This window comes from Lissotriton vulgaris, chromosome 1_1 (genome assembly GCF_964263255.1).
Source record: "Lissotriton vulgaris chromosome 1_1, aLisVul1.2, whole genome shotgun sequence".
NCBI lineage: Eukaryota > Metazoa > Chordata > Amphibia > Caudata > Salamandridae > Lissotriton > Lissotriton vulgaris.
In genome coordinates this window covers 94,496,873-94,785,230 of record NC_141685.1, presented here as the reverse complement: position 1 = coordinate 94,785,230, position 288,358 = coordinate 94,496,873, and the positions used below count along the sequence as shown (strand labels likewise).

General features: G+C 47.5%; 1 protein-coding gene across 4 annotated transcripts; it reads right to left on the bottom strand.

Moving 5' to 3' along the window:
* Nucleotides 1–72,120: 72,120 nt before the first annotated feature.
* LOC147737535 (uncharacterized) lies at nt 72,121–274,303 on the bottom strand. 4 transcript variants are annotated; one of them, XM_086936123.1, is made up of 6 exons: nt 274,121–274,303; nt 237,669–237,719; nt 229,137–229,254; nt 154,115–154,165; nt 152,174–152,292; nt 72,121–76,474 (listed from the first exon to the last, which is right to left on the bottom strand). In XM_086936123.1, the coding sequence occupies exon 6, from the start codon at nt 75,825–75,827 to the stop codon at nt 74,445–74,447; it is 1,383 nt and encodes a 460-aa protein (XP_086792249.1). In that variant the 5' UTR covers nt 75,828–76,474; nt 152,174–152,292; nt 154,115–154,165; nt 229,137–229,254; nt 237,669–237,719; nt 274,121–274,303; the 3' UTR covers nt 72,121–74,444. The 4 variants fall into 4 exon arrangements, with proteins under 4 accessions (XP_086792249.1, XP_086792278.1, XP_086792264.1 ...); XM_086936152.1 differs by lacking the exons at nt 72,121–76,474; nt 152,174–152,292; nt 154,115–154,165 and adding exons at nt 170,236–174,409; nt 175,527–175,598; XM_086936138.1 differs by lacking the exons at nt 72,121–76,474; nt 152,174–152,292; nt 154,115–154,165 and adding an exon at nt 170,236–174,409.
* Between the last annotated feature and the right edge of the window lie 14,055 nt (nt 274,304–288,358).

Genomic DNA, 288,358 nt, shown 5'->3' with positions numbered 1-288,358 from the left:
TTTTCCCATTGCCTGATATCAAGGTGGATCTTTACGTTGAGTCTGGTGAAGTGATTAACTTTCTAGAAGAGTCATTTGAACGTGAGGGTTTCTAGTTAACACTCTTGTCAGACAATAGTGTTCACTTCACGAGCTTAGTCATGGAACAGTTTCGGAGTTCCAGGGGGATCAAGCATAAGAAGGCATCCCTGTACCATCCACAAAGCAATGGTGTGGTGGAAAGGGTTGTCAAGGTTCTTACAGAGACTCTGCCTCAAGCTGTTGCCTGCGGTGAAAGTTGTGATTTGGCAATGAGGAAGAAGGTTAGCGAGTATAGGTTCACTTCTTGTTCGTCCACTGGTGAAACTCCCTTTCGTTTATTTAAAAGAAGGGTCTCCATCATGGAGGTCACTTCATTGTGGGTAATGACCAAAAGAACCTTAGTGGATGAAAAGGTGGGTATTAGAACTGGGGGTCTCTAATTGGCAATGGCGTGCACCTTTGTCCAAATAGGGACCCTTGCTTCTAGTCAGAGTAAGGGGGCTACACTCCTAAAATAACCCCTGCTCAACTCTGTGGTAGCTTGGCACGAAATGAAATTAAATGAAATACCACTACTTGTAAAGAGCACAGCTACCTCCGAGGTCGTGTCCCGGCGCTGGGGGCCCTCGGGACGATTAAGCGAGCTATTGCCCATAGTCCCATGGTGCTGGGCTAACCGGGTATCGAACCGTGAACCCCGTAGTCCTTAGTTGACCACCCATGTCGAGGATCGGCTCCACGATGATGTCAGCTTTGGAGTCGATGCGACACAGCAGCTGGCATCAGGCCTACGTCACAAAGTCGGAGCACCGCTTAGGGCTTGTGGCAGGATACAATGTCGCTCGCTGGCGTCGATGTGGCACGGCGGCTGGTGTCGGGTCTACCTTGTAAGTCGGAGCAGCGCTTAGAGCTTCGATGCAGATTATGGCGTTTCTCGCCGGAGTCGGTGTTGCAATTTCCTTCTGTAGCAGCCAGAAAAGCAAGTTCCAGATGCAGGCAAGCAGAAAGGGTGCAGCCTTTGAATCCCTGAGACTTCAGACAGGAGGCAAGCTCAAATGACAAGCCCTTGGAGATTTTCTGCAAGATGATGAAAGTTTCAATAAAAGTCTTTTCTCCTTTCCTTGGCAATAAAGAAACCACTGCAGGCCATCCCCAGCAAACAACACACTGGCATAGGGGTCAAAAACTCCTGCCGATTCTCTGGTTCTTCTCCTTGGCAAAAGGTCCATCTTGATTTCCAGAAGTGATCTAAAGTTCTGAGGTCTGGGTTCCCCTTTTTATACACACAAATGCCTTGTCCCTGAAGGCAGAGAGTGTCTGTACCTGGTCCAAACCAGTTCTGTGTGCATCCTGCCAGTGCAAAACTTCTTCCTTTGTCAGTATGGGCCAGGGTCTTCAGACACACCACAGGAGATTGCATGATTCTAGAATCGCACCAAGAGTCATTACGGTGTTAAATAACTCTGTTAAAGGCCCTGAGGCACTGAATGTCTGAACTGGCCCTCCCTCCTCTCCTCTGAATCCATGCAATAACTCTTTGCGAAGGTGTGGAGGAGGGAAGCTCATGTCACCGCACAGTAAATCTCATTCACAGGGACTCCCCTGACAAGTGCTGATGCAGAGGACTCTGGGGGACTGAGCCCAGATTCCCTCAGTCAGTTCCTTTGTGATGCACAAGATGATGCAATGAGATAAGGTCCTCTTCTGGGCAGAGGTGCCCTTCTTGCAGCCTCTACAGTCCGCACCTAGGATCAATATAAAAGTAGACTTCCTTTTGGGGCTCTTACTGATGTAATCTCACCTCCTTTGGGGGTAGAAGGTGGGAAGGGCTACCGATCGCCTCAGATGGAAAGAGGTCACCCCCTTGGGAAGGAGAGGAGATGTAGTTCTGAGGAATAATTCCTCCAGGAAGAATAATGTGAAGGACGGCCGCACGCTCAGTGCCTGTAACTCACTGATGCACCGCAACTAAGTGATGCTATAAAGACAACAAAGGTATGCCCAAAGTGTTAGACCAGGAACTGGATGAAACAGCAGATAACAAGCAACAACGCTTCACTGTAAAGTGATTTCAGAAAAATACCAACTCGATGACTGTGTAGATGCCGCCGCTCTCCACGAGCGGTCTATTTACTAGAAATGTTCAATTTGAACATTTGCTAATTTGACTTGGACAATTTGGAAAATAAAGTTGAAAAGCAAAGATAGAACAATAACACTTGATTCAATCTATTCACAGAATTTAGCAAAGGAGATCAGCAATAATCATGATATTAAGTGCGCAAGAAGTGAACAGGTGCTCATGTGATTAAAGAAGTGAGCGGTGCATCGAGACAAAGTGAAGACGTATGACTTGACTCCTTGAGTGACTTCCAGGCGCTATAGACACTCCATTTCATTCTAAGGTATGTAAACTGTCTTAGTTCAGAATAAGTCTACAGCAAAGCATTGATGTTTGTTGTATATCATCAAAATAATGGCAACAAAAAACAGTGTACAATATCAGTAACCAAAGCTGGTAATTGTGGAGGGGCTCAGAAATGTTAGAACAATTCTGTTAGAAATGGTATTTCTGGTTTGCTAGGGCTTGCGCCTAAGCCAGGCAGAAACCAACACTCTAGTCGGGGCAAGGGAGTTACACAATGAAGAAAACCCCTGCTCACCCCCCTTGGTAGCGTGGCACGAGCAGTCAGGCTTATTCCAGAGGCAATGTGTAAAGCGTCTGCGCAACACACTCACAGCAACAACATACTAGGCACACCACAACAGAAACTCCACACAAGGTTATTTATAAAAATAGCCTTTGTATGATCCAAAACACATTAGAATAGTAATCACACCACATACACTTTGCCAACTGGCACTATGCAATATTTGCAGAGGATTATATACACATGACAGGGCCAATTGGGCCACTGCCAGAACCATCAAAAAACACAAATAGTAAATGTAGAACACAACCAGCAATTACTGGCAAAATACTGTACTCAGCATTATATCCTGCAACATAAATCACATTATGCAATAAGCATCACATTCGGCGTAAAACACATTATGCGCCAACCTCATAAGCATAAACACAGTATGCCCTAATCATGGGCCATAACACTCTAAAAATTCCCCCCAGGTCAACTGGCCTTTCACGGGGGGCTCAACATGCCCTCTGTACAGAATGTTAAGGTTTAGATGCAAAGGCAGCGAAATCAAACTGTGCAATTGCGCAGGGGCATGGAGGAGTGTATCTCACTCCTGTCTCCAAAATGCCCCCAGAGAAATGATGGTGCTGGCACTACTTGGCCTCCTGGGTCCCCAGTAGGACTTGGCAAAACAAATATGCCCCAGGTTGCAGCTGCCTGCGCTCTCGCAGGGCAGCTGGGGAATTAAGCTTGCCACCACTGTGAGAGAATAAGCACACAGCAAACTATTTATATCTGAAAAGTCTTGTATTTTGAGCAAATCAATAGATCTGAATCATGGGGTTAAAAAAGAAGCAATCTTCAAGTGAAAGTCATGAATAGCTGTACATGTACAGCTATTCATGACTTTGACTTGAAGATTGCGTCTTTATTACCCCATGAGTTTGCTGTGTGCTTACTCTCTTCTTCTCTCTTTTGGATCCTCATTGAATGGCCTTTTGAACTACTTTAAAATGTACTAGTTATCCTAGAGATACAAATAGGTTTAATTGCTTAAAAACCTTTGATTGACATGTGTTGAATTATAGGTACTTAGTCAATGAACAAAATCCCTTGTAGTCACTTCTTACCTTAATCAAGAGAGAAATAAGCACTGGCACTCTCCATGCCTCATGAGCACCACTCCGCGAAAAAGTGCCCCCCTTGGTGCAGCTGCCCGCAATAGCGGTGCAGCTGTGGGAAATAGAGGCACGGGTACCACAGTGCCTTAGGAACGACCACAGGGGGAGGGCACCGACAATGTGCCCCGACACACACCCCCCCCTGGACTCTCAACTCGGCCCCACTCACCGGGCTCTCTCTCTGGACTTCGCTTGGGTTGGGGACGGGCACCGGCAGTGTGCTGGGATCAGCCCTGCTCTCGGGGCCTCTTCTCCCGGTCTCCTCTCACTGGCGCAGGCTTGGAGGCTCCGTCTCCGCTCTGACGCCGCTGCCGATGTCTCTGGAAGACACCGCCCGACCAGGCAAGTTGCTTGGCTTTCGGGCCATGGCAGTTCTGGTCTTCTCTCGGCCAAGTGCAGGGTGGGCACCTGCTTCAGATAAAGCCATTGTGGGGTGGTCACCCGCTCTTCCCTTGAAAACTGGGGTGGGCTCCCGCAGTAAATAAAGGTAATTGTGAGGTGTGCCCCAGCTCTAATGGCACTGATGCAGGGTGGGATCATGACTTTTAAGCATAAATCAACGGGGTAAGCTCCCGTAAAACAGCATAAAGGCGGGGTGGGCTCCCGCCCCAAGACACGCACAAAATCGGGGTGGGCTCCCGCTCTCTTCCTGCAGGCAGCCGTGCGCTGCCTGCAACCAAAGGTTCTCCTATCCTGGGAGAATGAAGGTGATCGTCAGAGCACTCACAAGGCACTTAAGCCCCCACAAAGATTTCCTCAAGGGACAAAGCTGTGCCCACGCAGCCCAGCACACAGGGCCATCCAGCAGAGAGGCAGTCCCTTGTGACGGTTCCACCTGGGGCCCAGCAGCAACAGGTCCCAAAGAAGCACAAAAAGCTCAACTTTTCATGGGTCACAGCCCCTGTATTTATACTACACATCTCTTTGTCTGCAAAGCACAGGGCTTGGGGGGACCAGCCAGAACTGGTTCTGTATCACTGTGTTTGCAGTGCTCACACCCTTCTTTGGGAGATGGGGGCTAGGCCATTAGACACACCAACGGGGGCCGAGCCAGCATTCACTAGGGCAAGCACAATCCTATTCAGGGTCAGGTGTCTACTCCTCCCACTACTCCAAATGCCAATGTAGTATTCAGCACTGTGCTGACTCACCCTGCCCCTCCCTGATCCACACACACCTCCCAGCCCATGTCACTCAAAAGCCAAACATGCAATTCATATCAGGCAGGCAGACACATAGCAACCAGAAATGGCAACTTCTAAAGTGGAATTTCTAAAATAGTTATAATAAATCTGGCCACACCATTGCGTAGCATTTGTTATCCCTATTCCAAATATACCAAACTTGACTACACTGCTCTTCTCATATCAGGAATAGCCATTGAAACACTTATTAGGGAATCCCCAATGCATTCCTAAGGGATGGCAACCTCACAGTAGTGAGAAACCAAAATGGCTGTTTGTCACTACCAGGACATGTCACACACTTAAGATACATGTCCTACCGTTTACCTACAATGCACCCTGCCCATAGGGCTAACTAGGGCTTACCTTTGGGGTGACTGACATGTAGTAAAAGGGGGGTCACAGACATAGCACACACTTTAGGTGCCACATCACAGCGGCAGTAACACTGCGCGCATAGGCCCTGCAATGGCAGAGGCCTGAGATAGGTTTGAAAGGCTACTTTGGTGGGTGGCGCAATCAGCGCTACAAGCCCACCAGTAGCATTTGATTTACCAGCCCTGGGTATATGAGATACCACTTTACAAGGGACTGACAGGTAAATTAAATAGGCCAAATAGGTGTAGACCAATCTTTCCATAGGTAACACAGAGAGCACACGCACTTTACACTGGACAGCAGTGCTAAAGTGCCCAGAGTCCTAAAACCACCAACACCATGTCAGAAAAAAAGGCTAGGAGAGAGGAAAATAGTTTAGGGATTACCCTGCAAAAAGTGTCAAGTCCAACAAAGACCATTGACACATGAGAAAGGGAATAGGTGCAAAGATATGTGCAAGGCCCTTCAAAAATCAGGATAGGAATGGAGATTGAATGAGGCATGTTCGAGAGGGCAGCAATGTATCCTTTGTCTCCTGCAGAACCAGGGACAGAGCACAATGGAAACTTTCTGAAAGTAGATATGAAGGTGGAGGCTCTGCACGGTGGGGTGCGGGTCCTGACCCTCCATTCTCCGGATATGAAGGTTAAGGCTCTGGAGGGTGAGCTGCGGGTCCTGCTTCTCTCAATCTCCAGATATGAAGGTAGAGGCTCTGGAGATTGAGGTAAACGTCCAGCCTCTCTCGATCTCTAGGCATGCAGGCTTAGGCTCTCGAAGGGTGAGGTGCGAGTCCCGCCCCTCTCAATCACCGGACATAAACGTGGAGGCTCTGGATGGTGAGGCATGTGTCCCACCCCCTCAATCTCCGGACATGGAGGTGGAGGCTCTGCATGGTGAGTTGTGGGTCCTGCCCCCTCAGTCTGCAGACATGAAGGTGGAGGCTCTGCAGGGTGAGGTGCGGGTCCCGCCCCATCAATCTGCAGACATGAAGGTTGAGGCTCTGCAGGGCAAGCGCGGGCCCTACTCCTCTTGATCTCCAGACATGAAGGTGGAAGCTCTGCAGGGCGAACGCAGGTGCTGCCCCTCTCGATCTCCAGACAGAAAGGTGGAGGCTCTGCAGGGGGAGGACCTGGTCATGCCGTTCTCAATGGCCAGTCATGAAGGTGAGGCTCTGGAGGTTGAGGTACGAATATTGCCCCTCTCAATCTCCAGGCATGAAGGTGGAGGCTCTGCAGGGTGAGGTGCGGGTCCTGCCCCTCTCAATCTCCAGACATGAAGGTGGAGGCTCTGCAGGCTGAGGCAGTGGGCTTGCCCCTCTCAATCTCCAGCCATGAATGTGGAGGCTCTGCAGGGCAAGCGTCAGTCCTGCCTCTCTTGTCTCAACCAGCAATAAGATTGTGCTCGTGTCCAAATTCTCAATGGTTTCATCCAACATCAAACACATTATTGCCAAACACTGGGAACTACTTAAAGAGGAACCAGAGTTTAATGGTTTATTCAGCCAGAAACCGCTGTTCGCCTTCACAAGAGCACGCAATTCGAAAGAGATTTTATCCAAAAAAAGACAAACAAGATTGTGACCTAACCAGGCACAACTAGATGCGGAAATTGCATTCATTGCAACAATGCTATTCTGGGCGACATTGTAGTGCATCCCAGAACATTAGAAAAGATTTTGATTGCAAGTCTACACACATAGTTTATTCCATCAAATACCCATGTAGCTTACTATACATTGGTAAGACGGAAAGAAAAACGAAGACTCGATTATCTGAACATAAAAGCAGGATTAGGAACAAAAACATAACTTCAAGCCTTGCTGTACACTGGGAGGAAGCCAGGCACACCATTGCCCAGGTGAAGTTCCAAATCATCGAGCATATACCTGCCCGGGAAGGAATAGATAACTCCAAATTGCTTTTACAAAGGGAAATTTACAGGATGAAAATATTAAATAGCCTGATGCCCACAGGACTGAATGATAAATTAGACATGTCATGTTTTCTATGAATGTAATTCCATACACTCCACATTCACATGCATACCAGCAAAACAACACTTGTTAGGCTGACCCTACATTGTCCCTAATAGTCTATTATTATTCCCACCAATGTGTAACCTTAAATCATTGTAATTGCTAACCCTTCTTGAATCTTGACGGATTCAGTGTAAATTGTGTTTGATGAACAATATGTTTTGATACGTCCTGCATTGAGTATGCCAGAAGTCCGATGATAATGTGTTCGACTTTAACCATACATTATGAGGCACGTTAAACATAACCTACATATAGTTCTGTACATCGAACGCCCATAATCAGCATTAGCATAGTGGTCTCTGTATTATAATCTTTATACACAGCCCATAACAAGATGGCGCTGACGTGTTTTGTGTCTTCTTGCGTGACCAAGCAATGGATTTTCAGTAATGCTTTGAGCGATACTCTTGTTCAACTGCTTTGGTGCCACAGCGTAGCAGTAAGCAGAGGAGTATGAAGAATAGGAGGATATTTATTTCGGGTAAGAAGGGTTCCGACACGACCCCTTTGTAGATGTAATTTCATTTTGTAGAACGTGAGTATGACATGGATCTGTTTGTTATAGAGAGCTCAAGATCACCGAGTAAAACTCAAGGAGTATTGTAAAGTCAGCATAGGTTGCTGGTAGGAATTCTGTGATTTCCTTTCCACCTAACCACCTGTGTTTAAAAATCTTGCACTAATTCGTGCACTATGGTTTTGTTATAATTTTCGAGTGTACGCTGTGTCCAGATATTGACCTTTGGAACCTCACATGAGGTTTAACGTTAAAGGTATTGTCTGCATGTGAATACTGGTAAATACAATATAATCATGTGCTATTATGTAGCAATGTGGCATCCCCTCATTCATGTTATGTTATTTTGGTAGCTGTTAGAAATGGAATCCCCACCTGGCTGAATCGCGCCCCAGTCCAGTAGGAACCCCACTCCCACATAAAGGAAGGGAGGGGCCCTTCCCAAAATGGCGCCTGCTCCCCTTGGTAAGATGGTAGCTAGGGCAGGCAGGCTTATTCCCTAAATGGCGAGCCAAGTATTTCGGACTGCCCGTGGTAGTAGAAAAGACCCACTACAAAATAACGTTCAGGGGTTAGCTTCGGGAGCAGGGCCAGGTCCAACACAACCCCCTCACAGCCAAACACAGGGGGACCAATCACTACCAGGATGGGCTTCCCTGTGGTGGGCGATAGAACATGGGACCTGGCCCACAACAGTCTACTCCAGTCCTAGGCCCGATGTAAGCAGTATCCTACCTGGGGGACATCATCCGGATATTACCTAATCCCTGTTTTCATAGGGGGGTATCTTCCCACATCCATAGTACACATACAGCTAACACCGGGGCGTGGCCTCTTCCACTCCCGGTCAAACACGACAACCAACTAAGGGGCCCAATGGCCGCTATCAGGGAGGAGAGCCAGTCCTCCCACCTGCTAGTCTTCTCTACTGCTGGGGGGGTCGAAGAGTGGGGGGTGTAGCCCATTTACATTTACATTTACATTTACAAGGTGCTGGGCATCTTTTTTCCACTCCCCTTCCTGTTTCGTATGACTGTCTGGCACCAATCGACCAGCCCTGGGCCCTCATTCAGGAGCCCTTTAGGGGGTGGAGGTGGGCGGTCCCACACTCTTGTGCCTTTCTCTAGGGGGTTCTGTACCCTCTCACCAGGAGAGGTGCCCCTCGAACCTAATTCACTCATTAGACCAGTATCTTCCTCTTGCAATGAAATCATTAACCTGGGGTCCAAACCCCCATGTCCAACTAGGCTTCCCTCCCTCTGCACCCCCTTCCAGATGCTGGTACCCTCCCAATCGGAGTGGGACTGCGGGACACTAGAACTACGGGGGCCCTATGTATGGGTGCTCCACATCCCCCTATTCCCGGGGGATCCCGCCCAAGGCCCTCTCCAAATCCTTTGGAACTCAAAAAAATAATGGCTGCTACCGGGTGTTCCCTGAGGACAGGGAACTCATTTTCTAACAGGGTTTGGCAAGGCTCTGGAACAACAGTACTTAAGCTATGCTTGTCATTATTTACATCGGGTTCTTCTCCTGGGCTACCCTTCACCCCACCGGGTAGGGCCTCTCCTATATATTCTACACCTCTATCCTGATATGGGCTGAACAGTCCCTGGCCGTCTTCTAACACACTTTCTTCTAGGCCGACCTGACTTTCGGGTAGCCGGCCCGTAACCATGGGTGAACCCCTCTCTCGGGCCCCTCCTCGGGAGTTGGTCGGGTGCCCCTATCCCTTGAACCCTCAACTCTTGGGTCGGTCCCTGACTCCTTTTCTAATATCCTGCGTCCTACAGGAGCTAACCCATTCTCTCGTTTTCCCTGGGGTATGTGGCGCCCCGCCCTCCAGTGGGGGGCCCTACCTCTTGGTGGGCGTACCATACCCCTTGCTCTATCTGCTACGGGGCTGCGGCCTTCAATTGGTTTGAGCTTCCCTTTTAGTTCTGTATTGAACGAAAGTCCGCTGTGGCCCGCTGGGCTGAATTCGTCCTCGAGTTCAGTGTCTAGAAATAAAATTCGGCGGCCACTAGCTGGGTCGTAGTTTACTACAAAGTTCGCACAAATGGAGGCATTTCCGCTGCTGCCACCTGGACGGAACACCTCTTTCAGCCCCGCGCTGGCCAGTGGAGCTTGGTTGCTGCTGGCGGAAGCGTACATCCTTTCAATCTCAGCGCGGGGAAAGGGGCCAACGCGGCGGTCTGCTGCGGCATACAAGCTCTCTGCCTCAGCAGTTCAAAATGTGCACTCTGCTCCCTCCTCAGCACAAAGAGGGTAACACTTGCTGTTCTCCGCTGCGCGGGGCTCTGTCTCCCACTCTGCCATGCTCGTGGGGGGAGTTATAGCAGTCTTGCTTTGTCGGGCGGTGGCCCACAAGGCCTCCTGCCTCTGTTGTTCCCAATCAAGTTCCTCCATCTCTAGTCCATGCGCAATTCTCATTTGTTCTAGTTTCCTCTGAGATTCCTCCTTCAGTACTTGGAGGCGTTTGTCCCTTTCTAAGCTTAGGTTTATCATTGTGATCTGATGTTCCTTGTCTCTCTCTCTGTCCTCCCATTCCGCAGGGGACAGGCCTCTGGCTGGAGGATCACTGATGCCGGGTGGGGAAGAATCCCTCCTCCCCTCTGAGCGCAGGCGCCCATGTAAGTTGTCTGTAAAGTGTTTTTGGAATCCGTCTTTCTCACACGCCCCCATGCTAGATGCCATGGACTCGGTGACTCTCCTGGTCAGCGAGTGTTTGCAGTTCCTCATGAACTCAAGAGCTGGCATCTCGGAAAAAAAGTCTAACAACATCAAGCGTGGTAGTTTGGAGTTTGTACTCACTCGGTAATAGTTACTGTTTCCTGGTACATGGAATCCTAATGGCACTTCCGTCTCTTCGGAGTCGGAAGTTCGAATCCTAACTGCTGCCACCAGTGTTAGAAATGGAATCCCCACCTGGCTGAGGGTCGCACCCCAGTCCAGTAGGAACCCCACTCCCACATAAAGGAAGGGAGGGGCCCTTCCCAAAATGGCGCCTGCTCCCCTTGGTAGGATGGTAGCTAGGGCAGGCAGGCTTATTCCCCAAGTGTTGAGCCAAGTATTTCGGACTGCCCATGGTAGTAGAAGAGACCCACTACAAAATAGACATGACACAGAGTTCTAGTAAAAATATAGGCTTCTTTATATAACTTTCTCATTCGGTGAATAACCATACAATCCGCACAGTACCTCAGATGAGGCCGTGGTTCTAGTATCAGAGTTCGTGGCGCACCAGCGGTGCGGCCTGGAGTATACTTCGTACTCGTGGTTCTGTCCTCAAAGTTTGTGGCGCACCAGCAGTGCGGGCAGGAGTACCTGGGGTACTCGGGGTTGAGTTCTCACAGTTCGTGACGGTTGCGTTCTCACAGTTCGTGACACCCTCAGCCGCGCGGGCAGGAGTGCGGAACGCACCCTACGTTGCTGCTGGTCAGTACAGGTGGAAGACCGGCGGGAGCCGCGACAGCATCAGCAGGGCTCTTGGTGATGGTGAAAGCTTGGAGCTGCGACAGCGTCAGCAGGGCTCGGGTGATGGCGAAGACTTGGAGCCGCGTCAGCAGGGCTCTTGTGGATAGCGAGGACTTGGAGCTGCAACACCGTCAGCAGGGCTCAGGTGATGGCAAAGGCTTGGAGCCGCGACAGCGTCAGCAGGGCTCAGGTGATGGCGAAGACTTGGAGCCGCGACAGCGTCAGCAGGGCTCTTGTGGATAGCGAGGACTTGGAGCCGCGACAGCGTCAGCAGGGCTCAGAGTGATGGGGAAAGCTTGGAGCCCCGACAGCGTCAGCAGGGCTCTTGTGGATAGTGAGGACTTGGAGCCGCGTCAGCGTCAGAAGGGCTCTTGTGGATAGCGAGGACTTGGAGCCGCGTCAGCGTTAGCAGGGCTCGGGTGATGGCAAAGGCTTGGAGCCGTGACAGAGTCAGCAGGGCTCAGGTGATGGGTAAGGTTTGGAGACGCGACAGCATCAGCAGGGCTCTTATGGAAAGCGAAGACTTGGAGCCGCGACAGCGTCAGCAGGGCTCTTGGTAATAGCGAAGACTGGGAGCTACGACGGTGTCAGCAGGGCTCAGGTGAAGGCGAAGACTTGGAGCCGCGACAGCGTCAGCAGGGCTCAGGTGGTTCCGGGCAGAAGTCCTTCTCTGCCGGGTAGGAGCCGCGACGATGTCAGCAGGGCTCAGATGATGCGAAGACTTGGAGCCGCGACAGCGTCAGCAGGGCTCAGGTGGTTGCGAAGACTTTGAGCCACAACAGCGTCAGCAGTTGCTCAGGTGGTTCCGGGCAGAAGTAAGTCCTTCTCTGCCGGGTAGGAGCCGCGACGATGTCAGCAGGGCTCAGATGATGGTGAGAGGCACACTCGTCGTGCCTTAGGAGGGCTCCTGGGGGTGCCTCTTCGGAGGTTCCCCTAGCAGATCTGATTCTCTAGTTCCAGCGTCCTTCTTTTATCCCTGAAAAGGTCTTTGATCTCCTTTTATGTAGGCCGGGGGTTTCCCTCCCCTGGGCCTGGTTGGGGGTGGCTCCCGTCATGGGCCACCTCATCCTTTGAAGCAGGAAGGCAGGGTCGTCAGCCGCCCAGCAGGAAGCGGCGTTGGCATTGTGGAGGACAGGATGCAGCCCCGAAACTACTCCTCCCCTCTAATCTAAAGGGCAGACAGCAGATACAAGATGGCGGAGTTTCCCCAGGCCCTGTCACTATCTCTAGACGGGGAATATACATCCTAGCAGTATCGTCCAGCAAGATTGTCTGGAGGACAGTCCCGGCCCAGAAGTCCTATTTCTAGACCTAGGAGGTGGAGAGCACTCTTCCTAAAGAGTGTATCATGTAATTCTGATTCTAGGGATGTCAGTCTCGTATTTTTCCTATGTTCCCTGGGTCAGATAACTAATAAGGGGTACGGATCAAAAAGCTACTAAAACGAAGATGGCTGCCAAACACTACGAGGTCATGCCACCCGCACCTGGGCAGGGCCTACCCTCTACTAACAATGCGCTCTGCCCAAGGGTCGACCGTAGGGGTGCCGGGTAGGTTGAAAAGGGAGCCTAAATAGGCTTGAGAACAGGGTAAATGTGCCGTAACGTTCAGGGGTTAGCTTCGGGAGCAGGGACAGGTCCAACAGTAGCTTGTAAAGCTCCTCCATCCAGGAGAGAGACCACACATTACATTCAGTAAGCAGACAGTTGTTTAACAATTCTGTTGGCGTTTGTGGTTTCTAAAATCATTCACATAGGGTGATACCTCTATTACTTCACGTTGACGTGATTGCATGATATGGTTATCTCGCACATTGAAACACCTGGCTTTTGGCATGCTTATCAATGATGGGTATTTGTATCAGTTTGACAACATCCACCGTTTATTCTATTGATTAATCATTATATTGAATTACATATTGTCTTCTCCTTTGTGCAACCAGAAATGACGTGCATGTACATGTTTCCACAGATTCGCCCCTGACGAAAGGACAGGCGTCCCGAAATGCATTGGGCTATGTCTACTTTGTATTTGTATATTATTTAGCATCATTGGTTTTCAACAATGTAATGTACACATTATCTTTTTAAATTGGTATAAGTTTATTGTAACAAAATACACATGAGAATCCTGCAATGATTAAATTGTATGAGGTGAATTACAGAAAACTTTGTTGATTATTGATTGTTATTCAAAAATTGTGTTACTGACTGTATTAATCCCCCCACTGGCTCCTGTGAGTCCAGGCCGCCTTTCCTGGACCTGGCCACTCTTGATATCTTGATCTACAGGCATGAAGGTGGAGGATCTGCAGGGGGAGTGCGGGTCCTGCCCGTCTCGATCTCCAGACATGTAGGTGGAGGATCTGCAGGGTGGGGTGCGGGTCCTGTCCCTCAATTCTCCAGACATGAAGGTGGAGGCTCTGCAGGGCGAGCGTGGGTCCTGCCTCTCTCGATCCCCAGATATGAATGTAGAGCCTCTTCAGGGTGAGGTGCGGGTCCCGCCCCCTTAATCTGCAGACATGAAGGTGGAGTTTCTGCAGGGCGAGCACGGGTCCCGCCCCTCTTGATCAATCAATCAATCAGGGGTTTGTTAAAGCGCAACTACTCACCCGTAAGGGTCTCAAGGCGCTAGGGGTGGGGGGTGCAGGTTCCATTCCATCAAGGAGGGGGTCTGTCGAAGAGCCAGGTTTTGAGGTTTCTTGCGAAGATGGGGAGCGATGTTCTCTGTCTGAGGTGGAGCGGAAGGGCGTTTAGTTGTAGGCAGCTGTTTTTCATCCATTTGGCGACGGCTTCCATGCCTTCTCAAAAGTTGCGTCTGGCGGTGTGGGGCTTGTTGGATAGGGAGAGGATGAGCTGGGTGTCGTCTGCGTATGACACGATGTTGAGTCCGTAGGTTCTGACGATAGGGGCAAGTGGAGCCATGTAGACGTTGAAGAGCTTCGGGCTGAGGGAGGAGCCCTGGGGGACTCCCCAGGTGGTAGGTGTGGGGTCCGAGAGGAAAGGGGGGAGTCTGACGCGCTGCGTTCTGCCGGAGAGGAAGGAGCAGATCCAGTCGAGGGCCTTGTCCTGGATTCCTGCGTCGTAGAGTCTGCGTATTAGGGTGCGGTGGGAGACTGTGTCGAACGCCGCTGATAGGTCGAGGAGGATGAGGGCTACTGTTTCTCCTTTGTCCAGTAGGGTGCGGATGTCGTCTGTTGCCGCGAGGAGGGCGGTTTCCGTACTGTGGGTTTTTCTGAAGACAGATTGGGAGGAGTCGAGGATGTTGTGTTCTTCAATGAATGTGGCGAGTTGGCTGTTGATGGCTTTCTCGATGACTTTCCCTGGGAACGGGAGCAGGGAGATGGGTCTGTAGTTTTTGAGGTCGGTGGGGTCCGCTGAGGGTTTCTTTAGGAGGGGGTTCACCTCCCGTGTTTCCAGTCATCGGGTAATGAGGCGGTCGCCAGGGAGCGGTTGATGGTGTGGCAGAGCATGGGTGCGATGGTGTCGGCGGCTCTGTTGAAGATGTGGTGGGGGCAGGGGTCCGTGGGGGCCCCTGAGTGGATTGACTTCATTGTCTTCAGTGTGTCTTCGGTGGTGAGGGCTGTCCAGTCATCAATCGCTGGTTTCCAGGTGTCAGGGGTGGTTGGTGAGGGTTCAGTGTGTTGGTTGTCTTCGTCGAAGTTGTCGTAGATGCTCTTGATTTTGTGGTGGAAAAAGGTGCTGAGTTTGTCGCAGAGGTCTTGTGAGGGAGGGATGTCGGTAGACTCGCTGGTGGGTTGGGCGAACTCCTTGATGATGCTGAAGAGTTCCTTGCTGTTGTGTGCGTGGGTGGAGATTCTGTCTTCAATCGCTTTTTTCCTCGTTTCTCTGATGAGTTGATGGTGGGCGTTGGTGGCGGCTCTGAAGTTGATGTGGGCTTCTGTGGATTTGGTGTTTCTCCAGGCCTTTTCGAGGCGGCGGCATGTGCGCCTGGATTCTCGAAGTTCGGTGGTAAAGCATCTGGCTTTCTTGGCACGGGTATTGTTGTTTTTCTTGAGGGGGGCTATGGTGTTGGTGCTGTCCGAGATCCATCTATGCAGGGTTCGGGCTGCGGTGTTGGGGTCGTCGTTTTCCGCAATGGTTGGGGTGGAGTTGTTGAGTGAGGACGTAAGCTGGTCGTCGGTGATTTTGGTCCAGTTTCTTTGTGGAAGCAGGTGCTGGTGTCTGTGGATGGTGGGTGTTCTGAAGGTGAAGTGGACGCAACGATGGGCGGTCCATGGGAGTTCGGTGGTGTGGCTGAAGGTGATGGAGTTTCCTGTAGTGAAGAGGGGGTCGAGGGTGTGTCCTGCTGAGTGCGTGGGCTCGGTCACGATCTGGCGGAGTCCAATGTTGTGGAGGTTGTCCAGGAGGCATGTGGTGTTGGGGTCCAGTTGATTGTCGAGGTGGAAGTTGAGGTCTCCCAGCAAGGTGTAGTTGGTGGATGCGATGGCCTGCGGGGAGATAATGTCCGTGATGGAGTTGGCGAAGGGTCCGCGGGGTCCAGGGGGTCGGTAGATGAGGGTCCCTCGGAGGGCGGCGGTGGGGCTGGCCAGTATCTTGAAGTGAAGGTGTTCCATCAGTTCTGTGGACTCGTCAGGGAGTGTGCTCAGGCGGAGGCTGGATTTGTGGACGATGGCGATTCCTCCTCCTGGGTGGGTGGGGCGGTCCTTCCTGGAGATCTTGTATCCTTGGGGGATGGCGATGGCGATGTCCGGTCCCGAGGTGGTGTTGGTCCAGGTTTCGGTGAAGAATGCTATGTCCGGGGTGGTGCTGTCGAGGAGGTCCCAGATTTCTGTGGCGTGCTTGTGGAGGGATCGGACGTTGAGGAGGATGCATTGCAGGGTCTTCGGTTCGGTTGTGTTCTTGTGGGCGGGTTGTGCTGGATCCGTGTTCTTGGCGGTGCTGCAGGTGTGCCGGCAGCGGTGACAGCTGAAGGGTCCATGGGTGTCGGCTGGTGATGCTAGCTTGCAGTTGTTGTTGCAGCCTGGGTTGAGTGCGTGGAGTGCTGCTGGGTCGTAGCGTTGGCGGGGCAGAGGTCCAGGGTTCCTGGTGCTGGTCGCGGACGGGTCGCAGACGGGCGCATACTTTGACGCGCCTACGGTGCACCAGTGGCCGCCATTAAGTAGGGGTCGGGGAGGGCTGGACAGCTGGGAGGCGGGAGCGGGGAGGGGAGCTGGATTGGGCCGGTCGCGCTGGGGGGGAGGGGCCACGGGGGTAGCAGCGGTGGGGAAAGGTAAAGGGAGGAAAGAAGGGATAAAGAAAAAAGGGAAAATAAGCAGAAATAAGGCACAAAAGAGCAGAGATGCAGAAAGGTGCAGAAAGGTGAAAGATAGAAAGGGTAGAAAAATGAGTGAAGGAGCAGAGTGAGAGAAAGGAGACAGAGGTCCACTGGACCACCAGGGATGAAGCGCAGGGAAACCTGCGGGTGGAGGAGGGCCTCGATCACCAACACTCAAGAGTGCAGGGGCAGGGGCACCTCACTTAATGGTGGAGCTGCGAGGGTGGGAGAGCAGTTTCACTGACAATGAGTCAGTGGTCTTGATCTCCACACATGAAGGTGGAGGCTCTGTGGGGTGAGCACGGGTCCCACCCTCTCGATCTCCAGACATGACGGTAGAGGCTCCGGAGGGCGAGTGCGGGACCCACCCCTCTTAATTTCCAGGCATGAAGGTGGAGGCTCTGGAGAGTGAGGTGTGGGTCCTGCCCCACTCAATCTGCAGACATGAAAGTGGAGGTTCTGCAGGGCGAGCGCAGGTCCCGCCCCTCTTGATCTCCAGATACAGAGGTAGAGGATCTGTGGGGCGTGAGCGGGTCCCGGCTCCTCAATCTGAAGACATGAAGGTGGAGGCTCTGCAGGGAGAGCGCAGGTCCTGCCCCTCTCGATCTCCAGACATGAAGGTTGAGGCACTGCAGTGGGGTGCGGGTCCTGTCCCTCCATTCTCTGAATATAAAGGTGGTGGCTCTGGAGGGTGAGCTGCGGGGCCTGCCCCTCTCAATCTCAAGATATGAAGGTAGAGGCTCTAGAGATTGAGGTACACGTCCTGCCTCTTTCGATCTCCAGGCAAGAAGGCCGAGGCTCTGGAGGGTGAGGCACGGGTCCTGCCCCTCTCAATGTCCGGACATGAAGGTGGAGGCACTGCAGGGGGGGCCTGGGTTATTTACTTCTCAATTGCCGTGAATGAAGGTGGAGGCTCTGGAGGTTGAGGTACGGGTATTGCCCCTTTCACTGTCCAGACATGAGGGTGGGAGCTCTCCAGGGTGAGGCTCTGGTCCTGCCCTCTCAATGCCCTCTCAATCTACAGACATGAAGGTGGAGGCTCTGCAGGGTGAGGTGTGGGTGCCGCTCCTCTTAACCTCCAGGCATGAAGGTGGGGTCTCTGCAGAGTGAGGCACAGGTCTTACCCCTCTGAATCTACAGGCATGAAGGTGGAGGGTCTGGCGAGTGAGGTGCGGGACCTGCCCGTCTTAATCTCCAGACATGAAGGTGGAGGCTCTGCAGGGCGAGCGCGGGTCCTTCCCCTCTCGATCTCCAGACATGAAGGTGGAGGCTTTGCAGGGTGGAGTGCGGGTCCTGCCCCTCTCGATCTCCAGACATGAATGTAGTGCCTCTTCAGGGTGAGGTGCAGGTCCCGCCCCCTTAATCTGCAGACATGAAGGTGGAGTTTCTGCAGGGTGAGCACGGGTCCTGCCCCTCTCGATTTACAGACATGAAAGTGGAGGCCCTGCAGGGCGAGCACGGGTCCCATCCTCTGAATCTCCAGACATGACGGTAGAGGCTCCGGAGGGCAAGTGCGGGTCCCACCCCTCTTAATTTCCAGGCATGAAGGTGGAGGCTCTGGAGAGTGAGGCACGGGTCCTGCCCCACTCAATCTGCAGACATGAAGGTGGAGGTTCTGCAGGGCGAGCGTGGGTCGCGCCTCTCTTGATCTCCAAACATGAAGGTGGAGACTCTGCAGGGCGAGCGCGGGTCCCGCCCCTCTCGATCTCCAGATACAGAGGTAGAGTCTCTGTGGGGCATGAGCGGGTCCCAGCCCCTCAATCTGAAGACATGAAGGTGGAGGCCCTGTAGGGAAAGCGCGGGTCCTGCCCCTCTCGATCTCCAGACATGAAGGTTGAGGCACTGCAGTGGGTTGCGGGTCCTGTCCCTACATTCTCTGGATATGAAGGTGGTGGCTCTGGAGGGTGAGCTGCAGTGCCTGCCCCTCTCAATCTCCAGATATGAAGGTAGAGGCTCTAGAGATTGAGGTACACGTCCTGCCTCTCTCAATCTCCAGGCAAGAAGGCCGAGGCTCTGGAGGGTGAGGTGTGAGTCCAGCCCCTCTCAATGTCCTGACATGAAGGTGGAGGCACTGCAGGGGGAGGCCTGGGTCATGTACTACTCAATTGCCAGACATGAAGGTGGAGGCTCTGGAGGTTGAGGTACGGGTATTGCCCCTCTCACTGTCCAGACATGCAGGTGGAGGCTTTCCAGGGTGAGGTGCGGGTCCTGCCTCTCTCAATCTCCAGACATGAAGGAGGAGGCCCTGCAGGCTGAGGCACAGGTCCTGCCCTCTCAATCTACAGACATGAAGGTGGAGGCTCTGCAGGGTGAGGCACAGTTCTTTCCCCTCTCACTCTCCAGGCATGAAGGTGGGGTCTCTGCAGGGTGAGGCACAGGTCTTGCCCCTCTCAATCTCCAGACATGAATGTGGAGGCTCTGCAGGGCGAGCGCGGGTCCCACCCCTCTCGATCTCCAGACATGAAGGTGGAGGCTTTGCAGGGTGAACGCAGGTTCCGCCCCTCAATCTGCAGACATGAAGGTGGAGGCTCTGCAGGGCAAGCTGCGGGTCCTGCTCCTTTCAATCTCTAGATATAAAGGTAGAGACTCTGGAGATTGAGGTACACGTCGTGCCTCTCTCGATTTCCAGACATGAAGGCTGAGTCACTGGAGGGTGAGGCGTGAGTCCGGCCCCCCTTCAATCACCAGACATAATGGTGGAGGCTCTGCATGTGGAGGCCTGGGTCATGCCCTTCTCAATTGCAAGACATGAAGGTGGAGGCTCTGGAGGTTGAGGTATGGGTATTGCCCCTCTCAATGTCCAGACATGAAGGTGGAGGCTCTGCAGGGCGAGCGCGGTTCCCGCCCTCTTGATCTCCAGACATTAAGGTGGAGGCTCTGCAGGTCAAGCGTGGTTCTTGCCTCTCTCACTCTCCAGACATGAAGGTGGAGGCTCTGCAGGGTGAGGTGTGGGTGCCGCTCCTCTCAAACTCCAGACATGAAGGTGGAGGCTCTGCAGGGTGAGGTGCGGGTCCGGCCCCTCTTGATCTCCATACGTGAAGGTGGAGGCTCTGCAGGGTGGGGTGAGGGTCCTGTCCCTCTCGATCTCCAGACATGAAGGTGGAGGCTGGGCAGGGTGAGGCATAGGTCGTACCACTCTCAATCTCCAGGCATGAAGGTGGAGGCTCTGGAGGGTGAGGTGCGGGTCCTGCCTGTCTCAATCAGCAGACATGAAGGTGGAGGCTCTGCAGGGAGAGCACGGGTCCTACCCCTCTCAATCTCCAGACAAGAAGGTGGAGGCTCTGCGGGGCGAGTGTGGGTCCCGCCCCTCTCGATCTTCAGACATGAAGGTGGATGCTCTGCGGGACGAGCGTGGGTCCCATCCCCTCAATCTGCAGACATGAAGGTGGAGGCTCTGCAGGGCGAGCCGGGTCCTGCCCCTCTCGATCTCCAGACATGAAGGTGGAGGCTCTGCAGGGTGAGCATGGATCCTGCCGCTCTCGATCTCCAGACAAGAAGATGGAGGCACTGCAGGGTGGGGTGCGGGTCCTGACCCTCCATTCTCTGTATATGAAGGTTGAGGCTCTGTAGGGTGAGCTGCATGTCCTGCCACTCTCAATCTCCAGATATGAAGGTAGAGGCTCTGAAGATTGAGGTACACGTCCTGCCTCTCTCAATCTCAATTTTAAACAACAGTGTTCCCTAGAACAAGGATTAATTTCTTAAATGAATATAGACTCATTAGCAACTATATTTTGGGGACATGTCCAGCCGGACAGAGGTCTAATTTTTACTTGATCAATAATATTAGACAGTTTTAACAAAACAATACATGAAGTGGAACACAAGCCTGTGTCCTAGTTAGCAATATACAAACAGGAAGGGACGGAACCAACAGGGGGTTCAGGCACAGCTTAATCATCGGTGTTCGAGCTGTAGGCTTAGATAGGGCAGGTGTGGAAGAAGCCGGTGGGATTAGCCGTCGAGAAGCGCTTGATCGCGGGGTATGTATCCAGGCAGAATCGCTGTTATGGATGAGGCATGGACCGTTCAATCGCGGCGTCTCATCTGGTACATTCACACAGATGAGACGCCGCGATTGAACGGTCCATGCCTCATTCATAACGGCGATTCTGCCTGGATACAGACCACACGATCAAGCGCTTCTCGCCGGCTCATACCACCTGCTCCCTCCACACCTGCCCTATCCAAGCCTACAGCTCGAACACCGTTGATTAAACCATCGGCATTGCGCCCTGGAAATCGGCCCTGTATACTACTCTGAACATTTCTGCCCATGAGTGTACCTTTAACCCCTTAATCTTTGGGATAAACAGGCTAATACAATTTTAGGCATGTATCCCATGTCCTGATGATGATCCAGATATCCTCATGGATGGATCGAAACGCCGTCGACACCTAAAAGGTTGAGGCTCTACAGGGCGAGGTACGTTTCCTGCCCCTCTCGATCTCCAGACTTTATGTTGGACTTGGCCCTCCTGGCAGGTTCACCCCTAACATTTTTGCTTTTAGTATGTGATCTGTGTTAGTGATTTTTGGTCTCTGCGCACTTTTTCCCTGTGTCCCAGAGTAAAGTGCATGCGTGTAGTGAGGCTGGCCTGCCCTCTCATAGGAATGCATGGGGAATGGGTGTGTCCATGTTAACTCCTGATGTGTGGGGAGTGCAGGCTCAAGTTTGGTATGTGCGAACTCGTGAGATTGAATGCTGCGCAATGATGAATGTGGCATGTATGTGTCTAGTGGGGAAGTGCCACTTCTAGACATTGGTGTGTGTGTGCAGTGAGTGTGCTGGCGTGTGATTGGCTGGAGCTGGCTGGGGAGCCTGGCTCCAGGAGTCTGAATGGGTCTGCCCGGTGGTGAGTGGAGAGATTAGCATGAGTGATGTGAGGGAGGGGTGCACCTGGGTCCTGAATAGGGCTGGGCTTTCACCACACAATGTTGGCTCCACCCCCTGTGGTGCGTCTAATGTCCCTAGCCCTGCCAGTGAATAGAGTGAGGGGCTGAGCACATCAAGAGTGCTCACAAACCAGCTGCGACTGGTTTTTCCCCTCACCCTGAGCAAAGACAAAGGATTTTACAGTATAAGAAGGGGCTGTGTCCCCTTACAATTTGTTCTCTTCCAGGATCCTATCTGAGGGGTCTGATGCTGCTGCTGGGCGCCAGGAGGACCGCCACTTGGACTGCCTCCCCGCCTGGAGGCCCAGTGAGCTGGCTCTGGGCCCAGCCTTGCCCCCCTGCCTGCCTCCAGTACTTTGCTGGAGCTCTACCTTGCTGATAGCGCCTGGGAGCGCTTTATTGGACTTATAGCGCTTGAGAGCACTCTATCTTGCCCTTCAGCACTTGGGAGCGCTGTGACCCTGTACTCTAGCGCTGGGAGCACTTTACTCTTTCCCTAGCGCCCGGGAGCGCTTTGTCTGGCCACGAGCGCTTGGTAGCGCTTTTTCCACTTCCGCGGCTGCCCACGCCGCCTGTTGCCGTGTTTACTGTTTTTAATTTGACCCTGCCGGCATTTATTAAGATTTAAAGGAGGGAGCCTACCCCTCGTGCCCCGAGATCACTGCCGCAGCACCAGGGCCGAGGAGAAGCCGAAGGAGCAGCCGCTGACGTCACCCGGGAGCCGCGCTGCCATTGGTTGAGGCTGCGGGAGGCTCGCTGGCCGACCTGCGCGGTGATTGGTTGCCCAAGGAAGAGACGAAGCAGGAAGCAGCAGGAGCCTTCTCCGCGCTCCTGCATTGCCCGAAATTACTGCCACCACACCCCCCCCCGGGGCTCCCAAGAGCGTGGGAGAGCACTGGAGAGTGAGAGGAGCCAGCTCGCGGCACCAGAGCAGCTGCCGCGAGACAACCGGTGATTGACTTGAAGGAGTGGGGTGCGTCGGGGCACATTGCCGGTGCCCGTCCCTTCCCTGGGGCATTCTTCCTTCGAGCCAGAGAGGCTCCAACGAGTGGGGCATTCTTGTGTAGAGCCCTGAGAGGGCTACGGGGGCATTTCCGTTCTCGAGCCCATGAGGCTCCATGCCTGCATTTGGTAATTTAGAGCCCCGAGAGGCTCAAGGCGCCACAGTTGTCTAGAGAGCCCACGAGGCTCGTGGGGCATATTTGTTTTAGAGCCTCAGAGGCTCCCCATCGCCCCAGTTGTTCTCGAGTCCCCCGAGAGGGACTCCAATGTAATCGGGGGCATTGTGCATGTTCCTTGTGTGGTAGAGTGTCTCCAGCAGTCAGCGGGCCGCTCCCACTTGCCCCCCCCAGTTGGGTAGAGCCTGCGAGGCTCCCACGTTGTGTTTGGCTCCATTGTTGTTCTTGAGCCCACGAGGCTCAAACATTGGCCCCATCAGTGTCTTTACAGCTGCCCAGAACTTAGTGGGCAGTTGCCACGTTTCGGTTTGTTCTTGGCTGCCTCCGCAGCCTGCCCTGACATTTTGGACTAAGGGCATTTGAGCCCTTGAGAGGCCAGTTGGCCTGAGGGACAGTTCTGGTGTTGTGCCTATGTGCACCTTGCGCAATTTGTGATTTACTTGCTAATGTGATTTCTGCGCAATTGTTATTACCTCCACCTCTGAATGTTTTTATGCATCATGTGTTTTGCTTCTTTCCCTTTGCTATGTTGTATTTGCTTAGGTGATTGTTTTTCCATCTAATGTGTTTTACTATAATACAAAGGCTATTTTTTATATAACCTTGTGTGGAGTTTCCTTTGTGGTGGGCCTTGGGTGCTGTTGCTGGGTGCGCGCGCAAACGCTTTACACATCGCCTCCGAGATTAGCCTTGCTGCTCGAGTCAAGTTACCTAGAGGGTGAGCAGGGGTTATCTTGGTGTGTAACTCCCTTGCCCTGACTTGGGAATGGTGATCTCTGACTGACTTTGGCGCAAGCCATGGCCAGCCGGGGACCCCGTTTCTAACATTGGTGGCAAGCGGTGAGGATTTGGACTTGCTTTTGCGCTGTACCGCAGTGGCAACAGGCCGCACTACAAAACTCTGCATTTTTAGATAACCACATTTTGGGGATTATTGTTCTTTTTGGTGAAGTTCCAGTATTTCTTCTCCTGAAAGGTGTCATTTTGTAATTGTGTCCAGTAGATTTGTTCCCCGCCCTGCTCCCAGAGTTGGTATCTGTGTCGCTTATGGTCAGGTTGAGAAATCAGGGGTGGTAGAAACTGCCTTACCGAGGGGGGTGGGGGGGTGTGAATGAGTGGTGTGTTACACTGGACAGAGGAGTGCGAGTTCTCTGAGATAGGGAGCTTGCTTAATTTTTTTTTTTATTGTATACTCCTGTTAATCTCAGACCCCGAGGTTCCTTGTGTTGATCTCTTCTTGAGAACGTCCGCCAAAATGGAGCCTGCTTTTGATATCTGTGGTCTTTTTAGATACAGTAGGTTAGAGCTGGTCAGAATATGTGAAGAGGGAGGCATGGAGGTGAGTGAGTCGAATACTCAGTCCCAGCTTAGGGACAGCCTGATCCAATGGCAAAAGGGTCAATGGGATCTTGAGCGCAGTGAGGAAGATAGGGCCCGGGCCGCACGCCATGAGGGTGGTGAGTCTGAGGAGAGCCCTGAGGAATATGAAGAGGATGAAGATGACAGTGAATGGGCACCAGCAGATAGTGAGGACCCCATAGATAGGGAGTCCCTTGCTGCGTCCAGTGTCAGAACCAGCGCCCCATCCCTTTTTCTGTCCCCAGATGAGTGGTTGAATAGGAGGGGAGAGCTGGAGCACCAGCTAGCGATGGAACAGCTCAGGTTAGAGAATGCCCAGCTAGAGGCTGAAAGGGCCTTGTTCAGGGAGAAGATAACCCTAGAGGGTAGGTTATCCCCTGCGCACAGTTTTAATTTTCTGGATTCCCCAGGGAGGGTTGAGTCCAGTGGTGGCAGCTATTTAAATTTCAGTGTAGAAAGTCCCACTCCCAGTTCCCCAAGTATGGTACCTGTTTCCCCAGAAGAGGAGTTCAGGTTGAAGTTCAGGCACCTTAGGAAACCAACTCACCAGTCTTGGGAAGATTTTGAGGATGACTGTTGAGGTGCACTGTGTGATTGGGTACGGGTTCCCACGATTGGGGCGTATTGTTCGACATAATTATCAAAGAGCACCTGCTCAGTTATTGTTCACCAGAGTTGCGCCGACACCTGTCGAGGTATGACTACGTTAGTCCAGGGGACATTGCAAGGGAAGCAGACTGCTGGGAAAGTGCTAAAGGTTCTTTAGAGTCATTAGTGAGTGATTCCAACAATAGTGGGTTAGGTGTCCTCCAGCCCAGCATGGTGGAGGAGGGTCAGAGTAGCCCAGCTAAGTCCCACTATAGTGAGGAGGGTATAGGGGCTTACTACCTGTCTCAGTGGAGCGGGGGTGAGTGTGTAACCAAGAGTCCCCAGACCCCCGAAGCCCTACCTCAGAGCCTGGATGGTTTCTTTAGGGAACAACTGGTTGGGGACCTAGGCTTTCCTGTTAGTCCACTTAAGGGAGATCTCGTAGTGTGAAGAGGACCTGGAGCATCTGTAAGCGGAGCTTCTATGGTTCTAGAGTCTGTCAGTACCGCTCCGGTAGGGAGGGTACAGGAGTCCAGCAAAAAGAGTGATTGGGGAATAGTATGTGAGTCCCCAGAAGTCCTGGAGTGCCAGGCAATTATTCCACCGAATGTTTTAGACCAGAGGTTGGGAGGCCAGGTCCAGGTTCAGCCTGACCTGAAGGGTGGGATGACTGTAATAAGTATGGGTGAAATCGGCGAAATCGCAGTCCGCGAAATCGTGCGAAAGCGAATTCGCGATCCGCATAATTCGCGAATTCGTGCGAAATTGCACATTTTTTTTGCGTGTTCGCGGGCCGCTTGCATGGCGAAGTTACCCATGCGTATGTGGGCACAGCACCCTCTGGTTTACACTGACACCCTCTGGTTCACCACTGACAGCCTCTGGTTCACCACTGCCACCCTCTGGTTCATCACTGCCACCCTCTGGTTCACCCCTGCCACCCTCAGGTTCAGCACTCACTACTGCCACCCTCTGGTTCATCACAGCACCCTCTGGTTCACCCATGCTGCTACCCTCTGGTTCAGTACTCACCACTGCCACCCTCTGGTTCATCACAGCACCCTCTGGTTCACCAGCGCCACCCTCTGGTTCATCCCTGCCACCCTCTGGTTCATCACTACCACCCTCTGGTTCAGCACTGCCACCCTCTGGTTCAGCACTGCCACCCTCTGGTTCATCACAGCACCCTCTGGTTCATCACTACCACCCTCTGGTTCATCACAGCACCCTCTGGTTCATCACAACACCTCTGGTTCACCCCTGCCACCCTCTGGTACAGGACTGTCACACTCTGCTTCATCCCTGCCACCCTCTGGTTCATCCCTGCCACCCTCTGGTTCATCACTGCCACCCTCTTGTTCAGCACTGCCACCCTATGGTTCATCACAGCACCCTCTGGTTCACCAGTGCCACCCTCTGGTTCTTCCCTGCCACCCTATGGTTCATCCCTGCCACCCTCTGGTTCATCACTACCACCCTCTGGTTCAGCACTGCCACCCTCCGGTTCTTCACAGCACCCTCTGGTTCATCACAGCACCTCTGGTTCACCCCTGCCACCCTCTGGTACAGCACTGTCACCCTCTGCTTCATCCCTGCCACCCTCTGGTTCATTCCTGCCACCTGCACTGTCACCCTCTGCTTCATCCCTGCCACCCTCTGGTTCATCCCTGCCACCTGCTTCCTTAGCTGTAAGTGCTTCCTGTTGCAGTTATTTTTTTTACAGGAGCATTGTGCCATACTAGTTGCAAGTAGGCAACTGAACTCTGGAGGGGCCCCTCAGGAAGCACTACAGGGAATGGTTACAAATTAGCTTGAACTTTTGCACCTGCTAAGTGCTTTCAGTTTTCCAAAAGTCGTTTTTCTGCCACTTCGCGAGATTCGCGGGGCGCGTATTCGTGCAAAATCGAACTTGCAATCCGCAAATTCGTACGAATTTGCTGATTTCTTTTTTTTTTGCGTGTTCGCGCGGTTTTCTGCTTATTCGCAGACCGCTTGCAGAGCACCGACCCCGAGGTTGCCCATGCGGTCGTGTATGGGCGCGGCCATCTTGTTTGCGTGACGTGTTTCCGTTTCCGGGCGCTTGTTGCATGCTCGCGATGTATGCGGCGGCGATTACGTGTTCATGGGCGTTTTTGCGTTCTCGCGGGGAAAATATCGCGCAAACTTACCCACGCGGTCCTCTACGGGCGCGGCCATCTTGTTTTTCATTCACTGCTATGGTTTTGGGCATGCTACCTTTCTATCCATTTAACATCGTCGTAATCCTATGTTTTTCTGAACTTTTTTTGTCTTTTTTTGCTTATTATCTCTTTCTTCAATTTCCTACATCTATATTTTGTGTTTTTTTTTACTTTTTACCTATTTTATTTCTTTCGCTCTCGCTCTTATTTTTTTTTCACACCTATTCTTCTTTCCTTCTTCTTGTGCCCAGGACCATGGCTAAGGGAGGCGACAAGGGCAAGGGGAAGGGCCCAGCACCCAGTACCCGGCTCCCTTGCGGGCGTTTGAGGGGCGAGGAAGTCCAGGCCAGGGAGATATTCTCCGCGGTGGGGGTGAAATGAAATGAAATGAAATGAAATTATATTTATAAAGCGCATGGCTGCCCGAAAGCGTCCCAGCGCTAACAGAAAATAGAACGAAAAGCAGACTGAGGAGGAAACCAGTAATTAAGGGTCCTTGGGAAAAAGAAAAGTTTTAAGTGCCTTTCGAAACTTCAGATGACAAGGTTCTGCACGGATCCAGTTGGGGAGAGAATTCCAATTTTTTGCCGCCTTGATGGTGTTTACGCAAGTCCACCTCCCTAAAACCATGGCAGCAGGTGGGCGGATTGCTTCCGGTTACGGCCACCGGGAGCGACGCCAGCTGTGGGAGAAGGTGTGCCGGCGCATGTATAAGGAGTCTGGGGTCCGGCGCACCTACCAGCAAGTGACGCACCGGTGGAGTGACATCTTGGACCGGGAGCATGACATGCTCGACCTGCTCGGTGTGGAGATCCCTTGCCTTGGTAAGTAGCTATTTAATAACTACTTTTTTTCCTTCTGCTCTGATATATTGCTAATCTATTTTTTCGTTAAGAGTACGAATGCTGCTGATTCGATTACATTGCAGGTAAATTAATGTTTACATAGCTTCTGTCATTGCAGCTGCTCGCCTGGTTATTGGCGTTGCTACTATGCTTACTTGTTTGCAACTTTTTAGTCATTTGAGAGCATTACTGCGTAATGCTAGAGACAGTAGACTCAAGTCTAGTCCTTCTTTGTACTCCTGCTGCTGCCACTTTGATGAGATAGTGGTGGATTGATACGTTGAGTATATTATTTTTTACTTGTTATAGGACATTTGTTAGTGGTCTGCAATCATGATGACGGACTGTGTCTGTCACGCGACGTCTCATGCTGCTGAGTGATGGCAGTCGTAGTAGAACTTTTTTGTTGTTGATGTAATTAGTGAATTACATAACTTTCCTATTATATGGTCTGCGAATCCTGCAATACTGTACTACTATCCTCCTAGTTGACCAGATCAGATGCAATTGATGTTAATTTGTTTCCCCGACATAATTTTAGATTGAGTACAAAGAAATCAAATATTTCCCAAAAAACAATCATCCATGTTGTGTTTCATTATTTCATGATCACCAGGACCTCCCAGGGGCAAGGCGACGGCGACCAAGACTCCGGTGGCAGAAGGTGGAGAGGCTCAGTCCCTTGCAGGCTCTTCTGCTGGCCCCAGTAAGTTGTTCTATTGTTATATTAATACTTATACTTCCCTAACTTTTACAGCTCCTATTCATTACAAACTGGTTCCTAATAATTCTATGTTTTACAAAATAGTCTTTGATCTTCTTCTAATGTACACTACTTTCTACATTCTTATCCTGCCTCTACCATCACTCTCTGTGCTACTACTATTTACAATTATGAGTCGGTTTGTGTAGGTAGCTAAGCTTGCCCATTCGGCAAACGGTGTGAAACAAAACTCTGATACAGCAATAGCTCTAGGCACTGAGTGCAGTCCGCTGGCTTGCCCTTGCTATCTATTCCAGTCTTCTTAATGTAAGTGCTTTGACAATTTCCAACAACAAAATGTCATTGTTTACACCAAGTAAAAGGTAGCAGTTGCCTTTTTGATTTGAGAGGAGCACATCCCATACCGCTAGTGTTTCAGGGACTATTCTGCACACAAAGAAGTATGGACAAGATAAATAGGATATTGTTGATGATAGGTGCAGTTCGACTTTCGACATACCTCAGTCCGAAGAGAAGTTGAACCCCCATTCCCCTGACCAACTATCTAGTGTGTCTGACCAATGATTTTACGACCCAGAAGAACAGAAGAAGACTTCCTCCGAGTCCCGGCCTATCTGAGTCACTGAAACATGACTGCCAAGTGCAGTAGTTCAAACCTTTCCGCTCACTCACTCGTGAACAAAAACCACACAGTGTTTGTTAGTTTTAAAGTTTTATTTTCAATTGAGAAATTAAAACATAATTTCTTTATTTTTAATAGCGTAGTATTCTTATGGATGAAGATGACGTTAAAGTTTAAACAACATTCCCATGAATGAAATTAGTATGACTCGAACTTAATAATAGTTAACACTAACAGACACAGGAAATTAGTAGAATAACTGTGCGTGAGCCCCCACCTTCTTTAAAGTACTTAAGTACTGCTGGTGGTGACTCAGTAGTAGTTGGTGAATCGTCTGGCAGAAGGGCAATGGAATCTTCTTTCTGTAATGAGAAAAATGGTGCACGTTAAGCAAGCATTCATCAGTTGTCATAAGAAGAAGTGTAGCATTTAATGGAATAAGCATCTAAAAGGTTAACACCCTCCCCAAAACCGTTACTTTTTTTCAATCCCAGTAATACAAAATGTGTTATGTAACATTTCCTTCCATTACGAGACAAAATAGGGGGTTGTGTATGGCATCTGAAAATATGACATGTTTTTCCTAGACGTCACAACATCTGATGCGGCACAGTTGACCACCAGTGCAGGGGCCAGCAGTGCGGAGGGGTCCACTCTGGATGCGGCGGCGCCAACAGGAGGAGCTGGGGGGGAAGACTCAGCGGCGACGGATGGTGGTAAGTTATTATACTCCTTACTTATTGAAAAAATTTTGAGTAGGCTCGTAAAGGAGTGTATGATGTACTGTACAGTAGTACACAGTACACTTGTATAAGTACACTGTACTGTCAAGAACATTTACTAATTTATAACTACTTTTTGGGCTATCACAGAGAAGACAGTCAACCATGACTTGTAATAGCATTAGTGGCGGTACTTCTCTGGTAACCAATGGCCCCCTCTATTTCACTTGAACTCAGCTGGCAAATTTTTATTGTGAAGCCAAGTCATATCAGATCAGATGTAGTTTAGGGATGTGAAGAACGAAAAGTTAAAGAAGGGTAAAACGAAGGACGAGCGAGTCTTAATATTTATTTATGACTGTAAAAAATGGTTTTGTTGAATGTAATTCAACATAAGAAAGAAGACGGCGGTTTCCAAAATATAATGAAAGGGGTGTTAGTTGGTTGTTGACAAAAAGAAATTTTGGTACATTTGAGACATTAAGAAGAATCATAGACGTACTTTGGAAGCCTGGATGTTATCTTCTTTATCCTCCTCGTCGATAGCAGAGGTGTATGATGTAGTAGAGCAGACGCTGAGTGGATGAAGTATAGCCAGTGGCAGTGCAAGCCCTATAGAAAAGTAAGACATTCCTATTCCCACCTGCATGTACTGCTTAAAGTACTGCGAGTCTGCATCATCATGGCCTGTGTCTGTATTTCTTGGGTTAAAGCTGAATGAGCTGCCATTATGGCGGCTACCACAAGTTCACGTACCAGTAATTTCTTTTGCAAAACAAGAGAAACAAAGTAAAAAAGGCATTTTTTAGTACTATCTGACTATGTATGTACTATTAGTGAGTCCACCTATAGTGCTGCTAGTGGAATTCCTGAAACTCACAGTGTCATAGGCTTACAAAGACGGCGGAAAGATACAGGCCAAAATGTTATACTGTGTTTGCTACTTGCTGGTGTTACTGAGTGTCAACCTTCCGTTGAATTATTTTGACTTTATGTTAAGGACTATTGGCTACAGTATTTTTCTTTCTTTCTTCATAGATGCTACTCCCAAAAAGCTCACCCGTAAGGAGATGGCTGTCCGGGCCAGGGCCCGTAAGCTGGAGGCTATTTGTGTCGAGTATCTGCATTTGTGGGCTCGGGAGCATGAGGAGACATCATCAACATCTACATCCTCCTCCACTGCCCCCGGGTTCATCAGCCAGAAGCCTCCAGCCAAACGGAGCCGTGGCCCGACAGCCTCCCGCCGCCGCCGCACAGCAGCAACAACATCAGCGGCCCTCCCCAGATCCTGGATCGTTCGTGTGCCCCGACTACGCAAAAGAGTGGACTACCTGGAGCGGTTGGCCGAGAAACATCAGCGCCAGCTCCGGGACCTCCGCAAAGAGCAGCGGGACATGAAGCAACAGCTTGCAAAACGAGGCCACCGGAGGAAGTGACTGTCCCTTGCCCCTTTTTTAAAGACTGTTGGGGGGGTGGGAATTGGGTGTTTGGGAAAGGGGACTTTTGGACTTTTGGACATTGGTTGGGGTTAGGTAGGGGGGTGAGTTGGGTTAATTTATTTCATTTTTTGACTACCTCAATATATTTCTTAATAGTTATTTTTCATACCAAAACATAGTATACGCGTTCATATTATTTTGTGTGGGGGCGGGCGGTGGTTACTGGATGTTTGGTTTCTTCCAACTTACCAGCATGAATGAAACATCTAGTCCTGAAATGTACCAAAGTGCCAGTAACCGAGTTAGTGAATTCAGTAGCCCTACTAGTACTTTACTAGTAGTACTGGCAATCTCTGCTCTCCTCCCAGTCCTAGCCCATAATTCTACCTCTCCAAAATGCTTATCTTACCTGTGATTCGTGTTTGAGAATCAGGGTAGCCCCAGGGCTGGCTGCATTGCAAATGGTGATTAAGGTTGGTTGTTGACTTGAATCTTCGACGGATGCAATATCATTGTTGTGCTGGTAGCAGTAGTGGTACACACTTGCAGTATCACCATATGAAAAAAAGAGGAAATTAAACATTGAGTGGCCTGAGCGTAGCATAAGAAACAGTACAATAGATAGTACGGTACAGAACAGTGCCCTAAATTGTAGCCTAAGCAGTGCCAACGTAAGGTAAGCATTAAGCATTAGATTGTTCATGTTGTGTAGGAGGAGAATGTTCTTATTATCAATCCACGATGGTGCACATGAACTTCTAGTTGCTTTGACCTTATCCTCCACAGCAAGTGTGTGGAATTTATTGTTGTTGTCAGTCACACATCAATGAAATACCACACAGCCCGGGGGAAGAGGGTTAGGGTTTGAAAATTGGATGGGAATGGCGTTTTTTGGGAAAGTTTGGTAGAGAGGAAAAAAAACACAGCATGGACAGTCAAACAACAAATGAAGAGAAACAAATCTTTGGATTTGAAGATATCGATAAACCTTTAAAGGGACATAAAGGAAGTGCACTACTGCATGCCAGAAGTTGTTTAGTAAATGGATGGTTAGCTTACTGAAAAGTAGTACTACTACTTACTGCAACTTACTAGTAACTATGAAGGAACAAGTTGGCAAACTTGGCAGTACAGGGCTGGAGTCATTACGCAATTTCACTTGCCTCTCTGCCCTCAGACAATAAACACTTACCGCCATATTCTCGAAAATCGGCATTTGCGATTCAGTAATAGCGAAAAAAAGCGAATCGCTATTCTGACATCGCAAAACCGAATTCAGGAAGATTTGCGAAAGAAAAAAGCGATTCGGCCGCGATCGCAAATTGCGTTAGCGAGTACTGAAAAACTGCGATATTTCGCTATTTCCGGCTACCCGCGCCGGGTTTGCGAGCTCGCAAATAGCGATATCGCTATTAGCGATATCGCTATTTGCGAGATCGCAAACTCGCGAGATCGGGAAAACGGGAGGTCGCATTTCGAGCCCAGTGATGACATCACAACCAGGAAGCTGCCGGTTCCCACCACCATTCACCACAGTGAGGCTGACTGAGAGGGAGCAAGTAGGAGAGCTGCAGCAGTACAGGAGAGGAGTACAGAAGCACAACTTAGCTAAAATGAGTGAGGAAGCTGTACCTGGCACCAGCAGCTCATCTGGGCGCAAAAGAAAATTAAAATTTTCGGAGCAGGAGCTGGAACACCTCATAGAGGGGGTGGTGGCCAACCATGGAAAACTATTTGGAGCTGATTCCAGGAGGGTCCCAGAACAGGAGAAGCGCAGGATCTGGCAGGGGATTGCCTCCACTGTGAACTCCGTGGGATTGGCGGACAGGTCCCTAGAGGAGTTGAAAAAGAGCTGGTACGACCTCCGAGGCCGTGCCAAGGACAAGGTTGCGGCGCGCCTTGAGGAGTCCCTGGGCACTGGAGGAGGAGGACCAACTGTCCCACCCAATACTGCCATGGAGGACCAGGTGGAGGACACCCTGGAGAAGGAGGCCTGTGTAGGATTTACACAGCTGGACTCATCCCGCACCACCCAAGACACCCAAGGTAAGTGGCATGCGACTGCGACCCTGCCCCCTATGGATGTCCATGACCGAATAGGCTCCCCTAATGTCCCATAGGCATGCCCTAGTTGCACATCAAGGAATGTCCTGAAGCATTGTGGGAGATGTAGTCTGGCCACAATGTTGTAGTACCACAATGCAGCCAGACAGGTCCCAAAGCACACAAAGCCACAGCCATTCAGGGAATGTCACCCAGCATGCATGTAGCAACTGGACGTCTGCCAGATACATGCAACTAATGATCCACCACTTACCCCCACAGGTGGCGAAAGCAGCGACAGCGAAAGGCTGCTAATCGATGAGGAGGTCCAGGAGGAGGAGGTGCCACCACCAACCCAGGCACCAGCCCCTGCCGCTGCACCAACACCAGCAGCAAGATCCACCTGCAGTGTCCCCCCTGCGACTGGTGCAGCACCCACAGCCGCTGCCAGGCCAGCCACCATGGTGCCTCATGCTCCCACTGCTCCACCTAGAGCCGCTGCCAGGCCAGCCACCATTGTGCCTCATGCTACCGCACCTCCACCTAGAGCTGCTGCCAGGGCGGCTACCAATGTGCCCCCTGCATCTTGTACACCAGCACCACCACCAGTCACAGCCCCTGCATCTGGCGCACCAGCAACACCTGCGGTCACACCCCCAGCAGCTGTCGCCACAACATCCGGCGCTGCGCCAGTTGTCACACAGCGTCCAGCCACAGACTCTGGCCAGCAGGGCAGGCGTGGCAGGTCACGCCGGCACTCCACTCCAGCAAGCAGGCGGGCCAATGAACAGGGACTGGGGCAGCTCAGCATTGAGAGACGCATGCTGCGGATTCATCAGCGCCAGGCACAACAGCAGGGAGCTATTCAGCTGCAGCTCCACATGATAGGGCGCAATGTGGCCACAGTTGCAGGCCACATGGACGGCATGAGGGCAGACATGGCAGGTGTGGGTGAGGGAATGGCCCGCATTGCTGCAGCAATAGAGGCCAACACCGCTGCCATGTTGAGACAGTGCAATGCAGCACGCCGCCGCCACCGCCAACTTATGAGCCGGCTGTCCACATACAGCAGGGCAAGTTATGTATCAGCAAATGCTACTTCTCTGTTGGCGCGCCGCTCCCTGACCCAGCAGCACCAACTGGTACAGTGCTGTGAGGAGATGGGTAGGGTGCTGGAGCACCTCTCCACAGCCATCATTGCACTTCACCCTCCAACAATACCATCCACTGTGGGGGGGGGATGATGCTAGTGAGGGGGCGTCCAGCGTCAGCTCACACTCTGCCTCACAGATCCCACCAACCGCATGAAGCCCCGGAGGAGGATGCCCCTCAGAGGCGCTTGGGCGCAACGCGCAGTAGGCGCAACTGAGGACTACAGACTATCATTGGCACAGGCTGACGTTAAGCCTGCCATGTTGTGATACACAGCAGTACGCTGTAATACTGTTTGTTGTAGTTATTTGGACTGGAACCTTATAGTTATTTTTGTGAATTGAACAAATACATTTATTTTGCTACACACATTAGCGTTGTGTCATCATTACATTATGCATGCATTGTTGAATTGTGGGGTGATGGAAGGGGTTGTACTAGAAACTGTTCACTGTGATGTGGTTGCGGCGTCTGTGCCCTTCTGCTGGGTTCTCCCCATGTGCATGTGGCGCTTGTGCAGGTGGCTGGTTGTCCCCCTCAGATTCACTGCCAGAGATGTCAACAGGTATCCGGCGCTTGGTTGCAATGTTATGTAGTATTGCGCAGACAGCCACAATGCGGAAGCACATTTCAGGACTGTAATACATGGCCCCACCTGTCTTGTGCAGTATGCGGAACCTGCTCTTGAGCAGGCTGAATGTCCTTTCTATGCAATTCCTTGTCCGTATGTGCGCAATGTTGTAGCGCCGTTGCTGGGGTGTAGCAGGGTTGAGGTATGGGGTCAGGAGGTATTCACGGAGGGCGTAGCCACTGTCACCTGCATGAGAGGAGCAGATGGTGAGTCCCTGTGCTGCGCTGTTACATCATAGCAATGTGTATTTTTTGACAGAGTGTACTTACTAAGTAGGTGTCCTTCTCCAAACTCTCCCCTGACCAGTCGTGCGTGGAGGCCGCTGTGCCGGAATATGAAGGAATCATGGGTACTCCCTGGGTACTTTGCGACAATGTCAGTGATGTACGTCTTCGCATCGCAGACCATCTGTATGTTGAGGGAGTGGTATGACTTTCTATTGCGGAACATATACTCGATGCCAGCTGGTGGGCAGATGGAGACGTGGGTACAATCTATGCATCCGAGCACATGTGGACAATGGGCTACATTGTAGAATTGTTGCTTGGTCATGTCCAATTCCTGTTGGCTGGCGGGGAATTTGATGTGACAGTGTAGCTGGGTGAGCATGCCGTCAACAAAAGTGTGGAGGCAGCGTGACATGGTGGGCTGGGATATCCCCCCAGCAGCCGCAACTACCCCTTGGAAACTCCCGGACGCCAGGAGGTGCAGGCTACACAATACCTGCACATGTGTAGGCACTGCATTGCCACGGCTTGTTGGGTGCTGCATCAGGGGGTCAAGGTCCTGTATGAGCTGCATTATCATTTCCCCATTCAGCCTGTATTTCGCATATATCTGCTCTCTGGTTTGGCCCAGCAAGGTGACCCGCTGGCGGTATATCCTGGCCTGGATCCTGCGTCTCCTCCGTGCTAATCGCTGTAGCCTTCGACGCCTCACCACCATGTACATTCCTGGCATTGTGAAACTCCTCATGCTGCTGCTGATTATCCTTATGTGTGATTGGTCAGGCCAGTGCCTGTTGGTGATTGGTCAACGATTTTTTGAATTTATTTTTTGCATGGCTTTTATGGTTACCACCTGCTTTGACTTGTCCTTATTTAGCACCGCGCAAAATGCGAAAAAAGGGGTTTTCGCTATTTGCGATTTTCCTAGAATACGGATTGCGCTTCGATAGCGATTTTGCTATTTATTTCGCAGAATCCGTGGCTTGTCCCAATTTCCGAATCGCTAATTCTCACCTGCCGGGATTCTGCGATTTTTATTGCGAAATCGCTATTCTGTGTTTGCGACTTCGCTTTTTTTTTTTTTTAATGCCGATTACGGAAATTGCGGTCGCAATTGATTTTTCGCAGCGATTGCGATTGCAATTTCACTTCGTGAATCAGGCTGTTAGAACATTAAATTAGTGTTAAACATAGCAAAGACGTATCAAATAGCTGGAGGGATGAATTTGAAGCAGAGATCAAACAAACGCACAGAGTCACACTCGTAGAAGTAAGTTCAAGTTCACAAGAATATCATTGAAAAGATAAGGAGAATTTGGGATACTGTTACTGTTTTTTGTAGTTGTCCCGTTGAATTTGTGAAGTTGATGCATCCAGCCATTCCTCTTATTCGCGGTACTCCTTCATTCCATCGGATGCTCCGTCGATCAATCTTGGTGACCAGACACACTGCCTGTCTGATGCAGATTTGCGGATCGCTAATTGTAAGCCTGAGTAGTACATCGATGGCACAGGGTAAAAGCCTGACTGTAATTGATGATGGAAAAACACAACAGTAAGTTTTAAAGACAACTCGGAGAAAAAAAATATATAAGGCACACTGTGTAGTGCAAAAATTATACTGTCACTTTCAGAGATGACAATCCCCAAAATCTAGAACACCCCACATTACCCTCCCAAAAACTTGCAGAATACGGCTGCTACCTCGCTGAGGCCTAATTTCAAATTGTGCCAAAACGCACTCAGAAAGTATGACCAAAACCACCTTTTCCCACCATGGATTATCTTCAAACCACGTGCAATCAAAATTAGACATTCCAACAAGTGTTCCAAGACCCCACCCAGTCGTAAAAATCTAGAACCCCCGCCCAAACACATGCAATACAATACTGCTAACCCTAACGAGCCCTAAGTTAAGAATAGTGGCAAACGCTTTTTTTAACTAGGCCAAATCCCCCCTTTCCCACCATGGATTTTCTTCAAACCACTTGCAACCAAAATTACACATTCCCACGAGTGCTCTAAGACCCCAGAACCCAGTTTCAAAAATCTAGAACACTCTCAAACACATGCAATACTGCTGCCAGTGCTAACCCTAACGAGCCCTAAGTTAATAAAAGCTCCAAAACGCTTTTCAGCATGGATTTTCTCCAAATCACTTTTATCCGGTATTAGACCTTCCCAGCAATGGCCCGGACCCGTCAACCCAGGCGGAAACAAGTAGAAGACCCCTAAACAGGCAAAAAGCAAAACCGGAAAAGCTCACACTTAGAAATATTTAGGCCTCATTCCAAAATCACTCCAGGCGCGCTGTGCAGCTAGGCCATAACTCCCGTTTTCCACCATGGATTTCCTGAAAAACAAATGCAATCAACATTAGACTGTGCCAGCAGTGCTCCCAGACCCCCGACCTAGCACCTCAAATCTAGAACACCCCCAAATAAACCCCCAAAAACCTGCTATATTGAAAACATGGCAAATTGCGCTGTTCACAAAAAACAAACAGCAATTGGTTTCAACAGAGACAGACAGCCATTGCTGTCCACTGCATGCCATCTTCTCATTATTCATTACCTGTTCTACTTTATGTCCACATCTTCTTCGGAAAGTGAGGGCCCACAGGGCAGCCTCTCCTGTAAATTTCAGAAGTAGGTATGTCAACAATCAGCAAGCATGTAGTCAGTCAGTCAGTTATTTCAGTCCTACTTGAGGGGACTCGTCTACGAAGACAAAGTTTTTTTTTCTTCTCCATAATCCATCCATCTGCCTTGAGGAAAATGGATAGGGGGAGTCTGGAGGAGGAGGATAGAGGAGCATGATTGAGTTGTGAACTTGTGAACATCTGAATGCAAACTGCGGCACCTTCAAATCAATACGGAAAATAAGATGAAGACAGTGCTGACGATGGACTTATGGTGATTAGTTGATTAGAGTTTTGTTGTGGTAAAAGTATCAAAACAAAGAAAGACACACAGGAATAAAAGTGAATAAGTACGGAAAAAAGGATGCAATTTTCAGTCCTCGTTGTCAGGGAAGCAGAGCTCGTCCTCCAAGTCTATGAATTGAGATGGGAGTAGGTCTGGTGACCGAGAAGAACTTCCGTCGTCGTCATCACCTAAGTCGGTGTCCTCTTCTTCCTGCGTGCATTCACATATTTTGTAATCGGGTGGTATGAAGTGCTGATTCATCTTGATTATTGTTAACCTCTCCACATTTTTGGGCAAAAGGCGGGTCCTTTCTGAAGTAACAATGGCACCAGCAGCACTGAAAACACGTTCAGAAGACACGCTTGCGAGTGGGCAAGACAAATAATTTAGAGCAAGGTTGGTGATCAGTGGCCATTTTGAGCTTTTCGTATACCAATATCCCAGTGGGTTCTCATCATGAAAGACCTCTGTTGGGTCATCCAGATAGGCCTGCACCACCGACTCAAGGTTCTCCAGGGTTGCTCCACTTTGTGTACCATCTGCGACCTTTTCATCAGTGGACCGAACTAACTCTTGCTGAGTAAGCCAATCCCCTAACGACAATATTTGTTTGCGGCCTGGTGCAGGTGAGGGTGATGATATGGTTGCTGGTGTCGTTAACGGCTGTGAGGGAAAGTGACTCCCTTTGGCCACGGATTGAGAAGTGGAACTTGACGCCGGATGGCCTGCTGATTCAGTTGTACTTGTGCTGCCTCCTTGAATGTTCTGCTGCTCTCTTTCGAACCGAGTGGCTGACACAGCTAGCCAATGTTTGTACTTTGAAACTTCTGCTTCCGAAAAAGGAAAGAAAGTATTGGTGGGCAGTGTCTTTTTGTACCGTGGATCAAGAATAGTGGCACAAATGTAATGTTGTTCTGTATGTATCTTTTTAAGCCTTTCATTGTCAAGTAGGCGCCATAATAACTTCTGCGCCAAACCATATGCTTCTCGCTTTTCACCATCATCTCGGAATGTTGAAGACACTTCCTTCAGTTGGTGCTCTAGCATGCGCCACAATGGGATAGCTTTGGTCAAAGAACAGTCCTCCCTGCTGACTTCACGTGTGAAGAGCTCAAAAGGACCAAGCATGTCTGTCAGGCTTGCAATTAGCTTCCATTCCTCCAACTCTAGCATCAAGTCTTTGTGAGCAGAACCCAGTTTAAAGACAAACTCTTGTATTACCTCCCACTGCTCAGACAGACGCTCAAGCATGTAAAAGGTTGAGTTCCAACGTGTTGCCACCTCCTCGATTAGTCCTTTGACTGGCAGTTTACGTTCATATTGAAGGCTCCTCAGCTGCTTCCGGGCCTTAAAAGAATGGTTGAAATGGGTACAGATTTTTCGGCAGGTGGTCAGTACATTGACAACTGGCTCTTCTGCTTTCAAGAAGGCTTGCACCACGATGTTAATACTGTGCGCCAAACACGGCCCTCTGAAATAGCCACCGTTGTCCATGGCCTTAACTATATTACTGCCATTATCCGTGGAAACATAACCCACTGTTCGGTTTCTTGGATGCAGCCATTCAGTGACCTTCCTGTTAAACTCCTCCAAAAGGTTAGGTGCAGTGTGAGATTTCTCCATGGCAAACATGCCTACTGTTGCATGTTTGCGAGTAGCTTGAAAAACTTCCTCCGTGTCAACATATTTGTGTTTTAACTGTCTTTCAGCCCCTGCAAAAGAGACCCAGTGTGCAGTGATGCACATGTAATCAATGGCTGCGCAACTGGTCCACATGTCTGTTGTCATGTGGATAGTGTGAACAGCACTCTTCAGAATAGCTGCGCCAATCACCTCCAGCACATCTTGATGCAGTGCTGGAACAGCAACCCTTGCAAAATAGTACCGGCTAGGAACCTTCCATTTAGGGGAAACTGTTGCCACCAATTCACGAAAACCCACCCCTTACACGAAAGAGAAAGGGAGAAGGTCCAGCGCTAGCATTTTAGCCAGCTTTGTGTTATAGAGACGCACCGTTGGGTGGTTGCGTTCAAATGGCGGATCCGACCAAAACATGCTGCTAATGGTGCACTGGACCGTTTTACGTGATGATGATGATGATGCAGACTTCAAACCAGTTAGGCTCATTGATTTACTTTTTTGCATTGGTGTGTCCCCCAGACTCTTAGTGTGCCTCATACATGTTGCAGGGGTAGAGGGTGTGGGCGCTACCACTGCAGTGCTGCCGCCAGGGGTACTGTGTGTACCAGAAAAAATGCCTGTCGCTTCTTCACTTCCCCCCTGCACGATCGGCCTCTCATCATCATCAGATGCAATATCAAGGGATACATTTGGATTTGTTTTGGCTTCATCGATGTCACTTAGGTGCTTATACCACTGGATAGGGTGGTGTTTTTTAAAATGACTTCTCTGGACTCCGGTACCATAGTTGGTACCAAGCTTACCCCGACTAACTGATACTTTACAAATTGAACAAACAACAATGTTTTCCGCCTTTTTGCTAACAGTAAAGAAGTCCCAAACTGGGGACTGGAGATGTCTGCTGGTGGTGCAGGTGCTACTTTGACTTCCAATGCCAGATGAAGTGTACGTTGTGCGTGGCTGAATTTTTCCCTGTAATTGACTTACAGCACCACTACTTGAGGTAATGGGGGTCGAGCTGGATGGAGGTCCCTGCCGGCCCTTCTGACGAGAAAATATGGAAGCTGTAGGTCGTGTTGGTGTTGTAGTTAACTGCGTTGTTGGTGGTACCACCAGTGCTGCGCTGCCCTCATCCTGCTCAGCAGCCATTTGGGCTAGGGTTAAAATGTTTGTCTGCTGCATGCCCACTGGGGCTGGAGTGACATCTGTGATGACTGGGCCATCGTCAGACTCTTCATCAGCAGCAGAAGGCACCACTTCTTGTTCATCGTCAGCAACCATAAGTCGAAGCCTTGCAGGAACCTTCCTTTTCGGCTTAGCTACCTTTGTCGGCTCATGGCGTGCCTCACTGTCAGACTGCATTGCTGGGTTCCAATCAGGATCAAGGTCATCAGAATGAAGGGGGCTTGAAGAAGAACTTGTAGTAGTAGTAGCCCTCCTTAACCTTTTTCTTGCTGGGGATCTGGAAGACAATGGATCATCCTCAGGAGGAGTGGCTTCCTCGGATGATTCTTCCACTTGAATATCAACTTCCTGATGTGCCCCTACTTCTGGAGGAACAAGCGTTGTAGGCAGTTGTGCCGCTCCATGTACCTCTAGTGGCACCTCTCCATGCACCTCTACTTGCGCCTCTCCTTGCCCATGTACTTGTGCCTCTCCTTGCCCACGTACTTGCGCCTCTCCTTGCCCATGTACTTGCGCTTGTACTAGTTGCACTTGTGGTTGTCGTTGTGGCTGTGATTGTTGAACACTCGCCAGCTGAGTTACACCCCGCGTTGATTGGATGGTACTTTCATGTGATGAGCCAACATTACTGGTCGATGGTGATTGAACAACCAAAGTGGCTGCCTTTGCGGCACTCATGGGCTTGGGCCTAACTTGGCGTGGTGGCACTGACCCCAATGAAGCGGAGGTGCTGCTTCCAGCTTGGTCCCCGACGGACACCGATGATGCTGCAGGCGTAGTTTTTTTGTCCCCAAAAAAGGTGTCGGTGGGCACACCCGTCTCCTTGGTAGGTGGTGCCACTTGCTTCTTCTGCTCCTTCTTACTGGCAGTGGCACTGGCAACTTTCTTCGCTTAGGCGCTACGGCCACCTTTCTTTGGGCCCATCTTCTTCAGATGTCAGAACAGCAGGCCGCAGTTGCACGAGTTGCAGAGTTGTCTTGTCTGTGGCCACACGTGACGTCGCGTAACGTTGTGCTGCACACACCGCTGCAGGACTTCTTCCTGGAACTGGTGGTTCTCTTGTGCACCTAAAAGCAATGGAATACAGAGGAACATCAGTTATACACCCCAAAAAGTCAAAAAACACATACAAATCACCACAATCCCATGCCATCCATGCCCTCAATGATGTTTAAATTCAAGACACCCCACAGAAAATGGGTGCAGGCCTGAGAACACTGCCTGCCTTCAAAATGGCCCCTTGCCCCCCAGCACATGGCCCGTCCCTGCCTGTAACAGCACTCAAAATGGCCCCCACCCACATGCCCAGTCCTGAACAACACCCCTAAAAATCGAAAAACACATAAAAATCACCACAATCCCATGCCATCCATGCCCTCAATGATGTTTAAATTCAAGACACCCCACAGAAAGACTAGGCCCATGCACCACTCACTACCCCTGGGCATAATGGATGAAAGCTAGGCAAAATGGGTGCAGGCCTGGGAACACTGCCTGCCTTCAAAATGGCCCCTTGCCCCCCAGCACATGGCCCGTCCCTGCCTGTACCAGCACTCAAAATGCCCCCCACCCACATGCCCAGTCCCCAACAACACCCCCAAAAATCAAAAAACACATATAAATCACCACAATCCCATGCCATCCATGCCCTCAATGATGTTTAAATTCAAGACACCCCACAGAAAGACTAGGCCCTTGCACCACTCACTACCCCTGGGCATAATGGATGAAAGCTAGGCAAAATGGGTGCAGGCCTGAGAACACTGCCTGCCTTCAAAATGGCCCCTTGCCCCCCAGCACATGGCCCGTCCCTGCCTGTACCAGCACTCAAAATGGCCCCCACCCACATGCCCAGTACCCAGCAACACCCCCAAAAATCGAAAAACACATAAAATTCACCACAATCCCATGCCATCCATGCCCTCAATGATGTTTAAATTCAAGACACCCCACAGAAAGACTAGGCCCATGTACCACTCACTACCCCTGGGCATAATGGATGAAAGCTAGGCAAAATGGGTGTAGGCCTGAGAACACTGCCTGCCTTCAAAATGGCCCCTTGCCCCCCAGCACATGGCCCGTCCCTGCCTGTACCAGCACTCAAAATGGCCCCCACCCACATGCCCAGTCCCGAACAACACTCCCAAAAATTGAAAAACACATAAAAATCACCACAATCCCATGCCATCCATGCCCTCAATGATGTTTAAATTCAAGACACCCCACAGAAAGACTAGGCCCATGCACCACTCACTACCTCTGGGCATAATGGATAAAAGCTAGGCAAAATGGGTGCAGGCCTGAGAACACTGCCTGCCTTCAAAATGGCCCCTTGCCCCCCAGCACATGGCCCGTCCCTGCCTGTACCAGCACTCAAAATGGCCCCCACCCACATGCCCAGTCCCGAACACCCCCAAAAATAAAAAAACACATAAAAATCACCACAATCCCATGCCATCCATGCCCTCAATGATGTTTAAATTCAAGACACCCCACAGAAAGACTAGGCCCATGCACCACTCACTACCCCTGGGCATAATGGATGAAAGCTAGGCAAAATGGTTGCAGGCCTGAGAACACTGCCTGCCTTCAAAATGGCCCCTTGCCCCCCAGCACATGGCCCGTCCCTGCCTGTACCAGCACTCAAAATGGTCCCCACCCACATGCCCAGTCCCCAACAACACCCCCAAAAATCGAAAAACACATAAAAATCACCACAATCCCATGCCATCCATGCCCTCAATGATGTTTAAATTCAAGACACCCCACAGAAAGACTAGGCCTATGCACCACTCACTACCCCTGGGCATAATGGATGAAAGCTAGGCAAAATGGGTGCAGGCCTGAGAACACTGCCTGCCTTCGAAATGGCCCCTTGCCCCCCAGCACATGGCCCGTCCCTGCCTGTACCAGCACTCAAAATGGCCCCCACCAACATGCCCAGTCCTGAACAACACCCCCAAAAATCGAAAAACACATAAAAATCACCACAATACCATGCCATCCATGCCCTCAATGATGTTTAAATTCAAGACACCCCACAGAAATACTAGGCCCATGCACCACTCACTACCCCTGGGCATAATGGATGAAAGCTAGGCAAAATGGATGCAGGCCTGAGAACACTGCCTGCCTTCAAAATGGCCCCCTGCCCCCCAGCACATGGCCCGTCCCTGCCTGTACCAGCACTCAAAATGGCCCCCACCCACATGCCCAGTCCCCAACAACACCCCCAAAAATCGAAAAACACATAAAAATCACCACAATCCCATGCCATCCATGCCCTCAATGATGTTTAAATTCAAGACACCCCACAGAAAGACTTGGCCCATGCACCACTCACTATCCCTGGGCATAATGGATGAAAGCTAGGCAAAATGGTTGCAGGCCTGAGAACACTGCCTGCCTTCGAAATGGCCCCTTGCCCCCCAGCACATGGCCCGTCCCTGCCTGTATCAGCACTCAAAATGGCCCCCACCCACATGCTCAGTCCCCAACAACACCCCCAAAAATCGAAAAACACATGAAAATCACCACAATCCCATGACATCCATGCCCTCAATGATGTTTAAATTCAATACACCCCACGGAAAGACTAGGCCCATGCACCACTCACTACCCCTGGGCATAATGGATGAAAGCTAGGCAAAATGGATGCAGGCCTGAGAACACTGCCTGCCTTCAAAATGGCCCCATGCCCCCAGCACATGGCCCGTCCCTGCCTGTACCAGCACTCAAAATAGCCCCCAACCACATGCCCAGTCCCCAACAACACCCCCAAAAATCGAATAGCACATAAAAATCACCACAATCCAATGTCATCCATGCCCTCAATGATGTTTAAATTCAAGTAACCCCACAGAAAGACTAGGCCCATGCACCACTCACTACCCCATGGCATAATGGATGAAAGCTAGGCAAAATGGGTGCAGGCCTGAAAACACTGTGAACTATGTGTCCTGTGTGGGAGATGTAACATCACTGCTGCTTGCCTTCGCAGACGAGGATCCCTGTATCTCAGATCAGGTGAATTCAGCAAAGATGATCTTCTTCAGTTCCCACAGCCAATGCTAGGGAAGCATTCGAAACATCCAAAGCCTGTGTGCCTGTAGTAGAGCCGGTATCCAATCCAACAGGAGGTGAAGCATCCCGTGGTGGCTCTAGACATCAACATGGGGATATGCTGAGGACACTGCACTACATGGGCCTTTAACAGGTCCAGCAATACATCCGCGTCCCCGAAGGCCATGTCAGGAACTCTTCTTATACGCTATCTACAATGAAATTTGGAAAATCTCTCAACAAAAAGCTGCGGAGAGATTGCGTGAAATTGACAGAGTTAACTTAGAAAAGGCTTTGGCTGTGGTTGACAATGGTGTGCCCACACTGACATCCAAGATTTATTCACTGGTGCAACGTTGTATCTTCTGCTATAGATATAATGGAACAAGATCGTTCCATCTTACAACACGGACAGTCACAGTTATGATCCAGTCTATTATTAACACCTTCGGCGCTCATGACAAGCTCAGCTCGTCATGAGGCACAGTGGCGCTGTGCTCATGACGAGCTGAGCTCGTCATAACTGCCGCGGAACGCCCACACGGGGATAATTCCCCTGCTGTGATGGGTGTTCCATTAAACGGGCGTGGTCATGACGAGCTCAGCTCGTCATGAGCACAGTGCTACTGTGCAGTGTGACAAGCCAAGCTCGTCACACGCACCGCGGCGCCGCGCGTGGCCCCCCTTCCCCCACGCCGCGGGGGAATTAGCCCTGCTGCAAAGGGGTTAAGCTGGACGCTACAATCTTTGCGCTCTGGTCATGTGCCCTGGCGATATATTAACAGTACGTCTTCAGGGAGACAAATGAGAATGGCACAAGGTGATGCAAAATATACAATGATGCACATTGAGAAATTAGACCAATTACCTTTCACTGTGGTAGAGTCAACGTCCACAGAAGGGTTAATTCATGGCCATATAACATTTATGAAAAATCTTAGGAGTAGGATGTTTGGTTTATAGGAATAAGGGTGGGGAATAATTAAAAAATAGTTATTCAAATTTTTATATTTTTTGAATTTTATGTAAAAATTTAGGAGCAGGATGTTGGGTTTATAGGGGGAAAGGGTGGGGAGTAATTTAAGAATGTTGGTTAAAAATAAATGTTACTAAAACAATTATTAAAACATAAATCATTTTTTCAAAACTAAAATTTGAAATGTAAAATTTTCAAAACTTTTGAAGGTTTTATTGGTTGCTAATATTTTGATGTAAATTGTAAAAAATATTTTATAAATTTTTTTAGTTAAAAAAATATTTAAACACAAATATGATAGGTTAATTATTTGTAAATTAATTTTTACATACTTTTTTATTGTTTGTATTTTTAATTGTTAGTATTAATACTTTTTTAATTGGATCATTTAGAATTAGTAAATTTAAAAAAGTTTAATTGTAATTTAGAACTTAATATTTACATATTTTTATTTCTGTGAGAAGAGTTATCTCAAATGTTTAATATGGTTTTTTTATATTATATTGTATAATAATGTTTTATAATGTAACACTTTTTACAAATTTTGAACACTCTTTTAAACTTTTTGTGTTATATTTTTAATTTGTATAATTGAATTTTTTTTAAATTATACATTTTTGTTTTTTTCTCAGTTTTGAAATGTTTTTTTGTTTGGGATTATTAATAATAATTTGTGCCGGGTTTTTTATTCAGCACTTTCCCTGAGTTTAGTTGGTTTTGGAGTTAGAGTAGTATTTTTTGGGGGGGTTTATTATCCAGCACTTTCCCTGGGTTTAGTTTATTTTGGAATTGGAATAGTAATATATTTTGGTTTATTATCCAGCACTTTCCATGAGTTTAGTTGGTTTTGGAGTTGGAATAATAATTTTTATTGGTTTATTATCCAGCACTTTCCCAGAGTTTAGTTGGTTCTGGAGTAGGAATAGTATTTTTTTTGGTTTATTATGGCTTAGTTTATATGTATATTCAAATATAGGAGAGGAGTTGGCATAAGGGCAAGGGCGCTCGACCTCGGACCTGGGGAACTGGGTTCGAGTCTCGGCAATGACGCTAAAACATCCTGTGATTCTGGGAAAATCACTTAATCTCCCCTTGCCTAACAAAAATTAATGTGTGTCCTCATGTAACGTAACTGGTGCTATGTAAAGTGCTCTGATACCCGATTCGGATTCGGGTCAAAATCGTGCTATATAAAACTCTGCAAAAAAAAAAAGGAGACATATATTAGTTTTTATTGTTAATGTTTTTATTTTAGCTGTTCACAAATAACTTGTTTCTATTTGGTTTTGTTATACAATTTTTGAAAATATTAAAAAACATGATTCAGAGATTATGAAGCTATTCAGAATTTACTATAAAATATAGTATATTTTTCACCTATATTTTTGATGTACATTTGCAAAATTAAAAATATATATTTACACATTTTTTTATTAGTTTTGAGAATTTAAAGTTTTTCTGAAGTATAGTCATGTAATAGTAAAGTTAGAATATTTTCAGTTCTTTCATTATAAACGTTTTGATTTTCATTATTAATACATTTCTTTTTACATTTTTTAAATACATTTTCTTTTTTTTGTAAAATTATATTTTGTTACTTTAAAACAAGTTATTTTTTAAATTTCCTTTCATTTTTCGGGTTTGTTGGAGAGTTATTTCTAAGCAAATTTTGGGGGTTTTGAGGGTTTCATTTTGGGAGGATTTCATCGTTGGATCCTTTTTTCCACAGTTGCATCTTTGCATTTCTTCTTGTCGGATGGATTAATTTTTCAATTGATCTACTATGGATATGTTTGTTTTCGAGGACCGTCTACTGCGACATAACTAAATTATTTTTTATTATCAAGGGTGTAAAATGTTTTTGGTTACATTTGGTTTATTTGTTTCTTTTTTATTTTAACAATTATATTATGTCATATTTGTGCATTTTAAATTTTTAAATGACGATTATAATTATTAATTAAAAAAAGTAGAATTAGCAACTATGTCTTGGTACTCTAGCCCTTTGGTGTTTGGAAATAGTCAGGTTTTGTCTTGTAGGTATTCATACATTGATTTTGTTTGCTTACTGAGCTTGGGGTGCCGCTCACTGACCCGAATTTGCAATCACCTGAGGATTTGCCTTTTGTCCACGAACTGCTGCGCATTCCCTGTGGCAGTGGTCGGCTGGTGGGAGCGTTACTGCATTCGGCGGTAAGTCAACCCGCTCTCAGCGCGACCCGCCCAGGTTGTAGTGCATCTGATAGGCTGTGTCCTGGAAAAGCCTACCGGGGGACTGCGAGGCCCAGAAAACACCGCACCTTGCAGCTGGTGCCTCTTCCCCCGGCGGCCACGCCCATCTAATTGGCCCGTTTCTTATAACTTTTCGCGACACCCGCTGCGCGGGTGCTGCTCACTGACCCGAATTTGCAATCACCTGAGGATTTGCCTTTTGTCCACGAACTGCTGCGCATTCCCTGTGGCAGTGGTCGGCTGGTGGGAGCGTTACTGCATTCGGCGGTAAGTCAACCCGCTCTCAGCGCGACCCGCCCAGGTTGTAGTGCATCTGATAGGCTGTGTCCTGGAAAAGCCTACCGGGGGACTGCGAGGCCCAGAAAACACCGCACCTTGCAGCTGGTGCCTCTTCCCCCGGCGGCCACGCCCATCTAATTGGCCCGTTTCTTATAACTTTTCGCGACACCCGCTGCGCGGGTGCCGCTCACTGACCCGAATTTGCAATCACCTGAGGATTTGCCTTTTGTCCACGAACTGCTGCGCATTCCCTGTGGCAGTGGTCGGCTGGTGGGAGCGTTACTGCATTCGGCGGTAAGTCATCCCGCTCTCAGCGCGACCCGCCCAGGTTGTAGTGCATCTGATAGGCTGTGTCCTGGAAAAGCCTACCGGGGGACTGCGAGGCCCAGAAAACACCGCACCTTGCAGCTGGTGCCTCTTCCCCCGGCGGCCACGCCCATCTAATTGGCCCGTTTCTTATAACTTTTCGCGACACCCGCTGCGCGGGTGCCGCTCACTGACCCGAATTTGCAATCACCTGAGGATTTGCCTTTTGTCCACGAACTGCTGCGCATTCCCTGTGGCAGTGGTCGGCTGGTGGGAGCGTTACTGCATTCGGCGGTAAGTCAACCCGCTCTCAGCGCGACCCGCCCAGGTTGTAGTGCATCTGATAGGCTGTGTCCTGGAAAAGCCTACCGGGGGACTGCGAGGCCCAGAAAACACCGCACCTTGCAGCTGGTGCCTCTTCCCCCGGCGGCCACGCCCATCTAATTGGCCCGTTTCTTATAACTTTTCGCGACACCCGCTGCGCGGGTGCCGCTCACTGACCCGAATTTGCAATCACCTGAGGATTTGCCTTTTGTCCACGAACTGCTGCGCATTCCCTGTGGCAGTGGTCGGCTGGTGGGAGCGTTACTGCATTCGGCGGTAAGTCAACCCGCTCTCAGCGCGACCCGCCCAGGTTGTAGTGCATCTGATAGGCTGTGTCCTGGAAAAGCCTACCGGGGGACTGCGAGGCCCAGAAAACACCGCACCTTGCAGCTGGTGCCTCTTCCCCCGGCGGCCACGCCCATCTAATTGGCCCGTTTCTTATAACTTTTCGCGACACCCGCTGCGCGGGTGCCGCTCACTGACCCGAATTTGCAATCACCTGAGGATTTGCCTTTTGTCCACGAACTGCTGCGCATTCCCTGTGGCAGTGGTCGGCTGGTGGGAGCGTTACTGCATTCGGCGGTAAGTCAACCCGCTCTCAGCGCGACCCGCCCAGGTTGTAGTGCATCTGATAGGCTGTGTCCTGGAAAAGCCTACCGGGGGACTGCGAGGCCCAGAAAACACCGCACCTTGCAGCTGGTGCCTCTTCCCCCGGCGGCCACGCCCATCTAATTGGCCCGTTTCTTATAACTTTTCGCGACACCCGCTGCGCGGGTGCCGCTCACTGACCCGAATTTGCAATCACCTGAGGATTTGCCTTTTGTCCACGAACTGCTGCGCATTCCCTGTGGCAGTGGTCGGCTGGTGGGAGCGTTACTGCATTCGGCGGTAAGTCAACCCGCTCTCAGCGCGACCCGCCCAGGTTGTAGTGCATCTGATAGGCTGTGTCCTGGAAAAGCCTACCGGGGGACTGCGAGGCCCAGAAAACACCGCACCTTGAAGCTGGTGCCTCTTCCCCCGGCGGCCACGCCCATTAACTCTTCCATTTAAGCAACCAACCTCCAACGCGACGCGGGACGCGCGCGGGTCGGAGCCCGGGGCGAAGACCGGGCAAAGAGCGGGCCGTTTGAGGCCGTTCGAGGACGCAAGAGACTGGACTGGGCCACCACTCTGACATTTCCACCTGATACACTCCATTCCTTTTTCTAGTAACATCACCCGATTCACTGCCTAACAATAACAATAATGGTTCTTACAAGAGGATCCAAAACTAAAACTAAAGCCCCGAGCTCAGTGGGTAAACTGCTTGGCCCTATGGACGACTTCCTAACGAAGGCTAACACATTCATAGACCAAAGTATTTCAATGATGGAAGAAAGGGTCTCTCTGGATCTGGCATTCGCCAAAAGATCCTCATTAGGTATCCTGGCGGAAGCTAGATCCCCAGCCGTAGGAGCGTCAAATGCTGAGGTAGCCCCAACACGAGAGAGACGCAGCTTACCAAACACAGTAGATTTATCAGTATCCCAGCTGGCGGACTCACAGCTTAGCTTTGATTTAGAAAAAACACCGGATCTACTCCCGCTAACATCTCCATAAATTTCCTCCACAGACAAAAGAATAGAAAGGGGTAGGAGGGAGGGAGCCATTAGTAAGAAAAGGGCGTCCACTAATCCCAATGCACCAAATAACCCGACGCAGCCACCTAGCCTCCCACAAGATCGAGAAGATAGATTAGTGCAAATAGAGATCCTAGCGTCAGTTCATCAATCAGAGAAGGAAACATCGATCCCGAGAGTTCCGGACTCTCCCTCTCTCATACAAGCCCAAGTGGACTTGAGTGATATGGAGGTCCCTGAACTAACACTGACCAATATAGCTAGCATATTTAAACAAGCATTACAACCCCTAGAACAGCGATTAGCACACTTGGAGTCACAAATCTCAAAATTTTTAAAAACCCAATACTCAACCCTTTTACCATGCCCACAAATATTAAAAAACCAACTATTACTAAAATTGCCAATGCAAATCCACCCTCGCTCAATCCCCAACAAAAGACTCTTCGGATAACAACCCCCAACGTGCCCACTAACAATAATACACCAAACTTAGCGAAAACATCAAAAATTGCTACTGCTCCGAGTATCACTAATAATTCACAACAGACAATCATATTAACCTCCCCAGGCGCGGCACTTACATCCGCCCCTACTCCAGTGGCTCCTAATAGTTCTGTTAATAAAACCCTTGGTAAAAATGCAAATACATTTTCAACTAAATCATCGGCCCCTCAGGCCCCAGCTCCAAAAACCCCCTCGGATAGGCCCAAGAGAAATACTGCTAAGAATTTTGGTCCCCCAAGACTCCCAGCAGATTTTCCTCCTGAGGCCTCACCGTACGTGGTGGTCATGGCTCGCGTCCCCGAATTAACTGATCTTAGTTCGGAACCCGTTTGGTCCTTAAAAAATAAGGCCCAGCATTGGCTCCAGACCAACCGCCCGATTCCATCCACCTGGCGTGGAAGGATTAGATCCGTTGCTAGAGTTCCATGGGTGGGTAGCACCAGAAAGACGATCCCCGGGGACTGTATAGCGATTACTTTTGAGGACCCACGCATAGCGGACTACGTCTGCGCATGGGAAGATATTGCCTCAAATGGAGGTATTAAGATCAAGTCACTCTCCTTTTTCTATCCCTTTAGGCAAGTGGACGGATTTATCCAGGAGCAAGACCCACCCTGGTCCGTTCCATTCCCCAGGCAGGACGATTTATCAAATCCTAGATACCACGGCCCCCCTAACACTTATGAGCCAGATTTTTCCTGGCACACAGTAAGACAACGCCATCAGGGTGGACGATGGGAAGACAGAAGACCTCACACGCAATGGCCGCTATCCAGAGATCAATCCCGGTGGGATCCATGGTATAACATCCCGTTATACAACAGGTACAGTGGCCTAGAAATGGTCGACTGACCACTAACAGAAACCCTACCCAACGACCATCATGTTTCTTCTTCCCCACAGACCTCGATTACCCCCTCAGGTTCTAGAAATACGGAACCCATAACCTCAATAGAACAACTAAATGCTGAGCTCTTTCCAATTACAATACTCTATTGGAACACCGCAGGCCTTCGAAGCAAAATCGAGGACGGATCTGCGCAAAAGTTCCTAAAACCATACCAAATAATCTGTCTCCAAGAGACATGGTTATTAGAAGAACTACATTTACAAGGTTATAAAACCCATTTTGTACCAGCATTAACCAGCCTAATGGGAAGATCGAAAGGAGGGTTAATAATCTATATTGCAAACACCCTATCACTCAACAAAGTGGTCACACTCTCTCAGGATTCTAACCATCAAATTCTCTCATTAACCCTTGTGAATAAAGAAACAATCATTCTGACTAATGTATATAATAATCTATCGGAAGAAAATTTCATAACTCTCCTCACAAGTCTATATGATAAATTAAAACAATTTTACCAATGGAGATCTGGTAAAGAGGCAACCCACTTAATTTGGGGAGGAGATTTCAACCTCCATCCCTGTTCAACGACTAACCCACTGTGTTGTGGAATAGTGGACGAACTCGGTGCCCCATTAGCGCACTTTGCACATAACAAAATGGGAAACACTATTAACGCTGTCCTTTCGGATTTGGATCTGCATATTGTTAACCATCACGATGCAGACGCTAACAAATTTAGTCCGACTTACGTGGGCAGAGGCCATCAAACTACGGTAGATTTTATATTCCTTTCCCCTGGCCTGATGAACATAGTTAAGGATTTCGGGGTCATTCCTAATCCTCTTAGTGACCACTCAGCCTTAACGATCAAGCTATATATGCCAGTAAGCACCTCCCACAAATCAGATATAGCGACCACCCTCACACAGAATAAAATTGAGGTCGGTAAACATAATGGATACACAATTAAATGGGCAAAAATCAATCCCACTGAAATAACAAAAAAACTAATAACTCGGACCTATCCAAATATTGTAAAATGTCTAGACCTTGCATCAAGTCACAAGGAAGTCCTAACAAATTTTAAATTAATTTTAGATTATACAAAGGACCTACTTACCACAAAACCCAAAGTAAACCGTTCCACAAAACAGAAATGGTTTAATCATAATTGCACAGCCGCATTAACAAAATTGAAATCAGCACTCCATAACAAACCGCGTGATGCAGCCCAGATCCAACTTTTAAGGCGTCAATACATAGGGGAACGAAAGCTGAGAACTGCCCATCTCAAGCAAAAACTTTGGGACGACCTCCATAAGGGCGCAGTCTCAAAAAATAGTGAGCTTTTTTGGCGCACAGTTAGAACTCCATATCTCTCAGAAACTGGCATCCCAAAAATAGAAGTCGCCATTGATGAAAACAATTGGGTCACACATTTCGCGGAGATCTTCAAAAACACTTCACCTACAGACCCATTACCCCTAAAGGCCCAGTACCCCATTTTGGTTCCCTTTGACATCCCAGATCTCTTGGAGGCTTTGCAGAACAGTAAACCAGGCAAGGCACCAGGTCCCGATGGGGTCCCAGTGGACTTCTTTAAAAGCAACCTAGACCTCTGGGCCCCCATTTTAACGAGAGTCTGTACAGCGGCCGCAAACGAGGGAATCCTAAGCTCTTGGACTAAATCAATAATGGTCCCCATTTTCAAAAAGGGGGACCGCCAAGATGCAAAATGTTACCGGCCAATCTCACTGCTGGATTCGCTTGGGAAAGTAGTGGGGAGAGTCATCCTAGAGCGTCTTCAGCAGTGGAGTGGGGACCAAGGCATTATCTCCGACATTCAATTTGGCTTTCGCGAGGGCTTCGGCACACTAGAGCAGGTCCTTAACCTCACCCTAATAATGGGCAAATATACCCAGGCCATCCCAACTAAGATATATATGGTCTTTGTCGACTTATCCGCAGCTTTTGACTGCGTCTCGCACGCAAAGCTGTGGAAGGTCCTAGCCCAATTAGGAGTAGACCTCCCCCTTTTGGACTTCTTAAGAGAGCTCTATACCGGGGCATCGGCCAGAGTGCGTTTTGGCCTAAATGGAGAGCTGACGTCCCCGTTTACTGTAGGGCGTGGAGTCAGGCAGGGATGCGTCCTGGCCCCCTTCCTCTTCTCACTCTATACCAATGGTCTGGAGGGGGAGATGTTGAGGGGGGCTCAGGACCTCCCACGCATAAACCGACGCCTGATTCCAGCCCTGCTCTATGCGGATGACGCTGTCATCCTTGCACGAACTCCTCGTGAGCTCCAAAAATCATTGAATAGGTACACGACCTTCATGGGTAATCTTGACCTAATGGTGAATGTGAAGAAAACGTTTGTAATGACGGCCGGTAAGGGTCAGAAAAGAATAAAACCCATACAGCTTGACAACCAAAAGCTTGAAGCTACCCCTCAATATCCCTATTTGGGGGTTATGATAGATGACCAATTGACTTGGAAGCCAGCAGTGAACACAAGGGCACATTTATTTAAGAGATCAATTGCCGCCCTAACAACCTTTTCTCAGAGACTAGGAAAAAGGCCACCAGTGGAGCTACTAAAGATTTATAACGCTAAATGCCAGGCAATCGCAACATATGGCGTGGGAGTCTGGGGCTACACTGACACCAGCTTAATCCAGAAGGCAGAAAATGCCTTCTTGAGATTCCTATTAGCCACTCCCAAAGGTACCTCAACTTATGCAATGCATTTAGAACTAGGCATACCCTATATAGAGGACCTAATCAAAATAGAACCATTGATGTTGTGGCGCCGTATCTGGAAATCAGATAAAAACGCACTGACCTAATCCATCATTGCTGATTCAATGAACCTGGACAATTCTTCAAAAATAAAGTGGCTCCTTTACGTTAGAAATTTTTTTAATGACCTAGGTTTTGAGAACTATTACCTGGATCCAGTATCCATATCAGACACCTCTAAAAAAGACCTTAAACAGGAAGCATTAAGACATTTAGAATCCTTAAGACTTGCATCCAACTCCTCAAAAACGGCAGTTATACATGCGAACATGATTCAAATAGCCTATGACATTCATCCGTATTTGGCACTGCAAACATCAACTTACGAAAGAATGTTAATTACAAGATTTAGGCTAAACACTTTTTTTAGAATGGTCACTTTTCCGCTACAAAACTGTTGGAACGCCACACTCCCGCCTTGCCCGTGTGATGGCTTATCAACACAGTCTAACCTGCATGTGATCCTGCTTTGTAAATTTCATCAAGCCCACAGAAAGATCTGGCTACTACCGATATTAAGAACTTGGGGGTTGAGACAATGCAGACCCGCCCTCTTAAGACTCCAAATGCTGGAAACGGAAAATGTCTGTTATTTTGTTAGTAATTTTTTAAAATGCATCATGAAACATAGAAAGAATCTCTAAAAATCCTCATCAAGCCCACTTTGAGCGGTTTCCCACATATTTCGATCAACTCCTTTTTTAACTGTTAAATGAATTTTATATGAAATGCTATGTAATGTGTGTATTTCTTTTTTTTATCATGCAATTATGTAATGTACGATATTACCTGTCTCTTTTATGGTTTTTCCACTGTGAATAAGCCGAATAAAGATCTTTATATATATATATATACTGAGCTTGGAGGCTATTTTAGTTAGGGATTGCTCTTGCCTTAGCATTGTGCTAGCCATTCACCGCATTATTAGTTTTAGCTTTTTGAGCTAGGGTGCTATCATAGACGTTCCACCAGGGAATTTGGAACTTTAGTTGCTTTCAGTGCCCTGACCTATTTAGCCTCCCCACCCAAGTTTCTTCAAAGTAGTCTAGGAAGGGAGTTAGTTTCGTTTCGTTTGCTTGGTAGAAAGCGTATAGTGGTTGGCTAAGTCAGTTGTTGGTACATAGGACAAGGCTATTAATTTTTTGATTTGATAGGCAAAGTTGCTATTGGTGAGGTAATCTAATCTATACTTAAAGTAGATTTGTGTAGGAGTCTCCAGATACTTTGGTTGAAGAGATAATAACAACCTTGTATTGCAGTGTGAGGGTATATTTAGAAAATTGACTGAATCATTGCTTGTTCAAAGTCAATGATTATTTTTTGTGGGAAGTAGTTGTTGGTGTGTTGTTTTATTATTGTAAGGAGCCCTATGTAGGTGGTATTTCACTTATTGGGATGTAGTACGTATATGATGGGGATGTTAGTCTTTTCATATTGGTATATAGTTGGTAAAAAAGCTTAGGGTAAACTTTGAATGTTCCATCCATCATCCAGGTTTCACAATTATTTAATTTTTGCATGTTCCTGTTGGTGACAAAGATAGGACGGCACCTGATCCAGTCACTTATTGCGATCAGTGAGGATGATTGAGTGGTGATGAACAGGTTCGACATTGAAATCCATTGGCTTTGAGTCTCTGTGCCGTCCCCTTTAAGATTTGACTAACCAACAGTGTTACATCAGGCCCCTCACACCTCTCCGATGAGGAACACCCTAGACCAGTGGTCTTAAAACTTTTTTAATATCGCACCCCCCCTTCCTCCCAGCAATCATAGGGCGCCCCTTAGAATTTTTCACAATTATTCTATTCAATTGGCAATGTTTAAATATGTCTAGACTTATTTAAGCATTGCAGTTAATTTCTGTTTTAAAAATGCAATCAAATGCATGATTGCCCAACATATTGCTCTAGTCAGGCAAGCCTTACCATAGTTTAATAGCCCGCTGCCGAGGGCCTGTGGCTCGGGCCTAAAACACAGGTTCAGGGCCTTTAACAACCGGTATACCCTGAGGCAGAAAGGCTATAAGGCTATTAGAACATTCCACCCACTGTAGAATGTTCTAAATTAAAAAGGAGAAACATGAAGACAAACATTGGAATGTTGGAGCTCCGGACTTATACCAGCCATTACAAGCCCATAGCTACTCGGTTGTCTTCAATGGAGCTCCCAACATTGCAATGTTCTAATAACGGGTACAAGTACCCACAGTGAGTTTATTTGAAGTGGGGGTGGAGGTTTTGAAGAACATTTGGGGTCCAGTCCCTTTTGACACATAGTCCCAGCTGGGATATAAGACAAAACATGTTAGTGATGGCCCATTGGAGAGCAGCTTACTGCCGTTCATTATTTCCAGCTTAAAATAAAGCACTGTCAGTATAATTTTTTTGGGCCAGAGCCTGGCGCCCCATCTGGGATCCCCTGAGGGCCCCCTAAGGGGGCACACCTCCAGTTTGAACATCTCCACCCTAGACATACATTTCAAGCATTCAATTTTAAAATCCCGTAATTCATGTATACAAGGATTTTTTTTAAAGACACAATTAGTGCCAAAAAGGTGTGTTAATCTTGCTAAAAAGTGAGATGTAGTTAAAGTGTCCGGCTAATGACCGATTGCCTAAAAAGTTAAAAGCCTTGGTTGACAAGACAATAATAGCATTACTTAAAAAAAGCTGGAGAGGGAGACTTAGACATACATTTTCAAGCCGTAATTAAGTAAGTGGGAGAGGAGTTGGCCTAACGGCTAGGGCGCTCGGCCTCGGACCTGGGGAACCTGGTTCGAGTCTCGGTAATGTCGCCAAAAATCCTGATTCTGGGCAAATCACTTAATACCCCCGTGCCTAACAAAAATGAATGTGTGTCCTTGTGTAACGTAACTGGTGCTATGTAAAGCGCTCTGATACCAGGTTCGGTTCGAGTCAAGTTCACGCTATATAAAAACAATTAGTATTAGGTAAAAATAAATGGTCAAATAAACTATACTGGGTGATCAAATGTTCATGAGTTCATCGTGGGACTGAATACTGATGCGGCCAGAGACAAGGAGGTTTGCGGCCCCTCATTTGCCCAGTGATTTGGCCGCTCTGGTGGCAAATTTGGTGAACTGAATGTTCAGCTTTGTATTTTCAGAGCTCATGGTGGCTATTATCGCCTGGCGACATGTACGAACTCCGAGTTTGTTCCATGCGTCACACAGCAAGTTCCTTCTGACATTGAGCAATGAGGGACACGTGCAGGCTATGTGCTCCATTGCTTCAGAGAGGTAACCGCATTTTCTATATTCGGTACTGACATTTGGGTGCCGCCATTTAAGTAAATGCTCTAAAAAAGGCAATTCTCCCAATCTCAGGACCATAAGTTTTAACTTCCAAAAAAGTGCAAACGTGCATGATAAATAAGATGATTCAACCCCCGGTTTGAAGTCAGAAATACCCACCCAGGCATGTTTCCTTCTGGACAGTTTAACCCTGTCTGAATGAAAGGACCATAGCCGGACACTTCTCTTAATAACAGTCTTTAACGCCGGCTGTAATGGATTTGTTCCCCAGTATTCCTTGACGCGGAGTAGCTGCAAGGAATTGTTGAGATGATGCCGATGTTTTTGGCTAGATTGGCTGGTCAATATTTAATTCCAAAGTCTAACCTCCAAGCTGCCTTCCCGGAATTTGCGCAGTCTATTGCAAAGCTTGATAAACGCACCAGCCTCGACACCATGATGGTCTAATAGTCCAAGTTCAAGTCTGATTTGGGCTGGCGACGAGGATCTTGGCAGGCGCCATGCTTGTTTAAAAATGTTGGTGGTTAATTTGTTTAGAGGGGTACTTAATGCGCCCATCATGATCTCATGCCCATATGATAGGGAGTTGGTTATCTTTGCCTTCATCACCTTTAGCAATTGGGTAAGGCTTGGGCCAAGTAGTTGTTTCAAATGTTTCGCTGAGGCAACCTCGCGTGACCAGGGTTTTGCCCTTACTGCCTCTTTCTGCTTTACAAAGGATCCTCTGGCGTATTTAAAGTTTTTCTGAAGTATAGTCATGTAATAGTAAAGTTAGAATATTTTCAGTTCTTTCATTATAAACGTTTTGATTTTCATTATTAATACATTTCTTTTTACATTTTTTAAATACATTTTCTTTTTTTTGTAAAATTATATTTTGTTACTTTAAAACAAGTTATTTTTTAAATTTCCTTTCATTTTTCGGGTTTGTTGGAGAGTTATTTCTAAGCAAATTTTGGGGGTTTTGAGGGTTTCATTTTGGGAGGATTTCATCGTTGGATCCTTTTTTCCACAGTTGCATCTTTGCATTTCTTCTTGTCGGATGGATTAATTTTTCAATTGATCTACTATGGATATGTTTGTTTTCGAGGACCGTCTACTGCGACATAACTAAATTATTTTTTATTATCAAGGGTGTAAAATGTTTTTGGTTACATTTGGTTTATTTGTTTCTTTTTTATTTTAACAATTATATTATGTCATATGTGTGCATTTTAAATTTTTAAATGACGATTATAATTATTAATTTAAAAAAGTAGAATTAGCAACTATGTCTTGGTACTCTAGCCCTTTGGTGTTTGGAAATAGTCAGGTTTTGTCTTGTAGGTATTCATACATTGATTTTGTTTGCTTACTGAGCTTGGGGTGCCGCTCACTGACCCGAATTTGCAATCACCTGAGGATTTGCCTTTTGTCCACGAACTGCTGCGCATTCCCTGTGGCAGTGGTCGGCTGGTGGGAGCGTTACTGCATTCGGCGGTAAGTCAACCCGCTCTCAGCGCGACCCGCCCAGGTTGTAGTGCATCTGATAGGCTGTGTCCTGGAAAAGCCTACCGGGGGACTGCGAGGCCCAGAAAACACCGCACCTTGCAGCTGGTGCCTCTTCCCCCGGCGGCCACGCCCATCTAATTGGCCCGTTTCTTATAACTTTTCGCGACACCCGCTGCGCGGGTGCCGCTCACTGACCCGAATTTGCAATCACCTGAGGATTTGCCTTTTGTCCACGAACTGCTGCGCATTCCCTGTGGCAGTGGTCGGCTGGTGGGAGCGTTACTGCATTCGGCGGTAAGTCAACCCGCTCTCAGCGCGACCCGCCCAGGTTGTAGTGCATCTGATAGGCTGTGTCCTGGAAAAGCCTACCGGGGGACTGCGAGGCCCAGAAAACACCGCACCTTGCAGCTGGTGCCTCTTCCCCCGGCGGCCACGCCCATTAACTCTTCCATTTAAGCAACCAACCTCCAACGCGACGCGGGACGCGCGCGGGTCGGAGCCCGGGGCGAAGACCGGGCAAAGAGCGGGCCGTTTGAGGCCGTTCGAGGACGCAAGAGACTGGACTGGGCCACCACTCTGACATTTCCACCTGATACACTCCATTCCTTTTTCTAGTAACATCACCCGATTCACTGCCTAACAATAACAATAATGGTTCTTACAAGAGGATCCAAAACTAAAACTAAAGCCCCGAGCTTAGTGGGTAAACTGCTTGGCCCTATGGACGACTTCCTAACGAAGGCTAACACATTCATAGACCAAAGTATTTCAATGATGGAAGAAAGGGTCTCTCTGGATCTGGCATTCGCCAAAAGATCCTCATTAGGTATCCTGGCGGAAGCTAGATCCCCAGCCGTAGGAGCGTCAAATGCTGAGGTAGCCCCAACACGAGAGAGACGCAGCTTACCAAACACAGTAGATTTATCAGTATCCCAGCTGGCGGACTCACAGCTTAGCTTTGATTTAGAAAAAACACCGGATCTACTCCTGCTAACATCTCCATAAATTTCCTCCACAGACAAAAGAATAGAAAGGGGTAGGAGGGAGGGAGCCATTAGTAAGAAAAGGGCGTCCACTAATCCCAATGCACCAAATAACCCGACGCAGCCACCTAGCCTCCCACAAGATCGAGAAGATAGATTAGTGCAAATAGAGATCCTAGCGTCAGTTCATCAATCAGAGAAGGAAACATCGATCCCGAGAGTTCCGGACTCTCCCTCTCTCATACAAGCCCAAGTGGACTTGAGTGATATGGAGGTCCCTGAACTAACACTGACCAATATAGCTAGCATATTTAAACAAGCATTACAACCCCTAGAACAGCGATTAGCACACTTGGAGTCACAAATCTCAAAATTTTTAAAAACCCAATACTCAACCCTTTTACCATGCCCACAAAAAGCAGGAGGAACTAATATTAAAAAACCAACTATTACTAAAATTGCCAATGCAAATCCACCCTCGCTCAATCCCCAACAAAAGACTCTTCGGATAACAACCCCCAACGTGCACACTAACAATAATACACCAAACTTAGCGAAAACATCAAAAATTGCTACTGCTCCGAGTATCACTAATAATTCACAACAGACAATCATATTAACCTCCCCAGGCGCGGCACTTACATCCGCCCCTACTCCAGTGGCTCCTAATAGTTCTGTTAATAAAACCCTTGGTAAAAATGCAAATACATTTTCAACTAAATCATCGGCCCCTCAGGCCCCAGCTCCAAAAACCCCCTCGGATAGGCCCAAGAGAAATACTGCTAAGAATTTTGGTCCCCCAAGACTCCCAGCAGATTTTCCTCCTGAGGCCTCACCGTACGTGGTGGTCATGGCTCGCGTCCCCGAATTAACTGATCTTAGTTCGGAACCCGTTTGGTCCTTAAAAAATAAGGCCCAGCATTGGCTCCAGACCAACCGCCCGATTCCATCCACCTGGCGTGGAAGGATTAGATCCGTTGCTAGAGTTCCATGGGTGGGTAGCACCAGAAAGACGATCCCCGGGGACTGTATAGCGATTACTTTTGAGGACCCACGCATAGCGGACTACGTCTGCGCATGGGAAGATATTGCCTCAAATGGAGGTATTAAGATCAAGTCACTCTCCTTTTTCTATCCCTTTAGGCAAGTGGACGGATTTATCCAGGAGCAAGACCCACCCTGGTCCGTTCCATTCCCCAGGCAGGACGATTTATCAAATCCTAGATACCACGGCCCCCCTAACACTTATGAGCCAGATTTTTCCTGGCACACAGTAAGACAACGCCATCAGGGTGGACGATGGGAAGACAGAAGACCTCACACGCAATGGCCGCTATCCAGAGATCAATCCCGGTGGGATCCATGGTATAACATCCCGTTATACAACAGGTACAGTGGCCTAGAAATGGTCGACTGACCACTAACAGAAACCCTACCCAACGACCATCATGTTTCTTCTTCCCCACAGACCTCGATTACCCCCTCAGGTTCTAGAAATACGGAACCCATAACCTCAATAGAACAACTAAATGCTGAGCTCTTTCCAATTACAATACTCTATTGGAACACCGCAGGCCTTCGAAGCAAAATCGAGGACGGATCTGCGCAAAAGTTCCTAAAACCATACCAAATAATCTGTCTCCAAGAGACATGGTTATTAGAAGAACTACATTTACAAGGTTATAAAACCCATTTTGTACCAGCATTAACCAGCCTAATGGGAAGATCGAAAGGAGGGTTAATAATCTATATTGCAAACACCCTATCACTCAACAAAGTGGTCACACTCTCTCAGGATTCTAACCATCAAATTCTCTCATTAACCCTTGTGAATAAAGAAACAATCATTCTGACTAATGTATATAATAATCTATCGGAAGAAAATTTCATAACTCTCCTCACAAGTCTATATGATAAATTAAAACAATTTTACCAATGGAGATCTGGTAAAGAGGCAACCCACTTAATTTGGGGAGGAGATTTCAACCTCCATCCCTGTTCAACGACTAACCCACTGTGTTGTGGAATAGTGGACGAACTCGGTGCCCCATTAGCGCACTTTGCACATAACAAAATGGGAAACACTATTAACGCTGTCCTTTCGGATTTGGATCTGCATATTGTTAACCATCACGATGCAGACGCTAACAAATTTAGTCCGACTTACGTGGGCAGAGGCCATCAAACTACGGTAGATTTTATATTCCTTTCCCCTGGCCTGATGAACATAGTTAAGGATTTCGGGGTCATTCCTAATCCTCTTAGTGACCACTCAGCCTTAACGATCAAGCTATATATGCCAGTAAGCACCTCCCACAAATCAGATATAGCGACCACCCTCACACAGAATAAAATTGAGGTCGGTAAACATAATGGATACACAATTAAATGGGCAAAAATCAATCCCACTGAAATAACAAAAAAACTAATAACTCGGACCTATCCAAATATTGTAAAATGTCTAGACCTTGCATCAAGTCACAAGGAAGTCCTAACAAATTTTAAATTAATTTTAGATTATACAAAGGACCTACTTACCACAAAACCCAAAGTAAACCGTTCCACAAAACAGAAATGGTTTAATCATAATTGCACAGCCGCATTAACAAAATTGAAATCAGCACTCCATAACAAACCGCGTGATGCAGCCCAGATCCAACTTTTAAGGCGTCAATACATAGGGGAACGAAAGCTGAGAACTGCCCATCTCAAGCAAAAACTTTGGGACGACCTCCATAAGGGCGCAGTCTCAAAAAATAGTGAGCTTTTTTGGCGCACAGTTAGAACTCCATATCTCTCAGAAACTGGCATCCCAAAAATAGAAGTCGCCATTGATGAAAACAATTGGGTCACACATTTCGCGGAGATCTTCAAAAACACTTCACCTACAGACCCATTACCCCTAAAGGCCCAGTACCCCATTTTGGTTCCCTTTGACATCCCAGATCTCTTGGAGGCTTTGCAGAACAGTAAACCAGGCAAGGCACCAGGTCCCGATGGGGTCCCAGTGGACTTCTTCAAAAGCAACCTAGACCTCTGGGCCCCCATTTTAACGAGAGTCTGTACAGCGGCCGCAAACGAGGGAATCCTAAGCTCTTGGACTAAATCAATAATGGTCCCCATTTTCAAAAAGGGGGACCGCCAAGATGCAAAATGTTACCGGCCAATCTCACTGCTGGATTCGCTTGGGAAAGTAGTGGGGAGAGTCATCCTAGAGCGTCTTCAGCAGTGGAGTGGGGACCAAGGCATTATCTCCGACATTCAATTTGGCTTTCGCGAGGGCTTCGGCACACTAGAGCAGGTCCTTAACCTCACCCTAATAATGGGCAAATATACCCAGGCCATCCAAACTAAGATATATATGGTCTTTGTCGACATATCCGCAGCTTTTGACTGCGTCTCGCACGCAAAGCTGTATAAGGTCCTAGCCCAATTAGGAGTAGACCTCCCCCTTTTGGACTTCTTAAGAGAGCTCTATACCGGGGCATCGGCCAGAGTGCGTTTTGGCCTAAATGGAGAGCTGACGTCCCCGTTTAGTGTAGGGCGTGGAGTCAGGCAGGGATGCGTCCTGGCCCCCTTCCTCTTCTCACTCTATACCAATGGTCTGGAGGGGGAGATGTTGAGGGGGGCTCAGGACCTCCCACGCATAAACCGACGCCTGATTCCAGCCCTGCTCTATGCGGATGACGCTGTCATCCTTGCACGAACTCCTCGTGAGCTCCAAAAATCATTGAATAGGTACACGACCTTCATGGGTAATCTTGACCTAATGGTGAATGTGAAGAAAACGTTTGTAATGACGGCCGGTAAGGGTCAGAAAAGAATAAAACCCATACAGCTTGACAACCAAAAGCTTGAAGCTACCCCTCAATATCCCTATTTGGGGGTTATGATAGATGACCAATTGACTTGGAAGCCAGCAGTGAACACAAGGGCACATTTATTTAAGAGATCAATTGCCGCCCTAACAACCTTTTCTCAGAGACTAGGAAAAAGGCCACCAGTGGAGCTACTAAAGATTTATAACGCTAAATGCCAGGCAATCGCAACATATGGCGTGGGAGTCTGGGGCTACACTGACACCAGCTTAATCCAGAAGGCAGAAAATGCCTTCTTGAGATTCCTATTAGCCACTCCCAAAGGTACCTCAACTTATGCAATGCATTTAGAACTAGGCATACCCTATATAGAGGACCTAATCAAAATAGAACCATTGATGTTGTGGCGCCGTATCTGGAAATCAGATAAAAACGCACTGACCTAATCCATCATTGCTGATTCAATGAACCTGGACAATTCTTCAAAAATAAAGTGGCTCCTTTACGTTAGAAATTTTTTTAATGACCTAGGTTTTGAGAACTATTACCTGGATCCAGTATCCATATCAGACACCTCTAAAAAAGACCTTAAACCGGAAGCATTAAGACATTTAGAATCCTTAAGACTTGCATCCAACTCCTCAAAAACGGCAGTTATACATGCGAACATGATTCAAATAGCCTATGACATTCATCCGTATTTGGCACTGCAAACATCAACTTACGAAAGAATGTTAATTACAAGATTTAGGCTAAACACTTTTTTTAGAATGGTCACTTTTCCGCTACAAAACTGTTGGAACGCCACACTCCCGCCTTGCCCGTGTGATGGCTTATCAACACAGTCTAACCTGCATGTGATCCTGCTTTGTAAATTTCATCAAGCCCACAGAAAGATCTGGCTACTACCGATATTAAGAACTTGGGGGTTGAGACAATGCAGACCCGCCCTCTTAAGACTCCAAATGCTGGAAACGGAAAATGTCTGTTATTTTGTTAGTAATTTTTTAAAATGCATCGTGAAACATAGAAAGAATCTCTAAAAATCCTCATCAAGCCCACTTTGAGCGGTTTCCCACATATTTCGATCAACTCCTTTTTTAACTGTTAAATGAATTTTATATGAAATGCTATGTAATGTGTGTATTTCTTTTTTTTATCATGCAATTATGTAATGTACGATATTACCTGTCTCTTTTATGGTTTTTCCACTGTGAATAAGCCGAATAAAGATCTTTATATATATATATATATACTGAGCTTGGAGGCTATTTTAGTTAGGGATTGCTCTTGCCTTAGCATTGTGCTAGCCATTCACCGCATTATTAGTTTTAGCTTTTTGAGCTAGGGTGCTATCATAGACGTTCCACCAGGGAATTTGGAACTTTAGTTGCTTTCAGTGCCCTGACCTATTTAGCCTCCCCACCCAAGTTTCTTCAAAGTAGTCTAGGAAGGGAGTTAGTTTCGTTTCGTTTGCTTGGTAGAAAGCGTATAGTGGTTGGCTAAGTCAGTTGTTGGTACATAGGACAAGGCTATTAATTTTTTGATTTGATAGGCAAAGTTGCTATTGGTGAGGTAATCTAATCTATACTTAAAGTAGATTTGTGTAGGAGTCTCCAGATACTTTGGTTGAAGAGATAATAACAACCTTGTATTGCAGTGTGAGGGTATATTTAGAAAATTGACTGAATCATTGCTTGTTCAAAGTCAATGATTATTTTTTGTGGGAAGTAGTTGTTGGTGTGTTGTTTTATTATTGTAAGGAGCCCTATGTAGGTGGTATTTCACTTATTGGGATGTAGTACGTATATGATGGGGATGTTAGTCTTTTCATATTGGTATATAGTTGGTAAAAAAGCTTAGGGTAAACTTTGAATGTTCCATCCATCATCCAGGTTTCACAATTATTTAATTTTTGCATGTTCCTGTTGGTGACAAAGATAGGACGGCACCTGATCCAGTCACTTATTGCGATCAGTGAGGATGATTGAGTGGTGATGAACAGGTTCGACATTAAAATCCATTGGCTTTGAGTCTCTGTGCCGTCCCCTTTAAGATTTGACTAACCAACAGTGTTACATCAGGCCCCTCACACCTCTCCGATGAGGAACACCCTAGACCAGTGGTCTTAAAACTTTTTTAATATCGCACCCCCCCTTCCTCCCAGCAATCATAGGGCGCCCCTTAGAATTTTTCACAATTATTCTATTCAATTGGCAATGTTTAAATATGTCTAGACTTATTTAAGCATTGCAGTTAATTTCTGTTTTAAAAATGCAATCAAATGCATGATTGCCCAACATATTGCTCTAGTCAGGCAAGCCTTACTATAGTTTAATAGCCCGCTGCCGAGGGCCTGTGGCTCGGGCCTAAAACACAGGTTCAGGGCCTTTAACAACCGGTATACCCTGAGGCAGAAAGGCTATAAGGCTATTAGAACATTCCACCCACTGTAGAATGTTCTAAATTAAAAAGGAGAAACATGAAGACAAACATTGGAATGTTGGAGCTCCGGACTTATACCAGCCATTACAAGCCCATAGCTACTCGGTTGTCTTCAATGGAGCTCCCAACATTGCAATGTTCTAATAACGGGTACAAGTACCCACAGTGAGTTTATTTGAAGTGGGGGTGGAGGTTTTGAAGAACATTTGGGGTCCAGTGCCTTTTGACACATAGTCCCAGCTGGGATATAAGACAAAACATGTTAGTGATGGCCCATTGGAGAGCAGCTTACTGCCGCTCATTATTTCCAGCTTAAAATAAAGCACTGTCAGTATAATTTTTTTGGGCCAGAGCCTGGCGCCCCATCTGGGATCCCCTGAGGGCCCCCTAAGGGGGCACACCCCCAGTTTGAACATCTCCACCCTAGACATACATTTCAAGCATTCAATTTTAAAATCCCGTAATTCATGTATACAAGGATTTTTTTTTAAAGACACAATTAGTGCCAAAAAGGTGTGTTAATCTTGCTAAAAAGTGAGATGTAGTTAAAGTGTCCGGCTAATGACCGATTGCCTAAAAAGTTAAAAGCCTTGGTTGACAAGACAATAATAGCATTACTTAAAAAAAGCTGGAGAGGGAGACTTAGACATACATTTTCAAGCCGTAATTAAGTAAGTGGGAGAGGAGTTGGCCTAACGGCTAGGGCGCTCGGCCTCGGACCTGGGGAACCTGGTTCGAGTCTCGGTAGTGTCGCCAAAAATCCTGTGATTCTGGGCAAATCACTTAATACCCCCGTGCCTAACAAAAATGAATGTGTGTCCTTGTGTAACGTAACTGGTGCTATGTAAAGCGCTCTGATACCAGGTTCGGTTCGAGTCAAGTTCACGCTATATAAAAACAATTAGTATTAGGTAAAAATAAATGGTCAAATAAACTATACTGGGTGATCAAATGTTCATGAGTTCATCGTGGGACTGAATACTGATGCGGCCAGAGACAAGGAGGTTTGCGGCCCCTCATTTGCCCAGTGATTTGGCCGCTCTGGTGGCAAATTTGGTGAACTGAATGTTCAGCTTTGTATTTTCAGAGCTCATGGTGGCTATTATCGCCTGGCGACATGTACGAACTCCGAGTTTGTTCCATGCGTCACACAGCAAGTTCCTTCTGACATTGAGCAATGAGGGACACGTGCAGGCTATGTGCTCCATTGCTTCAGAGAGGTAACCGCATTTTCTATATTCGGTACTGACATTTGGGTGCCGCCATTTAAGTAAATGCTCTAAAAAAGGCAATTCTCCCAATCTCAGGACCATAAGTTTTAACTTCCAAAAAAGTGCAAACGTGCATGATAAATAAGATGATTCAACCCCCGGTTTGAAGTCAGAAATACCCACCCAGGCATGTTTCCTTCTGGACAGTTTAACCCTGTCTGAATGAAAGGACCATAGCCGGACACTTCTCTTAATAACAGTCTTTAACGCCGGCTGTAATGGATTTGTTCCCCAGTATTCCTTGACGCGGAGTAGCTGCAAGGAATTGTTGAGATGATGCCGATGTTTTTGGCTAGATTGGCTGGTCAATATTTAATTCCAAAGTCTAACCTCCAAGCTGCCTTCCCGGAATTTGCGCAGTCTATTGCAAAGCTTGATAAACGCACCAGCCTCGACACCATGATGGTCTAATAGTCCAAGTTCAAGTCTGATTTGGGCTGGCGACGAGGATCTTGGCAGGCGCCATGCTTGTTTAAAAATGTTGGTGGTTAATTTGTTTAGAGGGGTACTTAATGCGCCCATCATGATCTCATGCCCATATGATAGGGAGTTGGTTATCTTTGCCTTCATCACCTTTAGCAATGGGGTAAGGCTTGGGCCAAGTAGTTGTTTCAAATGTTTCGCTGAGGCAACCTCGCGTGACCAGGGTTTTGCCCTTACTGCCTCTTTCTGCTTTACAAAGGATCCTCTGGCGTATTTAAAGTTTTTCTGAAGTATAGTCATGTAATAGTAAAGTTAGAATATTTTCAGTTCTTTCATTATAAACGTTTTGATTTTCATTATTAATACATTTCTTTTTACATTTTTTAAATACATTTTCTTTTTTTTGTAAAATTATATTTTGTTACTTTAAAACAAGTTATTTTTTAAATTTCCTTTCATTTTTCGGGTTTGTTGGAGAGTTATTTCTAAGCAAATTTTGGGGGTTTTGAGGGTTTCATTTTGGGAGGATTTCATCGTTGGATCCTTTTTTCCACAGTTGCATCTTTGCATTTCTTCTTGTCGGATGGATTAATTTTTCAATTGATCTACTATGGATATGTTTGTTTTCGAGGACCGTCTACTGCGACATAACTAAATTATTTTTTATTATCAAGGGTGTAAAATGTTTTTGGTTACATTTGGTTTATTTGTTTCTTTTTTATTTTAACAATTATATTATGTCATATTTGTGCATTTTAAATTTTTAAATGATGATTATAATTATTAATTTAAAAAAGTAGAATTAGCAACTATGTCTTGGTACTCTAGCCCTTTGGTGTTTGGAAATAGTCAGGTTTTGTCTTGTAGGTATTCATACATTGATTTTGTTTGCTTACTGAGCTTGGGGTGCCGCTCACTGACCCGAATTTGCAATCACCTGAGGATTTGCCTTTTGTCCACGAACTGCTGCGCATTCCCTGTGGCAGTGGTCGGCTGGTGGGAGCGTTACTGCATTCGGCGGTAAGTCAACCCGCTCTCAGCGCGACCCGCCCAGGTTGTAGTGCATCTGATAGGCTGTGTCCTGGAAAAGCCTACCGGGGGACTGCGAGGCCCAGAAAACACCGCACCTTGCAGCTGGTGCCTCTTCCCCCGGCGGCCACGCCCATCTAATTGGCCCGTTTCTTATAACTTTTTCGCGACACCCGCTGCGCGGGTGCCGCTCACTGACCCGAATTTGCAATCACCTGAGGATTTGTAATGAGATACCGTTTCAATGTTTTTATTATTATTATTAAAGGCCCACCCACCTCTCTGCTGCTTCCGCTTCCGAAAAGAAATTATTTTAGTTTTTGACAAATTCAGTTCAAGGGAGTTTATTGTTGGGTAGGGGAGCAGCTGATCAAGTAACCTCTGTAGTCCTACTTTTGTAAGGGTCAGTAACACAAGGTCGTCAGCATATAACAGATTGCTAATGCAGGATATGTATATTTGAGGGGGATGAGAATGGACTTTAGAAAGTTAAGGAGATAAGTCCGAAATAAACAAGTTAAAAAGGAGTTTGACACCGCTATTGGTCGAAATCTTCCTTGAGACATGGCACCCATTTCCCAACTTTATTCTAATCCAGGTTTTCGAAATATGTTGAATTATGGCTTTTAAGAGGGTCGGTAGTATGCCCCAGGTCTCAAATGTTTTGCCACAGACGGCCCCGCGGCACCCGGTCAAAAGCCGCTTTGAAGTCCACAAAGCAGCTGTGAAGTTGGATAGCTTGGACTCCCACTTTCTCCATCAAAACAGATATTGCAAGTAGGTTACTAGTTGTTCCGAAGTTCGCAAGCCGGTCTGGTTGAAGGGAAGGCGCTTTGTTGATTCAGCCCGGGCCGACAGCTCTTCCAGCAAAATACTGGCATAGTATTTAGATTTGATGTCAAGGAGAGCTATCATTCTGAAGTTCTTAGGGTCATTTCTCTTTCCACTTTTATAGATTGGGTGGATAATAGCCCCTTTATAGGACTCCGGGATGTTGTGGTTTAGCCTACAGTATGAAAACAGGGGGGCCAAGAGGTCCGACCACAAATCTACATCCGATTTAAACAGGGCTTGAGGAAGACCGTTAGGCCCAGGAGCTCCTTCTGACCTTGCTTTCCTGATTGTATAGGCAATGATGTTTCTTAACACTTCTGGTGTCATCAAGGTCTCCGTCAGTGGGTCTTCGCTTAGCTCTTTTCCATCAAATATTTTTGCTTCCAGGACATGATTAGCTAATTTCTTGTGCTCTGTCTTACCTATGCATTTGGCTTCAAAAGGTAATAACTCTAAATTAGTTGAGGCGGGTGGGCTAGAATGACCGTCCCTGTTTGAGTGGTCGCAGAAATGTTTAGATAAAAACTGAGTCCATTCTTCTGAGGTTATATTTGCGCTACCATTCCCACTTCTGGGACTTACACTCTAATTCCCCTGCGTATCTTGCACAGAAGCTTGTGATATCAGGAGGAAGCAGAAACCTACAATCGACCAAAACCCTCCTCCTCCGGCCTGCATGCTTCAGGAAAATAAAAACCCACAATCGGGCTTTCACCGGGACTGCACCAAGAATATGGAACTCCCTCCCTCCTGATATCAGAAGAATCCCTTCACTGGCACGCTTCAAAAAAGAGGCTAAATCCTTCCTCATGGGTAAATTCCTTGGATAATCCCGCTCCACAGCCATCTGAGAGACTATTTCTGCGACCCTGTACAGGACTCATGTTATATCCTGCCTATTGTATGACTCTGTCTCCTCATAATGCCCTGATGTACAGTCTTCCCCTATCCCTAATGTACTGTACTTGTGTGATATCCTGCCTTCCTTATGATCCCGCGACCCTCCCTGATGTACTTTTTCTCCTATGATGACCCGCCTCTGTATTAACCCATGAACATGTAAAGCGCTCTGATACCCTCACAGGTCAAGTTTGCGCTCTATAAAACCTTAAAATAAATAATAAATAAAGACTTCTACTTAAAGTACCCCTGTTAACTAGAGACCAGAATAACTTTGTGTTGGAGTTCTTGCTTGTGTGAACCAGCTTCAGCCAGAACTGATCACACACTATTTCTTTTTCCCTGTATATAGATGATTTGAAGGCTTATTGTGTTTGCTTGTAGTTGTTAAATAAGCTTGTGTTGCCTTGGTTTTCCCTAGCCAGGCGTAGGGCCAAGTTTCTTTGAGATTTTAACTTCTTTGTTGCTAATGAAATGCAAGGTTGTGTAATGTGCTGATGAGTACGGCTTGTAGATGGAACTTCGGACTATGATCATCGTTTGTTCTACAAAACCACATAGGAAATATAATAACAAATTGGACCTTTGAATTGGGAAAAGATAAATTGTGACCAAACAAGTATAATGAGATATCAAAAATATATGTTTATTTGTATATAATTTTATCTTTTTGTTTCCAAAAATTGAGAGAACAACGTATCATGGAGACAAATCCTCAATATAAAAAACTGTGTATCAAAAAAGCATTTGCAATATCAATATTCAGCACATAGTTGGTCCATGGGCCCTACTGAAGATATACAGGCATACTTGCACATTCATCCATTTCCTATTTCTATATAGGTGCACTGTCTGATTTTTAACATAGTTGTATAACAATTGCTACATCGTAAGGACAGACCACAAGAGTAACATCAAAATTCAATTGTTGTCACATAGTTTCACAGTTAAAACGTAATCATAATTTTCATGGCGGAAGAATTTCGTGTCCTTATTTGTTCTACATCAGAGCTTCAGAGGTATATGTCATGCACTGCGAGGGTTAACCCAGAGAGCTGCACCTCACCTGCTTTCACTTCTGCTTTCTACACAGTTCTCTGGTCACTGTCACAGAACAATTAATGATGCATAAAATGACCAAAGTCACAGCCAGCTCTGAAGAATCATCATTTTGTGCTTGTTAAATTGTTTTGAGTGTGTTTGGTTTATATGTTTTAGTACTAATCTCTAAAATTAGCTGAAAATACCCTTGTTAGTCCAAGCATTGTTCATGGTGTTGATTTTACAGGTAGCATGGTCAGGTGTGCTTGGATTTCTTTCATTAAAACTCTATCACAGAATAAAAACCAACAATGTTTCTTTACTTTTAGTCCACTTTGTGGTATTCTCCCAATGGGTTTCCTGATATCCTGAGGTTTCCTAGCTGTAGGGAAATAAACAACAGCAGAGAATAGACACTTACATTGATGGTGATGGTGGAGTGCTCGCTGTTTTTTTTTTAGGTTTGAAGATTGACAAATGCTTTTTGCACGTTCACTGCTATGATATGGCTTTTATCCTGTGTGTCTTCACTGATGAATCCTTAATATTGAAGAATCACAAAAGCTACTTCCACATTCATTGCAATGGAATGGTTTTTCTCGAGTGTGTGTTTACGGATGTCTATGTAGGACTGACAAGCGACAAAATCTCTTCCCACATTCATTGCACTGGAATAGTTTTTCCCCAGTGTGTGTTTTCTGGTGCTGCTATAGGTGCGATAATTTATAAAAATTCTTCAGTCATTGACTGCAATGATATGATTTTTCCCCTGTGTGTGTTTGTTGATGATACATTAATCCTGAAGAGAATCTAAAACTACTTCCACATTCACTGCAATGGTATGGTTGTACTCCAGTGTGTGTTTGCTGATGACTCATGAGTTTAGATGATTCCGTAAAATCACTTACACATTCACTGCAATGGCATGATTTTTATCCATTGTATTTTCGTTGATGAACCTTTAATGTTGATGAATCATTAAAACGACTTCCACATTCACTGCACTTGAATGGTTTTGTTGTAGAGATTCTGCGCATACAGAACTATGCACAAGAAAATAGGCCGTTAGTGCAAGATTGGTTGTACTACACTTACACCTAGGAACCCACAATCTCTAGACCGACTAGCTATAGTGTCTCATTAGCTCCCCAGACCTTTTGAAGACACCTAATGCTTAGACAAACCCAGAACACGGAACTCCTGAAATCTCTGAGTCGCGGTAGCAATGAACCCCTCTTGCTCACTCACCCTTGCTTGTCCACACCAAATAATGCATAGTCTATGTAAAGTTTAAAATGTTTATTTTTCAACTAACAAACTCTGAGCGTTGTTCTATAATGCAATAAATGAGCTAGCACCAGCAGAATATTACATAAGATAAAAACAATGATCAAAGTTACAATACCATAAAATAAGAAGGGTGAGATCATTCTGAATGAACAGTGGATATTATGGCTATAGCGCCTAGACCACCCTCCCCTGGTAGGATTATATATATTATATAAAAGAAGATCTCAGGGCCAATTCTGGGGAACCCCTCACCTTAGAACTTAGAAGTAAGGTTCCATCATAGGCTCAGCAAGGCTCTAGTTCGTAGAAGGAAATCTTCCATCTGTCTTGAGGAAGCTGCTGCTTGTTAGTATAATACAAGCATTTCTCAATCGTGCCAAAAAGTGCCTAATGTTATGTCTAGGTAGAATGGATTGACCAGAACTGGAAAGCACAGTGGCTTGTTTTTCAACCTTGTACGCTATGAGCAAACTATAACAATATGACCTCATGTGGGCACAAAGGCGTCTTGTACAGGAGAGACAGAGTGTCGCGCGCAAAAATAAAAAGACACACAGCTAAAATGGTTGCTTACTCAGGCTAACTTTAGAAAAGAATAGCGTGACCCTAGGGGCCACACTACAGTTTTTCTCCAGTGTGTGTGTTCTGATGCAATTTTAGGCTTGATAAGTGACAAAATCTCTTACCACATTCACTGCAATGGTATGGTTTTTCTCCAGTGTGTGTTCGCTGATGAATACTTAATGTTGAAGATTGACTAAAACTTCTTCCACATTCACTGCAATGGTATGGTTTTTCTCCAGTGTGTGTTCGCTGATGAATACTTAATGTTGAAGATTCACTAAAACTTCTTCCACATTCACTGCAATGGTATGGTTTTTCACCGGTGTGTGTTTTCTGATGCTGTTTTAGGTGTGATGATCGACAAAAGCTCTTCACACATTCACTGCACTTATATGGTTTTTCCCCAGTGTGTGTTTTCTGATGCCGTTTTAGGTTTGATAAGTGACAAAATCTCTTCCCACATTCACTGCAATTGTATGGTTTTTCTCCAGTGTGTGTTCGCTGATGAATCCTTAATTTTGAAGATTGACAAAAGCTCTTCACACATTCACTGCACTTGTATGGTTTTACACCTGTGTGTGTTCTCTGATGAAGTTTTAGGTATGCTAATTGACTAAAGCTCTTTCCACATTCATTGCACTGGAATGGTTTTTCTCCAGTGTGTGCTCGCTGATGTCTATGTAGGTCTGATAAGTGACAAAATCTCTTCCTACATTCATTGCACTTGAATGTTTTTTCCCCAGTGTGTGTTTTCTGATGCTGCTTTAGGTGCGATAAATTATAAAAACTCTTCAGACATTCACTGCAATTATATGGTTTTTCCCCTGTGTGTGTTTGTTGATGATACATTAATCCTGAAGAGGAACTAAAACTACTTCCACATTTACTGCAATGATATGGTTTTTCTGCAGTGTGTAATCTCTGATGCCGTTTTAGGTGTGATAATTGACTAAAGCGCTTCAGACATTCACTGCAATGATATGGTTTTTCTCCAGTGTGTGTTCTCTGATGCCGTTTTAGGTTTGATAAATATATAAAGCTCTTCAGACATTCACTGCAAGGATATGGTTTTTCTCCAGTGTGTGTTCTCTGATGCCATTTTAGGTTTGATAAATATATAAAGCTCTTCCCACATTCATTGCACTTGAATGGTTTTTCTCCAGTGTGTGTTTGCTGATGATTCCTTAAGTTTGAAGAATCACTAAAACGACTTCCACATTCACTGCAATGGTATGGTTTTTTTCCAGTGTGTGTTTGCTGATGATGCCTTAAGTTTGAAGAATCACTAAAACGACTTCCACATTCACTGCAATGGTATGGTTGTTCTCCAGTGTGTGTTCTCTGATGCTGTTTTAGGAGTGATAATTGACCAAAGCTCTTCAGACATTCACTGCAAGGATATGGTTTTTCTCCAGTGTGTGTTCTCTGATGACTCATGACTTTAGATAATTCCGTAAAACTACTTCCACCTTCACTGCAATGATATGTTTTTTCCCCTGTGTGTGTTCGCTGCTGCTTTTTTAGGTCCGATAATTGACTAAAGCTCTTCAGACATTCATTGCATTTGTATGGCTTTTCCCCTGTGTGTGTTCCCTGATGCAGCTTTAGGCTTCGTAAATATAATCTGTGTTTTATATAGCAGAACCGCCATTTCTTTTAACATTCAGTTAACTGCTTTTCGCTGGTTGCTGTGGAATGGCCTGAAAGATCCATTCAATACATTTCTAGCACTGAATGGTGGTCTGATATCACTTTAGGAAGCAAAGTTCTGCTGTAACCACCTCATGATCAGAGCTGGTATGGGATATGTTTACACAAGAAGTGGTTGATCAGTGTTGCCTTCATTTTCTAGAGGTCATTTCTTCATCTTGAGGCACGGAGGTGCACAGCTGAGACTCGTAGAACCACCGAATTGCCCTTGACGGTACTTAGAAGATCTGTCCGTTTACGTTCAGGTTCGGCTGTCTCTGTCGGCACTTATGTTTTCCTGAGTACTGGAGCTCAATGTTTCGGACTTTGTTTTTGAAGATTTACAGTATTATCTTCATTATTCCTAAACATTTTGTGCAATCAAGGATTGTTTTCTGTTGGATGTAAAGAGATTTAAATTACTTAAATAGAAAATACCGGAATGTGCATATACAATTTTTAATTGATTGTAAAAGCATCTAATTTATTACTATTGTTGAAACTTATGAAGACATATTTAAGACACATTTAACCATACAGAGATATTTTTCATAAAACTTCCTTTGAATACGCCACATCTTATTTATTTCAGCACAGGTGCTCATGAGTAGCTTAGCAAATTAAGGGTGCTCGCGTAGCACACATATACTAGTTACAGCTTTAGGAAGATGCATATGGTCAAGGTTTTTTTTAAACAAGAACATGTCTTGGAGTAAGAGATGGATCAGGAAGACTCAAGACATCACAGTGGACATCAGGATGTTGTGCCATAGATCAAATCTTATTGTTCATGGAGGTGCCTTGTTTCATTCACTACTAACTACGAACTCTTTTTTCAGGAGGATTCCACTCGCTGTTGTCTTAAGGCCTGATTACTGGGTCCGTTTTGTACGATGATTGTGTTTGGAGCCCTTGTGGCTAAAGGGGCTCTATTTGGTCATTGTAGGCCCATTTCATGTATTGACCCTCTCCCCATATAAAGTCCCTGCCCACTCTAAAATGGCGGCGCCTCTAAGACTCTAGGAAAATAGATATTGACATAGGACTTAGCATGTCCTTCTGATCACCCACGATCCCAGACTCTCGGTAACTCCCTCTATTGTTTGCCGAGCAGAGGTAACCATCTCTCTTTATAATAATGGGATTATCCTCATCCAAGCATCTGAATTACTTGATGACATTTTCCTCACTCACCAAATTCTCTGTGATGAATACGTTTCCTCCCTGACCCAAGCTCATCCTAGCCCTTTAGTCATCCCACGGGTACCTCGTTCTGTATCCTCCCCTCTCCCCAATACTTGCATTGCTTCACCCCTTCTCCTCCTCTCTATCCACCTTCATCAGATTACCCAACAGCATTCATTTACCATTACCCTTGCAGCTTATTTCAACCAAAAAATGTTCGTCATAATAGCCTGAGCCCTCATCACACCCCCAGGGCAGCGACCACTGAAATACACTGACTTAATACTAACACCTTCACCTTATCTCTGTCCCTTACCTCTGAACATTTACTTTATTTATTTATTTTTTTATAAAGTTTTCTATAGCGTGAAAATGACCCACAAGGGTATCAGAGCACTTTACAATATACAGTTACTAAACATTAGATGGTTGAGGTAGTAAATATACATTCAGTATTTGCCTTTAATACAAATATGCCATTTTTAAGTCGGTCTGTGGGAGAAAGGGTTTAAGTTCCCTTAGTATACTCATCTGGTGATTAGCTCCCTTGGTGGCATTAGTGATTTGCGCCTGCATGTTCAGGTGTTTGTCTATGGTTACTCCCAGGGAGTTCGCGGAGTCAATGATGTGCGGAGCAGAGTCAAAGGAAGTTAGATGTTTCAACTATAGGTCTATCTTGGGTGTGTGATTGGGTGGGAAGATGAGGAGAAATTCCGTTTTTGGGTTAAGCAAGAGGTGGTTGCCAGTGAGCCAACTTTGAGTACTCTGTGGAATAGCGTTGAGGGAGAGGAAGTCTTCTGGTGAGGAGATTTTCATATACAGTTGGGTGTCGTCCGCATACAGGTGATATACAATTTTCACTGAGTTCAATGCGTTTGCCAGGGGCTCCATGAGAAGATAAAAAAGAATGGGTGAAAGTGCTGAGCCCCCGCTGTCAGCACTGATGCATCTGTGACACCCTTTCTGGAAAACCCTGACACTTGCTATCTGGGAACCCCCTAACATGACTGATAACATGGCGCCTATCGACTCATCAATCAGTTTATGAGTCCCACACCCCCACTCCTCAATCATGACTCCATCTCTATTCCCCCTCCCCTGGTTCTCCCAACTCAGCTGCTCCCTGACACCATAAACCGGAGCAGTCTCACCTGGCCTCCTGGCCTGCATCACAACCTCCTGTTCCCACATTACTAATGACGCCAACATCACTGAGATCGCTCAGGAGCCTCAACTTAAGGCTGAGGTTCGAAGCCTAATATCCTTCACCTCAAAGCTTGCTAATTGTTTGTGTCCCACCAGGCCAATGGGTTAGAATAGACACTCCCTTTAGCAATTCAATAACAATCATGTGAGACGGATGTCACTCCGCACATCCAATGGAATCTCAGCAATCACAACGTCTCCTCATTTCACCTGGAAGACAATTCCCTACCCCCACTCCTCCACCCGACCCATCAGGATGAAAAATACTCAATCGGACAACAATAGTTACTCCCTCCTCCTTCAGTCGAATCCACACTGAGATCCTAGGCCCAATCCCAGAGCAATTAACAATTCCAACTTCAAGCAAATTCCCATCACTCAGGCTGCCTCCACTGTCACCATACCCCACCTGAAATGTACGCCACAGAATTGCAAATCGGCATCTAAACACGCGGTGGATATTGCTGACCTTATCCTTATTTATGATCTTGACCTTATAGTCCTGACTGAAACTTAGTTAAATGATTCCTCCACACCAACGCTCTACATTCTAGTACCGCCCAGCTCCGACATCATCAGATTAGATAGACCAAATAGACCTGGTGGAGGTAACCCCTGTACTCACTGCAATAATCTCTCTGTGAAGCAAGCACAAAACATTACTCTCATCTCGTGTGAATCTCTAGGCATCGATATCCTGAGTAAAGATAGGCCTCGATACGAAGTGCATGCGTTTTACCACCCTCCAGAAAATAACCTCCCATCCATTGAACACATTATGGAAATCATCACAACTAACTCCGGTGTATACTGCGCTCAAATCTTCATTGGTGACTTCAACCTCTACTGGAATGACCCAAATTACCAATCAGTGATCAGCCTAAAAACCTTCCTAGCTGACCTAAACTTGATCCAAATATGCGAAAGTCCTACAAACAACGGGGAAGCGACCTTGGATATAATTATCTCTAAAGCTAATTCCATTCAACTTGAATGTATCATTCCATGTGACTGGACAGACTACTACTGCATCACTTTGCTCATCACTGAATCGCGATCCTCAAAAAAAGGTTACATAAAAAAAACAGACACTGGAAAAGGAACCCTCGAAACATAAACCTGCATGAAACAAAAACCTGAATGAACTGACATCTATCAGCAATTACATCCTATCCCCTCCCGAGGACATGTCAGATGCCCAGGACCTTACTGATCATTACACTTATTTAATGACAAATATTCTAGACTCTATGGCACCCCTCCAACTAAAAAGAGTATCCACCAAAGACTCCAAGCCTTGGTACAATCGTAGTCTAAACACTGAAAGATGCAATCTAAGATTGTGTGAAGGGTCATGCAGATTCTCCTCCTTTCTCGAACACCTCCAGTACTTGACATATGTAAGCAGCATTAACAACAAGCGCATACATAGCTCAAAAGAAAACTTCTTTAGGAAACTGCTAAACAATGCCAGGAACCGACCTGATAAACAGTTTGAACTTGTTAAATTGCAATCTAACAGGAAAGGCAACCTGCTTTCTGGGTCTAATCTGCAGCCTAACCGCAAAGAACTTGCCGCCTCCTTCCTGGGAAAAACGGAAAAGGGTGAAAGTGACTTAAAGACTTCATTGGCTCTCCCCTGACACTTACACACATCAGCCCCCACCCGCCCGTGTGGCCTGAGCATCATGCACACACCCCCAAAAATATTGCTGTGTGAAGTTCATTCAAATCCTTTGACGAAATGCCATACTACAAATCCTGTCAACACTTGAACCTTCAAAGCACTCAGCAATCCTCTTCCTTCAAATCTCTTCATTGAGATTAAAACCTCTCTTCTCCCACTCTGAATCAAAATAGTAAATGTCTGGGAAGATAACCCCCATTCTTAAAAAACCCACGGCGGACCACACTGATCTAAATAACTTCCGCCCTATCTCTAGCATCCTGACTCTTTCAAAGTTCCTCTAGAAATGTGCCCATACCTAGCAATGCAATCACAGAGAACAATTCCAACTCTTAAACCAATACCCATCTGGATTCCTCCAGGAATACAGCACTGAATCAGCCCTGACTCACATCGTTAACAGCATGTTACAAATGTTTGATGAAAATGGATCCTGGCTTTTAAGCATCCTTGGACTGTCATCAGCATTTGATACGGTCAAACATGACAACCTCCTTGATTTACTGGAAGGCAGGATGGGTCTTACTTCCAAATAGGGATCTTAAGGAAAATCCAACCCTTCCTCCCCTCGATGACTTCAAGTCAGTTGCTCAAGCCCCAGTGATTTCCAGGCTGGACTACGGAAATTAAAGCCTTTGCGGCCTTCCTAGGTCAAAGTTGGCCCCCCTTAGGGCCTCCTTTAACGCAGCTGCAAGGCGTATTACTGTATCTAAATGCAATAACCACATCACGCCTTATTTGTAATCACTCAACCGTCTCCCTTACGAGGCACAAATTAATTGTTAAATTGCTTGCATGCCACACAAAGCCATACACTCCAACACCCGAGGTAGTTTGCACAAAAACTGAGGGTGCCTGGTGGCTCTAGAACCTCATTCTTTCCAGAAGATGGCGAATGCACGAGAACAGCGCACGCTGCTCATAACACAAAGATAAAGTGCGTTCTGCGACTCTCACATGCCCGGCAAGTACACAGCCCCTACACAGCTTTTACAAAGGCCCACATGCTTAGCACTGCTTTTCAAAGACACACAAAATGCCACAGGCACAGCTCAACAATGTAAGATCAAATTAATTCACAAGTGAAAGCCACCAGCAAATGATCCAAAGCATGCCGCAGGCCGCAAGGGCCTTTACTATCTCAGCTGCTTCCTACAGCAGCACAGCTTAATGGCACCAACGTGTTCTTCATTTGAAAAAGGTGCTATGCATGTAGTATTTGTACAGCACAAACCTCACCAAAAAGAAACAGCGCTCCCTATCAGGTCCAAGGCAGGGACAGAGTCAACGAGTGATAGGTGAGGCAGCTGGATTGTGGATTGTTACTGCATTGTGATCGAAGAGCCTGAAACTAGCAGCATGTGTGCTAATTCCTCAGCAGCTTCTCCTCTGTGACAGGTAGAGCGGTGCAGGCCCAGATCAGACAGTAATAATACATTTATAGCTCAGTAGTATTTTGAGATAAAGGACTGGGTAGCAGGACGCTGGCTTCCAATAGCAAAACACTGAACACCCCACCTCAGCCAATCTTTAACGATTGTTTGAAGAACAGAGCAACAGGAAGGTGTGTTAAATGCCGACCATTAACCTTTCACAAGCTGCACTTTTTATCACACAGTAAATTAGCACAATACACGTGGAGCCCTAGGCGCACCAAACCATATACCAATAAAGTGGTATAAGTGTTAAGAAAACTGCTGACAAGTAGAAGTGGAAGGAAAGCAGTTTATTCAATCCTGTCCTCAGGCACCAACTGCTGAGTCTCAACATTCTAAGGTAGGGACATACCATGGGTATGGGAATGAAGGGGAGGGGGAGGAGGAATATACCAAGCGTGTAAACAATACATTGTATGGAAAACATGTATTTAAAGTAACAGATTATAAAAATAAGAACCACGGCTTTACTAGACACAATGCCTAGAGCCTGTAGAAATGCTGGGCCACAATGAACAACCCAAGATAGTGACTCAGGGGTCCAACAGGGGACGCGTGCAGTGTGAGAACACAGCCGCGAATCACCGTTAACTTCAATGGGGAAAGTCGTGTTTGGAAATGTAAAAATTAAGGACACTTGGAAGAGGACTTTGAGCAAACCCCTTTAGACTTAAGGGGTTCTAGGGCCTACATCCATGGGAGCACCGGAGAACTCGTGTTACCTCACCCAGGGAAGCTGAGTACATAGATGTCTTTTGGTGTCAGGACTCATCGTTGATTTCAGTGGGGATCTGCTGCAAAGTGCTGCTGCCGTCGAAGTGGAAAGTGTCCGGGGTGATCCAAGCCTGGATCGAAGATGAGAAGAACCTGAAAGCAGAGAGGACAGAGTCTGGGTCACTAGCCAGTGACCAGGGGCACGATAGGCGAATGTCCACCGTTGTCGGGTGATTTCAGGTTGAGGAGATGAAGCTTGAATCTTCAGCCACGAAGACCAGAGGAGGTGTCGATGACAACCAGGATCTGGAATTGAGCTGTCCCACAAAGGATATTGAGTGCTGCGGTGTCGGTACCCGGATTGGACCCAACAAGCCTTGGCAACTGCAACCCATGCAGGAAGAAGAAAGATGCTTTGGTGTGGACCAGCAAGGTCCGAGGGATTTACCACACAGTGAGGAGTCGGGGCACGTCTGGACAACCAGGGAAGCCCAAGGAAAATCAGAGTTGGCTTCTCAGGGACCCACCAGTTGACGGACCAGGGATCGCAAAGGTACCTCAAGCAGAAACACAAAGGCCCGGGTCACGGAACACTCGTGGAGTGTAGGCTAGCAATCTTGAGTGGAAAAGTTGCTCGGGGTCTGGGCCACAAGTAACCCAATGAACAGCCTCAAGGGACATCGAGAACCTAATGCACTTGCAGATGTGCACTGTGTCCAGTAGCTGCGGTTCCACGGTACTCACAAGGGCTGCAGTTCCCAGCTTTGCTGGGGATGCAGGTTGACCTCGGAGAAGCCTGGAAATCCACTTCCTGGGCTGTAAATACTTCAGAGTCTGGCAGGAGCTTTGGAAAATGCAGACCAACAAATGCTTCATTGGTGCTTGCCAAGCATGGGAGTAACTGTCTTACTCCAAGGGAGATTCTTCAGTCATCTAGTCGTGTAGATCATCGAAGTTCTGGGATTTCCGTAGCAGAGTCTTTTCAGGGATAAGATGAGAAAAGCTAACATATGAGAGAATAGCATAGAAGGTTGTCTTTTTTGTGGGTTACGAGTGCCGAGTGAGCGGGAGGCAGAGAGAGAGGCGGCGGTTACAGCGGGACAGCGTGGTGGTTTGTTAAACCGCAACACCGTAACATCGTAATACCGCTGTGCCGCAGCACTGCACCCGCGAAGTTGTGAAGCCACCTAGGTCCTGGTCTTGGTGCCGCCGGAGGGCCCTGGAGACCCCCTGGAGGCCGCGGGAGAGTTCTAGCGCCCCGGAGCTGAGGCGCTGAGCGGAACCACAGAGTCGAGCAGAGAGGGGGCGTGCCCCGCAGCACCGCAGCCCTGCGTGCGCCGCAGCCCTCCATCCCTGCCGCTCTGTGACTGTGGTAAATTTTAATTACCTATGCGGAATTTATGCGGTAAAATTCAATAAAAATAACTCAGTCAAAATGAAAGGCAGAGACCGTGGCATCTGAGTTTGGAAGGGGTTTTATTCCTTAAAAAGGAATTGGTTCGAACCAGGTTCATTCATATTCCATCACCACGAAGGTTCAGGAAGGGAATTACAATGCTTTATTACAAGTACATCATATATATAGTCAATGCATTACAGTGGTGATGGGTTCAGAAGGCGTAACAGCTGAGAGAAAAAGATAAGCACATGTGTACGTAGAAGAAGGCGTGCATGAGGGCGTACACGGAGGTGTGTGCTAGAAACGTCACATAGAGGTGTCACATGTGGGTGGATCCTTAGTAGAATCCTGCAGAGTCAGCAGAAATACCTGGCAGAGATGCGCGCGCAGCAGTATGACGTGTGAATGACGTGGAACTGGAGGGTGAAGGGGACTTGACATTTAGCCCTACATGTGGCGACAGAAGTCTGGAGTGTCAGAACAACCTAAACCCAAATCATATCTATATCTTGTGTATATCTTGTGTTTAAAGAACTGTATTATCTAGAAGGAAAGGTCTCTCGGGCAGAGGCTATTCTATACTGACTGCTAGTGCGTGCATATGCGACTACGTGTCTACATGAGATGTGAGGGGCCATGGGCCTACCATGGTAACGGAAGCTATGAATTACTTGCATGGAGACAGTGAGGCCGGGCCCTTTGCTCTGCAGCTGGGAAGGATGTTTTTGTAAACTACTAGACAGGAATGTATTTTCGAGGAGCGGAGCAGATAACTTGAAGGTTGAATACAGTCTTGGCAGGCAAGGCAGGCCGAGCTAGGTACCGCTCGCCGCACAGGGAGTAAGTCAAGGGTCAGGAAGCAGCAAGCTGCGGCTGTCAGAGACAGAAGGCAGAAAAAGGCTTGATGGCAGAAATCAGGGCCTAACTCGCCAGAGCGAGTAAAACATGAAAAGTGTACCATATAAAGACGTTGGCAAGGCACACTTAGGAACGGAATATCTGACCCATTGATGGTGGATCTGGAAGAGGACATGTTAACGTTGGACGCAAATGTATTTGCGTCTTCATAGCTGAAAGTGGAGGGAACATACATGTACTTAAAGCACGTACATGGAGCCGGTGGGGTCTACGACAGGGGACACAACTGACCATAAAATTCATATTACCTCATTCCCTCCTTGTCCCCTACGGACCCTTCATGATATATCAATCCTCATTAATCTATCAATCTGTTCATGTAACATCATTTGCTCTTCTTTCTTCTTATGGCGTTTTGAATGAGGACTTGAATGAGGAATACATGATGTGGCACACAAGCCGCAAATCGCTGGCCCACATTGCAAACATAGGCAGCAACTGAATACTATGAGAAGGGCAATACCTAGGAAGGATAGGACTTTCCATCCCCAGGCTGACAACGTGGTCCAGAACCAACCAGACCAAGTCCAGGTGCCTGGATCCTGGTGTATCATACTTGCAATCTTGTGAAGACGGGTAATGGCTCTATATACTGATGGCGCGTTTTCTGGAATGAAAACACAGCAGCTCGACCCGATGACTCTACAGGCTCCGCCCCTATCGGCCAGAATGACGTCAAGGACGAGACGGTTTTGAAGAACAACAATCCGTATAGCAGACTGCTCCTCTGTTAAGTTACTTAGGGCGGAAGTAGCTTCGTTCACTACTGCTTCGAGGGTTCTGGTTAATTTTCGTATCAGTTTACTATTGGAGACGGTACCTAAGTAGGGAAAGAAACCTTTATTGAAGTCTGTGTATTGCTCCCATGCCGTTTCAGTATAGTCGACAATCGGGAGATCTCTCTGTGGTCTATTATGTACTAGATGGGTGTCCCTATGATAATCAGGAGGGGCTAGGAAAACAGGTGGCAGAAGGAATGCAATGTAACAGGTGCCATCCCAATCTAGAGGTAAGCGTACATATGCGGTATGACCACAGACAAAGTAGGAATGACGTGAAGCTTTGAATGTGGACTTGCCCTTATCACTGAATTCGATCACAGTAAAGCATTTACTATGACCCAGGCGTACTGAACCATTCTTTCTGACACATAATTCACCTTTAACTGGTAGTACGGACATTGCAGGTAAGACTGGTTCAGATTCGGATTCAACATTCAGAATCATGAGGTTAAGTGTAAAGTTACCTAATCCATATACTTCGTTTTCTAGATCAGTCCCTATCCTTTTAGGAAGACCCTCCTTGTCAGGGAAGCATACTCTATGCAAAACTGTGTTCAGAATTCCCCACACCCAGTTGCCCTGATAAACTACAGAATCAGAATCTAAGGAATTAATTAAACTAAACCATGCCCCACAGGAACCATTGTGTGTGAACGGGTACGGGAAGAGGGGTAGGACTCCCTTGTATTTCTGATAGGGAGGGAGTCGACCACATATCCAACAATTGGTGGCATTGCTGGTCTGATGGGAATGATGTAACATACTAATGAATGTGTTGTTACGCAGCGCAAGTCGGTAAGAAAGTTCATGAGGGGGTAGTTCACTGAAAGAGTGCTCAATAGTGACATTTGAAGAAGGTGCACGCTTGAAAATAGGGTAGTATTCATGCAACAATATACTTGCAGCAATAATCAAAAGACTCAGAAAAAACATAATCAATAGAGTCACAATGCAGTGGCTGCGAAGAGATTTACAATATTCACGTTTCTTGAGCTGTTTCTGTCTATCTCTCTCTCTCTTTGGGTCTAACGGGTACATGTCAGAATCAGGTTTAACCGATTCACCTAGGGGAGGACTTAAACAATTAAACTGTCTGACTTGCTAGACCTTAGTTTGGATTTATACTCCTCGGACGGAGTTTTCTCTATCAGAGGAAGTTTAGAGTCACTGAAATCTGGGCAGTCCTTAGAGGGGGAGGGCTGAGAGTCTGTAGCTGGAAGCAGTCCATGAAATAACTTGATATGGCTGGAGTGGAGCCACCCTTTGCGGCCCTCGACTTTGATTGCAGTCCTCGTGGTCAGCAGGACAAGTTTCGGCCCCTGCCAACGGGGCTCCAGCGGACTCCTCCGATCAAAGTTCCTGACGAGAATAAGGTCTCCCGGAACGATCCCATGTGGCTTTACATCGGTGTTGTCGGGAAAGGCTGCAGCTACCTGTGAAGGACAAGATTGTAGTGCAGACATCAAGGAGGCAAGGTAATCTGTCAGCATATTACAGTCTACATCGGTAATTTTTCTCGGCAAAGGCGTCCCCCACATATTCGGTGGCCTACCAAAGACCACCTCGTACGGGGATAGCCCTGTTCTGGAATGTGCGACCATTCTCATATAGAAGAGTGCGACTGGCAAGGCTACTATCCAGTCGACTCCTTTCTCTCTACAGATTTTGGCAAGACGAATTTTCAGAGTCTGATTATGGCGTTCCACGAGGCCTGCTGCCTCGGGATGTCGGACACAGTGAAACTTCCATTGATAGCCGAGCAGGAGTGATACCTGTTTCATTAACTCGGACGAGAATGGCTGTCCATTATCTGAGTACACGACACGGGGCAAACCGTACCGTGGGAAAAATTCACGTACCAGCTGCTTGGCAGTGGTCGGAGCAGTGTAATCTGGGACTGGATATGCTTCTGTCCAACGGGAAAGTGCACATACAACTACGAGGACATATTTGAATCCTCGACAACGTTCCATCTGGATATAATCCATCTGGAGGACTTCAAAAGGGTGATCGGGAGGATGGAATCCACCTTGCTCTACGGGAATGCTTTTACCTGGGTTGAACTGACAACAAATCATGCAAGTACGCACTTTCTGTTTGGCTGCTGCTCGTAAATGTTTATTGAACCAGATGTTTTGAATACTGTCTAACATGGCTTTCTCTCCTAAATGTGCAGGACTATGTACTGTGTTAATGATTACTTGGACCATAGAGTCGGGGAGAAACCATGTAGATTTTCCCTTCGTCATCCATCCTTGGTCTGTCTGGATCCCTCCTAGTTCAGTCCATTTCTTGATTTCGTCTGGTGTAGCATGTGTCTGTATATCAATTACATCTAGGGCGGGATCCTTAACTGTCATGCAACGTGTCGGTGTCTGTACTATTGCCTTTGTCAGATCAGTTGTGTGAGTCTGAGCTGTATGCTTGGCTGTTCGGTCTGCCAGGTCGTTACCCTGAGAAGTTGTATCTGTAACCTTTGTATGTGCCTTGCACTTCATAATGGATATCGCTGTAGGCAGATGTATTGCATCTAACAGAGTTTGAATGAGGGAACCGTGCTGTATTTTGGCTCCGTGAGAGGTCAGAAAACCTCTCTCTCGCCAGAGTACACCGAAGTCGTGTACGACTCCGAATGCATAACGTGAATCTGTGTATATGTTAACTCTCTTGTTCTTTGCTTGGATACAGGCTTGGGTCAGAGCAATGAGCTCTGCTGCTTGAGCTGAAAGGGTGTCTATACAATTTGTTTCTATGACTTCAGTTTCTGTCGTGACTGCGTAAGCTGCCACTAATTCTCCTGTACTTGTTCTCATACATGAACCATCCACATAAAGTGTCAGGTCTGGATCTGGTAATGGCGTATCTGTCAAGTCTTGTCTGGGTTTCGTCGTAATAGTAATAACTTCAATACAATCATGTGCCAATGGGTCTGTCTCATTTAATGGCAAAAGTGTAGCAGGGTTCAATGTGTTGCAACGTCTAATTTCTATGTGTGGCTGAAACAATGTCAATTCATAACCTGTCAGTCGTGCTATAGTCAAGTGTTGAGTCTGTGTTCGGTTTAAAAGAACTTCCACGGAGTGTGGAACTTGTACTGTCAATTGGTGTCCTAACACTATGGAATCACTTTGTCTGATTGCTAGAGCTGTTGCTGCTACTGATTTCAAGCATGCAGGCAAAGCCTGGGCTACTGGATCCAATGTACTAGAAAAATAGGCACACGGTTTGTGTGAACCTGCTTGATCCTGAGTGAGTACTGACAATGCAGTACCTTCACGTTCTGTAACAAAAAGCGTAAAAGGCTTACTATAACATGGTGTCGCTAAAACTGGTGCTTGGCATAAGGCTTTCTTTAAGTCGTTAAAAGCTTGTGTGTGTTCCTGAGTCCAAGGGAGGACAGTCGATGTCGCTGCCTCCTGGGTTGTCAACTGTATGAGTGGTTTCGCTAGAAATGCATACTGAGGGATCCATTGTCTACAGTAAGAAGTGAGGCCTATAAAGGCTCGTACCTCCTTTTGTGTCTTGGGCTGTGACATATTTACAATTAACTGAATGCGGTCAGGTGTTAGCTGTCTCCCCCATTTGGTCAGCAAGTGCCCAAGGTATACCATTTGCTGAACACAGAATTGTAACTTCGAAGGGGACACCTTGTGTCCCTTGTCAGCCAGGAAATGCAGAACCGTCAGTGACGCATGCTCACATTCAGGTTCGCTGCGGGCGGTGATCAATAGATCATCGACATACTGTAACAGAGCAGTGTTGTTAGGCATATGTATACTGTCTAGTTGTCTTTTTAGTGCTTGACTATAGATGCTGGGGCTTTCTGTGAATCCTTGAGGTGCGCGTGCAAATTTGAAGCTTCGTCCATTTAAACAGAATCCGAAAAAGTATTGGCTTTCCGGGTCAATGGGGACACTAAAGAAGGCGTTCTTCAGGTCAGTTACAGTAAAGAACGCTGCTTCGGAATCAATGGCAGTCAATAGAGACGAGATATCGGGAACCACGGGGTATTGTGGCACAACGCATTTATTCAATTCGCGCAAATCGATAACTAATCGATAGACAGGAGGTGCATCTGGTTTAGTACGTTTAAGAATTGGAATGATGGGGGAATTACATACATTGGAGTCGGTTTCTACAACCACTCCTTGTGCAATGAGCTCGTCAATGATTTTCAGTAAAGCCGCTACAGCATCTGGAGGTAATTTGTATTGTCGAATTCGTGGCAAGACTACTCCTGGTCTGAGTGTGACTCGATATGGTGTAATGTGCATACATCCTACATCAGTGGGGCCTTGTGCCCACAAATGTGCAGGAACATTCCGTAACCTGGGATCAATGTCTCTCAACACATAGTGACCTTTAAAGTCACGTAAAAACAGTCTTACTCCTTCCAGAGAACAGCAAATGACAGCTCCTAGAGCTTTCAATGTCTTTATACCTAACAAGTTTTCTGGACATGATTTCGTTAGTAATAGATCTTTGGTACGTGTCAATGGTCCAACTGCAAGTGGAAGTGGTTGTGATACTTCATTAATAATAGGCTTTCCTGAAAATCCAAGGGAAACATTCTGTGAGCCTGAGAGGGGTGCCCCTGGAACCTCGTCGTGACTTATAGTTGTCCTGCTTGCCCCTGTATCAATCAGAAACTTTCGGTCTTTCCCTAATACTTGACTGTGTACATAAGGGCCTTCTTGATCTACAGGAATCTCAATGAGAGGCAAGCCAACTTCCCTCTCTAGGCTGTTTCATGTGTATCGCTGATAATCGGGGTAATCCGTCTGTGCATACTGGTACATCTGCTGTGTTGCATGTTGTGTTGAGGCAATGGGTTGTGGCTGTGGTACCGCTACTGTCTGTTGTGAGGCTTGCATAGGCTGGATATTCTGTGGTACTTGTTGTTGGACCTGGTCCTGTCTAGGAGGACGCGGTCTCTCTTTAGTTTTACCTGTAGCTATATTATGTTTCAAAACTACACAATCGTTTATATAGTGACCTGGCTGTTTACAATAATTGCATGTCCCTTTAACAGAAGCTGCTGAATTATTGGACTGTGTCATACCCTTTTTCTGACCGTCAGCTGGAACTGACTGAGCAACTAACATTTTCATTTTCGTGTCTTTCATACGTCTTTGTTCGTGATCATGTTCTTCTCTAATTCTGTTCTGGTGCTACTGTAACATTTGTAACATTTGTGAAGGCGTATTTGCTTGCCATGTGCTCTCGACTTTCAGAACACGATTCTTAACCTGGGGCAGAGAATTTTCGACCAGTTTAGATACAAAAAGATGTGGATATGATTCGCTACTTGGTTTCAGGCCACTATTAATAACAAAACATTTCTCAAATCGGCAATAAAAATCACTAGTGTCTTCATCGGGTTTCTGTTTGCAGGCTGAGATTGCATCCCAGTCCTCTTTTTCGTTGCTAACAAACGTGGCAATACTTGTACTAACAATCCTGGTAATGCTTTAGTTTTGTCCCCGAGCCCTAGGCCTGGGGTTCTTGTATTTTCTTCGTTCTCTAATGCAGCCCAATCTATCTTTGCCTCTCCCACCTCCCATTCTTTTTCCTTGAGTTTCTCGTAAATACCAGCAGGCAATAATACTTTCAATATTTTCATGATGTCGGGATAGGTGTAATCACCCATGAGTAACATGTCTTTTATTTCACGGTGGAAACCTGCTGGATCTTTGTCATGACTGGGCACTAATTTCTTCATTTCCAACAGTTCCATTTTTGTTATGGGTGTGTACACAAACACACGTCTAAAGGTATTATCATCATTCTTGACTGGATGTACTTCTCGCAAGGGATTCTGTCTGTCCATGTAATACATTTTTCTTTCTGGAGGTGGAGCTGGATCAAACTGTGGACACAAGAAGGCACTATATCTGTGCCGATGTTCTAGAATTATTTTAATTAAGTCGGTACCTAGACCTCTCCATCTATTCATGAGTAGCTCTATTAAAATATCAGGTAGGGGGCCTGGATCAGAATGTTGGCTTTTATACAATATAAGAAGATGCTGAATCATGTATATTCCAGCTAATTTCTGTTCGTCTGGAGAAAGATTTAAAAAGGTTTGTGCTAATGCGTCATCATTATATTTATCAGAACTGTCAGCCCATTGTACTGCTGACCTGGCTAATTCTTGTTCATCCATAGAATTGAGTACATGGTACCCCATTCGTTCTTGAAGTATTTTATCGGTAGCCTGAAATAGGTGTTCAGGCGTCTTTGGATTTGACATGGCAGCTTGAAAGAGTCTCTTGCTTTCTGGACGTACCGGACGCATTGAACTAATAAAGGGTCTTCCCTTACCTACATATGCTATCATTTCTCTAGCTGGTAATTGTAATTGCCCTGTAGTCGTTTCTGGTTGTTCTTCCTCCTCCTCCGAGCATTCACTTTTGTCTGCATCTATTTCTCTTTCAGGCTGTCTCCTTTCATGTATTTGTTCTACTGTTTTTCGGATTCTTCGGTACATGTTTTCTATACTATTCTGTTTATCGTGTTTTCCGTCTGCTATATTCTGACCCCATTTATTAAGTGCCTTCATTTCATCCTGGTCTACACCAAGCCTGTCTTGGTTTCTTATCAAGCAGTTTATGAAAAAAACGTAATATCATTTTCTGAGTATCAACTTTCTGGTATGCCATGGCATCGCCAATACTTTCAGGACCTTCCCCTGTTTGGACAAAACGATATATTCTGTCTAGATGATCAATCATTCCTGGTAATATCATTAAATAGTTTGCAACTCGTCGTAGACGTACTGATGATAGCATCATTCTGTCTATCAATCAATATAGGCTAGCTAGTTTAAGGGAAATATTTAGGAGACTCAGGTACGTCAGCAGTATCAATGAGGAAAAAACACTGTTTTCCTTTGAAAGCCCTCATCATCGGGCCCACCACAGTGGCACCGAATGTGCCCCGGGTGTGCTTCAACGCCAGGTGACTGCGGAGCTGGTATATTGCTGAGTGTGCAGTGAAGGGGTGTGAAGGTGAAAACTTAAAATGCTATCCAGGAGGTCCCAGCACCCGAGGGTTTAGCAATATTTAATGAACTGGGCCTCTGTTAGCAGGTTAAAAAGGCAAGAGGACGTTTAAGGGAGAGTTACAATGACCTCCAGCGTCCAGTGTGGTCTACATGTTTCAGCCAGTGCCTTTTATTCTAAGCTGGCTTTCCTCAGGACCAAAGAGAAATGTGAAAGGTGCAAAATTATAATAAACTATATTTTAAGTGAGTGTTGTTTTTTCTTTCTATGTGTTGCGCACGCTAAGGCGCTGTAACTGTTAGAGGGGGATTCCCTCAAGCTTTTTCTGTTATTTCATAGTAAAAAGCCTCATGGGTCGCCTGGCAGAGAAAGAGAGAGTAGTTCGGTCTGGTTCCTCCTGGGACCTATTCGTCCATCCGCGGCGCCCGAAATGCAGTGAATGGGCCCATTCACTGCATTTCGGGCGCCGCGGATGGACGAATAGGTCCCAGGAGGAACCAGACCGAACTACTCGGTCTCTTTCTCTGCCAGGCGACCCATGAGGCTTTTTACTATGAAATAACAGAAAAAGCTTGAGGGAATCCCCCTCTAACAGTTACAGCGCCTTAGCGTGCGCAACACATAGAAAGAAAAAACAACACTCACTTAAAATATAGTTTATTATAATTTTGCACCTTTCACATTTCTCTTTGGTCCCGAGGAAAGCCAGCTTAGAATAAAAGGCACTGGCTGAAACATGTAGACCACACTGGACGCTGGAGGTCATTGTAACTCTCCCTTAAACGTCCTCTTGCCTTTTTAACCTGCTAACAGAGGCCCAGTTCATTAAATATTGCTAAACCCTCGGGTGCTGGGACCTCCTGGATAGCATTTTAAGTTTTCACCTTCACACCCCTTCACTGCACACTCAGCAATATACCAGCTCCGCAGTCACCTGGCGTTGAAGCACACCCGGGGCACATTCGGTGCCACTGTGGTGGGCCCGATGATGAAGCATGCCACCGACTAGGTCGGTGGGTGAGGGCTTTCAAAGGAAAACAGTGTTTTTTCCTCATTGATACTGCTGACGTACCTGAGTCTCCTAAATATTTCCCTTAAACTAGCTAGCCTATATTGATTGATATATATAATACTGGGGATACAGGTTAGCTTATCTAGTCCTCTCTCTCTTGTTGATCTGTATAGCATCATTCTGTCGTCTTTACCGGGTACTGGATCATATCTACAATCTGAAAGAGGCTCTTTAAGTATGTCGTAATTCGCTGATTGAGGTGTACGTTGCTGTGATAAATCCCTATAAGTCAACCGATGTGCTTGTGGCGGGGTCTGAAAACCTCCTGTCGCACCTCCTGAGGTGCCAGGTCCAAAAGGATTTGTTGGGTGCATAGTAGGGAGAATGGGAGCGGGAAGGGGTGGAGGAATCGGCGGAGGATGTGGAACGGGAGGAAGAGTTTGATGTTGCGGAGGTGGCGGTAGATTATCTCGGGGTGGAGTGCCATCAACAGGTGGTGTGCGTGGCGGCGGAACATTAACATATTCAGGAGCTACATCGTCTAAATAGGAAGAGAGGAAAATGTCCTTTGTGGCCTTGTGACGTACTTTAGTCGGGACCAATGGAGGGGGCAGATTCTTCGGTATCTCCGGGGTGGCCTTAGGTAAACCCTCGGCCAGAAGAGGATACATACCATTCATGAGAGCGTTTCGTTGTCTGTCTACTTGTTCTGTTTTTACTCTTATCCCCTCTTCAACTAATGCATTTTCTCGGGCTTTGTCTGAATCCTCTCTACTTTTCTCTGCTTTTCTGAGTGCTTTTTCTGTGCGTCTATGCGATTCTTTACGCCATAAATCAATGGCATCTTTCTGTGACTGTCTGGCTTTCTTTTTCCATAATGCTTCTTCTACTCTCATGATGCACTCGGCATCCCATGTCCCTGCAGAGGGCCATCTTTGATTCTCTGCTAGTTCTTGAGTGTAATCCACCCACAAATCAAGATATAATACAGCGTCTAGGCCATGTTTATGGTACATAAAGTACCCTGGAGTGTCCCTGGGTGGAATGGGAACAGCTTCCTCTAGTATCCCTTTTCTAGTTCCTATCTGTCTTAGCTTAGAAAATAGCGGCATGTCTCCGCCGTACTACTTGGTACTTGATACTTACTTGGATTTGAACACAATTAATACAATTAATACAATGAACACAGTAATGTAGATCGAACAATCCTTCATACCACGACATTTAAAACACATTTAAAACATTTTTAAAACGAACAATAATAACTAGGATAAAACTAACTACCTGCATACTCGATATACTGCTAAACAGTACAGATACACTGCTAAACAGTGCAGACCGGGTCTGTGTACCCAAACCCGTCTTGACCGGCACAAATTAATGCGCACGTCTAGATGCGTCCCCAGCAACGGTACTCACCGGGAAGCACGGAACAGAAGGCCTCGGAAACTCGATACTGGACTGGACTCTGGACTCGACTGGACTGGACTCGTGACGTAGGTACTTCGGAACTTCGGAAACTGGTGGGCCTCCAAATACCTCGGCTCTGCTCTCTCAGCTAGGCTCTGGTCGGGATCCTCCGCACTCCTCACCGCCTCGTCTGGGTGTCGATCGCAGCCTCAGTCACCTCCGTTGGCCTGAGGGAGATACAGGAAGTCCTGCGGGTACGCGTAGTTGTCCGTCAGCGCTGTGGCAGGGGACCGGGCCTGCAACGCACCTCCGGCGCGTGGGGTGGGGGAGGGGTCCCTATTCGGGCGCCAATTATGTGGTAAATTTTAATTACCTATGCGGAATTTATGCGGTAAAATTCAATAAAAATAACTCAGTCAAAATGAAAGGCAGAGACCGTGGCATCTGAGTTTGGAAGGGGTTTTATTCCTTAAAAAGGAATTGGTTCGAACCAGGTTCATTCATATTCCATCACCACGAAGGTTCAGGAAGGGAATTACAATGCTTTATTACAAGTACATCATATATATAGTCAATGCATTACAGTGGTGATGGGTTCAGAAGGCGTAACAGCTGAGAGAAAAAGATAAGCACATGTGTACGTAGAAGAAGGCGTGCATGAGGGCGTACACGGAGGTGTGTGCTAGAAACGTCACATAGAGGTGTCACATGTGGGTGGATCCTTAGTAGAATCCTGCAGAGTCAGCAGAAATACCTGGCAGAGATGCGCGCGCAGCAGTATGACGTGTGAATGACGTGGAACTGGAGGGTGAAGGGGACTTGACATTTAGCCCTACATGTGGCGACAGAAGTCTGGAGTGTCAGAACAACCTAAACCCAAATCATATCTATATCTTGTGTATATCTTGTGTTTAAAGAACTGTATTATCTAGAAGGAAAGGTCTCTCGGGCAGAGGCTATTCTATACTGACTGCTAGTGCGTGCATATGCGACTACGTGTCTACATGAGATGTGAGGGGCCATGGGCCTACCATGGTAACGGAAGCTATGAATTACTTGCATGGAGACAGTGAGGCCGGGCCCTTTGCTCTGCAGCTGGGAAGGATGTTTTCGTAAACTACTAGACAGGAATGTATTTTCGAGGAGCGGAGCAGATAACTTGAAGGTTGAATACAGTCTTGGCAGGCAAGGCAGGCCGAGCTAGGTACCGCTCGCCGCGCAGGGAGTAAGTCAAGGGTCAGGAAGCAGCAAGCTGCGGCTGTCAGAGACAGAAGGCAGAAAAAGGCTTGATGGCAGAAATCAGGGCCTAACTCGCCAGACCGAGTAAAACATGAAAAGTGTGCCATATAAAGACGTTGGCAAGGCACACTTAGGAACGGAATATCTGACCTATTGATGGTGGATCTGGAAGAGGACATGTTAACGTTGGACGCAAATGTATTTGCGTCTTCATAGCTGAAAGTGGAGGGAACATACATGTACTTAAAGCACGTACATGGAGCCGGTGGGGTCTACGATAGGGGACACAACTGACCATAAAATTCATATTACCTCACAGAGGCTGCAGACAGCGCAGATAGAGACCAAGGCGCCCACCGCTTTCTTCACCAGTGCTGGACTGAGCACCGAAGCCCCGACGGTCTGAGTCCAGCAGCCACAGACAGCACAGGCCGTGCAGGTAGCGAGCGGGCAGTGAGTAAGACGTCCGGCCTGCACCCACCCCACCCTCCTCACTCCCCACCATGGTGAGATAACCGGACCTTAGTGCAAGCGCTGGGGCTGTGGATTTGAGTAGAGCGGGTGTGCGCGCCAAACAACGCCAAACAGCTGACTGAGTCCCGACCTGCCCCACAGCCAAGGAATAAGGCCCCCTGCCAGCCCTCCCTCACCAGAGGATAAGGAACAACCGAGTAGTTGCAGAGCAGTGCCAGACCGAGATCAGAGAGAGCAACCCTGCCCACCTGTAAGGCATAAGGTGTGCGACACAAGAGACCTGGCAACCAACACCCAGAGAGGCAGGCAGCCCTCAACCATCTTCAACCGTCAACCGTTTTTAGCAATCCACCCACCAAAATAAAGAGCCCTCAAACCCTAAAGAGAAAGAAAGAAAGAAAAAGGTACTCCACCACAAGGCACAAAGTACCCAAAGCTGCCCCAAACGTTGTGCCTAAACTGCTTAAAACTGCTTGACTGCTTAAAATTCTGTCAGCAACCTACAACAGTCCAACTGTTTAAAATTCAATCAGCAGCTACCAACAACCAATCCAAAAGCTGACGGCATCAGCATCATTGGCATCAGCACCACCGCCAAAAAACTGCCAACCCATCGCCAACTCGGGAGAGGGCAACGCTGAAAACTCATACCAACACCCAGGAAAACTATTAGAAAAAAGAAAACAGTAAAGTAACACAAAAAGACGAATTACCCGAAACCTTCCTAGTATCCCAACCCAACCCATCGCACAAGGAACCTAGCCGACAATGAGGTCCGGCATGGTGAGGCGAGTCACAACTTCCACTACCAACACCAGGAAAAAGAAAATAAAGAATTCTAAGGTTCTAAGCGAGCCGTTTGAGAACAATACCCAAACCCTGATCACTTCGACAACTCTGACTGGACGGGAGAATGTCTCTCACACGCCCACCGCCGCCAACCCAGGAACGCCAGACACCCTGCTAGTAGATCTAGCTCAAGACTCAAGAGAGGTAGGAAAAGGGACCACTTGGAAACAACCTGCGCCCAAGGCGAAAAAATCATTTCAACCTAAAATTTACTCCAAATTTTCCTTCATCAACTTCCATTCAACAACGTTAAAGATCTGGTAAATAAGTCTACAAAGCTTGTCTCTATTGAAAACGATAAAGAATGCCTAAATAAGCGGGCCCACAGCTGGTTTGTGATACAAAGCTACCCAAAATGCTCACCACAACTGTATCTCGGTACCAGCTTTTCAGGGCCACTAAAAGAATACTTCTTGGCACTGAGGATGGGGATTTTACCTGCTAAACCCCACATGCCCCCCTGGAAACGTACATTTTAATCTACACTATGCAGATTATGCGGCGAATCCAACAAAAATATGCTGCACCTCCTATGCATATGCAAGTCCCTAGACCGGGAGAGGAGAAGGATGTTAAAACCACATTTAAATGAAATGCATATCCGGTCATGCAGTCAGGCAGTGAAGGCATGCTTCAGCGGGGCCAACGTTAAATTAACCTGCAGTTTTGCCCGTTTCATGAAAACCGCCCAAAGAAAACCTTTTGCCGCAGCTTGAGCACAATCGCACACGCCCAAGCCCTTTTGTCTGGTAACTCTCCCTGACCCCCCCCCATGCTTTGACTCTAAGTCCAGTCGTTCAAGACATCACAATAGAACATTAGATTTACGGACACTGGCGTCGCCCCCAGCCCGGGACTCACCCGCAGCCCTTATCCAAACTTCACACCCCTACCGCAAATATATTGTATGTATTTTAAACCAGTTAACTGTTTGATTTTATAAACATATCCTCAACGCTTTTAAGGAAATATAAAATTATGCTATATATGTACTCATTTATAAATTTTAAACTAATGTGTGGACTGCTAAGATTTCAATTAATCAATGCAATAAAGATTGAATTGTAGCAGAGTTTCATCCATGTGTAATCTAAAGTCCTGTAGTCATGGGTTCCTTTCTTATACCCAAGGAAGGGATTGGACTAACTCTGGGGACCCACCTATGGGAGGGTTTAGAAAGAGGGGTGGCTATACCCATTTCATGTGTCCTGTTTCACGTCAGAGCACGGGCTGGTAGCCCCTGCAACTGGTTTGAACTGGGCTATGCACAGGGACCCCAAATGTGCCCCCAGTGCAGACTTCAAAGCACTCTCAGAGTGCTCCCACCCAGCCCCAATCCACTAAGGCCTGTCTGGGAGGTGGTTACACCTCCCTGTGACAGGAAACCTATTGACCAGGCCTTGCCTGCCAGAGTTTTGTCCAGCAGCAGGAGGCCAGACACCTGTCTGTGGCTGCAACATCCATTTTGTGATGCCAGGGCTCTTTAAAACTGGTACTGGGTATACCGGTATGTACATGTCTCTCCCTCTAGAAGGGTGGAATTCTAACCCCGCTGCCAGAACTGGAGGGGAGTAGGATTCCAAAGTGTTTGACACCAAACACGACATGTTTCCGTGCAGCCATTCCAAAGTTAGCATTTACCGCAAGGTTATAATGCACTTAAGAGTATATTGTTGTATGGTGATTTAGATTCCGAATGAATTTTCCCGATTCATGCCCTTATATAGGTACAGTTTACGTTGCCCTTATAAAGGCATAGAAATCAAGCCCTTATTTAGGCATAGCCCTGGCTACACAAATACGGGCATGGCTACTTCCATCCATTCACCAAACGTCACAACGATTTCTTGGAAAACAAGCTTAAGCTGTTAGGGACTTCCCCTTGCTCGAATATTGATTTCTCCAAGAACTCAGTTACTTTACAATGAACAACTATTCCCTAGGGGTTCATTCATGACATTCATATGCCTGATTTTTTCATCAACTATGGCAATCCTAAACACCTTCAAAGTATAAATATACCTTCACTTGCTACAGCAAAGTACGGTGGTTCGGTGCAGTTCGACGGCCTACTTGCCTGGCGCAAGTCGCTACAGCAAGTGCCGAAGGAAGCCGACTCTCCTGCTGACGAACTGATGAGGAAGCTGCCCTCCTCCGCCGAAATATCCAGCTCCAGGGTTTCTGACTCCCCTTGCGGGTGTTGGGAAATCAAGTCCCGAGACAGGGATACCAGACCTTCTTCATTCAGAGGTATGGAACTGATTAGAACCTAGAGAAACCTTTGGTAGATTTTTGGCAAAACTAAACCTATGCTAAAGACCATACTTTCTTCTTCCCTCGTATTAGACTTAGGTTAGGTACATTGGGGTAAGCGTATTTTAGAAGCACTTGTTGAGTATTTTAGCCTGTGTTATTTATGTATGTATTTTTATATGGCTTAGAAACCATACAATGCTCTTACAGTATTATTTCATATTACTGTTTATGCTATATGCATTATACTTAGCAGTCTGCCTAACGATTGTAGCAGTTCACCTCTCTTGCATGAGAAAGAAGACTGTTCAATAAACCCTTTTTTATTGAAACGCCCATCTCTCTATTTCTATGCACTCTCTGAAGAAACAAAGCATGCACAATTGACTGAGTGAAATACTTATCTATTGTTTCCATGACTCTGAAGATACGTATTTATCTTGGGGAAACAAAGTTGTCATTTTTAAGCGGTGGTCAGAAACGAGTTCCTTCGTGCAAATTTGAGAAAGTTTCTAGTGACCTCTAAGCTAGCAGGCAATCACAATTAAGTTTAGTATATTCGATAGAGACCTACTGACCTAAGTCCTACGTCATATCTTTAGGATATATTATTCCAATGTGCAGAGCCTATTGGGAATATAGGAACTACACTACATGGCACCCAACGTTTGGTAAGGCACTAATTTAAAACTAGATACTAAAGTAACTCAGTTCTGCTTTATCCAATAGACGTCTGGAGTGGGTAAAGGGATAAAATATCCGCCATAGCTGAGTAGGACGAGAAATCCTATGTATTAGCTTTTTGGTTTATTCAACGTTGAAGGATAAAGTGTTCCAAATATTATGCACCTTATCTTTGTTTCCTTGAAACTTGCTCTGCAAACTTTCATTAACAATGTCGAATAACGGCAACAACACCGAAAATAGTGGAGCTGTGGCCGATCCAGTCGTTGCAGCTTTCAACATAACAGGTTTCAAAGAAACCGACGCCGATGCTATATGCATACCTCTAAATTTAGGGAAAGCCATCACTATAAAACTTATAAAAAATGGCCGATCAGCAAGAAGTGTTAATGATAATGGTAATGTTAAAAGTGTTTTTTAAAGCGCTCGTTCACCAATTGACTTCATGGCACTGGATCTAGGAGGTGCTAGTGCTGAATCGATAACAGTTATTCGTAGGCCTGGGTGTACAGCCAGGTTTTGAGAGATTTTCTACATTTCAGTAACTCAGAACTAGACATAATTTCCAAGGGGATGGAATTCCACAATCTGGGCGCTAACGTTGCAAACCTACTTCCCCCTTGTTGCTTCAGCTTGAAGGTAGGGATTGCCAATAGTTGGAGGTGAGCCGAGCAAAGGTTACGTGAGAGGGTGTACCGTGCGATCAGGCTGTCTATGAATCCAGGACCCTTGCCTTGCAGGGACTTAAACACAAGACAACCAACCTTGAAGGCGCAACGTTGAGGAATGGGATGCCAATGCAGCTTCCTAAGAAGGGCGGAGGCATGATGCCACTTAGGTTGATGATAAATCAGTCTGGCTGCTTGGTTCTGGACCATCTGTAACCGTTTTGTGAGGCCAAGTGGTAGGCCCATGTAAATAGCATTAGAGTAATCCAGGCGGGAAAGAACCATGGCTATCACAACCTGTGTCAGAGCCGCTTGGTTAAATAACCTGCTTATTTTCCTACGCAGCTGAAAAAAGCAGGAAGAAATCACTGAGCCCACGTGGGTTTTCAGGGATAGATTGTTAGTTATTGTAACACCAAGGCTCTTGGCCGAAGCAGGGGTGGTAGGAGAGGGTCCTAATTCTGTTGGCCAATAGTATGGGCCCCATAAAATTCTGTCTCCCACCTGTCAAGACTAGTTAAGTCTTCCCTGTATTTAATTTTAGATGATACCAATCCATCCAGTGAGAAATAAACTTCATTCTAGGCTGGAAATGAGAGACAGATTGAGGAGAGTTGTCAATTGTAAAGAGCAGTTGCAGGTCATCAGCATAGTTGAAAGGGACCACTTTCCTTTCCTTTAGAGACCTGATCAGTTGGAGAAGGTAGAGATTGAACAAGTGTGGGGAAAGCGAGGGGCCCTGTGGCACCTCACATTTGGATTTTAGCTTGGGGGCCATAAACTGGCCCAGATGGACTGCCTGGGAACAATTTTCCAGAAACGAGCAGATCCAGTCAAGAGCTGCACCCTGAATGCCAGCATCCCTGACACGGTCCACCAAGAGCTCGTGGTCGACCGTGTCAAAGGTGGCCAGTAGATCTAACAAGACCAGGGCCTGGGAAGTGCCTCTGTCGGCCTTCCCCTGTAGGGAGTCCAGTACAGCTGTGATTACTGACTCCGTGGAATGGGCAGGGCGGAAACCAGCTTGGTGTGGGTCAAGGAAATGTGTTTGGTCCATATGGTTGGACATACATTTTGCCACATGGGCCTCTAGTACCTTGGCCAGGCACGGAAGCAAGGAAATGGGGCAGTAATTTGACAGCATCTGAGGGTCCGCTCCAGATTTCTTCAAGAGGGAAATCACCACTGCCTCTTTGAAGGCCTTAGGGACACAGCCCTGGGATAAGGAATTGTTCAGGAGGGCAAGGGCTGGTCCAGGTAGGGCAGTAAAGATTTCTTTTAAGATGTGTGGAGGGCAGCAGTACCTGAGGGAAACAGATATTACTTTGGACAACAGGGTGTGAAAAGTCTGAACGTCGATAGCTGGTAACCATTCGCGAGAACAAAGGTTCCTGAACCTGGAAGAGGTATTACCCTGAGTAGTATGTTTAGGGATACTGGCTTTAATAGAGGATATTTTTCCTATGAAAACATTCTTCAGTGATTCACAGAGAGCTTGGGAGGGAGTGGGCCTAATTAAGATTCTCTCGGGATTGGACATTTCGTCAACAATTGTAAGGATTTCCTTGGATTGGTTATTAGCGGATAGGATTCTGGAGGAGAAATGAGCAGCTTTAGCATGTAAGATGCATTTTTTATATTCCTTCATGGAGTAAATAAGTTTGTCTTTTAGTAAGTAGTTCTGCCTCCATTTCCTTTCCAATTGTCGAAGGGCACGCTTTTGTAATTGTAATTCAGGGGAAAACCACCTCTGAGCCTCGAGGCGGTGAGTCAGTCTTATTTGTTTCAGTGGTAGGATAGTTTTTGTGATAGAGGCACATGAATATCACCAGACAGAGGTATTCTATTCATGGATAGTCTTCCCTGAAGCAAATCCAGTAACACACTTGTTTGATTTCTATAAAGAAGGAATACATTCCTTTTGAGGATATTGAAATTCCACTAACATGTGCTCTGGTTTAAAGGTGCCCTAAAACATATAAATCACATTACCAGGCTCGGTCCACTAGGAAGACCAGGAGCAACATGGCCGGTCTTTGCCAGCTATACACAACAGCCTGAAATTAAAGAAATGACAGGGCCGCGATGGGCCGGGACCTGGGGCCTGTGCTCCTGGTCCTTTGTTGGTCTATTCGTCTGCCCTGCTACACTCCTATTCTGCTAACATTCTCTCACCTCTTCCCCTTCCTGTGGCACGTTGCCTTGATTCTCTTGGCATTTATGTTTCTCACCCTTGTCCATTGGTCCCTCCCTCCCACACTACATCCCCTCATCCTTCGGATTCCCCCTTTGTCCCCCGCCCCTCTCCCTCCCCCCCTGCTGCCTCTGCCTACCTGCTCAACACTCGTTCAGCAGGAAAGCATCAGGTGGATCTTTTCAATCTCCTGAACACAGATTCTCCTGATTTCCTTTTCCTCACGGAAACCTGGTTCTCAGTTGACTCTCTTCCCGATATCTTGGCCATTCTCCCTGACTCTTATTACATCCTCCGGGCGGATCGTCCTGATGGCAAGGTTGGTGGGGGTGTGGCCATGATTGTTCGTTCCAGTTTGCAATTTCAACTCCTTTCTTATTCCCCCATACCCAATGTAGACTACCTGGTGGCCCGCTCACTCAACCTTTCAGCTCCCCTCACGGTTGTTCTTATGTACCGCCCTCCTCAAAACATGCCTTCGTTTGTGCCCATTCTTCAGGAACTCTTGGCCACGCTTGTGGTCAACAACTCTTCGGTCCTTCTCTTAGGCGATTTTAATTTTTGGCCAGGCGATCCTAAGGAGGACTTGTCCTCCAAAGATTTCTCGGCCACTCTCCGCTGTCTCAATTTTTCCCCTCACGTTTCTGCCCCTACACATGACCAGGGTCACATACTGGACCAAATTTGGTCAGCATGTTGCATGGTCCTCTCCCCTACTATTCTTCCTTGCACTTGGTCGGATCACTCTATTGTTTCTTTCTCTCTTCACCTGGGTTCCACTGACAAACCCCCCCAACCTAAAAATATCTTCGCTCGTAGCTGGAACCAGGTCGATTTGAACTCTCTCTCGCTCGCCCTAGCTTCTTCCACCCCTGATCTTTCTGATCTCCCTCTTGACTTTCAGGCTGAGGCAGTCAGAAACTGGCTATCCTCCTCCTGTGATCAGGTTGCCCCACTAAGGAGGGTTAAGACCATTCGCCCCCACAACGCCCACAAATGGTTCAACACTGATCTAAAAGTTCTTAAGTTAGATCTTAGACGTTCTGAGCGTCAGTGGAGACGTAAATATTGTCCCACTCTTCGGGCCAAATATAAACTTCTCTCACATGAATATAAAAGAGCGATTCTCTCGGCCAAAACTCAATATTTTTCTGAGAAGGTCGCCCTCTCGGCTAACAAATCTAAGGAGATCTTTTCCCTAATTCACAATCTAGCCACTTCTGACCGCACTAGCCCTAGCCCTGTTCCCTCTCAGATTCTTTGCTCCTCCCTGAATGACTATTTTATCGATAAGATCATTAAGATCAATTCTAATATCCCCTCTGTACCTTTGCCTGGCCCGCTCTCTGTTGTTCCTTTGCCCTCTTCTTCTCTGGACCATTTTTCGTCTATTTCTCTGGACACATTCCATGCTCTACTCACCAAAGTTAAGTCCGGATCACCGGTGTATTGTGCTCCTGCACGTATTCTCAGAACTCTTTTCTCTAGCTGCCCTGCGCCCCCTCTCTCTTTTCCTAATGCTTCCCTCACTCAGGGCTTAGTTCCTGCTTCCTTCAAATCAGCCATTGTTTTACCTATTCTTAAAAAACCCGATCTGGACCCATCACTCCCCTCCAATTTTAGGCCTATTTCTCTTCTTCCCTATCTGGGTAAGATCCTCGAAAGCCATGTAACATCTTGCTTGTCCACCTATATCGAGGAGAACCATCTTCTGGCCTCCCATCAGGCGGGCTTTCGCCCGGGTCACTCTACGGAGTCAGTGGTTCTTGCTGTGCTTGATGAGTTGAAGGGGAAAGCCGACTCCAATCTTCCTCAGGCCCTGGTCCTCCTCGATTTGTCCTCTGCGTTTGATACGGTCGACCACTCCATCCTTCTCGACCGTGTTGGCACAGCGGGCATTCGGGGCTCTGCCCTCTCCTGGCTCACGTCCTTTCTTAAGGGACGGTCTCAAGCAGTTCACCTTTCCGGTTTCTCTGCCCCTCCCCGTCCGGTTTCTTGTGGGGTTCCCCAAGGCTCTTCTCTTTCCCGTCTTCCCTTTAATCTCTATATCTACCCTCTCATCTTGTCCCTTCTCGATATGGGGGTCTCTGTGTATAACTACGCAGATGACCTCCAGCTCATTTTTGATCTTTCTCCTTCCTCTGACTCCCTTCCCAAACTTCACTCTACTTTGGTTTTTATTTCTGAGTTGATGAGTTTCAATCATTTGAAACTCAACCCTGATAAGACGGAGATGGTCTTGACGGGCGCCTCCTCTAACCCCTGGTCCTCCTCTTTTTGGCCCCTCGCTTTTGGTCCTCCCCCCCTTCCTGTTGCTTCTGTTCGCACTTTGGGTATTAGGGTAAGTCAGGATCTTTCTATGCACGCACAAATTAGTTCTGTTGTCTCTTCTTGTTTTTTGTCTCTTCGTCTTATTCGTAAAATTTCTCGCTTCTTTTCTTCTGATGCCCTCAAAATTATTATTATGGCTTTCATCACTTCCCGGCTTGATTATGGAAATGGCCTTTATGTGGGCATTCCTGCCTATGAAACTCGTCGTCTTCAAGCGATTCAAAATCAGGCTGCTCGGCTTATCCTCTATCTTCCTAAAACTTCTCACATCACTCCGGCACTCAAGTCCCTTCACTGGCTTCCTGTCCTCCAGAGATCCTTCTTTAAATTGGGCTGCCTAGCTTTCCTAGCTCCGGCTGCTCTGCTCCTCTGTTTATCAGCTCTCTCATTTCTTCTCCCGCCCCCACCCGTACTCTCCGTTCCTCCACTCTCTCCCTTCTACATATCCCCCGTTTCCGCAAGACCAAAACGGGTGGCACCAGGTTTTCTGTTTTGGCCCCCCGCTTCTGGAACTGCCTCCCCCTGCCCATTCGTTCTATCCCCATTTACTACCACTTCCATAAAGCCTTAAAAACCTTTCTATTTTCCCAGGCGTTCTCCTGTTAAATCTCAGTGGCCCATTCCGTGATTTGTGGCTTTGTCCCCAGCGCCAGGAAGCCGCATGGCCACAGTGCGCTTTATTAAATATTTTTTTCATTCATTCATTCATTCATTCATTCATTCAATGACAGATGTGGAACTACGAGCTCAACTCAAAGAGCTAATCAAAATCTATAGACAATTGGTTCTGTATGTCTTGCGGACTTTTACAGTCCAACTGGCAATATGGATTCCACAACACCTCCCTCACCAGGGGAACGTAAACAAAATTACACCACAGACTCTACATTCAGTCGTTGGTAAACTACCCGCAAAATGGGAACACATTTCATTCTGGATAGCTCAAAAAATTACTCAAATCAAAGCAGTATTTTCTAATACGACCCCTCAGAATTCTAACAATATGTTTACCAATGGGGATCGCACACATCTGGAGGACTGTGACACATGGGGTACAGTCTTTGCTTCAATATACACTAAAACACATGGTGTTCCGTCTATGGTGGAAATACCAGACGTCCTGAAACAGATTCAAAATGACTACGGGGCAGAGCCTGCTTTAAATTTAGGTATGAAACTACTGAAAGATTTCAAACAGGTCTCAACGATAATATTAGCTAATATTAAAGGTGAAGCAGCGTCGATGGTGATCCGCCAAAAATTAAGGGAATTCGATGTGACTGAGCAACCACAAGAACTTGCCAGAATAATTGAAAAATCGTATGGACAATTAGGTAGAGAAAGTCTGGGTGGGAAACCAGTGAAACCCCAACTGTCTGAAAGCCCCGAAAAGGTCTTTACTAAAAACACTCCTACTCCTTCTAAAAAGAAGTGGGAAAATAGCAAACAAACTTCTAAAGAGAAGCATTCTCATTCCAGAGGTAGTTCTCCCAAAAGGAGCCCTCTGAAAGGAGGTATAACCTTAGGAATAGAGATAATTTGAGAAAACCTGATAGATATCAAGATACCGATACACGTTCCTCTCGTACCTTTCAGACTTCATCACAGAAATCGAAAGAAGAGGACGGTCAGAACACAAAGAAGAACGTGTAAGTCCAAAGATGATTAACACGTTCAGAAAAACAAGAAACCTCAATTCACCAAAAAGAAGGTATGAGGTCTAAAAATCAGACATGCCGAGGATCTTGAGGACACAACTCAAGAACGGAGAATGGGCTCAGACAATGTTGGACAGCGCTGCAGAGATCACAATACCTGGCCAGAACCTGAAGGATCATCTGAAGACAGTGGACTTGAATGAAATCATTCAAGTTGAAACTGCAGACACCAGGGTTAGTTCTCCACGTACGTTATATGAAGTAACAATCCGGATGGAGGGACACATACCAAGAAAAGTGAGAGCACTTTTTTGGGAGCGACTTTCTAAGGGTTATGATATTCTTTCTGCTGAACAGGACTGGCCACCAGAATTTGTCAGGGAGTGCCCACATTGCAAAGACATCATTATGCCAGCCTTCTCCAACCACATTCCAATTCATTTAAAATACATATATGCCAGGAAATGGGCAGTTGCCCAGGCTCCTGCATTATACAAAAATCATGTAGGATGGGATGAGGACTCTCCTCACCATAAGATCCAGTTAAAAAATCAACCAACTGCACAAAGGCAGTACCCAGCTAAGCAAGAAGCTACAAAACAGGTCAGGGAGATCTTAGATCAACTTAAATATGAGGGGATGATTGAAAAATGTTCCTCGTCAATGAACAATCCTTTGTTTCCTGTCTCCAAACCAGACAATACACATCGTCTAGTTTTGGATTACCGACATCTAAACTCTTGTTGCAAAACTTTTGTGGTACAAAAAGCACACAGTGCAGCATTAATGAATAACACTGTGCGTAAAAAGTACAAAACCACATTAGATATTTCTACTGTTTCTTCTGTCAAAACATTACACCAGAAAGTAGGTATTTGACCGCTTTCTCAATTATGGGGACACAGCGTCACCTCTGTCGTCTCCCTCAGGGAGTCAAGAATAGTCCTGGGTTATGTTCAGCAAGGGAAACAGAGTTACTACAAACTTATGATGATGAAGCTTTGTCATATGTCGATGACATCTATCTGACAGACGATGACTTGGACAGGCACTTGAACAGAGTGAAAACTATTATACTTGGCTTCGCCTCTGAAGGGTACAAATTCAAGAATTGCCTACCTCAACGTACTTTTCCTAGAATATGAGTTATCAAGTGAAGGCAAAAGCCTGGCAGACAACTTTTTTAGAAAAGTGTGCGCTGCTCCAACCTTCAAAAACTCTGAAAAACTTACAGTCGATTCTAGGTTTCCTGAACTTCGGATAACACATTCTAAATTATGCAGAAAGGGTTAAACCTCTCTACGAATTAATCAAACCTGATTTTAAAACGGTTAATTGGACACAAAAACACACTGAAATTTTGCGTTCATTGCAAACAGATATGTTAGCAACAAAACATTTACAAATGCGGATTCGCATACTTAACTTTTAACTAAGGTGAAAAAGTACCAATTGCTTACAAATCACACTTGTACACACAAGCAGAAATGAAATTCACTTCCACAGAAAAAATTCTGACAGCGGTTCAAACTGCAGTAGCAAAAAAGAGAGCTGGAGCAGTATGAATGTATAATTTATACTGACAGATCAGCACGGCCCGCTACGGGAGGTAAACAAGCATATAGTGCTGCATTCAAGATCGTTAAAGGTCGCTAGCGAGATGGCAAATTCCGACCGATGGTCACTAAAACTCAATCTCTAGGAGAATGTACAAACATTCAAGATGGCGCTTGAAAATATGGACCGCGAATTCCCCACACTCATAGTGTGAGATTCATATTATTGTGTTCAATCTTACAATGAGTACTTGCAGAACTGGATCAAAATGGTTACAAAGATGCAAAAGGTGACATAATCAAGCATAAGTTGCTTTGGGAACAGGTGGTTCAGTTACGACAAGAACTATAAAACACTCACGTGATACATACACTGAGTCAGCAACATGATGGCGTTCACGTTACAGGGAATTCCTTGGCTGATGAAGCCACGAAGGCAGCTGTGCAAACGGCTTCCGCAGCTGCAATCACTCGTTCAAAACGAAAATAGACGGCAAAATAATGCTAGCTGTCAATGCAACAAGCAAAGGCAGTGGTGCATCATTACCTAATAAGTTTCCACTCGAATACTCATATATAATTGATGCAAACTCTGTTCCTTTTGCTCGAATTCCTGGAGTGGGGGGTAGAGTGATTCCAAACAGAAAACGTAGTGTAGCTTGGATATACGAAGCACATTTGGGAGAGGGTCTGATACATCAAGGGATTTCTAAAACAATATTAACTGTAAGGAGACTGTAGTGATTGAGGTATTGGTACTTTTTGGCTCAGTTATGACCGTTGCCCACCACCATCTCAGTATATGCTGCTGTTATTTGAACATGTACGGTGTTCTGCCCATTCCCGACCTTTATTTGACTTAGTTGGTAGGGCTTGCCAACAGACTTTGACAGCTTCATGTCTCATTATATGCTGTTTTTCACTCTTTTCGGGCCTAAAGGCCTATGCTCGGCGATGCCATGTTCTTTTCTGACATCTTGCTGAGCCTCTTTAGGTGAGAGGCAATGTTTTAGTTTCAATGTGTTATTCGCTAGTAGTAAATCAGCACGGACCGGTTCTTATCGGAGGAATGTGCTCTCTTCACATCGGCCCAATAACAAACTCTTGGCCAGCTGCTGTTGGGTGCCTGGTGCGGAAAGGTACAGGAATCTCATGAGAAAGGTAGGCGGGTTCTTTTAGAAGCTTCGAGAGAGAGTTGAGTTCTATATTAGCGAAAGCTGGTCCGAGAGAGGGTGAGATGCTGGTCTGCTGGTTTTGGCGGTCTGGTGAAACATCACAGTGCAGACGTGCATTCGTGTTTCTGGAACAGAGAGTCCTGACCCAGCCGAAGAGGGAAAGAGAGACGGACCTATCTTCAGATTGCAAATGTCGAATTATATGGTGAGCCGTTCCATGTATGTCTAATTTTATCTAATTATTCCTTTATTTTCAGGTTCTATATGTGTGTATGTAACATTTCTTCCTAAGCTTTCTTGCCATTGTGTAATAAAAGACTTTAGTGTGCCCTGATTCCATTTGTTTGTTATCACTAGGAGGGAGTACGGGCTCCTTTTAACCAGGTGCTGTCGTATAGAAGGCTGGGTGAACCACTTCCTACAGGTAACTGATGATGAGAAGGTGCACTGGTCGTAATTAGGGATGATTTCATTCTGTAATACATAATTTGTCCTTATTCTTTGTAGAGGAAGGTCGGGCCCCTTTTTTACCAAATGCTTACAGAGGGATTTGCTAGTTCCCCTCTAATGAGTAATTGTAGATACGGAAGGGAAATTGGCTCCAAAGCAGGAATACCCAAATTGCTGATAGGCCAACCCAACATAGCATAAGAGGCATGTAACTGATTTTCACCAGAAGGTGTTGCTCGTGCAGATGCGCGTTGTTCGTCGGAAGGCGTTGCTAGGTCCGCACCAGGGTGCGTTGCTCGCGTAGGATCGCGTTGTTCGTCGGGAGACGTTGCTAAGTCCGCACCAGGGTGCGTTGCTCGCATAGAATCGCGTTGTTCGTCGGGAGACGTTGCTAATTTGTTGCTCATGCAGATGCGTGTTCTTCGTCATAAGGCATTGCTAGGTCCGCACCAGGGTGCGTTGCTCGCGTAGGATCACGTTGTTCGTCGGGAGACGTTGCTATACATACCCTCTGAGCTATGATCTTTAGTTATCTATACTATTTCTTTCTTAAGAAAAGTAGGTAAGTAGGTAAGTAGTCTGGAGTGTTATGTTTGTTGTTAGGCATTCTGGGAAGGGACTGTGACAAGAAATGACTTTATAGCTCATTATACTGAAAACACCGAAAAGTAAGAAATTATTAGCCATTACATCTTGGCATCGTGGCTCACAGGATCGTCGGGTGAAAACTGTGTAGGGTAAATTGATAAGATACTGGCGTTGTGACAATTAAAGGGTTAAAATTGAGTGAGTTTCAAAGAAAAAATACATTATGTTTTCTAAGAAAACAAAGAGCGAGTTTCAATTGCCTTTGGAGATTCCCGGATGGGAGTCGACTCCATATGGAGAACTGGCTCATGAATGGGCTGATTCGACGGGTTTAAGAGAAAACTGGAATTCGTTTCTGTTAGAGGCCGAACCGGCTCAGGTGGCGTCATGTTTACAGAAAGTGCCGGTGGTCCTATATTAGGACGAAGGGGATGGATTTTACTAAATGCTTACAGATTAGTGCATGAAAAATGTATGAAATTACAGCGTGAGTGTAAAGAATTTGAAGAACAATATGTGGAAGTGAAGAACGCTAACACGCTGTTAAGATGTCAAAATAAATTACTTGCAGATAAGTTAGAAACTTTTCAGACTGTTTATTTATTTATTTATTTATTTATTTATTTTAATGTTTTATAGAGCGCAAACTTGACCCGGGAGGGAATTAGAGCGCTTTACAGGTTCATAGAGTAATACAGAAAAGACGGTTATCACATGAGAGCAATACATCGGAGGGTTATACAGAATCAAGGGTCATATGGTAGGCAGGGTGTCGAAGGGGAATGTGCAAAGGAAGGAGGGGGGTGAAAGCTGTACATAGGAACATTTGACAGGATAAATTGTCATACAATAGGGAGGATATTGCAGGGGTGCTTTACATTAAGAGACTGAAAAAGAAAAGAAAACTATACCACAATGTAATTTACATAGTCAAGGATTATACAATATACAGGATATCACACGGGTAGTAAGTCTCTTGGTGGCAGTGGAGCGGGTTTAGCCAAGGAATTTACCCATGAGGAAGGATTTAGCCTCTTTTTAGGTCTCGCCTGTCGATGCGCATGCGCATCGAGCAAGCGAGACTATTGCGAGTTATCCACTCTTTATCTACACTGCAAGGAATCGTGGTGATTCCTTGCAGTGCCCGTGACTTTTAAGGTCAATGCGCATGCGCATTGAGCTTATGCGCATGCGCATTGACCTTAAAAGCGGGTGCGCGTGCACGTCCGTCTTTGTTTACCCGCTCCGCCCCCTCCCGCCGTGTCGCATTTCTCCTCCCCCTCCCCTCTCTTCCTTCCGTCTAACGCCGTGTCGCACCTCTCCCCTCTCCGCCCCCTCCCCGCTCCGCCCCCTCCCCTTCCCTCCGTGTCGCATTTCTCCTCCCCCCTCCCCTCTCTTCCGTCCGTCCGTCTTGTTTAATTAAGCCTGTCGTCTTTTGGAATGAGAGTCCATTGGTTTGAGGTGAGCTTCGGCCTGGCATTTAAAAAAATAGTTAATCGTTCAACTCTCTCTTGCGATGGATTCATGGAAGTTCGGGGCAAAGAAATTTGAAAAATCTCTTAAAGGCAGTAATGAATGAGCTTGCCTGTTTATTTAACCAACTCACTTGTTAATATAGGTAACGAGGAAAATCAGTTTTTTGTTCAGTCCTATGTATGAGCTAAGATCTGATTAGACACTGATGGGGGTGCAGAGCGATTGGTTCAGACTATGCATAGAGGCAAAAGAAAAGGTACTGCATATTCTCTACATGTGCTCAAAACTATGAAAGCAGCGGAAACCGCCGCTAAAACCTGGGATTGAGAAACGCAGCATAAGTACCCCCGCTCCGCCCCCTCCCCTTCCCTCCGTGTCGCATTTCTCCTCCCCCCTCCCCTCTCTTCCGTCCGTCCGTCTTGTTTAATTAAGCCTGTCGTCTTTTGGAATGAGAGTCCATTGGTTTGAGGTGAGCTTCGGCCTGGCATTTAAAAAAATAGTTAATCGTTCAACTCTCTCTTGCGATGGATTCATGGAAGTTCGGGGCAAAGAAATTTGAAAAATCTCTTAAAGGCAGTAATGAATGAGCTTGCCTGTTTATTTAACCAACTCACTTGTTAATATAGGTAACGAGGAAAATCAGTTTTTTGTTCAGTCCTATGTATGAGCTAAGATCTGATTAGACACTGATGGGGGTGCAGAGCGATTGGTTCAGACTATGCATAGAGGCAAAAGAAAAGGTACTGCATATTCTCTACATGTGCTCAAAACTATGAAAGCAGCGGAAACCGCCGCTAAAACCTGGGATTGAGAAACGCAGCATAAGTACTTCCAACAAAGCCATACACTTCGCTTTCCATGGTGAAAACCTGATGGTAGGCAGAATCGTAAAATCCATGGATATCGTTTTCAAATTGTTTATTTCTTTCCTGTTGATGTTTATTTAAGATTTATTGATGCTGTCTGATTCATTTAATTTTGTAAAAATTTTTTGTTTATTGACTTTTCACATGAACATGCAATTGACAGTACTGCATCAGTATCAGAGTGACGTCTGCCAAAGTTTTCGTATGTATAAACCTAGAGTAAAACTTTAACCCAAAATTAAAATCCTTACCTAAAATGAAAGTGCTCTTTAGAATGCATACACATTCAAAAGTAGAAAGTGAGCAAAGGAAATGTAGTCCTTTTCACCATTTTCAGTCGTGATAGAACGTGCTCTACCTGGGAACTGAGGCTCATCATCTGTAAAAGTCATTGTCTGCACTGTGGTCTATCTTGTAACACATTTACCCCTCCCCCAGTGGGAGTGCTTTGTCCCCAGTGCCACACCCTCCCTTCTCGAGAGAGGCCCAGGGACATTATTACTTTGTACTGAGGAGTGCAGTGTGCGAACCAATCACTCAAGGCTGCCTGACGGTTTTCAACTTCCTTACATTAGGCCTGTACAAATTTATGCCAGCCATTGTACCCTCAACCCCTCACTCACCCTCACTCTCACTCCTCACTCCCCCTCACCCTCACTCACCCTCAACCCCTCACCCTCACTCACCCTCAACCCCTCACCCTCAACCCCTCACTCACCCTCACTCACCCTCAACCTCACTCTCACTCACCCTCCCTCACCCTCAACCCCTCACCCTCACTCACTCACCCTCAACCCCTCACCCTCAACCCCTCACTAACCCTCACTCTCACTCATCCTCACTCAACCACCCTCAACCTCACTCACCCTCAACCCCTCACCCTCAACCCCTCACCCTCACTCACTCACCCTCAACCCCTCACCCTCAAACCCATCACTCACCCACCCTCAACCCCTCACCCTCACTCACTCACCCTCAACCCCTCACCCTCACTCACCCTCACCCTCACCCACACTCACCCTCACCCACATTCACCCTCACCCACACTCACCCTCACCCTCACTCACCCTCAACCCCTCACCTACCCTCACCCTCACTCACCCTCAACCCCTCACCCTCACCCTCACTCACCCTCAACACCTCACCCTCACTCACCCTCAACACCTCACCCTCACTCACCCTCAACCCCTCACTCACACTCAACCCCTCACCCTCAACCCCTCACTCACCCTCACTCTCACTCACCCTCACTCTCACTCATCCTCACTCTCACTCATCCTCACTCACCCTCAACCCCTCACCCTCACTCACCCTCAACCCCTCACCCTCACTCACCCTCACCCTCACCCTCACTCACCCTCAACCCCTCACCCTCACTCACCCTCAACGCCTCACCCTCAATCACCCTCAACCCCTCACCCTCACCCACCTTCACTCACCCTCACCCTCACTCACCCTCACCCTCACTCACCCTCACTCACACTCACCCTCAACCCCTCATCCTCACTCACCCTCAACCCCTCACCCTCACTCACCCTCAACCCCTCGCCCTCACTCACCCCCACTCACCCTCAACCCCTCACCCTCAACCCCTCACCCTCACTCACCCTCAACCCCTCACCCACCCTCAACCCCTCACCCTCAATCCCTCACCCTCAATCCCTCACCCTCAATCCCTCACCCACACTCACCCTCACTCACCCTCACTCACACTCACCCACCCTCACTCACCCTCAACCCCTCACCCTCACTCACCCCCACTCGCCCTCAACCCCTCACCCTCAACCCCTCACCCTCCCTCACCCTCACCCTCACTCACCCTCAACCCCTCACCCTCACTCACCCTCAACCCCTCACCCACCCTCAACCCATCACCCTCAATCCCTCACCCTCACTCACCCACACTCACCCTCACTCACACTCACCCACCCTCACTTACCCTCACCCTCACTCACCTTCACCCTCACTCACCCTCAACCCCTCACCCTCACTCACCCTCAACCCCTCACCCTCAACCCCTCACCCTCAACCCCTCACCCTCCCTCACCCTCACTCACCCTCAACCCCTCACCCTCACTCACCCTCAACCCCTCACCCTCACTCACCCTCAACCCCTCACCTTCAATCCCTCACCCACACTCACCCACACTCACCCCCACCCACACTCACCCCCACTCACCCTCACTCACACTCACACTCACCCTCACTCACCCTCACTCACCCTCACTCACCCTCAACCCCTCACCCTCACTCACCCTCAACCCCTCACCCACCCTCAACCCCTCACCCTCACTCACCCTCAACCCCTCACCCTCAACCCCTCACTCACCCTCACTCACCCTCACCCTCAACCCCTCAGCCTCACCCTCACTCACCCTCAACCCCTCACCCTCACTCACCCTCACCCACCCTCAACCCCTCATCCTCACTCACCCTCAACCCCTCACCCTCACTCACCCTCAACCCCTCACCCTCACTCACCCCCACTCACCCTCAACCCCTCACCCTCAACCCCTCACCCTCACTCACCCTCACTCACCCTCACTCACCCACACTCACCCTCACTCACACTCACCCACCCTCACTCACCCTCACCCACCTTCACCCTCACTCACCCCCACTCACCCTCAACCCCTCACCCTCACTCACCCCCACTCACCCTCAACCCCTCACCCTCACTCACCCTCAACCCCTCACCCTCACTCACCCTCAACCCCTCACCCTCACTCACCTCAACCCCTCACCCTCACTCACCCTCAACCCCTCACCCTCACTCACCCTCAACCCCTCACCCTCACTCACCCTCAACCCCTCACCCTCACTCACCCTCAACCCCTCACCCTCAACCCCTCACCCTCACTCACCCTCAACCCCTCACCCTCACTCACCCTCAACCCCTCACCCTCAATCCCTCACCCTCACCCACACTCACCCACACTCACCCCCACTCACCCCCACTCACACTCACACTCACCCTCACCCTCACTCACCCTCACTCACTCACCCTCACTCACCCTCACCCTCACTCACCCTCACTCACCCTCAACCCCTCACCCACCCTCAACCTCACTCACCCTCAACCCCTCACCCTCAACCCCTCACTCACCCTCATTCACCCTCACCCTCAACCCCTCAGCCTCACCCTCACTCACCCTCAACCCCTCACCCTCACTCACCCTCAACCTCATGCTAAAGATTTACAAAAAAACCCATAAACAATTCTAAAAGCACTAACTCTAATGCTGCGAGACCTATTGCATTTCTAATGCTTGTTTTAGGCTTGCCAGGGAGTGGATACTTCTGATGTCAGAAGGGGAGGAGTTCCATATTCTTGGAGCAGTCCCGGTGAAAGCCCGATTGTAGGCTTTTTTTTTCTTAAAATGTGCAGGCCGGAGTAGGAAGGTATTTGCCGATCGTGAGTTTCTGCTTCCTCCAGATATCGCAAGCTTCTGTGCTAGATGCCCTGGGTAGTTGGAGTGTAAGGCCTTGTGCGTGATGCATGCCAGCTTGAGGTGAATCCTAGCCTCGAGGGGAAGCCAGTTCAATACTTTCAGGTGAGGGGTGATGTGATCGAATTTTCTAGAGCCAGTAAGTAGTCTGGCGGCTGCGTTGAGGCAGGCTTTTAAGGGTGCCAGAGAGACCTCGGGTAAACCGGAGAGGGTGGAGCAACCATATTCCAGCCGACAGATAACTAATGATTGGACTGCAAGTTTTAGGTCGGGAGCAGCTAGAAAGGGTTTCAGTTTACATAGGTAGCTCAGGTGGAATCTGGCAGATTTGGCCATTGAGTTGATGTGGTTTTGCATGTTTAGGTTGTAATCCAAGGTGATTCCCAGTGATTTGGCTGAGTCCACAATGGTCGGGGGACAGTTTAAGGCTGTGATAGCTTTGATCCAAGTCTGAATCTCAGAGTTGCTCTTGGGCGGGGAGATTAGAAGGAACTCAGTTTTATTAGCATTGAGTTTGAGTTGGTTTGAGGCGAGCCATCGGACGGTCAGCTTCAGGGCCTCATTCAGGGTGAGGATCTCCGCAAGAGATGAGATTTTTATGTAGATCTGAGTATCATCAGCGTACATATGGAAGGAGATATTTGCAGTGCGAAGGACTTCGGCAAAGGGTTCTAAATAGAGATTAAAAAGGGCGGGGGACAACGTGGATCCTTGAGGGACTCCCACCGTGACCACGGAGGGGGTGGAAAGTTCGGCATTGATTAGGAATCTCTGAGATCGGTTTTGGAGGTAGGAACTAAACCAATCGAGTACTGTGCCATCTAAACCCATCCTAAGTTTGAGGCGTTCGAGTAGCATCTCGTGGTTGACAGTATCGAAGGCCGAGGATAGATCAAGGAGGATTAGGAGACAAGTTTTGTCTTGGTCAAGGGCTTGAAGAGCATCATCGACAATGTGGAGCATGGTGGTTTCAGTGCTATGTCCCGGTCGGAAGCCGGATTGGCAGTCATCGAGTAGATGGAAGTTGTTGATGTGGTGACTTAGCTGTATATGAACACACTTTTCCAGCACTTTCGCCAAGAGGGGAATGTTGGAGATTGGTCTAAAGTTATCTGGGGAGGCTGGGTCCAGCGATGGCTTTTTCAGAATGGGGAGGACTTGGCCTGCTTTCAGTGAGGTCGGGATTGAGCCTTGCCGGAGAGAGGCGTTGATTATCGCAGTCCAGAAAGGAATAATGGATTTGGCAACAGTCGCAAGACAGTTTGAGGGGAGCGGGTCATTGAAATGGTTGTTCTGGTTTAAGGAGGAAAGGATATTTGCGACGGAGTCTTCATCGTAGGGTGAGAATTCGGACCAGTGCGCTAGATTCTTGGGTGAGGTAAGTGACGGTAGCAGTGATGGAGGAGACGGATGGTCAATGTTAGGTGGGGGAGTGAGGCAGCTTTGAGTTCGGTACCTAAGGTTTTGATTTTGTTTGCGAAAAACGAGGAGAAATCTTCGGAGGAGATGAGAGACTTGGGGTTTTCTTTCACTGTTTTGGACAGTTTGTTCGATTGGAGTTTGATCATCTCAAAGAGTTTGCGAGGCCTGTTCTGGGCATTTCCTCGTTCCGCTCTGAAAAACTCTTTGAGGATGTTTTTGTTGGAAGCATTTCTGGCCTGGCGAAGAAGTTTCAGGTGATCTGCCGATGGGTGCTGTCTCCAGAATCTTTTGGCTTGTCGGAGGGATCTTCTCTCGTCGTTGAGGGAACCAGTGAACCATGGGTTTCTATCTTTGATCTGAGTCCTTTTTAGTTTAAGGTCATCCAAAATGTTCGACATCGAAACAGTGTAGTGATCATTGAGGTCACTGACTAAGGTGCTGTGGGGAGGGGGGGGGAGGTCGGATTTGCAACGGGTCTCGAGTTCAATTAGGTCTAGGTTTTTGGTGTCTCTGACCCAGCGTTTTGGGAGCACAGGTTGAGGAGCCCATGTTTTGAGGGTGCAGGGTAGAAGAAAGGCGATGGCATGGTGGTCTGACCAGTCGCAGGGGTCGGTGGATATGATCTTGACGGTTTTCTCATTAGAGATGATCCAGTCTAGAGTAGCCCCTTTCGAGACTATTGCAGAAAGAGCTGCAGTGCGTATTGCTAAATACAAATACAGACATAGACGAGGCAGAGTTAACAGCAGGAAAGTACGTCTAGTCATTGCGAAGGCAGGATTAGATTGCGATCCTGAAACGTGGGATGGAAACATCTGGGACTCTTCTGAGTTTTCAGGATCAGGTGAAGAGGAAAATACTAGAGCAGAGCTTGTTAATAATCAAACGGAAGACAAATCAGAAGTACGTAAAGCAGTGCAGGCGCAGCCGATTCACCAAAGAAAGTTGCAGGGTGGCCCTAACTACCCTGGTGGGATACCTCTTGACAGTTTAGAGGATTTTACACAACACGAGATTAATGCCATTCTAGACAGATTTTGGCAGAAATCTGGAGAGAGTTTACTTACTTGGATGGTTCGAATCTTTGACCTGGGTGCTGCAGGCATTATGTTAGACTGCGAAGATGCAGTAAAATTCTGCACGTTAAGCACAGATCCGACCGTTCAGGAATATTTTAGACATTATGAGGAAGATGAGCAAATCAGTCTGTTACAACTGGCTGTGGCTGGTTGTGGTCATAATTATCCAACTGAATCAGACTGGAAAGGGGCGACCATTCGGTCCCCCCGAACGTATGGCGGAGTACCACGATCCCCCCGGGAAGCCATCTTGGGCGGGAGGCGAGTCTCGGCTGGTATGCCCGAAGCGGCGTAGCCGGGGCGCGCTTTTTCCCGCCCTAGAGTGGGCTGGCCTAGACACTGACGCGGCCGGCCACGCCCTTCGGGCGGGCAGGGGGCGGGTTTACGCCCGCCCTGAAGACGGATAAAAGGAGCAACAAGCCAAGAAAGCAGCCTCTTGTTCCTGTGCTCTGAAGCTGCACCTCCTCGCTGCACGTGAGCTCGAGACGGAACGAAGAGCCAATTTTGAGCGTGGTAATCTTTCTTTTTTGTCTTACAGATACTCTGTCTGAGAATGCCCAAGAAAGTCGGAAAGCGAGTTACTACCGATCAGATGCTCCGTATGCTCATGAAAGAAGTAACCGATCTGAAGAAGCAGATGGCGGCTAAAGACGGGGAAGGGGGACCGAAGCGACCTTTGTCGGGAGCAGCTCCCGGAGGGAAAGGCAAGAGGTCCAGAAGGGGGGCATCTGGGGGGGACACCCCGGTTCCCGATACCCCACTTGAAGAGCCAACTCCAGTGCCGAGGGAGGGGAATCCGATTCCCGTGGTGGTCACTCCTGTGTCCGGGGAGGATATGCCTCCTGAGTTAGCAGCACAATTGGCAGCGTGGTTGGGGAAAGATAAAGAGGGCGCCACGGCTGAGGACGCACGGGTGTTAATGAAACAACTGCGTGAAACTAGGGAGGCGGCGAAGGCACCATCGCCAGTTACCCCGCTGTCTCCGGCGGCGGAAAAAGCAACAGGATCAGGTCCAGCGGCAGATGCAGCTTCTGGTTCAGGTAAGCGGCCATTGCCGATTGCGAGGGAGGGGTCTGCACCTTCACGAAGGGAAAAGGTGGGTCAGCATGTTCCTCTGGCAATTAAGGAAAAGATGTGGGCAGATGAGTATGTAAACATTTTTTCTTTGCTTACCCACCATTATGAGATGGAGCATGTTAAGAGCCAAAAGGAGCTCATGCATCCGAGTGTTTGGCGCGCAAAAATGGCCGCCTTTAAGGTTGACGAAAACATTGGCACTTGGGGCAGGGCATGGGGAATCTTTACCGCCATCATGGGCGAACGTAGGCCCGAGTTACGGACCGAATTGCCTATTTATCAGTCACGGATCATGGAATATTATGGATCATATGGGGGCAATCAGTGGTTCTGTTACGATAATATTTTTAGAAAAGCGAAAGAACACGACAAAAACTTGACTTGGGATTGTTATGACTCTGTTTCATGGTCAAAAATGGAGAGTACAGGTATGTTAAAGGTACCATTGGTGGGGAGTAGCGGGGGTGAATCCTCCCGCCAATATGCTGGGACACCCTTTCGATCGGGTACAGGTAACGACTACCACTCGAAGCCGAACGGCAACGCAGGTAAAAGGGGGATTTGTTGGAATTTCAACAGAGGTAAATGTACGAGGCCCCAGGGGTCATGCAAGTTTAGACACGAATGTGGAGGGTGTGGGCAGCCATCCCATCCTGAGTCCATGTGCAGAGCCAAAACGGGTGATAACGGTGGTAGGGGAAGCGCCAAACAGGTCTGAAATGGTCCGAGGGGCGCCTTCACCTACTCCGATTGATTCCATGGCAATGATTCCTTGGCTCAACGAATACCCGGATCATGCTTCCGCTGGGGTGTTGCGGAACGGGTTTTCATATGGTTTCCGCATCCCAGTGGGGGATTTTCAGGGTGTAGCAAAATGTAAGAACCAACTGTCGGTCTTGCAACATACGACCGTGGTACAGGAAAAGATTGGGAAGGAGGTTACTCGAGGTCGAGTCGCCGGTCCATTCGATGTGCCACCATGTGCTAACTTTGTTTGTTCCCCTTTGGGGGTGGTCCCCAAGAAGGACCCGGGTGAGTTTCGGCTGATACATAATTTATCAGCCCCACGTGGTCTGTCCGTGAATGATGCGATAGACCCGGAAGTGTGTTCGGTGCGGTACGCATCTTTCGATGAGGCCGTTGCCATGTTGAATCGCCTAGGGCCCGGGGCGCTGATGGCAAAATCTGGAATTGAGTCAGCGTTCCGGTTGCTCCCGGTACACCCAGACGATCAGCGTCTCCTTGGTTTCATGTTTCAGGGTCACTATTACATGGATAGATGTATGCCAATGGGATGCTCTATATCTTGTGCCTATTTTGAAAAGTTCAGTTGTTTTCTGCAATGGGTCTTCACAAAGAGGACGGGTTTTCAACATGTGATGCATCATCTCGATGATTTTTTGTTTCTGGGGGCAGCCGGGGATCCAGAATGTGGACAGGCTTTGAATGAATTTTGTGTCTTAATGAAGCATTTTGGTGTGCCATTGGCACCAGGTAAGACTGTGGGTCCCTCGACTTGCCTCGAGTTCCTGGGGATCGAGCTCGACTCAGAGGAAGGTTGTTTTCGATTACCAAGAGAAAAGGTGTTAAGATTCAGGGCATCCCTGGAGATGTGTATGAGTGAGTCTAAGGTCAAACTGCATCAATTACAACAATTAGTGGGCCAGCTGAATTTTGCCCTGAGAGTAATGCCGATGGCCCGCCCCTTTTCCCGCTCGATCGCTCAGGCCATGGTCGGCCTGAAGGAGGGTCACCATCGCACAAGGATATCGGGAGAGGTTCGCCAGGACATGCGCATTTGGTTGGCATTCCTAGCGGAGTTCAATGGTCGAATCGTCTGGAATAAACCAGCGGTGTCCTCCGAGGAGCTGGGGCTGTGGACAGATCCGGCTGGGAGCATTGGTTTTGGTGCCATATTCGGCACACAATGGTCGGCTCAAAAATGGCCGTTATGGTGGCATGAGTGTGGGCTGACAAGTAACATTGCCTTTCTTGAACTTTTTCCCATTTTTGTGGCCCGAAAACTTGGCCTGAGGGATTCAGAGATCACTCTGTGGTGTTTTGGTCTGATAACATGACCGTGGTTGAGTGTATCAATAGCCAGGCAGCACGATGCAAATGGATTCTGAGATTGCTCAAAGAAATTGTGTTATTGTGTATGCAATTGAACGTGCTATTTAAGGCAAGACATGTGCCGGGGGTAATGAATCAAGCGGCTGATGCGCTTTCTCGTTTTCGTATGCAGGCCTTCTGGGGTTTTCTGCCCACAGCGGACCCGGTGGCGGCACCCTTTCCCGAAGCTCTCTGGTCTCTCGGTGCCCCGAACTACAGAACCTCGTGGGAGAGAGTTTAGCACCCAGGACGAGGAAGGCATATGAAGGGGCGTTCCGATCCTATTGGGCCTTTTTGGGGGCTGCTAGGGGAGAGCTTTGGGGCCAGGAGGAGCTAGTAGTAAAATTTCTGCTGTCTTTACATCAGGCAGGCAAATCAGTGGCTACGGCCCAGAGGCATCGGGCCGCCATTTCCTTTATGGCAAGGGCTCATGGGATCCAGGACCCGACTGCGTCTTTCGTTGTGCAAAAAGCGCTACGTGGGTGGCAATGCCTTGAGGGTCGCAGAGTAGATGAGAGGCGCCCGATAGGTCTGGATAGGTTGGCTCTGTTGTTATCTGTACTTCCTGCAACGTGTTCGTCCCAGTATGAAACAGTGCTATTCCGAGCCGCTTTTGTGCTAGCATTCCATGGGGCCATGCGGGTAAGCGAACTAGTGGCGAAGAACAAGCAGGATACCATGGGGGGACTGTGCCGAGAGCACGTTCAGGTCAGGGGAGAGACAATGACGGTCTCTTTTGTCAGGTCCAAGACCGATCAGGGTGCAATTGGGGACTGCATAATCATACAAAGGATTCCCGGGTCTTCCATGTGCCCTGTGGTATGCGTAGAGGAATATTTAACGCAAAGGGTGGCATCATGGGGGGGACCTTGTTGAGACACGCTGACGCCACCCCACTGACGAGGTTTCAGTTTCAGCGGGTGCTTGCGATGTCGATTTCGGCCACGGGCTTGAACCCCGGCGAGTTTGGGACCCATTCCTTTCGGATAGGGGCTGCTACAGAGGCTACAGCCAGGGGTCTGAATGTTGAACAAGTAAAACGTGTGGGGCGTGTGGGGAATCAGACTGGCCAGTAAATGAAAAGCCATGGTACACATTGAGAGACGCAACACAGAGAATAAAGGAAGAGGTGATGAAAACCTCTATTTTCCTAGGTGCTGCACATCGATTAATGGAGGGAGCGCTTAACACTTCCGTGAGAAATAAGATCATTCGTACTGCTCCTCCTGCTTATAAGCAGGTGATGATGACATTGTTAATAAATCAGACAGGAAACACATTGGCTGAAGTGATTGAAGCAGTTTGTGAGTTAGGCGAACTAGGAGAATGGATGAAAACAGAGAGAACATCTAGATCTGAAGTCTGTACTGACCATAATCGATTAACCAGACGAGATATGTTTCTTGCCCTGCTCAAAGACGGGGTGAGTGTAGCGGAGATTTATGGGGAACCTACTGCTAAGTTGGGGAACATGTACCGACAGCGAGGTCTAGATAGAAAAGAAGGGAGCAGAAGGGTTAACAAACATGATCATGACCGAAAAGATTCAGAGGGAAGTGGTGATGAAGGATACTACTAAGGGAAAAAAGATGAGGCTTGGAACGATAAAAATAGACGGGAGTGTGAAGAATCTCCCAGACGCAGGACATTTTCAGAGAGAGAGGAATATAGGGATCGCAGAGACAGGAACGAGAGAGGTAGGTCTCCAGAACGGAGGACGAGAGATGAACGAGAGAAATTCTCCGATCAGAGTTCGCAATCTGGCCAGGGTGGAAGGAATCCATTTTACGAGGACAGAGGGTACGAGCAAGATGCATTACCTAAACGGTATGAGAGTCTTTATCCTGATCTGTCTGGGGCTGATTACAAAGGCAAAACTGACAATGGAAATAGGTCAATCTCCAGTACAAGATTGGGCTCGTAAATATTATAGACCATACGTAGACATAGAAATTTTTTGGAGGCATCGTAATGTGCAGCGGGCTCGAGCATTGGTAGATACAGGAGCGGAGACCACTTTGATATATGGAAATCCCAAGAAATTTAAAGGACCGTGTAGGACTTGGCCTTTCCCCCTGAAATTTTTCGCTTTTGCCACCCCTAATTTGAAATGTCTCCCCCATGGGATTAAACCTGTATAGGCCATGAGTGGTGTGAGACACCTTGTTAAAAATGTAATGTCAAGTAATGGTGTGAGCACTTGTAAATTTCCCCATTTTAAAAATGCACCTGACTAAAATTTACTGTGTTTAAAATGGATGCCATGGCCATGGGTTTTGCCACTGTACTGCCATAGGTCAGCAGTCTAGTTATTATTACCCAGCTACCCCTAGCATTTGGAGGGAAAGCCTGGCACCCAGGGTGCTCAACCCCTCCCCTTGAGCCAGTTTAGGCTAGTTTTGCCAACATTCTAGAAGGTTCTGGCACTGCCTGGGAGGAGGGTATAAGTAAGGGGGATGTGCCACCAGAGAGTCAGTCAGCGCTGGGACAAGAAAGAGAGGGGACCTGCTGCGAGGAGCTACCGCCACATGGGCCTGTGAGCTGGGCCCTGCACCCCTAAAACCCCCTACCCAGGTCCCTGACACAGTGGGGACCGGGAATTACGCCAGTGCTGCGAGGAAGAAGCGCCCAGGAGGTGAGGAGTGTGCCCCTGAGGAGCGGGTGTGGGACTGTGTGCCCCCCCCCAGGGTGAAGCTGTGGCCCCTGTGGAAGTGCTGAGTCGTGAGGAGCTTCCCGGGGAGGATTGTGCCCCCGAGGGACTGTGACCTGTTAAAGCACTGTCCCCCATGACTGTTGCTGGCTGAAGTGCTGTGAGGCCCCGAAGCGCTGGGCCCTGGGACTGTTGTGGCCCCCTAGTACTGTAAAGCCTGCCTGCATAGCGCTGTGTGTGGAAGCGCTGGGGCTGGTGTTGCCCCCGGAGTACTGTTGGCCCTGGAAGCTGTGTGGGCCGAAGGAGGAGCTGTGCTCCGAGGATAGCGCCATTTACTGAGGAGCCTACCCTCGTTTCGGCGCGTTGTGAATACCGCCAAATAAATAATTAAATAAAGGGAGCCTACCCCTTATTGTTGCCGTCGTCACCGCCGCGGCCCGGCGCCGCCAAGGAGACCCCCGCTGTGTTCAGCATCGTCGCGGCGGCCCCCGGTGCCAGGAGAGGGCCGCCGAAGTGAAGGAAGGGCCGCGCTAGGCCCTGAGGCCGCTGACTCCCGCATCACGTGACGGGGGCCCGGCCGCGTCATCGGCCCGCCCCCGCCAACGCCGCGCACGGATTGGCCTGCGCGGCCATGACCCCTGAAGGCCGCGCAGGGATTGGCTGCCGGCCGGCAGCCCGGGAAGAGGAGCGCCCTGAAGCCCTGGGTCCCCGTGAGGGAGGGGGGACCCAGGTGAAGTACCGGTGCGGGGCCCCGTCTGTGCCTAATGCCTCGCGGAGGCTGCCTGTGAGTCCCGAGCCCCCGTGAGGAAGGAGGGGCCCGGTTGTCGTGAGAGAGGAGGGGGCATCGAGGCACACTGTCAGTGCCTGCCCCCCTCCACGGAAGAGAGCCCCTAGCGCCGTGCCGGTCCGAGGAGACCGAAGGGAGGGGGCCGCGAGGCACTCTGTCGGTGCCTGGCCCCTCCGCTGTGGAGATCCGCGCTCGCCCACGTGAGGAGGGAGAGCTCTGTGTCTGCTACCCTGCCTGCAGTGTCCCTAAAGGTCCTGGTGAATCCCGCAGGGGAGAAGGACTGCAGCCACAAGGGAGCCCCGTGGGGGACAGCAAAGCCCGGGCCTCGATGCACATTGTCGGTGCCTGCCCTACCCCGATGGAGGCCCTGGACTGCTGGTTAGTGTGGGCAGCACTAGACTGTGAGGAGGGTTGAGAGGGCAGCGGGACACAAGGTCGGTGTCCGCCCCACCCCTGGTTAACTGGCAAGGGCCTAAGTGCCCAGGAAATAAGTAGAAGCCGCAAGTGACTGCTAGGGGGATAGTTCTTCACAGACTACCGCTAGGCCCCATTTAATGAAAGGTGTGTCATCTGAGACAGGGTTTACATGCAGGGAAATGTTTCACAGTGAAAGGAATGTTATGTCCTCATCCAATGCACTGCTGATTCCCTCTGAAGGAAATGGGCTATTCTGGCACAAGTCGTTTTAGTCCTGCCTAGTGTTTTCACGTTACCTGTCCAGGTGTGGTGCGCTTCTGTGCCTAGTTTTGATTGTAGGCTGATTACCCTGCTAATGTGATTATGCTAATGTTATGCCAGGCTGTTAGACAACTAAGGTTGTGGGCCCCTGCAGATGTTATTTACCTGCCTAAGTGAGCCTAATGTACGCACTGGTGAGGTGCGCAAGGTGTTAGATGCATGGGTATTGCTCCGGAATATTGCGCCAGTGTTGAAATGCTTATGGTTAAATGCATAAGGTAGAATTGCATACAAGGTGCCTACTATCCTGGTGAGATGGTCATCTCCCTGGCCTACGGTGATGAGACCGATATCTAATGTTGATGAGCCCTTTTCTTATAGGTGTCCTGCCCCTGTGCTGGCCTGATGTGTCATTCCAGGCCCCTGGTTGTATCCCATGTTAATAAGCAAGCATTGCTGATTTATTGCAGGTGTTCCTGTATGTTGGGATTTATTGTGATGCCCTGAAGTTTTCCTTACAGGGGTTGGGTTAGAGTTAAACTGTCATGGATGAGAGCCTGAGTTGGCCCCGCCATATTGCCCCCAGGCACAATGTCAATTTAGTCACATTTTTATATTTCAGATGGACTTACGGACTCAGCCCTTACTTCCCATGTAAATAATTCCCCCCTTGATACACTTGGCTCTGGTGCCAGTTGGCGCCATGCGATGATACCACTGTTATGCATTTTTCCTTTGCAGGTTGGAGATACTAAACTTCTTAATTTTCCAACTCAAACTGGTGTCCTGCCTCTTTTGTGGTGTGCCTGGTGTGTCGTCTGTGGGTATTGCGTGAGTGCTTCACATGTCCTCGAAGTTTGGCCTGCCCGCTTGGTTCCGTGCTACCCCCTTGGAGATTTGGGTAACCCCATTTCACTGGACTGGGTGCTAAAGAGACCCCAGCAGTGCAAACACAGTGTTAGTAGTACCCATTTTTGAATACATAATTGGAATTGATATTTTAAAAGAATGACTTTACATTTAAGTGATGGTTACTATCAATTTGGATTAAAGAACTATATTTCGACTAAACCTGTGAGAGTAGGACGTTTAAAAATTCCTCCTGTGAAATTGCCCCAAGCAACGAAAATTATTTCAATGAAACAGTACCGAATCCCAGGTGGGCATGATGAGATCAGTGCTACCATTCAAGACTTGTTGGATGCCGGGGTTGTAATTCCGATCACTTCTGCTTGGAACAATCCCGTGTGGCCCATGCGTAAGAGTGATTATTCTTGGCGCATGACAGTTGACTATCGCGAATTGAACAAGCATACACCTCCACTAACTGTTGCCGTGCCAGATACTATTACTTCGATTGAGAGGATACAGAAACACCCAGGAACTTGGTACGCGACTATTGACATTGCCGATGCTGTCTTTTCCATTCCCCCTGCTCCCGAATATCAGGAACAATTTAGTTTTACATGGAATGGCCGTCAAATGACGTTTCGAAGTTTACCTCAAGGCTATTTGCATAGTCCGACAATCTGTTACTGGCTGGTGGCAGAGCACCTAGATGAAGTACCATTGAGTTCAGGAGTGCAAATTTGTCATTATATTGATGATATCATGATACAAGGGGAGACACAAGAACAAGTTCAACATCAGTTAGATCAGATTGTAACCCATTTGCAGAATAGAGGATGGGAAATTAATCCAGACAAGTTGCAAGGTCCATCACAGAATGTGAAATTTCTAGGTATTCAATGGCATGAGGGAAACCGAAAAGTGATTCCACAGGTGAGACAAAAAATTTGAGAATTTGCAATACCACGAAATAAGAAAGAGACTCAGAAATGTATTGGTTTGTTTGGATTTTGGCGACAACATATTCCCCATTTGAGTCAGATTTTGGCCTCTTTGTACAAGGTTACATGCAAAAAGTATGGGTTTGAATGGGGTGAAGTGCTGCGTTTGAATTGGCAAAAGAGGCGATTCAACATGCTTTAGATTTATGGCCAGTACGCGACGGTGCTGTTGATTTAAACGTACAAGGTTCTTATGCAAATTGGAGTTTGTGGCAAAAGCAAGGCAGGACGAAAGTGCCTTTGGGGTTCTGGACTAAGAAATTACCTGATGCTGGTGAGCATTATACACCTTTTGAGAAGCAGTTACTTGCATGTTATTGGGCTCTGGTAGATACTGAACAGTTAATACTAGGGCACGATTTGATTTTAAGACCTGAATTTCCTATCATGCAGTGGGTGGTAAGCTCCCCTAAAACTCATAGAATTGGACATGCACAAGAAGCTAGTATCATCAAGTGGAAGTGGTACATTCAGGACAGGGCTCGTGTGGGACCCCAAGGGTGTTGCGATGTTACATGAACAGGTGGCGCAGGCGCCAATCGGAGAGGCAGACAGTGATTGCTCTGTACCTATAGTGCAGGAATCTCCTATGCAGTGGGGTAAACCATTTGATGATCTTTCCGCGGAGGACAGAATGCATGTGTGGTTTACGGATGGTTCAGCGAGGTACATAGGAGCAAAGAGGCATTGGAAAGCAGTCTCTGTTACGAAAAAATTGTTGAGTACCACTGGTGAAGGGAAGAGTAGCCAATTTGCAGAATTATATGCTGTTTATCAAGCTGTGAAACAAGGATTGCCCTGAACTTGTCATCTTTACACCGACTCATGGTCGATTGCAAATGGTTTGACAGGGTGGCTCCCTACGTGGTATAATCATGAGTGGAAAATAAATTGAAAGGAGTTGTGGGGTAAAGAGTTGTGGAAGGAGATTTGGAGTTTACTGTCTCAAAGTACTGTTACAGTTTTTCATGTTGATGCCCACACAACAATAGACTCAATTGATAGACGTTTTAACGTTGTTGCAGATGAGAAATCTAAGATCTCTGAGGCGGAGGTGGAAGAACATGATTCTGATATCATGGGTCTGGCCAGTTGGGCACATCAAAAAGCAGGACATTTCGGTGAAAGAATTACTAGCAGGTGGGCTGCAGATAGAGGAATATGTATCCCATTAGATGTTATTAAAACTGTTATTTTACGATGTCTCATTTGTCAACATTCTCAACAGCGAGAAGTCCCCCAAAAAGTGAGAGGTCAGTTGCATCAAGGTAAATCACCTGCACAGATTTGGCAAATAGATTATGTAGGTCCTTTGCCCATAAGCAAAAATTGTCAGTATATTTGTACAGTTGTCGATACCTTTTCTGGATATTTACTTGCTGCCCCTTACAAGCGTGCTACCCAAATGAATACAATTAAAACCTTAGATTTACTTACATTGTGTTATGGGAATCCATTGCAAGTGCAGTCGGACAATGGCTCGCACTTTAAAGGTAGGTTAATGCATGAATGCTGTGCTCAACATAATATTGAATGGATTTTTCATGTACCTTATCCACAAGCTGCAGGTTTGATTGAACGCATGAATGGTTTGTGAAAAGATCAATTGCGGAAACTGATGGTTCTCTACGTAATTGGGGAGATCATTTAAATGATGCATTGTTAATTTTGAACAATCGCCCCCTTTCTGATTCTGACACCCCTTTGACAAGAATGTTGTCCCCTGCTGCCAATGTTCGACCTTATACAGCTGAAAATACTGTAATGTATTGGGAAATTACTCCTGGTGCTTTGGCTCCACACAGAGCGACTCCTGGAGCCGCTGGAATGGATTTTCATGCTTTAAAACCTGTTCTATTGAAATGCAATGACATTGTTCTTATTGAGACTGGACTGGGTGTCCAGATACCGACTGGATATTTTGGGTTGATTGCTTCCCGATCCAGTTTAGTCTTAAAAGGCATACAAGTGCTGGGTGGTGTTATCGACAGTGATTATCAGGGTGAGATTAAAGTTATCCTTTGAATAGCGGTGACTCAGCTTTACCAATTCGGTCTGCGGACCGTATAGCTCAATTGGTCATAATGCCTGTTTTCAGTGGTGCACTAAAGAAAGGGACTGCCCCGACTTTGTTAACTGTACGTTGCGATGGAGGTTTTGGTTCAACTGATAAAAACCATGGTGCCAGAGTATGGGTTCAGTAGCCTAATCAACCCCCTGAACAGGCCGAAATTATTGCCAGGGGAAATGATAACACTATCTTAGTGATGAAACCTGGACATGAAAAATGGGACACGGTCCCTGCTGACAAATGTTATCTTCGAGAATAAATGATGCCTGTTTCTGGTTGCTTTTCCTACAGATCATTGTATGGACTGCTGCTGCCGGATGTATCGTCTCTGGACTCCTGTTGGTTTGATACGTCGGAGGCCTGGTGAAACCGCAGAATTTCCAAACTGAATTGATCATCTGAGAACGTAGCCTCATGTCAGCGCTGGATACTAATAGAAACATTTGGATATCCTTGGCTCATCGACTAACAAATTCATCTGCTTTTTGCATGTCACCGATGAGGTCTGTTTCCGACCTCCTTTCAACGTGCTTTGTCGCAATTCCTGCTCCAACTGCTATTTTACTACATTTCTTCAACATCACTGAGACTAATCCCGATTTCATTCGCAGCAATTTTGATGCTTATGATTATTGCGCCTCATGCCGAGTACTAACTGAACTTGATTCCCCGACAACGTTTGCTATCACAACATACAACATTATGGAGGGTGATGTTTGTTATAACTTTACTTGTGATCCAAGATTGATTGGTAAATGCGTGCAACTAAAACTGGAGAATGCTTCCTGATGTTGTAAACAAATGTAGGACCCTAGTGTAATTTTCCCGATTCATGCTCCTATATAAACTCTGTCTTTTCTCCTGCCGAGAAATCCAGCTCCAGTGTTTCCAGGTTACTCTTGCGGGTTGCTGGGAAATCGAGTCCTGAGAGAGAGATACAAGACCTCCTTCATTCTAAACCAAGGTATGGAGCTGATTAGATCCTTAGAGAATTCTTGATTAGACTCTTGGCAGATTCTTGGCATGGAATACTAAACTTAAAACTACTCCTCACTTACTTCTTCCCTTGGGCTAGGCTTAGGTCAGGTACACCAGGGTAGGCGTATTTTAGAAGCACCAGTTGAGTACTTTTAGCCATCATTTTAACACTGTATGTATTTTATATGTTTTAGGCAATTTATGGCTTAGAAACCATATCATGCTTTTACAGTACTACTTTATAATACTGTTCGTATTATATACCTTGTACTTTATAACCAGTATTACTATTGTAGCAGTGCATTTCTCATGCTTAAGATATAAGACTGTTCAATAAATACTTTTTATTGAAAACGCCCGTCTCTCCATTTCTAAGCAACTCTGGTGAAACGAAGCATGCACGATTGACTGAGTAAAATAGTTATCTATTGTTTCCGCGACTCTAGAGATTGATTTCTTATTCTTGGGAAACAAAGTTGTCATGTTATATGGTTGTCAGAAACTAACCCCTTCTTGTTTATTCGTGAAAGGTTCTAGTGACCTCTGAGCAAGCTGGCACTCACAATTAAGTTTAATATATTCGGTAGAGACCTAGTCGACGTCAGTCCTACATCTAAACTACAGTATATGTTATTTTAATGCTCAGAGCCTTTTGGGAATATAGGAACTACACTACATGGCGCCCAACGTTTGGTAAGGCTATAATTTAACGCTAGATACTAGAGTAACTCAGTCGTGCTTTTCATACAGACCCCTTTTTTTCCATAAATACTGCAAAAGACGTCTGGAGTGGGTAAAGGGATATTATCTGCCAAAACTGAGTAGGATGAAAATCCTATGTATTCGTTTTTGGTTTGTACAACGTTGAAGGATACAGTGTTCCAAAATATTTTGCATCTAATCTTTGTTTCCTTGAAACATGCTCTGCAAACTTTCAGTAAACAATGTCGAATAACGGCGACAACAACGCAACCAGTGGAGCTGCAGTAAATGCAAACCAACCGGGTTCAGACGTTACAGAGTTTAATGAAAGCAACGAGGATGTTATAATCATCCCGGTAAATGTAAGAAAAAGTGTAACTTGAAGACTCATAAATAATGGAGTATCACCTAGAGGTGGTAAAGTAATCTTTGTCGTAGAGGCACATGAATGTCGGCAGACAGAGGTATTCTATTCATGGATTCACTTTCCTGCAGCAGATGCAGGAACACATGAGTTCCAATACTATAAAGCAGCGGAATCCCCAGAGGAATATGTTCCTTTCGAGGACATTGAAATTCCACTAACGTACCAAGAGCATCAGCTCTGGTTTAAAGGACCCCTACAACATCAAAATCACATTACCACGCTCGGTCCACTAGGTAGACCAGGAGGTTATTAATTTTGAAAAAAAAAACTCTTAAAAGAGCTAACACAAGCTTGAATCTATTGCACTCTGAATTCGCATTTGCTAATTTAGAATCAGCTTCCTGAATCATTAGGACACTAAGAACACCTGTGCTTTTATCATTTTAATTAACGGTTGTTTTAAAAACTGTATAAGAAAGTATTTTTTCTTTTTAATATTTCATAGTAATATTGCATTTCATATTGTAACGGTTTTTATTAACTATACAATAAAGAATTTACAGTGCCTCGGGGTTCCTATTTCCTATGTCTGTTTACATTTCCCTCCCCCTCTCGCGCTTTCTTTTCTCTCCATCTCTCAGCCCTTTGATGCTTGTCTCATCCATATCCCCTTACTGCACCCACTACCCCCTCCCCTTGGTTAATACAGTCAGTCTGTTTCCCTCTGAACAAGCTACAGTGGCCTGTCCCCCCACTTCCCCTCTCTTTGTGTGGCCGGCCCTGTCTTCCCACATTCCTGGGAGATTTACCTTTCCAGCCCCCTTCCATCGCCTGGGCCACCGACTGCACATACCCTGCCTTGTTTAAGTGTGAAATCTAAAAGTGGTCATGAATATAAAGCTGTTTTGATACCACACATTTCTTTTGTGGTGAACGCTGGCTTTAACCACCTATGCATCAACAATGACCTCTTCGTGTGTTTTTTTTTGTAAATTCCGTAGAGAACAAGCGGGCATGTGTCTGGTCCTGTCAGGATTAGAGTGCGTTGTCTCCAGATCTATGATATATCTACTCAGACACTGCAGTAGCTCCAGAACCAGGCTGTTTACACAGTGTCACATCAAACGTTAGTCGCATGCTCTGTCAACTATTCGTCAACTCCCCTAGCAAATGGTATAGTAATTAGTACTTTTTCTGTCCCGTTTTTAATTAACAAACTTCGGTTCGACAGAAAGTTATTTGCAAATCGGTTCAATACATATTTGTAAAGTAATAGAAACACGCACTGCCATAGCCAATAGGTCTCGCCTTTGGGACCTTATAAGTGTTTAGCCATGCAACAGTTGATGTTGTTGCACCAAGGATATTGTGCTGGATAACTAAAGACTTATAAGGTCCCAAACGCGAGACCTATTGGCTATGGCAATGCTTGTTCCTTTTGATAGTAAGGCCCTTAGCAATAGTAATGGTAATATTACAAAAAGCGCCTATAATAGCCGGACACTAGAAGTGGATTTCAGACAGATAGCTTTATCGCTTTGTGATTTCCCAATTATCTGTTCCATAAAAGAAACTGGATTTACTCCAAACCCTTTGATAGCTACTCCGTTGTTACCATGGGTAGTGATTTCTTCATCCATCAATGTCTCTCTTGTTCTATGGGTAAGATCCATCTTGATTGTAACAATTAAAGGGTTATGATAACTAAAGAGGCTATTTTCTATATAGGAGGTAACCATTGTGTTACTACAATTGTAAGATACAATGAAGTGTTCTATATTTGAAGACAACCTACTTCCCACAAAAGAGGGTACAGAGAGTTTTCCATCCATACCTGTTGGTTCTAGAATACATAGGTCAAACTTATGCATCAGGTAATTAATTGTCTCACCATACCCATCATGTATAAAATGTGGGATCCTATCCCCAGAAGCATCACAATACCCACAGGGATTACCCACTTCTTGGGCACACTTAACACAATTGAAATCACCCCCCCCCTCCCCCCAAATAAGATTATAATGCCCTTTAACACTCTTGAGGAAGTTGTCCAGATCATTTTCCAGCGACGTTATAACTTTACACATTGTTTTATCAAATATGTTATTATAAAAATTAATTATAACAAATACCTGGTTTTCTAAGGAGCTAAGTTCCACAAATTGGTAAAATTCAGATGTTACAAAAGTGTTACTTATAGAGAGAGGTGAAGTGACCGCGATCAAGGTAGCAATACCACCTTTTGCTCTTCCATACTAGATGGTCTAGCATTGGTGCTCATTGTATGGACGCCGTCTATAAAGAAAGGCTCAGTACACCATGTCTATTGAATAAGAATGATCATGTATCCATCTATCATTTTTAACCATTCTTTATCTTTAAGTTTACTTTTAATACCTGCCACGTTCCAGGTCATAAGTTTAATAATATCGCCAGTAGATAGTAAAAACCCACCAATCTCCTGTTCAACCTTTAGTAGGTGTGTAATAACATGTGAATGCGCTTTAACCCCACCTTCTTGTGGTCCCATTTGGGTTTCTTGTTCCTTATTAATGGTCTGGTTAATTACTTTAGAGGAATCTTCACTAGCAGACATATGGACCCTGTCATTCAATCCTTCTGATTGTGTATTCATATACACTGCAGGAGGACAAGAGTTAATATCATCACCCCTATTAAGTTTCCTATAGACGCCCCTTGTCCTTCTGAGTCAATCCACTTCGCTACACCTGCGGAGTGGGGAGAATCTATAATACAGGGGAAGATTAAACATTGGTTGGCTTCTCTGTTTTATAGGGTGCTTATTTAGAGTGGGCCTAGTGGGACTGCCGTGATACAATAATTCCTGGCTAGACTAAATCCATTATAGTTTTCTGCCCGGTCCCTTAGTATGTTACCCACCAACTTGTGGTTTCAAAAATTGACCACTATACAGTATCCTCGGGTCACCCACCCAGTCAACTCTTCTTAGCATAATTATATTTTGATGCAGAATATGTACCCCGGCAGCAGTATTTGTAGCAAACCAATGTACCACTTGGTTTTTGAAGCTGTCATATGTTTCTCTCTCAGTGGTACTGAGTTTTGGAATTTTTTTTAAGACAATAACATATGGTGTTGCCTGGGGTGGAAGATTAAAACATACTTTACCGATAGGGTCATTCTCGCCTGGTAATACTCTGCTAAGTAAGGGTGAGGTATCATGTTCCCTAGAAGTATTGGGGTTTTCAAGCGTTTTGACTTCTTTTTCCGATCACTGGTCTTCGACCGGTCGCTTTATTATTTCCTTATTCAAATTTGGCTTGTTAGGATTATTAAACTTATGTGGCTCCTTTTCTTTCATACAGTCCCTTACCTCTAGGCTTATTAAACTTATGTGGTCCTTTTCTTTCGTACAGTACCTTACCTCTAGGCTTATTAAACTTATGTGGCCCGTTTTCTTTCGTACAGTCCCTTACCTCCACAACTCTACTGTGTATATTTTGGTGAAGACCTGTGGCACCAGGTGATTTGTTTTTAATAATTGATGAATGGCTATTTACAACCAAATCTGTTAAAAAAGCCACGTCTTTCTGTAATGATTTAATTTCGGACATAACTTATTTTTCGATACTATCTAATTTACCGTGAAGTTTTTTAAACAACTTTACATAGTTGTGGTCATGTTCCACTTGACTGTCCTTTTTACATTCGCTGTTGCCATCCTTTTTGTGAGCAGATTTAATAGCCCCCCTCTTATTCCTAGGTTTGTGTTTTACCATAGAAGTAGAAATAGGGATAGAAATAGGTTTTTTTGCATGCTCCTCAACCTGCTCTTTCGTAAATGGAATGCTAGCCGTAATTTTTCTTTTTTGACGGTGGGGCTATCAGTAATGTATCATTAGACAGTGTTGAAATTTCTAGTGTCGAAGTTAGTACACAAGCGTTTGGATGTCCGTGTAATTGTCCATCAGAATCAGTCCTTCTGCCACGATGGAGCAATCAAGAGATGGCGCAAGTCGATACAATTGTGATTATTTTCAAGCATCACCTGTTACGTTATCTTTATTTGCCCGACATTGTAAATATTCTCAAGGGACCGGGCCAGATAAATTTCTGTCACAAACAGCCTCGTAGCAACGAGTGTTCCGCTATTTCGTTTTACTTCAAAATTTGTGCTGATCGTGAAATACCGAGAGGATTTCGCTGACATATTCGAACCAGATATTGACAGACCCTATCGGTTGCCACCCATTTGTTTGCGAAGAGAGAACGTTGGCTAACGCCTATATAATCTGTTAGCTTGGTCGCCCGTTTGAAGTAAAAAGAAATAGCAGAACACTCTTTGCTACGAGGCTGTTTGTGACAGAAATTTATCTGGCCCGGTCCCTTGAGAATATTTACAACGTCGGGCAAATAAAGATAACTTAACAAGTGGCGCTTGAAAATAATCACAATTGTATCGACTTGCGCCATCTCTTGATTGTTCCATCGTCCAGATTCTCTTCTGGCTTAAGGGTTCTACAAGATATGATTTTTATGTCCTGAGGATGGTCTCTGAAACACAAGAATAGAGACCGAAACGTCGACATTCACTTTACCTACCGGATAACTGATTAGATTGTAAATAGGCAGGAAAGTGTCAACAAATGTTGTAAAGAGGTTTCTCTAGATTGATTTATTTGAAATGTACCTCTTATAACTTTGTTTATCTATCATATACCCTGATTTATTACAAACTGAAAGTATTAAATACAAGCATTTTTTCATATACACCCGTCGTTGCTCTTCTCCTTTCATGAGGATCACCGTTTGGTGACATGCCTAAACAAATTTAATATTCTGCTGTCACGTTCTGTGCATTAGCGGTACCAAGTGTGTAAGTCAGCACAATTTTCAACTTGGGAATCATTTGTCGAATTGTATGTTTAATTAAAACCCTTGAAGGTCCATTCACCCTTTCATATCGAGTTTGTATTGCAGCGGGGGGCAGCACACTCGTCGGGACAGTTCCCCGCTCAGGACCGTTCCGCGTCTGGCACCATTTTTCTAGTGCATCATCACTTCACATAGCTCCGGGACAGAGCGCTTTTTCCGATGTAATTCCGTCCGTCACACACTCCGGTGATGCCCAGAACCGGCACGGGCTCACACTCTGCAGCCGCCCGCTAATTGTGACTGCCCTTCAAAACCTCCAAGCCGACAAACCACTAAACCAGCCTTGCCGCGAGGTCATGTAATCATGGTGCTGGTTGCGGTTGCTTTTGCGGTGTTTGCAGTAGGGTCACGGTCCGGTTGGAAGGGGAAAATCCACCGCAGGACCCCTCCCCCCCACTTAGTGATGGTGGGGATCTGCGGAATCACATTGCATTCGGTTAATCAATAGGACGGAGGCCTTGAATAATACGGCACCGAGTCCTCCACCAGATTGTCGACAAAATAAGACACGGCAAAAGCTTCCAACACAGTGTTTGAATTCTGTTCCCAACCTACAAGGGACCAAGACTCATCTCCATTATCATCCCTATTATCAAACTTTGGAGGCACGCAAAAACCATTGATAGTCCTTTTTTGAATCTCCTACCACCACTGGGTAGAGCTACGAGGTCCTGATGAGAACTCCCCCTAATAAGGGTGTTCGAAACATGTAGATCGACCTTATACAGCCTTAGGAATCCTCACAGTGTGTCCAAACTTTTAACTTGAAAAAGTTATCCCAAGGCTGTTGCCAATTGAAAATTCATTGTATAATGTAAAAATGTATATTGTAAAAAGAAAGTGTGTGTGTTTGTAATGAGTCTGAATGAATGTTTGTATGGAATGATTGAGAGTATGAGAAAATGTTCTTTGGTTTTGTAGGTTGTGATAAAATGCAAACGTTAAGAAATGTGCAGAAATGTTGAAATGTTATAAAATAAGAAAAAATGTGTTTTGTTAAATAAGAATAAAAATACAAGGATTTATTTCAGACAGAAAAAGAAGTTTTGAGAATATAGTGATTCATTTCATTATGTCCAAATGATTGTTTTTGTCGAATTGAACTGCAGTACTGGTATTTGTTTTGCCATATAGGGGATCGGCGGAACAGCGGCAGCCTCTTCTCACTGCTTCGCGCTGTGCGTTCTCACTGTGACTGCCAAAACCCGGAGAAAGGACTCACTGGACAGGTTCAGTTAAATAGCATTACATCAGTAGCTGAAACATCAGTCAAGCAAATGTAGACTTTGCCTAGGAGAGACTCACTTCCCTCGCCCCTCTTTGACATGTTTTCTTGTCTAGTACTGTTAAGAGAGCAGTTCTTTTTTGATAATATAAACAGGATTGCAGGCCTAAGTATTCTTTTCGCCATACATCTTTTTTGGGATGGCTTTCTAGATGAAACAGTCAAAAAGTACAGAGACAGAGACAGTGGTCATGGATCCGCATTGTTGTCTTATACTAGCAGATTCCACAACAGTACAGCATGGCAGGAATGAGATACCATTCCCACCCAATACTATATGTCCTTTGCATTCCGTTCTACCTTTTCATTGTGTTTAATTTCTTATCTGTTTGTAGCCTTAATCGTTCATTAGGAGAAAAACATTTTCGGTTGACTTGACTGACTACCTGTCTTTTAAAATGTTATCAACCAACACTTTTCCCAAAGGCATTGTGGGAGGGTAGGGCGGAAATATGGCTTCGAGGACTTGGTTCTTCGGTGAATTTTGCCTTTTATTTGGGTGTTAGGATATTGTTGCTTTTTTATAAATTAATAATATAGATGAACACACTTCCAAAGGGTAAGGAATGGGGGCTGCAGCTTCTTGGTCTTGACAGATGTAGTAATGCTTTCCTTTTTCTCTCCACAGGTTTCTTGAGGGATGGTGCCACTGGCAGTCTCCTCCCAAAAAAATAGGGACAATGCGAGGTGTAAGCTACTCTATTCTATTACTATTTTCTCCCGTCACCAGTTCACCCACGATGAAGGATTCTAAACAGTTGGTGTCTCTTTTCTCTCTGATAGGAGCGTCATGGTGGACCGGTGGGAGTTCCCAAGATTATTAAGAGGTTAAGTGCAAAAGGAGAAGGTAGGGAAGGTAATAAAGGGAAAAAACATAGAAGCTTTGAGTCTCTCAGTTCCTGTGCCCAACTTAAGGGAGAATTCCATAGTATCCTCCCCCTACTTGTATAGTAGGGGGAGTATGTGTCCTGGCACTTTCTAGGACACATGCATGGGCCTCCAGTGTTTCTCCTTTCCCCTTCATGCAGGTACTCCCCTACCCACACTTACCTTCCCTCTCCCAGCACTCTACATCGTATCTGCTCACATAAGATAGAGGACAAAAGCCCCCCTGCTCCTACTCCTCGCAACAGTGCACCAATGAAGGTGTGGGGTCCTGCTACTGACCAACCTGGACCTCAATAATTGAAAAACAGAGCTAGGTGGCTGATCAGGAAAGTTAGAAACAGAGTAAGAAACTGCACGGCCAATCAGTACGTTGCAGCCAGGGATTAGAATATTATCCAACAACTCAAGTATTTTTTGAAAAAACTTTTTGTATTATTGCATAAGAAACATGGCATCAAATAGACACTTCATCACGACAGTCAGTGCAAAAACGTGAAGAAATATATACAAATATTTACAAAAGTATATCACAGTGAAGGCAACATACACTTACAAACATGGTAAGACAACATATAATCAAATTCATATGGTGACACCAACTATTGTCTGTGACAAAAATTCAAAAGCACATAGTTGCAAATTGAACACTTTTTTTACAAATTGTTAAAGAAAATAAAGCCAGTCCTATGATAACAAAAACCTGTGAACAGGGCGGAACTTAGGATGGAATAGCCTGCCTGTCACGCAACACCTGTGAATAATAAATTATAAGAAGTTGCAAGAAGGGTCCACAATAGTGGTACGAGTTTGTCCCTGTCTGCACCCCTAGTTCTTGACACAGGCTGGGGGTCAACGCGTTTCGAACCTTGTTTATTCTAGGTTCTCCTCAGGACGAGGACTGGATGACGATGTACCTAAAAAGTAATTTAGGGAAGGTGTCAGCTACTGTATATAGAGTATATATTTAAAACAATGTACAACTCGGACTAACTACCCATGAATAAATAGGATTACCTTCTCAGCCAGAATATTAACTGCATGGAGAGAAGGGTGAAGAGCCACTGGAATTGGTCTGGAAGCACAAAAATGAGGACTATCAAAATGTGCGATTCAAAGAGATGTATCACACGTTGACGGGTTGATTGGTTTCAGTAAATATATACTGGTACCTGCAAGTGGTGTCAAAGATGCCGGATCAAGTGGCGCCCAGGGCGAGCCGTATTAGTCAAGGACTCACATTCTCTTAATTTTAGTGTTTATAACGTAGAAGGCGGCTGGGGAGTAAAGGTACAGAGTTCACAAGATTAAACTCCGCAGCGGACAGGGTTCGCGCTAACACAGATTCCAAAAGAGAGGCAGAAACGCTTCCTACCTGCACGCGATGAACGCTGTGCGAAGGAGACAAGTCTGCTACAAAGTGTCTGGGCGGGAATCAATCTCTCGCTGTCAGCTGTAAACAGACACAGTCCGTAAATATGCTTGAATGGAAACGATAACTCTGCCGCGTTGAAGATGGCAATAAAGGAAAGCGGCAGCTAACTTACTCAAAGCCTTCTACAGTCAGAGTCTGTAGTCGTCCGTGATCTGCCGGTCCGGTCAGATTAGTGAGTAGGCGCCGCCCTGTGAAAAGCCACTTAAAGGCACGGCAGTATTGGCGGGTTGATATGGTGTAAAGGATCTTGGTCATTGTAGTTCACAAGGTGTAGGGAATGTCGACAGTGACAATGGGGAGGATGTTTACATGTCTGGATGGTTCGTCTATTGGAAAATGATCCAGGAATAAATTACCCGTTTAGAAGCATGACAGATTCACAACAATGGCAAATCATAATCAACCCATCAGAGGAAAAACACATTCTATGTATATCATTTCACTGTACCAGACCGCACATATTTCAAAAATTCAACACATTGATCAACATTGGCCCCTAGACACTCTGGGAATTGTTAATTTGAGCAAGTATTCTTCTACCCGTCTAGCCCCATATTACCAACAGTGAGAAGAGGAAAGACAAGAATGAAAGCATAATGAAGAAAGCCGTAGTGAGAATAAAGAATGCAGACTGCAGCCACAGTCTCACAGCTCAAAGCAGGTCCATTCAAATTACACATGCAGTGCAAGAACTGTTCGGGGAAGATCAGGGTCCCAGGTTGGAAAGTTCAGACATATCATTTAACCCTGTGTTGGATGTATCAAACTTTAAAATGAGATACGCTTCTTTTTGTGATAAGCGTACATCTGGGTCACCACTGCCACCTCGGATCACTGCCAGAACGGTCCATCGCATGTCATTCACTGAGTGTTTTTGTTGTAAAAAATGGGACACCAAGGGTGCCGTAAGAGTCTTGTTGTTTATACGGGACCTGTGTTGTATGATTCTTTGGCGCACTTCCTGTGTAGTCTTGCCGATGTACAGCTTTCTGCAGGGGCACTGGATGGCATACACTGTATACTTGGTCTTGCAGTTGGTATGCTCTTTGTGGCGCCAGAACTTGTTCCCATCAGTGAAAAGTGAACCTTCCATTGTAATATTGCAGACAGTGCACGTACCGCATTTGCGATGTCCCTTTACTGGCGTTGACCCAAAGATGGTACTCTGGGTGTCTTTTTTTGCCGGTGGCCTGGTAGAGGTGATCATCTGGCCAATGCTCCGATTCTTCTTTAGGGCAAACAATGGTGTGCCAGCGTCTGGTAAGATCTCCTCAACCAGATGCCAGTTCCTTCTGATAATTTTTTGTAATTCAGTGGTATGGGGTCCAAAAGTAGAGACACACACCATCCTCTGAGTGGTAGTTCTAGATCTTTTCTCGAGGAGATGTTCCCTCGGAGTCCATCTGGCTCTCTTCCTCGAATGTTTGAGCAGCTTCTGCGGATAGCCTCTGTCCTGTAATTTGACCGTAAGTGCTTGCCCATGAAGATCAAATTGTTGGACTGAAGAACAATTCCTCCTGACCCGAAGATATTGCCCGTACGGGAGATTATCCAGGAGGCTCCTCGGATGGTAGCTCCTATAGTGGAGGGCATTGTTCTTGTCTGTTTTCTTTTGGTATAATGAGCACGTAAGTTCCTCATTTCGGACCGTGATCTCTACATCCAGGAAGGGCATGGTTTTGGAACTGTGGCTGAGACTGAATTTGATGTCCGGGCTCCTGTTGTTCAACCATATATGAAACTCCTCCAAGAGCGTTTGAGAACCATTCCAAATGATAATCCCTATAAAGAGCATATTGAGCAATGGCTCAGATTTATAGATGATGTCTGGTGCATTTGGAATGGTTCTCAAACGCTCTTGGAGGAGTTTCATATATGGTTGAACAACAGGAGCCCGGACATCAAATTCAGTCTCAGCCACAGTTCCAAAACCATGCCCTTCCTGGATGTAGAGATCACGGTCCGAAATGAGGAACTTACGTGCTCATTATACCAAAAGAAAACAGACAAGAACAATGCCCTCCACTATAGGAGCTACCATCCGAGGAGCCTCCGGGATAATCTCCCGTACGGGCAATATCTTCGGGTCAGGAGGAATTGTTCTTCAGTCCAACAATTTGATCTTCATGGGCAAGCACTTACGGTCAAATTACAGGACAGAGGCTATCCGCAGAAGCTGCTCAAACATTCGATGAAGAGAGCCAGATGGACTCCGAGGGAACATCTCCTCGAGAAAAGATCTAGAACTACCACTCAGAGGATGGTGTGTGTCTCTACTTTTGGACCCCATACCACTGAATTACAAAAAATTATCAGAAGGAACTGGCATCTGGTTGAGGAGATCTTACCAGACGCTGGCACACCATTGTTTGCCCTAAAGAAGAATCGGAGCATTGGCCAGATGATCACCTCTACCAGGCCACCGGCAAAAAAAGACACCCAGAGTACCATCTTTGGGTCAACGCCAGTAAAGGGACATCGCAAATGCGGTACGTGCACTGTCTGCAATATTACAATGGAAGGTTCACTTTTCACTGATGGGAACAAGTTCTGGCGCCACGAAGAGCATACCAACTGCAAGACCAAGTATACGGTGTATGCCATCCAGTGCCCCTGCAGAAAGCTGTACATCGGCAAGACTACACAGGAAGTGCGCCAAAGAATCATACAACACAGGTCCCGTATAAACAACAAGACTCTTACGGCACCCTTGGTGTCCCATTTTTTACAACAAAAACACTCAGTGAATGACATGCGATGGACCGTTTTGGCAGTGATCCGAGGTGGCAGTGGTGACCCAGATGTACGCTTATCACAAAAAGAAGCGTATCTCATTTTAAAGTTTGATACATCCAACACAGGGTTAAATGAGATGTCTGAACTTTCCAACCTGGGACCCTGATCTTCCCCGAACAGTTCTTGCACTGCATGTGTAATTTGAATGGACCTGCTTTGAGCTGTGAGACTGTGGCTGCAGTCTGCATTCTTTATTCTCACTACGGCTTTCTTCATTATGCTTTCATTCTTGTCTTTCCTCTTCTCACTGTTGGTAATATGGGGCTAGACGGGTAGAAGAATACTTGCTCAAATTAACAATTCCCAGAGTGTCTAGGGGCCAATGTTGATCAATGTGTTGAATTTTTGAAATATGTGCGGTCTGGTACAGTGAAATGATATACATAGAATGTGTTTTTCCTCTGATGGGTTGATTATGATTTGCCATTGTTGTGAATCTGTCATGCTTCTAAACGGGTAATTTATTCCTGGATCATTTTCCAATAGACGAACCATCCAGACATGTAAACATCCTCCCCATTGTCACTGTCGACATTCCCTACACCTTGTGAACTACAATGACCAAGATCCTTTACACCATATCAACCCGCCAATACTGCCGTGCCTTTAAGTGGCTTTTCACAGGGCGGCGCCTACTCACTAATCTGACCGGACCGGCAGATCACGGACGACTACAGACTCTGACTGTAGAAGGCTTTGAGTAAGTTAGCTGCCGCTTTCCTTTATTGCCATCTTCAACGCGGCAGAGTTATCGTTTCCATTCAAGCATATTTACGGACTGTGTCTGTTTACAGCTGACAGCGAGAGATTGATTCCCGCCCAGACACTTTGTAGCAGACTTGTCTCCTTCGCACAGCGTTCATCGCGTGCAGGTAGGAAGCGTTTCTGCCTCTCTTTTGGAATCTGTGTTAGCGCGAACCCTGTCCGCTGCGGAGTTTAATCTTGTGAACTCTGTACCTTTACTCCCCAGCCGCCTTCTACGTTATAAACACTAAAATTAAGAGAATGTGAGTCCTTGACTAATACGGCTCGCCCTGGGCGCCACTTGATCCGGCATCTTTGACACCACTTGCAGGTACCAGTATATAATTATATATTTACTGAAACCAATCAACCCGTCAACGTGTGATACATCTCTTTGAATCGCACATTTTGATAGTCCTCATTTTTGTGCTTCCAGACCAATTCCAGTGGCTCTTCACCCTTCTCTCCATGCAGTTAATATTCTGGCTGAGAAGGTAATCCTATTTATTCATGGGTAGTTAGTCCGAGTTGTACATTGTTTTAAATATATACTCTATATACAGTAGCTGACACCTTCCCTAAATTACTTTTTAGGTACATCGTCATCCAGTCCTCGTCCTGAGGAGAACCTAGAATAAACAAGGTTCGAAACGCGTTGACCCCCAGCCTGTGTCAAGAACTAGGGGTGCAGACAGGGACAAACTCATACCACTATTGTGGACCCTTCTTGCAACTTCTTATAATTTATTATTCACAGGTGTTGCGTGACAGGCAGGCTATTCCATCCTAAGTTCCGCCCTGTTCACAGGTTTTTGTTATCATAGGACTGGCTTTATTTTCTTTAACAATTTGTAAAAAAAGTGTTCAATTTGCAACTATGTGCTTTTGAATTTTTGTCACAGACAATAGTTGGTGTCACCATATGAATTTGATTATATGTTGTCTTACCATGTTTGTAAGTGTATGTTGCCTTCACTGTGATATACTTTTGTAAATATTTGTATATATTTCTTCACGTTTTTGCACTGACTGTCGTGATGAAGTGTCTATTTGATGCCATGTTTCTTATGCAATAATACAAAAAGTTTTTTCAAAAAATACTTGAGTTGTTGGGTAATATTCTAATCCCTGGCTGCACCGTACTGATTGGCCGTGCAGTTTCTTACTCTGTTTCTAACTTTCCTGATCAGCCACCTACTCCTCGCAAGGCACAGGTGTAGGAAACAGTGCTTCTGCTCATCTTTGGCACACGCAGCAGAGGTAAAAATAAGCCCAGGATCACACGTTTTTATTTTCACTCACCGACCTTGCCATGATTGCACGCCCTATTTCCCTGCAGCCTACCACTTCCTTTTGGACTTTTTCAGGCAGACAAGGTACCTGATGTTGATGGTTATCTCGAGGTTTTTTTTATACTAGCCAGAATGGTAAAATACTTGTTGGGAAGCAACCCTACCTGATGGATAGATGGTACTTATCACACCCGTTCAAATCTGATACCCAGAAGCCAAGCAGCTTTGACCAACTGCAATCTATACTGGAGGGGGTTGGGGCTAGGGGAGGGGTAGTGTGGTCTTTAAACCAACTGATAATTACAGGGTTTGTTGAAATCCAACCCACTTGTAAATGCAATCCCTGTGCAGCCTAAACAGAGTTTTAACATTTTGAAGATTTGGCTTGCCAAGCGCCTGGGGAGCGGAGGAGGCTCCGTGGTCTCTGGTGACCCAAGTATGCAACCTTTCCCTGTCCTGTCTGGCATTTGCATGCCGTGATAATGAAGCCTGCACTTCTCAGAGCCTCCAGTACTTTCCTAAGGTGGATCAGGTGCTCCAGCCAGGTGGAGCTAAAGACAGCAATATTGTGCAGATATGCTGCACTCAAGGATTCCAATACAGCAAGGGCTTAGTTCACCAACCTTTGAAAAGTGGCAGATGCATTTTTCAAACCAAAGGGCATTACAGTGAACTGATAATACCCATCTAGGATTGAAAATGCAGATATTTATTTAGCTCCTAGAGTCGACAGACCTATCTGACAGTACTCAGATGTGAGATCAAACATACTCAGATACTTGGCTGCTCCCAACCTGTCAATAAGTTCATCTGCCCATGGAGTTTGGTATGCATCTCTTTTGGTCACAGCATTCACGCCCCAATAGTCCTCACAAAACCTAATTACTTTCTTACCATCCTGATTATGAGGTTTGGGGATTAAGACAACTGGGCAGGTCCAGGGGCTCTCAGAAGGCTTTAGAACACCCAATGTCAGCATCAGGCTTACTTCAGCTTTGATGCTCTCTTTCACATGTTCAGTCTGCCTGTATGTTTTATTCTCGAAAGGTAGTCTTTCATCAGTGTCTACAGCATGGATACACCATCTAGTCTGGCGAGAGGTCAAAAAGAAGAGCTCAGCAAAATGATTTAGGACTTGCCTGCAATCAGCCTCCTGATGGGCAGGTAGGGTGTCTGACAAGACCACACCTTCCACTGACCCATCTTTTGGATTGTTGGACAGGTCAGGGACAGGTTCACTCTTAGCTTCCTGATCCTCATCTGTAACCATGAGCATGGTCACATCTGCCATGTCATAGTAGGGTGTAAGGCGCTTGACATCTTATGATTCCTGTCAGAGCCAGGGTCTATCAGGTAGGTGACCGCCCCTTTTCTATCTAGGATAGGGTAGGGTCCACTCCACTTACCTTGAAGAGCCCTAGGATCCACAGGCCCCAAAATCCACACCATCTGCCCTGGCTGGAACTCAACCATAGCAGCCTTTTGGCATCACCAGAGCTTCTGGAGCTAGGCTGTCCTCAATGTTTTTGCTTGCTTTTTCCTCGTACTCATACATCCTGGAGCAAATCCCAAGCACATAGTCCACTATATCTGCCAAGGTTCAACAAGAGGTTTCCCCAATCCCTCCTTCACAAGGCACAGTGGTCCCGACAGGAAACCCAAACAGAAGCTAAAATAAGGTGGATGCCACTCCCTTCTGTGGTCCTTCCCAATAGGCAAAAAGCAGGCATCCCATCTTCTTTTGAGTTTTTCAGGAAGTCAGCCGATCATGCCCTTCATGGTCTTGTTAAATCTTTCAACAAGGCCATTACACATAGCAGAGTGGCTTTGGCCAGGACTTATGCAGCGGGGGATGGGAGGTCCCACATTTGGACCCCTAATATTATGCCGTTCAATTGCAACACGCAGCTCGATGGCTCAACACAGACCCTAGTTGGGAAATGCGGCTCTTGGCGGGAATGGTGGACGCTTGTTGTCTTCCAGAGCTGTTAATGGAGGAATTAGGTACACCGAGAGATACTCCATATATTGTGTGACAGACGGCCAGAGTATGGCAATGGTTTGTAGTGAGAGTACTTAAGCGCGCACCATTCCATAGGGAGCTCCCAATCTGGATATTAAAACCAATCAGGCAGATGGCACTCAGTATGTCCTTCCAGGCATGGAGGGAAGGGGATGCGAGCAATAGGCTGAATTGTACCCAGATGAGACTTATCGCCTTTAAACATGCCCGCAAAGAGTTTGGTCTAAGCCAGTGGCAATTTTTACAAGATGCAGGCTTGGCAGACGTAACTACGCACACCTGGTCATGCTTTGTGACAGCTCTGCCGCGTACTCAAACCCTTGAGATACTGCTAACCTATGGAGCATGTAGACACCTAATTATGCATCTTTACAGAACAATGCGATCGGATACAGTAGGCACTACACACGGGCCCGAGAGGCGTGCAATTTAGACTTTGACATTCCAATGGAAGATCAAGACAGGCAGCGGGCCAGTGAACTAACATGCATGGTTTCTAGTAATGCCCATTTTCGACTGATACATTCGAATTTTCTGCGAAGAACCTACTTAACGCCACAAGGCCTTCATCGAATGGTCGGGTCTTTGCCAGATATATGCTTGCGCTGCAACACTGTGGGGGGCTGATTTCTTACATTAACCATGGTCCTGCGATGCAATACACTCCTTCTGGCAACTAGCTGTCGAAGAAATGGTGCATGCCACACAACTAAGTATTGAGCTGACACCCAAATGCTGTTTATTAGGCCTCTTTAGTTGTCAGAAAGGGCGCATGATAACCTACACATTTGGTCAGTCGCCTATGGTACTGGCATGACGTAGAATTGCAATCACATGGCTGCCCCAGCATGCCCCAACGATTGCGCTCTGGCACAGAGATGGGCCTCTTCTTCTACGGCAGATGCTTCTATCTCGTCTTGGTCAGATTCTTCCCCGAAAGCATGTCCCGAAGGCACATCTTGGGACTCCAGATAGATTTCGAGCTCGCAATCTGACTCTGGAATTGAGAGGGCCTCTTCTTCTACGGAGGACACTTTTATCTCTTCTTGGTCAGATTCTTCTGCAAAGATATCCAGAGTGTGTTGAATGCTTTGACGCTTCCTCTCTCGTCAGCGAGCCTGATGATCGGGTAGAGTCCTCTTGGACCGAAACGACTTACAAGCATCGCAGTCTTCCTCCTTGTGCTCTGGAGAGAGGCACAAGTTATAAACTTGACGTAGGTCGGTGCGAGGGTACTTGGTGTGCCACCCAGGACAGAAATGGAATGGAGTCCGTTCCATTTGCAGACGGCTGGTCCTATGCAGCAAGGCCCGACGATTGCCCACAAGGTTTTCTATCGAAAATTGAGTTTGTGTCGATCGATTTGAAACGCGGAGATCAGGGAAATGCATACCTAATCAATACCGTTGAGGGTAGAGTAGACTGCGCACTGAGAGGAACCCGAAGAGCGATTTCGGAGAGCAGCAATACACATCCGAACCAGTTTGGGGTAAAAAACAACAATGGAGTCGATGCCCATGCGCACTATCACCGAAAAGAGGAGTCGCCTTACCTCGTGACTGGAAAGACTTCTTCGAAGAAAAACAACTTGCAAACATCCGGACCCAACACAAGATGGCAGGAGTATGCAAAGCATGCGCATCTACAGCACATATGCCTCGAACAGAGGATTAAGGGCCCCAAATCTCTGCCGTGGTATCTGGTCATGTTGTAGCTGAGTGTGCCATGTGATGTGGCAGGCTATAGTGCTTGGTGTGATTTGGTCATTTTTGACAACGTGGAGTGCTGAATGGTTAGGCAATTTTTGATTGTATTTGTTTTTGGGATCGTGTGATATAGTGCGGTACCTACAGTATGATGTAAGTAAATAAATTACATTGCTAATATACCATAAGGATGTGGGGTGAGTGTTATTAAGGATGAAGCCTTGCTGATTATATGCATAATAACAGGTCTGGGAGGTCACTATTGACTAGGGAAGGTTAGCAGCTGCACATGCCTTGGGCATTGATACTATTGAGGATAATATGTGACGGGCCACTGGTGACTGGAGCTGGCTAGCAAGAACGCTAGCCTCTGGTATTCATTACAAGCAGGGTAAAAATGCTGACAGGACCTGGTTTGCAGTAGAGTTGACCTCTGGTTTTGAATATTTGCAGGATTTAAGGTACAGGCGTCACTACTGACTGGAGTTACCTAGCTAGATAATAGGTCTCAGGGGGGCAATACTGACTGAAGCTGGTTAGTATGATCACTAGTCCCAAGGTGCTACTAATGACTCAAGTTGGCTAGAATGATAACAGGTCCCAGGGGGCAGTACTAACAGGAGCTGGCTAGTAGGCTTACATACAGGCCCAAGGGGCCACTACTGACTGGAGCTGGGTAAAAGAATAACAGGCCCAAGGGTGGTGGGGGTGCGAGTGGCACCAGTGAACGTAGTTGGCTAGAAGCATTGACAACCTTTGGTATTGATCAAATGCAGGATTATAGGTCACAGGAGACACTGCTGAATACAGCTGGCTAGCAGCAGTGGTGGCCTCTAGGAAGAAGGAATTGACAAAGCATAACTGGATATACTGGTTTCTTTAATACCGATAATTGTTTACACATCATACACATCAATGCCACAACCTGCATTAATATATTACATTACCAAATTACAATATTCTTATATTAATTTGATTGTGTTTGTTCGCCTTAATATGCCTGCAAAGTTACATGATTCTATTGGGGCCAAGAATATTTTATTTAGTGATGTCCGTCTGCACACTTTCCTGCATCTTGTAGTAAATTGAACATTGACAAACAGAAGTGTTATTTCCAGAAACAGTGAATTCTGCAGCTTGTCTGTGTATCTTTTATCTGCACCTCACGGACTCCTCACATTCCTTTAGAGAGAAGATCCTTCCTCCTCGTTCACATGTTCATGTTTTATTGACTTGTATTAGGAGAAAAATGTATAAAATACATTGTGTAGCATTAGCATTATATACTCCAACTTGCTATAGGGTTGATGCTCTCGTCCATTGCAAAGACAATTGTCACTTGTTAGTTTGCATGGCCTTTTGCTATTTTTGCATTAAATGTATGATAGATGTGTTGGCCTCCAGGTGTGTTGTGTTTTATTTTACATATCATAAGAGATGACGAGGAAAATGGCAGTCCAGAATACACATTTTTCATATAATCAACTCACAGAATACTGTTCTGGAGGTTCAGTCCCACAGACATTATCTCTAACTGAACGCTGGCACCCTAGGAAGCATGTGCTTTTCAAACCAGGTGCCGTCTGATGCGTCGTCTTTGCTATTGGATAAGTCAATATGTCCTGAATTTTAGGAGGGTCACCGTATCTAGTGCACTCTGTTAGGCAGTGCTCACCTGTGGTAGTAGGATGGTAATAGGCACCTTATCACCTATGCACAGCACATTTACCCATTTTCCCATATTTGGTCCTAATGAAATGCCAACAGATTGCTCCATGACTACTAAAGGCATGAAAAACGTTGACCTGAAGTATAGACCCCAGCTTACCAGCAGGTCCATAGGTGATCGACACTTTCACACAGTGATAGGGGCCATCAGTTCCTCAATTTCTCTGCCACTGTTTTTAATCTCAACATGGACCAGGAAGATCACATTAACTGCATCGATGCTGATGACGGAACCGTTCCGTCATCAGCCGCGGTGTCGCTGTGCTGATAACGAAGCGGTTCCATCATGGCCCGCCCGACGCGCCTGCGTGGAGCTGATTTCGTGCCTGCGCGGCGCGTTCTTTTGAGCGGGCGGGGCCATGACGGAACTGCTCCGTCATCAGCACAGCTCACCCGAGGCTGGTGACGGAGCGCTTCCGTCACCAGCGTGTGAGAGATGCGCGGCCCCCCGCCCCCTTAGCGATGCGGCCGAATAGCCGCCGCAGCGAAGGGGTTAACTATATTGAGGCAACTGGTCGATAGTTGATCTTATATTCAGACTTCACCAATCTCACATCTTATGACACAACATCCTCTGCCCTACTATGCTCATCAGGCATACTTAATAAAAGATGTGCGACAAAGTGCCCTCTAGTGGTGCCCGCCAAGCATTGTAGCGCCGGCCTGGTGAAGAGTATAACCCAATGATGAAGCATGTCACCTTCAGGTGAGTGAACGCAACTTGTCTTAAAAGCACATGCTTCCTCGGGTGTCTGCATTCAGTTACAGATAATGTCGCTGGGACTGAACCTCCGAAAACAGTATACAGTGATTTGACTGTTTTATGTTGCTGCTACAAGCTCCTTACCTGTGCGAGTTATCGGGAACGATGCAGGGGCAGACCCAAACCAGACACATATCGAGATCAATGACAAATACTGAAGAATTAACAGCGCTTCCAAGCTGGTGACCATTACTTAATTGACCCTGAAAATAAAAGACACATTTTTAGTATTCTGGTGACTCATGACCATAAAAAACAAAAGGTTATAAATTCAATATTGTGTCAAATACTTAAAAAATTGAACTGGGTGTGCTGAATCGGATGTTGTCCCAGGTCATGCATGACACCTTCCACCACTATTGCTTGTGGGACTTGTAGTTTTGTTTTTCTCATTAAAAGGATGTCTCTAAAGTCCCAGAGGCCTGATGGAGGATAAAGCATGACACTGCTCTGCTTAGCAGTGAGATGACTGACAGTTCCCCAGCCCTTCCATTCTTTGACCTACAGAGGCTCGTTGACGATTCATATTTTTTTGCAACGACAAAGAAACTTTTATTGCAGCTTCTGTCAACTGAAGAGATAAAACGCCTGGGCGTGTTTCATTAACTACTGACAAACATGAACAATCAAGAACATGAGTTTCTGGAAAACTATCAAGCACCCAATCAGAATCAGCCGCCTTCACAACCAGGAATTCTTGAGGCTTTGGAGAGGGTGAACTGCATGAGGTATAAGAGGAACACTACATCGAATCAAAGCTCACTTCTCAGGGATGCACTGAACAGCCAGCCTCATGGCACACTTAGCCAGCTCTTCACCTCCTCCTCCTCAAACTGTTGACCAGCTATCAGGGCAAATGAGCATGCAGCAAAGCATCGCTGGCTTGGTTCCACACCGGACCAGGCAAGGTGGTCAACTCCATACTCCTCCAAGTCACCAAGCACCCTGGTCGAGCCAGTCCTAACGCCACATGAATGTTCCCCATCACAACCATTTTAATGGTACTAAGTTATGTTTCAGCCAAATCACTGAGTCAAAAATTGAAATGTTTTACTATGAAGTGCTGAAAGAGAAATCATGAAGTTTTTCAATATTTCGGAGTCTACTACAGTACACAGGAGCATTATTTCTCTACAGCAGCATATCCTGTATGTGCCCTGTAGAAAGCACGTTTGAATGAAACATGGAATTGAAACATAGAATGCATTGCAGCCAGAAATCCATGCAACAACATAGAGTGCAAGATAACTTGTGTTATTATTCCAGCAGAACAAAATGCCATTCCTAATGTGTACATCATTTTAAAGACAAACCCAAATGTATGGTCAGTGTTGTTCTTCTGCCAGTTAAAAGGCAATCTCCATAAATGTGTCAGGAAATAAAATTCCATGAGAAATCCTACTCTATGGCAGGGTGCTGCGTGCCACTGTATTGCAGGTTACTTCCAACATAATCTGATTTATAAATACATACTCCAGGGTGATGCCAGCTATTGGATCTGCACATAGCAGTATTGATCCACTCAGAAAGGAGGTAAGCTCTTCATTTCATCTTAAGCCCTTAGGTTATAGTCACAGCCTGATAGATCCGGAGAACGTTATCCTCGCTCTAAGTGTGCCGAGCAGATAGACGTAGCCCATCGTAGGCTGTGTTTTGTGCTGGGTGATGCCTGGTATCTTATTATTGTTGGCGGGAGGATGAAGCTCTGATAGGAGCTACTACAAGAAGAGCAGAGAACAGGACCACAGATCGCCACAGAGCGACAACTGCCCAGAAGCTGAAGAAAGAACTCTGGAACAGCAAACCTCCTGCACCCTGGCGATTCTCCAGGGTAAGCAAATGATGGTAATGAAATGCAAACTACAGCATTAAGGTCACACACCACAACATCATTCCCTTTAAACCAAAGGTAACAGCCTACAAGAAAAAACTAAACAAAAAGCAACAAAACTAGAAAATGCATTTCCAAATGCTGCAAAAGAGAAACAGTTAATGCAAATGAAAAATATTAAACTTTGTTGGTACCTTAGTAATGTGCTTACTTCTGGTCTTCACTCCATCTGCAGCAATAATGCTCTGAAAGGAGAAATTACTGCTGTGAGTCTCAGAGTCTTCAGTGTTACTGGTCTCAGTCACGAAGACTGCGATGTCGGAAGATAACTTTCTCTTATTTGGCTTCATAGATCCACCAGTCACGCCATCGCTTTTAGCAGACACGCTACTGTCGGCAGCATCATAACTTCAGGCAGACCAGCAAAGCAGATCTCACCACTCACATTGGATGAATATTCAACAAGTACGGTCTCGGCTTACCAAGAAGAACAAAAGAATCGGGTCTCATAACCATACCCAGAGCCACAGGTAGCTCTGCCGCCACTTGAGCACACCCAAACACCTCAGCACTTAAGCACCAGTCCCAGGGGAGACCATCTGTGATGTCCTTGTTAACTTGCACCACTCCTGGGTCAGCACAAGCAGCATCACGGGCAGTGTCTAACTCCGCTACCACAAACATTCATCAACATCCAAATCCTCGTGACCAAACTACCCAAAAATGGTTTCTAGATAAGCAGCCAGCCCTGTAGTTTCTGCCTCTGTGTACTAATTTGATGCCAAAGTTGTAATTTTAAAAACACCCATATCAACATTACAGAGGCCTTTCTGACACCATTAAGGTTTCAAAGCAAAGGGCTGTGATCTGTGAACTTTAAAAGATGAATGCCCCCAGACCTCTTCTGGACAATAACAAGCATTTATTTGCAATGCAATAGGTCTCGCGATTGCGAGATTTAGAGCTATTGGCACTGTAAATGACAAGGCCTTTTATTTACGTTTTAAAAACAAAAACATAAATAAAAGCAATTGTCATTTACAATGCCAATAGCTCAACCTCGCGTAAATGCGAGACCCCTTGCATTGCAAATGCTTGTATGTTGTGAGCCCTGCTGGATGCTCCACGTTTCATTCATGCAGGGGCAGGGTTCACTTCTCACCTCACACCAGTTCAAGCATCTGCAATTATCGTGCAGATGCGGTGATTAGGATAAGGGAAAGAGTTGCCAGCAAAGCAAAGCTGATCACGGCCACAAACTCTGCCCTGCCCAGTCTGCCGCACCTGAAAGGGATGCGGGGGTCATAGTTCCCCTTGAGCCCACGGCCCCGCCTCTGGACTTGAGCTGCACCACGGTTGCACACCCCGAGGGAGTGCGTTTCCCACCTCTAAGTGGTACAATGGCATTTTCAAAAGGATGATGGGCTCCTGGGGACTAAGTCGTAGTTAGAAGGCCGCGGTGCCATGGGCAGCTGCCCACACTGGCCATGCCTAGCGCTGCCCCTGCCAGGGATCCTGCCCGGTAGATATCTTGCCCCTTCATCTCTTATCTTACCTCTCACGTGGACTCAACTGGTATTCAAAATACCCTGGCCCTCATTCACGTGAGGGGTCTCGCCTGAGTATGACACCACCTTTAGACAGCTGTTCTCCAGCCTCCTAGCCAGGGCGCCCCCTAGAGCTGACCTACCCCCTGCTGGCCACAGAGCCACATAATCCTCTGAACCTAGTGTCCCCTTGCAACTATGTCCTACTGAACTGTGTACTATTGAACTGTGTGCCCGCTGTATTATAATTTGTAATTGCTGGTAGTCTTGCTGCATTGCTTGCCATCTTTTTGTCCTCGTAGCCCTGATTTATGTTTCGCTTTGCCGCTCTTCCGTTCCTTGTATTCTTACTTTCTTATTGTACTTTGTACTTACCAAAATAAAAACATTAATTAAAAAAAAAAAAAAGACTATCAACTCGGGACAAACATAAGGGTACATTATATTTTCATAGAGGTAGAAATGTTGGGTAATGCCGTCATACTGGAGAATGATCCAATGCGACCTTAACAATGCATTGCTATAGTGGAGGTCGGAGTGTGGCAGGGTTGGAGGACACTGAAAGAAGAATAGAGAGTTTGAACAAGCGAACGCACAGAATCACAGAGCTCCTCAGCAGAGAATTTGGATATCCTCTGCACCATCCCAACCCTTTCCTTTATTTAAAATACATTTTCCAGTTTTAAGAGAGCGCGAACGTCAGATGAGTACACTGAATGTCTTGTTACACCCTATTCTCCCATGAGATATTCGATCAGCCTCGCAGAGATTGGGAGTTAATTTTAAACAAAGCGTTTTTTTTTGGTACAACCTAATTTCAGAGACCCTCTTGTGTAGCTTACAGCAAGTGAATGCGCTTGGCAGACTCATTAGCAGAGGCTCAGAGTTTTAAGCGCCACCTGCAGTGTAGCATCCCGCCCCAAACCGCACCTACTATTGAAGCAAAGTATGCAAATCTACAATGAATGGCGAAACTACGCTGCAATTTTATCTGTGGAGCACTACTAACAAGCATTTGCAATGCAATAGGTCTCGCCTTTGGGAACTTATAAGTGTTTAGCCAGAGATATTGACTTTACCTATGTCTTTAAGCTGTGCTGTACAGAAGTTTGCAGCATGCTGAAAAGTTATAATAAAGAAGCGCCAGAAGCATTTTTGTTACCTTAGATATGACCAGAAAAGCATTATGTACAACTAAACAACCATATTATTAAAGTATTAAAAATAATGTCTTGAGTTTTTTTCGTCCTTTCAATGCTGGTAACTTGTATCTGCCTGTCCCAATGGTCACTTGCTGTGTTTTTATTTGTTATGGGGGCATAAATAACAGGAGGGTGAAGGTCAGTCAGTCAGTCAGTCAGAGTGAGTGAGAGAGTGAGTCAGTGAGAGTGAGAGAGTGAGAGTCAATGAGAGAGTGAGTCAGTCAGTCAGTAAGAGTGAGTCAGTCAGTGAGAGTGAATGAGAGTGAGTCAGTCAGTGAGTGAAAGAGACTGAGTCAGTAAGATAGTCAGTCAGTGAGAGTGAGTCCATCTTTAAGCAAGAGTCAATCTTTAAGCGAGAGTCAGTCTTTTAGTGAGTCAGTCTTTTAGCAAGAGTCAGTCAGTCAGTGAGAGAGAGTGTCAGTGAGAAAGAGAGGCAGTCAGTGAGAGAGCGAGCCAGGGAGAGAGAATCAGTCAGTGAGAGTCAGTCAGTGGGAGAGAGTGAGTCAGTGAGAGTCAGTGAGAGTGAGTCAGTGAGTGAGTCAGTTAGAGAGTTTGTGAGAGAGTCTGTGAGAGTCAGTGAGAGAGAGTCAGTCAGTGAGAGTGAGCCACTCAGTGAGAGAGAGTGGGAGAGTGAGTCTGAGAGGGTGAGTCTGTGAGAGGGAGTATGTGACAGGGAGTGAGAGGGAGTATGTGAGAGGGAGTGAGAGAGTGCCTGTGAGAGTGTGGCTGTCAGAGTCTGGGAGAGAGTGTCTGTGAGAGTCTGTGAGAGAGAGTTTGTGAGAGAGTGTCTGTGAGGGTCTGTGAGAGAGTGTCTGTGAGGGAGTTTCTGTGAGCGAGTGTCTGTGAGAGTCTGTGAGAGAGTGTCTGTGAGTCAGAGAGTATCTGTGAGTCTGAGAGTGTCTGTGAGAGTCGGTGAGAGTGTGAGTGTGAGAGTCTGTGAGAGAGTGTCTGTGAGAGAGTGTGAGAGTCTGTGAGGGACTGTGAGCGTGTCTGTGACAGTCTGTGAGAGAGTCTGTGAGAGAGTGTCTGTGAGAGTCAGTGAGAGTGTCTGTGAGAGTCTGTCTGTGAGAGTGTCTGTGAGTCTGCGAGTCTGTGAGAGTGTCTGAGAGAGTCTGTGAGAGAGTATCTGTGAGAGTGGGTCTGTGTGAGTGTCTGTGAGAGTGTCTGTGAGAGGGTCTGTGAGAGAGTCCATGAGAGAGCCTGTGAGAGAGTCCGAGAGAGTCCGTGAGAGAGTCTCAGAGTGTCTGTGAGAGAGTGTCTGTGAGAGTGTGTCTGTGAGAGTATCTGTGAGAGACTGTCTGTGAGAAAGTGTGAGAGTGTCTGTGAGAGAGTGTCCGTGAGAGAGTCTGTGAGAGAGAGTCTGTTAGAGAGAGTCTGTGAGAGTCTGTGAGAGAGTCTGTTAGAGAGAGTCTGTGAGAGTGTTTGAGAGAGTGTCTGTGAGAGTCTGTGAGAGAGTCTGTGAGAGTGTCTGTGAGAGTCTGTCTGTGAGAGTCTGTGAGGGAGAGTCTGTGAGAGAGTGTCTGTGGGAGAGTCTCTGAGAGTCTGTGAGAGAGTGTGTGAGAGTCTGTGAGAGTGTGTGAGAGTCTGTCTGTGAGAGACTGTGAGAGACTGTCTGTGAGAGAGTTTGAGAGTCTGTGAGTGTCTGTGAGAGTCTGTGAGAGAGTGTCTGTGAGAGTCTGTGAGAGAGTGTCTGTGAGAGTCTGTTAGAGAGAGTCTGTGAGAGTGTTTGAGAGAGTGTCTGTGAGAGTCTGTGAGAGAGTCTGTGAGAGTGTCTGTGAGAGTCTGTCTGTGAGAGTCTGTGAGGGAGAGTCTGTGAGAGAGTGTCTGTGGGAGAGTCTCTGAGAGTCTGTGAGAGAGTGTGTGAGAGTCTGTGAGAGTGTGTGAGAGTCTGTCTGTGAGAGACTGTGAGAGACTGTCTGTGAGAGAGTTTGAGAGTCTGTGAGTGTCTGTGAGAGTCTGTGAGAGAGTGTCTGTGAGAGTGTCTGTGAGAGAGTGTTTGTGAGAGAGTGTTTGTGACAGAGTGTCTGTGAGAGAGTCTGTGAGAAAGTGTCTGTGAGAGAGTGTCTGTGAGAGAGTGTGAGAGTGTAAGAGAGTGTCTGTGAGAGTGCCTGTGAGTGTGTGAGTTTGTGAGAGAGTTTGTGAGAGAGTCTGTGAGAGAGTGTCTGTGAGAGTGTCTATGAGAGTGTATGTGAGAATGTATGTGAGAGTGTCTTTGAGTGTCTGTGAGACTGTCTGTAAGAGTGAGTCTGTGAGAGAGTGCCTGTGAAAGAGTGTCTGTGAGACTGAGAGGCTCTTTAGTAGGGTCAGGATTTAATTAACAGTAATAGATGGAGAGCCTGAGTGCAATATGACAATGCCCAAAAGCAGGTAGCGCTCAAGATTGCTATTGAGAACTCAATTAGCAAAAACTACCAAAAAATCACTCAAAAACAATCACTGAGGTTGCATAAATAATTAAAGATTGTATGACCATGAAAGACCCATAAATTAATGACATCACAACAGAAAAACGTATATTATACGTATATTATGATTGAGTAGATAGGACGGTGATGTGCACCTGCAGGAGCTTCATTGGGAATTATACACGGCTGAGCTCGATCAGCCGGTAAGTGCTGGAACGGAGGCAGATGGCGGCTGCTCGCGTGAACGAAAGCGCTAGGCCACCAAAAGCTGCTGATACTAAATGTCTCGGAGCAGCTGATAAAATGTAATAAAATGCAACCAGGTGGATTTCTTTTTTAGGTCGAGCCTGGGCAGCGCATCGCTGCTCTGCAAGGCATGCTCTATTCAGGTATGGACTTGAAGCTCTGCTCACCTACGCCCATATTTCTCATTGGTTTGTGTCATTGCCCTTTGGAAACTGTGGCTTTTCATTGGTTAATCGGCTTGGTAGCCCCTCCTTAGTACCACCTTGTCTCATTTTGTAACCTCCCATGAGGACACACCCTTATACATGTGTTGTTGCACGGTAGGCTTTAATCACAGCCTCCAACCACCATTTCGTTTAATAGTTTTAACATGCCTACTGTTGCAGGCAGGACACGCTCTCTTATTTATTTTACATAGCGCGCCACGTAATAGGGGCAGCCTTGTCTTTGCTTTATTTGCTGCTCCAAACGCAGGCGCATGTTTTTTTTTCTATTCATAAAAAAATTTTAATTGCCTTATGCCGCACTTACACTTCAATGTCGGCCGCCCCCTTACCGTAAACTAGCAGAGTCTAAGGAAAGGGATGCAGCCACCATTAAAGTGAAAGCACAGCATGGGGCGCTTTAACAGAAAAAAAATGTTTTTTAGGTCTCGCCTAGCTATGCAGCGCAGCTGCTCGCTAAGCGAGAACTATCGTCACCGACATGCTTAGCGAAGTGGGACAGGAGAGGTGCACGAGCTTGTAAAGACATTGGAGACATGAACTGTGAACGAGCGCTTTTGGAGACATGAGCTGCGAGCGTGTACGGCGGCGTTAGCAGCTTCTCTTCTAGCGCTCCCCCACGCTTTTAGTTTTGCGAGTGAGTGCCCCTGGACAGCCCATATACATGCTCACGGCGTCTTGCGCCGATCGTTAGAGTCACCCACGCTCTCTAAACACATGTTAGACGTTGGAGCCACACGGGGCTCAGTAAGCCAATAATGCCCCCAAGTGCTGTAAAACTCAGCCTCGCTCACCTGGCTACTTTCTGCCTGCTCTCACTCACGTACGCTCCGCTCTCACTTCTGAGACCTCGGCTTGGAGCCCGACAGGCGGCAGGCAGAGAAGCGAGCAGATACCGGGGGCACGTGGGACAGCATTGCCCCTCCACCCTCTCGTCCCGCTGGCTCTTGTGCACTCCCTGCGCACACACCCTCATCCATAATTGATGCCTGCTTTGGGCAGAAGCTTCGGGCCGGGAACTAGAGCATCTGCTAAATTTATGGAGGAGATAGGGAGCAGGATGGTGCAGCAGGTTTTTCACTTTCTTTTCTGCTTGGCGTTGCGTCACAGGGAGGGCACTGCGGGTGTTAATCTGTCCCGCGCTGCGTGAGCCTCTCACAGGCACCTACACGGCTGCCGACCTCTTCCCTGCAGTGCTTGGTATCTGGACCGGAGACACCCGCGAGCAGCAGGTTAACAGCAGCAGCATGTGCCCACTTCTCTTCTGCTGCATTGTTTTCCTGCCCCGAGGAAAGGGATGGCTTACTTTATTTAACTACAGTAGATGCAGCTTCATTTTGCATACGTTATGCCACTTGATTGGTAAAAGAAATAAATGCAATAGCGCTATTTCAAATGTTGGCAGGTGTAGCTGTGACGTTAAATGGGAGCTGTGTTGATGTGTCTGACTGTTTTTGTATCAATACATCTGTCTCCCATTCCATGTTTGCATTGAGTAAAAGTCAGCCTGTTTCTGTTTACCAATCTATGTACAAGCATTTGTAATGCAATAGGTCTCGCAATTAAACGATTTTAAGTTATTTGTATTGTAAATTACAATGCCTTTTATTTATGTTTTAAAAACGAATCAAAAATAAAAGGCATTGTTATTTGTAATGTCAATAGCTCAAACTCGTGTACATGCGAGACCTATTGCATTGCAAATGATTGTTTTGTAAAAGCGCCCCATACTGCTCTTTCACTTTAATGGTGACCCACCCCTTCCTTTAGACACGGCTCGTCTAAGAAAAGGGGCCCGGCCAACATTTAAGTTAATGCGCTGCACTGGCGTTTTTACAAACAGGCATTTGCAATGCAATAGGTGTCGCATTTACGAAACTCTGGTAAATGCGAGACCTATTGCATTGCAAATGCTAGTTTCAATTTACCATGAGCAATATCGACCTTTTTCAAACAAACTCTTTTCCATGTGCACCTTTAGCATTTTCATGCTAAAGCAATACATATATTTTTGATAAAACAAAGAGGGTGGCACATAACTCAGTAGGCCACAGGTTGGTCTTTTAGACAGAAATGTGCAAATGCCAGGTCAATACACATGTCCAGCGCTTACAAATCCAAGGGCGTGAACACACATCTTTCCCGGGGTTGGGGCAATGCACCAGTGAGGAAAGACCAAGTAGAATGCATTACTTTTCACAGTTCTCCCATTAGAATCTAAATAATGTTGATAACTATGCAGTGTAAACATCTTGTAGAGTTAAGCACTTAAAGGAAATAGGCCCCAGAGCTGTGAACACTTCACAACTAATGTGCTTACACCATTTGCTTTGTGGAAACATCGAGCTGTAAGAAATAACACTAGAATCAGTTCCTATTGTAAACATTTTGTTACATTGAGCAGAAAAAAATAGTAGACAGAATGCACTCAACTATACCTGGAACAAGAAGCCAGGTGCTTTGAAATTCCGTTTAACTGTATCCACTCTTGAAACACCCGCCTAGGGGCACCCTGAGTAACTAGAAACTTAGACACCTTGTCCCAGACCCACCTTGACACCCAGTGATCTGTAAATGGTGCCTGCGCGAAACAACCTAACTAGGAAATTGCAGCTTGCTGATCATCATCGGGGCCCTGTCAAGGATGGCGAAACTGAAATGCTCTGTCACATACTTTCGACGAACCATAACTATAAGCGGATGTTGGCAATGTCCAACCCAGTGGCCCATACTCCATGGTGTACACATGGCCACATTGTGGTGGAGTTTCCGTAGCCCAGGTGGGCGTCGACATCCCACCTTTTTGTGTCCTTCCATGACGTCGGCATGCTTCCTGCGGAAGCTTCCACCCTTGGGCACCATCTTCGGATTCTTTTTTTTTCTCGTTTTGTGTGTTTGCAAATCCTTGGCAATGTTCAAGTAAGTTATTATTTTTTTTTATCCGCTTTGTCATTAAAGGTATCTTGTTTCAGTATTCTCCTTGTTTTTTCACCACCTTATTCTCCAGCCTCATCTTTCTGGCGGAGGTGGGTGGATTCGCTAGTGAATGCAGAAAGATCTTCAAGCTGCAAAACTACACCGACAGGTAAGAAACTATTCATTTTGCAGCGTGAATCTTTCTGGATTCACTATGCTGTGCATAGACTTTGTAGCGGTTTGTTACTTTTGTGGCGGCTGGGTTGAAGATGAGCGTTGACTGTTGAATATATGTTGAAGCACTTTCTGTCCTACTTGTGCTTCCTTGTTCATTTGTATATCCACACAGTAGTGCTTTGTGAACGTGTGCACTGAAGCCCATGTTGCCGCCAGGCATATGTCCTGAATGGGTGTGTTAGACAGGAAGGCTATTGTTGCTCCCTTTTTCCTAGTTGAGTGGGCCCGTGCCCCTTCCGCTAGTTCTTGGTCTGCCTGTTTGTGGCAGAACTGGATAGTTTGTGCGATTCATCGTGTGATGGTCCCCTTCGTTACTGGTCTACCCAGGGAACTGTTTGCGAAGGACACAAAGAACTGTTTTGTTTTCCTGTGTTCCTTCGTTCTTTCTATGTAGTGCATTACTGCCCTTCTAGTGTCCAGAGTGTGGAGTGCCCTCTCTGCGCTTGTGGTTGGTTTTGAAAGAAGCTTGGTATTTGAACTGTTTAGTTGATGTGAAACCTAGACACCACCTTTGGCATGAAGGTGGGTCTGTTCTCATCACCACCCTATCATTGTGAATTTGTATGTAGGGTTCTTGTAGCGTTAACGCCTGTAGTTCGCTCACCCTTCGCAGTGAGGTGATAGCCACCAAGAAGGCGGTTTTCATTGTTAACATTTGTAGTGAAGCCTTATGAATTGGTTCAAAGGGCACCTTCATGAGTTCCGTTAGGACTAGGTTAAGGTTCCATGCTGGCGGTGGCATCCTCTTAGGAGGTCGATCCTTTTTGCCCCTTCCATGAACCTCTTTACTATCTGTGACGTAAAGAAGCTTGTCCCAGTCTCTCCTCTTGTGTAGGCCACAATCGCTGCTAGGTGTACTCTCAGCGAGGATGAGCTTAGCTTTGCCTTCAGCAGGTGTGTGAGGTACCTCAGTACTGTAGACTCTTATCATTTTCCTGTGCAGTTTTTTCTTGCTGCACCATTGCGTGAACCTCTTCCATTTAGCCAAATAGCACTTTCGTGTGCTAGGCCTCCTTGCCCCTCGCAGTACCCGCAGGGTGCTTTCTGGTAACCTTAGGTGTGCAAACTATGTCTTCAGGAGCCATGCTGCTAGGCTGAGGCTCTCTGGTTCTGGGTGAAGTACCTCTCCTTTTTGCATGGACAGTAGGTCTTTTCTTTTCCCGAACTTGTGGGGTGCACCCTGTGCCATCTCCATTATCTGAGAGTACCACGTCTGCCTGGCCCATTGCGGTGCCACCAGGATCAGAGCCATGTTGCTGGTCCTGCACTTGTTGAGTACTCTGTGTATCAAAGGTATTGGGGGAAAAGCGTAAGCTAACGTCCTCGACCAGTCTATCCATAGGGCATTCCCCAGGGAACCCTCCCCTGGTCGCCTGGATGCGAAGCTTTGGCATTTTGCATTCTGGTGTGTTGCAAATAGGTCTATTGTTGGTGTCCCCCACCTTCTGCATAGCTTTAGCGTTTCCTGTGCATTCAGCTCCCACTCGTGGGATGCCGATGTCTGTCTGCTGGGCTAGTCTGCTTCCACATTGTCTTTCCCTGGTAGGTGTATGGCTAGCAGGTCTATATTTAGTGGGATGGCCCATTTCCATATCTCCTGCGCTAGGTTCGACAGTGGCGGAGATGGTGTTCCTCCCTGTTTGTTGATGTAGAACATCGTTGTTGTGTTGTCCATCTGGATCAACACTCTCCGGTTGTACAGTTTTGTCTGGAAGGTTTTCAGGGCGAGGAACGCGGTCTTTAGTTTTAGGTAGTTGATGTGTTTGACCGCAAACGCTGGAGTCCACAGACCCCTCACTCTGAGCTTGCTCATGTGTGCCCCCCATCCTTTCTGGGATGTGTCTGTGGTGATGGTCACTGTTGGGGTCGGTGGTGTTAGAGGCTTCCCTTTTGTTATGTTCTCCAAGTTCCACCACAACATTTCTTCCTGCACTGCGTGCGTTACAACCACTAGGTCTTCCCAACTCCCTGTAGCTTGTGACCATTGTTCTTGCAGCCATTCTTGGAATGGTCCCATGTGGAGGCGTACGTTTGGTACCAAATGTATGCATGAGGCCATCATGCCCATGACTTTGCTCGCTGTCCTCACTGTCAGAGCTCGCCCCTTCTGGTAGAGGTGCGTCTCCTTGATTAGCGCCTGCGTCCTTTTGTCGCTGGGGAACACTTTGCACTTTATGGTGTTGATCTGTGCTCCCAGGAAGATTTTTACTTGCTTTGGTTCCATAGAGGATTTCCCCCAGTGAATGGAGAATCCCAGGTCCATCAGAGTGTTTGTCACGCGCTGGGCATGTTCCTTGCATGTCTTGTGAGAACTTGCTTTTATTAGCCAGTCGGCTAGGTAAGGGTATACATGGTTCCCTTCCCTTCTTAGGTGCACCGCCACTGCTGCGAGGCACTTTGTGAACACCCTTGGTGCGGATTTTAGGCCGAACGCTGGGCTGTCAATTGGTAGTGATGCTTGTTGATGGTAAATCTGAGCAGGTGTTTGTGTCTCCTGTTCATTGGTATGTGCAGGTAGGCGTCCTTTAGGTCTATGGTGGCTATGAAGTCTCCGAATCCTATTTGTGGAATGACCTCCTGTAGAGATGTCATTTTGAACTTTTGTGTCTTTATGTATTTGTTTAGGAATCTGGGGGCCAGGATGGGCCTTAGTGTTTCGTCAACTTTTGGTACTAGGAAGTAAGTGGAGTACACCGCCTTTCCTGGCATGGTACCGGTTTGATGGCCTCCTTTTGGAGCAGTTCCTCCGCTTCCTTTTGAAGCAGTTCGATTTTTTTTCCTGACTGCGTCCTCTTTTTTGGTCTTCTGTTTGGTGGAGTCCTTTCTAGTTCTATACAGTATCCGAACAGTATGATGTTCAGGATCCACTTGTCTGTTGTTATCTTCTTCCACTCTCTGAAGAAGAAACTTAGCCTGCCTCCTACTGGTGTTACATGTTCTGTGATCTTTTGTCTGTGTAACCCATCTTTTGTTTTCTTGTGCTCCACCCCGGGAGGTCTCGTGCGGGTGGGCACCTGCTGTGTGACGGAGTCACTTAGAGGTTGCTTGGTGGCCCCCTCTTTTGTTCTGACCACGTCCATTTCCTCTCCCGTGAAAGGAGTGGCCTCTTTGTTGGTTGTGCCAGTTTAGTTTTTGGTGTCCCTGCTGCATCTGGTTGTCACCCTGGCCGGACTGCTGGAAGGTCTGGTGCGACGTTCCCGGCTGGTTTCCTCTCTGCTGTTCGGTCTCCGTGACGGGGTACCTCTTTTCATCCCTCTGAATTGCAGGGCTCCCATGGACCTTGCAGTGTCGTTCTCTTTTTTAAGCTGGGTGAGCTTGTCATCTACTGGTGCTCCAAAAAGTGTCTCTCCATTAAAAGGGGTGCTAAGGATGTTGTGCTGAACTTCCGGCTTGAATCCTGAGATTCTGAGCCAGGCTTGCCTTCTTTCAGTTTTTCCCATCATCATCAGCCTGCTGGATGTGTCTGCTCCATCTAAGGCAGTCTTAAGGCATGCGTTCACCACATTCTTCCCCTCTTCCACGAGGTGCGTTGCCCTCTGCTGGTACTCCTCTGGGAGGTTCTTCACCAGCTGCCCAATTTGGTTAGGGATTTGGTACTGGTGCCTATTTAGTAGGGCGTTTGAATTTGCCGTGCGCCAATGCATTGCTGTGTTCCTTTCAATTTTCCTCCCAGTCAGGTCCATCCTCCTGCATTCCTTGTCTGGTGGTGGCCCTGATGTTGTCGGCACATTTGCCCTTTTCCTTGCAGTCGCAGTGATAATGGAGTCTGCTAGGACAGTCCCCTTGATGTAGGGGGGATCTTTTGTGGAGTGTTTGTATTTTTTCTCGGTTCTTGGTGTAACGGACCTGCATATTGCTGGCTCCTTGAACGCCTCCTTCCCCTGAGCCATGACACTACTAGCATAGGGAGATACAGGCTCCTGGTCTGTGTGGGGAGTAGGGTCTCTAATAAAAAGCAAGATTTCTGCTTTTCCTCGTCCAGCTTGACCCCAAATGCCGTTGCCGCGTTCTTCACGACTATATTGTATGCCCCAATGTCGTCTGGCGGCGAAGGCCTCGAAGGGTACGTGTCTACGCCCTCTTCTGGGCTTTCGGTGTCGAGGTCCTGCCATTCCAGGTCCTGTGTCCCCGAGGATGCCGACCCAAGGATTGTCCGTTGGTCGTCGTCACCCGCCTCCTCATAGTAGAACTCATCATCCTCCTGGTGTTCTTGAGCTTCGGGGCTTTTCGGCGGCTCTTCGGCCGCGAAATCCTCCTCCTCTTCTTCCTCTTCGACGATTATTGTCGGTGTTTGACGGAATCGTGAATTGTTTGAGCCTTTCGTCGAACTCCCTCTTCCTTTGTAGGATGTTATCCATTTCGGCATCAAGCCTTCTCTTCTTTCTTTCCAGTTCGGCGGCCTGTTCGGCGTCGGACTGTTCGGCTGGTCTTTTCGTCGAAAATGTTGACGTCAAAATGGGCTTCGGGTCCTTTGTTGACGCCGAGGCGGTCTTCGGGGCCCTTTCTTTCAAAGTCGAACGTTCCTTCTCGGGGACGTGCTTCGACGACCTTGGCTTTTCGCCGGTCTTCGCCAACTGGGAGTCCTTCTCGAAGGATCCGCTGGGCTCTTTGTCCTTGGATGCAGCTGCGGCCGTGGAGGTTTTCGGCGCCAGTGCTCCCTTCGAGGACTTTGACTAATTTTTTTGAGAGTCTGATTCAGACCGTCGATGTTCTGTCGGGGGTTTAGGGGTCGACGACTCTCCTACCTCTTTAGAAGTTTTCTTATCGGTCTCTACGACCGTCTAGTCGTCATCTTCTACGGCGAAGTTATCTTCTTCGTCGGTCGATAGTCCCAGGTCTCGAAGGGACGGAGGTTGGCCCTTCCCTTGCATGGTGTAGTTGGCCCTTCTCTGTCGTTCTCTGACAGGGAGGGTCTTCGGTGTGAAGGCAGAGCAAGCGTTGCAATCCTTGCTCTCGTGGTCGACCAGTAGGCAGAGGTTGCAAACCAGGTGCTGGTCCTTCTGCGCGTACTTGTGGTGGCAGTTACGGCAGAATTTAAAAGGTGTGTTGTTCATTTCTTGCATTCAGGGGGCCCCCTGAGTGCGCATTCTCCATTGGACGTCAAAGTTTTCGAAGTTCTCCTTCCTCTTCGTCGTCCTGGCTTAAGTTTGTTCTTTCCTCGTCATCTTCTCAGTCTTTTCCTGCAAGTTCGACTCTTCTCTCGTCTATTCCCGTCCAAAACTCTGGAGCCTCTCGGGAACGATCCAGACCCAACGGCTGAAAAAAGAATCTGAAGATGGCGCCCATGGGTGGGAGCTTCCGCAGGAAGCATGCCGATGTCACGGAAGGACACCAAAAGGCGGGACGTCGACGCCCACCTGGGCTACGAAAACAAACAAAAAAACAAAGAAAAGACTATGATTCCGGACCCAACCACTAGACCGCAGAATAATGCACAGCATAGTGAATCCAGAAAGATTCACGCTGCAAAATCATTGTTAATGAGTATGTAGTCTATGGGACTACACCTCAACCCGCTTCTATAAGTAGGGGAGCCATGCTTGTCAGATTTCGCCCTCCCATGGACCGCCCTTAATCCTTGCTCCAAGCAGAGCACGGATTCGGACCGAGTAAGGAAGGCATCCAAAGTCCCTGCCACTCCCGCCCCCTCTTTGCGTGTGATCTTACTCATTTCCAAACTAAATATGTAGTGCCAATTATATTAAAAGAGTCTGCTTGTTTGCAAATATTGATGTTCTTTGACAAGTTATCACTCCCACTTAAGTGCAAACAATCCTTAACAAATGCTTACTTAAAATCCCGGAGTAAATTTTGGAGGGGTGGCCTGGTCCAGCCTCATCCGGTCACTGGCGGGCGCGGACGGGCCCACCCTTGCCCCGGGCTTCGCCCGTCCAACGTCCAGGCACGCCCGCGCGCGTCACACGCTGCGGGAGGCAGGAAGGTCTTTTAAACGCCTCCTGGTGCTTTGTAGTGAAGCTGGTGGCGTGCACCACTGAGGGATGCTGGGAGATGTAGTTCTTGGCCATCCGCGTCTGGGCCAGCAGGGTCAGCGGTACGGTCATCAGTTCCGGGTGATTCAGGCAGCAGTACGGGATCCAGGGGTGAGTACCAAGTAAGTCAAGACCCAACAGTAATATGGCCAACAAGTGAAAAACACGCATGTGCTGCGGGAGGCACGAAGGTCTTTTAAACACCTCCTGGCGCTTTGTAGTGACGCTGGTGGCATGCGCCACTGAGGGATGCTGGGAGATGTAGTTCTCGGCCGTCCGCGTCTGGGCCAGCAGGGCCAGCGGTACGGCCGTCAGGTCCGGGTGATACAGACAGCAGTACAGGATCCAGGGATGAGTGCCAAGTAAGTCAAGACCCAACAGTATTATGGCCAACAAGTGAAAAACACGTCCCGCACTGCGGAAGGCACAAAGGTATTTTAAACGCCTCCTGGCGCTTTGTAGTGATGCTAGTGGTGTGCGCTACTGAGGGATGCTGGGAGATGTAATTCTCAGCCGTCCACGTCTGGGCCAGCGTTACGGCCGTCAGGTCCAGGTGATACAGGCAGCAGTACGGGATCCAGGGGTGAGTGCCAAGTAAGTCAAGACCCAACAGTATTATGGCCAACAAGTGAAAAACACGTCCCCATATTTGGTTACATACAATATCATACATGTCTGATTTATTATTCCTATTACAGCGCCTTCTACCTTGAGAAGGCCCATCCTAGACCAGTGTGTGGACAAAACCCATGCCGACAAATCAAGGACAAAGGGATTGGGACATGGTCTAGGGACACTAACAAAAAATCCTACATCAAACCTCACGTTTAACTGATGGAGAGCTATGAGCGACCTGAAGCGTAATACTGAGAAAAAGTAACCTGTAGAATTGCTGCAAATTAAAGTAAATTAAGAAAAACTAATGAAGAACTACATAACCAAAGCTGTGTGACCTGGAAGCCGATTGTTTCTCAATATAGCCCTAGTTTGTGATTATCTTACAGTGCTCACATTGTCATCCGCGCTGGAAGAGATGGGAGCCTGGGATTTCTGGTCACAGAAGCTCATTTACATACAAAGGGGGTGACAGCCTGTTCACAACGCACAGCACAACTTGTTTACTTAAAGTGCTAGTACACAGAACAGGTTAAAGTCTTGTGTCTCTTTTTTTCATTTTCTTTAATATATCCTGCCCCTTGCTCTGTTCTGCTCTTTCCCTCATTTCAATTTATCATAAATTACTCAAATTCACCATTGCTTTATCAGCACGGCACAAGTCGGGGGGTATCCACAGTTTGAAGGGGTCCCCCCCACTATTATCTAGAAATGGGACTCAGTTCCACCTAGCTCCTTAGCCTGCAACTGGTAAATGTTACTTTGTGCCCCAGCACTGCAGACACAGGCCTCTGAGTGTTTGTTTGTGTGAGTGGCGCAAGAGAGGAACAGAGAACTTGACAAAATTAGCCCTTCAATTGCTTAATACACTGTAAATGTGAAACACTTTGGGGCTTAGGGGCTGGTTAAAGAACGCCAGGAAACAAACACAAATTAAAAGCAATTTTGCTTTATTCGCTGAAAACTGTTTGAAAATGTAATTTCCAAGTTCCACATATCTGTTTAAAAATATTTACACTTTCATTCATTTCCGAGTTTAGTTACAAACTGATAGTGGGAAAAACACTTGATGCATAAAAACTGATACCAAAAACGTATTTTTACAATATTTTATGTTTCTTGCGTTTTGTTTTTAAAACAGGCCGTCGATCTTTCATGTGAAAATTATTATAAGGGCCTGACATCACTTCTTGTGACGTCACTACTTGTGCCATCATTGTGATTTGCATATGATAATGGGCTCCTTCACTAGTTTCCTTATTTGTGCCCTGTTTATTCCATGACATGGGTCTATAGATATTAAAAATAATTATATAAATTCAGAGGTATTCAGCCCGTTTCTATGGTGATGTCACACATTGACAAGTTTTCGGCTGCTTCTTCTATTTTTAGGTGAATAAAAATCACCTGCCGTTCCCCCTCCTTCCATTTCTTTTTCTTTTTCACCCCCTTTCTTTGTCTCTCTCGCTCTCTGTATCTCTCACCCTCTCTATCTCCCACACACTCCTGTTAGCTTTAGCTTCATGAATCTCACTGCCACTTCTGGCATTCATATGACAAATCCTGAGGAACATTTCAGGACAAAGGACAATCAGTGTGGAAGACGAGTTGCTCAGAGTGCAACAGATTGTCCTAGCACATATATGCTTTTGATGTGGAATTTCGCTATTTCACCACATTCTTCAAACAGTCTGCTGCTAACAGTGGCTCAATTCTGGTAAAAAGTAGTGTTTGGCACGGCAGAAAATGAATAGGGAGAGCCGAGTCGGAGAGGAGCCATGGGTCACACATAGTTATAAGGCCTGAGACACAAGCTGATCCATCAACCGAAAACAGTGTGTAAAAGATGCAGCAAACGTTACTTAAAAACAAGGTATATGCTCGGTTATATCTAAAAATAGGTTATTTCTTGAACACCTGTGCTTCGCTTGAGTTCATTACATATACTGCAGTGGCATTTGTTAATAGTAATACATACATTTTACCAATGAAGCTTCCATCTCCAGAGCCCTGACAACATGTCTACTTTGGGTGTGTTGGGTTTATAGATTTTATCACTATTCCTACAAGATAGCTGAAAGTACAGTTGTTAGTCCCAGTATTGTTCAGTGTTGCTTTTACAGGAAGTGTGATCAGGTGTGAATGAATTTTTTTCTTTGTATCTCTTCTTCATTAAATAAAAATCAAGAATGTTTCTTTTCTTTTAATCCACATTGTGCTCGCCTCCCACTGTGTATCCTGGTGCAGCATGTTGCTTTGCTTTGTGTAGGGAAGTGAACAATCTCTGGAAACAAACACTTTTATAACTCTGCAAATACTGTTATCTATTTTTCTTCTTTACTGCTAGTCGGGTCTTCTATCAAAAGCCCTTCACACTTTCAGCGCCCTTCTATGTTTTCTCCCTGTGTGTTCGATGATAACTTAGTAGCTCTGATAATCGACTAAAGCTCTTCCCACTTTAATTGCACTTGAATGGTTTTTTTCCTGTGTGAGTTAGCTGATGATACCTTAATGCTGAAGAGATGCGAAAACAACTGTCACTTTCACTACAATGATAGGGTTTTTCCCTGTGTGTGTTCGCTGATGACTTTGTAGGTCTGATAACTGACTAAAGCTCATCACACATTCACTGCACTTGAATGGTTTTTTTCCCGTGTGTGTTCGCTGATGACTTTGTAGGCTTGATAAATGACTAAAGCACTTTGCACATTCAGTGCACTTGAATGTTTTTTCCCTGTGTGTGTTCGAATATGTGTTTTAAGTTGTGATAACTGACTAAAGCACCTTGCACATTCAATGCACTTGAATGGTTTTTCCCCTGTGCGTATTTGCTGATGTGTTTGGAGCTTTGATAAGCGACAAAAGCACTTTGCACATTCACTGCACTGGTATGGTTTTTCCTCAGAGTGTGTTCGCTGATGTCTTTGTAGGTCTGATAATTGACTGAAGCACTTTGCACATTCACTGCATTTAAATGGCTTTTTTCCTGTGTGTGTTCGCTGATGACTTTTTAGGTCTGATAACTGACTAAAGCACCTTGCACAATCACTGCACTTGAATGGCTTTTCCCCTGTGTCTTCGCTGGTGTCTTTGACGGCTTTATAATTGACTAAAGCTCTCCACACATTCATTGCAATGGTATGGCTTTTCCCGTGTGTGTTGGCTGATGTCTTTGTAGGTCTGATAATCGATTAAAAATGCTCTTCCCACATTCATTGCACTTGAATGGTTTTTCTCCTGTGTGAGTCTGCTGATGATTCCTTAATGCTGAAGAGTCACAAAACCTCCTGTCACATTCACTACAATGATAGGGATTTTTCCTCTGTGTGTGTTCGCTGATGACTTTGTAGGTATGATAATCGACTATAGCTCTTCACACATTCACTGTATTTAAATTGTTTTTCCCCCGTGTGTGTTTGCTGATGTCTTCGAAGGCTTGATAACCGACTAAAGCTCTTCAAACATTCACTGCACTTGAATGGCTTTTCCCCTGTGTGTGTTCGCTGATGAGTTTGGAGGTTTGATGAGTGATCAAAGCTCTTTACACATTCACTGCACTTGAATCGCTTTTCTCCTATGTGAGTTTGCTGATGACTTTGAAGGCTTGATAACCGACTAAAGCTCTTCAAGCATTCACTGCACTGGAATGGCTTTTCCCATGTGTGTGTTCGCTGGTGTCTTTGTAGTTCTGATAACTGACTAAAGTTCTTTACACATTCAGTGCACTTGAATGGTTTTTCCCCTGTGTGTGTTCGCTGATGTGTTCGAAGACTTGATAACTCACTAAAGTACTTTGCACATTCAGTGCACTTGAATGGTTTTTCCCCTGTGTGTGTTCGCTGATGACTTTTAAGGCTTGATAAGTGACTAAAGCTCTTTACACATTCACTGCACTTGAATGGTTTTTCCCCTGTGTGTGTTCGCTGATGAATTTGGAGGTTTGATAAGTGACTAAAGCTCTTTACACATTCACTGCACTTGAATGGTTTTTCCCCTGTGTGTGTTCGCTGATGAATTTGGAGGGTTGATAAGTGACTAAAGCTCTTTACACATTCACTGCACTTGAATGGTTTTTCCCCTGTGTGTGTTCGCTGATGACTTCGAAGGCTCGATAACTGACTAAAGCTCTTTACACATTCTCTGCACTTGAATGGTTTTTCCCCTGTGTGTGTTCGCTGATGAATATGGAGGTTTGATAAGTGACTAAAACTCTTGACACATTCACTGCACTTGAATGGTTTTTGTCCTGTGTTCATTTGCTGATTAAGCTTGAGTAGTGATGACAAACTAAAGCTCTCGCTGCATGTGTATGATTCTTCTTTCTTGGTTAGTGTCTGTGGGTCGGGTATATATTTGTCTACATCCCTTGACTGTATTTCCTGATGGGCCAACGTGACTGATAAAGCACTTGTGTTTTTTTCACACACTTTATATGTGTGCGGTATTTTACACGTTTGATTTCTGTTTTAACAATAAAATGCAATAGCCACCAAATATTAGCTACACTCCTAATACGTAGAAGGTGTGATTGTGCCTTTAGATTGGATTATGGCTATGCACGCTTGCGGGTAAAGATTTATCTTACTTCTTGCCGGTGCAAATTGGGACAGTCTGTTGTATTGTAGATAGAAGAACTCTTCTTTCCTTTACCCGTCAGTTGTCCGGCTCCGCTCTGTTGTGTGCTCTTCTCTGGTTACTGTGGTTTGTCCAGAAAGAGTTTACAATTCACCTAGAGCACGGAATGATGACTCGTCTTCATTTTAGAAAACAAAGCACTACGGTAATCACATCATACCGATCCCATGATTAAAGTTGGTATTTGAGACTTGTTTATACAGGAGGCGGTTTGTAATTGTTGTTGCCTCAATTTTCCTAAGGTCCTTTCTTCGTCTTGTGCCGTGGAAGTACACAGCTCAGCCTCTTACAATCACTGAACTGCCCTTGATGCTTCATCCACGATCTGTCAATTTGTGTGCAGGTTCCTCTGTCGCCGACTGCCCTGATATTTTCCTGAATACTATAGCTCAAAATTTCTGCTATTATTGAAGATTTACAGCATTAGCTTCTTTATTGATGGTCATTTCATACATTCAAGGCTTGTTTTCTGCTGGATATAAAGATATTTAACATTACTAAATTGAAACATAATGGAATAAGAATTCACAATGTTTAACTGGTTGTAAAAGACATTTTGGGGGAGATTTACCAAATCTCCACGCAATGCAGCGCAGCCCCACCACGCGAGGCTGTGCTGCGTTGCACGACAGGGAGGGAGCAGGAGAGCACCATATTTTCAAATATATGTCTCTCTCCTTCCCTTTCCCTTGCACCAGCACTGATTACAGCAGCCCTGCGCCATGCATACACCTTAGCACCAGAACGCTGGGGTGTGTGTGTGTGTGAGTCCAGCATAGGTTTTGAACAGGAAGAACACCCTTCTTGTACAAAATACTATGCATAGATATGAGGGAAAGCTTTTCCCATTTTGTATTTGTGTTGCACAGTGCAGCATGGATGCAAAGTTAGAAAAGGAAGGACAAATTAAAGCATTTCTCCTTCCTTGCGCCTAGGTTAAAAGGGTGCAGTTTTCTCACGCTAAACCTAATCTACTGTATTTGGTAAATTGGGTTTAGCGTGAGAAACCATGGGTGGTTGCACGGGAACGCCCATGCACCCCCCTTGCCATGCCCCCCTGGCGCAAAGTAATGTGACGCAGTGCTATGCGCTGCTTCACATACATTTTATGTTATTTGTCCGAAAGTAAATTAGGAAAAACGATTTTGAGCTGTTTTGTGCCACTTTTGTGACGAAAACACAGCACAAAATGTTAGTAAATCTCCCCCTTCCTTCTTTACCGCCTTTGAAAGTTAGCAAGGAATATTTCATCATACACAAATATTTAACTAAAAGTTCTGTTGATCAGGTGACATCTTAATTATATCTGAAAAGGAGGTGATTTCCCAGTGATCACAGTGTAACTGAGCAAAGTAAGGGCGCTCACGGAGCTCCCAAGTACTTAGTGGTATAGCTTAAGATAGACGCACATGGTCAAGATTTAATTTAAACAACAATAGATTTTAGAAAAAGAGATGGATGTGGCTGGGCTGCAAAATTTCCAGTATCTCTTTACGAAGTATACAACAAAAGTAACTCCAGTCACACACTTCTTCTTGTTCCTTTCCTATGCACTTAAGATCATCTCAAATGCCAACTCCTGTCTTTACCTTGCTGTTCATAAGCCACCTTTGACACTTTCAACAGCTCCCTTGGTTCAAGCATTTCTGGTTTCTTCTAACCTGGAAGATTGGAACATTATTGTGAGTTGAGTGGGGTTTCCTATCGCCATAACATCTGTCCATCTCCCTGATTCTGGTGCAGCTTACAGCACCCGGTTCTGACCCTGAAAGACAACTTTAAAAAGCAAGTCTTTATTTCTTCCTAGAGTAGATAAAGTTCTGTAAGATGCAGCTCCTTCCGGGGCTTTTGTGTAAAACAGAATGAGGGGTTCACTGTAAGGCAAATCCTTTACATTATAAGCGCAGATAAGGCAAACAAACGTTGATTCATATAATATAATATTCAACAATATCAGTCATTTAGTACTTATAGAGAATCCATCACAACCAATAATTTACCTGACATATCCCCGCAGCAGATGTGTGCATATTACTCTTTTTTCCCCCTTTTCCACCATTACATGGCATCTGGCATGATGTTGTCCGTTTGGGGCCCAGGATGCCACTTTGTGACTGGATGGGAATTTGGAAGAGTGGGAGTAGGTCTCAGTTATCCACAGGTGATGCGGCATTTGTACCTTTCCATATTTCTCATATTCAAGTTTACCTAATTTCCTGTCCTTTGGCTACTCTACTGCACTCTGGCTGCACACTCACTCTGTGAGATTCATCAGAAGTCAGATAACGGCCTGATAGTCACAAGGCCTGTGACTGCTGTTCTCTGTGCTGTTCTCTGAGCTGCTCTCTGTCCTCCCCCGCTGTCTGTACATGTTCTGTGCCCGTTTCTTCCCTCTGTTCCCCTCGCTGTCCCTGTGTCTCTCTGCCCGGTTTTCCTTCTGTCCCCCTAGCTGCCCCCGTGTCTCTTTGCCCGTTTTTACCTTTTGTTCCTTAGCTGCCCCTGTAATCCTGTGCCCGTTTTTGCTTTCTGTTCCCTTGTTGCCCCTGTAACACTGTACCTGTTTTTGCCTTCTGTTCCATTTGTTGCCCCTGTATTCCTGTGTCCTTCTGCCTTCTGTTCCCTTTGTTGTCCCGCACCGCTCCCGCCACTGGGTCCCCTGCGGCCCCGCCCTTTGACTGCCCATTCGCTGCCCCCGCCTCCCAGCTGCTCCTACTCCCACCTCCCCACATATGCCAGCCGCTGCGCGGTGAGGAAAGCGACCCTTGACTCTACCAGGTAGGTCCTCCCCCTCCGCACAGCACCGCCTGTGTGTCCCTGCCCCTGCTGCCGCTGCTGAGGAAGTTCGAGGGCCTCCTCCAGCCGCAGGCTACCACCTGCGCCTCATTTCTGGTGGCCAGTGGGAGGCTGTAGGTTTGTTCCTCTTCCGCTATACATTGTATTTACTGTATTGCCTTATTGTCATTGTTGTGCCTGTGACTGTTGTTCTCTGTGCTGCTCTCTGGCCTCCCTGGCTGCCTGTACTTGTTCTGTTCTTGTTTCTTCCCTCTGTTACCCTTGCTATCCCTGTGTCTCTCTGTCCGGTTTTCCTTCTGTCCCCCTCGCTGCTCCTTTGTCTCTCTGTCCGTTTTTGCCTTTTGTTCCTTAGCTGCCCCTGTAGTCCTGTGCCCGTTTTTGCTTTCTGTTCCCTTGTTGCCCCTGTAACACAGACCATTTTTGCCTTCTGTTCCATTAGTTTCCCCTCTATTTTTGTGCCCTTTTGCCTTATGTTCCCTTGTCATCCTGCACCGTTCCCGCCGCTGTGTCACCTGCGGCCCCTCCCCCATGACTGCCCATTTGCTGCCCCCGCCTCCCAGATGCTCCTTCCTCCCACCTCCCCATATATGCCACTTGAGCGCCGATGGCGCGCCTAAGGCAAGCCCATCTGCGCCCGTCCCGCCTGGACCGCACCCAGCACCAGAACCCCTGGTCCCCGCACTCACCACGAGGAACGCCACCACTATGATGCCAGCATTCTGCACACTCTCAACTCTGGACAGACTCACACCTGCTTCAAGGCCACCCCGAAACGCACACACGGTCCCTTCACCTGTCGGAACTGCAGCTACACCAGTCTCAGAGCCGACGAACCACCCGCCAAGAAAGACCTTAACCACCTCCGATGCATTCTACTGAACACCAGCAAACACGCCGTTGAGCTCTGGGACCTGCTCAACACAACATCCCCGGACGTCGCCTTCCTGACGGAGACTTGGATGAACTACTCCTCCGCACCCGACATCGCCATAGCCATCCCAGACGGCTACAAGATCACCCGCAGAGACCGCACCAACGTAGTCGGAGGAGGAATTGCCATCGTCCACAAGAACAGCATCAGGGTATCGACTAGCACTGACAATACTCTCAGCACCACCGAACCAATGCATTTCCAGATCCACACAGACCCCAACTCCACCCTCAGAGTCACCCTCATCTACCGACCCCCCGGACCCCACCCCTAGTTTAGCGACTCCATCGCCGACTTAATCAGCACGCACGCCCTGACCTCCAGAGACTACATCCTCCTCGCAGACCTGAACTTTCACCTTGAGAACAACAACTACAGCAACTCCGCAACCCTGATCGACCACCTCAGACTGTGTCAACTCGTCACAACGCCCACCCACTCCGCCGGCCACACGCTCGACTCTGTCTTCTCCTCAAGCCCGCACGTCTCCTTCAACCACACCACCGAACTCCTCTGGACCGACCATCACTGCATCCACTTCACCTTCCAGAAACCCACCACACATCACCGCACCCAACAGATCCCCCGCTGCTGCTGGAGCAAAATCACCGAAGACCAACGATGTGCAAACCTCGCTCTCAGCCCACCCACCGAACCCTCCAACACCGACGACGCTACCCACAGCCTCAGATGCTAGATCGACGACTGCGCCAACACCCTCGCCCCGCCGAAGAAACCCCCCCACTGAGAAACCAGCAAGAGGGCCAGCTGGTTTACCCCAGAACTCCTAGCCTCCAAACAAGCTTGCCGGAAACTAGAGAAGAAATGGCACAGTGAACAGACTCCGGACAGCCGCGCAGCACAAAAGGACCCCATCCGCAACCACCACCACCTCATCAGGGCTGCCAAGAGGACCTCCTTCAAAGACCGCTTCAACAACAACGCACACAACAGCAAGGAGCTTTTCAACATAGTGAAGAAACTCTCCAACCCCAACTCCAACACCAAAGACATCCTGCCGTCGCAAGCCCTGTTCGACTCCCTCGCCACTTTCTTCCACTGCAAGATAGCACACATCCACAACAGCTTCAACACCCAGAAAGCCCCAAACAGACAGCAACACAACAGACTCTCTGCACACAATTGACCACGATCCCCTGCTAGCCTGGGCCAGCATGAGCATCGATGACACCATCAAGACCATGAGCACAATCCACTCCGGCTCTCCGTCAGACCCATTCCCGCACCACGTCTTCAACAAAGCAAGCAGCTCCTTCGCACCCCACCTGCGCAACGTCATCAATCTCTCCCTCGAGACAACGACCTTCCCAGAGAGCTGGAAACACGCTGAGATCAATGCCCTACTCAAAAAACCTAAGGCAGACCCAAGAGACCTCAAGATCTTCCGGCCCATCTCTCTGCTCCCGTTCCCAAGGTCATCGAGAAGATCGACAACAGACAACTAACCCGATACCTCGAAGATAACAGAATCCTGGACCCTTCCCAGTCAGGGTTCCGCATCAACCACAGCACCGAGACCGCCCTCATCGCCGCCACAGACGACATCAGGACCCTCCTGGACAACGGTGAGACCGCAGCACTCATCCTCCTAGACCTCTCTGCCACCGTTGACACCGTCTGCCACCACACACTACGCACACGCCTCCACACTGCAGGGATTCGAGACAAGGCTCTGGAATAGACCACCTCCTTCCTCTCCGGCAGAACCCTGAGCGTCCTCCTCCCCCCATTCGGATCTGTAGCCTCCGAGATCATCTGCGGCATACCACAGGGATCCTCCCTCAGCCCGACACTGTTCAAAATGTACATGGCCCTGCTCGCACACGTAGCCCGACAGCATGACCTCAACATATTCTCCTACGCCGACAACACTCAACTGATCCTCTCGCTCACCAAGGACCCCATCTCGCCAAAGCAAACCTCGACGAAGGAATGAAGGCCGTCGCCGACTGGATGACGATCAGCCGTCTGAAGCTGAACTCAGAAAAGATGGAGGTCCTCATACTCGGCGCCAACCCTTCAGCCTGGGACGACTCCTGGTGGCCGACGGCACTGGGGGCAGCCCTGACACCCACCAACCACACATGCAACCTGGGAATCATCCTCGCCTCAACGCCAAGCAATTCAACGCCGTCTCCTCCTCCTGCTACAACACCCTCCGCATGCTCCGCAAGATCTACAGATGGATCCCAACAGATACAAGAAAGACAGTCACCCAGGCCCTCGTCAGCAGCAGACTCGACTACGGAATTGCCCTCTACACGGGAGCCCCAACCAAGCTCATCAAACGACTGCAACGCATCCAAAACGCCTCGGCACGACTGATCCTCGACCCCATGACCACATCACCCCCCACCTGAAAAACCTGCACTGGCTCCCCATCAACAAGAGAATATCCTTCAAGCTCCTCATCCACGCACACAAGGCACTCCACAAGACCGGCCCAGCCTACCTCAACAGACGACTTTCCTTCTACATCCCCAACCGCCAGCTATGCTCCGCCGACCTCAAACTCGCCACTGTCCCGCACATCCGAAGGACAACCAGTGGCGGGAGATCCTGCTCCCCCCTCACCGTCAAGACATAGAAAACCCTCCCACTGAGCCTACGACAGACACAAGACCTGCTCACCTTCAGGAGGATACTCAAGACCTGAATGTTCGATCAGTAGCAGCCCCCCCAGCGTCTTGAGACCCTTGCGGGTATGCAGTGCGCTTTACAAATGACTGATTGATTCACTGATTGATTGATTAAAGGCCATGGATCTCACTTCTTCTACAACAATTATTGCAGACATAGGGCCTAGTTAGGAATTTGTCCAACAGAGTATTTCCTCAAAACTAGGGGTGGTTGAAGAATTCTGCTCTGCCGGCAGACCTCGCAAAGTTTTGCCCACTCCGTTCCCAAAAAAATCCTCAAAGTGATGCAGAACTGTGTTTTTTTTCTCAAGCGGTTCGCCAATGGTAAGGTGACGAGCGCTTGTGAGAAAATATAACACGCTAGACCTCCTCCTGGTGAGATTTCTCATTGCGGCAAGTCGCGGCAGGTCGCGACCACTCGAGTGTAGAAATCTGTTATTCTCGTTGATGAAGCTGCCACTTGATTAGAATGTCAATTCGAGCAGCAGAAAGCAGCAGCGCCCTCTGGTGCGACCCATAGCGCTGTTCGCGCTGATTTTACAGTGCGGGAAAAACTCCTGGCACAAAAAATCAGTGAGAGTAGTGCAACTTAGAAACTCTGCCACTAGCGTAAGTTTGCAGAGTGCGGCGGGGTTTCCCTGGCACTTCGTGGAGTTCAGCGGACTAAAACTCTGCGAACTACACCAAGGCCTAATCAAAATGTGATAGATATCCTGTCTGCCTTATTATAATTGCCATAGGATGTAATGCATTTTTAATGGGGCGGGCAGGATACCTATCACATTTGTGATGGAGTAAACCATCCACTGAAATCTAAATAAGGCCTTTGGTGTACATTTTGTCCAGTGTGGCTAGCTGGGCTTGAAGGATCTTGTTGTTTGTCGTCCTCTCACTGCTGTGAGGTCACCGCCAGGCAGAACTTCAGTCAACCGCGCCTTCTGCAGATCTTCCTTTCTAGGCAGGACTTCTGTCAGCTGTGCCTTGTGCGGAACTTCCTTCCAGGCAGCGACTTCTTCCAGCTGCGCCTTGTGTGGATCTTCCTTCCAGCCAGGACCTCTGTCAGCTGCGCCTTGTGCAGATCTTCCTTCCAGGCAGGACTTCTGTCAGCTGTGCCTTGTGCAGATCTTCCTTCCAGGCAGGACTCTGTCAGCTGCTCCTTGTGCAGATCTTCCTTCCAGGCAGGACTCTGTCAGCTGTGCCTTGTGCAGATCTTGCTTCCAGGCAGGACTCTGTCAGCTGTGCCTTGTGCAGATTATACTTCCAGGCAGGACCCTGTCAGCTGTGCCTTGTGCAGATTATACTTCCAGGCAGGACTTCTGTCAGCTGTGCCTTGTGCGGATCTTCCTTCCAGGCAGCGACTTCTTCCAGCTGCGCCTTGTGCGGATCTTCCTTCCAGCCAGGACCTCTGTCAGCTGCGCCTTGTGCATATCTTCTTTTCAGGCTGCAGCTTCTGTTAGCTGCGCCTTGTGCAGATCTTCCTTCCTTCCTTCCAGGCAGGACTTCTGTCAGCTGTGCTTTGTGAAGATCTTCCTTCCAAGCAGGATTTTTGTCAGCTGTGCCTTGTGCAGATCTTCCTTCCAAGGAGGATTTTTGTCAGCTGTGCATCCTAAGCCAACCCAGATGGCAACCAGCCACCCAGATGGCAACCAGCCACCCCATTAATAAGGAAGCTACACTGGCTCCCCATGTCTCAACGCTGCACCTTCATAACAGGATGCTTGATCTTTAAATCTTTACACTGCAAAAGCCCCAAATTCATAGACAACCTGATAGTCAAGCACACCCCTACCCGCAACCTACGCTCAGCCCACCTCTCATTTCTCCAAACCCCCTCCTTCAGACGGAAGCGCACAGGAGGCTGCAGATTTGCCACACTCGCTCCTCGACTTTGGAACTCCCTTCCCCTCGAAATCCGAGCCTGTCCGGACCTCATGAAATTCAGAGGAGCACTTAAAACCTGGCTCTATAAGCAAGCCTACAACTAATGTTCTCTCGAGCCACGAACCTTGCCTTTTCTACAGCGCCATGAAACGAATCGGTGTAAGTGCGCTCTGTAAATCATTTTTAACATTAACATAACATTAACATTGTTCCATTTTTTGATTTCCCTGTATTACACAAGCATGTAGTTTTAGGATGTATCTGGCTCCCCTGCCGCCACACTGAAATGGTGGATTGTTATGACTTTTGTTTTATGTGTTGTTAGCGTTTGACACCATTTCTTTTCTTTGTCTCTGTTACTAGTAGCTGATACTTCACCAGGGAGCGTGTGAAGGTCGCATGGGTTGCTGGACCCTAATTAGGTTTATATTTTGCCTTCACATTATCTTTTAAATTTGCTAATATTGTGCTGAGTAGTACTTTAGTTTCGTACATGCCTCTCCGGCACCCCCCTACAAAGACAGATCTAGGGTGCACCGAAGTTACGCCTAAGGCAAGCTGGTCCAAACCCGTACACGCTTAAGACGGTGCTTAGCGCCGGCTCTTCTGTTGGTTTCACCCCCCATCCGGCTGTTCATATCCGCTACTCATGGGATGAGCTGCTCGCTTTTAAACCTTTAGGTAAGCCTTGTTTAGACCCTACTTTGATTCCGCCTAATACTATCAGCAAGAATAGTTGCCTAGATTGTAAGCTCACTCACAGTACCTCCAGAATTGTCAAACTTAGCTCTCCTACACCGCATGTCTTTAGGTTGCCCACTCCTCAGATGGAAATCAGAGGCATTTTTATTAATGCATGGTCTCTAACAGAGTGTGCATCCTATTTTGTGGACTTTCTAGAAGCTTGTGCACTGGATTTTGCTTTCATCACTGACACCTGATCAGATGCTTCATCCAACCCAGATCTAATTGCTGCAACACCCACGGTTTTTCCAATTTCAGGCTTGATCATTTGGGGAAAGGGGCAGTGGGTTAACAATCATTTACAGGGACAACCTCAATGCCTCCTTTGAGGCATTACCGGCTGCCTCTGATTATGAAGCACTTTCATATAAAATTCCTCTTTCTAATCGTTACTCCTTAAATGGGGTACTTATTTACTGACCCCAAACGCTAGGACAGCCTTCTTAAATAGTAACAATCAGCTCTAGGACATTAAATCAAATTCCCTCGATTTCACTCTACTCGGTGACTTCAATTTCCATCTTGAAAATTCTGCGGGTAAAGATAGGATCGATCTCTCAGACCCTGGGGCAAGTCTCGGTCTCACCCGTTAGTGACAGCTCCGACACACTCAGCCGGCCACTCATAAGATGGTATTTTCTCAGACAATCCCTCTTCAAGTCACTACTGCACGTCCACTTCTCTGGTCAGACCTTCGTGCAGTTATGCTTCAACTGAATTTGGAAGCGGATGTTGTCACTGTTCATCCTCAGCCGATGGGGTCCTTATGCCGCTCCTGGCATAAAATGACCTCTCAACTATTGATGGATGTTAGAAATGGGGATTTCTGGTTGGCTAAGGGTTGCGCCAAAGCCAGGAAGAAACCACCACTCTAATCAGGGCAATGAAGTCACCCGCCAAGATAACCCCTGCTCACCCCCTTGGTAGCTTGGCACGAGCAGTCAGGCTTATCCCGGAGGCAAGGTGTAAAGCGTTTCCGCGAGCACCCAGCAACAGCACCCAAGGTCCACCACAAAGGAAACTCCACACAAGGTTATATATAAAAATAGCCTTTGTATTATACCAAACACATTAGATAATAACCACACAATTTACACTGTGCCACTGGCACGGGCGGAATTTACAGGGGATTATTTACACAGGACAGGGCCATATGGACCAATGTCAGGAATAAGCACTTTTAGAACTAGCACTTGGTAGAAATAATACTTTGTAGGAATAACACTTAGAACATAGAATAATTGTAGCACAAAATAGCAACTGTACACAACCAGTAACCACTGGTAAAAGGTAAGTACACCCTACGCAATCCTAACCACCCTAGGCATATATCATGCAGGCAACCATGAACTCACTAGCATAACTATACTAGGTAAAACAACCTCCTAGGCATAAACCAAATCTAGAGGCATCAAGACAGGGTGCCCAAAACATACTACACACAGTACATTTCCTAACACCCAAAAGTATCAGCACATAAATCAGCATAGCACATAAATCACATTAGGGTCCAGGTTGCGCCACTGCGCCAAAACCTAAACGAAGCAGCTGCCCACTACTTGCTGGACAGCTGAGGACAAGAACAGGGCCTAAACGCTGCAGCTGGCAGGCACTAAGTGCTACGCAGCTGTGGAAGGCCAAAGTAGGTGGCGAAGGAGTGCGACTCACTCCTGAGTCCAAAGACATGTCCCTAGAAAGAAAACCTAAACGTAGCAGCTGCCCACTACTTGCTGGGCAGCTGGAAATGACAAACTGCGGCATGGGCCCTCACTTAGGAGCAAAACTGTGGATAACAACCGTCTCCAGGTAGGAGCGCCTAATTACAAAAGACCTGCAAATACGGTGAACGACTACAGTGCATCAAACTGTGACTATGACATTGGTCTATCAAAACATTTGAGTTCTGCATTTGTTCTTCTTGTTAGGTGTTGATCCTGAAAGATCTAGGTCGACGGGTTTCAGGCTTGTGCTTTATGCACGCTTCAGGACTTCGCAAACGAATGTCACCCAAACATCGCACCATGTTGAGGAGGCCACTGGCGTGAGAGTTGGTCGTGTAAAATAGAGTGCCACGATAAAATAACTGTTCGGGTTAGCTGTCCAGAGGCCCAGAGACCTGAGTGGGGCCATCAATGTAAGCAATGGCCTGTATCCGCCATGGCTAATTTGTAACTCCTCTGTCAGTTTGCTTGTGTAGTATGCTGATATGGTTGGGTTGTATTGCAAACACGATCCACAAACTGGCATGGTGACAAAGAGTAACTATTTTTAAGATTACTGTAAGGTTGTTACCAGTACTTCTTGAATGCAGTATTTTCTTGGAAACCTAAAAAAAAGGTTAACACTAGCTATAGTATGCTTGCGGTTACTAAACATTTAACATCTGATAGCACGGTAAGCATTTGCAAAATATGCTCAACTTATCTTATACTCTCTCCAGCCCATCCTATAATTTGTGTCGCGTATTTTATATTTTGTTTATTATTTTCTTTAAACTATTGGCTTTCCTATTCAAAGTGCTGTCTCAAACAGGTAGGGACGTCATAGCACTGTGAATATACAAGTCACTATTCCCTAGTGCACCAACCAGGATTCAAATTAGTGACCCTCCATTTTTAGACGAAGACATCAGAAATTCTAACACTAAGTAATTGACCACTTCATACAGAATAGTTTAACTTGCATTTACTCTTCATTTTAGATGTGTATACTATATTACAATTCCTCCCACTCCACCCTGATTAACAGGACCCTCATACAGCTCAAAGTTCTGCTGCAGTTCATTGTGATTGGGATTGTGATCCCGTTTGAATTTCGAGACGTGTATTTATAATATAAGGTAGCAGGGCTCTATATTGTTTATGCATGTGTATGTATGTTGTTACCAGTCGCATCCATGTTCGATTGCCCATCATCTAACATGGCACAAGATGGGCTATATTGTCAGCAATCCAGACGAGAAGGGTGTAACTTTGGACACAAGGATGGAGGGATTAAGTCAGGACGCCTTTCAGAAGGTTCATAATTACTGTGCTCATGTTGTAAGTATTCCCGCATGGAGGCAGCAGCATCACTGCCTGCTGTGAGCAGCAATCACCCTGCACAAAGTCCTTGTTTGTGCTGCAGAAGAATATGGACGATGAAATGAAACCAAGGAAACCAGTAAACCAAGACAGGGCATGCCTTTACAACGCGGTTTTTACATCGCAATCCATTACAAAGCATAGCGCTTTGGGGTGCTGGATAGTGAAAAGTTTAATTTACTATTCCAACACCAGTCCCCGTGGACACTAGGGAAGGTGTTGGATAGTAAATTAAACTTATTCCCTATCCTAGAGCGCCCCCCAGCGCAATGCGTTGTAATGGTTTGCGTTGTAAATACCGCGTTGTAAAGGCACTGCGTGGTAAAAGTTGTGTTGTAAAGGTTGCTTACCTCTGAAAATACCACAGAAAAGTGGGTCACAAACATATTGGCTTTGTTGTAAATCAAGTTGCTTTACTGCCCGACACGAAGAGCCGCTGTTTCAAGATAAGTATCATTGATAGTGACTACCCCGTAGGCGAGGGCACATTGCTTGGTTTGTGCAAGTCTTCCGGGATAAAACTATTGCCCCGGGCAGTGGCCCTGTGAGATGCCTGTCTGAAGAGAGGGAAGAGGACAGAGGCTTGTCCGGTAGAAGTCTGCCTGCCCTTTGAGGAGGATCAGCAGCACAGCCCGCTGTGAGGAACGACCCGCAAGGAACAGAGGAAATGTGGCAGCGTGTCGAGAAGTCCTGCGAAGAGCCCAGGGTCCCCTAGTCTCCCTGACTGAGCAAGTCCGTGTTGAGGTTGTGTCTCACTTGCCAGCGTCAACTGCTAAATAAAAAACCTGATTTGGAGACCGCAGAGGGTGAGATGCAGACAACCACTGCTGACTCTACCGTTGTTGCACTTCTGCGATAACACCAGCACCTCAGACCCAAGAAGGAGATCCTTTCACCGCGACTACTCGACCTTCCGCCATGACTACTGGGGCAGACATCTCAACGTGTCTTCATGGAGACACTGTTACACCAGCGAGCTGCACATGGAGAGGAAATCAAAGGGACATTGATGGGTTGTCCTTTTGCCGAAGAGCTGGTCGTGTTATTCACGGCCCAATTTGAGGAGCAGTTTATCTTGTTAACAATCCATGTGCGCATTATATCCAAAAATGGTTTCAGTTTATTGAAGGTTTTTTTTTGCATTTGGGATGGACAAGATTATATCTTACATTTGTTTATTGAATGGTTGAATGCCAAATCAGTAGATATACAATTCTGAACTGCTTCTGGGTCGACAATCCCCCTAGTACTCAGCGCCAAGAAACAAACTGGTGTATGAGCAATTTACAAGTCCTTTTTAACATAACAAATCAAATGAGGTAAAAGTGTGTTTTTTGATGATAAGCTAAGAGAACCCCCATTCTATTTAAGCTGTTTGATATTGATGTATGAATTTTGTGTCATGTTTTGTATTTTGTTATAGAGTGGATATCAGTTCTTTGTCCTGAGGAGAACCCCTGAAAAGATGATGTAGTGGGTTTGAAACACGTTAACCATCATTTGTGCACCTACTTTGTTTTCAAAATAATGTTTTTCATCTGAGAGAGTAATACTGTGTACCAGGGAACTAATAAGAGTATTTTACTTCTATTTAAACTAGTAACCTGGCTTCCGAAGTTATGTTTTTCTAGAGGTGCATTGTCCATTTACAAACAGTGCAATAAGTATGCAAGTTAAACTATTGTGTTTTTGATTATCTTTGTTAATCACTGTTTGCTCCGGTTCTGGACTTTTGAAAAATAAGAACTGACATTGTTTATTGTATTTTTTATAATGTTATTCTTGTTTTACATGATGTGCCAATTGTGTTTGTGATTTCCTTTTTGTATCCACTGTAGTGATTTGATTTTTTATTGGTGGGTGGGTAAAGTAATATTACTGTGTTTGATCCAATTTTCTTGTGTGTTTCTTTGTGTACAACATTTAAGATGATGATTCTTTTATATCAAACAAATTGAAAATAAATGGTGACCGTCTTTATTGGTTAAAAATGCACAAATGAATTTATCTATAAAGGAGTAGTCCGTTTTGGCATAGTTGTTGTTGGTTAAATGGAGAGGAAAAGGCAGCATTGCCTGTGTGAACGACAGCTCGCCGTGTGCCCCACAGACTAACAAATCAGTGCTTGGTCATTTCAAGTGCACACCACATCTGGTAATTCCATACGCATGAGGGAATCTGACTGTGAACCTTTGGTTAATAGAGTGGGACAATTTATCGAACATTGCTATCCACACATAGCAAACTAATAGCCATTTTATACGTACTGCTTTCTGGATCACAGAATCCTCGGAAGCGAGCTTGCACCTGAGCTTTAACCGTGGTTACTTCAATGTTTTTATTTGTTAAAGGACCCCCTGTAGTGCATCCCTGTAGAGATGCTTACTCTGAGTGAGCCATATTTACTTCTATTGTGATGAAAAAAGTATCATTTTCTAAAAATATGCATACTGGGCTGCACATTACATGATAAAAAACTTTCTTGAAAACATTAACATCAGACGTGCCTTGATGTCTACTCTCTACTTGGTGGCATTCTTCACACCCTTCTCACGGTGCATTCAGCACATGCCATGTGCACCCTTAGATATTAACAAGATGCCTCAAGATTTGGGATACATCCGAACGAGAAGTCAACAATATTGGAAATAGAACAGGCATTGGTAGCGAATCTGTCGAGTAGGGTCCTTAACAGAACAGAGGAAGACGTTTTAGGTAGAGGTTTCAGTGTTGTGCCCTCCACAGGAATCAATAGGTTTCAAGCAGAGAAAGATCGTAAGGCACTTTTTAGAAAAATTAGACTCAGTCGGTTATTTGAAGGGCGGCCTAAAGAGGACCTCAGAACTGATTCAGGATTGAGACCCAAATCTACATTCACTCTCAATATTGACCAAGTGGGAAGATTTTTTGAATTTTTCAAAACTGTGGTAAGTATAGAGGTGAACAAGAACATAGATGAGATTTGTAGACTTAGCAGGGTCTTTTCCAGGCTCGGGGGGCACTGATATGATAGTGTCACTTATAGACGGGACCGACACACCACCCTTTTTATGCCTCGGCATTCACCTCTAGCTAGCAGATATGCGGCCGGTATTTGTTTCTAAGCTTTGTAAAACTCTACACCATACCTTCATATCCCGATGCCTTTCCTCCTCCTAGGGCGTCTATAGCTGCAACAAACTGTTGCCCAGAGATCGATGGCTTATGACTCAATGTTCGAGCCAATTTATATAGCGGTGCCCTGCTAATCTGAAAGAGACACGTTAGTGATAGATTCCTTACCTTAGAATATCCCCAGGCGTCAGACTGGATCCGGAAACTTTTGCGTAGCAATACCCCTGCGCGCCGGTAGGCGTCGTCTGCGGCTCCGCGTCCGTCGTCGGCGTCGTGAGCGCCGGGATGACGTCGTCGGAGTACTTAGACGGCGCCCATGCGCGCTGACGTCAGTTCTCCTTTTTTCCGCGCCAGCTAGCGCAGATCCGGAAGAAGCTCTACCCCCAGTCACTTTTTGACTGAAAATGTTGATCCTTTTTGATCTTCTCTTTAGTCGACTTCTCGACTGTCGGTGCCAGGGATGCCCGGGTTCAAGCCTTGTTCGAAGTGCGGCCGACTCATGTCGGTCACGGACCCCCATCGCCGGTGCCTGAAGTGCTTAGGCCTCGACCACGACGATCGATCCTGCTCCGACTGCCGGGCCCTGACGTCGAAGGCTAGGCGGGAGCGGTCCCGCAAGCGCCTCGAGCTGAGGCAGTCGGCCCCGCGCCACTCCAGTCCCGGTCCCGGTCCCACGGGAGGTCGAGGGACAGGTCGCGAGGTCGGAGTCATCGACGTTCCGGAAGTGGACACCGATCGTCTGGTTCCAAGTCCTCAGGTAAGAGGCATGAGAGGTCGGAGCGACACCCTCGATCCTCCGACCCGCCCCGACGCTCGCACGATGCGGCCGGGGACTCGGGCGACACCGCCCACGCGGCTCCGCGGGAGTCGCAAGCGTCGCCGCCTGCCCCACACCTTCGGGTCCCTGAGCACGGCGCGTCGCAGGAGGAGGTCGAGAGGTACCTCATGGCCATGAGGGCCCTCCCTCCTCAGTCGGTTCCCGTGGCGCCTTCGGGCCGATCGGTTCCGTCTGGAGGTCCTTCCGGGTCGGGCGCTTCGGCCCGACGACGTCGGGTGCTTCGGCCCCGGCGCCGCTGACGACTTCGGTCCCGGCGCCGCACGACCTCGCTGGATCCGGCTCTGGATCCGGGACCTCGCCGGTCGACCTTACGACCTCGCCGGCGCCGTCCCTTCAGGTGTCGTCCCCGGTAGCCGATGTGGTTGCCGCCCCCAATGTCTCCTACGGTCCCACTCAGGAGTCGGAAGGGCGCCGCTGGGCGCCGATTCCGTCGGCCTTTGGAGAATTTTATCTCCACGAGGAGGCCCTGGCTGTTAATCCTGGGTTCCAGGAGCCAGGTGACGAGGAGCAATAGGAGGGGTCCGAGGACCCTCTGGCACGTGATTGCCAGTCGCAACAGGACTGGACATATGAGCTTGGGGAGGCCAGTGGTATTGACACCTCGCCAGACACTGGATTTACGTCGCCCCCGACTGTGGCTTCGGAGGCGGGTTCTGCTTACAGCGTAGTGTTGACGAAGGCAGCTAAGGCCTTAAACCTTCAGCTCCCCGTCGCGGCCGTGAGGACTAATCTCCTCACTGAGGTCCTCAAACAGCAGTCCGGCTCCACGGAGCCCCTCCTGCCGTTCAATGAGGCCTTGTGTGACGTTCTTCTGGGCACTTGGTCCAAGCCCGCCACAGGCCCCCCTGTGGACAGGAACGTGGCCAGACGCTACCGCCCGGCACCGGGCGACCCATGCTTTTTGTCCACCCATCCCACCCCCGAGAGTCTGGTCATCCAGGCCTCAAACTCCCAATCCGCATTCCCGTCGGCCCCGCCCGACAGGGAATCCAAGAGATATGAACAGTTCGGGAAGAAGGTTTTCTCGTCTGTGAGCTTAGGGCTGCGGTCTGTGAACACCGCCTGTCTCTTGGGCCGCTACACCCACACCCTGTGGGACACGGTTGCGGAGGTGCTGCCTAGATGCCCGGAGGAGGTCCAGGCTAAACTCAGCCAAGCCCTGGCGGACGGCCGAGATGCAGCACGCTTTTCTATCCGGTGTGGGCTGGATACTACGGACTCACTGGGCAGGGCGATGGCAACGACGGTGGCGGTTCGACGCCACGCCTGGTTGAGGTCCGCCAACTTCTCGGCCGATGTCCAGGCCACCCTCCTGGACATGCCGTTTGATGGCCGTCGCCTCTTCGGCGACAAGGCAGACCATGCGCTGGAGCGTTTCAAGGACTCCAGGGCCACGGCCAAGTCCTTGGGCCTTACGGCCCCACGCCAGTAATCGGGTGCCTTTCGCTCCTTTCATGGCCACGGAAGGGGCGCCCCACCACGTACCGTCAGCCACGCGCCGCAGAATGTCCAACAACGCGGTGGCGGACGTGGGAACCGCCGTGGCGGTGGTCGGGGACAGCGGCGAGGCCAGTCCACACCTCCCTCAGCAGCCCCTGCCTCAAAACCTTCCTAGTCCGACCTTTCAGGCCCATGTGACGCCTGTGGGAGGCAGGGTTCGCCATCACCTCTCCCACTGGCATACAGTCACTTCGGACAGGTGGGTGCTGCAGATTGTCCGAAGGGGCTTCTCCCTCCCCTTCGAGTCTTCCCCTCCATCCATGCCACCTCAATACCACCGTGTGTCGGGGGATCACTTGCAACTTCTGCAAGAGGAGGTTTCGGCCCTCTTGGCCAAGAGGGCCATCGAGCGCGTTCCTGGGCCAGAAGTAGGACGTGGTTGTTACTCCCACTACTTTCTGGTACCCAAGAAGGGCAAAGGGGGCCTACGCCCTATCTTGGATCTGCGGAACGTCAACGGCTTCCTCCGGACGGAGAAGTTCAAGATGCTCACTTTGGCTCAGGTCCTGGCAGCCCTGGACCCAGGAGACTGGATGGTAGCGTTGGACTTGCAGGACGCCTATTTCCACATCCCCGTCCTGCCGGCCCACCGGCGTTACCTGCGGTTCACGGTAGGCCAAGAGCACTTTCAGTTTACCGTGCTCCCCTTCGGCCTTACCAGCGCCCCACGGGTGTTCACGAAGGTGATGGCGGTGGTCGCAGCCCATCTGCGCAGGCAGGGGATATCAGTCTTCCCCTACCTCGACGACTGGTTGTTGAAGGCGGGCTCGCCCCAGACAGTCGTCAACCACCTCCAGACTACGGCCGACCTCCTGCACTTGCTGGGGTTCTCCATCAATGTGCCGAAGTCACACCTGTGCCCCTCTCAGAAGCTCCTCTTCATCGGAGCGGTTCTCGACTCGGCGCAGTTTCGGGCTTACCCACCCGAGCAGCGGGTTCGGGATATTCAGGCTCTGGTTCCCATCTTCCAGCCGTTATCCCGGGTCTCGGTCAGGTTGACGCTGCGGCTTCTGGGACTGATGGCCTCCTGCATCCTTCTGGTGCGTCACGCCAGGTGGCGGATGCGGGCTCTGCAGTGGGACCTGAAGTTTCAGTGGGCCCAGCATCAGGGCAACCTGTCCGATCATGTCCTGATCTCAGAGGGCACTGCGAGACAGCTGCAGTGGTGGCTCACGGACCGCGACTGGGTCAGTGGCAAACCCCTCTCCCTACCCCAACCGGAGCACGTAGTTGTGACGGACGCATCCCTCCAAGGCTGGGGAGGCCACATGGGAGAGGCGGAGATCAGAGGCCTCTGGACTCCGGCGGAGTCCCGGCTCCATATCAACCTTCTGGAGCTGCGGGCGATTCGTCTAGCACTGAAGGCATTCCTCCCCTCTGTCCGTGGGAGCGTAGTGCAAGTGTTCACCGACAACACCACCGCCATGTGGTACTGCAACAAACAAGGCGGGGTGGGGTCGTGGACCCTCTGCCAGGAGGCTCTGCGCCTCTGGCAGTGGCTGGAACATCAGGGCGTGACCCTGGTGGTTCAACACCTGGCAGGCTCTCTGAATGCCAGGGCGGACGAACTCAGCCGCCGGTGCATGATGGATCACGAATGGCGTCTGAACTCGGACGTGGCGCAAGGTCTCTTTCAGCAGTGGGGAGAGCCTTGGTTAGATCTATTCGCCACAGAAGAGAACGCGCAATGTCATCAGTTCTGCGCGTTGGAATTTCCAAGGCGGCACTCGCTCGGAGACGCTTTTCGTCGCGAGTGGAGCTGCGGTCTGTTGTACGCCTTTCCGCCTATACCACTTCTGCCCAGAGTGCTGAAGAAGATCAGGCGCGACCGGGCCCAGGTTATCCTTGTGGCTCCGGACTGGGCACGAAGATACTGGTATCCCGAGCTACTCAGCATGTCAGTCGATCCCCCGATTCGTCTGCCTCTTCGGGAGGACCTTCTGTCGCAGTAGCAGGGGACGGTCCTGCACCCGAACCTGTCCAGTCTCCACCTACAAGCTTGGAGATTGAGCGGCGGCAGTTGAGGCCATTTGACTTGCCTCCCGAAGTCTGTGATATCATTCTGGCAGCCAGGCGTCCCTCCACAAAGTCGGTATACGCCTGCCGGTGGAACAGATTTGTGGCATGGTGCACAGCAAAGGCTGTGGATCCTCTCTCGGCACCCCTTTCGGAAGTGCTGCTCTTTCTTCTTTCCCTTGCCCAGCAGGGCTCTGCTCTGGGCACTCTTAAAGGGTACCTTTCTGCTCTATCAGCCTTCTTGAGGCTACCAGATCAGCCTTCTTTTTTCAAGTCCCCTATTGTAAGTAGATTTCTGAAGGGCATCACGCACATGTTCCCTCCTGTTCCCTTCGTGATGCCCCAGTGGGACTTGAATCTTGTTCTCACTTATCTGATGTGTGCTCCCTTTGAGCCACTGCAAAACTGTCCTCTTCGTCTCCTTACTCTGAAGACTGCCTTCCTGGTTGCCATCACCTCTGCCAGGAGAGTGAGTGAGCTCCAGGCTCTTTCTTCTTCTCCACCTTTCCTGTCTGTTCATCCTGACAAGGTGGTGCTACGTACACGACCTTCCTTTCTGCCCAAGGTTGTCACGGCCTTCCACATCGGGCAGTCCATTACCTTGCCCACTTTCTTTCCGCCTCCGCATCCCTCGAAAGAGGAAGAGAGGCTCCACCGTCTGGATCCAAAACGTGCGCTCTCCTACTACCTGGATCGCACACGCCAGTTCCGGGTGGATGACCAACTCTTCGTTGGTTACGTGGGCGCAAAGAAGGGTAAGGCTGTGCACAAGAGGACCATCTCCAGGTGGATCATCTTGTGTATCCAAGCATGTTACTCCATGGCGAGGAAGGAGCCCCCGGCTGGATTGCGGGCTCACTCCACTCGGGCCACGGCAACGACAACTGCCCTGGGCCGCGGTGTCCCCCTGCAAGACATCTGTCAGGCAGCCACGTGGGCCTCGCTGCACACGTTCGCAAGACACTACTGCCTGGACAGTCAAGTCCGGAGGGATGGCTTCTTTGGCCGTTCCGTCCTCCAGGACTTTCTGGTGTGATACTGGTTCGCAGACCCACCACCGGGGTTGGTATTGCTGGAGTATCTATTCTAAGGTAAGGAATCTATCACTAACGTGTCTCTTTCAGATGCACAAGTTACTACTTGTGTAACGATATATCTGTAAGAGACATTAGTTAGTGATAGATTCCTTACCGACCCACCCATCCTCCCCGTTCTGCGAACCGATATCTAGGGTTAAGGTCATCCCCTTTCAGGGCCCTAGTTTCATGGAACCAGTGTTGGTTCTATCATGGCTCTGCGTATCTGGCGCGGAAAAGCTATGTGTCAGAACTGACGTCAGCGCGCATGGGCGCCGTCTAAGTACTCCGACGACGTCATCCCGGCGCCCACGACGCCGACGACGGACGCGGAGCCGCAGACGACGCCTACCGGCGCGCAGGGGTATTGCCACCAAAAGTTTCCGGATCCAGTCTGACGCCTGGGGATATTCTAAGGTAAGGAATCTATCACTAACTAATGTCTCTTACAGATATATCGTTACACAAGTAGTAACTTGTGAGTTTGGGACATAAGTGTCCTGGCACTAGTATAAGCACATAAGTATCAAAATCATACAGCCCTGAACACGAACAAAAAGGTTATGAGTTGTTTCCCTAAAGAACTCATGTTTTCTTGGGCGCACAGGACAGGTGGGAGCGCATTCCATTCCAGGTACCTGCAGTCACCACAGGCAGAGAGTAGCCATCTATTCTGATTTTCCTAAACTTAGAGACGTTACGCAGCAAAGCACAGTGGGATCTCACCACTCGGCAAGCTGATACCAGGCAAAAAGCGAGGACAAATAAGAATGAACCCGCTGATTGTAGAGTGATTATGACATAAAGTGCTTTATATTTACATATTTTCAGGACAGGAAGCCATTGCAATTAAACCAGTTTGTTGAAGATTAACGTTATTTTCTTTAAGCCCAGAACCAGCCCAGCTACTCTGTTTGTAGCAGCTGCAACCTATGTAGGTAATATTTAGATATGCCTACGTATAAAGAGATGCAGAAATCCCTTCTTGATAGAATCAGGACTAGAGCCAGGGCCCTCCTAGATGAAGCAGGGATAAATAGAAGTATTTTTCTGATAACTTTCAGCAGTCAGAAGCCTGTAGAGCAGGTGATTTTAATGTATCCTTTTATGGACAGATGAGAGTCCACCCAAACTCACAGTTTGCTCACCTGATGGAATGGGGTGGACAGAGCTCCCAACGACACCGGCCCCCGCCCTTGTGCCATGAGGCTCCGGTCCCAAATACCACTATTTCCGTTTTTTTCACTGGTTAGCACCAGGGATTTGAGCTCATCCAATCAGAGACTTTCTGGTGGCAGCTCCTGAAATTACTGGCCATCTTATCTGTATTTAATTCTAATCTAATGATTTGAGTATATTCGCGTAGAGGTGATATCAAATGACTCGATCAGGCTGGCCAAGCAGCCATGTAAAGATTGAAAAGATTTTGGCTCAAAACAAGTCCCTGGGGCCTCCTGTGGTGATCGTCTGAGGGGCTGAAGTTAGCTGATGCCACTTCTTGGGTCAGATCTATCAAAAAGGATAAGAACCAAGCAGGCACTTTCCCCTAAGACCCACCATCTGCAATCTCTGTAGTAAAGTGGAGTGGAAGATGGTGGCAAATGCCGCTGACAGATCTAATCAATCAGAGCCCCCACCTCCCCACCCCCTTGCATAATGGCTCTAATATCCCACGTGGCTTTAGCCAGCACTGTCTCTGCAGAGAGCTCTGTGGGAGCCCTGGATGGACTTTGTGCAGAAGTTGGTGGAACTCAAGGTATTTGGTGAGCAGCTTATTCACCATGGCCTCAGTTACTTTGGTGAACATCAGGAGCAGAGGGACAGGTCAATCCTTAGAGTTAGAACTGCAGTGATTACAGGAGCAGACATCTGGAAGTAATGTTGGCTAAAACTCTCTGATTGGCTGCATGCTGAGGTGTGACGGAGGGCAAGAACAAGAAGGTTGGGTTTGGATGTGTCTCAGATTAATTACCAGTGGCTGAGATGAACTCAAACGTTCCACCCATCATTTTCCGTATTCATAAATACGCCAGGTGTGCCCAGATGTGGGTCCCGTGCTCGCTGCAACGCTGGAATGAAGCTGCACCCTACAGTCAGGACCCAGATGTGGGTCCTGTGCTCGCTGCACCGCTGGAATGAAACCGCACAAATTGACTGTTTCTGTTCACGTTTGACTCCACTATATAGTATCATTTCACCACTTTAGGTGGCTCTTAACCTTAATGTTTTTATCATGTTTTAGATTGTAACCCGTGTCGGGAGGTAATAAATTGTTTTAACCTTTTTGCAACCAACAAAGACTTAAAAACTTTTTTTGTGTTACTTTCAGTTATCCTTGTATGAATGTTTATTCTTTGCCTGCTTTAAAACAAGTCACTACAAGTGTATTAATATAGGGAGTATTATCTATATATCCCCTACCCCTTCTAGTACTATCTTGTCTGGCCACGCCAGCCTACTACTGTTAAAACAGGGACTTTTTGTTTTGCTGATGAAACCGCACCCTACAGTCAAGGCCCAGATAGGCTGAAACCAGTCTTGGGTTGATTGTGTTCCGGTTCAGAAAGGATCTGGACTGGCTCTTCAGGCTGCACTGCTTCTATTGGAAGGAGTATAAAGCGGATTTGCATATGTCTGCTTCCTGTTTGAGGTGGCATTGTGGGCCAAAAACCAGCTGATCTCCCTCTCCTGCTTGGTCTGGGGAGGACCTGGATGTAAGCCGGAGTCTAGTGAGGATGAGGATGTGATCAGGGCCTGGTATGGACCAGGACATGAGCCGGGGCCTTGTGATGACCAAGACGTGAGTCGGGGCCTTGTGAGGACCAGAACATGAGCTTGGGCATTGTGAGAACCAGGACGTGAGCCGGGCCTTGTGAGGACCAGAACGTGAGTCAGGACCTTGTGAGGACCAGAATGTGAGCCAGGGCCTTGTGCGGACCAGGGCGTGAGTCAGGACCTTGTGAGGACCAGAATGTGAGCTGTGGCCTTGTGAGGACCAGGATGTGAGCCAGGGCCTGATGAGGACCAGGACATTAGTTAGGGCCTTGTGAGGACGAGGACAAGAGCCAGGGCCTTGTGAGGACCAGGACGTGAGCTGGGGCCTTGCGAGGATCAGGACATGAGCCAGGGCCTTGTGAGGGCCAGGACATGAGCCAGGGCCTTGTGAGGACCAGGATGTGGAGCAGGGTCCTGGTGGGAACCGGGACGTGAGGTGGGGCCTTGTGTGAACCTAGACATGAGCCGGGACCTTGTGAGGACCTATACGTCAGCTGGGGTCTTGTGAGGACCAGGATGTGAGCCGGGGCCTTGTGAGGACCAGAACGGGAGCCAGGGTCTTGTGAGGACCAGGACGTGAGCCGGAGCCTGGTGGACCAGGACGTGAGCTGGGGCCTTGTATGGACCTAGACGTGAACCTGGGCCTTGTGAGGACCAGGACGTGAGCCAGCGCCTTGTGAGGACCAGGACGTGAGGCAGGCCTTGAGAGGACCAGGATGTGAGTCAGGACCTTGTGAGGACCAGAATGTGAGCTGGGGCCTTGTGAGGACCAAGATGTGAGCCAGGGCCTGGTGAGGACCAGGACGTGAGCCTTGTCTAGTGAAGACCAAGATGTGAGCCAGGGCCTTGTGAGGACCAGGACATGAGTCAGAGACTTGTGAGGACCAGGCCGTGAGCTGGGGCATTGTGTGGACCTAGACATTAGCCGGGGCCTTGTGAGGACCTAGACGTGAGCTGGGGTCTTGTGAGGACCAGGATGTGACCCAGGGCCTTGTGAGGACCAGGACGTGAGCCAGGGCCTTGTGAGGACCAGGACGTGAGACGGGGTCTGGTGGACCAGGACGTGAGTCAGGGCCTTGTGAGGACCAGGATGTGAACCGTGGCCTGGTGAGGACCTGTTATGTTCCATATAGGTACCCATATATAGCCCGGTTAATATCATATACTTTGAACTACATTATTTCCCCTCCACTACACAATAACAAGCTTTTAAGATGGAACCTTTACCTAGTTCTAGTCCTGGGTGCAGCAGGAGAGTTTTTCCCTGAACAATAGCCTCCTATAACTTCATCAATGGACTCATACCATATGAATGAATATTCATGAGGGTTCTTGGAAACCAGGTAGAAGCTAAACCACCTGCATAATATCTACGTACAAGGTTCATCCCATAGGTCATAATAAAATCAAACAATGGCTAATGCAAGGGACAAGGGACAAAGAAACCCTAGATACTGTTTGTATAAATACAGCACATCTTACTGAGTTAAGGGAGAGGAGATCAGGACTTTCATGCCAACACACTGCCGCGAGACGTTGAGGTTCCTGCATGCAGACACTCCAGCTCGCAGTGGTCTGAACATCCCTTGCGGGGTGTCCAGTTCGAGACCAGAACGGGGTTCCCACAGTCTCTCAATTCAGGTAATGGAGTTTGACTTATCGTAGGAGGATTCTTGGCTCAACACTTACACACATGCTAGATACACTTAGGTACATCTAGTTAGGATTACATCATAGGACTACGCATTTTATCGTCATGTATTTCATATGTTTGTAAGCATTCATGATTTTAGTTGAATGGTAGAAATCTATCATCCTTTTACGTTTCTAGTGCTTCTAGTTATCCATATCCAGTACAGTATATTGATTGTCTCAGCACATCTATTTTACACTAGAATAACAACTGGTTAATAAATACTTATTGAAAACGTCCCAACCGTTTATCTATCTGAGAAAAAGTGAGCATGAGTGACTGCGCGAAAAGTGGTGCATTATTTCCACGGTCCTGAGGGATCAGAGTTGTCTTGTTTGATAGTTGCCAGGAACTCTTCCCTTCTTGGTAAGAGGAGTTTCTCGTGGCACTGTGAGCTAGCTGGTATACAGGCCAACATACCAGACAGAGGTGTCCAGAATCAGTCTGACACCAATCCTTTAATCTATGTTGTCTAAACGCGCATAACCTATATAGGTATATAGGAACTGCACGACATGGCGCCACCAACGTTGGTTGGGTACTTATTTACTAACAGAATCTGAGTAGTTCAGTTGTGATAATCTCAGAGACCCCTACTCACATATTCCAGAGACGTCTGGAGTGAGAGGGCACATAAACTCCGCCACAGCTGAGTAGGCTAAATACTATTTATTGGCTGCTGGTTAATCAAGCTTGAAGGACACATTGTTCCTAGAATAGTGCATAAACACCTTATCTCAAACCCTAACAAGGCTATTCTTAAATAAAACAAAATGTCTTTAAAAGGAGAGGCAGTGGAACAAAAACTGCAGTCAAATGCCAAAGATGAAGAAAATGATGCAGATGCAATTCAAATTGCACCAAACGTCAGAAATGTGGTCACCATAAAATTGGGTGCGTATGGTTTAACATCCATGGGTGGACCGGTAACATTATTGATTGAGGCATACAAATCATATCGAACAGGGGTATTCTATTCATGGTTTATATTCCCAGCAGCAAATGCAGTAACAAAAACATTTCTATAATACTTACGGATATATTGAAATTCCACTAATTTACCAGGAACACCCATTCTTGTTTAAAGGCGCCCTCCCCCATACTAGGAATAGAGTTAGACTGGGTCAGCTTGGAAGAGACGGAGCAACAAGGCCAGTATTAGCGGCCTATATACCACACCCTGACATTGAGACAATTCCAGAGGAGATTTACTTATACTCCACAAAGACTATACAGAAACATGACAATTTGTGATGAGAACACTCACACTACAGCCAACACCGACTATAACAACAGGACTAGTCCAGACTTCTACAACTACGATCACACCACAAACATTACATGCAATTGCCCACAAAAACATGAGCAAATGCCTCTCTGGATAGCTCAGAAAATAACACAGCTGGAGGCAGTGTTTTCACACACTGCACCCAAATGAAAAACACAATCTGCTTGCCAATGGGAGTAGCTCCCCAGATCGAAGATTGTACCTCTGGGGTTACAGTTTTCGCTGCCATATATACCGGACCTCATTGTATTCCCTCCTTAGTAGTGATACCGGATGTATTAAGACAGATACAGAATGTGTACGGAGCAGAACTTGCTCTGAATTTGGGGATGAAATTACTAGGTAATTATGCCAAGGTATCAACTATAATATTAGCAAATATTAAAGGAGAGGCAGCATCAGTGCCAGAGAGTAAGTGAATATTCTCCTTTACAACAGGAGACAGAACTACCTAAATAATTGAAACTGCTTATGCAGAATTAGATAGGGATAGCCTGGGAGCTAGACCAGTGAAGCCACAATTGGTGGGTAGTTCTAAAAAGATACTGCTAAGCAAGCACCTGCTACTTCAAAGAAGAAGTATGAAAACAAAAATCAGCACAAAGATAAAGACACTAGATATCAGTCCAGAGGTAGATCTCCTCAACAGGAGCCCTCCAAAAGGAGGTATAACCTTAGGAATACGGACAATATTAGGAAACCTGATACACGTTCCTCTTGTTCCTTTCAGGGTTCATCAAAAAACTCAGAGAAGGAAGGACGGTCAGAACACAGACAAGAGAAGCATACAAAATCCAGAGACACGCAACACGCTGCTGACTACGTACCTAAACAGGAAGACAAACAAAAGTCAAAAGCTCCGTTCAAAAAGAAGAAGGTAGCAGGTCTCAAGATCAGACATGCCCAGAATTCTGAGGACTCAATTAATGAACTGGAATGGACTCTGATGATACTAGAAAGCGTAGCAGAAGTAACTATAGCTCTCCAGAACCTGAAGGAATTTCTAGTGACAGCGGAGTTGAGTGAGTATATCACAGTGGAAACACCAGATACTCGGGTGACTGTCCCACATAGGTTACATGAGATAACACTCCGGATGGAGGGGGGACAAAGAAAGAAAGATAAAAGGTATTTTTGGGAAGAACCTGACGGTCGGCTATGACATATTATTAGCTGAAAAAGAATGGGCGACTGCATTTGTTATGGATTGCCCAAAAGGGGAAACAGTAATTATGCCAGCTCCGACCTTGTTCCAATACACTTCAAATGCACTTATGCACAGGAGTAGGAGGTAGCCCTAGTCCCTGCATTATACCGAAATCATGTTGGATGGGATGAGGACTCAACCCACCACGTGATACCATTAAAATGTACTCCATCTCCACAGAGACAATATCCAATTAAGCAAGAAGCTAAAAAACAGGTCAGGGAGATCTTAGATGAACTTGAATACCAGGGGGTGACTGAAACTTGCAGTTCATTGATGAATAACCCTTTGTTTCCCGTAATGAAACCTGACAATTCAGATCGTCTAGTCTTGGACTACAAACACTTAAACTCCTGTACAAAAACGTTTGGAGTACAAAATGCACACAGTGCCGCATTATTGAACAACATTGTGCAGAAAAAATGCAAAACAACATTGTACATCTTAAACGCCAGAGAGTAGATACTTGACAGCATTTTCAGCGGTAGTTTCCTAGTATCAATTTTGCAGACTAGCCCAAGGGTGCAAAAATAACCCTGTTGTTTAGTGATAGGGTAACAGAATTACTTCAGGATTTGGATGAAGAAGCATTGTCCTATGTAGAGGACATTTATGAAATGAAATGAAAGACCAGTATTTGTAAAGCGCATAGCTACCTCCGAAGTGGTGTCCAAGAGCTGGGGGCCCTCAGGAAGATTAAGCAAGCTATTGCCCAGAGTCACATGTTGCTGGGCTAACCTGCCTCCGGTGGCGGAGATCGAACCGTGAACCCTGTGCTCCGGAGTCAGGCACCCTGGCCTCTGCGCCACACCTCTTCCACCTCTTCCACTCTTATCTGATGGATGATGACCTAAAAGATCACTTGAACAGGGAGAACACTATAATTTTGGGGTTCGTCTCTGAGGGCGTTTGCATTTGACTCATGAGAGGCACCTAGTAACGACTAGTGGAACTGCAGCTCTTTGTAGAATTATTTTGATATTGAATACTATAATATTCACTGCCCACTGCTAATCTCGTCCTATAATGCTTTGCAGGGCCTTTGGTTGGGATTGTATTATTGCACATAACTGTGCTTGGGGTGGTCTTAAGAGGATGGGACCACCACCGAATGGTTCAGCAAAATGTGCTCTTTGTTTTCAAGGCATCTGCTTGGTTTTTTCACTAGATTAGGGAAAATCCCAAAATCATCACCTCTATCACTGCTTGCTAAATTTTTATTTTCACTTTTGTGAAATGACTATATGCATTTTAGCATGTAAAGACAGAGATACTTGTTTCTTTACCAAAAGTATATGAGGTTTCTGTTTTATGAATTGGGAGTCTGATCGGAATTCACAGTTTTTGATCAACTTCGTGGAATTCTGCATAGAAGTACTCCTCCATCTATGCCCACCCCTACTTTTTACTGTGTCCAGTCTTACAATAAATATCTTCATTATTGGGGGCAGAATGGATATAAATATGCAAAGGGTGGCGCTATCAAGCATAAAATGCTATGGGAACAGGTAGCGAAGTTGAAAAACGACCTATCAAGAACTCACCTGATATACACACTGGGCCCGATTCACATAACTAACTTAAGACAAAATCCTAAACTTACTACTTTTGGTATTCACTGAAGGTATTTAGTAGTAGTAAAGACAGAATTTTTTCTTAAGTCTGTCTTAAGTCTGTCCTAAGTTTGTCTTAAGTTTGTCTTAAGTTTGTCTTAAGTTTGTCTTAAGTTTGTCTTAAGTTTGTCTTAAGTTTGTCTTAAGTTTGTCTTAAGTCTGTCTTAAGTCTATCCTACTACTTTTGGTAGTCCAGACTGCTTCCGTAGCTGCAATCACTCGTTCAAAAACGAGAATAGACAGACAGATAATGGTGGTCATCATTTCTTCGTGCAAAAACAGCCCACCTCAACCGAAAGGTTTTCCACTCAAGTACTCCTACAAATTAGATATGAACAATAATCCGTATTCTCAGATTCCAGGACTGTGGGATAGAGGAATACCAAACATGTATTGCAGATCAGATTTAATATTAGCTGCACACAAGGGTCTAGGATCTGAAAATGCAGTAGTTAATGCAACAGTTTCCTTGTTGAAACAGCGCTACTGGTGGCCAGGATTATTGACACAGACAAAGAAAGGGTTCCACTGTGAAACGTCCTGCGCAGACACCTTTATTAATATCAGATGGACCATTAGCCTGTGTCTATTTGGATTACTGCGGCCCCCAAACTTCAGATGAGGCTTATAAATACATCATGGTCGCAGTGAATTCATGCTCATGATTCCTATGGGTATGGCCTCCTCATTTGGCTGATGCTCGAACTGGTATAAAAGGTTTGCGAGTCTTTATCGGGACATACGCAGTTGGCGCATTACATTCTGATTGTGGCCCGCGTTTAGCTCTTGAGCTTACAAGGAAGCCATGGAAGGTCTGGGTGTGGTAGTGCGGTACTCCTCTCCATACCATCCCGAGGGAAATTTGGTAGTGGAGAGGAAAAACCAGGACTTAAAGCACTCTTTAACAGCTAGGGTATTAGGTTTGGGTAGTAGTTGGGTCAATCACCTATATGAGGTACAGCGTGCCCTCAACAATCTGCCAAGAAGCCCTCTTGGGGGGGTCACTCCTTACGAGTTCCTATTTGGGACAAGAATGTGAGTGCTTGATCTTGTTTGTGAAGGCACAGTGGTGGATGAAAAAACGTTTGACATCAATAAACTTTTGGCTGTTTTACAGGATCTGAATGAATCCAGGACACGACTAAGTAATGTCCACACTAAGCAGACTGCCACTGAGAAAGTCAAATTAGTAACGGCAAGACCTGTCTGGATTCCTAAAGTAGGGGATCTGGACAGAGAAAAGATACTGGACAAAAAAGAAATTGGGCCATCCTACCGGAAACCCGTACCTGTCCTAGCAGAACAAGAAACGAGAACTGTACTACTTCCACCTATTGCCGGAAGGGAGAAGAGATTTGTCTTCATTGATCTGATCAAATCATACTATGGGGCTGATACTAAATAGTAGACCTCATAGACTCCAGGGTAGCCGACGGTTTCCTCTCACTACATACAAGAAGTTTAAACAGAAAGAATCATCACCATTGAGGAGTCACCATTACGGAATGAAGGACTATGCAATAATGCCATGGAACTTGGCCCGCTTGGAACTGAAAATCAAACAGAAAGTTTGACTGAAAATGAAAGACAACTATCAGACCAAACACCGATATCTATGTCAACATGCCCCGACAAGAGCAACCTCCAAGGTCAACATAACCTGCTGAGTTACAAACAATTGATCGAACAGTATCTGGCTATTTAGTGGACTTCGATTCCCAGTCTTTGGATCCAAGCGAACCTGAAAAGACGCCAGCCCCAAAATCACATAAACAACAAACTATTGACTTTTTGATCTTTCTTAGAAAGACATACCTGGTATCACCATGGTTGTAGCGCTGGATAAGTACTGGTATTTTATTCTTTCTTTTCTGATTAGGCTTAGTTACTGTTTTCTATTTGCTTATTAATGGTACTTATGTTAGACAGAGCTCTGCAGCTTTGAATGTGAACTTGATTTTAAAACCACACCGTGAAGAAAGAGACTTTTCCTATGTGAACATTACAGGAACTCCTATTCCTGATAGGATAGTTTGGAACAAGTTTGACTATGATATAGTCGGTTCTACAGAACTTTTAAAAATTGTGCATGTATTTAAAATTTTGTTAAATTATATCATTATCTCCAGTACATTTTCTGATTTTTGGGACTCTGAAACTGTTAATAACATGTTGTCTGATTTAGAAATAACTGGCGCATTTCCGAACATTGGAATGTTAGAAGGTACTTCAGACTATGACAATTTGTACAGTTAGCAATATTATGTCATTTTTTGCACATATCTATGTCACCTAGAAATGTTTTTGAGTACCACCAATGGGAACATTGCCCTACAGCCCAAAAATGTACTTTGCAAACATTTGCACAGAAATGTTAATATTTTTCAGGGTTTAACACTTCTGACTCGGCCTCATATTATTATAAGGTTGCACCCACATCAGCACTGAAAAATATGTTGACAAACCTCAAACAGATTTACTCTGCTTCCTTCATTGCCCAACTGTCGGGACAGGGTTTTGACTTATGGAAGTATACTCAATAGACTTAAAATCAGTCCGGGGAAGCATGATTTAGAGCATGCCTCATTCCACAGCAGATGATATTTCTGACTGACACCGTGCAACGGACAGCCTGTCTTGGACTAGCCACGAACAAGGACCTAAACACACCTCAGTTTCCAACACCATCACAAATGGAGGGGGACAAAATTCAACATCACAAGAAGCGGCAGAAATAGATGAAATTTTTCAGTACAATAGATCAGACCCTGATTGGAAAGGATGGTTAGTTTGGCCCTTAGACACAAACAGGTGTCAAAAAAGATTCTGGGATACCACTGAAGGGTTCAGTACACATAGTCCAGACCCACGCTATGTACAAAGAGAACATATTGGGGTGGTGAAATCATACAGTGTTGGGAAGTTATGCCTAGATTGGCTGAAAACCTCAACACTCACACAGGTGAAACATCACTTATCCCTACTGTCAGATGACATGGATCTACAAGATTTTTTATTAGGTCCCAGAAAGCCACGCGACACACGTTTCGTATATGCTGTGCTGTCTATAACGAAATCTGGAAAATCTCCCAACAAGAAGCAGCGGAGAGACTTAGAGAAATAGACAGGATTAACCTAGAAAAGGCATTAGCTGTTGTGGGCAATGGTATGACTACATTAACATCCAGGATTTATTCACTGGGGAACATTGTATCTTCTGCTATAGATGTACTAGAACAAGACTTGTCCATGTTACAACACAGGCAATCACAGCTATGTATTTATTTATTTATTTATTTTATTCATTTATTTAAATTGATAAATCGCAGATCCAAGGAGAGGCTGGAGACCTGGTAGCTGGTTAAGTGTTAAAAAGCCATGTTTTTAGGGCTTTGCGGAATTTGGTGGAATCAGTTTAATTGCGTAGTGAAGTCGGCAGTGAATTCCACGGGGAGGGACCTAGATAGGAGAAAGACTTTCCACCCATCCTGGAAAGTTTGAATTTAGGAACAACAAACTTTCCTTGCTTGTAGGAGCAGAGATTTCAAGAGGGAAAATAGGGGCAGACAAGAGATTGAAGGTATTTCAGGGCGTTACCTGCTTTGATTTTGTGCATGAAACTTAGGGCTTTAAATTTAACTTGGTTTTCAACCCTGAGCCAGTGCAGGTTTCGTAGGTGTTGGGAAGTAGGAGTGGCTCTTGGGACCTTACATAACAGCCTGGCTGCCGAATTCTGAACCACCTGTAGTCTACGTGTTATGGCTTTGTGTGAGCCCAGGTAAAGCACATTCCCATAGTCAAACCTTGAAGTAATCAAGGCATTGACCACGGTTTTCTGGGTGGACTCAGGCAGCATCCAACCGTTTTTTTTTTAGCCATTTGAGAATGGCGAAACACGTAGCTGTAATTTTTACTGCGTGCGAGTGCATGCTAAGGGATTCATCAATAATGATGCCCAGATTACGCGCTTGGGGAGAGGGCATAGGAAGAGCACCCATTTCGCATGGCCAGTGTTGGGGACCCCACACATTTTTGTTTTTACCAAATATGAGCACTTCTGTTTTTTCTCCGTTTTATTTAAGTTAGTTTTGTTGCATCCAATATGCTATTTTGATAGGGCCCATTTTTAGGGGGGAGGAGTCCTTAGTATTCTTAGAAGAAAGGGAAAAAATAAGTTGGGAATCATCGGCATAAGAGTATAGTGACAGACCAGATTTCTCTACCACTTCGGCCAAAGGACTCACATACAAATTAAAAAGTAGGGGACTGAGTGTGGAGCCCCGTGGCACCCCATGAGCAAAGACATGCGTGTCGGAGAAGGCTGTACGGGAGAAGACTTGAAACGTGCGTTTGGTCAAAAATGAGGCAAGCCAGTTGAGAGCTGAGCCACGGATGCCCAAGGAGCTAAGAGCATTAAATAATACAGTGTGGGATACCGTATAGAATGCGACGCTTAAGTCTAATAGGATAAGCGCCACTGTGTCTCCCATATTCAAGTGGCAACGTATTTTTTCAGTGACTCCTAACAGGGTAGTTTCAGTAGAAAAGCCTGTTCTAAAGCCCGACTGGCTGGGATGTAGCAGGTTTGGGGTGGTTACAACTTGGCAAAGGTGCGTGTGAACGTGCTTTTCTAGAATTTTTGAGAACACCAGCAATAAAGAAATAGGCCGATAATTCGTGGGTTGGTCAGGATCAGCTCCTGCTTTTTTTTTAGATGTGGGTGTATCACTGCATGTTTCTAATCAGGTGGGACGGTTTCTTCCTGAAGGGAAGCATTAAGGAGATCTGTAAATACATCCAGAGAAAAGGGATCTAACTGCTTAAGCACAGAGAAGGGCAAAGAATGGGGCATCCAGATTTGACGTTATTAAGAAGTTTTATTAGAGTCAGGTTTCGGTAAGACAAATCGCATTGGGTTTGTCATTGATAAGCAGATTAAATACCTCAAACTTGTGTTTTGGGAGGGATCTGCGGATTGAGCTGATAAATGAGAAGGATTTATTTTGTGGGATTCCTTGATTGGAGTTTTGACATTTCTTATCCTTCTTGGGGTTAAAATTTGGAGTGAAAACAAAGCTGCAGTTAGAACATACTGCTGTGGTAGCCTCCATATGCAATTTAACACATTCCAAAGGTAGGCGGACATGAAGGGCCTTAAACTGTTCAGGACTATACGTGAGCATAGGAGCTTTCCTAATGCCCAATGAGTGGTTTACCTGATTGTATGTTTCGGGCAGGTTTTTGATACAGCTATTCGGTGCTGAACCAGGGTTTCTGGCCCTCAGCCCGAGCCAGGCGCAGACGGGCTTGCCTTTAGTGCACCCGCTGCGCGCATCCACTGCGCGTTGAGGGAAGCATGCAAAATTATACCGCCTGACGAGAGCTAGACTGCAGACCTCGATTGTGCGTGAGGACCTAGGAATGCTTCTCTTCCGGTCTACGCCGTAGTTTCCCTGCACTCAAACGGAAGACCCCGTGGTGGACCGGGGAAAAGGCGCTAGGCGACTGGCTGTGACAGTACCAATATGCTCAGGTAAGGAATGCGTGCTGATTTAAAGTATGAACAGTGATTTATTTTAAAAACAGTGAAGCTAAAAGCAGTGCACAATTTTACAAGCAACTTAGCAGATTACTCAATAGGCAAGTTGTAGAGGTTGCTGGAAGGACTTTACCAGGCGCTTCGTACCTCAGACTCTGACAAATGACTCAGCCTCTAGCGCGTCCTCTAGGATAGGGCGTCTATAGCTGCAACGATCTGTTGCCCAGAGATCGATGGCTTATGATATAATGTGAGATCCAATTTATATAGTGCTGCACAGCTATTTCGAGAAAGAAGTGTCCTTGCGCTAATATGAGCACATAAGTATCAACATCCCACAGCCCCTGAACATGAACAGAAAGGTTTTGATTTGTTTCCTGAAAGAACTCATGTTTTCTTGGGCGCACAGAGCAGGTGGGAGGGTATTTCATTCCAGGTACCTGCAGTCACCACAGGTAGAGAACAGCCATCTATTCAGATTGCTGTAAACTTAGATACTTTAGTCAGCAAAGCATGATGGGATCTCACCCCTCGGCAAGCTTATACCAGGCAAAGACAAATAAGAATGAACCCCCTGATTGTAGAACGGTTATGACATGAAGTGCTTTATATTGACATCTTTTCAGAACAGGAAGCCGGTGCAATTTGACCAGTTTGTTGGAGATCGACCTTGATTTTATTAACCTCAGAACCAGCCCAACTGCTGTCTTTGTAGCAGCAACAATCTATGTAGGCGATATTCAGAAATGCCTACGTATAAAGTGATGCAGGAGTCCATTCTCAATAGAATCAGAACCAGTACCAGGTCCCTCCTAAATGAAGCAGGGATGAATAGAAGTATTTTTCTAATAACTCTCAGCAGGCAGAAGCCTGTAGAGCAGGTGATTTTGATGTATCCTTTTAGGGACAGATGCAAGCCCACCCAAACTCCCAGTTTGCTGACCTGATGGAATGGGATGGACAGATCTCCCAAGGACACTGGCCGCCGCCCTTGTGGCATGAGGCTCCGGTCCCAAATACCACTATTCCTGTTTTTTTCACTGTTTAGCGCCAGGTAGTTTGAGCTCATCCAATCAGTGACTTCCAGGCGGCAGCTCCTGAAATTACTGGGTATTTTATCTGTATTTCATTCTAATCCAATGATTTGTGTACATTTGATTAGAGGTGATATCGAATGGCTCGATCAGGCGTATATTCTTCTAATCTAATGATTTGTGTATCATCGAGTAGATGTAATATCGATTATCGAATTACTCGATCAGGTGTATTTTCTTCTAATCTAATGATCTGTGTATCATCGAGTAGAGTTGATATCGCATGACTCGATCAGGCTGGCCAAGTGGGCCATGTAAAGATTGAAAAGAGTGTGGCTCAAAACCATCTGGGGGGAGGGGGAATTGTCTTAGGGGTTGATCTGAAGTGAGCTGAGGCCATCGCTTGGGTCAGATCTTTGAAAAAGGATAAGAACCGAGCAGGCACTTTCCCCTAAGACCCACCATCTCCAATCTCTGTAGTAATGTGGAGTGGGAGATGGTGTCAAAGGCTGCAGACAGATCTAATCAGATCAGAGCCCCACCTCCCCACCCCTATACATAATTTCTCTAATATCCCACGTGGCTTTAGCTCTTATGGAGCCCTGGATGGACTTTGTGCAGACGTTGGTGGGACTCAAGGTATTTGGTGAGGAGCTTGTTCACCGTGGCCTCAGTTAGTTAGGTGAAAATCGGGAACAGAGAGACAGGCCGATCCTTAGAGTTAGAACTGCTGTGACTACTGGAGCAGACATCTGGAAGTAATGTTGTCTAAAACACTCTGATTGGGTGCTGGCTGGGGTGCAACGGAGGGTGAGAACAAGAAGGATGGGCTTGGATGTGTCCCAGAGTAATTACCAGAGCCTGGGATGAACTCAAACATCCCACCCATCATTTTGCTTATTCATAAATACGCCAGGTGTGCCCAGAAGTGGGTCCTGTGCTCGCTGCACCGCTGGAATCAAGCCGGACCCAACAGTCAGAGCCCAGATGTGGGTCCCGTGCTCGCTGCACAACTGGAATGAAGCCACTCCCTGCAGTCAACGCCCAGATAGGCTGAAATTGGTCTTGGGTTGATTGTGTTCCGGTTCAGAAAGGATCTGCATTGGCTCTTCAGGCTGGACTGCCCTATTGGAAGAAGTCTAAAGCTGATTTGCATATGTCTGCTTCCTGTTTGAGGTGGCATTGTGGGCCAACAACCAATTGATCTCCCTCTCAGGCTTGGCCTGGTGAGGACCTGGATGTGAGCCGGAGTCTAGTGAGGACCAGGATGTGATCAGGGCCTTGTGAGGGCTAGGACGTAAGCCGGGGCCTTGTGAGGACTAGGACGTGTGTCGGAACCTGGCAGGGACTAGGACGTGAGCCGGAGTCTAGTGAGTACAAGGATGTGAGCCAGAGTCTAGTGAGGATGAGGATGTGATCAGGGCCTGGTGAAGACCAAGATGCAAACCGGGGCCTTGTGAGGACCAGGACGTGGGCTGGGGCCTTGTAAGGACCAGGACATGAGCCAGGGCCTTGTGAGGATGAGGATATGTGCCAGGGCCTGATGGACAGGACGTGAGCCAGTACCTTGTGAGGACCAGGACGTGAGCCGTGACATGGTATGGAACAGCATGTGAGCAGGGGTTTGGTGGACCAGGATGTGAGCTAGGGCCTTATGAGGACCAGGACGTGAGGCGGGGTCTTGTGAGGACCAGGACGTGAGCCAAGGCCTTGTGAGGACCAGGACTTGAGCCAGGGCCTTGTGTAGACCAGGACGTAAGCCAGGGCCTTGTGAGGATGAGGATGTGTGCCAGGGCATGGTGGACCAGGAAGTGAGCCAGGGCTTTGTGAGGACCAGGAATTGAGCCTGGGCCTGGTATGGACCAGCACGTGAGCCGGGGTCTGGTGTGCCAGGACGTGAGCCAGGGCCTTGTGAGGACCAGTAAGTGAGCTGGGGCCTTGCGTGGACCAGGATGTGAGCCAGGGCCTTGTGAAGACCAGGACGTGAGCCATTGCCATGTAAGGACCAGGACGTGAGCCTGGGCCTGGTATGGACCAGCACGTGAGCCGGAGCCTGGCGAGGACCAGGACGAGGACCAGGACGTGAGCCTGGGCCTGGTATGGACCAGCACTTGAGCAGGGGCTTGGTAGACCAGGACGTGAGCAAAGGCTTTGTGAGGACCAGGACGTGAACTGGGGCATGGTGAGGAACACGACGTGAGACGGGGCCTCGTGAGGACCAGGATGGGAGATGGGACCTGGTGGACCAGGATACTGAGCCAGCTCTCTCTCCCTTAGAGAGGACAGACTAAACACTTGGTTTGTCCTCTCTTACAGGACCAGGGAAGGGTCAGTGCAGAGATCCAAAGACACGAGAGACTGGGGCGCTGGACTTGCACCCCCTGTTTTTCATTGTATTTCTCCCTGAAACAGATAAAACTGTGTGAAATCTCATTGAGAGAGATTCATATTATCACAGATCTCACTAGACTCACAATCTGGAGAAAGAGGCTGAGAATGAACGTCCTTGCACATGAACTGTTCTACTCTTATCTGCCACGAGGCCCTGGCAAGTACCAAATATTTCCGTAGAGTGATCCCCCGAATATTCATGCCTGTAATACATAAGTGCATTCTGGGGGTTGTAGTCTTGGTTACTTCACTAAAGACAGTGGTTTAAAAAATAAACTCCATGCTTGGAGGAGATGTGTGCCTTTGTCAGGAGCCATCAGCCATCTGCCATCTGTGGTAACTCCAGATACTGTTCAAAAACTCGGGTTATGAGCTCTTAAAATAAAATGATATGTCTGGAAAGGAGCATCTCTGGGCGGTGAGAGCAGCGGCTGAGGCGGTCCACATTCTTCATACCGAGAGAACAGGACTGGCCTTACCTCCTACCACACGACTCGGACCCCCACAGAGAGCGAAACTCTGAGCCACTGACAAGGTAGTCTTTTTAATGGTCAAGAAAGAGATCTAAAGGGACAGCGGAACTACGTACCATCCCATTAGGTAATTCTCGTGAAGGTCAATAGCGAGGTACTCACCAACAGCAACCTACTCTATCATAAACTGTAGGAAGCTGGGACCTCGCGATATCCGCAGATGGCAAATGTGGCCTAACTACAAACAAATCAAATGGTGTTCAGTATAACCAATTTAACTTTGAATACTGATATGCAGTGGGGACAATAAATGTTGTATAAAAGCCAAACAGAATATACAACTGGCAGCAGCAAGTCAATGAGCCCCCAGTTGAAGTCCACGTTTCGATCAGGAATTGATAATTGATCATAACTAGTGACCCTCTACAAATTTTTTTTAGAGACAATTGTATATACTCCCTGGTATTGACAGATAATCACTTGTCTTGATAAAGGTGGTAATAATAAGGAGACACCACCGAAACGCGTCGACGCAACAAACTGTATAATTCAAGCCTCCAACACCATAATTGATATTATCGTATCCAACAATTTTATGTTGTATCTGTTCTGTCTGTTCCTAATTGTGCAGGTCGCAATTAATTGTACTGTTTTAATTGTGTTTTAGATTAGGGATCTAGATCAGTCATCCCTTTTGTGTGTTTTTAAATTATTCAAATTAAATGAATTTTTAACTTTCCTCACGCTTTTTTTGTATGTACTTGTGACATTGTAAGGTTTAATATTTCAAACTTGTGTTTAGTTCTGCCCTAAGGGAACTTTCTTCTCTTACTTTGGTCTCACCTCCTACCCCTACAGGGCAGGTTTAATATCAGCAGATGACACGCCTCCACTGCTCTGCATCCTTCTGGGCAGGCCTCAACCACTCTGCACCCCTCCCGGATACGCCTCACCTCCTCTGCACCCCCAGCCCAGGACAGGTACCACCTCCTCTGCACCCCTGGACAGGCCTCACCTGCTCTTATCCCCCTGGACAGGACATGCTTCGCCTCCTCTGGACCCCGGACAGACCTCGCCTCCTCTGCTCCCCCTAGACAGGCATCTCCCCTGCACCCCTCAGTACATGCCTCGCCTCCTCTGCACCCCGGGACAGGCCTCACCTCCTCTGCATGCCCCAGGACAGGTCTCACCTCCTCTGCACTCCCCGGGTCAGGCCTCACCTCTTCTGCTCCCCCTGGACAGGCATCTCCTCTGCACCCCTCAGGACAGGCATCACCTCCTCTGCACCCCTGGACAGGCCACACCTTCTCTGCACCCCCACGGAACAGGCCTCAATTCTTGTGCACCAGCTTCGCTGGCCTCATCACCTCTGCACCCCTGGACAAACCTCACCTGCTCTACTCCCCCTGGACAGGCCACCTCCTCTCTTCCCCCTGGGGAGGCCTCACCTCCACTGCACCTCTTGGACAGGCGTCACCTTCTTTGCAATCCCCCCTGAAAAGGACATGCCTCACCTCCTTTGAACCCTTTGGACAATCCTCGCCTCCTCTGTACCCCCCTGGACAGGCCTCACCTCTTCTGCACCCCGGACAGGCCTCACCTCCTCTGCACCCCTGGACAGGTCTCTCCTACTCTGCACCCCTGGACAGGCGTTGCCTCCTCTGCAACCCTAGACAGGCCTCTCCTCATGCACCTCTGGACAGGCCTCAACTCCTCTGCACCCCTGGACAGGCCTCATCTCCTCTGAACCCCTGGACAGGCCTCACCTCCTCTGCTCCCCTGGACAGGCCTCTCCTCCTCTGCACCCCTGGACAGGCCTCACCTACTCTGCACCCCTGGACAGGCCTCTCCTCATCTGCACCCCTGGACAGGCCTCTCCTCCTTTGCACCCCTGGACAGGCCTCTCCTCCTCTGCACCCCTGGACAGGCCTCACCTCCTCTCCACCCCTGGACAGGCCTTTCCTCCACTGCACCCCTGCACAGGCCTTTCTTCCTCTGTCCCTGGACAGGCATCACCTCCTCTGCACCTCTTGGACAGGTGTCACCTTCTTTGCACCCCCCGCCTGAAAAGGACATGCCTCACCTCCTTTGCACCCTTCGGACAAGCCTCACCTCATCCGTACTCCCCTGGACAGGCCTCACCTCCTCTGCACACTGGACAGGCCTCACCACCTCTGCACCCCCCCTGGACAGGCATCTCCTCTGCACCCCTCAGGACAGGCATCACCTCCTCTGCACCCCTGGACAGGCCACACCTTCTCTGCACCCCCACGGAACAGGCCTCAAATCTTCTGCACCAGCTTCACTGGCCTCATCACCTCTGCACCCCTGGACAGGCTTCACCTCCTTTACTCGCCCTGGACAGGCCACCTCCTCTCTTCCCCCTGGGGAGGCCTCACCTCCTCTGCACCTCTTGGACAGGCGTCACCTTCTTTGCAATTCCCCCTGAAAAGGACATGCCTCACCCCCTTTGCACCCTTTGGACAGGCCTCACCTCTTCTGCACCCTGGACAGGCCTCACCTCCTCTGCACCCTGGAGAGGCCTCACCTCCTCTGCACCCCTGGACAGGCCTTTCCTACTCTGCACCCCTGGACAGGCGTTGCCTCCTCTGCAACCCTAGACAGGACTCTCTTTATGCACCCCTGGACAGGCCACAACTCTTCTGAACCCCTGGAAAGGCCTCATCTCCTCTGAACCCCTGGACAGGCCTTGCCTCCTCTGCCCTGGACAAGCCTCGCCTCCTCTGCTCCCCTGGACAGGCCTCTCCTCCTCTGCACCCCTGGACAGGCCTCTCCTCCTCTGCACCCCTGGACAGGCCTCACCTCATCTGCACCCCTGGAGAGGCCTCTCCTCCTTTGCACCCCTGGACAGGCCTCTCCTCCTCTGCACCTCTTGGACAGGCCTCACCTCCTCTGCACCCCTGGACAGGCCTCACCTCCTCTGTACCCCTGGACAGGCCTCTCCTCCTCTGCACCCCTGGACTGGCCTCACCTCCTCTGCACCCCTGGACAGGCCTCTCCTCCTCTGCACCCCTGGACAGGCCTCACCTCATCTGCACCCCTGGAGAGGCCTCTCCTCCTTTGCACCCCTGGACAGGCCTCACCTCCTCTGTACCGCTGGACAGGCCTCACCTCCTCTGCACCCCTGGACAGGCCTCACCTCCTCTGCACCCCTAGACAGGCGTTGCCTCCTCTGCACCCCTGGACAGGCCTCACCTCATCTGCACCCCTGGAGAGGCCTCTCCTCCTTTGCACCCCTGGACAGGCCTCACCTCCTCTGTACCGCTGGACAGGCCTCACCTCCTCTGCACCCCTGGACAGGCCTCACCTCCTCTGCACCCCTAGACAGGCGTTGCCTCCTCTGCACCCCTGGACAGGCCTCTCTTCCTCTGCCCCTCCTCTGGACAGGCCTCTCCTCCTCTGCACCCCTGGACAGGCCTCTCTTCCTCTGCCCCTCCTCTGGACAGGCTTCTCCTCCTCTGCACCCCTGGACAGGCCTCTCCTCCTCTGCCACTCCTCTGGACAGGCCTCTCGGTGAAGGATTCTCATTAAGGACAGAGCCTCTGACTCCGCCCTGATCCTCAGGGCGATATGCACAGGCTCCGAAGAGAGACACTGCTCCCCTGGACAGGCCTCACCTCCTCCGCTCCCCACTCAGGCAAGTGAGTTAGCAACTCTCCTACCTGAGCAGAAACCTGTCCAGGCTCTCTCCTCCTCCTGGGGGGGGGCAGATCTGGGGTCTGTGAGGGTCTGTAGATGAAGGTAACTGCACAGACAGGCAGGGCTCCTTCCTCCTCTGCAGCAGGCTGGACAGCAGGAGAGGCCGGAAGTCTATTGGCCAGGTTTATGGTACTTCCTCCCCAGTGTGTTCTGGTAGTTTAAATGTCTAGTATTATCCCAATACCTGTGTATGGTACCCTTTTGGAACTTGCACACGTCACTTTTGTTTTGTAACACACTGTTTGCTACCTCACACATTTTGTTTGTTCTAGTTACTTGCACAAGTGCCTCCATTGCCTACGTAACGTTTGTTCTTGTGATGTAGTGTCTGCCTTTTAATGCAATGTTATACTTCGATTTGTATTTTGTACATTTTTGTAACCTGCACCAATTTCACTTTTTTTCTCCTGTAATGCACCGTTACTACCTCATGTATTTTGGTTGCTCACTAGTGTCACTTTTGATCCATGTAACCTATTGTCTGCATTTGTATTTTGTTCCTGTATGTCATTTTTGGTCCTTTTGTGAAGCGCTCTGACACCTTCGGGTAAGGTCCGCGCTATATAAAATTGCATAAATAAATAAATAAATAAATAAAACTGCTGCTGGTGCTGTCTCTGCCTCCACTGACCCGGAAGAGGAAACCCTTCTCCCTGTCATCCAATGTGCTCATTGGGTTTCATCAGTAGGCGAGGTGCGCCTTCTGGTGGCCACTGACGGAACCGCTGCCACCAGGCACCAGGAGTGAATACATTTCACACAAAGTATTTATACCTGCAAAGACCTGGGATTTCAGATGTCACAGACGTGAATGTTTTTAAAGGTCAGACAGTTCAAGTACAGAGCCTCACACTTGGTTGTTGCTGTAAAAAAGTATTTATAGCTTCACTTCAGATGAGCATCTTCCAAACACTGATGTAAAGGACTAAAGAGTATTTACAGAAAGGTGACAACTGGAAGTGCCGTCTGTAGTTCAATGAATATATCTGGATTTCAATGAATATATCTGGATTTTAATGCATATATGAGTATTTTGGTCAGTTTTGCAATTAAACTGGACAGCTTATTTATTTTTTTAAATAACTTATTTGCAGGTTTTTCATATCCACAGCACGGCACATAGGAAAGTAAACAGAGGAAAATACCATGGAGTTTTAAACAAGAGGTCAAATAAAATGTGGCATAGGTCATGTGTCAAAGCGACAATTAAAGGAACAGTTTATTTGCAATTTTCCTGTATCTGTCGCTTATTCCTTATATTTGATACAGTTTATATCCTCAAACAAGACTGAAATGTATGCCCTAATTAGGTTTTGAGTTCCTGATTTAAGAGCACAACTGTCTTCTAAATTATTAAGATACCGGCCTCTTCCAGGCTTTGTTGTTTTGTTTACAGTAACCACCTCCTCTCTCAACAAAGATTCACTGACAAAAAAGCAATGTATCTTTGAAGCAATTAATTCCTAAGATAGAGATATCAAGTATGAACCAGAATTTTCTCACACAATTTGCATTGTATCATAAAAATGAGTGGGTGTTACTGGTTTGAAGAACAGCGGAGGGGCATTTCATTACTCCTATATCATAGTACGCTCGTCATCAGTACACCGTTGATTAGTGAGTGAGCGACATTAGTTTAGACGTGCATACATCAGAGCCCGGAAGAATCACCCATCACACTAACACATTTGGGGGTCGTGCTGAGGTCTCACTCAAACCTGGCCCTTCCTTCCAAAGTATGGGGATAAACTAGAACTTCACACATGACTATTCGGCACAGAGCAGACCCTCTGCCCCACATTTTGTTGGCAAACCTTTCTCATATTTTACCAGTAGTACTGCACACAGTTCAGTACAATGTTAAATTGAATGTCTATTTTAGTGAGACTTGGTTGTTAATTTTATCACTTTACATTTGTTCTGATCATATCTATAAATTCAGTAATGTCTCTTCCTTTGGTATTGTCAAAGTCAAATGTTAAGTGACACCGCTCCCTGTGTCTTTTTTAAATACCTCATTTCTCTATTGATTTTTCATATACAATGAGCATGAAACAGGTATGAAAGATTATCGAGTCAGCAGAGTCCAAGATACTGTGTAAACTAAAACTTGTGAGAAGACATTGATAACAGGAAAAACAATAAATAGGATAACCCGTCCAGATAGAGGTGATGTGGACCAGAAGATCCTGCAGATTATCAGGGAAGGAGGACAAAGGGGAACACGAGGGGAAGGGATGTTGGAACAGGAGAGAAAAGTCAGGGTGCCAGGCACCATGGTCACCTCCCAAAAAGCCAACTCCCACTACAAAGGCCGTAGCCAGAAAACTCTTACCATAGTGTGGTAAATCCTGGAACATTGACATTTTGTGAAGCAAGGTCAGACGGGCCATTAATTGCGGTGCCAGCCCTAGGTTGGTCATCAGGGTATCCCAAATGGAGCCGTAGCAGCACAAAGTACTGTACAGTCCGCAAGAAATGCAAAATGTCACAGGCAACCGCGCCACGCCGTCAGCTACTCCAGCATGTGGAATCATCTGCCGTATGTGGTTTATAGATCCACTCCAACGTCCAGTGCCAGTGGTCTAGGGACTTGAAATAACTGAATTTCAACCTGACCGCCTGGAGGAAACTGCCATGGTCTGCCCGTCCTGCTCAGAGAGTGAGAGGCACAGCCTCTGCTCTCACAAACAGCATAAAGTGTGGGCAGTGGTGCTCGAAAAAAGGCTGTCCGCAGCTGTAACATACAATCCCACCATAGTGTCCTTGGATCCTTTCCACATCAGGATATAATGCAACATTGGGACAGTCTCAAGATCATAAGGGGGAGCACCCAGCATGTGTCGCAGGCTATGCAGGAGCTGTCAATACTGTCAGTGATGCGATTGTGGCAGCCCATAATCACACATGAGAGTACCTGTTAGAAACGGGACCCTGGCCGGCCATGACTCGCGTCGAGGTCAGTCAGGGATCGCCATTTCTAAGTGTCAGGGCAAGGGAGTTACACGCCAAGATAACTCCTCACTCGCCCTCTAGGTAACGTGGCGCGAGCAGTCAAGGCTAAACTTGGAGGCGATGTAAGTTAAGTATTTGCGCATGCACCCCAGCAACAACACCCAAGGCCCACCACAAAGAAACACTCCACACAAGGTTATATGAAAATAGCCTTTGTATTATAATAAATATACATCAGATAAAACACACATCTTGTTACACTGTGCCAACAGGCACGGGCGGAATTTACAAGGGATAATGTACAGGACAGGGCCACCTGGACCACTGTCAAGGGTATGCACTTTTAGAAATGACACTTTTTAGAAATAGCACTTTTTAGATCATAGAATTATCACTGTAGCACAAAAATAACATACAACCAGTCACTACTGGTACCAGGTGAGCACCACCTATGCAACCCTCACTATCTTAGGAGATTACACTAGGGAACCTGGGCTCTGCTAGCACCACCTGTACTAGCAAGAAGGAAACCACCTAAGTATTGCTATACCTGTAGGGATCTAAGGAAGGAAACACATGATGCATCACAATACATTCAGCGGTGTAAAAGGACAAAGCACAAGAGAACACATGATGAATAATCTACCCATTCAGAGGTGTAAGCAAAAACACACAGTTGCGCAGAACTCAGATAAGTCACCACCGGTGACAGTCCCTGTGTCCCAATGTCAGGGCCTAAACGTGGCAGTTGCCCACAAAGTGCTGGGCAACTGGAGCAGGGAAAGTTAGGGCAACGTTGGAGCCTCTCTGGGCTCAAAGAACCACCACTGTGGCACTGGTGAGCCTCTCTCAGGCTCTCTTACACCAGTAAGGGGGGCTGCTGAGCCTCTCAGGGCTCCAGCAACAAAAAGGTGCAGCCTCGCTGGGCTGGGGGGTCCCTCGCTCTGGGGACCCAAAGCAATGATGCTTGCCAAGAGCCACGCTGGGCTCTAACTCCACTGGTGCTCCCGGGGCACCTCGTGGCTCCAAGAACGCGGAGGTGCTTTCTCTCGTTGGAGCCTCTCTTAGGCTCGGGTTGGAGTCCCCCTCTTGGGGACTCGGATCGCTCAAAAAATGCCCCCTAAGAGCCTCTCTGGCTCTTTGACTACAGGCGCGAGGTCGCGCCACAGAGAGGGGGCGGGGCGGACACCGGCAATGTGTCCCGACGCTCCCCCCTCCTCTGCAGGCACCTGCACTCACCGGGTTCGCGCTGGGCTCTCCAGCGAAGGCGGGTCTCTCCCGCTGGTCCCGGGGCTCTCCTCTCCACTCGGGGAGCCTCGGCAGGCTGCTTCTCGGCTCTGCAGCGGGGGCGGGACTTCCGGGTTGACTCTCCCGGGCCGCGCGGTGATTGGACGGCCGCCTCTCCACTTCCGGGTCGCCGCGGGCAGCGCGGCGGCTCGCTTTAGGCAGGCAGACGGGCTCCCAGATGATCCGAGGAGTGGGCTCCCTCGTAGATCAATAAAACCGGGCAAAATAAAGCGGCAAGGAGCGGGGTGGCACCCGTGCCGCCAAAGCACATATAAAGCGAGGTAGGCACTCGCTAGGCACCGCAATTTCGGGCTGATGCCGGGTGGGCACCGGCTGGCTCTCAAAGCGCTAGCAGCGCTAGCCTCTAAGAAAAGGCGCTCCCAAGCTCCACCGGGCCAAATGCAGCGCTCTCAAGCGCTAGACAAGGGATTCCAGCACTCCCAGCGCTGAAGGGCAGAGAGCAGCGCTCTCAGGCAAGAAGTCCTCAGTGCTCCCCAGCACTGGAGGACAGGACAGGGCTCCAGCAGGGCTGGAGGCAGGCAGGGGGGCAAGGCTGGGCCAGAGCCAGCACACTGGGTCTCCGGGCAGGGAGACTCCCCAAGTGGCGGTCCTTCTGGCCCCAGCAGCGGCACAAGCCCCCTCTGGCAGGATTCAAAAGTAGAACATTTTCAGTGGGGACACAGCCCCTTCTTATACTGACAAATCTTTTGTCTAAGGTGCAGGGTGGGGGGAAACCAGTCGCAGCTGGTTCTGGAGCACTCTTGATGGCCCAACCACCCATTTCATTCACTGGGGAGGCTAGGGTCGTTAGACACACCACAGGGGGGCGGAGCCAGCATTGTGTGGGGAAAACCCAGCCCATCCAGGACACAGGTACACTCCTCCCACACATCACTCATGCTAATCTCCCACTCACCACCGGGCAAACCCATCTAGACTTCCTGGAGCCTGGCATGCCAGCCAGCTCCAGCCAATCACGCTCCAGCACCCTCACAGCACATGCACACATATTCTCAATGTCCAGAAGTAGCACTTCCCAACTAGACACACACATGCCGCAGACACCATCCCGCAGCATTCACTCTCACGAGTTTATACATACTAAACTCGAGCCTGCACTCCCCACGCATCAGGAACTACCAGGGACACACACATTCCCCATGCATTCCTATGGGAGGGCAGGCCAGCCATACTACACGCTCGCACTTTCACTCTGGGACTCAGGGGAAAGTGCGCAGAGACCCAAAAATCACTGACACAGGGTCACACATAAGGCAAAAAGTCTAGGGGTGAACCTGCCCTGCGGGCCAAGTCCAACACAACCCCCTTCCAGCCAAAACGCAGGGGAGAACAATCACCACCGTGATGGACTTCCCTGCTTGGGGCGATAGAACACGGACGCAGGCCCGCCACTGCCGGGACACCCTCCTGTTCTATGCCACAGTGAACCCCTAGGGTTCCTTCTAAAGCTACTGTAAGGACCAACTGGGCTACCCCACTGGTACTCCTCAGCTGTCCGCGGCCAGGACCAGGCCCTGGGCCACCCAGGTGCCACCGGTCCTTGCCAATTCGCAGAGCGGGGGGTAGTAACCCCTGGCACATAGTGTCCATTCTCCACTCTCCCTGTCTGCCAGACAGGACTAGACTGCCACTGGTTCACCAGCCTTTGGTCTACAACCTCAGGCGGACCAGGAGTCTCAGGGAAGGCTCTCCTCCCCTTACCTCTTCTTCCAGGGTTCCTCCTCCCCGTGCGAGGGGGACACCTAGAACGCCATTCCAACCTAGGGTTTAACCCCTCAGGTTGTACCGGGGTCAGAGGTGGGCTTTCCCACCCTCTGCACCCCCTTCCAGAGGTCTGTCCTCTCCCAACTGGAGAAGTTCCTCTGGAAGAACCGGTCAGGACACTGGTTACAGTCGTCCTACCCTGCAGGTCAGGCCAAACCTGAACCTGGCCTCCCAACCTCCGGTCTAAAACCTTTGGTGGAATAATTGCCTGGCACTCCAGGACTTCTGGGGACTCACACGCAATCCCCCTGAGGCTGACACATGACCCATGTGTCGTGTGACTGTCTGCCTGGCGCAGATCTCCCGCCTCCTGTCCACCTGACAGTGCGCAAAGATCCCCCAGACCAGAAGTGGCGCCACCCGGGTCCACCCAAGAAGAGCTAGCCCAACTGGCTAGTCTCTGGTCCACTGGTGCATCCACTGGGAAACTCATCCCCCAATCACTCCTCGCTTCGGACTTCTGTGCTCTCCCAACTGGAGCGACACTGCCAGGCACTGGAACCCCTGGAGCTCTAGTTACAGACGCTCCAAGTTCCCTAGACACTAGGAGATCCTCCTCAAGTGTACCAACAGGACAGCCTAGGTCCCCAACCTGGTGTTCCCTCAAGAAACCACCCAAGTTCTGAGACAGGGCTTCGGGCCTCTGGGTGCTCTCAGCCACCCCCTGACTCCTGCTCCACTGAGCCAGGCAGTCAGCCCTTCCACCCTTCTCACTATACTGGGACCTAGCTGGGCTACACTGAGCCTCTTCCACCACGCTGGGCTGGAAGCTCCCTGTACCACTACTGTTGGACTCACTCTCTAATGACTGTACAGCACCTCTGGCCCTCTCCCAGCGGTCTGCTTCTACTGCAAGCTCACATGGGTCAGACAATCCACACCCCAACAGGTGTTGCCGCAACCCTGGGGAACAACAACTGAGCAACTGCTCTCTGAGAAACATATCGAACAATATGTCCCAATCACATTTCGTGGGCTCCTGTACCCAATCACACAGGGCTCCACAACAGTCCTCCTCAAATTCCTCCCACGACTGGTGAGGCAGCTTCCTACTGCCCCTGAATTTCAACCTTTTCTCCTCCTCTGGAGAAACAGGAACCATACTCTGGGAATTGGGAGTGGGACTGTCAACACCAACACTTAAAAAGCTGCCACCACTGGACTCCACCCTCCCTGGGGAATCCAGAAAATTCTGACTGCGGTCAGGGGATAACCTACACTCTAGGGCTATCTTCTCCCTGGCCAAGGCCCTCTCAGCCTCTGCAATCCGCTCATTCACACCCAGCTGCGCCATCTTCCAGGCATGCTCTAACCTGAGCTTCTTCATGGCCAGCTGGTGCTCCCTCTCTTCTCTCCTATCCACCCACTCTTCTGGGGACAGGGAAAGGGATGGGGGGCTACATCTGACACGGGACCCAGCAAGGGACTCCCTATCTAGGGGGTACTCGCTCTCTGCTGGCACCCATTCACTGTCAAACTCACTCTCCACATCAGACTCTTCAGGGCTCCCCTCAGACCCACCACCCTCATGGTGTGCGGTCCGGGCCCTCTCCCTCTCACTGTGCTCACGCTCCCAGTCACTCTTCTGCCACAGGATCATGTTATCCCTAAGCTTGGACTGGGTGTCTGACTCACTCACTGGGATGTCTCTCTCCTTACATAACCGTACCAACTCATGCACACTGTACTTAGATAGGCCACACAGGTTAAAAGGAGATTCCATCTTGACAGGATGCTCACAGACACGTGCAACACAAGGGACCTAGCAATCTGAAGTAAAAGTACACAATTCCAAAACTTCCACACTCTCCTTAAAAAAAAGAACTCACTCATGCGTCCAGGGAAACACACCATTCATCCACACGCACCCTCCCCTCGGATCGGTAAGGCAGTTTCTACCACCCCTGACTTCTCAACCTGACCACTTGTGACACAGGTACCAAACTCTGGAAGCAGGGCGGGGGACAAATGTACTGAACACAATTATCAAATGGCACTCTTCAGGAGAAGCAATAATGGAACTTCACCAAAAACACAATAATCCCCAAAAATGTGGTCATCTAAAATGCAGAGCTTTGTAGTGGCCAGTTGCTACTGTGGTACAACGCAAACACAAATCCTTATCCTCACCGCTTGCCGCCAATGTTAGAAACGGGACCCTGGCCGGCCATGACTCGCGTCGAGGTCAGTCAGGGATCGCCATTTCTAAGTGTCAGGGCAAGGGAGTTACACGCCAAGATAACTCCTCACTCGCCCTCTAGGTAACGTGGCGCGAGCAGTCAAGGCTAAACTTGGAGGCGATGTAAGTTAAGTATTTGCGCATGCACCCCAGCAACAACACCCAAGGCCCACCACAAAGAAACACTCCACACAAGGTTATATGAAAATAGCCTTTGTATTATAATAAATATACATCAGATAAAACACACATCTTGTTACACTGTGCCAACAGGCACGGGCGGAATTTACAAGGGATAATGTACAGGACAGGGCCACCTGGACCACTGTCAAGGGTATGCACTTTTAGAAATGACACTTTTTAGAAATAGCACTTTTTAGATCATAGAATTATCACTGTAGCACAAAAATAACATACAACCAGTCACTACTGGTACCAGGTGAGCACCACCTATGCAACCCTCACTATCTTAGGAGATTACACTAGGGAACCTGGGCTCTGCTAGCACCACCTGTACTAGCAAGAAGGAAACCACCTAAGTATTGCTATACCTGTAGGGATCTAAGGAAGGAAACACATGATGCATCACAATACATTCAGCGGTGTAAAAGGACAAAGCACAAGAGAACACATGATGAATAATCTACCCATTCAGAGGTGTAAGCAAAAACACACAGTTGCGCAGAACTCAGATAAGTCACCACCGGTGACAGTCCCTGTGTCCCAATGTCAGGGCCTAAACGTGGCAGTTGCCCACAAAGTGCTGGGCAACTGGAGCAGGGAAAGTTAGGGCAACGTTGGAGCCTCTCTGGGCTCAAAGAACCACCACTGTGGCACTGGTGAGCCTCTCTCAGGCTCTCTTACACCAGTAAGGGGGGCTGCTGAGCCTCTCAGGGCTCCAGCAACAAAAAGGTGCAGCCTCGCTGGGCTGGGGGGTCCCTCGCTCTGGGGACCCAAAGCAATGATGCTTGCCAAGAGCCACGCTGGGCTCTAACTCCACTGGTGCTCCCGGGGCACCTCGTGGCTCCAAGAACGCGGAGGTGCTTTCTCTCGTTGGAGCCTCTCTTAGGCTCGGGTTGGAGTCCCCCTCTTGGGGACTCGGATCGCTCAAAAAATGCCCCCTAAGAGCCTCTCTGGCTCTTTGACTACAGGCGCGAGGTCGCGCCACAGAGAGGGGGCGGGGCGGACACCGGCAATGTGTCCCGACGCTCCCCCCTCCTCTGCAGGCACCTGCACTCACCGGGTTCGCGCTGGGCTCTCCAGCGAAGGCGGGTCTCTCCCGCTGGTCCCGGGGCTCTCCTCTCCACTCGGGGAGCCTCGGCAGGCTGCTTCTCGGCTCTGCAGCGGGGGCGGGACTTCCGGGTTGACTCTCCCGGGCCGCGCGGTGATTGGACGGCCGCCTCTCCACTTCCGGGTCGCCGCGGGCAGCGCGGCGGCTCGCTTTAGGCAGGCAGACGGGCTCCCAGATGATCCGAGGAGTGGGCTCCCTCGTAGATCAATAAAACCGGGCAAAATAAAGCGGCAAGGAGCGGGGTGGCACCCGTGCCGCCAAAGCACATATAAAGCGAGGTAGGCACTCGCTAGGCACCGCAATTTCGGGCTGATGCCGGGTGGGCACCGGCTGGCTCTCAAAGCGCTAGCAGCGCTAGCCTCTAAGAAAAGGCGCTCCCAAGCTCCACCGGGCCAAATGCAGCGCTCTCAAGCGCTAGACAAGGGATTCCAGCACTCCCAGCGCTGAAGGGCAGAGAGCAGCGCTCTCAGGCAAGAAGTCCTCAGTGCTCCCCAGCACTGGAGGACAGGACAGGGCTCCAGCAGGGCTGGAGGCAGGCAGGGGGGCAAGGCTGGGCCAGAGCCAGCACACTGGGTCTCCGGGCAGGGAGACTCCCCAAGTGGCGGTCCTTCTGGCCCCAGCAGCGGCACAAGCCCCCTCTGGCAGGATTCAAAAGTAGAACATTTTCAGTGGGGACACAGCCCCTTCTTATACTGACAAATCTTTTGTCTAAGGTGCAGGGTGGGGGGAAACCAGTCGCAGCTGGTTCTGGAGCACTCTTGATGGCCCAACCACCCATTTCATTCACTGGGGAGGCTAGGGTCGTTAGACACACCACAGGGGGGCGGAGCCAGCATTGTGTGGGGAAAACCCAGCCCATCCAGGACACAGGTACACTCCTCCCACACATCACTCATGCTAATCTCCCACTCACCACCGGGCAAACCCATCTAGACTTCCTGGAGCCTGGCATGCCAGCCAGCTCCAGCCAATCACGCTCCAGCACCCTCACAGCACATGCACACATATTCTCAATGTCCAGAAGTAGCACTTCCCAACTAGACACACACATGCCGCAGACACCATCCCGCAGCATTCACTCTCACGAGTTTATACATACTAAACTCGAGCCTGCACTCCCCACGCATCAGGAACTACCAGGGACACACACATTCCCCATGCATTCCTATGGGAGGGCAGGCCAGCCATACTACACGCACGCACTTTCACTCTGGGACTCAGGGGAAAGTGCGCAGAGACCCAAAAATCACTGACACAGGGTCACACATAAGGCAAAAAGTCTAGGGGTGAACCTGCCCTGCGGGCCAAGTCCAACAGTACCAAAGGGGGCCAACTCCCTTCCCTACTATATCATCCACAGAGCGTATCCCTCTGGTCTTCCACTGTGTAATGGGAGTTCAGATCATACTTAGCTCCAAGCAGCTCCTTGAGAAGAGCAGGGATCTGCAATGCGTTATATGTCTGAGCCAGGTGAAACGTGAAGTCAGTCAACCAACACTGTTATGCCTCACAGCGGCACTTATAGGCAGCCAAATCGTTCATCGAATTACCTCTCGAAGGCCTTCCTGCCCTCACACAGCACCTGTGCGTAGGAGATGGAGCCAACGTTCTCCTTCAAGTACTGGCTCAGATATTGGCACCATATGTGTTGTCTTCAGGGGCTTTATACCATGCTGTGTACATACGTCAAAGGGCCTGAGGGGTTTGCAACAGTCGAAGATTAGGGTGGAGTAGCACGGGGCGTGGCCAACTGCCGGGCATGGAGGACGTGAGCTGAAAGAGCTCCGCGCCGAGCCCCGACACTTTGCCAAGAATCCTGTAAGATCGGAACCATTGGAGTCACAAATCAATGCATGGTGCAGCGGAACACGTGAGGCCCTGGCAGCTCTGACACGGAGGATCTGGACACCGATTTTTGGCAATCCTGCGCCACTGCTCTTGAAAGCAGCGAGCCGGCGGAGTGAACTCGAATAGAGTGCTGGTTGGTGCTGGGAATATCGGAATGATTTGAAGACAGGGAGTGACCCCGACCTATTGGAGTCAACCGCTGGCTGGATTGAATGGCCCACTCTGCCTGGGTACGCGCTACCCAGAACTCAGCAGGGCGATAAAACTGTCTGCTGGGCGAGGTAGAGACAAAATGGCGGTCGGCAGCGAGTGAGAGCGGCAATTCACTACAGGCCACTGGGGAGCTGCTGGTGTTGTGCAAAGACCCTCGCCCAGGCTAACAGGACTATACAGCATATGCAAGGTAGACCAGGGTAGACTACTGCTGGGGTGTGAGAAAGAGAACGCAGGGTTCACCTTCGGGTCGCCATGGAAAGAACATTCTGACATCCAAAATCAGCGAAGTGCATTTCGGAACCTGAAGGCCAACTTGAACAGCCAACAACCATCCCCGTATACTGTCTCTTCACAGACGGACTAGGAAACGTGGCCGGAAGTGGGCTGTGTCGAACCCGGAAGTTGTTTCCCCGCTCCAATGAAAGGAGGGCGAGACAAGAAGGAGGCGTCTTCAACCGATTGCGGAGAGGAAGCGAGAGTGAAGGCAGAGACTGCCGAGGACCCTGCGAGGACGTGGAGGGCGAGGACGCCAGTGGAGGATCCTGACGAACGGTGGAGCGAGGAGTGGTGGTGCCCACCAGAGGAGGCTGGAGAGCGGCAGCAACTCAGGAGAGTTGCGGCAGAGCCGGTGTGTGCTAGCATCTCGGGGAACAAAGGGGAGGGGGAGCGGATGGAGGGAGGCGTACATGATAGCGGGCATGGGTAGTGAAATTGAGGACACAGCCTCAGAGGTACTCGTGTGTGGCACGTCACTTACATTCCCTGCAGAATCAACACTTTATAGGTGTGGGCAATGAGCGTTGTTTTCACCTTCTTTTCCCTTTCTCGGCACGTTTCCAACTAAGGACCGTTACTGCACGATATTCCCTGTTGTTTAAAGCACTTTTCCTTAGTAAGACTGAATCTGAGGAAACCCTTGAACCGGACCCCTAAGCACTCCAGGGTGTCGTGACTGGTACAACCATAATACCTGCCTAAACAAAGTGATTGACGGCTCTCTTTTCTCTCCTCTCCTATGAGCCTCCGGGGAAACACCATCAAAACAGAGGAGGAGCCGGGAACATCTCCCTCAGAATCCCCATCCAGCTTAACCAAGAGTGAATTTGGAGAAGAGCAGGAGGAAATACACTCTGAGCAAATTACCAAACCCATCCCTGATAATAAAAAACGTACTTTTGGAGTTTCACAAAAATGATCGGATACCTGCCTCGGAGCGCACGTCTTACAGAAGAGTATAGGGTTATCATGTTGCTGCTATAAGGTCCTTACCTGTGTGAGTTATCGGGAACGATGCAGGGGCAGACCCAAACCAGCCACATATGGAGATCAATGACAAATACTGAAGAATTAACAGAGCTTCCAAGCTGGTGACCATTACTTAATTGACCTTGAAAATAAAAGACACATTTTTAGTATTCTGGTGACTCATGACCATAAAAAACAAAGGTTATAAATTCAATATTGTGTCAAATACTTAAAAAATGGAACTGGATGTGCTGAATTGGATGTTGTCCCAGGTCATGCGTGACACCTTCCACCGCTATTTCTTATGGGACTTGTAGTTTTGTTTTTCTCATTAAAAGGATGGTCTCTAAAGTCCCAGTGTTCTAAGCGATGTTGGTCAAAATCAGAGGCCTGAGTGAGGGTGAAGCATGACACTGCTCTGCTTAGCAGTGAGATGACTGACAGTTCCCCAGCCCTTCCATTCTTTGACCTACAGAGGCTCGTCGGCCATTCATATTTTTTTGCAAAGACAAAGAAACCTTTATTGCAGCTTGTGCCAACTGAAGAGATACAAAAACCTGGGCGTGTTTCATTAACTACTGACAAACATGAACAATCAAGAACATGAGTTTCTGGAAAACTATCAAGCACCCAATCAGAATCAGCCGCCCTTTAGACCCAGGAATTCTTGAGGCTTTGGAGAGGGTGAATTGCACGTGGTATAAGAGGCACACTACATGACTCAAAGCTCACTTCTCAGGTATGTACTGAACTGCCAGCTTCATGGCACACTTAGCCAGCTTTTCACCTCCTCCTCCTCACACTGTTGACCAGTTATCAGGGCAAATGAGCCTGCAGCAAAGCATCGCTGGCTTGGTTCCACACCGGACCAGGCAAGGTGGTCAACTCCATACTCCTCCATGTCAGCAAGCACTCTGGTCGAGCCAGTCCTAACCCCACATGAATGTTCCCCATCACAACTATTTTAAAGGTACTAAGTTATGTTTCTGCCAAATGTATGACTCAAAAAGTGAAAGGGTTTACTTTGAAGTGCTGAAAGAGAAATCATTAAGTTTTTCAATATTTCTGAGTCTGCCACAGTACGCAGGAGCATTATTTCTCTACAGCAGCAAATCATGTATGCGCCCTGTAGAAAGCACGTGTGAATGAAACATGGAAGGCATTGCAGCCAAAGATCTGTGGCGCAACATCATAGCAGAGTACAAGATAATTTGGGTTATTATTCCAGCAGAAAGAAACGCCATTCCTAATGTGTACGTCATTTTAAAGACAAAACGAGGAAAATGTATGGTCAAGTGTTGTTCTTCTGCCAGTTAAGAACAATTGTTACTTACCTGTAAACAGGTGGTTCTCCAGTATTGGTGTCTTTCATAGATTCACATGCTTGAATATTCCCCGTCGTCGAAGTGGGAGTCCCACGGTACATAAAAATAGCAATAATGATAATATATATATATATATGTAATAACATAATACATAATAAAACAGATATAATATACACTGAAAAACCTCAACAATGGTTCCTCCATAGGAATGCATTATAGAGAGAAAACTCATTTGTAACATATCAGTGTCATTATGTTAGTCCAAACTGCAGCCAATCAGGCTCAAGCACCCTCTAGAACCTTCTCCTCAGAAGCTCAAGCCCTCAGATTTTCGTAGCACAAGTGATAAGAGCGTATGAGGAGAAAGAGCCTCTGAGGGGAGGAGGGAGGGTCGCATGTGAATCTATGAAAGACACCAATACTGGAGAACCACCTGTTTACAGGTAAGTAACAATTTTTCTTCTCCAGTATTAGGGGTGTCTTTCATAGATTCACATGCTTGAATAGAATAGATAGCAGTAACCTCCTTAGCAGCTGAGATTGCAATACATTCTCAAAAACTTGAAAACAATACATATAGCTTAAAAGCATATAGCAATCTCAGAAAGAAATGGAGGAGGGAACAGAGGCTCACCTTATTTGAAAAGATGACGAAGCACTGCTTGCCCCACTGCGGTATCCGCTTCGTTGATGGCTTCCAAACAGTAATGTCTGGTAAAGGTGTGCCTGCTGGACCATGTCGCTGCCCGACAAATCTGGTGTAGAGGCACCCCTGCAAACAAAGCGGTGGATGACGCCATCGCTCTCGTTGAATGTGCCTTCACTGGACGTGGTAAAGGCTTGCCAGCTTGCTGGTGACAAAAGGATATGGCTGCTGAGAGCCATCTTGCAACTGTCTGTTTTGTCACTGAATGACCCTTCCGCATCCGTCCATATGCTACAAACAGTTGATCGGATTTACGGAAAGGGGTGGTCCTTGAAATGTAAAATTTTAGGCAACGTTTGATGTCTAAAGAATGTAGTTGCTGTTCTGCCGGAGATTTTGGATCCGGGAAAAAAGTCTTTAAGAAGACAGGTTCGTTCAAATGGAAATCAGTAGGTACTTTCGGCAAAAAAGAAGGATTGGTACGAAGTGACACTCCATCGGGCTTAAATTGCAAATACGGAGGCTTGATCGTGAAAGCGTGAAGGTCACTTACACGACGAGAAGATGTTAAGGCCAAAAGTAATGCACCTTCCAGGTAAGATACTTGATGTCTGCTCTGTGAATCGGCTCAAAAGGAGGCTTCATAAGTTGTGACAATACTACGTTGAGGTGCCATGCCGGAGGAGGGCGCCTAATCGGAGGAAACTTCCTGAAGAGACCTTTAAAGAATTGTCGGATGATTCTGGATGAACAGAGAGACGTTGAGCCATCGTGCCGAAAACGTGAAATAGCTGCTAGAAAAACTCTCAAGGTGGCATGAGAGAGACCAGACTGAGCGAGGCTCAGAAAGAAAGGCAAGAGCTGCTCCGGAGTTGAGTTGATTGGGTGGATATTGGATGCAGCGCACCAATGACAGAAAAGCTTCTATTTTAGCTTATATGTCTTGATGGTTGATGGAGCTCTAGCAGATGCTAGAATGTCTCTGCATTCTTGGGGCATATTTAAGTTCGCAAATTCAACGTATTCAGGTTCCATGCTGATAATTGAAGCGTGGATGGGTCTGGATGGCAAATTTGACCGCCGTCTATCGTCAGGAGGTCTGGACGTGGATGTAGATGAATGGGTGTGCATTGTGATAGCAGAAGCAGTTCTGAGAACCATGCCTGTCTGGGCCAACGAGGGGCGATCAGTATCATGTGGCAGGGTTGCCTGCGCATCTTCCATAACGCCCTCAGCACCAATGGGATCGGTGGAAAAGCATAAGCAAACAGTCCGCTCCAATCCATGAGCAGGGCATTTCCGCTGGACTCTGGATGGGGATGCCAGTTTGCGAAAGATTGGCACTTCCGATTCACTGGGGTTGCAAAGAGGTCTATCATGGGACGACCCAAACGATGAAACACCAGGTCCAGAGTTGGCTGATGTATCTCCCACTCGTGAGTGGATGATGCGGACCTGCTCAGGGAATCCGCAAGGATGTTGGATACCCCCGGCAGATGGACTGCTGTCAAAGAAATTTGGTGACGAAGAGCCCAATCCCAAATTTTTTGAGCCAGACGAGACAGTGGCTGAGATCTTGTGCCGCCCTGTTTGTTCATGTAGTGCATGCTGGTGGTGTTGTCTGTCTGAACCAGCACCGACTCCCCCGGCACTACGGGCAAGAACGATTTGAGCGCTAGGAAGATTGCCATCAACTCCAGCCGATTGATATGCCTGGTTCGTTGTGTTGCCGTCCATTTGCCTTTGATGGAAAGGTCTAGGAGATGAGTGCCCCAACCCTCCATGGACGCATCTGTAGTCAACTTCAGATCCGGAGACTGGTCTAGAAACGAAATCCCTTCGTCCAGATTGGCTGGTTGTTCCCACCAGAGCAAACTGTTCTTCATGCGGGACGTTACCGTCACCTGGTCGTTGAACGACCCTGACACTTGACGCCATTGCAGGTCCAGTTCCTCCTGTATAGGACGAGTGCGTAACCTGCAATTTGGGATCAGTGCGATACAAGATGATGCCATCCCCAGAAACGATTTTAATGTTCGCACAGAAACTGACTGCTTTGACCTGACGAGTGAGACCAGACGAATTATCTTCTGATGGCGTTCGAGGGAGATGAAGGCTTTTGACAGGTTTGTGTCTAGAATTGCCCCCAGGAAGTTTCTCCTTTGCAGAGTTGTAAAGTGTGACTTCTCCAAATTGATGGTTAACCCTAGTGCCTTGAACATTTGCTGGCATAGACGTATGTCGTGCGCCAGCTGTTGAGGAGACTGGGATTTTAGAAGACAATCGTCCAGATAAGGAAAAATCTGAACTCCCTGAAGACGCAGATGAGCCATGACCGGAGCCAGAACCTTCGTGAAGACACGAGGTGCTGATCGTAGGCCAAAAGGTAGGACTCTGAACTGATAGTGAACGTGACCCACCTTGAACCTCAAGTATTGCCGATGTCGATGGATTATTGGCACATGAAAATAGGCGTCTTGCAGGTCTATTGTTGTTAGGAAATCTCCGCTGGAGAGAAGCCGTAAGACTTCCGATAGCGTTAGCATGCAGAAAGATTGTTGTTGGAGAAACACATTGAGAGCTCTCAAATTCATAATGGGCCGCCACTCCCCCGTCTTTTTGAGAATGAGGAAAAACCTTGAGTAGAAACCTTTTCCTCGCTGAGATACAGGAACCACTTCAACTGCACCCTTTTTTATCAGAAGATGAACTTGATGTTGTAATTCCTCGAGATGGGGAGGTGGCGGGCCTGAGGGTGGAGAATGTGGAGGAATCTCTGTGAACTCCAAGGCATGACCCTTGTGTACAATGTCCAAAACCCATTGGTCCGAAGTTATCAGAGACCACTGGGAATAAAACTGCGAGATTCGCCCTCCAACTCTCTGCGGAACTGGAAAGTCATTGACGTTTGTTGTTGTTGGAGCCCCTATAGTTAGATTTTCCTCTATAGGGCCTGGACTGCTGTTGACGAGTAGATTGCTGGTTGGCGTAACGCTGGTTCCCTTGATTGTACTGGCGGTACTGGGACTGCCATCCTCGAGAAGTGCCGGACAAGGTGCCTCGTCCACGCGCACCACGAAAAAGCTGTTTCTTGAATTGCAAGGAACCAAGCGACTTTGCCGTATCGGTATCTTTCTTTATCGATTCCAACGCCTCATCGATGTGAGAGCCGAAGAGAGACTCTCCGTCATACGGCATGTCGAGTATCTTCGACTGGATCTCTTGCCGGAACAAAGTGGATTTTAGCCAACCCTGGCGCCGGAGGGCCGCAGCACTGGCAAGGATACGGAAAGCAGTACCCGCAACGTCCACAGCACAGTCAATGATTTCTTCTGATGCCCTCTTGCCATCTTGAAGGATCTGATGTGCTTCCGCTCTGGATGTCTCCGGAATTAACGAGACCAGCGCAGAAATGTCTGACCACATTTGTCGGTCGAAACGACCTAAAATGGCCAAAGCATTAGCGGCACGGACTGAAGTAGATGCCATGGACGAAAACTTCTTCCCAATCGCATTCAAACGTCGACCCTCTCTATCAGGAGGAGAAGTGATAGGAGTTGTAGGGTTACGCGCCCGTTGTTGCGCTGCCTGGGTCACCACGGAATCTGGCTTAGGATGCGTGAGCAGTCAAGCGGGCGAGCCAGTCGGGGCCTTGTATTTCTTCTCTAAACGAGGGAGTTGAGCAGGTAAGGAGTTAGGAGCCTGCATGATCTTCATTCCCTCCTTCCACACAAAGTCGATAATTGGTATGGTGTGGACCTGTTTATAAGGCTGGTTTTTAAAGTCATAGAGAAAGCAGTCTTCCTCTCGCTGCACTCTTGGCAATTTGAAACGGTCTGCCGCTTTATCCATCAAATTATGGAAGCTAGCGATGCCAACCGGAGGTGAATCACCGGAATCGCCCTGCTGTGGAGAGGGCGTTTGTATTCGATAGTCATCGAATTCTGCCATATCCGTGTCTTGGTCATCATCCGTATCCTGGGCAACTTCACCTTCCTCTCTTTCCGGCTCTGACTCATCATCCACATCTTGAGAATTAGTGGGGATAGCCGGACGTGGCCCTTCTGGAGGAGCAGTCTGCTTTGGAAGAAGCTGCTGAGATTGAGTAGGCTCTGTGGTCTCAGCGGTGGTATGGCCCGGGGTACCTTGAGGCGTAGGAGGAAATCTCCTATTGTAATCATCCAACATATGTTGGAGGTTGGAAAACAGCGATACCGGAAAAGTCGCCATAGGAACTTGCACATATTGTTCATCCTGTTGGTCCTCAGCCTCCTACTCGTCATCTTCAGAACTAGTGTCCTGACACTTGATAATCAAATCTGATGGACTGTGAGCATCACCAAAATCATTGACGTCTGCAATGGATTCTGTTTCATGGTCAGTAACCAACAATGGTGAGGGTGGCTGAAGAGTAGGAAGTGGCAACTGGAGTGCAGAGTCCTGGATATTGCCCAAAGAAGACTCCGTAACGACTGTAGGAGTTGAAGTATCCAAAGGCACTAAGGGCATAGTGGCGAAAGACATGGATCCTGAAGTGGATACTGCGTCCTCTTGCTATTTTCCAGAAGGTAACGGCAAAGCGGTCGTCGACGCAGCCGTCGACGTAGATGTTTTCACTGGAGCAGCCGTCGACGACGATGATTTAGACACCGCTGTCGGAGACGGTGATTTTTTGGATGTATTCGTCGACGACGAGTGTTTTGGCATAGCCGTCGACGGAGTCTTCGTCGTCGACGAATTCTTGGATGTTAACTTCGTCGTCGACGAAGCCTTCGTCGACAGGATATTAGTCGTCGACGAGCTGGTCGACGGTGCTTTCAGCGTCGATGGGATCTTCAACGTCGATGGGACATGCAACGTCGATGATGACTTCCTCGTCGACGGAAGCTTCTTCGTCGACGATATAATCGGAATCGTCGACGAGACTGAGGAAATTGAAGCTTTCGTAGTCGTGAAAGCCGTCGACGAAACCCTCGTCGACGACAATTAAGCAGACGTCGTCGTCATAGTGATCGTCGACGAAGCCACAGCAGCCAATTTCGTCGATGGAGTGGTCGTCGACGAGCCCGTCGATGACCGCGGTGTCAGAAGTGTAACAACACTTATAGAGGCTGGAAAAGACGCCTGAGAGCCAGGTCTCGTGGGCGTAGTCACAGAAGTGACAGTAGCAGTAGGTTTCTCTGAGGCTACTGTTAAGGCCAGCTTTTTCTTCTTCAGGAAAGGAGAAGGCAACTCCTGAACACTGCCACGCTTTGAAGGGGCAGTAGAAGGACCTGACTGGAAACTCTCTGCATCAGACAAGACTGCTTCTTTGTCCTGAAGGCGCTTCAACCACAAAAGAAGACGACCTTCCCTGTCCCTGAGAGTCTTAGCAGGAAAAGTTCTACAGAACTTGCAGTCAGCCACCTTGTGTTCAGGATAAAGACAGTAAATACATTTTTGGTGGGGGTCCTTCTCAAACAGACGCAGTTTCCCACAGGAAGAGCAAGGCCTAAACAAAGACTTCTTACTTGACATCCTGAGAACAACTGAAATAGAAGACAAGAATGAAGAAAACTGAGCAGAGCTCAGGGAGACTCCCTTCACACGACGTGCGGTAGAAAATCTGAGGGCTTGAGCTTCTGCGGAGAAGGTTCTAGAGGGTGCTTGAGCCTGATTGGCTGCAGTTTGGACTAACATAATGACACTGATATGTTACAAATGAGTTTTCTCTCTATAATGCATTCCTATGGAGGAATCATTGTTGAGGTTTTTTCAGTGTGTATTATCTCTATTTTATTATGTATTATGTTATTACATATATATATATATATTAGCATTATTGCTATTTTTATGTACCGTGGGACTCCCACTTCGACGACGGGGAATATTCAAGCATGTGAATCTATGAAAGACACCCCTAATACTGGAGAAAAGATTATCACCATTAATGTGTCAGGAAATAAAATACTATGAGAAATCCTACTCTGTGACAGGGTGCTGCCTGCCACTGTATTGCAGGTTACTTCCAACATAATCGGATTTAAACATACATACTCCAGGGTGCTGCCAGCTATCGGGTCTGCACACAGCAGTCTGGAGCCACTCAGGAAGGAGGTAAGCTGTTCATTTCATCTTAAGCCCTTAGGTTACAGTCAAAGCCTGATAGATCCGGAGAACTTTATCCGCGCTCTAACTGCGCCGAGCAGATAGACGTAGCCCTAGGCTGTGTTGTGTGCTGGGTGATGCCTGGCATCTTATTATCATTGGCGGGAGGATAAAGCTCAGATAGGAGCTGCTACAATAAGAGCAGAGAAACAGGACCACAGATCGCCACAGAGCGACAACTGCCCAGAAGCTGAAGAAAGAACTCTGGAACAGCAAACCTCCTGCACCCTGGAGATTTTCCAGGATAAGCAAATGATGGTAATGAAATGCAAACTGCAGCATTAAGGTCACACACTACAACATCATTCCCTTTAAAACAAAGGTAACAGCCTAAAAGAAAAAACTAAACAAAAAGCAACAAAACTAGAAAATGCATTTCCAAATGCTGCAAACGAGAAACAGTTCATACAAATGAAAAATATTAAACTTTGTTGGTACCTTGGTAATGTGCTTAATTCTGGGCTTCACTCCATCTGCAGCAATAACGCTCTGAAAGGAGAAATTACTGCTGTGAGTCTCAGATACTTCAGTGTTACTGGTCTCAGTCACGAAGACTGTGGTGTTGGAAGATAACTTTCTCTTATTTGGCTTTATAGTTCCACCAGTCACGCCATCGCTTTTAGCAGACACGCTACTGTCGGCAGCATCATAACTTCAGGCAGACCAGCAAAGCGGATATCACCACTCATATTGGGTGAATATTCGACAAGTACAGTCTCGGCTTACCAATTAGAACAAAATAATCGGGTCTCATAACCATACCCAGAGCCACAGTTAGCTCTGTCGCCACTTGAGCACACCCAAACACCTCAGCACTTAAGCACCAGTCCCAGGGGAGACCATCTGTGAAGTCCTTGTTAACTGGCACCACTCCTGGGTCAGCACAAGCAGCATCATGGCCAGTGTCTAACACTGCTGCCACAAACATTCATGAACATCCAAATCCTCGTCACCCAAACTACCCAAAAATGGCTTTCTACATAAGCAGCCAGCCCTGTAGTTTCTGCCTCTGTGTACTAATTTGATGCCAAAGTTGTAATTTTAAAAACATCCTTAGCAACATTTCAGAGGCCTTTCTGACACCATTAGCATTAATGTTTCAAAGCAAAGGACTGTGTTCTGTGAACTTTAAAAGATGAATGCCCCCAGACCTCTTCTGGACATTAACAAGCATTTATTTGCAATGCAATAGGTCTCGCGATTGCGAGATTTACAGCTATTGGCACTGTAAATGACAAGGCCTTTTATTTACGTTTTAAAAACAAAAAAATAGATAAAAGCAATTGTCATTTACAATGCCAATAGCTCAACCTCGCGTAAATGCGAGACCCCTTGCATGCAAATGCTTGTTTGTTGTGAGCCCTGCTGGATGCTCCGCATTTCATTCATGCAGGGGCAGGGCTCACTTCACACCTCACACCAGTTCAAGCATCTGCAATTATCGTGCAGATGTGGTGATTACGATAAGGGAAAGAGTTGTCAGCAAAGGAAAGCTGATCACGGCCACAAACTCTGCCCTGCGCAGTCTGCCGCAACTGAAAGGGATACGGGGGTCATATTTCCCCTTCAGCCCATGGCCCCGCCTCTGGACTTGAGCTGCACCACAGTTGCACACCCCGAGGGAGAGCGTTTCCCACCTGTAAGTGGTACAATGGCACATTTTCAAAAGGATGATGGCCTCCTGGGGGGCCAGTCGTATTTTGAAAGCCGCGGTGCCATGGGCAGCTACCCACACTGGCCACGCCTAGCGCTGCCCCTGCCAGGGATCCTGCACGGTGGATATCTTGCCCCTTCATCTCTTATCTTACCTCTCACGTGGACTCAACTGGTATTCAAAATACCCCTGGCCTCATTCACGTGAGGGGTCTCACCTGAGTATGAGACCACCTTTAGACAGCTGGTCTCCTGCCTCCTAGCCAGGGCGCCCCCTAGAGCTGACCTACCCCCTGCTGGCCACAGAGGAACACCATCCTCTGAACCTAGTGTCCCCTTGCAACTATGTCCTACTGAACTGTGTACCCGCTGTATTATAATTTGTAATGGCTGGTAGTCTTGCTGCATTGCTTGCCATCTTTTTGTCCTCTTAGCCCTGATTTATGTTTTGCTTTGCCGCTCTTCTGTTCCTTGTATTCTTACTTTCTTATTGTACTTTGCACTTACCAAAATAAAAACATTCATTTAAAAAAAGAGAAAAGACTATCAACTCGGGACAAACATAAGGGTATATTATATTTTCAAAGAGGTAGAAATGTTGGGTAATGTCGTCATACTGGAGAATGATCCAATGTGACGTTAACAACACATTGCTATAGTGGGGGTCGGAGTGTGGCAGGGTTGGAGGACACTGAAAGAAGAATAGAGAGTTTGAACAAGCGAACGCACAGAATCACAGCGCTCCTCAGCAGAGAATTTGGATATCCTCTGCAGCATCCCAACCCTTTCCTTTATTTAAAATACATTTTCCAGTTTTAAGAGAGCGCAAACGTCAGATGAGTACACTGAATGTCTTGTTACACCCTATTCTCCCATGAGATATTCGATCAGCCTCGCAGAGATTGGGAGTTAATTTTAAACAAAGCGCTTTTCTTTTGGTACAACCTAGTATCAGAGACCCTCTTGTGTAGCTTACAGCAAGTGAATGCGCTTGGCAAACTCTATGCACCGGCTCAGAGTTGTAAGCACCACCTGAAGTGTAGCATCCCGCCCCAAACCACGCCTACTATTGAAGCAAAGTATGCAAATCTACAATGAATGGCGAAACTGCGCTGCAATTTTATCTGTGGAGCACTACTAACAAGCATTTGCAATGCAATAGGTCTCGCCTTTGGGAACTTATAAGTGTTTAGCCAGAGATATTGACTTTACCTGTGTCTTTAAGCTGTGCTGAACAGAAGTTTGGAGCATGCTGAAAAGTTATAATAAAGAAGCGTCAGAAGCATTTTTGTTACCTTAGATATGACCAAAAAAGCCTTATGTACAACTAAACGACCATATTATAAAAGTATTAAAAATAACGTCTTGAGTTTTTTTTCATCCTTTCAATGCTGGTAACTTGTATCTGCCTGTCCCAATGGTTACTTGCTGTGTTTTTATTTGTTATGGGGGCATAAATAACAGGAAGGTGAAGGTCAGTCAGTCAGTCAGTCAGTGAGAGTGAGTGGGAGAGTGAGTCAGTCAGTGAGAGTGAGAGAGTTAGTCAGTCAGTGAGAAAGTGAGAGAGACAGTCAGTAAGAGTGAGTCAGTAGGGGAGAGTGAATGAGAGTGAGTCTGTCAGTGAGTGAAAGATAGTGAGTCAGTAAGATAGTCAGTCAGTGAGAGTGAGTCCGTCTTTAAGCAAGAGTCAATCATTAAGCGAGAGTCAGTCTTTTAGTGAGTCAGTCTTTTAGCGAGAGTCAGTCAGTCAGTGAGAGAGAGTGTCAGTGAGAAAGAGAATCAGTCAGTGAGAGAGAGTGAGTCAGTGAGAGAGAGTCAGTGAGAGAGAGTCAGTCAGTGAGAGTCAGTCAGTGAGAGAGAGTGAGTCAGTGAGTCAGTGAGAGTGAGTCAGTGAGCGAGCCAGTGAGAGCGTTTGTGAGAGAGTCTGCGAGAGTCAGTGAGAGAGAGTCAGTCAGTGAGAGTGAGTCACTCAGTGAGAGAGAGTGGGAGAGTGAGTCTGAGAGGGTGAGTCTGTGAGAGGGAGTATGTGAGAGGGAGTGGGAGAGTGTCTGTGAGAGTCTGTGAGAGAGAGTTTGTGAGGGAGTGTCTGTGAGCGAGTGTCTGTGAGCGAGTGTCTGTGAGCGAGTGTCTGTGAGCGAGTGTCTGTGAGCGAGTGTCTGTGAGCGAGTGTCTGTGAGAGAGTGTCTGTGAGAGTCAGAGAGTATCTGTGAATCTGAGAGCGTTTGTGAGAGAGTGTATGTGAGAGTCTGTGAGAGAGTGTCTGTGAGAGACAGAGAGCATCTGTGAGTCTGAGAGTGTCTGTGAGGGAGTGTCTGTGAGCGAGTGTCTGAGAGTCTGTGAGAGAGTGTCTGTGAGAGTCAGAGAGCATCTGTGAGTCTGAGAGTGTGTGTGAGAGTCTGTGAGAGAGTGTCTGTGAGAGAGTGTTTGTGAGAGTCTGTGAGGGACTGTGAGCGTGTCTGTGAGAGTGTCTGTGAGAGTGTCTGTGAGAGAGTGTTTGTGAGAGAGTGTCTGTGAGAGAGTGTCTGTGTTCTTCTCTCATCCTCATCTTTGTCTCCTTTTATCTCACTCTTTATTTTTGCCTTATTTGCTCTTCTTCTCAACCACTGTCTGCATCACCCTCTTTCTTTCTTCTTTTTTACTCTGTTCTCTGATACCTCTGGGTTTCCTCTTGCTCTCCCTTCTCATCTTTCTCACTCTCCACCCTACTTGCAGAGTGTGCACCTTTAAGCACTCTGAATAAGGCGGACATCATATCTGACAATCTCTGGCTGATATCCATCATCTCACAAATTCTAAATGCTAACCTTTGACTTTTTAATTCTATTCTATAATTCCCTTGAGTTTGTAGTCACTTTCATGTTAATTTGTTTCTCTTTTGCTCTGGTTCTTATCCTATTTCATTCTCTCATGCTATTTCTCACTTAGTTTTCACATTCTCTTAGTCTATCTTTCTATCTCTTTTGCTATTTTGGTCACACATAAGACTACCAGATTTTGAAAACAACAAAAAAACTGTACTTTTCAAAAACTAAAAGGACGACTATTTTACATCAACTGAGGGGTATGGGATAACAGTGCATATCAACATCGAAACGCCAAGGAAATAAATAAATTGCCATTTCAAAAACAGTTTGGCGATACTCAGCTAGTGGTCTCTCTTGCGCAAAAGAACTGCCAGCAGCCACAGGACAGCTTGACAACTTGTCTAGAACAGATCAAGAACTGGATGACGCAGTCGTGTCTCAAACTTAACGGTGACAAGACCGAGCTGATGCCTATGGGTCCATCAGCTCCCTCCACTTTGGAGCTGTTATGGCTCGTTAGTTTGGGCATGCCCCCCACACCCAGAGACAATATAAAAACTCTTGGGGTGAAGTTGGACAAAACCCTGACTTTTAACATCCAAGCAACTAAATTGTCTGCGACTTGCTTTGGTCTCATCAGGAGGGTGAAAAAAATCCTTCCACTCCTACCTTTTGAGGCCAAGCAGGTAGTTATGCAGGGTCTAATCCAGTCTCGTCTGGATTTCAGTAACGCCCTTTATCTAGGGGCGCCTGACTACTGTCTCAAAAACTCCAGCGGACCCAGAACTGCGCAGCACGTGCACTGCTTGGCCTGCCGCGTAGTACATCGGTGAAGCGTGGGCTGAGAACCCTACATTGGCTCCCGGTGAGGGAGAGAATTGAGTTCAAATCTATGTGCATCTCCCATCAAGCATATTGGAGATCTGGCCCAGTAATTAATCACACGCTGATCACCCCCTATCGACCCACAAAACAGCTCCGTTGTCTCCACGCCTTTTTGGCGGTAGTCCCTCGGATTCGGAGATCTAGAGCTGGAGGCCGGTCATTTTCTTACAATGCAGCCAAACTGTGGAACTCACTTCCCCTTCACCTAAGATCCAATCCTAATTTGACTACCTTCCGCAAACAGCTTAAAACCTTCCTTTTTAATAAATCAGTTTAACTCCATGCTTACTCTTTTCTGGAGGGTATTGACTTAGTCTGTTAGCGCCTGGACGCCTCAGGGCAGCAGTCGCGCTTAATAAAACCCTTTTTCATTTCATTTTCATTTCATTTCAGTTTCATACCTGCTAAATAAATTTCTTTCTGATAACAGAAACTAGCCAGTCCTCCATTGGAATACATAAAAATGTGCCTCTTTCAGTTAGCCCTCTATGAAAACAGTGACATGAGCCAAATGTCTTGAAATTTTAAACACTGGGGTTGTCCTGGTAAATCTGGGGCACCTGGTCACCCTAATCACACACACATTTCATAACCTTTGTTGTTAGCCCTTGCTGTTTTTCTACAACATTCACTCTTTTTTATATACCCATTGTCTCTCTTGCTTTGGTTTCTTCTATCTATTCTCTGCATAGCAGGTTTCAAAGAGGCCCTTCCGGCTCGCAGAGTTGAAATGGTCTTATCTAATGTATGGTTCATATGAGGGGTGCAGTCCAGCAGATGGAGTCACATCAGGGCACATAAATGTAAACAACCCAGTGCAACCAACTCCCAGGGCACCGAAGGTTAGGGGTCAAAGTGCAAAATGCTCCTGGGACAGAGCACATGGGCACAGCAGGCACAGTGGCACCAGGGCTGAAGAAGGGGTAAGAGCTCAGTGAAGCCTACCCTATGCCCACAAAAGAACAGCAATCATTAGTGAAGCAGGTGCAGGGACGCTCACCAAGGTGCTATTACCGTAATCAGATGTAGGATATATATATATAGGTAATCACCGTTGCATGCAAGGCCGTTTCTCTCTCAGATCGGATAGACGGCCTTGCATACCCAAAGAGACTACACGCTAGTACTTATCAAAGGCAATAATCCTTTCAAGATTTTATCTGACTGGATGTGATGGTGATTACCAGCGTATTGATATTGCATCTCTTAATAATAATAGGCGATTTGTTGTTCTTCAATAATATGGATTGAAGGCATTAAATCAATCATGAATGTACCAAACTGATTGCCTATATATCTATACTATATCTGATTACAGAAATAGCACCTTGGTGAGCTTCTATAAAAGACTATTCCAACCCTGATGAAGTCCATGTTGGGCAAAACGAGTTGGCTGGGCTGATGCATTTGAGTACAAATAAAGAATACATTGAAAAAAAGAAATCTCAAGACCCTGCGCTGTATTTTCTGATTTGGTGGATCTTATAATATTTTGTATAGTTTGCAAAGGAAATGAGGTTTAATTACATGCTCGAGTATAATTGATGAAAGAATCTAGTTATAACTGTATGCTCCTTTTCAGAATTTGACAATCCTAGTCAGGATAAGGCACAAGCAAACCCCAAATTAAACTGTGGTCAACCCCCTGGTAGCTTGGCACAGAGCAGTCAGGCTTAATTTACAGGCAATGTGTAAATATTTGTGCAACACTTCAAACAGTAAAACAGCGTAAACAGCACACAAAATCAACACCTGGTTAGAACAATAGAGCTTAGTTTAATTAGCAAATCGAAACCCAAACGACAAAAATCCAATCAGTAGAACCGGAGATACGAATACTTAAAGAATAAACTTCTATATAGCACCTAAAAATATAAAGCGCAAACCAAGGCAATCTGGTCATGCAGAACCAGGTCAAAGTCAAAAGTTCAAGCTGATCACGATGGAGCGTGAATTAGATAGAGCCCCAGATTAGTTCGGCTGAAGGTTTACCCTCTCAAGTTTTGAGCCAAAACCCTCGTTCGCATTGGAGAGGGTCGCAGGGAGTAAGAAGAGTGTTGATGGCGATGGTGGACATGGCACGAAGAGCAGGCCGAGTGTCGCAGACGGTCAGGCTGGAGCTTCGCGTTGATGGTCTTCCAGATCGATTGATGCTTTCCCTGCAAGGAGATAGGCGGCAGGGGCCCACGCTGAAGATCCGTGCGAACAGTGGGATTCCAGTGCAAATGGGCTTATTTGCAGTCATGAAGTGTTCAAAAGCTTGATTTAGGAGCCCACTGAACCACATCAAGGGTCTAGGGCCTGGTAAGCACCATTTGAGAGCAAGGAACGCACTGAAGCCTAATCCAGGAGCTGCTTGGGAGCTTGTTTTGTGCCGGAGGCTCAGATCAGGAGGCCAACAGACTAGCCCTCTGAGTCTCTCGGGATCCAGGGTTTAAGATAGAGTTGCAGGCCTAGATATTCTTCCCCAGACAAGAGTGCAGCAGGCCAGTAAAGCAGGGTGCAGTTCCTTATAGAGAAGCTGTAGGAGAGTAGGGTCTGCTTTCCTATGGTCACCCCAATTTTTGCTTTTTTGCTTCACTGGTTTTCGACTTAATGTGGCTGTGAGCCTGCTAATCAGACCCACAGCCTGCTGTTCTCTCTCTAAATTCATATCCATGTACTTTAGGTACATCACCAATTTGGTACTGGGCACCTTATCAGCCCCTGTACAGTGCACTATAGGTGCCCAGGGCATAGGTGCATCCAAGGCCTACCAGGGGCTGCAGCATATCTTTTGCCACCCCTGGCTGGCCGTTTAAATCGACACAACTGGCTGATCACTCAGCTGGGGCAAGGTGGTGTAATCACCCCTTGCTTAGATATAGTATACCTATATCTAAACCTATCTGGACACATATATACCTATACGTCACTCCTATGGCAGGCCTTAACAATCCTGGAGGCAGAGTGCTTTGTTTTATGTGAGATGGTGCTCTAGCATGAGCTGAGCCTGTCTGCAGCTTTCGGAACCATTTCCTTATAGCTGTTCCAGGATATTGCCATACCATATACTCTTAAGTGCATTATAATCCTCGCGGTTATTGCTAACTTTAGTTTGGCTTTATCAAAACATGTCGTGTAAGGTGTCATACACTTTGGAATACTACCCCCTCGCCAGTTCTCGCGACGGGGGTAGCATTCCACCCTTCTAGAGGGAGAAGACATGTTACTTTACTTAAAACGCGGTTAATCCTAACCAGAGCATCAGCATCACAAAATGGATGCTGCTGCCCCGACACAAGTCTGGCCTCCTGCTGCTGACCGAAACTTGGCATGGGAGGCCTGGACAAAAGGTTTCCTGTCACAGGGAGGTGCTACACCACCCCAGACAGGAGATTGTGGATTGGAGCAGGGAGGGTTGAATGAAACTAGACACTGCCTGGGGCACACAAGGTGTCCCAGGCAAATTCCAGTCAAACAGTTTCTGGGGCACTCCAGCCCCAGCTCTGGCGCGAAACTGGACAAAGGGAAAGGGGGGGAAAGGGGTGTAACCACCCCCTTCCTGGGTCCCACCCATAGGAGAGACCTAGCAGGTAATCCAGCCCCTTGATTTGGAATAAAGGTAGGAGCTGTGCTGATGCACATCAGATTATCCTGACTGAAACTTCGATACAGAACTCTGGACCCTTCGACATCCCACTCGACGTGGAAGACTGAAGAATCTCCCTTGTGGCCAAGGAGTGACCACCCTGTGCAAACAGGTACCATCCAGCAACTAACAGAGATCGACGAGACCCAGCTTCCCTGACTTCTAACAGCCCGATCCACAGTCCCAGCGAATCTGAGACCCGTGGAGGCGACGTGAAGCGTGGAGCCGGCCATCTTGGAAAAACTACGAAGCGCTGACCGTGCAGCTCCCGAGGCCCCCTGGAAGCTGTGCATTGGGGTTTGTGAAGCCCCAGCCCGAGCAGCTTTTGCACCAAAGCTCTCCCCTCCACACTCATCGAGTGCTGCGTGGGGCCCTTTTGCATTTTCCTGCTCGACGCGTTGGTCCGGTCGCTTGCCCGTTGGCTAGTGGCCCCAGTACCGACGAACCAAAGAATTTACACTGCTAGTCTGGTTGCTTCAGACTGGCCCTCGCTCCCCTGAAAACAAGCACCCGCTCTGACCTTGCTGGTCCGAGTAAGAAGCGATCTTCAAATCCTGCGTGGGTTGCATTTGCCAAGGCCTGTTAACTCCGATTCGGAAGCCGACACCGCCGACAGCGAGAGCCTTCGTGGGACAGCTTGTGATTCACTCCTGGACATCCTCGGTGCCCCAGAGTCCACGTGGCAGCGGAGACAAGCTTCTCGACAACCACCTGATTGCGCCCGACATTGCCTGGTTCCTTCCTGGTCACTGGCTAGTGACCCAGACTCTGTCCCCTCTGCTTTCAGGTACTCTACATCTTCGATCCACCCTTGGATCCAACCGGACTCTTCTCTCCTGGCCGCCTGCAGCATCTTCATCTCCAGGCTCCATAGAACTGCACGACGAAACCCGACATACTTTGGCACCTATGCACCCTCTTCTTGTGGGTGAGGTAACGATCTAATACCGGTGCTCCTGTAGTGGTTTACACCTCTAGTGTCCAAGTTTAAAGTGTGGTAATTCTATTCCAGTTGCAAGACTCCTAAAACTGTAATTCGATAACTTTTACGCACCATTGACTTAGCATTGGTGCATGCGTGTGCTTTTAGCGCTGCACCCGAATCCCGCGGGATACTCCCGTCCTAACTGCTGTTAGTCCAGTGTAGTCCCAGCGATTCCCAAGGCCCCAGGCCTTACCACTGTTCGTAAAGTGATACTTATACCACTTTTTTGATATATGGTTTGAGTGGCCACCGGCCTCATCCATAATTGTGCAACTTTCATGTGTTTAACTGTGCTTTTGTTTAAACGCTTGTGCTTCTATACTCATAAAGAGTACAGGGGATTATTCTAGTAATAAATACATATATTTTTATAATATATAACTTGTGTGGTGTCCTTTCATTTGATATTACAGGATTGCACATGGTAAAACAGCTGGCTTCACATGCCCTCTTGAGTTTAGCCTGAAGGCTGCTTAGTCCATGCTACCATTAGGATAGCTTGTCTTTTAAGGTTGACTTACAACCACCACCATAAGGGATTGTTTGGACTGATACAAGGTGCCCCCAGAATTGGAGACATCATACATCTGGCCAACTTCTCACATTGGTGTGCAGCGGTTGGGATTTGAGCTTGCTGTTGTTTTACCATTGCAATCTTTTCATCAAATTGAAAAATCACATTAAGTACCATAGGTACATATAAACAAAGCTTACATATTTAAGTTCTACTGAACTTAGTAGTTGTAGATAAAAGGGCTTAGCACACCCTGCCTACAACTCACTAGCAAGGTACAGTAGGAAAACACTTAGTGTAGGTAAGTGCATCACTTACACCTCACTAGAGTCATGTCTGGCACAGGTAAATGTAAATGTAAATGTACATGAATTTATATAGCGCAAATCACCACTGGATTCTAAGCGCTTGCTTAGGGAACCCGTCCTGGTATTCCCCTGTGAAATAACCCCGGCAGGGTATCCGCAAGGTGAAAGCCAGGCATCCCGCCGCGAGGGGCCGTTGTGGAGATTAAGCAAGCTATTGCCAGAGTCGCAGAGTGTGAACCCATTAATCGAGTAGGCACCGGAGCGAGAATTGTCGAGTCCATGGACATATTAGGACTCAAGACCCCGCCGAGCCGGGAATTGAACCCTGGTCCCGGGCTGACCTCTGCTTCCAGGTCTGCCTCCTCTAACCAGTGAGCCACACTTCTCCAGGTGAGCAACCCATTGCTCTGCCTGTGATACGTGACCTTGCCCGGGCACCTTCCAGCTATGACAAACTCAGCCACAGGGACTTGAGTGCCTTCTGCACCGCAAGGAGGCTGAAAAAGGGTCACAACCCTACCATTCCTATCCTGATAGCCATCCTAGAGAAGGATGATCTTGAGAAAGCTTGTACAGTTCCTTCAGGAAATTCAGGTGAAGGAGTGAACCCCCCAGATACTGAGAACACCACCCCAGAGGTAGAAGATGAGGAGGTGGACCCAGAATCAGAAGGTGATGAGTCAGATCATGATCAAGGGGATATCCAGGTACAAGTGGGGAGGCTTAACCAAACCAACTTGGACCTACATGGAAATGGGGAGGGCCAGCACCTCCTCAGAGTCCATAACAGAATACTCCCAGGCAATAGAAGAGAGAGATCTCCTTCCAGGGAATCTCACCTTTCTAGTGCCTCAAGTGAATCTCAAAGGGGAATGACTTCCCCCCCCCCCCCCCCAGAGAAAAGAGCATAAGGCCAGGATGAGAGCTGTCAAACTCCAGATAGAGAGGGAGGAGGTAGCCCTGGCCCAAGCTAAACTTGCTTTAGCAAGGGAACAAAAACTGTGTGGGGAGATACCCACTGGTAGCAGCATTATTCCTAAAGAGAAAGACAGGTCCTATGATAATAGAAACCTGACAAAGATTGTGCCCCCTACAAGGAAGGGGATGACATCCACAAATGGATGACTGCTCTGGAGAGAGCCTGCATGGTACAGCAGGTTCCTCGAGAACAGTGGGCAGCAATCTTATGGTACTCCTTTTCTGAGAAAGGGAGAGACAAGCTCCTCACTGTTAGACCTGAGGATGCTAAAAACTACTCTTTCCTGAAGAGTGCTCTTATTGATGGGTTTGGCCTAACCACTGAGCAATACAGGTTGTTGTTCAGAGATACCCAAAAAGCTAAGACTCAGGACTGGACTGATTTTGTTGATTGTGCCACTAAGGCTCTGGAGGGTTGGTTGCAGGGAAATAAAGTCTCAGACTATACAGGATTGTACAATCTTATAATGAGAGAACAGATCCTTAATAACTGTCAGAACCAGCTATTGCATCAACACCTTATTGACTCAGATCTGACCTCTCCCCAAGAATTGGGAAAGAAGTAAGACAAATGGGTCAGAACAAGGGTTAAGCAGAAACCCCAGAACCATGGAGGGGATCAAATGAAGGCAGACAAGAAGGGTGGAGATAAGAAAGAAAAAGAAAAAAACCAGAAGTCTTCTTCAGGCCCCCAAAATAATTCTAATAAGGAGGGTTGTTCCCAGAATGGAAACAAGAAGAAGAAGAATGATGGCCCAAAGAAACCTTGGTGCAATTACTGTAAATCCACCTCTCACTGGGGTAGTGAATGCACTAAGAAAAATCCAGTCCCTACCACTGCAGCCCCTAAGGCACCTGCACCCCCTAGTACAGTCAGAAGTGGAGGGACACAACCCAAGGCTATAGTGGGGTTAACCCTGGGTACTGAGATGGAGTCTGGCCTAGTCAGAATCCCTACTCAGGCAGTTCTGCTATATGATGTGGACATGTCTGTGTCCACTCCTATGAGTCCCAATACTTTGGGCAAATATAGGCAGACGCCTTTAATCAATGAGAAACTGGCTCAGGCCTACAGGGACACATGTGCCAGTGTCACTATGGTGACACCTAACTTTGTGGACCCTGGACAAATCATACTAGGTGAGAACTACCTAGTGACCAATGCCACTACTGCCCATACTGTGGCTGTTGTTAAATTCTCCTGGGGAGGGGTAACTGGCCACAAAAAAGTTGTTGTAAGTGCAGACCTCCCAGTTGACTGTCTTTTGGGCAATGATCTTGAGGAATCCTTATGGTCTGAAGTGGAGTATAGGACTCATGCAGAAATGCTAGGGATTTCAGCACATGTCCTTGCTGTAACCAGGTCCCAGGCCAAAAAGTGCCTACCTGAACCTGTGGTGGGTCTTGAAACAATAGACCATCCACAACCCAAGAGGAAGAGCAAGAGGGTTAAGGCAGTGCCTTCCCACTTGCCCCAGGTTGAGGATCAGCCCCCTCAGGAGGATGATTCTGTGATCCAAGAGGAGACTGTCCTGGAAGAGCTTGAACCTGATCAGGTTGAGTTTCTGGGGACAGGGGGACCCTCAAGGGCAGACCTGGGGCAGGCTCAGTTTACTTGCCCTTCTCTTGAAGCCCTCAGACAGCAAGCTGCTGCTGAGGCTGTTGGGAATGCTCAAGGTACCCATAGAGTGTATTGGGATGATGAGCTCCTTTATTCAGAGGCTAGAGACCCCAAGCCTGGTGCTACCAGGAGGTTGGTTATACCTCTGCAATTTAGGGGCTTCCTTCTCACCTTGGCCCATGATATTCCCCTTGCAGGACACTTAGGCCAGAACAAGACTTGGGAAAGACTTATCCCACACTTTCACTGGCCTCACATGTCAGAGAATACCAAGGAGTTTTGTCGCTCCTGTGAAACCTGCCAAGCCAGTGGCAAAGCAGGTGGAACCACAAAGACCCCCCTTATACCACTACCTGTGGTGGGGGTGCCCTTTGAAAGAGTTGGGATAGACATTGTAGGACCAATGGATCCCCCAACAGCATCTGGGCACAGGTTTATCCTGGTGGTAGTGGATCATGCCACCAGGTACCCAGAGGCAATACCCCTAAGGACCACAACAGCTCCTGTTGTGGCAAGGGCCCTACTTGGAGTTTTCTCCAGAGTGGGCTTTCCAAAGGAGGTCCTTTCAGACAGAGGCACCAACTTCATGTCTGGATACTTAAAAGCAATGTGGAAAGAGTGTGGAGTAAACTATAAGTTTACCACACCCTACCATCCACAGTGCAATGGGCTTGTTGAAAGGTTCAACAAGACCCTAAAGGGAATGATAAAAGGGTTACCTGAAAAGCTTAGGCGAAGATGGGACATCCTTTTACCCTGCTTGCTCTTTGCTTACAGAGAGGTCCCACAGAAGGGGGTTGGCTACAGCCCTTTTGAACTTTTGTTTGGCCACCCTGTGAGGGGTCCATTGTGTCTTGTGAAGGAAGGATGGGAGTTACCTCTCAAAAAGCCTAAACTTGATATTGTGGACTATGTACTTGGTCTCCGCTCCAGGATGGCTGAGTACATGGAGAGGGCATCCAAAAACCTGGAAGCCAGCCAAGAATTACAGAAAGCTTGGCATGACCAAAAGGCTGTTCTGACTGAGTACCAGCCAGGGCAGAAGGTGTGGGTGTTGGAGCCAGTGGCCCCAGCAGCTCTCCAAGACAAATGGTCTGGACCCCACATCATACTTGACAAAAAGGGAGAGGTCACCTACTTGGTGGACCTTGGCACCCCTAGGAGCCCCCACAGGGTGCTCCATGTAAACAGACTGAAACCATATGTGGACAGGGCAGACATGGGTTTACTCATGGCTACAGATGGGGAACAGGAGGAAGAGAGTGACCCTCTCCCAGACCTGCTTTCCCAAAACCCTGATGATGGTTCAGTGGATGGAGTAGCCTTGGCAGGCAGGCTCTCTGACCAGCAGCAATGGGACTGCAGACAAGTGTTGCAGGCTCATAGACATATGTTTTCTCTTACACCCAGTCAAACTAACTGGTGCACCCATGAGGTGGACACTGGTGACAGTCCGCCTGTGAAGAATAAAATCTACAGGCAACCTGACCATGTCAGGGATTGTATAAAGGCTGAGGTGCAGAAAATGCTTGAACTTGGAGTGATTGAGCCATCAGAGAGCCCCTGGGCCAGCCCAGTAGTCCTTGTGCCAAAACCTCATACCAAAGATGGAAAGAGAGAAATTAGATTTTGTGTGGACTATAGAGGTCTCAAAGCTGTCACTAGGACAGATGCTCATCCCATTCCAAAGGCAGATGAGCTCATAGATAAATTGGCTTCTGCCAAATTTCTGAGCACATTTGATCTGACAGCTGGCTATTGGCAAATCAGGTTAGCTGAGGAGTCTAAAGCCAAAACAGCATTCTCTACCCCCAGTGGACATTATCAGTTTGTGGTGATGCCCTTTGGTTTGAAGAATGCACCTGCCACCTTCCAAAGGTTGGTGAATCAAGTCCTTGCTGGGTTGGATGACTTTTGTGCAGCATATCTAGATGATATTGCTGTCTTCAGCTCCACCTGGGAGGATCACCTGATCCACATGAAGAAGGTTCTGGAGGCCCTGCAAAAGGCAGGCCTGACTATCAAGGCTACCAAGTGCCAGATAGGGCAGAGCAAGGTTGTGTACCTGGGCCACCTAGTAGGTGGGGGTCAGGTTCAACCATTGGAGAGCAAGATCCAGGCCATACAGGACTGGGCTCCTCCAACTACCCAGACACAAGTCAGAGCCTTCTTGGGCCTGACTGGGTATTACAGGAAATTTGTGAAGAATTATGGATCCATTGTGACTCCATTAAATGATTTGACATCCAAAAAGATGCCCAAAAAGGTTCAGTGGACAGTTAGCTGTCAAAAGGCATTTGATGACCCGAAGAAGGCCATGTGCTCTGCACCTATCCTGAAGAGTCCTGACTACTCCAAAGAGTTCATTGTCCAAACAGATGCTTCTGAGTTGGGGTGGGAGCTGTGCTTTCACAACTTAATGTAGACGGTCAAGACCAGCCCATTGCTTTCATTAGCAGAAGGCTGACCCCTAGAGAGAAACGTTGGTCAGCCATTGAGAGGGAGGCCTTTGCTGTGGTTTGGGCCCTGAAGAAGTTGAGACCATACTTGTTTGGCACTCACTTCCTAATTCAGACAGACCATAAGCCCCTCTTGTGGCTTAATCAGATGAAGGGTGAAAATCCCAAACTGCTCAGGTGGTCCATTTCCCTACAGGGGATGAGGTTCCGTGACAATCATAATGGTGTTTTCGACTCGTTCGAATATGGACGAGTTTGGTATCTATGAACCGCAAATGACGAGTTTAGTGGGTGTACGCGTTTTCGCTACGCTGCCCTGAACCGTTCGTCTTATTCGTGGGTTTCTTCATCTGAACCCACGGGTTCCATTTTAGATACGGCATCCATTTTGTCTCTTGCCCTCAAGTAGCCAGCGAACGGACACTGTCCGCTTCGTGACCCTGGGATTTCCAAGCTCATGCGGAAGACACGTGTTCCTTTGAGGGTGTCTTTTATGACGAGGGGGATGACCCTGCAAAGGCAGATGGCTCCGCTCAAGGCTCATCTTGCCATGCCGGTCTATTGTTTCAGCCATACATACATTAGGCACGAATCCTTTGATCCTGCAATCGTGTTTCCGATATTGCCCCCCACACTCTTTTTCAATCTGTTGCACCTGTTTCTGTCTCTCTTTAACTCGTTTACAGTCAGAATGGAATGTACTTTTACAGTTGGGAACCGGCGATGCTACTGTAATTATGTTCCGGGCCTCTGAATACATGAAAGCAACCCTTTTGAAGTTTACTGTGGGAACTGAGTTGTAACCTTTTGTTCGCCATGTTGTGCTATGACTAAAATATGTATAAAAGGAGCGACCCACTGTTGCAATTTGAAGCAGTCTCTCAGAACCTACATGTAGTGTACTTCTTGCGATTTCTGTATCCCTGCAGTAAATAAACCTTGATCTTTGACGCCGAAGGAAGTGTCCCGTGTCTCTGTAATTTGTACGCCGGAACAGGTAACCCACGAAGGTTTCAGGTGTTGTTCCCTGGCACCGCTGGGCCTTAAATTCGGTCCAGTCCTTCAGTTGGCGCCCAACGTTACGTTGGGCGACATCAGCGGTACCGGTCCAAAGCCCGACGATCGCGAGGAACTTCGTGTGAAATCTCCGAGGAAAGGTGCACCCCGCTTCATCGATCCTGTTGTCGAAATAAGTGGTCCGAAGACTTTTCCCGCGAAGATTCCCGTCTCCTGACGGCTGCGACGGACTGATGCCCTGACTGTCGACCTGTTTTGGCGCCTGGCGTAGACCTTTGTACAGCGAGACGAAAGACGGGCCTTCCTGGTGACGCCATTGTTCTTTCAGTTAAGTATTTGTGGGTCGGTCCCAGTCCTTAGTTGTTGGTTCCTTTTGGGACCTTTGCTTTGTTGTTGAAACTTGGTTGTATGCATGGTTCCATTGCACTTGTGGTTCTTAGTCGTTGGTTCTTAGTTGTTGGGTTTTATTTGACGATTGCAATTGCCAAAAACCGTCTTGCATTTTTGCGAGGACATCGTAATTCGATAACCCTTGAAGTTTGTAAACTCGGTTAGTGTGCACGATGCCTGGCCGTAGTACTTTGTTTGGTTTCTTTAAATGTTGCGGTAAGGATTCCCGATTGGAGGACTCATGTCCGATACCTCCAGTTGGAACTCCAATATATGAGCTTTATAGTCGCCATGGAGTGGGTCCTATCGTGTATAATGATTATTGGATCCGCTACACTAAAGACGATGGTGTCCTGAGTGGGCCACCCCATGGTAGTTTCGAAACTTCAATTTTGGACAATCTCGAAGCAAAATTGTTTAAAAAGAAAGCTAGGCCGGCCATGTTTGATTCCTTTCGGTTATGGCGCAAAGAGGCCAAGCAGAAAGAAATCAAACAGATTAAGAAAAATAAGAGAGAAGGTATCATTACGGTGATGAGAAATGCAGAGCAGTTTCAGCGAGACAAAGAAGAGAAGGAAAAGGACGTTTTTGCTAGACTGCAACACATGGCGGTGGATAAATGTTATCCGGTTTTACCGTCAAGTTCTGATAAGAAGGGAGATGAAACGGTAGAGGACCCTTTGCTGTCCTATCTACTGAAATCACCACCTCCATACGCACAGGATACTACGGTTCCTGTGATTCCTCCTGTCCCTCAACCTGTTGTCCCGGCAGCTGCTGGTCAGCCTACCGTTGGTCCTGTTCTTCCGAATCCTCTTGTTCCTCCAGTTGTTCCTGCTCCCTTACCTGCCCTTTTTCCTACTGCTCCACTGCCTATATCTTCTCAGTCTATTGTTCCTGCTACTTCTGCTGTCCTGGCTACTCCTACTGCCCCTACTTTCAGTCCTCATGTTGTTGCCCCTGTGCTTCTCTCCTCTTCTCCTTCTGTCCGTAGTCGCATACCTAACGCTGTGGCTAATCTTTACTCTCCGTTGTTCGGACCGATCCTCGGGTCCGATGTTTCTGATGTCCCTCAGAGACGGAGTCAAATTCCTGGTGGTAGGGAGAGTGAGACGTTAACTAATATGACGCGCAAATGGATTAGGCATCCTGCTAAGTACACCCCGCGCATAGTTTTTGAGACGTTCTCTCAATTCAATGAGCCCACACAAAGATTTGTGTTTGAGGAAATGTGTAAGTCCTTACGAGAGGAGTGGGATAATGATGAGGTGGACAATGTACCGCCCGAAATGACTGAACTCCAGAATCAGTTTTCGACCGGTATGATTGTGGGTACTAATGTTCGACGTGCTTTAGAGCGTCTCTTATCCTTTCGATCTACAGTACAACCTCGAGCATTGTTTAAAGGTGACACTGAGGATTGGATGGCACAACCTGGTCAGTATCCCATGCGAGAAGTTCCGCCAGTATGGATGCCAGGTGATGCTAATGTAGCCCCTCCCATTTTACCACACTTCCAGAGAGTTTGGATACACCTCCCATGGAAGCGGTCGGAAGTTTTGCAGGTGAAGCAATCTTTGCCTGATCCTCGGAAAAATCCGGCAGGTTATTATAAGGAGTTATCCCAACTTGTGGATGCTACTATTATGAACCTCGCCGATATTGATATGTTGTTCGGTAACGTAGTACCTCAACCGATTTGGGCAAAAATCCGCCAAGAGAATCATGCGGCTGAATTAGGTGGTGATTGGGCTGCACTTGTAGCGGCTGACGCACTACAAGTTGGAGGGGCTAAGCCCGAACAGTTAATTACGGCTTTGCCCCAAAGGATCATTACGCTTATGAAGACACTTATGCCAGCGATGAGAGTGAACTGGGATAAACTGTCTGCGTGTAAGCAAAAGAAAGACGAGAGGGTCTCCGATTTCTTTACCAGGTTCGAGGAGGCATTTATCGATCACAGTGGTCAGGATATGAGCACTGAGGGAGGTCAGCGACTGTTCGTTGACAAATTCGTGTCCAATTTGTTGCCTGAGTTAAGCAATAAATTGAAAAATTCCGAAAGTTCGTGGGCTGTTTCTACCACTGCTCAAATATTAGCTACGGCTCAATATTATGAAAATAGAGAAAAGGAAGAAAGTGATCGTGCAGATAAGAAAACGAAGGAGCTTAAAACTAAGGTTTTGTTGCAGCAAGCGTATCCTCCGCGCTCGAATCAAAATGACTCACAGCAGCAAAATCGATCACAATCACAGTCTTCTAGGACGCAGTCGCGTACTGACCCCTCTACACCAAGATCTTCGCTTGGGTATAATCAATGTGCATACTGTAGGGGTGAGGGCCATTTGAAGTTTAATTGTCCGGTTTTACGTGACTGAAATAATGGCGTTTCGGCTCGAGGAGGTCGTAGTGGTCCTCAACAGGCTTCACGTGGAAGAGGCCGTGGTACTTCTCAAAATCAAAATGAGCGTTCTACCACTTCATCAGATTCAAACAATTGCTTTGATCAGCGCGATTCATCTCCTGGTAGATCTGCACAGTATCATGTGGACGACTATTACGTCGAGCATGATATTGATGCTGACGGTCATTACTAGGACAGCCACAGACAAAGAGAGGGAGTAATATCAGTTCCGGTTGATCAGAGTGGGCCTTACGTCGCAGTTGCCACATCGGGCGTAGTTGAGCCTTTTCTGTTGGACACTGGTGCAACTAAAAGTTCCATCATGCATTCGAAACTCCCTGGCGCACCTTTGTCTGGCTTAACGAACGTTTCCGTTGGATTCTCTGGCGCCCCGGTTAGTAATCCAGTCTCTAGCCCTTTGTCCCTTATGATCGGGCCACGTGAGTTAGAGGCTCCCTTGATTTTAACTACTGGTTGTGGTGAGAATCTATTGGGTCTGGATCTGTTAAAATGGTTATATGCGACTCTGTATTGCTCTCCTACGGGAGTGGAACTTACATTGGGTAAGAGAGTGATCTCTCCTATGTACTTGTCAACTGATAAGTTCCCACCGGAATTGAGTTCCCTTCCTGAGTTTTTATGGGCGGTAGGTCCCAATGATGTGGGCCTGCTGGACATACCACCTTATGTCGTTCAATTGAAATCGAATGTGCGATTGCCACGCATTCCCCAGTATCGTATCTCTCTTGATGGTGAACGAGCGCTATTAGCGATCATTTATGACTTGATCGAAAAAGACGTTATTGAGGAAACTCGGGGAAATGTGTGTAACAGTCCTGTGTTACCTATTTTAAAACGAACTAATCCATCCAAGCCTCCCGTGTACCGTTTTGTCATTGATTTGCGTGAGGTGAATAAGATTGTGATTTCACAATTTCCTGTGGTGCCTGACATTACGGCTTTACTGACTCTGATTCCAGCCTCTGCCTCTTGGTTCTCGGTAATCGATTTGAAGAATGCTTTCTTTAGCATTCCGATTGCTGAGGAAAGCAGAGATCTATTTGGCTTCTCATTAGGTGGTCGCAGTTTTAGATTTAAACGCGCTCCTCAGGGCTACTGTGAGAGTCCATCGATCTACAGCCAAGCTCTTAAGAGTCAACTTGATGCGTTTGTGTTACCAGCTGGTGCGGCCTTGATTCAATACGTTGATGACTTGCTGGTGGCTGCTGACACGAAAGAGATTTGCAAAACTGCTACAGTGTCGCTGTTACAGCATCTTTGTGACTTGCATCACAAGGTGTCACCTTCTAAGCTACAATATTGTTGTCAAGAAGTAACCTATCTAGGTCACTTATTGTCAAAGGAGGGAAGAAGGTTGACCCCAGAAAGAATTGCAGCGATCGCTCGAATGACTGTGCCAACAACTCAGAGAGATGTGCGTGCCTTTCTAGGTATCACGTCATACTGCAGGCAATGGATTCCGAATTTTTCATTGCTAGCGAAGCCATTGGTAGCCCTCACGTGCAAGGATGTTTCGACTCCTTTGCCATGGACTGAAGAGTGTCAGAAAAGTTTTTCTGAGTTACGTGATGCGTTGTGTTCGGCTCCTGTGTTAGGTACCCCTGATTACAGTAAGCCGTTTACACTATACGTTCACGAGAGAGAGGGTTGTGCGTTGAGTGTCCTGACGCAACAATTTGGTGGTAAGCAGCGTCCATGTGCATATTTTTCCTCGACCTTGGACCCCGTAGCTAGAGCATTGCCGAGTTGTCTGAGAGCGACAGCGGCAGCTGCGGTGTCCATCCGGCAATCTGCAGGACTGGTCATGGATAATATGCTTACGGTAATGGTTCCGCATGCAGTTGACACTCTCTTGAATCGAACGAAAACTCAACACTTGACGAGTGCAAGGTTGTCTGGTTAGGAGTTGACGCTTTTGGCAAGTCATATACAAATCAAGCGCTATAATGTGCTGAACCCGGCGACATTGTTGCCGATTAGTATGGAATCAGACGATGTACCACCACATGATTGTTATTTACGAACTGAGGAAGAAACGAAGGGTCGTGTTGACCTAAAAAACACTCCATTGGCAGATCCTGACGGTACTCTGTATGTTGATGGTTCATGCTTTAAGTTGCCGAATGGTAATGTAACGACTGCGTATGCTGTAGTGACGTTGAGTACGGTTGTGGAAACTGCGAGATTGAGTCAGAATTCGGCTCAAGCGGCAGAGTTGATTGCGTTGACAAGAGCGTGTGTTTTATCTAAGGGAAAGCGAGTGAATGTGTTTACAGATAGTCAATATGCGTTTGGCGTTGCACATAGCTTTGGTCGATTGTGGAGAGAAAGAGGATTTATGACATCGCATGGTACGAAGATCCAACACGGACAGCTCGTGAACGATCTTTTGGACGCATTTACGTTGCCTAAGCAGGTGGCAATCATTAAATGCAGCGCGCACCGAAAGGTTACGGACGATGTTGGTCGTGGTAATGCGTTTGCGGATGAGATTGCTAAGGAAACGGCTAAGAATCTTGCAACTCGAATGTACGTTACGAGTTCAGTAAGGTGGCCTGCGGAGACTGGTATGTGTGAGGACACTGTTGAGAGCGTGAAAGCGATTCAGAATGAGGCCACTGAAACTGAAAAGACTAGGTGGAAAGAAAGTACGGGAAAGTTAGACACGCATGGATGTTGGGTCGATTTGTCGGAATGTCTGAGGTGGATGTTACCGGATGCATATGTACTAGCCGTTGTGACTATGGCTCACGGCTTGTCACATATTAGCGCGAAAGGTATATGTAAGTTGTTGTCCCCTGTATGGAAGAATGATGGTATTGCTAAGTGTGCTGAGAGAGTGGTCAAAAATTGTATGATATGTATGATGTATAATCCTGGCAAGGGCATTCCTACTCCACCTGGCCATTTTGCTCCTCCCACATGTCCCTTTGAGGTTATCCAACTGGACTTCATCCATATGGAGAGATGCAATAACCTGAAATACGTTTTAGTTGTGGTTTGCGCGTTCTCCAGATGGATTGAGGCCTATCCTCTTAAAGATAATACTGCCCTGTCTACAGCAAAAGTCCTACTGAAGGAATACTTTCCTCGGTATGGAATGCCACGGATTGTATGGTCTGATAACGGAAGTGAGTTTGTGGGGAGTGTGATGAAGAGTGTGTGTAAGGGCCTTGGAATTCGACAAAAATTCCATAGCGCCAATCATCCCCAGTCAGCAGGTTTAGTGGAAGGGTACAATGGCACTCCGAAACTGAAACTTGCCAAGATTCAAGCTACGACTGGTCTGTCATGGCCTGATGCCTTGCCTCTAGCTCTCTTGTCGACCAGGGCGACTGTACACTCTCGAGTAGGGCTTAGCCCATATGAGATTGTGTTTGGCCGTCCTGCGAACATTTGGGGAGTCCCGAGGCCAACGGCATTTGATAGTCTCGAATACCCAATGTTGATTGATTATCTTTATGATCTGACTGCTAAACTGAGGTTAATTCATCAACAGGTCTTTGAAGCTCTACCGGCACAGACAGAGAGTCCTGGGCATCGGCTCCAACCGGGTGACTGGGTTGTCACCCGTAATTTTGGGAGAAAACGCAACTTGGAGCCGAGATTTGTTGGTCCCTTCCAAGTCCTGCTGGCCACAAGGACTGCAGTTCGGTTGGAAGGCAGGAAGAATTGGGTGCATGCCACCCACACCAAAAAAGTTCCGATCCCTTTACCAGCAGATTCATGGGTCCGAACTGGAATTGCTGCAACAGAAACTGAGACCCCAACACGTTTTGTGCCGTTTAGTGATGCTCAACCTGTAGGAGACACTTCATTGCAGCCAGATACATTTGTTGAATCGTCAGCGTTGGAGAATTCGAGGCCTGAACTATCACCTGATCAATTGAACACTGGTTCGCAATCTGACCAATTATTTGAAGAACAGACTCGTCCTGGAAGAAGTAGATATTTCCTTCGTTCACATGACAAAGACTAATAAAAGAAATCCCTTTTGTTTTCCCTTTCAATTCATATTATCCCCTTACAGTTGCCACGAACATTATGAACAATTGCATCTTCTATCAATTTTTGAGTTCCTTTTGTGTGTTCCTTTTTCCACAGCTAGGAGATTTGTATTAAAATTGAATGTTTGATTAAGAAAACCTTTCATCTGGGTTGACCGTAGGGAAGTGCGGGTACTTCCTTCTGTTTAGCAGGTTCCTGACACTAGGTCGGTTACTTTTGTCGATTCCTGGGAACTCCTGGAAATTGATAATCGCTACTCAGAACGAAGTGCGTCAAGAACGTTACGGATGGTTTTTTAGAGGATGGAGTTCTCTAAGCTGTCGGAAGTAGAGAGGATGTCGATGCAAAGATCCAAGCTTTATAAGGCGATCCGAACAAAATGCTTTCTGTTTCAGTTATTCCTGCTATTCCTGACTGTTTCTATGTTACTAGTGGGTGGAGTGTATTTTGGAATACAGTCGTTATTGCCTTCTGTTTCACCTACCTCTTCTTCTTCTGAACTAAATTCTATTCCCACTGTTTCTCCACATTCCTTTCATCGTCTGCCCCAACATGAACAGGTTAGACGTGCGGAATTCATGAATAACTCCTTTGTCCAGCTCCTACATCAGCATCAGTTGGTGATGAACACTACTAACTGTTGGGTGTGTGGTTTAATGCCACATACCATGGATAGGGGTATTCCGTATTTGGTTTTTCCTTACATCTCCCAGGGGTCAGCTCGAGCATTCCAAACTATGTTTCGTAGCGCACTAGATTCCTACCCCATCGAGAGCCACGCTCTGCAGATCCTGGTCCTGGCCCGTACCACTAGCCTTTGGCAAGAGCGATTGTTGACTTAGATAGAGATATTTTTGATGCATCGCTTATTCCAGAGGAAGAGGTGCGAGCATACAAAGATCTGAGTGAGGCTGAGTATAGTATGTCAGTGGGTGATAGACAGCTTAAAAGCTCGTCTCCGATCTGGATCGTACCCCATCTTGGTAATTTCTGCTTGCAAGGACTTGGTCGAAATCCGCGAGCTCAGCTTGGGAAGAGTGCTTGCACTGAAACGTATGTTTTACCAATGCTCTCTTCCCCTGTTTTCCTGACTGCCAAGGGTACATACTTTGTATGTTATGATCGCGCATATACATGGTTGCCCCGTGACTTCTCAGACACCTGTTATATTGCGAATCTTTTGCCACCGACTTTTACAGTTGCCTCAGACTATCACAAGACTAGAGTTGTGAGAGGCGTTATTAGCAAAGAGGACACTGCCGGTCAAGAAGCAGGAGATTTCTTTAAGGGTTTCCTGCCGTTTTGGGGACCTATGTTAATAGTAGGAACCTGAGACAGTTGACTCGTGTGGTAGAATCGACTGCTAATATAACTGCAAGTGCTCTTGGTAATCTGACAGCAGAGCTTCAGGCGGATAGGCTTATGACGTTGCAGAACCGTATGGTTTTAGACGTTGTTCTTGCAGATAGAGGTGGTGTGTGCAAGGTGATCCATTCGAGTTGTTGTATTTTCATCCCTGATAACGCTCCAACTGTATATCAAGCCATCTCGAAGTTGCATAAGATCTCCGAGTCCATACACGTGGACGTAGGTGATTGGACGCTACTAGTATGGTTTTGGGGCCTAATGTCGACGTGGGGTTGGAAGATTCTGATGATCATCGGGGTTGTTGTAGCGTTTCTGTTCACGTGTTGTCTTTGCGTGCAGTGTGGTCCTGCCTTATGTGGCCTTTGTGCCACAACGTGTACAAGACGGTCATCTGTTACCAAAGAGACATTGATGGATAGAATAATGTTGCAGCAACATCTGAACGATCTGATGAATATCGAGATCGATTCTGATATCGACTAGTGCTTGCCTACATGAGGGCAAAAAGAGCGTCTGAGGTTCCGTGACAATCATAATGGTGTTTTCGACTCGTTCGAATATGGACGAGTTTGGTATCTATGAACCGCAAATGACGAGTTTAGTGGGTGTATGCGTTTTCGCTACGCTGCCCTGAACCGTTCGTCTTATTCGTGGGTTTCTTCATCTGAACCCACGGGTTCCATTTTAGATACAGCATCCATTTTGTCTCTTGCCCTCAAGTAGCCAGCGAACGGACACTGTCCGCTTCGTGACCCTGGGATTCCCAAGCTCTTGCGGAAGACACGTGTTCCTTTGAGGGTGTCTTTTATGATGAGGGGGATGACCCTGCAAAGGCAGATGACTCCGCTCAAGGCTCATCTTGCCATGCCGGTCTATTGTTTCAGCCATACATACATTAGGCACGAATCCTTTGATCCTTCAATCGTGTTTCCGATATTGCCCCCCACACTCTTTTTCAATCTGTTGCACCTGTTTCTGTCTCTCTTTAACTCGTTTACAGTCAGAATGGAATGTACTTAATGATGAGAAAACGTACTTTTACAGTTGGGAACCGGCGATGCTACTGTAATTATGTTCCGGGCCTCTGAATACATGAAAGCAACCCTTTTGAAGTTTACTGTGGGAACTGAGCTGTAACCTTTTGTTCGCCATGTTGTGCTATGACTAAAATATGTATAAAAGGAGCGACCCACTGTTGCAATTTGAAGCAGTCTCTCAGAACCTACACGTAGTGTACTTCTTGCGATTTCTGTATCCCTGCAGTAAATATACCTTGATCTTTGACGCCGAAGGAAGTGTCCCGTGTCTCTGTAATTTGTACGCCGGAACAGGTAACCCACGAAGGTTTCAGGTGTTGTTCCCTGGCACCGCTGGGCCTTAAATTCGGTCCAGTCCTTCAGGGATGGACTTTACAGTGGAGCACAGACCATGGACTGACCATGGCAATGCAGATGGTCTCTCCAGGTATTTCCACTTAGAACATGAAGACTTATCTGGTCATGGTTAAGTTTAATGTCCTTGCATTTGGGGGGTTGTGTAGGAGAGTAGGGTCTGCTTTCCTATGGTCACCCCAATTTTTGCTTTTTTGCTTCACTGGTTTTCGACTTAATGTGGCTGTGGGCCTGCTAATCAGACCCACAGCCTGCTGTTCTCTCTCTAAATTCATATCCATGTACTTTAGGTACATCACCAATTTGGTACTGGACACCTTATCAGTCCCTGTACAGTGCACTGTAGGTGCCCAGGGCATAGGTGCATTCAAGGCCTACCAGGGGCTGCAGCATATCTTTTGCCACCCCTGGCTGGCCATTTAAATCGACACAACTGGCTGATCACTCAGCTGGGGCAAGGTGGTGTAATCACCCCCTGCTTAGATATAGTATACCTATATCTAAACCTATCTGGACACACATATACCTATAAGTCACTCCTATGGTAGGCCTTAACAATCCTGGAGGCAGAGTGCTTGGTTTTATGTGAGATGGTGCTCTAGCATGAGCTGAGCCTGTCTGCAGCTTTTGGAACCATTTCTTATAGCTGTTCCAGGATATTGCCATACCATATACTCTTAAGTGCATTATAATCCTCGCAGTTATTGCTAACTTTGGTTTGGCTTTATCAAAACATGTCGTGTAAGGTGTCATACACTTTGGAATACTACCCCCTCGCCAGTTCTGGCGACGGGGGTAGCATTCCACCCTTCTAGAGGGAGAAGGCATGTTACTTTACTTAAAACGCGGTTAATCCTAACCAGAGCCTCAGCATCACAAAATGGATGCTGCTGCACCGACACAAGTCTGGCCTCCTGCTGCTGACCGAAACTTGGCAGGGGAGGCTTGGACAAAAGGTTTCCTGTCACAGGGAGGTGCTACACCACCCCAGACAGGAGATAGTGGATTGGAGCAGGGAGGGTTGAATGAAACTAGACACTGCCTGGGGCACACAAGGTGTCCCAGGAAATTCCAGTCAAACCGGTTCTGGGGCACTCCAGCCCCAGCTCTGGCGCAAAACTGGACAAAGGGAAAGGGGTGTAACCACCCCCTTCCTGGGTCCCACCCATAGGAGGGACCTAGCAGGTAATCCAGCCCCTTGATTTGGAATAAAGGTAGGAGCTGTGCTGATGGACATCAGATTATCCTGACTGAAACTTCGATACAGAACTCTGGACCCTTCGACATCCCACTCGACGTGGAAGACTGAAGAATCTCCCTTGTGGTCAAGGAGTGACCACCCTGTGCAAACAGGTACCATCCAGCACCTCACCGTTTGCTTTGTTGCAGTTCCCGCCGGAACTCGAGCGACAGAGATCGACGAGACCCAGCTTCCCTGACTTCTAACAGCCCGATCCACAGTCCCAGTGAATCTGAGACCCGTGGAGGCGACATGAAGCGTGGAGCAGGCCATCTTGGAAAAACTACGAAGCGCTGACCGTGCAGCTCCCGAGGCCCCCTCGAAGCTGTGCATTGGGGTCTGGGAAGCCCCAGCCCCGAGCAGCTTTTGCACCAAAGCTCTCCCCTGCACACTCATCGAGTGCTGCGATGGGGCCCTTTTGCATTTTCCTGCTCGACGTGTTGGTCCGGTCGCTTGCCCGTTGGCTAGTGGCCCCAGTACCGACGAACCAAAGAATTTACACTGCTAGTCTGGTTGCTCCAGACTGGTCCTCGCTTCCCTGAAAAGGAGCACCCGCTCTGACCTTGCTGGTCCGAGTAAGAAGCGATCTTCAAATCCTGCTTGGGTTGCATTTGCCAAGGCCTGTTAACTCTGATTCGGAAGCCGACACTGCCGACAGCGAGAGCCTTCGTGGGACAGCTCGTGATTCACTCCTGGACATCCTTGGTGCCCCAGAGTCCACGTGGCAGCGGAGACAAGCTTCTCGACAACCACCTGATTGCGCCCGACATTGCCTGATTCCTTCCTGGTTCCTTCCTGGTCACTGGCTTGTGACCCAGACTCTGTCCCCTCTTCTTTCAGGTACCCTACATCCTCGATCCACCCTTGGATCCAACCGGACTCTTCTCTCCTGGCCGCCTACAGCATCTTCATCTCCAGGCTCCATAGAACTGCACGACGAAACCCGACACACTTTGGCACCTATGCACCCGCTTCCTGTGGGTGAGGTAACAATCTAACACCAGTGCTCCTGTAGTGGTTTACACCTCTAGTTTCCAAGTTTAAAGTGTGGTAATTCTATTCCAGTCGGAAGACTCCTAAAACTGTAACTCGATAACTTTTACGCACCATTAACTTTGCATTGGTGCATGCGTGTGCTTTTATCGCTGCACCTGAATCCCGCGGGCAACTCCCGTCCTAACTGCTGTTAGTCCAGTGTAGTCCCAGCGATTCCCAAGGCCCCAGGCCTTACCACTGTTCGTAAAGTGATACTTATACCACTTTTTTGATATATGGTTTGAGTGGCCACCGGCCTCATCCATAATTGTGCAACTTTCATATGTTTAACTGTGCTTTTGTTTAAACGCTTGTGCTTCTATACTCATAAAGAGTACAGGGGATTATTCTAGTAATATATACATATATTTTTATAATATATAACTTGTGTGGTGTCCTTTCATTTGATATTACAGGATTGCACATGGTAAAACAGCTGGCTTCACATGCCCTCTTGAGTTTAGCCTGAAGGCTGCTTAGTCCATGCTACCATTAGGATAGCTTGTCTTTTAAGGTTGACTTACAACCACCACCATAAGGAATTGTTTGGACTGATACAAGGTGCCCCCAGAATTGGAGACATTATACATCAGGCCAACTTCTCACAGAAGCAGTCCACCAAAGTGGCACTCCTTGTAGCGGCACAGTAGTCCTTCTTCCTGGCAGTGTCCCCAAGTCCAAAAGTGTACTGAAGTGGTGGCGTCCAATGACCTTCTTTCATACACAGTTGTGCCTTTGAAGTGGAATAAACTTCTAGAGGCATACCTTTGAAGTGTACAGATGCCCTACCTTCCCTGCCCTTGTTCCAGACTAAAACAGGGGGTGAGCAGTTCTTTGTGTTGACTGTATGGAAGAGTCTGTGGCCCGCACTCCTTGTTTCTATTCTCTTTAATCCAATGGTAGTCTTTAGGGGGAGCAATCCTGGCTTACGCTGCATCCTGCAGCGCCAAGTAAACAATGTAACAACCGCTGATATGGATGATATCAGTCCCAGGATGCATCACGCCTTGTAGGATGAAAAAATCATCGTAAACCAAATTTAATGAATGTCCCATAATTTTAGTGTTTGAAAAATGAGGTTGTAGAACGAGGTAATTCCAATTTTCAAATGTGTGCATAATGCCCAATTGCCTTTAATACAGCATGTCGAAATTCCCAGTTCCTTTAACAATGATGAAAAGCTTGACCAAATGCATTTCCGGCCATACTGGCCCTTCGTCAGGGGTTCTGTTCTAAAAAATGTTAATCAAAAGTATTGCCATTAGTATGCTATAAACTCATTACCACGAGCAACATTAAACACCTTATATGTCAGCCATGTAAATTGTCCCATACACAACGCTTTCCCTCTAAAAGCGTGAAGTAACACTGTATTAAAGGCAATTGGGCATTACCCTACAAGTCGTGATGCATCCTGGGACTGATATCATCCATATCAGCGGTTTTTACGTTCTTTGTGTTGAGACACTACAGAGCCTATTCAGGCCCTCCCTCGTATCCTGCCAGTGATGTCTTGTGCAGTGGCAGGCTTGAGACATGTTTAAAGGGCTACTTAATTGGGTGGCACACCCAGTGCTGCAGCCCACTAGTGGCATTTAGTTTACAGGCCATGGGCACAAGTAGGGCTACCTAACTAGGGCCTTACAAGTAGATTAAATATGTTAAATCGGCAGAAGTATATGTGATCATGTTTTAAGAAGAGAACACACACACTTTAGCACGGATTAGCAATGGTAAAGTGCACAGAGTCCCAATGCCAACAAAACAAATGTATCAAAAAGTAGTAGGGGGAAGGTATAAAGTGTGGGGATGACCATGCAAAAAGGACCAGGTCTAACACAACCCCCCTTCAGCCTAACGACAGGGGAGTTTAATCAATACCTTGATAGACTTTCCTGCTTAGGTGATAGAACGTGGACAGTGGCCCTCTACTACAGAGGCAATCATCAGTTCTATGCCCCTTTGAACTCTGTTGGATACCTCTACCTACACTCTCCTGAGCCCCTGAACTGACAAACGGGGAACTCTTCTCCTCATCTGTGCAGCACCTAACATTAAGTTGTTCACAGATACACCCCAGTTTGCAGACAGTACCACCATGTGATCTGGCTCGGTACACCCCTTGGATCAGACTTTTGTCCCCAACCCAAGGAAAACTCTGTGAATTAAGACAGCAACCAACAGAGGACCCCGACAGCGGTCAGCTGACAAAAACATCAAAGACAAACAGGTACGTGCCAATACACAGATGAATAGACCAAAGGTTTCCATATAGACCAAGCTAGCACTACCTCCCATAAAAGGACACCACCGATGTGGAAATTGCATCTCATGCTTGAGTACCATCGAAGGAAATAAATTTGAATACAGAGGCAAAAGTATCATACATGAAGAATTTATAAATTGCAATAGTACCAAAGTAATATATTGTGTAATATGCCCATGCCAGCTTGCATACGTAGGTAAAACAACTCAGGCACTAAAAAAGAGGCTCACTCAACACAGATCCAGAATTAAATGCAAAGTCCAGAATGCACCCATGGTACAACATTGCGAAGAAAAAAGACATGGGGCATAAGACATAAAATGGACAGTCCTAAAACACGTAAAAGGAAGTTGCACTAATTCCATACTATCGCGCTTCGAAGCAAAAACGATCCTACATCTGGGCACAACCGACAATGGACTCAATGAGAACAGCGAAATAATGCATTGCATACGAGGAGCCAACTACATACAGACACTCCAGGATTTCGTGGCAAACCGCGAAATCAGCACTTTTGTAAAAAATGCCGCGATTTTGACAAAAGTGCCCAGGAATGCAGGGACTTCAACGGGTTAAAACAGTGGCAAAAGGAGACCGTGGGAATTAAGAATAATCTGCACAAGTGTGATAAAAGAGCTAGGAAGTGTAGATAGGTAGAAGAAAACGGCATGGAGTAAAATCAAGAGTAGCCAGCTTGGTATCTGGCAATATAAATATATATTATGTTATGTAACCTCCCCCTGTTTGTACAAATTAAAATTAGGCCATATCCTAGGTTTCTCAAGGTTTACATGTTTCATTCTATGTCGCCGAAGCAGTGCCCCTTTAATTAAAATGCTACAGTTCATTTATCTCTACAGACATATTGAAGATATGAGAATTAAAATTCGGAATTATGAAAAAGTCAAAGTGAAAAATAAAATAATGAATTGTTAAACCAAGTACGTGGTTGGAAATATTTAATTTGAAGCTAATGTCTGAAATTGCGCCCTTTTCTGAAATGAAATATTGTAAAGGTGTTCTGATATCTGAATTGATTGATTCCCTAATTAGGAATACAATTAAATCATCAGCTTCAGATTGATTCACTCAACTCTGAATGATAGTTTAAAGGCCATACCTGAAGATTGTATTGCTCTAAGACCTCCTTTTCTAATCAGGTTCCAGACCTCTGTCTTGGCGTAAGTTCAACAGACTCTTAATAGACAGGTGAAAAATGACCATGACCATATTTCAGAATGTTGGATATTGCCTAATATGAAAGAAAAATGTATTTTGGTCATTAGAATTACAGAAGGTTCAGGCGGTGCTGTTCTAAGTAATATTATGGTCTGTTGCATTCTGTAGTTTGTTGTGTAATGTGATTTTTTTTTAACTTACCACGGATTTACCTTTTAAAAAACTTTCAAAATTCACCTTTGTATTAATGTCCCTCTCTTAGGGCATTATATACACTTAGAACATATGAAAGTCCTACTTTTTGGGCCTGGGTAGGGATTTTAAGACTTTTATGGGGGCATACCCTGGGTCTACTGGGAAAGAATGTTTATGGAAATGGTGAGGTTTAGGGTTTTGGGATAATTTAGGGAAATGCGGAATAGTTGAAGGAAGTGGAGGAATTGGGTCACCAGAAGACATTGGGTGGACTTGGGACAGTGTGAGTGCTTTGAGTGGGGTCAGGTGGCGGAATGAGGTCATAGGTTGGAATAGATGTACAAGGAGGAATAGGGGCAGGTGTGCTGGAAGCACTTGTGTCAGAGGAGGTATTAGACCTCCCTGTGTGGCAGACAGGGCAGAGAGCATATCTTCCAGGATGTTAACCAATTTAGACAGTTGCTGAGTTAGATTTGCTTTAATACACTAGGAAATTGTGGCTCGTCATCCTGTGATTCTGGGCACGTCACTTAATCTACCTATGTCTATAAACAATGCATGTGTTTGTGTTGTAATTGTGTAGTGTCACTGGTGCACATGTGAAGAGCTTCAATACCTTCGGGTCAAGTTGGAGCTATAATTTAAAACACTACAGAAGAATGCACTAGGAGGTTAAAACTAAAAACAACGTCTTAACATAAGGAAAGACAAATTGATACCCACTTACTTGCTATTTTGTACAGAGTGAAACCAGAAAATGTGGATAAAATCGTGGCTTCCCTGCTGAAATTGTGTGATTTTAGGCAAATATTTAATTTCACTAAGGTAGGTTCTGGAATGCCATTTCCTATGGGATGCTCTGCTACCAGGCCATCTTTGATGGGCTTCTCAGAACCTATACTAAATCAAATGGAGGATTGCATTCCAAGGAATAACAGCCTTCACCTGTGGGCTGCTTCCTCTGTTTCACATCCCAGGCTGCCTATTTCAAAGCGGAATACTCTGCTAAAACAGTTTCCATTGATATAAGGCTGAAAATGATAGATTATGAGTAAAATAAAGTGCCGCAAAAATGCCGCTAAATTGCCATATTTTTGCCGCTAAATTTCTATATCTGTGCGGCTAAATTTACTAACTCATGCTGCTATATCCTGGGGGGTCTGTACATAACACACAGCACAATATGCATGTAACATTCGAACTGATAGTTTTTCACTAGGTCCTGATGAATCGCCACTGATCCTCCAGACTATGAGGCATCAAACATGTCGGCCCCTTAAGAGTAGAGCGCAGTTATCCCAATCCATTACTTCAGATAGTCGCCACTCTTCCTTTTAACCAGGGGAGGAGCCAACCTGAATAAAAGTAATTATTTGGACTACCCAACCTGTTTTAATCACTTTCCATTACACCACATCTACAATTTTTAAGTCCCTTACCTCCACTGCACCAAACGGCAAGGAACAAAAGATATCTGCCAAAGAGCCCCTCTTCAGCATCTTCAGGCCAAAACCTCAGGGGGGATACAACGTGGTTGGGAATTAAAAGATAATTCCAATTTCAAATCTGTGTACCCTTGACTGAAGTATAGGCTAAGGTTTATTCTTGAAAAAAGGTTTCAAGTCTTATCCTGCGTAAATTAAAATACTTGCCCAGGATCACATCATTTGAAATCAATTTAGGGGTCAAGAGCATTATAATTAGGTTGAGTAGATTATTTGAGTCACTTGCCCTACAAGTCTTCTAACATTTTTAAGATTTTTCGAGGCCTGTGTGGGACCCGACTGTACCAACCAGGATGTGAGAGGCCCCAACACGGATAATCTCAGCTGCCTGCTAATAAATTATCATAACTACTTAAAGTAACTACAGTCTGCCAACTTGGAGCGCTGCCCAGTCTGCCGCAGTACTGGGCAAACCGCAGGAGATTGAGAAGCTGAGGCAAACAGGATGTACATTGTTCAAAAGGCTTCAGCTTAGCTGCTAGCTCCCTGAAATAATTTAAATCAATTTTATTGTAGGCAATATGCCAGATCTGTTTATTAAGAAAAGCTATGCAAAAACAAACAGTCGGATGTATTTATTGTGAAAAGCATATTTTAAAAGTGCCTATAGATATAATATAGGGGAATTGCTATTACATGGCACGTCCCAGATCAGCCAAATTAAAAGATGCTCATGTGGACACATTTGTGTCAAATACATCATTTATAGATGTGGTCAGTTAATGGGTAAAGTCCGTGGTTGCAGTGGCCCAGGAGAAAGGTAAGAATGTGCAACTTGAGATTCGGCGACTACGGCGGCATTCATTATCATGCCTGAAGCCTCCAAAAGCAGCCTGCTGGAGCCTGAGGAATCGACAGTTCTGAGTTGCAAGCAGCAGACAGTCTTTAGTCTACAAACCTGAGGACGTGTGACTGGGAGCCCCAAGGCCACGAAGAGTCTCCAACAGCCTGGTCGCAGCGCATTGGATTTATTTAGGCATTTTTCGATAGCGCATGCTTTACCCAGAGGTGTCAGAGCGCTTTACAATAGAGCAAAGTATATAAGATTAGATATTATGGTAACATATTTACAGAGTATAAATCCGCTAAAAATTACACAATGCAAACTAAAGTTGGCGCGATTATGGTCCCAAAAAAACACATTCCACAATTTAAGCGTAAGGACAAACTAGTTCTCCAGTGAGGAACACGAAACAGTCAGAGTTATTGGTAGCCGTGTATTTGAAAGAGAAGAGTTTTAAAATCCTTTCGGAAGATGCGGAAAGAGGTGGCAGTGTGGAGGTACAGAGTAAGCGAGTTCCAAATTCTGGTCACACAGGGCCTCCAGTCTGGGCAGGTTTATTGTTTTGACCCCGCTCTCATTAACAGACCCCGCCCCCAAACCCAGACCCACCCCCACCCACAGACCACACCCCCAAACCCGCCCCTATGCAGTTCCCAAACTAAGTTCTGTGGTGGGTGGTAAGAATGTCGCTGCCGTGCCGCCGCCAGCGAGAGCGCAGCTCGGCCCGGCCGGACCTGCCCCCGGCAGAGGAGGAGCATTCACACCACAGGCCCCGCTCCAACATTCACTGACCATGCCCCACATACCCCAACCCACACCCACAGGCCCCGCCCCCGGCAGAGGAGGCGCATTCCCACTCACAGGCCCCGCCCCCACAGGCCCCGCCCCTTGCAGTTCCCAACCTAACCTGTAGTGGGTGGTAGGAATGCCGCCGCGGTGCTGCCGCCCGGACCCGCCCCTGGCAGAGGAGGTGCATTCATACGCACTCTGGAAATAACCATTCAATGCCCCCAGGCTGGGCAGGTTTATTGTTTTGACCCCGCCCTAATATCCACGGACCCCGCCCACTGACAGACTCCGCCCTCACAAACACAGACCGTGCCCCTACCCACAGGCCCCGCCCCTGACAGGCCCAATCAGCACATCCACAGGCCCGACTCCTTTCAGTTCTCATACTTTAATGCTCTTGTCCGCTGCCTCGAGGCCATGTCATACCTTAACTCTTTTGTGCGTTCGGCCTGCGAGAGGCAGCGAGGGAGGAGCTGCCCTGAGGGAGGGGGAGGGGGGGGGGGCAGGACACACAGTATGTTACAAGTGGCTATAACTGCGCATGCACTGAGAATAGCGAAGCACATGGAACTGTAAGATTGTGCCATTGTGTATTGAGCAGCATAGCTCATAGGTTGCGATGTGACATTTTTATAATTTTTGTGTAATAATGAGTGACATTTCAAAGACTATGAGTGACACTTTCTTCCGAGCAAAATCAAGCAATGAAGATGAAGGAAACAAACAAATATTATAAATTACTATCCACTGAGCAACGAAAAGCTCTAATTGTATCTTAAAATTGCTTAAAAGCACCAGAAATGTAAGGACACTAACGAGACATAATCTCACCCCCACCATGCAGATTATGCAAAATTGGTATTGACTACACCAGGTTGACAGGTGATGGCAGTGGGTCGAAGCAGGATGTTATTTAACTGCGTGAGGGGGAGCCCTGTGATTAGTCTGCTGAGGGAGAGCCTGTGATTAGTCTGCTGTGTGTCTCTCCCCGCACAGAGAAACTGGATCTCCGCAGCCAGTTAACTCATTTTCTGTAGTTTCCGTAAATTGTTTAAGTTAGGGGTGGGTGCTCTGGTTTCTGGATGGTTTGGGCAGAGCGGACAGGTTTTCAGTTTGCCCATGTGTGACATTTATAGGCTTTCAGGGTATTTATGAGTAACATTTCACTGGTTTATGTTTGACACTTTGTAAATCATTAAAGAACGCTAAATAGTTTTTTTCTTGCATTTTCCGTTTTTATAACTTCTTCTTGTAACTAGCCCTTGTCATACCCCATTGCCCTCCAGTGCAAAGTAAGGACGCTTTTGACAGAAGCTTTCACCAATATTCATTTCATTTACAGACCCAAAATGTGTTCACATTCTGGATGGCTGCAGTAGTTCCTATTTTAAAGCAGGGCCACTTATGAAGACAGAAGATAACTCAATTCTGGTGATAATGTCTTTCGACGAAGAATATACCTCCAACAGATGCCCGCTGCTGCTCTCTGGACAGGATCATTTTTAACCTCCTGGTCCCAGGATGGCAGCTGTCCCCGCCGGGGCTGCTGCAGGGCTCTGTTTGGGCTTCTCAGGTCCTTGGCCTCAGAGACGCCGCCATGATGTTGTTTGGGGGGCGGGGGAGGTCAGGAGCACGAGAGCGGTAGGAAGTAGTGTCTTCGCTCCGCACGTGCGCAGAAATGAACGCGCGGCCCTGCGCATGCGCAGTTATGCGACGCAGTCATTATGTGGTTTGGGGGCGGTCAGGAGCACGGGAGCCATGATAAAGAGATGCCCTCGCCTGACTTCCCTCAAGGAAAACAATGTCACCGTCGCACCGTCTTGCGCACGCGCAGCTATGAGATGTTACCCTGTTCTTGGAGTCGGTGGTTCTTTTATACAATGGCGCACATTCCTTTACCTCATGTATTTTTGGTTGCTCACAATTTTTACTACCTCAAGTATTTTGTTTGCTCACGATTGTCATTATTACCTTTACTACCTCATGTATTTTTGGTTGCTCACAATTTTTACTACCTCATGTTTTTGTTTGCTCACAATTGTCACTATTACCTTATGTAACGTAACGTATGCTTTTGTAATCTGCTCTTTTATGTTTCTCATTATGTTTCATTTCTGTTCCTAATGTGAAGCGCTCTGACGCCCTCGGGTAAAGTCCGCGCTATATAAAAATGCATAAATAAATAAATAAATGAGGCACCACGCAGTGTGATTAGTCTGCGATAGGAAGGTGCGTCTTTACTCCGCACATGCGCAGTGAAAACGCACGGTGCTGCGCATGCGTAGTGATGAGACACGTTCGTGTTCTTGGAGTCGGTGGTTCTCACACATTCCTCTCTGAGGCACCGGTGTTCTAACTATATTTCCACCCCCGTCGTTTTGTACCCCCCGTACGTCAGAGGGGTGTCGATTCATGCAGGTTCTGCCTGTGTATTCGTACTTCCCTGTCTGGCTGCACACCCTACGAGTGTCACTCACTGTGCGCATGCGTGCTTCTGTTTATTGATTTTATGCGTTTTTCTCTCGTGACATTATTCCCATTTGTGCGGGGGAAAAATAACCCAATCTGGCAAACTGGTTGCGGCGGAATTTATCATTTATTTGGGGACAGTGACACTACTATCACTGAGTGTCACCAAATAAATGATAAATGCCGCCGCAACGGACCTCGAGTGCGGCTACGCCGCTGAGAGGATGGTTGTTGTAGCCGCGGGTGTGGTGAGGCCGGGCTCCTTCTAATGTCTAATGTCTTCATGTTTGATGGGGCCACAGAGGGTAACGCAGTCACGTCTTGGGAATAACAGGCAGAAGTCACCTGCACCAGGTGTTCACTACAATCCGATGAGTCTCAGGAACTGAGTGTTTACAAGACTGATGCAACAAGAGGAGGCATGAAGTATGTTCACAGAGAGCACGTGTGCAGAGACGTCAGGCGGTGAATGCAGCCGAGAGCCACAGTCCTGCGTCCTGAGACCCCCGAGACCCCTCGCTCACTCCTGACCTGGCTGTCATGTCTGGCATCTCTCCTATGCCAGTCTAGTTATCCTGTGGAATGTTATCTTTGATATGATGTCATGGAATTCTAGGAACTGGACTCTAGGAGTCAGTTGATAACTGGGCTGAGCAAGTAACATACTGCTCCTGGTGGGGCTGTTCCCTTCTTCCTCCTTAACTTATACCTGTAACCTAACTTGGAATAAATACCTTAACCTTCCACTTCGTCTGAGTCCTGCTTCCTACACCAACACTACAATTTTGGCGACGTTTTTGGTGAACTTCTACTTACTACTCAAAGGATTTCTAAGATTAAAGAAATTTCAAGGTAATGAACTTCCTTTTCTTCTATCTACTAATTCATAAGCATACTGGCACCCTGTGAGCCCCACCAGTGACCACCCTAACGGTCGCCCACATGATTTAAGTGCCAGCCTCTGCTGTTATTTACCTATATACTTCTCCTAAAATCCTTGGAGAATCCTTCTGCTATTTTAAACTGGCAGTACGTATTTCTGACATTCCAGTTAACTAATGAAGAGCATGCAGTGTTTTAAATTACATTCAAGTTGTATTTGACCTTCCTGCTGCCTTTAGAATTTCAAGCCTGCAGTGTTAATCCACACTCCTGTGTCGAGTGAATTCTGCACTTCATTTATTGGTCTGCTATAACCTGCTGTTTTGAGGAATACTTCTCCTGCTGCATTTCTGAATTTCTGCCCTGAAGCACTGTTTTACTGCCAATCGAGTATTCTAACTCTCGGAGTGCATCTTCTTTCTTGAGGAATTTGAAATTAAAAAATGAGACATTGTGCAGTCACTGTTGCTGTCTACGTTTTTGGCTCTGCGCTATGATTTCTGCAGCTTCAATTTTTTTTTTTTTAAGGAATTCATAAAAAGAAGTCAGCGATTTTATTAACTGAGTCTATCTGGGTTCTTGCCGTTTTGTGAGAAAACATTTGCAGTGCTCGTTAATTCGAGTGATGGGTCATGATCTCTGTCAGCCTGAACACTTTGTCATTACCATCTGCGTGTGTTTACAGAGAGGAAAACTGTCAGTTTCAAAACTCTGCTGTTCGTGAGGATTATTTCTTTTTGCTTCATCTCAAGTTTCAGTTAAGCAATTAATTTAATGTCGATCTGTGCGCACGTTTGTGTTTTCACTTTCAAAATGTCAGTTTACAAAATTCAAACAGCACAAGTCATTACCTGATCTCGAGCCTGGTAGCGCGCTCATGGATCCTTGTTGATGTCACGTCATTCTTTGAACTGCTGATACACGCTCTGCTTAATTGACGTGTTGTGAGCCACCCGGCTTTGCGTCAGGGGACGTGCCACCATCTTTGGGAGTCGTTTTTTTTTCTACAGGATGTGTTTGAGTGCCCTCGGAGATGCAAGGATAATTATTATTCACGTCCAGTGAACTTTCGTGCAGACTTTGGAGCTATAAAGTTAAATTCTGATATTATTCACTACCAGTGAACCTACGTGCAGACCTTGGGAGCTATGAAGTTAAATCTGAGTAAAGAAACTCGTTTATGGCTAAACAGTAAAATTCACTTTATGAATATTCTGGACTTCCTCATTCATCTATGGCTGACATTATTTACTTTCGGATGTTCTTGGTGTCATCATTTGAGAACTAACTTTCTTAACGATCTTCATGAGGAAGGTACTGTTTGTTTATTACACATTTCCATGGAGATGTTTACAGAGCTGCTGTCCTATTCCATGACTACGGTGACTGCTTTATTTATTTTAATTTATTGTTTTCATGAGACTTGATTATAACTCTGCTTGCCATTTTTTGCTCAAGTTTTATTGTTTTTAACTTAATTAATTATACGCGATTTTCCTTTCACAGTGCCATTTATCGGCTGAAAATGTTCTGTGTGTTTTTGAGTTATTTATACTATTGATAACTCTTAACCCAAACACAAGGTAGGCAGGGGTTATTTTCTAATGGTATTTTACTTGTTTCGTTGGCAGGTTAGACGGTTCAAATTCTTGATGTAATTTCCATTTCTCTTTTTTTGTGAGTGGATGTTCTTCAGTAACTTTTGCAGTTTAGGTAATGTTTAAAAAATACTGCTTAAACTTTGTGATATAATTCCATATCTCTTTTATGTGAGTGGATGTTCTTGAGTAACTTTTACAGTTTAGGTAATGTTTAAAAAAATACTGCTTAACTTCATGATGTGATTTCCATTTCTCTTTTTTTGTGAGTGGATGTTCTTGAGTAACTTTTACAGTTTAGGTAATGTTTAAAAAAATACTGCTTAAACTTCATGATGTAATTTCCAATTCTCTCTTGTGTGAATGGATGTTCATGAATAACAGTTGGAAGTTAAGTACTGCTTAATGTGATGTAATTTCCATTTCTCTTTTATGTGAGTGGATGTTCTTGAGTAGCACTTTTCGTGTTTCATATTTTATGTTACTGACATCAGTATGTGCACGGAGCTTCTTCCTGTGATTTTTTTTTTTTTTAAAGTTCTGTATGAATTTTCTTCAACAGTTCTGAATGATTCTTTTTTAAATGTTCTGCCAGTTTCTATTTTACCTTGCGCAAGGGTTTCTTTCTAGAAATTTACTGGCAATTGTTTTTTTTCTCTCTTACTCCTGTTTGGTGTAATTTTCTCGTAATCTTTTTTGTGTTTTTCTCCATTGTCTTCCGTTCGCCGGTTCATGTCTTCATACCAGTCTGGCCAATTGGTGTGTTTTACTATAACCTTGAATGTTTTGAGTACTTCTCTTTTGTCCTTGAAAGAGAAGATGTGTTTCCTTTCACTTCTTTGCTTTTCTATTCTTTCCATTTTATTCTAAATACTTTTGATCTATTCTTTCCATTATATTCTGTATACTTTTGACCTTTTCTATTCTTTCCATTATATTCTGTATACTTTTGACCTTTTCTATTCTTTCCATTATATTCTGTATACTTTTGACCTTTTCTATTCCTTCCACTATATTCTACATACTTTTATGGTCTTCTCTTCTTATTCTTGTTGTTCCGTCTTTATTCTTCCATTTATGTCTTCTTCCATCTATACTCTTCCTTTGAGTTTCTTACTATATTCTTTCTTCATCCCCAATCTATGTTCATTTTGTTGCAGTTATGCTTTCCATTTTCGATTCCATTATAAAGGGGAAGATGTGTCATGTCTGGCATCTCTCCTATGCCAGTCTAGTTATCCTGTGGAATGTTATCTTTGATATGATGTCATGGAATTCTAGGAACTGGACTCTAGGAGTCAGTTGATAACTGGACTGAGCAAGTAACATACTGCTTGTGGTGGGGCTGTTCCCTTCTTCCTCCTTAACTTATACCTGTAACCTAACTTGGAATAAATACCTTAACCTTCCACTTCGTCTGAGTCCTGCTTCCTACACCAACACTACACTGGTCCTCACTCACTCTTGGCCCTCTCACTCAATCCTGACCCTCATACAGAGAGCACGTGTGCAGAGACGTCAGGCGGTGAATGCAGCCGAGAGCCACAGCCCTGCGCCCTGAGCCCCCCGAGACCCCTCACTCACTCCTGACCTGGCCCTCACTCACTCTCGACCGCTGTTGTCTACACATACTGAAGTGCTCGGTCAGTGACGCAGGGTGGCATCTGCTCATGTATCTAAACATAGCTCACTCAATCCTGACCCTCACTCAATCCTGACCCTCACTCAGTCCTGACTCTCACTCCTGACCTGGCCCTCACTCACTCCTGACCTGGCCCTCGCTCACTCCTGACCCTCACTCAATCCTGACTCTCACTCCTGACCTGGCCCTCACTCACTCCTGGCCCTAACTCACTCCTGAACCTCACTCAACCCTGACCCTCACTCAATCCTGACTCTCACTCTTGACCTGGCCCTCACTCACTCCTGGTCCTCACTCACTCCTGACCCTCACTCAAAACTGACCCTCACTCAATCCCGACTCTCACTACAGACCTGGCCCTCACTCACTCCTGACCCTCACTCAATCCTGACTCTCACTTACTCCTGACCTGGCCCTCACTCACTCCTGGCCCTCACTCACTCCTGACCTGGCCCTCACTCACTCTTGGCCCTCACTCAATCCTGACCCTCAGACAGAGAGCACGTGTGCAGAGATGTCAGGCAGTGAATGCAGCTGAGAGCCACAGTCCTGCGTCCTGAGATCCCCGAGACCCCCTCTATGCCTCCTGCAGACCTGGTGTGCAGGGCTCACTTAACCAACACTGCACCGGAAACCGACGGCTCGACCGCTGTTGTCTACACATACTGAAGTGCTCGGTCAGTGACGCAGGGTGGCATCTGCTCATGTATCTAAACATAGCTCACTCAATCCTGACCCTCACTCAATCCTGACCCTCACTCAGTCCTGACTCTCACTCCTGACCTGGCCCTCACTCACTCCTGACCCTCACTCAATCCTGACTCTCACTCCTGACCTGGCCCTCACTCACTCCTGGCCCTAAGTCACTCCTGAACCTCACTCAATCCTGACCCTCACTCAATCCTGACTCTCACTCCTGACCTGGCCCTCACTCACTCCTGGTCCTCACTCACTCCTGACCCTCACTCAAAACTGACCCTCACTCAATCCTGACTCTCACTACAGACCTGGCCCTCACTCACTCCTGACCCTCACTCAATCCTGACTCTGACTCCTGACTTGGCCCTCACTCACTCCTGGCCCTCACTCACTCCTGACCCTCACTCAATCCTGACTCTCACTCCTGACCTGGCCCTCACTCACTCCTGGCCCTCACTCACTCCTGACCCTCACTCAATCCCGACCCTCACTCACTCCTGACCCTCACTCAATCCTGACTCTCACTCCTGACCTGGCCCTCACTCACTCCTGACCCTCACTCAATCCTGACTCTCACTCCTGACCTGGCCCTCACTCACTCCTGACCTGGCCCTCACTCACTCCTGACCCTCACTCACTCCTGACCCTCACTCTATCCTGACTCTCACTGCTGACCTGGCCCTCACTCACTCCTGACCCTCACTCAATCCTGACCCTCACACACAGAGCACGTGTGCAGAGACGTCAGGCGGTGAATGCAGCCGAGAGCCACAGTCCTGCATCCTGAGATCCCCGAGACCTCCTCTATGCCTCCTGCAGACCTGGTGTGCAGGGCTCACTTAACCAACACTGCACCGGAAACCGACGGCTCGACCGCTGTTGTCTACACATACTGAAGTGCTCGGTCAGTGACACAGGGTGGCATCTGCTCATGTATCTAAACATAGCTCACTCAATCCTGACCCTCACTCAATCCTGACCCTCACTCAGTCCTGACTCTCACTCCTTACCTGGCCCTCACTCACTCCTGACCTGGCCCTCACTCACTCCTGACCCTCACTCAATCCTGACTCTCACTCCTGACCTGGCCCTCACTCACTCCTGGCCCTAACTCACTCCTGAACCTCACTCAATCCTGACCCTCACTCAATCCTGACTCTCACTCCTGACCTGGCCCTCACTCACTCCTGGTCCTCACTCACTCCTTACCCTCACTCAAAACTGACCCTCACTCAATCCTGACTCTCACTACAGACCTGGCCCTCACTCACTCCTGACCCTCACTCAATCCTGACTCTCACTCCTGACCTGGCCCTCACTCACTCCTGGCCCTCACTCACTCCTGACCCTCACTCAATCCTGACTCTCACTCCTGACCTGGCCCTCACTCACTCCTGGCCCTCACTCACTCCTGACCCTCACTCAATCCCGACCCTCACTCACTCCTGACCCTCACTCAATCCTGACTCTCACTCCTGACCTGGCCCTCACTCACTCCTGACCCTCACTCAATCCTGACTCTCACTCCTGACCTGGCCCTCACTCACTCCTGACCTGGCCCTCACTCACTCCTGACCCTCACTCTATCCTGACTCTCACTCCTGACCTGGCCCTCACTCACTCCTGACCTGGCCCTCACTCACTCCTGACCCTCACTCAATCCTGACCCTCACACACAGAGCACGTGTGCAGAGACGTCAGGCGGTGAATGCAGCCGAGAGCCACAGTCCTGCGTCCTGAGATCCCCGAGACCCCCTCTATGTCTCCTGCAGACCTGGTGTGCAGGGCTCACTTAACCAACACTGCACCGGAAACCGACGGCTCGACCGCTGTTGTCTACACATACTGAAGTGCTCGGTCAGTGACGCAGGGTGGCATCTGCTCATGTATCTAAACATAGCTCACTCAATCCTGACCCTCACTCAATCCTGACCCTCACTCAGTCCTGACTCTCACTCCTGACCTGGCCCTCACTCACTCCTGACCTGGCCCTCACTCACTCCTGACCCTCACTCAATCCTGACCCTCACTCAATCCTGACTCTCACTCCTGACCTGGCCCTCACTCACTCCTGGCCCTAACTCACTCCTGAACCTCACTTAATCCTGACCCTCACTCAATCCTGACTCTCACTCCTGACCTGGCCCTCACTCACTCCTGGCCCTCACTCACTCCTGACCCTCACTCAATCCCGACCCTCACTCCTGACCCTCACTCTATCCTGACTCTCACTCCTGACCTGGCCCTCACTCACTCCTGACCTGGCCCTCACTCACTCCTGACCCTCACTCAATCCTGACCCTCACACACAGAGCACGTGTGCAGAGACGTCAGGCGGTGAATGCAGCCGAGAGCCACAGTCCTGCGTCCTGAGATCCCCAAGACCCCCTCTATGCCTCCTGCAGACCTGGTGTGCAGGGCTCACTTAACCAACACTGCACCGGAAACCGACGGCTCGACCGCTGTTGTCTACACATACTGAAGTGCTCGGTCAGTGACGCAGGGTGGCATCTGCTCATGTATCTAAACATAGCTCACTCAATCCTGACCCTCACTCAATCCTGACCCTCACTCAGTCCTGACTCTCACTCCTGACCTGGCCCTCACTCACTCCTGACCCTCACTCAATCCTGACTCTCCCTCCTGACCTGGCCCTCACTCACTCCTGGCCCTAACTCACTCCTGAACCTCACTCAATCCTGACCCTCACTCAATCCTGACTCTCACTCCTGACCTGGCCCTCACTCACTCCTGGTCCTCACTCACTCCTGACCCTCACTCAATCCTGACTCTCACTACAGACCTGGCCTCACTCACTCCTGACCCTCACTCAATCCTGACTCGCACTCCTGACCTGGCCCTCACTCACTCCTGGCCCTCACTCACTCCTGACCCTCACTCAATCCTGACTCTCACTCCTGACCTGGCCCTCACTCACTCCTGGCCCTCACTCACTCCTGACCCTCACTCAATCCCGACTCTCACTCACTCCTGACCCTCACTCAATCCTGACTCTCACTCCTGACCTGGCCCTCACTCACTCCTGACCCTCACTCAATCCTGACTCTCACTCCTGACCTGGCCCTCACTCACTCCTGGTCCTCACTCACTCCTGACCCTCACTCAATCCTGACTCTCACTCCTGACCTGGCCCTCACTCACTCCTGACCCTCACCCAATCCTGACTCTCACTCCTGACCTGGCCCTCACTCACTCCTGGTCCTCACTCACTCCTGACCCTCACTCAAAACTGACCCTCACTCAATCCTGACTCTCACTACAGACCTGGCCCTCACTCACTCCTGACCCTCACTAAATCCTGACTCTCACTCCTGACCTGGCCCTCACTCCCTCCTGGCCCTCACTCACTCCTGGCCCTCACTCAATCCTGACTCTCACTCCTGACCTGGCCCTCACTCACTCCTGGCCCTCACTCACTCCTGACCCTCACTCAATCCCGACCCTCACTCACTCCTGACCCTCACTCAATACTGACTCTCACTCCTGACCTGGCCCTCACTCACTCCTGACCCTCACTCAATCCTGACTCTCACTCCTGACCTGGCCCTCACTCACTCCTGACCTGGCCCTCACTCACTCCTGACCCTCACTCACTCCTGACCCTCACTCTATCCTGACTCTCACTCCTGACCTGGCCCTCACTCACTCCTGACCTGGCCCTCACTCACTCCTGACCCTCACTCAATCCTGACCCTCACACACAGAGCACGTGTGCAGAGACGTCAGGCGGTGAATGCAGCCGAGAGCCACAGTCCTGCGTCCTGAGATCCCCGAGACCCCCTCTATGCCTCCTGCAGACCTGGTGTGCAGGGCTCACTTAACCAACACTGCACCGGAAACCGACGGCTCGACCGCTGTTGTCTACACATACTGAAGTGCTCGGTCAGTGACGCAGGGTGGCATCTGCTCATGTATCTAAACATAGCTCACTCAATCCTGACCCTCACTCAATCCTGACCCTCACTCAGTCCTGACTCTCACTCCTGACCTGGCCCTCACTCACTCCTGACCTGGCCCTCACTCACTCCTGACCCTCACTCAATCCTGACCCTCACTCAATCCTGACTCTCACTCCTGACCTGGCCCTCACTCACTCCTGGCCCTAACTCACTCCTGAACCTCACTCAATCCTGACCCTCACTCAATCCTGACTCTCACTCCTGACCTGGCCCTCACTCACTCCTGGCCCTCACTCACTTCTGACCCTCACTCAATCCCGACCCTCACTCCTGACCCTCACTCTATCCTGACTCTCACTCCTGACCTGGCCCTCACTCACTCCTGACCTGGCCCTCACTCACTCCTGACCCTCACTCAATCCTGACCCTCACACACAGAGCACGTGTGCAGAGACGTCAGGCGGTGAATGCAGCCGAGAGCCACAGTCCTGCGTCCTGAGATACCCAAGACCCCCTCTATGCCTCCTGCAGACCTGGTGTGCAGGGCTCACTTAACCAACACTGCACCGGAAACCGACGGCTCAACCGCTGTTGTCTACACATACTGAAGTGCTCGGTCAGTGACGCAGGGTGGCATCTGCTCATGTATCTAAACATAGCTCACTCAATCCTGACCCTCACTCAATCCTGACCCTCACTCAGTCCTGACTCTCACTCCTGACCTGGCCCTCACTCACTCCAGACCCTCACTCAATCCTGACTCTCACTCCTGACCTGGCCCTCACTCACTCCTGGCCCTAACTCACTCCTGAACCTCACTCAATCCTGACCCTCACTCAATCCTGACTCTCACTCCTGACCTGGCCCTCACTCACTCCTGGTCCTCACTCACTCCTGACCCTCACTCACTCCTGACCCTCACTCAATCCTGACTCTCACTACAGACCTGGCCTCACTCACTCCTGACCCTCACTCAATCCTGACTCGCACTCCTGACCTGGCCCTCACTCACTCCTGGCCCTCACTCACTCCTGACCCTCACTCAATCCTGACTCTCACTCCTGACCTGGCCCTCACTCACTCCTGGCCCTAACTCACTCCTGAACCTCACTCAATCCTGACCTTCACTCAATCCTGACTCTCACTCCTGACCTGGCCCTCACTCACTCCTGGTCCTCACTCACTCCTGACCCTCACTCAAAACTGACCCTCACTCAATCCTGACTCTCACTACAAACCTGGCCTCACTCACTCCTGACCCTCACTCAATCCTGACTCGCACTCACTCCTGACCCTCACTCAATCCTGACTCTCACTCCTGACCTGGCCCTCACTCACTCCTGACCCTCACTCAATCCTGACTCTCACTCCTGACCTGGCCCTCACTCACTCCTGGTCCTCACTCACTCCTGACCCTCACTCAATCCTGACTCTCACTCCTGACCTGGCCCTCACTCACTCCTGGTCCTCACTCACTCCTGACCCTCACTCAAAACTGACCCTCACTCAATCCTGACTCTCACTACAGACCTGGCCTCACTCACTCCTGACCCTCACTCAATCCTGACCCTCACTCACTCCTGACCCTCACTCAATCCTGACTCTCACTCCTGACCTGGCCCTCACTCACTCCTGACCCTCATTCAATCCTGACTCTCACTCCTGACCTGGCCCTCACTCACTCCTGGTCCTCACTCACTCCTGACCCTCACTCAATCCTGACTCTCACTCCTGACCTGGCCCTCACTCACTCCTGACCCTCACTCAATCCTGACTCTCACTCCTGACCTGGCCCTCACTCACTCCTGGTCCTCACTCACTCCTGACCCTCACTCAAAACTGACTCTCACTCCTGACCTGGCCCTCACTCACTCCTGGCCCTCACTCACTCCTGACCCTCACTCAATCCCGACCCTCACTCACTCCTGACCCTCACTCAATCCTGACTCTCACTCCTGACCTGGCCCTCACTCACTCCTGACCCTCACTCAATCCTGACTCTCACTCCTGACCTGGCCCTCACTCACTCCTGACCTGGCCCTCACTCACTCCTGACCCTCACTCACTCCTGACCCTCACTCTATCCTGACTCTCACTCCTGACCTGGCCCTCACTCACTCCTGACCTGGCCCTCACTCACTCCTGACCCTCACTCAATCCTGACCCTCACACACAGAGCACGTGTGTAGAGACGTCAGGCGGTGAATGCAGCCGAGAGCCACAGTCCTGCGTCCTGAGATCCCCAAGACCCCCTCTATGCCTCCTGCAGACCTGGTGTGCAGGGCTCACTTAACCAACACTGCACCGGAAACCGACGGCTCGACCGCTGTTGTCTACACATACTGAAGTGCTCGGTCAGTGACGCAGGGTGGCATCTGCTCATGTATCTAAACATAGCTCACTCAATCCTGACCCTCACTCAATCCTGACCCTCACTCAGTCCTGACTCTCACTCCTGACCTGGCCCTCACTCACTCCTGACCTGGCCCTCACTCACTCCTGACCCTCACTCAATCCTGACCCTCACTCAATCCTGACTCTCACTCCTGACCTGGCCCTCACTCACTCCTGGCCCTAACTCACTCCTGGCCCTAACTCACTCCTGAACCTCACTCAATCCTGACCCTCACTCCTGACCTGGCCCTCACTCACTCCTGGCCCTCACTCACTCCTGACCCTCACTCAATCCCGACCCTCACTCCTGACCCTCACTCTATCCTGACTCTCACTCCTGACCTGGCCCTCACTCACTCCTGACCTGGCCCTCACTCACTCCTGACCCTCACTCAATCCTGACCCTCACACACAGAGCACGTGTGCAGAGACGTCAGGCGGTGAATGCAGCCGAGAGCCACAGTCCTGTGTCCTGAGATCCCCAAGACCCCCTCTATGCCTCCTGCAGACCTGGTGTGCAGGGCTCACTTAACCAACACTGCACCGGAAACCGACGGCTCGACCGCTGTTGTCTACACCTACTGAAGTGCTCGGTCAGTGACGCAGGGTGGCATCTGCTCATGTATCTAAACATAGCTCACTCAATCCTGACCCTCACTCAATCCTGACCCTCACTCAGTCCTGACTCTCACTCCTGACCTGGCCCTCACTCACTCCTGACCCTCACTCAATCCTGACTCTCACTCCTGACCTGGCCCTCACTCACTCCTGGCCCTAACTCACTCCTGAACCTCACTCAATCCTGACCCTCACTCAATCCTGACTCTCACTCCTGACCTGGCCCTCACTCACTCCTGGTCCTCACTCACTCCTGACCCTCACTCAAAACTGACCCTCACTCAATCCTGACTCTCACTACAGACCTGGCCTCACTCACTCCTGACCCTCACTCAACTCTGACTCACACTCCTGACCTGGCCCTCACTCACTCCTGGCCCTCACTCACTCCTGACCCTCGCTCAATCCTGACTCTCACTCCTGACCTGGCCCTCACTCACTCCTGGCCCTCACTCACTCCTGACCCTCACTCAATCCCGACCCTCACTCACTCCTGACCCTCACTCAATCCTGACTCTCACTCCTGACCTGGCCCTCACTCACTCCTGACCCTCACTCAATCCTGACTCTCACTCCTGACCTGGCCCTCACTCACTCCTGACCTGGCCCTCACTCACTCCTGACCCTCACTCACTCCTGACCCTCACTCTATCCTGACTCTCACTCCTGACCTGGCCCTCACTCACTCCTGACCCTCACTCAATCCTGACTCTCACTCCTGACCTGGCCCTCACTCACTCCTGACCCTCACTCAATCCTGACTCTCACTCCTGACCTGGCCCTCACTCACTCCTGACCTGGCCCTCACTCACTCCTGACCTGGCCCTCACTCACTCCTGACCCTCACTCACTCCTGACCGTCACTCTATCCTGACTCTCACTCCTGACCTGGCCCTCACTCACTCCTGATTCTGTGCCTGGTTTCATGTGCCTGTTGCTGTACTCTGTGCATCTCAGCGCTTGAAACTTGGCTCTCCAAGTTTGAAAAGTCAATATTCGATGTGGGCCCTGGAGATGGCTTTGATGCCATGATTTAGATTTAGATTTAGATTTACTTTATTGTGCAGTTAATTAAAACTCACAATATAAAACGTACATCATTAAAATCCATGAGGGGCGTCCCTCTGGGCGCTGCATGACGAATCAAGAGATTCAGATTCTGCTGCCAGAATCAAAACAAAAACCAAAAAAAAAACGAGTCCTTGTCATCTCGGTTGAGTCGAATCTTTATTCTTACAATAACGTTCTGTGGATTTCTTTCAGTCTTGAAATGCCTCCTTTTAATGTCACAAGCGAAGTTTAAGGAAGACCCCAGAGCATTTCGGGATTGAAGTAGGGTGACCAACTTGCATGGGTGCCAATTCAGGGCAAAAATTGGCAACAAAAGTTACGTTTTACAGAGAGAGGAGGTCATGCAATAGTATACAAGTAAGTAAATAGGCAACCAATACAAGTACAAGTCAAAATAAGGTTATA

Bases quoted from the DNA above. Each gene is read 5' to 3' on its own strand.
- LOC147737535 (XM_086936123.1), bottom strand. From the start codon at position 75,827: ATGAGTCATCAGAGAACACACACTGGAGAAAAACCATATCCTTGCAGT.